At 36.3% G+C, this 275113-nt stretch overlaps 42 protein-coding genes, 1 long non-coding RNA gene, 1 other non-coding gene and 1 pseudogene across 62 annotated transcripts; 22 read left to right on the top strand and 23 right to left on the bottom strand.

Annotated features, from left to right (window-relative positions):
- The first annotated feature begins 2521 nt into the window (after positions 1–2521).
- On the top strand, positions 2522–12475 carry LOC111808201 (oxysterol-binding protein-related protein 1C). The gene is made up of 10 exons (XM_023694045.2): positions 2522–3595; positions 4032–4388; positions 6196–6292; positions 7382–7830; positions 8061–8216; positions 9571–9738; positions 9839–9979; positions 10791–11021; positions 11273–11386; positions 11866–12475. Exons 1-10 carry the CDS (start codon positions 3047–3049, stop codon positions 12031–12033), a joined length of 2430 nt encoding a protein of 809 aa, XP_023549813.2. The 5' UTR covers positions 2522–3046; the 3' UTR covers positions 12034–12475.
- Positions 12476–18950: 6475 nt separating this feature from the next.
- On the top strand, positions 18951–22832 carry LOC111808917 (phosphatidylinositol 4-phosphate 5-kinase 1). Its single transcript, XM_023695159.2, has 8 exons — positions 18951–20461; positions 20571–20735; positions 20821–20986; positions 21097–21207; positions 21311–21504; positions 21595–21725; positions 21801–21894; positions 22049–22832. The coding sequence occupies exons 1-8, from the start codon at positions 19272–19274 to the stop codon at positions 22356–22358; spliced, it is 2361 nt and encodes a 786-aa protein (XP_023550927.2). The 5' UTR covers positions 18951–19271; the 3' UTR covers positions 22359–22832.
- Positions 22833–28993: 6161 nt separating this feature from the next.
- Positions 28994–31100, top strand: LOC111809345 (uncharacterized). Of its 2 annotated transcripts, XM_023695788.2 has the most exons (4): positions 29042–29927; positions 30273–30392; positions 30476–30635; positions 30730–31100. In XM_023695788.2, exons 1-4 carry the CDS (start codon positions 29377–29379, stop codon positions 30904–30906), a joined length of 1008 nt encoding a protein of 335 aa, XP_023551556.2. In that variant the 5' UTR covers positions 29042–29376; the 3' UTR covers positions 30907–31100. The 2 variants fall into 2 exon arrangements, with proteins under 2 accessions (XP_086972827.1, XP_023551556.2); XM_087116701.1 differs by lacking the exon at positions 30273–30392 and having other exon boundaries at positions 28994–29927.
- A 4178-nt stretch (positions 31101–35278) lies between these two features.
- Positions 35279–35418, bottom strand: LOC111806219 (small nucleolar RNA Z247). The gene has a single exon (XR_002816770.2). It is a non-coding gene; the product is annotated as a small nucleolar RNA Z247 (small nucleolar RNA).
- A 2202-nt stretch (positions 35419–37620) lies between these two features.
- On the bottom strand, positions 37621–39206 carry LOC111808737 (small ribosomal subunit protein uS13c). Its single transcript, XM_023694888.2, has 3 exons — positions 38976–39206; positions 37989–38213; positions 37621–37883 (listed from the first exon to the last, which is right to left on the bottom strand). The coding sequence occupies exons 1-3, from the start codon at positions 39084–39086 to the stop codon at positions 37716–37718; spliced, it is 504 nt and encodes a 167-aa protein (XP_023550656.2). The 5' UTR covers positions 39087–39206; the 3' UTR covers positions 37621–37715.
- Positions 39207–40337: 1131 nt separating this feature from the next.
- LOC147789754 (small ribosomal subunit protein uS13m-like) lies at positions 40338–41339 on the bottom strand. The gene is made up of 3 exons (XM_087117132.1): positions 41180–41339; positions 40804–41016; positions 40338–40706 (listed from the first exon to the last, which is right to left on the bottom strand). Exons 1-3 carry the CDS (start codon positions 41246–41248, stop codon positions 40542–40544), a joined length of 447 nt encoding a protein of 148 aa, XP_086973258.1. The 5' UTR covers positions 41249–41339; the 3' UTR covers positions 40338–40541.
- Positions 41340–43917: 2578 nt separating this feature from the next.
- LOC111809170 (nitrate reductase [NADH]-like) lies at positions 43918–47103 on the top strand. Its single transcript, XM_023695549.2, has 5 exons — positions 43918–44426; positions 44577–45070; positions 45190–45330; positions 45421–45653; positions 45752–47103. The coding sequence occupies exons 1-5, from the start codon at positions 43918–43920 to the stop codon at positions 47012–47014; spliced, it is 2640 nt and encodes an 879-aa protein (XP_023551317.2). The 3' UTR covers positions 47015–47103.
- Positions 47104–51222: 4119 nt separating this feature from the next.
- Positions 51223–54545, bottom strand: LOC111809152 (nitrate reductase [NADH]). Its single transcript, XM_023695517.2, has 4 exons — positions 53340–54545; positions 53108–53248; positions 52786–53018; positions 51223–52705 (listed from the first exon to the last, which is right to left on the bottom strand). Exons 1-4 carry the CDS (start codon positions 54397–54399, stop codon positions 51371–51373), a joined length of 2769 nt encoding a protein of 922 aa, XP_023551285.2. The 5' UTR covers positions 54400–54545; the 3' UTR covers positions 51223–51370.
- A 6156-nt stretch (positions 54546–60701) lies between these two features.
- LOC111809253 (uncharacterized) lies at positions 60702–66301 on the bottom strand. 3 transcript variants are annotated; one of them, XM_023695676.2, is made up of 2 exons: positions 66050–66301; positions 60702–62205 (listed from the first exon to the last, which is right to left on the bottom strand). In XM_023695676.2, the coding sequence occupies exon 2, from the start codon at positions 62106–62108 to the stop codon at positions 61113–61115; it is 996 nt and encodes a 331-aa protein (XP_023551444.2). In that variant the 5' UTR covers positions 62109–62205; positions 66050–66301; the 3' UTR covers positions 60702–61112. The 3 variants fall into 3 exon arrangements, with proteins under 3 accessions (XP_023551444.2, XP_023551445.2, XP_023551443.2); XM_023695677.2 differs by having other exon boundaries at positions 60702–62199; XM_023695675.2 differs by having other exon boundaries at positions 60702–62121; positions 66050–66300.
- A 763-nt stretch (positions 66302–67064) lies between these two features.
- Positions 67065–72129, bottom strand: LOC111809007 (mitogen-activated protein kinase kinase kinase 1). The gene is made up of 9 exons (XM_023695302.2): positions 70878–72129; positions 70529–70613; positions 70301–70363; positions 69320–69477; positions 68625–68697; positions 68476–68535; positions 68098–68208; positions 67624–67850; positions 67065–67530 (listed from the first exon to the last, which is right to left on the bottom strand). The coding sequence occupies exons 1-8, from the start codon at positions 71801–71803 to the stop codon at positions 67632–67634; spliced, it is 1695 nt and encodes a 564-aa protein (XP_023551070.2). The 5' UTR covers positions 71804–72129; the 3' UTR covers positions 67065–67530; positions 67624–67631.
- A 3800-nt stretch (positions 72130–75929) lies between these two features.
- Positions 75930–81781, top strand: LOC111808812 (uncharacterized). The gene is made up of 5 exons (XM_023695005.2): positions 75930–77475; positions 77615–78360; positions 78445–78534; positions 80186–80944; positions 81057–81781. The coding sequence occupies exons 1-5, from the start codon at positions 77367–77369 to the stop codon at positions 81186–81188; spliced, it is 1836 nt and encodes a 611-aa protein (XP_023550773.1). The 5' UTR covers positions 75930–77366; the 3' UTR covers positions 81189–81781.
- Positions 81782–82218: 437 nt separating this feature from the next.
- Positions 82219–85991, bottom strand: LOC111808065 (uncharacterized). Its single transcript, XM_023693850.2, has 4 exons — positions 85736–85991; positions 85568–85655; positions 82986–83138; positions 82219–82464 (listed from the first exon to the last, which is right to left on the bottom strand). The coding sequence occupies exons 1-4, from the start codon at positions 85866–85868 to the stop codon at positions 82431–82433; spliced, it is 408 nt and encodes a 135-aa protein (XP_023549618.1). The 5' UTR covers positions 85869–85991; the 3' UTR covers positions 82219–82430.
- Positions 85992–86553: 562 nt separating this feature from the next.
- Positions 86554–104348, top strand: LOC111808351 (uncharacterized). Its single transcript, XM_023694275.2, has 19 exons — positions 86554–88202; positions 92991–93076; positions 93165–93518; positions 93616–93699; positions 93795–94175; positions 97724–97781; positions 99222–99282; positions 99399–99481; positions 99569–99814; positions 100430–100677; positions 100774–100926; positions 101006–101227; positions 101449–101502; positions 101640–101705; positions 101838–101978; positions 102053–102106; positions 102483–102542; positions 103165–103572; positions 103668–104348. Exons 1-19 carry the CDS (start codon positions 86981–86983, stop codon positions 103833–103835), a joined length of 4149 nt encoding a protein of 1382 aa, XP_023550043.2. The 5' UTR covers positions 86554–86980; the 3' UTR covers positions 103836–104348.
- Positions 104349–104962: 614 nt separating this feature from the next.
- LOC111808261 (histone acetyltransferase of the MYST family 1-like) lies at positions 104963–111157 on the top strand. Its single transcript, XM_023694143.2, has 9 exons — positions 104963–105376; positions 105766–105854; positions 106020–106079; positions 106405–106614; positions 107423–107491; positions 107769–107930; positions 110151–110244; positions 110474–110616; positions 110792–111157. The coding sequence occupies exons 1-9, from the start codon at positions 105058–105060 to the stop codon at positions 110993–110995; spliced, it is 1350 nt and encodes a 449-aa protein (XP_023549911.1). The 5' UTR covers positions 104963–105057; the 3' UTR covers positions 110996–111157.
- A 782-nt stretch (positions 111158–111939) lies between these two features.
- LOC111808263 (uncharacterized) lies at positions 111940–113111 on the bottom strand. The gene has a single exon (XM_023694145.2). It carries the CDS (start codon positions 112774–112776, stop codon positions 112108–112110), a length of 669 nt encoding a protein of 222 aa, XP_023549913.2. The 5' UTR covers positions 112777–113111; the 3' UTR covers positions 111940–112107.
- A 4158-nt stretch (positions 113112–117269) lies between these two features.
- Positions 117270–121810, bottom strand: LOC111808260 (vacuolar protein sorting-associated protein 9A). Of its 4 annotated transcripts, none has more exons than XM_023694140.2 (6): positions 121566–121810; positions 120397–120544; positions 119786–119956; positions 118760–118939; positions 117633–118456; positions 117270–117537 (listed from the first exon to the last, which is right to left on the bottom strand). In XM_023694140.2, the coding sequence occupies exons 1-5, from the start codon at positions 121655–121657 to the stop codon at positions 117674–117676; spliced, it is 1374 nt and encodes a 457-aa protein (XP_023549908.2). In that variant the 5' UTR covers positions 121658–121810; the 3' UTR covers positions 117270–117537; positions 117633–117673. The 4 variants fall into 4 exon arrangements, with proteins under 4 accessions (XP_023549908.2, XP_023549909.2, XP_023549907.2 ...); XM_023694141.2 differs by having other exon boundaries at positions 117270–117524; XM_023694139.2 differs by having other exon boundaries at positions 117678–118456.
- Positions 121811–122007: 197 nt separating this feature from the next.
- Positions 122008–122803, top strand: LOC111808265 (FCS-Like Zinc finger 5-like). The gene is made up of 2 exons (XM_023694146.2): positions 122008–122349; positions 122498–122803. The coding sequence occupies exons 1-2, from the start codon at positions 122090–122092 to the stop codon at positions 122652–122654; spliced, it is 417 nt and encodes a 138-aa protein (XP_023549914.2). The 5' UTR covers positions 122008–122089; the 3' UTR covers positions 122655–122803.
- A 2143-nt stretch (positions 122804–124946) lies between these two features.
- LOC111808262 (uncharacterized) lies at positions 124947–126026 on the top strand. Its single transcript, XM_023694144.2, has 2 exons — positions 124947–125500; positions 125593–126026. The coding sequence occupies exons 1-2, from the start codon at positions 125158–125160 to the stop codon at positions 125931–125933; spliced, it is 684 nt and encodes a 227-aa protein (XP_023549912.2). The 5' UTR covers positions 124947–125157; the 3' UTR covers positions 125934–126026.
- A 2873-nt stretch (positions 126027–128899) lies between these two features.
- On the top strand, positions 128900–140943 carry LOC111808256 (acetyl-CoA carboxylase 1). The gene is made up of 33 exons (XM_023694127.2): positions 128900–129040; positions 129190–129297; positions 129884–130259; positions 130496–130702; positions 130784–130945; positions 131073–131165; positions 131247–131342; positions 131450–131623; positions 131784–131877; positions 131978–132165; positions 132260–132310; positions 132398–132437; positions 132647–132771; positions 132885–133001; positions 133091–133165; positions 133259–133315; positions 133411–133515; positions 133659–133745; positions 133839–134030; positions 134105–134293; positions 134458–134568; positions 134661–134747; positions 134825–135001; positions 135265–135342; positions 135434–135556; positions 135776–136045; positions 136132–136469; positions 136628–136865; positions 136983–137326; positions 137411–137624; positions 137999–138175; positions 138301–140454; positions 140538–140943. The coding sequence occupies exons 3-33, from the start codon at positions 129885–129887 to the stop codon at positions 140592–140594; spliced, it is 6795 nt and encodes a 2264-aa protein (XP_023549895.2). The 5' UTR covers positions 128900–129040; positions 129190–129297; position 129884; the 3' UTR covers positions 140595–140943.
- Positions 140944–142130: 1187 nt separating this feature from the next.
- Positions 142131–145858, bottom strand: LOC111808259 (tRNA modification GTPase). Of its 2 annotated transcripts, XM_023694136.2 has the most exons (10): positions 145625–145858; positions 145237–145538; positions 144977–145115; positions 144462–144583; positions 144177–144380; positions 144021–144080; positions 143295–143433; positions 142893–143011; positions 142519–142746; positions 142131–142422 (listed from the first exon to the last, which is right to left on the bottom strand). In XM_023694136.2, exons 1-10 carry the CDS (start codon positions 145806–145808, stop codon positions 142228–142230), a joined length of 1692 nt encoding a protein of 563 aa, XP_023549904.2. In that variant the 5' UTR covers positions 145809–145858; the 3' UTR covers positions 142131–142227. The 2 variants fall into 2 exon arrangements, with proteins under 2 accessions (XP_023549904.2, XP_023549906.2); XM_023694138.2 differs by lacking the exon at positions 142131–142422 and having other exon boundaries at positions 142525–142748; positions 142894–143011.
- A 481-nt stretch (positions 145859–146339) lies between these two features.
- On the top strand, positions 146340–151652 carry LOC111808267 (uncharacterized). Of its 5 annotated transcripts, XR_015411471.1 has the most exons (5): positions 146341–146568; positions 146698–146893; positions 147703–147784; positions 147887–148027; positions 150527–151652. It is a non-coding gene; the product is annotated as an uncharacterized LOC111808267 (long non-coding RNA). The 5 variants fall into 5 exon arrangements; XR_002817039.2 differs by having other exon boundaries at positions 146340–146568; positions 147703–148027; XR_002817042.2 differs by having other exon boundaries at positions 146340–146568; positions 147703–148027; positions 150416–151652.
- On the bottom strand, positions 147516–154209 carry LOC111808257 (sulfate transporter 1.3). The gene is made up of 16 exons (XM_087116754.1): positions 153589–154209; positions 153352–153470; positions 152124–152262; positions 151596–151946; positions 151447–151495; positions 151141–151348; positions 150843–151017; positions 150662–150727; positions 150444–150557; positions 150208–150324; positions 149970–150096; positions 149095–149381; positions 148791–148981; positions 148322–148407; positions 148124–148200; positions 147516–147999 (listed from the first exon to the last, which is right to left on the bottom strand). Exons 4-16 carry the CDS (start codon positions 151929–151931, stop codon positions 147856–147858), a joined length of 1977 nt encoding a protein of 658 aa, XP_086972880.1. The 5' UTR covers positions 151932–151946; positions 152124–152262; positions 153352–153470; positions 153589–154209; the 3' UTR covers positions 147516–147855.
- A 1783-nt stretch (positions 154210–155992) lies between these two features.
- On the top strand, positions 155993–157493 carry LOC111808266 (uncharacterized). Its single transcript, XM_023694147.2, has 2 exons — positions 155993–156172; positions 157168–157493. The coding sequence occupies exons 1-2, from the start codon at positions 156068–156070 to the stop codon at positions 157300–157302; spliced, it is 240 nt and encodes a 79-aa protein (XP_023549915.1). The 5' UTR covers positions 155993–156067; the 3' UTR covers positions 157303–157493.
- A 1467-nt stretch (positions 157494–158960) lies between these two features.
- LOC111808359 (Heavy metal transport/detoxification superfamily protein) lies at positions 158961–159966 on the bottom strand. Its single transcript, XM_023694289.2, has 2 exons — positions 159585–159966; positions 158961–159348 (listed from the first exon to the last, which is right to left on the bottom strand). Exons 1-2 carry the CDS (start codon positions 159733–159735, stop codon positions 159053–159055), a joined length of 447 nt encoding a protein of 148 aa, XP_023550057.1. The 5' UTR covers positions 159736–159966; the 3' UTR covers positions 158961–159052.
- A 2202-nt stretch (positions 159967–162168) lies between these two features.
- On the top strand, positions 162169–164801 carry LOC111808114 (large ribosomal subunit protein eL30). The gene is made up of 6 exons (XM_087117139.1): positions 162169–162277; positions 162390–162438; positions 162529–162634; positions 162756–162857; positions 163955–164023; positions 164464–164801. The coding sequence occupies exons 2-6, from the start codon at positions 162418–162420 to the stop codon at positions 164502–164504; spliced, it is 339 nt and encodes a 112-aa protein (XP_086973265.1). The 5' UTR covers positions 162169–162277; positions 162390–162417; the 3' UTR covers positions 164505–164801.
- A 588-nt stretch (positions 164802–165389) lies between these two features.
- On the top strand, positions 165390–166791 carry LOC111809117 (FANTASTIC four protein, putative (DUF3049)). The gene has a single exon (XM_087117138.1). It carries the CDS (start codon positions 165996–165998, stop codon positions 166545–166547), a length of 552 nt encoding a protein of 183 aa, XP_086973264.1. The 5' UTR covers positions 165390–165995; the 3' UTR covers positions 166548–166791.
- A 2313-nt stretch (positions 166792–169104) lies between these two features.
- Positions 169105–179883, bottom strand: LOC111809438 (uncharacterized). Of its 4 annotated transcripts, none has more exons than XM_023695900.2 (12): positions 179611–179883; positions 179116–179325; positions 177697–177799; positions 176243–176443; positions 176004–176126; positions 175819–175856; positions 175621–175750; positions 170833–175200; positions 170556–170711; positions 170289–170387; positions 170069–170211; positions 169105–169974 (listed from the first exon to the last, which is right to left on the bottom strand). In XM_023695900.2, the coding sequence occupies exons 3-12, from the start codon at positions 177772–177774 to the stop codon at positions 169686–169688; spliced, it is 5625 nt and encodes a 1874-aa protein (XP_023551668.2). In that variant the 5' UTR covers positions 177775–177799; positions 179116–179325; positions 179611–179883; the 3' UTR covers positions 169105–169685. The 4 variants fall into 4 exon arrangements, with proteins under 4 accessions (XP_023551668.2, XP_023551670.2, XP_023551669.2 ...); XM_023695902.2 differs by lacking the exon at positions 179611–179883 and adding an exon at positions 179442–179527; XM_023695901.2 differs by lacking the exon at positions 179611–179883 and having other exon boundaries at positions 179116–179422.
- A 2215-nt stretch (positions 179884–182098) lies between these two features.
- LOC111809197 (potassium channel SKOR) lies at positions 182099–188703 on the bottom strand. Of its 2 annotated transcripts, none has more exons than XM_023695583.2 (14): positions 188502–188703; positions 188090–188361; positions 186663–186887; positions 185847–185910; positions 185367–185706; positions 184933–185228; positions 184253–184333; positions 184069–184167; positions 183740–183961; positions 183478–183666; positions 183314–183389; positions 182935–183229; positions 182543–182664; positions 182099–182464 (listed from the first exon to the last, which is right to left on the bottom strand). In XM_023695583.2, the coding sequence occupies exons 2-14, from the start codon at positions 188266–188268 to the stop codon at positions 182223–182225; spliced, it is 2430 nt and encodes an 809-aa protein (XP_023551351.2). In that variant the 5' UTR covers positions 188269–188361; positions 188502–188703; the 3' UTR covers positions 182099–182222. The 2 variants fall into 2 exon arrangements, with proteins under 2 accessions (XP_023551351.2, XP_023551350.2); XM_023695582.2 differs by having other exon boundaries at positions 188090–188320.
- A 2964-nt stretch (positions 188704–191667) lies between these two features.
- LOC111809198 (microsomal glutathione s-transferase) lies at positions 191668–192705 on the bottom strand. The gene is made up of 4 exons (XM_023695585.2): positions 192411–192705; positions 192245–192320; positions 191984–192156; positions 191668–191878 (listed from the first exon to the last, which is right to left on the bottom strand). Exons 1-4 carry the CDS (start codon positions 192521–192523, stop codon positions 191803–191805), a joined length of 438 nt encoding a protein of 145 aa, XP_023551353.2. The 5' UTR covers positions 192524–192705; the 3' UTR covers positions 191668–191802.
- A 1379-nt stretch (positions 192706–194084) lies between these two features.
- Positions 194085–194813, bottom strand: LOC111809120 (uncharacterized). Its single transcript, XM_023695472.2, has one exon. The coding sequence runs from the start codon at positions 194770–194772 to the stop codon at positions 194272–194274; it is 501 nt and encodes a 166-aa protein (XP_023551240.2). The 5' UTR covers positions 194773–194813; the 3' UTR covers positions 194085–194271.
- A 1020-nt stretch (positions 194814–195833) lies between these two features.
- On the bottom strand, positions 195834–198296 carry LOC111809458 (glutamine synthetase cytosolic isozyme). The gene is made up of 12 exons (XM_023695923.2): positions 198111–198296; positions 197991–198030; positions 197800–197903; positions 197671–197719; positions 197489–197595; positions 197312–197399; positions 196900–197028; positions 196699–196773; positions 196568–196621; positions 196434–196471; positions 196203–196362; positions 195834–196128 (listed from the first exon to the last, which is right to left on the bottom strand). Exons 1-12 carry the CDS (start codon positions 198182–198184, stop codon positions 195976–195978), a joined length of 1071 nt encoding a protein of 356 aa, XP_023551691.1. The 5' UTR covers positions 198185–198296; the 3' UTR covers positions 195834–195975.
- Positions 198297–201397: 3101 nt separating this feature from the next.
- LOC111808057 (uncharacterized) lies at positions 201398–208581 on the top strand. Its single transcript, XM_023693836.2, has 12 exons — positions 201398–201857; positions 202370–202573; positions 202876–203021; positions 203148–203416; positions 203872–203969; positions 205002–205149; positions 205222–205661; positions 205976–206484; positions 206577–206637; positions 206732–207010; positions 207518–207779; positions 208103–208581. Exons 1-12 carry the CDS (start codon positions 201456–201458, stop codon positions 208429–208431), a joined length of 3147 nt encoding a protein of 1048 aa, XP_023549604.2. The 5' UTR covers positions 201398–201455; the 3' UTR covers positions 208432–208581.
- Positions 208582–212065: 3484 nt separating this feature from the next.
- LOC111808112 (nudix hydrolase 18, mitochondrial) lies at positions 212066–213860 on the top strand. Its single transcript, XM_023693923.2, has 5 exons — positions 212066–212339; positions 212704–212815; positions 212915–212998; positions 213259–213387; positions 213483–213860. Exons 1-5 carry the CDS (start codon positions 212239–212241, stop codon positions 213603–213605), a joined length of 549 nt encoding a protein of 182 aa, XP_023549691.2. The 5' UTR covers positions 212066–212238; the 3' UTR covers positions 213606–213860.
- A 2452-nt stretch (positions 213861–216312) lies between these two features.
- Positions 216313–217620, top strand: LOC111808874 (plasmodesmata-located protein 7). 2 transcript variants are annotated; one of them, XM_023695094.2, is made up of 3 exons: positions 216313–217054; positions 217217–217330; positions 217408–217620. In XM_023695094.2, the coding sequence occupies exons 1-3, from the start codon at positions 216349–216351 to the stop codon at positions 217413–217415; spliced, it is 828 nt and encodes a 275-aa protein (XP_023550862.2). In that variant the 5' UTR covers positions 216313–216348; the 3' UTR covers positions 217416–217620. The 2 variants fall into 2 exon arrangements, 1 of the variants encoding a protein (XP_023550862.2); XR_002817139.2 differs by having other exon boundaries at positions 216320–217095.
- Positions 217621–219230: 1610 nt separating this feature from the next.
- Positions 219231–220274, bottom strand: LOC111808736 (uncharacterized). Its single transcript, XM_023694887.2, has one exon. The coding sequence runs from the start codon at positions 219932–219934 to the stop codon at positions 219425–219427; it is 510 nt and encodes a 169-aa protein (XP_023550655.1). The 5' UTR covers positions 219935–220274; the 3' UTR covers positions 219231–219424.
- Positions 220275–222496: 2222 nt separating this feature from the next.
- On the bottom strand, positions 222497–226615 carry LOC111808829 (uncharacterized). Its single transcript, XM_023695029.2, has 3 exons — positions 226541–226615; positions 224234–224313; positions 222497–223655 (listed from the first exon to the last, which is right to left on the bottom strand). Exons 2-3 carry the CDS (start codon positions 224300–224302, stop codon positions 222804–222806), a joined length of 921 nt encoding a protein of 306 aa, XP_023550797.1. The 5' UTR covers positions 224303–224313; positions 226541–226615; the 3' UTR covers positions 222497–222803.
- A 1976-nt stretch (positions 226616–228591) lies between these two features.
- On the top strand, positions 228592–231503 carry LOC111808544 (U-box domain-containing protein 9). The gene is made up of 2 exons (XM_023694605.2): positions 228592–228944; positions 230371–231503. The coding sequence occupies exons 1-2, from the start codon at positions 228661–228663 to the stop codon at positions 231227–231229; spliced, it is 1143 nt and encodes a 380-aa protein (XP_023550373.2). The 5' UTR covers positions 228592–228660; the 3' UTR covers positions 231230–231503.
- Positions 231504–234680: 3177 nt separating this feature from the next.
- LOC111808546 (transcription factor RHD6) lies at positions 234681–236770 on the top strand. The gene is made up of 5 exons (XM_023694606.2): positions 234681–235023; positions 235103–235180; positions 235252–235317; positions 235395–235457; positions 236103–236770. The coding sequence occupies exons 1-5, from the start codon at positions 234742–234744 to the stop codon at positions 236211–236213; spliced, it is 600 nt and encodes a 199-aa protein (XP_023550374.2). The 5' UTR covers positions 234681–234741; the 3' UTR covers positions 236214–236770.
- A 3617-nt stretch (positions 236771–240387) lies between these two features.
- LOC111808543 (putative serine/threonine-protein kinase PBL7) lies at positions 240388–243964 on the top strand. Its single transcript, XM_023694604.2, has 6 exons — positions 240388–241229; positions 241326–241583; positions 241665–241837; positions 242936–243015; positions 243131–243275; positions 243500–243964. The coding sequence occupies exons 1-6, from the start codon at positions 240680–240682 to the stop codon at positions 243851–243853; spliced, it is 1560 nt and encodes a 519-aa protein (XP_023550372.2). The 5' UTR covers positions 240388–240679; the 3' UTR covers positions 243854–243964.
- Positions 243965–244018: 54 nt separating this feature from the next.
- LOC111808547 (polcalcin Ole e 3-like) lies at positions 244019–244479 on the bottom strand. The gene has a single exon (XM_023694607.2). The coding sequence runs from the start codon at positions 244408–244410 to the stop codon at positions 244156–244158; it is 255 nt and encodes an 84-aa protein (XP_023550375.1). The 5' UTR covers positions 244411–244479; the 3' UTR covers positions 244019–244155.
- Positions 244480–249267: 4788 nt separating this feature from the next.
- LOC111808849 (DELLA protein GAI) lies at positions 249268–251451 on the bottom strand. Its single transcript, XM_023695051.2, has one exon. It carries the CDS (start codon positions 251193–251195, stop codon positions 249396–249398), a length of 1800 nt encoding a protein of 599 aa, XP_023550819.2. The 5' UTR covers positions 251196–251451; the 3' UTR covers positions 249268–249395.
- Positions 251452–254231: 2780 nt separating this feature from the next.
- LOC111808335 (uncharacterized) lies at positions 254232–258075 on the bottom strand (annotated as a pseudogene). Its single transcript, XR_015423320.1, has 3 exons — positions 257957–258075; positions 255843–257854; positions 254232–254624 (listed from the first exon to the last, which is right to left on the bottom strand). The product of XR_015423320.1 is annotated as an uncharacterized LOC111808335 (transcript).
- Positions 258076–259863: 1788 nt separating this feature from the next.
- On the top strand, positions 259864–262525 carry LOC111809258 (glucan endo-1,3-beta-glucosidase 2). The gene is made up of 4 exons (XM_023695684.2): positions 259864–260078; positions 260655–261908; positions 262007–262034; positions 262111–262525. Exons 1-4 carry the CDS (start codon positions 259985–259987, stop codon positions 262259–262261), a joined length of 1527 nt encoding a protein of 508 aa, XP_023551452.2. The 5' UTR covers positions 259864–259984; the 3' UTR covers positions 262262–262525.
- Positions 262526–265776: 3251 nt separating this feature from the next.
- Positions 265777–266544, bottom strand: LOC111809214 (protein RSI-1). Of its 2 annotated transcripts, none has more exons than XM_087117047.1 (3): positions 266424–266544; positions 266301–266335; positions 265777–266215 (listed from the first exon to the last, which is right to left on the bottom strand). In XM_087117047.1, the coding sequence occupies exons 1-3, from the start codon at positions 266501–266503 to the stop codon at positions 266034–266036; spliced, it is 297 nt and encodes a 98-aa protein (XP_086973173.1). In that variant the 5' UTR covers positions 266504–266544; the 3' UTR covers positions 265777–266033. The 2 variants fall into 2 exon arrangements, with proteins under 2 accessions (XP_086973173.1, XP_023551377.2); XM_023695609.2 differs by having other exon boundaries at positions 266301–266325; positions 266408–266531.
- A 2118-nt stretch (positions 266545–268662) lies between these two features.
- Positions 268663–269870, top strand: LOC111808733 (transcription factor MYB20-like). The gene is made up of 3 exons (XM_023694884.2): positions 268663–268825; positions 268986–269115; positions 269209–269870. Exons 1-3 carry the CDS (start codon positions 268693–268695, stop codon positions 269765–269767), a joined length of 822 nt encoding a protein of 273 aa, XP_023550652.2. The 5' UTR covers positions 268663–268692; the 3' UTR covers positions 269768–269870.
- Positions 269871–275113: the final 5243 nt, after the last annotated feature.

The raw sequence follows: 275113 nt of genomic DNA, 5'->3' as shown, positions 1-275113 counted from the left end.
CAATATTGGAATGTGATAATTGAAGATTTTGCGTCCACGTAATTTGTTTCCCAATTTTGTCTCATTAAAAATATTTATTTACGAGATATAAAATAAAATATATATTAATATTTGTAGCTGGTATGATAGAGTTATATTATAGATCTTTACTACAACCGTACATTTGAAGCTCGCAATTTATTTGTTTGACACTCGATGATTTTGTTGGATGATGAAAGTCCCACGTCGACTAATTTAGGGGATGATCGTGGGTTTATAAATAAATAATATTCTCTCAATTCGTGTGAGGCGTTTTGGGGAAGCCCAAAGTAAAGTCACGAGAGTTTATGTTCAAAGTGGACAATATCATACCGGAGAGTCGTGTTCATCTAACATGCTATCAAATGTCAAACAAAGGACTTCAGAAGAAAAGGAGTCAACCCTAGGCTCCTCGAAGGCAGTAAAAAATGACTAAGATTACAAAGGACTTCAGAAGAAAAGGAGTCAAGCTTCTTCGAAGGCAATGACTAAGACTCCGAATGAGTCGTGCCTTGATTAAGGGGAGGTGTCATTGGTGTGAGGCAATCTTTGTTAGGTGATGTTTTGAAAATTTTTCCATGATGCACACGATTGAGGATAAAAATGTTGGAATAATCTTCACTCTTAAAAACGAAGAGCAAGTAACCTGACTACAGGGAATGCAAAAAAATTCAAATCTTAGACAAGAAACATTACACAGACTCACTTTATCATGGTATGACATTTGTGCCTTTTTTATTATTATTATTATTATTATTATTATTATTATTATTATTATTATTTATTTTTGCCCAGTAGACCTTCTCATTTCTTTTATTTATATAATCATAATATTTTTTTAATTACGATGGATTCAAAATATTTAAAAAAAATGCAATTGATAATTTTAAATTTTGGTTGGAATATAAAAAATGGAAAAGTAAATACTTTTAATTTATATTCCACGCGTTTACTATTTTGCGGCTACTGAAGGCACTGCAGTGGCATCAAATTCTTAGTTCTGCAAATATATATAATTTTATATTATTTATTGTTTTGCGGTTGGTTCAGTTGTTTTGTTGTCCTACGATGGCTGAGGCGGAGACCGGTATTTTACTGTTCAAAAAATGCACCCTGTCTGTAACGCTACAGTACAGAATATTCATACACTGCACTTTGGACGTACATCTATACGTGTCACCGCCCCATTCGACCTCTCTCAAAACCTCTTCATCTGGACCGTACGTACTAATCTGCCGTATTTCAATACAAACTCCAAAAATTATATTTTTCAATTTATTCACTTATTTTGGTCATTTTATTTCAAAAACACATTTAAATGAACCTTTATATAATTTTAATCCCATTAAATAGTAAATTCATAAAAGTCATAACGAGGAGGCGGTGATCATAACATAAAGTTATTACTTTTTCATCTTTAAATATCTTTAAATATTTAAAGGGTGAGATTTACGCGCGAATAATCTAATTGTTTCTTACTTGTCCTCCACCCGCTATATTCCATTTTTCTTTTCAATCAACGTTTATCTAATAAAATAAATATATGAAAAATATAGCTTATAATATTAATTTTAAAAAAAATACTAGATTTATAAATTTTGACTTGGATTATTGAAAACATTATTAAACTCTCTAATTTGGTCACTAATTTGGTCGTTTTTTTATTTATGAGAAAGGGTTGGTCAAGCTACTTTTATATATTAAATTAAATTGACTTTTTCTCCGGGAATAAATTAAATTGAGAAAAAAGTTGAACATTTATCTTCTAGAAGATATTGTTTAAAATGTTTTAAATAATAAATCCTTTTTTCTCACATTTTTTATGTGTTTATTTTAACAAATTATGGTAATATTGATTTATAAATTTTAAATTCGTAAAAAATATTAGTGAAACCTCATTTTAAAGTTTTATTTATTTATTTATTTATAAAAATATATTTTTACCTAAAGAAAAAGCAAATAAAATGAGCATTATTTTCAGGCACAAAAATAAATAAATAAATAAATAAAATCTAAGATTTATTAATTCGTCTTATCCCTTTTTCTCTTTCTTCCTTTACGTGTTAAAATAACCAGACGAAAATGGAAAAAATAAAAATAAAAAAAAGGAAAAAAAATAATTAAAATCCATTTCATTAAGAAGGAAAGAATTATTGAGTCAACCCATATCATTCGAGATGTTTTTCCTTATCCTTCACACACACAACAAAAATCCCAAAAATTAATAATAATAATTAATAAAATATATAAATTAAGGATGAAAAGACGAAAAGGCCCTTCTAGGGAGTTTATCGTTTCCGTCAAACCCTCATCCGTCTCCACGTTGTGGATCCCCCTCACCAAACCCACGCCGTTCCCCACTGTAATTCCTACATCCACCCGCATCGGAACAAAACCCTGTAATTAATTACTTAATTAATCAATTAAGGTATTAATCTCTTTTTCAGAAGTATTAACCACCCGTCCGTCCGGCGACCTCCTTATATTTAAAGTGGGGTGTCGATTGAGTCGCGTCTTCGGCAGTCGCCGCGTGTCACCATCGTCAGCGGACGACATAGCTTCTTCTTCTTCTTCTTCTTCTTCTCCGATTTGCATTTTTCTCTAATCTCTCTAATTCCCCGATTTCCATATCCATTTTCAACGAACACATTGGATTTTCTTTTTGTTTTTGTTTTTGTTTTCCCCTTCGTTAAGTTCGTTCCAATCTATAATTGAAATCCGTTTTCGCCGACCTTTTCGCTTTAGATTTCTGTTTCCCGGATTTTTCTCTCTCTCCAGCTATGGCCGTCGGTTGTGTGCGGCTTCGTTATAAACAGACGTATTAATCCAAACCGCCTTCTTCCAGTAATCTTCGTTTCTATGATTGCCTTTCAACAATTTGGATCAATGAAGCCTCCGACCGAGTCAGACGACGTCACTTTCACTTCCGCCGCCATCTGTTTATCGCCACCGTCATCCTCATCAGATCCCTCTTTTTGATTGCTGTTGCTTTTTTCCTCTGTTTTTGTCTTTTGTTTTTCAATTCCCTATGCATTCTTTCTGCTGCGTCTCCACTGTCTCCGAGAACTCTCCTTCCAAGCAACCGCCGATTCCGATGCCGGACCTCCATATTGCACCGGCCTCTCCTGCTGTCTCTGTCGCGTCCAGATCCGATCCGACGATTCGAATTTCCAATTATGGGCATAATCGGAGTCTTAGTAGTAGCGATGCCGGACGCCTTAGTCAGCGGAGTATTTTTGCTGCTGAGATGGTTGGACGCCATTCCTCGGCTAGGGAGCCTCCGGTTGACGTTAAGATCAATGATATTGTTGGGAATGGTATCTGTGGTATTCTCTACAAGTGGGTGAACTACGGCAAAGGTTGGCGTCGTCGTTGGTTTGTGCTTCAGGATGGCGTTTTGTCATACTATAAGATTCATGGACCTGATAAGATCGTTGTCAATGAGGAAACAGAAAAGGGATCGAAGGTCATCGGCGAGGTGTCGATGCGGAGGATTTCGAGGCATAAGAACGGGTTCTCTAATCAGACTCTCCAGTTCCCACTCAGGCGCAAGCCATTTGGGGAAGTTCATCTCAAGGTCTCACCAATCCGAACTGCTTCTTTATAATATCTGCATTCAAGTACCATGGCATTCATTTTTCTTCTTCTCGTGATTATAATTTTCACGCTTTATTTTGGAGGTGCTGATATTTTGTATCTACATCTTCCTTCATTTTATGAATCAGTTTGTGTCCATTGTTAGTTTCTGTTTGGTTATTACTTTGTTCGTTTCCCATCCCTTTTATTAGTTGAAATTCAGCGTCTTCATCAAGGATTACAATTGATCTGGTTGGGGGTTTGTCAAGTTTTCTTTCTGATCCTCTAAAGATGCCTTCCATGTTAATCGTGAATGAGACTTGAGAAATGATGTCTAGGATTCAGGTGTTTCTTTCAATTTAATTCGTGCAACTCCTTGTTTTCATTCTGGTTCTGTGGATCATTTGCCACCGTTGAGTTGAATTTTCCTATGACAGGTCTCCTCAATTCGAGAAAGCCGGTCAGATGATAAGAGGTTTTCCATCTTCACTGGGACAAAGAGACTTCACTTGCGGGCAGAGACCCGCGAGGATCGGGTGGCATGGATGGAGGCATTGCAGGCAGTGAAAGAATTATTCCCAAGGATGTCTAACTGTGAGCTCATGGCGCCTATGGACTTCTTGTCTGTGTCAACTGACAAGATTAGACAGCGGCTTCTAGAAGAGGGTGTCAGTGAAACAGCCATTCAGGACACTGAAAATATTATGAAGACTGAGTTTGCTGCACTGCAAAACCAGCTTTTGTTGCTCAAGCAGAAGCAGTGGCAACTTATTGACACACTGCGGCACTTAGAGGTACATTGATACTGAATCTACAATACTTCATATGAATCAAATTCAAGATTGTTTTTTTTGTTGTTGTTGCCTACTATTACTGGAACCTTTCGATTCATTTACTACTGAGCGGTGTCATACATTGTTACTCTGTTCTGGAGATCGTGTATATTTCCCCCTTCTAGTGATTCTTCTGATAGAATGCAAGGGGAATTTGAGTTTGCAACTTTGTAAGCACTTAAAAATTTTCAATTTTAATAATTAGCTGCCATTTGCTTAAGTGCGTTTCCCCTCCCTCATGGTGCTATGTTGATTGTTGATTCCATGGAGGAATTTAAGCCCAATTGATATACGGGTTATTTAAAACCCATTACTTTGGTGTACATCTCTTCATCCGACAATTCTAATTCTGGTTGGGCATTTGATGCTTGCACCATTATGGTGTTTGGCTCTGTGTTGTAGTCAGAAAGTGTCGTATTTTCTCATTTATGCATACTTATTCTCACTGAAATGTTTTATTTGAATCAAACTAAAATTTTATGGAGTAATTACATTTCTCCACGAGAAATCCAAAATGAAGTTAAATATCCCCAGAATCCACAAAGTTTTTCAAACGACAAAACCATAGTTCCCACTTCTTCTCGCATAATTCCATTTGGTTATATCTAGGATAGTTTGTGTATGCCTGCCCTTTTTATTATAACTTTTATCGGTTCTTTCAATTTTTTTGTTCATATGTTAATTAGTTCCTTTATTGAAGTTTATTTACATATTGGGCTGTTTTCATTTTTTTAAACTAAACATTGTCTCCTTTATGTCTTGAGTGTGTATACCTTCTGTCTGAACTTTTGAAATTGGACTCTTTGAAGCACAATTCGGAGCTTCCCTGAGTTCGATTCTATATTGTAACTTATGTTTGGAGCACGTCTTCTGTTTGACAGTCACTCTCTGTTTAGAATAGGGCAACCTTGATTCCTAGCGGATAAAATATATACCAAAACTTCTCAGATTTATTCCTTTCTTTGTATACCACCTACTTGCAGCTAGAAGCTAAGATTCTCTTTCGAAAACATTTCTGTACTGATCCTTTGGTTGTTTCATCAAGGATGTGTCTGCTGCTTGCTTTTTTTTGCTTTCACTTTGGAAATGATTTTTATAGGATCTCTTGATTGCTTTGCCTGAAGGTTGAAGTTAACCTTGAAAGGTTTTGTATGCTTGTTCCGCGCATGCATTTTTTGCTAGTTGTTTATATAGTTATTATATTAAGACCAATCAAATCATTTACGTCATTTGGATTCAACCTTACCTTTGAAAATGATTTTTATAGGATCTCTTGATTGCTTTATCAAGGATAGTGAATGTGTCTGCTGCTTGCTTTTTTTGCTTTCACTTTGGACATGATTTTTTTAGGATCTCTTGATTGCTTCGCCTGAAGGTTGAAGTTAACCTTGAAAGGTTTTGTATGCTTGTTCCCTGCGCATGCATTTCTTGTAGTTATTTTTGTAGTTATAATATTAAGACCAATCAAATCATTTACTTCATTTGGATTCAACCTTACCTCTAAGCGGTGTTGCGAGGGTTAATCCATGCAGACCATTTCTAATAATTTTTTATTTCTAGATTTGATCCTCTAATTTCCATGAATAATTAGTTTTTTGTTAGCATTGAGTAGACCTCTAGTGAAATCATTAACAATAGGAGTCCCAAAAGAAGTTCACTGACTGACCTTCTTAAGCTCAGTCATATAAAATTATCTAATTCTGCATTTCGTTCAACATTTTCTTTTGGTTGTGCTTTTCGTAAACTTCTCCCTGTTTGTCTTGTGTAGACAGAAAAGGTTGACTTGGAGAATACAGTAGTTGATGAGAGCCAGAGACAGTCAAATGATCCTAGGGCCTTGCCTGGTCAGCTGGAAAAATTTAGTGGTGAGTTGTCATGCTTATACCTAATAATCATGGTTCTATATGTACTTCATTAATTTTGTATCATTGTCTCTGGGCATGTCACTTCTATTTTGTTATTGTTTTTTTAATAATTATTATCCGAAGCAATATTTTCCTTTGTGTTAATTGCAGCTTTGTTTTTCTAATGATGATATCTGAAACTTCTTTCTAGTGCTATGTTTTCTTAAGATGTGCTATAATAAAGAAAAATGGTTAGAAGATTTTTTATGAAACCATCACCGGAGCTTTGTACTAGACTTGGATCTGAATTGATGACCTGAGGTGAAGTATTGCTTAGCTGATCTGTCTCAAGCAGCACAGCGTGTATGAGATCTCATGGATGGTAGTAAGAGTTTTTGTTAGAAGGCTATTGAATTAAAATGTGACTGGACAGTCAAATTTGAAAGCACTAATGAGAAATTACCTATATTTTATATTCTGGAGAAGAAGCCACAGGGGGACTAAATAACAGTATAATTAGCTATAGAGGAGGAAGAATTGGCAACAGCAATGCAGTCCTTGAATTGATTAAGAGATAGATGTCTGACTAAGGGCGCATTCTCATAGCCTTTTTTTTTTTTTTTTGAAAAAAAAAAAGAAAAATCCATGTGATCCATGTGAAGAATGGAATTACAATTAACTGCGAGCCTGTAGCTGATGAACATACGAATGTCAAATACTAAGTTTTTAGAAAGGTTGATGTAAGGTTGTCTTAACTCTTAATTTTAGGACATAGAAATTGGAAGTCCGACAACTGTGGCCAAACAATTACAACCATGTACAAATTAATTTGGCATATTTATTATTTATATTCTCACTTATATCAAGATATATGATGACAATGTTTGCAATTATTTTCCTCCATGTTTACATTTCAAGTCTTTTTGCCTCTTTTTTCAATAGTCTCGAGGTTCTTTTTTTACAATTTCTTAGCATAAGCACGCTGAACACTGACTTATTATGTATTCATCTTCTTATTCCTGACGTGTTTGTATGCAATTGCACATTCTTTTGGCCACTGGAATATATTTCATACTCTTTTCCTCTCTAAACTTTTCTATCTTTCTATAGATGTGAGTGCTACTGAATCTGATGATGATAATGAGAGAGTCGATGCTGCAGAGGAAGAAACAGACGAAGATGAAAACACATTTTTTGACACTCGAGATTTTTTATCATCGAGTTCGTTCAAAAGTAATGGATCCGACTACAGGATATCATCATTTTCTTCTGATGATGAAGGCCTTTGTACAGTTGATTCTGAGGAAGAGGTGGATCCATCAATTAGATCTGTTGGAACAAATTATCCTTATGTTAAGCGGCGCAAGAAATTACCTGATCCAGTTGAAAAGGAGAAGGGTGTCAGTCTTTGGTCAATGATTAAAGACAACATTGGAAAAGATCTCACTAAAGTCTGTCTTCCTGTGTACTTTAATGAGCCTCTTTCTTCTCTGCAAAAGTGTTTTGAAGATTTAGAATATTCATACCTCATTGATCGGGCATATGAATGGGGAAGAAGGGTAAGTTAATGATCTATGATTTTATGCAGTGCATATCTTTCAACATTTTTCTCATTACATAACCAGCGATGGAGATTTAATGGAAGATTTTGGACAAACCTCTAGTGATACATGTGAAATTTAAGTAACTTTCTGGAAAGTATAAAAAAAGAAAAAAACGAAAACCTTGAATTTTTTAATGCTCCCTATCGATTTTTTATTAGCTAGTTGATCTTTTACCAACTCTTCAGGGTGACAGCCTCATGAGGATTCTAAACGTAGCTGCATTTGCTGTATCTGGGTATGCTTCAACAGAAGGAAGAAGTTGCAAACCATTTAACCCACTGTTAGGGGAAACTTATGAGGCCGACTTTCCAGATAAAGGGCTCAAGTTTTTCTCGGAGAAGGTATTGTTTTTAGATTTATTTTTCCGGCGTAAGGGGTAGGAACCAGGGGCTTAATTCTATAAAATTTTATACAATAGTCGGTTGGATAAAGGAGAAATGCTCCTGGCTAGAACTGCTGAATGGAAATTACATTGGCATTCTCCAGTAGAAGTTAATCCTATGAGCAGAACAATTAGCAAACCTATCAAATTTGAAGCAATAAAGCATAAGCCATGTAGTTTTGGCCCCTAACAATATCCTCCTATGTTTTTTGCAACCAGAAATTCTGGAAACAAGTGTTTAATGTGACCACATAGGATTTTCTCTTTTAATTTTAATTTTATTTTACATAATTTTTCATTCAATTCAGTGGTTCCACAAAGAGAATTCAAGGAAGCAGGCCACGGAGTTGTCAAATACATATCAATTTAATGATCGTTTTCTTTCAAAAAGATTTTTTTTTTTTTTTTAAATGTTATTTATTTATTAGTCACTAGGACAAGCTTGCTTGAAATGAACTCTATCCGGCATTGACTCATTACCATAGAATTTTCTATGTGGAACACGAACATATAACCTATGTGAAAACTTAAATCTATTTGACATGTTTCACTTGAACTTTGCCCTTACTAGCTTTAATCCTCTTACACTTGTATTCCAACAGTTTGTATTATTTGTCTGCATAAGGTGGAAATGAGAAATGAAATGGGATAGCAGTGGCAAGTTAAAACTGTAAAAACAATAATAATAATAATAAAGAAATGAAATGGTATAGCAGAATGATATTGCGGATTTTGTACTTTATGATTAGAAATTATCTTTTTTTATTTTGGTTCTTAACAAATTCTAGGATTCTAAATTTGTGAGAACTTTTATAATTATTAATCCTCGATATTTCTTTGATCATAAACTCCCCATTCATGTTCTTGGAGTCACTGTGTAGGTCGTGTTAACCTTCAAGAGTGTCCTTCAATCTCTATGTTATTTCTTGTTTGAAGCACAATTTCCATCCAAAATAGGATTTTTTTTTTCTCTGTGCATTCCGGCTAAAGGCAACATGTTCACTATTTAAACAATGAACAAAAGGGAATTGAACATATAAAGATGACGGGAGCATTTGTTATGTAATGATATTAGATTATTGATGAGTTAGTACTACTGTCACATAGGACGTCTTTCATGTTCACATTCTTTTGAAATTTTGATTCATTTAGGTCATCATTACTTGATGGCTTCATTCATTTATCTCGAATGCTTGGGTTGCACATATTCTAGTTCCTGTATTTGAATGAAAAGTAAATGGCTTCATTGTTTTTGGCTTGATCCAAGATTCTTCCTCTCAAATGGTATAGATTTTTCTAATTTTGGTTGTTAGGTTAGCCATCATCCAATGGTAGTTGCATGCCATTGCGAGGGCAATGGATGGAGATTTTGGGGTGATAGCAATTTGAAGAGTAAATTTTGGGGTCGGTCAATTCAGCTTGACCCTGTTGGTGTCTTGACATTAGAATTTGATGATGGAGAAGTCTATCAATGGAGTAAGGTGTTACACCAATGATTGTTTTATATTGTTTAAATTCTCTTTTTCTTTGTTCTATTTTCCCATTTAGAATCTTGAATTATTTTGAATGCATTTCTTGTAGGTGACAACGTCAATTTACAACCTGATACTGGGAAAGCTGTACTGTGATCATTATGGTACAATGCGCATACAGGGAAATCGTGACTACTTGTGTAAACTAAAATTTAAGGAGCAGTCCATTATTGACAGGAATCCGCACCAGGTAATTTCCTACTGTCCTTTATCATATATCTGAGATATATAGGATTGTTATTATTGAAAAGCATTAACAAATATTTTTCATTTATCCTGTCAACGGTGTAAATTTTTTCCATCTTCATTGGACCACTGTCTCTATACCATGACACTTCTTCGTTGGATTCTTTGCCTAGCAAGAGAATGGAGGGAGAAAAAGAAATCGATATAAAGTTGTAAAAATGGTTCCAAATCACGTTGATTTTGATTTTTGAGTAGGACTCTTTGCCTTTAACAAGAGGTTGGAGGTAGAAAAATGGAATCAATGGGAAAAGTTGGGGGGCATCACCAATAAAAACCATTTTTGTTTGGATTGTTTTTTATGCGTTTAGATTCTGGATGCAAATGAAGTTTCTGAAACTAGAAGGGTTTCATTGTCATGGCAGAAAGCAGAGGTTATATACGACTTTAGTTATTCTAGCTCTAGCTTTACCACTCGAAGCTGGCTCATTTCTTATATTGTATAATAATTATTCAACTGGATGTTCCTATCCAATGAAGAAAAAAAAATCAACTGGAAGTCATATTATCGTTAATAGTGAGCTTGTAAATTCTAAGTGATCACCTGGTGCTTTCATTTGATCCAATTCAACTGGGTGAATTGGCTATTATGGGCAGGTGTCAGGAATGTGACTTTTTTTTTTTTTTTTTTTTTTTGTTAAAATTTTGGGATAGGAAAATCTGTGGAAGTTGAAATTAGAATTTCTGACTTGTGAAAGATCAAGATCTTATATAGATTGCTAAAGTTGACTGAAACTTGAATTACCATTCTCATTCAGGTACAGGGTGTAGTTCAAGATAAAACTGGAAGGACGGTGGCTACATTATTTGGAAAATGGGATGAAAGTATGCATTATGTGAAGGGGGACTGTTCCCATAAGGGAAAAGGATTTGATTCTTTATCTGAAGCCCACCTACTCTGGAAACGAAGCAAGGCACCAAAATTTTCTACTAGATATAACTTCACGCGCTTTGCTATGACTTTGAATGAGCTGACACCAGGCTTGAAGGTAATCCTTTTGATTACTTTATTTTAGTTTCCTACTAGATTTTCATTTTCTGTTTGGTCGTAGGACGTGGCTGCATAAGATAATCTATCCGTTTTAGTTGCAATGTTGCAACCTGATGGATGAGATGATAGTTTATAATTTTTTCCCCCTCTTTTCTTTCTGTTTTCATTAAATTTTTTATAGATGTAATGATACGCCACTTGCAACTTATTCTGGGGTCAACTTGTTTCTTATGTTACTTCAATATGCAGGAAAAGTTACCTCCTACAGATTCAAGGCTCAGACCTGATCAAAGGTGTCTAGAAAATGGAGAGTACGAAATGGCTAACTCAGAAAAGTTGCGATTAGAGCAGCGCCAGCGGCAGGTAGACTATACTTCGATGTCACATATTTGGTCCTTTTTCAGGAGTGTTTGTACAGCGCATATTCATCTTATTCTTAAGCTCCTAATTTAATATCCCAAGCTATATGCATTCTTCGAACTTGAGGACTTTGAATTATTCCAACGATAAATAAAACACATACTCAAATTAATAATTTGTTCTTAAGTTTGTGCTAAAATGGCTTGAAACCAATTGTGACCAGAACAATCAGCAATATGGATCCGCAAAACTGTAGAATTGATGGAAATGGACAGCTGACTTTATATGACCATTTTTTAGATATCAATTTTTTTTTTTAAAAAAACCTCGTTTACTTTATAGTATTTTTCTCTTGTGATCTACTATATGAAGACATATTTGCATTCCTAGTCGAAATGTTTTATTTATTTATTCTATTTGGGTGAGATTTCAAAAGTAGTTAGATCAATAGAATAGCTTATATTATTTCATTTGGTTTTCAGGCTCGGAAGATGCAAGAGCGAGGTTGGAAACCAAGGTGGTTTGCCAAGGAGAAGGAAAGTGATACTTACCGCTACATTGGTGGGTACTGGGAGGCCAGGGAGCAAGGGAAATGGGATTCATGCCCTGATATATTCGGTCAGATCCCTACTGATCCACAACTCGAGTGAGTTGAATAGTTTTTTTCTTTTGATGTTTTTTTTTTAATTCTTTTTTCACATATATTTACCGGATGAGTAGCCAATAGCGTGCTCATTTGAATAGTTATACATAGTATAGCAACTGCCACTGTCGATGTGGTTGCAAAGTAAATTAGATTGAAGATGCTGGGCAGTCAAAAACGAAGTTAGCAAAGGAAAAAGAGAAAAAAGGAAAAGAAAAAAAAAAGAAAAAAAAAAAAAAGAAGTGAAAGCAGCTATAGTTTCTCAAAGATTATCTGGCCGGCATCTCATGTGTTCTTCATAGATCATTTTTACTTGCATTAGGTGGAAACATATGTCTCATTCGCAGCAAATTGTTGAGAGAAAGCATTCTAGAATTATTCGGATATATATATCCTAAATGACTATGATCATCATCTTGCTGATTTCTACCCAGCAGGTTTCTCAATAACGTTTCTTTTATGTACTTATATTCATTCACCCGACCAGTTGAAAGTTCTTAACCATATCCAGTGGGAAAATTGATGTCACAAATTTGGCCCCATTTGGAGAATTTTCAGGTACAAATGTTGAAAACTTTCCCCCATTTACTCTGTTTTGGTCTCTAAATCCTTGGTATTAGGAAGATAGTGTATTTTTTTCTGAACTATTTTGTCCAATAATGTGAAACCGTGGGATACTCCCTGTTGGTGGAAAACGACCTGTTAAATGCTCTGCCTCTAAGCGATGCAGGCATTTCCAAGTTAGCCAACTGAAGTCCGAAGGGACATTTTGAATAGATAGATGGATTGTGAAATATGCACACACATCACCATCCTGCTGTTCCTTTTAATTATATAATATTGGACTCCCAGAACCATCCTTTCCTCCTTACGCCCTTCCTTCTTTCTTTACATTAATTGGTTGGTTTTTTCTCTACTTCCTTTAGTGACGTCTGAACCCAAAACAACTCCAAGATCTGTAGCTATCTGTCCCTCATGTGGATCACTCAATGCCTTCTCAAAACACACCTGAAACTATATATTAAATAAGCCATTTCGTCTCTTTCCTCCATCACCTTTTACTCACTTTGCGTTATAATTATCTGTCTAGTTGTTTCTTACTTTTTGAGTTTTGACTAATTTGTTTCACTAACAAAAGAGAACAACAGCTACATTGACATTAGGTTCTTTTCTAATTTTAGTTCCTAAATTCCTAATTCTTTCTACTTTGTCCACTTAACAAGTTGTAAAATGTTCTCGGTAGGTCCTTTTGGGGTGTTCAACGTTATGTCTAGTAGATATCTATGCAAACTTTCCACTGACTTTCATATTTTAATGCTTGTGTGACATGTTTCAAACATTTGATGACATAGATGATAAACTATAACGATCAAAATAGACACAAATTATAAGTGAAAATGGATATTAAAATCTTTATCCAAGTGTCGAGACTAAATAGGAAAAGTCTTCAAATTTTAGGATCATACTCAGCTTTTTTTTTTTTTTTTTTTTTCCTTCTTTTTCTTCGAGTACAACAAATGAGGGCCTCAGGTAGTACAAGTTGTGGTCTCCAAATTAAAATAATAATAACAATTTTAACTCCAACGTGGCCTCCAAACTCTTCTTTATTAAAAAAAGAAAAAAGAAAAATAGTCCAAATTTCATATTTATTCAATTGCAGACGTTGAGCTTCATAAAGCACAAAAAGGGACATTTGAGACAAGAACATTAGATCATCAAGTTTGGCCTTCTGAGCTAATCCTTTATAATATCACCATCATATTCTACTCCTTATCTTGCTTTCTTTACTATTTATTCTAACAAATTGAAGCATTAGAATAATATCCACTTTGCCTTCAAATTACATATTAAAAGTAGATGAACTGAAGCAACACGTAAGATTACAAGATTCGAACCCATAACCTTTTAGACTTATGTAAACTAATTGAAATGGGTTCAGAAAAAGTGGGGCCTTGAAGTGAAGGACATGAGATGCATTAAGAGTTGAATAATGTTGTTTGGGAGCAGAGGGTTTTGATTGTACCATGGTGAGGGGTGAATTAATGGGTGGATGTGACCACTCATTAGGCCTTCTTTTTTTATTTCTCATTTCCAGATGTGGATCCCATTCAGATCCACAATCATCCCCAATCCTTCCCACTCTTCCATAACTTTACCCTTTCTTTTCCCCCCAAAATTTGCTCTCAATTCTCCAAATATTCAACTATGATGTTCTTGTTAGAGTATATAACTCCTCTACCTTAATCTAATATTATGGAGGTAATTACGATCATCATTTATTATTTGGGATTCGAGAACTTTATGCACATGACTAAGAATGATTTCATCCGCTTAAAGAGCTGAAGTTTGTATAATCAGTCAAAGATGATAAGGCCTACTCTAACTTTTTGTACAATATGCACTTGCTAGATCTCTCCTCTCTTACCTTTCTGTTATAGTTTTTTGTTTTCAAGTTCGGTCAAGAATGACAAAAAAAAGATGCATTCTATTAGTCAAAAGCATTAGGTAACTAAAAAACCAATCTCCCTATATTTTTATAAGAAAATGATATTGTTGATTTCATACGAATTTTACTCTCGATTCCACATCCAAAATCTTATCTATTCTCGTAAGATATTATTCGTTCAAAGAGACAGTTCCTTGTTACTTATCCACATAAGTGATCGAGCGATGTACTTTTGGGTAGGGTTTAGACTAAAAAGAGGGATATGTCCTCTCATTTTGTCTCTCTCTCACAAAACATTAGCACATAAAAAAAGAAGAAAGCAATCCTGAAGGCCTACAAATTTTGCTCACATGCAAGCCATGGCCCTCTCACCCATTTCAACTCACCGACACTCCCAAATCAAATACTCACTTTTTTTCCCCATTTGATTCAAACATCTCTTCTTTTTTATTCCAAAACTCACTCAAATGTGTTTGTGGAAATTAGGGTTCCTTTCAAACAAATTAAACTTCCCTTTTTCATCTCTAAATTCATACATTCCCTTTTATGCCTTTTTAGATGCAGATTTTATGTCGTATTAATAACTTACTAATGAAAATATGTATGCATATCGGTTAGATATAGAAATACAATAAATGATAAATGTCAATTCTTTTAAAAAAGATTAGACAACAAATAGTTCATGTCTGGTTTCGTAATCATTGAACGAAAATAGCCCCTTGTGTTAATAACTATTTGACTTTTTTTTAAAAAAATTAAAATTAAGTTTAAAAAATAATTCTAATAATAAAATTTTGTGAGAAAAAAAAAACATAACAAGTTAGTTACAAAAAAAGAAAATAATAAATAAATAATTGATTTTATTTATTTGGGAAGGACGTTTTAGCAGCAATAGCACGTGGTTGGCGCGTGCGTGTGATCAGGTGTTTCGCATACAAAGAAGGTAAAGTTGGAACGGGGACACGTGGAGAGCCGTGTGCGTGATCTGGTGTTTCGCATACAAGAAGGTAAAGTTGGAACCGGGACACGTGGAGAGCCGTGTGCGTGATCTGGTGTTTCGCATACAAAGAAGGTAAAGTTGGAACCGGGACACGTGGAGGGCCAAGTGACGCCTCGTTAACAATGTTGGGGGAAGGGAACAGTTGGCAGCGTCCCATACCTGTCTAGCTGTTACAAAAAAAAAAAAAAAAACAAAAACAAAAAAGGAAAAAAAAGACGTGGGAGATGGGCCCCACCCACGCGGCTCTCAACGACGGCCAAGTGGGCTCCACATTTTTGCCAGCTCAGACACGAACAAACTGCAAAAGCAAAACCCTCTCTCTTTCTCTTTGCGTTTGGCTTCCACGAATTATGCTTCTCTATATTCTATTTTGATAATATTAATTTCTAAATTTAATTTTAAATTAAGTTTGGTTCTTATTATTTAATTATTATATTTTTTAGTTTTTTTTTTTTTAACTGTCCATGCAATCATTATTAATAAATAGACGAATAAATATTTTGTTAGTGTTCATATCGAACACGTCATTGAATTTCTTTTTCTTTTTTTCTTAATTCTATCAAGTTACCAACCAATTAAATTCAAACACGTGTCCAAAGCATTTAATTTAAAATTTAATACTATAAATAGTCATAATACTTATTTTTCTATTCTAAATTTCTCTATATTTTATTTGTTTATTACGCAATTTTTTTTTATATTCTATGGGTCAACTCCAAATTTATTATTTTTTTCTTGGGTACAAATATTAAATTTCTTTTTATAAAATTTGGGCTCATTCTATTTATTACTTGATAATGTAAATAAGTGAGTTTATAGGGGGAAAATGAAATATAGGTGCTACTTTTCGGGTATTTTTTAATATATATATATATATAATTAATTAATTAATTAAGTTGACATTATCGTGTTTTCAATTTATCCAAAACGCATCATATTCTTAAAAAAGTAAAAAAAATTAATCTAATCTATAAATTGAACGAATGGCTAAGATTCAACGATTAATATAGGCTTGAAATTATAAGAATATGCCTTTTCGTTCTTAATTTTAGAATCTCTTGATTTAATGTAAGTTCAAACCTAAACCACAACTTGATTGTTCGTTGATAATTTTTAAAAATGTTTAAATTTAAATTTATTTATTTGTTTAACTAGAATTTAATAAATAATTGTATTTGTTATTTTTGTGTTTTAATAATTTAAATTAAGTTTATTTACTTTTAATAATTTTTAATATATATATTTTTGTTGGAGAATTAATAAATAATTAATAAAAGAGACTATGAGAATTTAATGTAACTAAAATAAAATGAAATTTTAAATTATTTTTTAAAATGTAATAATAATTAAAGGTATAAAAATTATTATTCACAATTTTAAAACATGTCTATTAAGAGGAGGTTTCACACTCTCGTAGGGAATATTTCGTTCCCCTCTCCAACCAATGTGGAATCTCACAATCAGTTGGAAAGGGGAACGAACCATTCGTCACGACGGGTGTGAGGTTTCTACATTTTTATAAGAAATGTTTCGTTCCTCTCTCCAACCAATACGAGATCTCACAATCGGTTGGAAAGGGGGAACGAAACAATCCTTACAAGGGTGTGGAAACCTCTCTCTAACATACGCGTTTTAAAACTGTGAGGCGAACGATGATACATAACGAGCTATACACAGGTAATATCTGCTAGAGGTGGGCTTGGACTGTTACATGCTTATTCAAACTCTTGATATATCCTAAAATCGTTTCGTCTCTAAACATATATATATATACGAACATAAAATTTGGAATCAAAAGTGGACAACCTTAGTGGCACAATATTAATTTCAATCCCTTCTATGATTCAAATATATCCATATTCATATAAAAGTGTTGATACCTTCTTCCAATATCCAATATTTGAGTGCAAGCATAGGAAAACCACACAACATATATTCCTTCCTCTTTGATTAAACCCTATTTTCCCTTTAAATTCCTTTATATTATCCTATCACCTCACCTTTTCTCTACTCATTTTAAACAACCATTCATCCATGGTGGAATGTTCAAACGAATTGCATTCCCAAAAACGATTCATACCTAACAAAAAAATACCTTATTGCGTTCCCCAATACAATATTCCATAGATCTTAGATCAGGTGTACACGGGTTGAAAATTTTGTTTGAACCATTTTGAAATTTCGAGTTGATTGGGTTGGTGATCCAAGCAAACTCGAATAGAGTTCACCACTCAATACAACCTAACTCAATCCCCTTTGGGTTAAGCTGTTGGGTTGTTTTTTTTTTTTAATTATTACAAAAAAAATATTTATCTAGAATATATGTTTTATTAACAACTAAAATACAAGTTACAGAGCATCACTAACATTATATATAAAAAAATCTAATCCAACTCAACTTTTTATAGTTTGAGTTGGACATTAAGTTATTGAGTCATATGAACACTCTTAATTTGAAATATACGTTTCATTTCCATATATAATTAAATGTACGACCGTGATACATAACTGGAAGTTTGACACATGAGTCAAATTTCAAAATTCACCTTTTTTTTTGAAAGTCAAAATACCAAAATTTTGTCTTTTGTTGAATTAATAAAATTTATTAATAAAATAGCAAAAAGTGCGTGTGATGTAATTAGGTGGGAGGGCGGAACGTAAATTTCGAAAATAATTTCCGATCCTTTTTTTTTTTTCTTTTTTTCAATTATTTTATTCATTAAAAAAAAAAATTTAAATTTTGGAACAATCGTAGAAGCCAGTGGGCCCCACCGCAACCGTAAATCAAACAATGATGCCTCGGATCACGAACGGAACATTTTCCCCTAAAGCCGCATGAATGGCATTACTGTATTTAAAACCACGTTTAGGGGCTAATTTATAAAATCTTTAAAACTTATTTCCCCATGTTACCCCTCTTCTCGCGGCGCATGAGGAGGGTATTCTCGACATTCCGCTTTCTTTTCTTTAAAAAAATTTTTATTTTCTGTTAATTTCAATTAATTCATAAAAGTAATTGTTGTCCTATTTCTAAGAAATTAAGTTTAATTAGTAACAAATAATGAATTAGGAGACATTCTAAGGGGTAATATATGTTAAATATATATATATATATATAATAATCTTTTTTTTAGGAAAAAAAAAACGACTACTTAACCAGCTCTGTGGATTGATATTTTTTTGGGTTAGATACTCAACCAAATTGGTTACCATCGAGCTATATTGTTAAAAAAAAATTAAAAATATTTAACATTTGTACTCAATGTTAGTGATGCATTGTGACTACTAAATATTTAAGTTGGTCTCAATTAAATTTAATTTAGATATTTGGAATAAAAAGAAATAATTAATAAAAAAAAAATTAATTCGGCTGATTTGTTATCTGCAGGATTAGACAGTGGATGAGCAACTTCCCCAGGAAAAGCCGTCTTATTTACTTTGTATTTATTTATTTATTTTATTTATTGATTCAGAGTTTTTAATTTTAAATCCGTTCTTTTCTCTTTCTCTCTCTCTCTACGCCCTTTCGTATTTTCATCTCTGCCTCGGCCTCTGTTCAGCTGCTAGCCTTCGCACCTATTTTCTCATCACCACCGCCTACGAAAAGCGTGGAAACAACTGCACGACACACACAGAGAGAGAAGAATTGCCTTCTCTAATGAGCCGGAATTTTTGTTGGCCCCATTGCAGCCATTTTTAACCTTCTGCACGACAGATGCAGAGCTAACGAACCAGGAATAGGAGAGAAAGTAGAGACAGCGGAAGAAATTGAGCAAGCTCGTCAGGATAAGCCTCATTTATGTGTGCTTGGAAAATGCGAGAGGCTCTGCCCTGTGATGACCCCAGCTTAATCGTCTCTTCTACCCACAAGAAGAAGAAATCCGATGACGATAAGCTAGATAAAGATTCACAGATGCAGATGCTCGCTGTTCCTCCGGTTCTTGTTGTAAATCGTAGCCGATCACAGGCGAGTTCGCGAAGGGTCACACCCACTACTTTGACGACTACTCCTTCCATAACTACGGTGGCTACTGTCGACTCTGTTTCCGGTGATGGTACTGGAATCGTTGCGCCGTCGGCTGTGGAGAAGCACCTTCCCAACGGGGATCTGTACATTGGGAGTTGCTTGGGGAGCGTTCCGCACGGATCGGGGAAGTATTTGTGGACTGATGGGTGTATGTATGAGGGTGAGTGGAAGAGGGGTAAGGCCTCGGGGAAAGGGAAATTTTCTTGGCCTTCTGGTGCTACATATGAAGGCGAATTCAGGTCGGGTCGGATGGAAGGGACTGGCACTTTTATTGGATCCGACGGCGACACCTATCGTGGCTCATGGTGTGCAGATCGGAAACACGGTTTCGGCCAGAAACGTTATGCCAACGGCGATTTCTACGACGGAACCTGGAAGCGGAATGTTCAGGATGGAAATGGCCGTTACGTCTGGAAGAACGGGAACGAGTATGTGGGTGAGTGGAAGAACGGGTTGATGTCCGGTCAGGGGGTTTTGATTTGGGCCAACGGGAATCGGTACGAAGGTCAATGGGAGAACGGAGTTCCGAAAGGGAACGGAGTTTTCAGTCTTCTCGACGGCAGTAGCCATACCAGTGAATGGAATAACGAAATGAAAATCCAGCAATACAATGGAAGTTTCGATTCGCTAGACGCGAAAGAGAAAATCGAAAGCACTGAGGTTGTTGAGGGTGCGAATTTGACCGCAACATTCAGGAAAAGTTCTTCGGTGGATGCTAGCAGAGGCAGCTCGACGGAGAGAAATTTCCCGAGGATTTGCATTTGGGAATCCGACGGCGAAGCCGGCGATATCACTTGTGATATACTCGATAATGTGGAGGCTTCGATGTTGTATCGAGATGGGTTTAGACAGTTTAAGAAAACTCCTTGTTGTTCAACCAATGATGCCAAGAAACCAGGGCAGACGATTTCCAAGGGGCATAAGAACTACGAACTCATGCTCAATCTCCAACAGGGTATAAGGTAATTACCGATTGAGTTCTTTACTATATCTGAAATGCTCGTTCCTCGATGTTGTTTTTAGGGTTTTTCTTCTCTGTTCTTGATTGGATTTTTCTGGGGTTTTCTGTAGGTATTCAATCGGGAAACACGCTTCAATTCTTCGGAACCTTAAGACAAGTGATTTCGATCCGAAGGAGAAGTTCTGGACGAGGTTTCCACCGGAAGGATCGAAAACTACGCCCCCTCATCAATCCGTGGAGTTTCGATGGAAGGATTACTGCCCCTTGGTGTTCAGGTATTCAAACTTCAAAGTTTCTGCCCTATTTGATCTTTGTTGTTCAATGATTGACCAGTTTCGTTGCAATCCTTGTGTAATGTAGACATTTGAGGGACCTGTTTCGGGTTGACCCTGCTGATTACATGCTAGCTATTTGTGGAAATGACACCCTTAGAGAGCTCTCTTCTCCAGGAAAGAGTGGAAGTTCTTTCTATTTAACTCATGATGATAGATTTATGATAAAGACGGTGAAGAAATCAGAAGTGAAGGTCGGTTGCCAGGATTCTGATTAGCTTTGTTTAGTTTGTTGTGCTCCATTTTATGGATTGGATAATATGTTGAAGGATGATCATTGATGAAATTAGTACTCTCTTTTCAGGTGCTCATAAGGATGTTGCCAAGCTATTATGATCATGTATGTCGATACGAGAATTCGCTCGTGACGAAATTCTTTGGCGTGCATTGTGTAAAACCAATTGGCGGTCCAAAGGTGCGTGCTGTTTTACTCTGGACTTTGGTTTGAAATGCTTTCTCAGATATGTTACTGTTAAAATTTGTGTTGGTTCTTACTTAAATCTTTGTTACGTAACCAGACACGGTTTATTGTGATGGGTAATTTGTTCTGCTCCGAATACCGAATTCATCGACGATTTGATCTCAAGGGTTCGTCCCATGGTCGGACAACAGATAAGCCTGCAGGAGAAATTGATGAAACCACTACACTTAAGGATCTTGATCTTAATTTCGTGTTTCGCCTTCAGCAAAGTTGGTTCCAGGAATTCATCAAGTAAGTTCTTACACATTCAGATTATATGGTTCTTGCATTCTCTACTTACAGGGCGTTGAATTTAACATTAGTGTTTCGAAAACACGACAGGCAAATTAACCGAGACTGTGAGTTCTTGGAAGCTGAGAGAATCATGGATTATAGTCTTCTGGTTGGTCTTCATTTCCGTGACGAGAGTCAATACGATAAAATGGGCTTATCACCATTTCTATTACGATCTGGTAAATAATCCGATCTCCACAACGTTGTCATGTGGGTGATTTGATAAGCTAATGAACACTTATGCTATCTTGCAGGTTACAAAGATTCTTATCAGAATGAAAAGTTCATGCGTGGCTGTCGCTTTCTTGAAGCAGAGCTGCAGGACATGGATCGAGTTTTAGCTGGCCAGTATGTTTCTTGTCAAATTCTACTGTTTTTATTCCATCACTTAACATCACTATGACCAACTAGGTTGAATCATCCACATACAATCACATCTGTTTTTGTTCTAATCCAAACGTACACACAACGATTTTTAACCCGTTACGTTTCACTCTTCCAGGAAACCTTTAATCAGGTTAGGAGCCAATATGCCAGCTAGAGCCGAACGAATGGCTAGAAAGAGCGACTTCGATCAGTACACCCCTGGCGGGACAAGCCATTTGATCCCTTCAAGGAGTGGCGAATTCTACGAAGTTGTCCTGTATTTCGGGATCATCGACATCTTACAGGACTACGATATCAGTAAGAAACTGGAGCACGCATACAAATCCTTACAAGTCGATCCCACCTCAATATCAGCAGTCGACCCAAAGCTGTATTCGAAAAGATTCCGCGACTTCATAGGAAGAATCTTCGTTGAGGACAGGTGAATAAGAAAGAAGGAAGGATGGATAGATAGATAGATAGCTAACTATTATCCAATCGATAAAAGATTTCCCAACCGAAACATCGGTGAACCAGAGAGTTGGGAAAAAAGGTTGGCATTGGGGGGTGGCCACATGCGATTAAAGGCTGATTTTGCAGAGCAGCCAAAGAGTAGAGAAGGTGGGGGAGTGGGGGTAAAGTGTTGAGTTATATATGTACATTGAATGCAAGAAAAGAGGGAGATTTGGGAAGTGAAAGGGGTGGTGTTCGTCCCTCACGTTGCTTTACTATTATATTTTTTTTGAAAGGTTTGAAAGATAGGTATATAGGTAGTGGAGAAAAGTGATTCAAAATGGATGGGGATTTGGGGGTTGGTTGGTTGATTGGAATAAGAGAAGTGTACAGGATTGGATTACGTTTATGATCTGATCTCTCTGTTTTGTGAAATATTCTATTCAGAAAACGCCTTATTCAATGTCTTTCTCTTCTTCTCAAGGCTCACTTTTTATGAGTTTTAAGGCCAAATGGGGTCGCCTTGGCTTGCTTTTTGCAGTGAAACACAGCAGAGCGGGAAGGGTTGAGTAGCCATCAAAAGCAGAGAAAGATGCTCTTTCTTCTTCACTTCCCCCTTTCCTTTCTGTAATCCCCCATACTTATTACGCTATCCATCTCATTAAGTGTATGGGTTTTAGGTTAAAGGAATGATCTTTTTGCCACGTGTCACAAACCCATTTGCCTAAAGTGTATTTAAGACATACCCAACTGGTCAAAGTCGCAGGAGAGAGAGAGAGAGAGAGAGAGAGAGAGAGAGTGGAGCCCCATGTTTCATTTAGGACTTATAGGAGTGGAGTTTCATCCTGAATTTTGACCTTCCTCTCTTCTTCTCTTTGCTTTTGGGTACCTCTGTCTATTACTGTTTCTAGATCCTGCCAACTCTCCTTTATATATATATATATATAGATATATATATTATAATACTTTCCCACCATCTCATTAAAATATACTTACATTACTTTAACTCAACTTGTTTTACTCTAATCTCTCCCTTTTCTCACTAAAATAATCTTTTCTAATTCTTTAATCGGTTTGTAAGAGTTTCAATTGTGATGAGTTCTCACATCGGTTGAAAAAGGGAACAAAATATTTCTTATAAGGGTATTTTCAATTGTGATGAGTTCTCACATCGGTTGAAAAAGGGAACAAAATATTTCTTATAAGGGTATGAAAACCTCTCCCTAGTAGACGTGTTTTAAAATTGTGAGACTAACGGCGATATGTAATAGGCTAAAGTGGACAATATCTACTAGCAGTGAACTTGAGCTGTTACAAATGGTATTAGAGCCAGACACCTCGTGGAGTGCCAACGAGGACAATGGGTCTTAGGGAATGGATTATGAGATCTCATTGGTTGAAAAGAGGAATGAGAGGAATGAAACATTCCTTATAAGGGTGTGAAAACCTCTCCTTAGTAGACGTGTTTTAAAACCGTGAGGCTGACAGCGATATATAACGGGCCAGAACAGCTAATATTTACTGACAGTGAGCTTGAACTGCTACAAATGGTATCAAAGCCAGACACTGTGCAGTATACCAGCAAGAACATTGGGCTCTAGAAGGGTGCAGTAGAGCATTTGGTGGCGGTGCATTTTAAAATGTAAAATGGTGCAGTAGACAGCCTATGAGGGTTTGTCTTGTCTGTGAAGAAGGGAATTTACAGACACAGAAGTCAACTGTCCTGCCTGTAAAGTCATGGAGCCTACTACTCCTTCAACCTACGGACTCAGTCAAACACCATTACACCCAACTTTGTTCCCAAGCATTCATGACCAAAATTACACACAAATAATATAAAACTTGGCTTCCAACTGCCAAGCATGCACGAGTAATTGCCCATATGTGCCTCAACGTGCTCACAACTTTCTCCAACTTGAACCACAAACAAACAATTCTTATTATATACATAAACTCGTTCATCCAATCATTACTCTATTGATACTCAGATCGTTGAGGATTATTGAGAGTGAGTCACGCATTGACAGATGAATTATTAAACGCTTAGACGCACGAAGGTCGAGGTATATTAAAATCCTTGCATGCTTTAAAAGCGAAAAAGGAAAGAAATTAAAAACAAAACCCCATTTTGACCCCATTTTGGTGGGTTCTTTAAAAGAGAGAAAAAAACAAATAAAGTGAGTATCTTGGTGCAGTGCTTTCATCAGCGATGATTATGTTCGAGTTCTCCGGCGGCTCTGGGCTGCGTTCTAATGTTTAGTGATTACGTGGGGGTCAATGATTTGAAGATCTTCAATTAGATTTTTTAAAAATGGTTGGAGATAAAGTTGTGAAGAGATTATGAACAAAAATGAGTTGTTAATATAAAGAAGAAAGAGACAACCAAGAATGATGTTGTAAATGATGTCACGTATGTTTTTTAATCTCTCAAATATGATTGTAACAGTCTAAGCTTACCATTACTGTATATTATCCAATTTGACCCATTATGTATCGTCGTTAGCCTCACGGTCACAAGTATCTTTTAAAATAAATTTAGTTCGAACCCAAAAGGTAAAGACGAAAAATTTATAAATCTAAGGACATAATTGGAGCATACTTCAAAAGTCAGAGCTTTTAACCTTAAAATTTTTATATAACCAATTTGAACATAGTTCAGAAATAAAACAACACACATTTGTACAACATCTTTGTAATAAAGTTTATAACTTTTTGAACGAAACTAATTAATGATAAGAACCCATCAAACATCATAACCGCGAGACGTAAAGATGAAGTTAAATCGAAACAAGTGGTATGAATAACGACCGTGTTCTTCAACGGCTCGCATTAAAGAGAAGAAGAGGGTTAATGAAGGAAGGAAAGAGTCAAAATTGTAAGAAAGGGTCATGTTGAGACATAAATGAAGGTGGCCATTGATGTTGGGAAAAAGCCCTTTTCCATTCCCAACATTGGCCCTTCTCTATTTGTGGTATAGGGGACACTTTTTTCTCTTTCCCCTCACTCATTGTTTTCATTTAATTTATTATACATTACCCCCATATACCTAACTTAACTATTTTTGCCTCCCTCATTCAAATTAAATAAATCCCCTTCCTTCATTAAAAAATTTATGGGGAAATTATCTCGAGATTTAGTGCAACTTCTAATCATTTTGTTTGCTTTAGAACGAATCAATGTGATGCCACTTGATATGGGTCGACCCATTATTAAAAATTGCTTGTTAAAAGAGTTGGTAGAGAGTTTGGAGTTATATTCAATCCAATCCATATATGAACAAGTGGGTTTGTTTTAGAAACGCTTTTCACCTTTGCTAATTAAAGGGATGATCATGAATTTATAAGTAATAGGGCTAAGCACTTAATTATTAGTAGGGCGAAAGGGGCGGAGCGTGCCGGCTGCTGTGCCCTCTTGACCAGACTGTCCAAATTGGAAAGATAACATATTAAAACACGCGGTCTGGGTTAGGTAGTCGCCACTGCCAGCAGGAGGTTTCCATGGGAGGGAACATAGGAGCCCATCTCCTCCATTCTTTTTCCTTGCAATTTGCGGTGCGTTTTCTTCTACTTCTTATTCGAATCTAATAAGAATATCTAACACGCTTTGTTATTTAGCTGGATAATCAAACCAGATTAGAACAACACAAGGCCCTGTATGATTGTGCCGATTTTGCTGCCCCAAAATGGTAGGGTAATGGGTAAATGAATTTATGATGTAATATTAGGATCAGCATTTGTGAATTTGATTGTCAATGCAATAATAAGTGGAGAATAGAATCTGATAAGAGTGTACAAACGGTAGTTGACAATGGGAGGGGAAAGGGAGAATTATGGTGGTGGATTGGTTGTGGCTGAAAGGAAATGAAAGAGATGGGGAAGGCAATGCACATGGCGAGTGGGATTGAGACGCCATTGTCGGGTTTTGAGTTTCTTGAAATTTTAGAGAATGCAGCCTAAGTGCTCGATCATATGCCTGACTGACCCCTCTTCCTTGTTTTGGGTCCTCCATATCTCACTGACACCTTCTCATCACAAAATAGTTTATGTTTTTCCATTGTAAAGTATTCATTGAGTTGTCATTTGTCACCATTGCATTGATGGGTCCTGTCCTCCATCTTCATCTTTCATCTTCATCTACATCTGCAATTATTAATGGCCACACCATTGCTTCTTTTCTTTCTATCCAATATAGAAAAATATGGATATGAATGATTTGAATTGGGTCCAGCCCATTAGAGGTCCGGCCCACATTGATTGAGGGAAACCCAGAAGCTAGCTAAGCTACCTTCCTCCCTCCCTTGACATTATAGAGTGGAAAAAGGAGTTGAAATCTTCAACCACAAAGCTAAGACAATGATGAAGTAGAAAGAGACATGGGAGGAGGAGGAGAGAAGGGTTGTGAAGGGGAAAACAGAGGAACCCCACATCAACTAACCGAGCCATTGGGGAGATATTGCTTCAAAAATACAATAATTTTGTTGGGCAATATCAATGTGGGTGTGATTAGTGAGAGGCGGATCTCATCCATTGGGCTCATGGGATGATGCTGAAAATGTGGGAATGCCTCAGTTTTAGGTGACCAACACCATATGCTAGCTCACCTCATTAGATCCCACCACCATCCCCTCTTCATTGCCCCACTTTCTTAAACAACTCTAATCACTCTTCGCTTCCACAAGTTCATTTCAATGAAATGGATGTCGGCCCAGACACCGCAGTAGGACATTCTGCATAAGTTCGGCTCATGTTTGAGGCCCAGAGGGAAACACATAGTGTCAGGCCATGGATTTGGGCCTCATGAAGGGTTTATGGGGGGAGTGAGAGGGAGATTGAAATGTGATAATTGTGGGGGGTTTTTAAAGCGATGGGATTGACAAACTCTGCAAGTAATGATGCCACTGACTCATTCCTAATCCACCACTGTTTTCAAATGAGTGTAAGTCTAAATACATCTGGGCAAAGGTTTGAATTTGAGAACACAAAATTTATGAGAAAGAAAAGAAACCCAAGAAAGTGAAAGAGATAGAAATCCCTTATTATCGATCCACCACTGTGCTAACACAAAAACAACCAAAATTGAAACCCAACAGCCAATGTCACTGATAGACAACACAGCACAAAGAAACACATAGAATAGATTGCATATTATCATCCGAAACCAAAAGTGGGGGGAAGGGAGTATCTTTATGCAATATCGCTTGGAAATTAAGGGTCAGAAAAGGCTGCATATTTTGGAAGCAGCAGGCAGGCAGGCGGCATGTTAGCGTTAGCTAGGCCAGGTTTCCAAAATGGTAAAAAAAGTGGGAGAAAGAAGGTCCGGACATGGGTGAGGCTGAGGCAGAAGAGGAATGGTCAAGAGGAGGATGAAAGAGGGTGGTTTTAGGCCAAACAATGGCAAGGGGGAAGTGGCAGAGTGGGTTTGCATGGAAATGGGCAGAGGGCTTCAGGGCTAAACCCCAAGGTGGGAAGAAGGGAACAGAAGATATACACAGTTTGTTTGGTTGTGTAATTATGGAGGGAGAAGGCCTGGAATGGTTCTAGGGTTTTACTTACGTACGTATTATGACGCTACTCTACAACTACTACTCCTCTTTATACGTTTTGGGCTCATTCTTTCCTCCCTCTGCTACCCAGATATGCATCCTTTTCCTTTGTGTATGGCAGTTCATGTGAGCCAAGAAAAGAAAAACTCAAGTTTATAACACATTTTGGAATTATTGGCTAAACAGAGCTCTTTGAATGGGGCCACGAGTTCATGCAGCTATAGTTATTTGAATGTTATTAAAATTTAGGCTTTATTTGAGGAGTTTTTTTAAATACCTGTTAGCTAAAATAGGATTTAAATTGAAGTATGGATAAATTTTAAGCTTAGCTTTAAATAGCCAAGGGAGGACAACCAAACCCTATATTATGGGTTTTCTGCGGACTTTTTTCCTGTATTTTTAGATATATGTATTTTAAAATATATTAATCTCTATTAATATATATATATATATATTATATATTCTGATAAATGAATTAATATTTCATAAATAAAAATATAATATAAAATTCTAAGTAAATTTTAAAAATTCAATTTTTAATATTATGTTTACCCGATATATTTATATTTATATATAAAAAGTGAGCGGAGGATAGGGGGCGAGTGGGAATTTTACTAGGTTAGGGATGGGGACGGAGACGGAGAATTTGACTATATTTTCCGTCTCCGTTTAGCTAACAAAAAAAAAAAATCTCCTCTTCTCTCATTCTCAATTTAAACGAGGATTTTTTATTAGGTTCTGGGTAAATTCTTATGGGGCTCCATAGATTAAATTGATATTTCTTATAACTGATATGCTATTAGATCTCTATCAAAATTTATTCCTAAGCTTTATTAACATAATTATTCATAAGTATTTATCATGTTATGTTTATTTATTGGCATATCATATCAACAAAATATAAAAACTTGTTTTTTTTTTATAAGATTGTATTTTGATTTTGTTTGTAGAAAGTTAACATAATTTGATTTTTTATTTTCTATTGGAGTTTGAATGAAAAATTGATGATTGATGGAAGAAGGTGGAGTGAAAATGATGATTATGGAGAAGTCTAGAAGTGAAATAGGATCTTCCATTTGTGATTGCCATTGATCTTTGATTTGACCCTCATCAATATCCATCCATCCAATTCCAATTCCAATTCCAATTCCAATTCACTCATCTTCGAAAATTGGTGCCTATTTTTATCAAATCTTCAAAGAAATCATTGTTCTACAAAGCCTGGAACACGCAATAAAAATAAGAAACAAAAAACAAAACCAAATGGTGTCCCATTTTGGTGTCACTTCTTCCAATAACGCCGCCAAAGCGATGATGGAGCAAAACTCAGTTTTGTCTCTGTCTTTGTCTGTCTCGTAGTAAAAAAAAAAAAAAGAACAAACATTTAAAGCTCTTGACATGACTTCTTTATTATACTTATCACTTCCAATCTTCATCAGAAAATCCCACAAAACCTTCAAACCCTAACCATGCCTCATCACCCTCATCATATTAACCCTCCTCTCCCACTTTCACCCCAACCCATTTACGCCTCTGTTCCTTTACCCCACTTTCTTTACCCTCACAACTCTTCCATGGCCTCCGGTTATCCGTCCAAGCCCTTGAATCCTAATGCCGACCCATTTCTCTCTGCACCGCCAACGTTTCTGCCTCCGCCCTCGCCCCATTTTGTGTCGGGGTATGGAAATTTGTATTACCCACGTGCCACTTCTGCTTACGCATGGCAGTTTCATAGTTTTCCGGCTGTTTCCTGCTATAATGCCTGGCCGCAGGTTGTGTGGCCGTCGTATCAGCCGGCTGTGGGTTTCGGTGGTTGCGCTGTGGCGGATTCCAAGCTGGGAAGAGAGTTTGTCGTTTCGAGTGGGCAAAGTAGAGATATCAAATGTCCGCCGCAATGGGTCGAGAAGAAAATCAGTAGCGATGAGGACAATAACGCCGATGTTGATGACCCAGTTGAGAAAACTGTTCCTTGCTCGGGAATTACAACGTTGATGATCAAAAACATTCCCAATCAGTTCAAGTGGGTTCTACTGTTCTTCCTCTTTTAATGAATTATAGTACTAAAATATAACAATTTAAGAACGTGGCTAGTTCTTTGATCGGAGAATTTTCTTGGAGAAGGATAAAGGTGGAATCAGAAGTGGGGTTGTGGGCTTAATTCCTACTTTTGTTGTTTGTCGGTAAAATGGGAATGTGGGTTTTTAAATGATTTCATGCTGCACTTTCTCTGGTTTCTGCCCTTTCTCGCTTTTTGTCTCCTCATTTGGAAATATTTCTTTACGAGATTCATTTCTTTTGTGTTCTTTTTTATGTCTTAGCTTTACATTTATTGCCTTTTTAACTTAAGAACAATGTTGAAAAGCAGGCGGCGAGATCTTCTGCAGTTGTTGGACAGATACTGTCAAGTGATGAACCAACGAAGGGATTCTCGACCTGATTTCTACGTTTCTGAATATGATTTCGTTTATTTACCAATGGATTTCATGTGGGTTATGATCAATATCTTATAATTCTTCTTTGGTTCAATTCTCCATTTCAGTGTGGTTGTAATCATTTATGGCTTTACAGGAGATCATGGTACGAAGGGAAAGTGTCGAATCTGGGTTATGCGTTTGTAAATTTCACTACATCCATGGCTGCATCCCAGTTTTGCGCAGTTTATCACAACTACAAATGGGATGTTAATGTCAACAAGAAAATTTGTGAGATAACGGAGGCTAGGATTCAGGTTCATGTAGAAATTGATGAATTGTTCATTCATTTTATTGATATTACATGTTTTAGAATGTAAAATGAATGCTTCATTGCGATGGGAAACTCAGGGAAAGGAAGCTTTAAAGAATGCATTCAAGAACAAAATCTTCTGGTGTAGCAACGATCAATATCTGCCTGTGATGTTATCTCCAGCGAGCAACGGTCGACGTTGTTACCGAAGGGTTAATGTCGGAAGGCGCATAGCTCGTCTTCCTCGCAAGCCGCTCAAGAAGTTGAGTTGTTGAGGAGGAGAGCTCTCCATTGTAGGTGGCCAGGCATGGAGTTGGTTTGTGTTTTGGTTTTCTTTTCTTGTAGGTTGATGAAAGGGGGTGGTGGTGGGTGTTGTGTTTTCATTGTCTCCCCGACCGCCGCAGTTTGTTTGGGGAGAATTGAAAACACGAGGGGATGTTTGTTTGCTTGTGTGTTTCTCCTTTTTCTTGGGAGGAGGGAGGGAGGGAGGGGGAGGGCTATGTCTGTATGAAATGCTTACTTTTCTGCAGTAATATTCTCTCCTCTTTTACTCGGTTGTATATATAATATTTTGATCATCTCTAGAAATTGCTGGTTGGTGGTGGGTTTGTTTTTCTGGTAATGGGTCTCTCTCATAATTCTCAAGTTCATCGATATTCAAAGCGTTATGGGTAAATAATTTTGGATTTGTTTATATCAGAAGTGATTTGTAATTTTCAATGTTATCTCGCGTTGAATGCCCTATGAAATATGTTCCAAATTTGTTTTGTAAGGCTATATCTTTGGATTATAAGTCATCTTGATTAGTTATTTTTGTTAGATTGAATGGCACGATGATCTATATGGGTCACGACTTCATGTATTTATAGATGCGTATAATGAAGATTACATTCCAAATCTATGATTTGGTAACAAACCAATAAATCATAGATTTGGTAACAAACCCTTCAAATCATAACAACTAGTAAATTTACCAAACCCTTCAAATCATAACAACTAGTAAATTTTAGACTATTTTAGTATATACAGTTATGATCTATTTTAGGTTTAACACCCCCTCAATCTGGACGATGTACTACTAAGTTCAGATTGCGCCTAAAATAGCTAAAAGAAGGAGCTGGCAGTGGCTTTGTCATGATATCGGCGAGCTGATCCTTGGAAGATATGAGTCGAACATCAAGCTGACGAGTCGATACTCGTTCACGAACGAAGTGATAATCAACCTCAACATGCTTCGTCCGTCGATGAAAGATTGGATTGGCGGATAGGTAGGTGGCACCAATGTTGTCACACCATAGGCTAGGCGCTCGCGCTTGCGAGATCCCGAGCTCACGCAAGAGGACTTGGATCCAAATTAATTCGGCAGTGGCATCAGCAACCGCCTTATATTCGGCTTCCGTACTAGAGCGAGAAACTGTCGATTGTTTCCTCGAACTCCAAGAGATAAGATTGCCACCAAAGAAGATCACATAGCCTCCAGTGCTTCGACGATCATCAGGATTCCCAGCCCAATCAGCATCTGAAAAGGCACTCAACAAATCAGTGCTGGACTTTGTAAGACACAAACCCATATCAATCGTGTCATGTAGATAACGGAGAATTCGTTTGACTGCCGCCCAATGTATAGAAGTCGGAGAGGACATGAACTGACACACTCTGTTGACACAGAAGGATATATCAGGACGTGTCAGAGACAAATATTGGAGAGCACCAACGACACTTCGATAGCGAGTAGTATCCTCAGGTGAGAGCTTTTCACCACCATTCAATAACAACTTCTCACTGGGAAGCATAGGTGTGGGCACACCTTTGGAGGTGAGCATATTGGTTCTGGCTAATAAATCTCGAATGTATTTATGTTGTGTCAGAATAAGTCCACTAGAAGTATGGCGGACCTCAATCCCAAGAAAATAACTCAAAATACCAAGATCCTTGACGGCAAAATCATCCTGAAGCTGTGTAAGAAGTTTCTCAGTAGCCGTAGAAGATGAGCTGATGATAATAATATCATCAACGTAGATGAGGATATACATCTGAATGCCCGTTTTGTTAAAAATAAAAAGAGAGACATCAGCCTTTGAAGGTGTAAAATCCAGCTGTAATAGTTTGGAGCTAAGGCGAGAAAACCAGGCACGCGGAGCTTGTTTAAGGCCATAAAGCGACTTATCCAGCTTGCAGAGATAACCAGGGTGTTGAGAATCTACAAATCCAGGGGGCTGCTTCATATAAACATCTTCATTAAGAAGGCCATGAAGAAAAGCATTTTGAATATCAATCTGCCGAATAGCCCAACCACGAGAAATAGCAAGAGATAATAAGAGCCGAATGGTAGTGGGCTTAACAACTGGACTAAAGGTATCATCATAATCAACACCATACTGCTGTTTAAAACCTTTAGCAACCAGGCGTGCTTTGTAGCGATCAATAGAGCCATCTGGCTTTTGTTTGAGTTTGAAAACCCATTTGCAATCAATAACGTTAAGACCAGCACGAGGAGGAACTAAGTGCCATGTCTTATTTTTTTGAAGTGCCTGAAATTCATCATTCATTGCCTGACGCCAGAGGGGATGCTCAATAGCAGTAATATGTGAAGTAGGTTCAGAGGCAGAAGACCGAGCTACAAGATATGTTACTGTTCCATCTGTACGCACCTTGATATTGTGCTTCAATCGAGTACCATACGGATGAGTAGTAGGTGCAGGATCCACATTTGAGGGGACGGCCCTATCAGCCGTTGCGAGGGGAGCAACCGATGCTACAGCAGTTGGTTGACCAACGGCCGAGGATTCGACCGGGCATTGCGCAATATCATCTGCTGGCGGAGGAGCCGAGGCCTCAATCATTGGCGGAACAACCAACGCCGATTCGCATGGCAGCGACGCGGAGGATTGTTGCGGCAATTCCGAAGCTGATGTAGACACCAAATTTTCTGCATCCAAAGAGTTAGTAGGCCCAGACATATGCATGTGATCATTCTCCAAATTAGTACTGCTATTACCCAAATGCAAGGTGCACAAATCAGGGGCATTATGCGTCGACTGCATGATTGGGGAAGAATTAGGTGAGGCTCTCTTGAATGGAAAAACATTTTCATCAAATATGACATCTCTAGATATATAGACACGACCAGAATCTGTGTCAAGACACTTATACCCTTTATGTGAAGAACTGTAGCCTAGAAAGACACATTCCTTTGATCGAAAAGAGAACTTTTGTTTGTTATAAGGACGAAGATGAGGCCAACAAGCACACCCAAAAATTTTTAATAAGGAGTAATTTGGTGGGGTATGAAAAAGAAGCTCTAAGGGGCATTTTTTATCGATGACACGAGTAGGAAGACGATTAATGAGATATGTGGCTGTAAGAAACGCGTCGTCCCAAAATTTAATAGGTACATGAGAATGAGCTAGAAGGGCTAGGCCAGTTTCAACAATATGACGATGCTTGCGTTCAGCAGACCCATTTTGTTGATGTGTGTGAGGGCACGAAACACGATGACCAATTCCAAGGGAACGAAAAAATGTGTTATGAATTTTCTGATATTCCCCACCCCAATCAGATTGGACCCACTTGATTTTAGTATCTAGGAGGCACTCAACATGAGCTTGGAATTGCAAAAATATACGAGGAGCTTCTGTACGATCATGCATCAAATAGATCCACGAAAATTTACTGAAATCATCAATGAAACTAATATAATATTTAAAACCCCCAACAGATGGTGGTGCAGGGCCCCAAACATCCGAAAAAATAAGTTCCAAAGGTGACGAAGACCTATGGGAAGAACTAGTATATGGTAATCGATGACTCTTTGCTAACTGACACGCATTACAAACTGACAAAGATGACTCACTAGCACACGAAATATTATTTAGACGCAAAATGGATTTTATTACTTGAGATGAAGGATGTCCAAGACGTGCATGCCATTGGGCGTGAGTAGTAGATCTGCTCACCAAGGCGTGCTTGAGATTATCGACATCGGATGGCTTAATAGGATAAAGACCAGATTCACACCTCCCATTTAGGAGACTTTTCCTCGACTGTCGATCCTTTATAGAAAAATGCCAAGGATGGAATTCAAAGAATACGTCATTATCACGAGAAAATTTATGAACAGAAAGAAGATGTTTGGAAATTTCAGGCACATGCAAAATATTACGCAACGTAAGAGGACGAGTAGCAGTATTAATTAGAGAATGACCAGTATGCAAAACACGCAAACCTGCTCCATTGCCGACTTGAACTTGTTCACCTCCATGATAACGTTCACGCACAGCGAGACGATCCAGGTCACTGGTGATATGGTCTGTAGCGCCTGTGTCGCTGTACCAATTTGGGTCAATCTTGTAAGAGGAAGTAGCCGCCAGTGCCGTAGGAGGAGCAGAAGAAGGTTCATCTTGATAGGACTCATCCATCCTATGCCAGCAGCGGATAGCAGTATGCCCCACTTTGCCGCAGATCTGGCAGGAAGGACGAGCAGAAGGGCCACGACGATCACCAGCAGGACGAGAGGGTGCATAACCTTGAGAACGACCACGACCGCGATCCCTACGCCCACGATTCTTCTGCTGACCACCACGACTAGCATAATTGGCAGAAGATCCAAGATTTAACTGAAGTTCAGCCTGGTGTTGTAGTTGGCGAGCTTCATACGTCATTAGATGTGCAAACACATCATCAAGGGTGAGGGCTTCACTCTTGGTAGTCATTGAGGTGACGAAGGGATCATAGTCAGGGCCAAGACCAGCGAGAAGATACGCAATCACATCATCATCCTGCAAGGCAGAGCCGGCGGCGGCCAGCTCGGTGGCTAGCCCTTTGATCTTGCAAAAATAATTTGCAGCAGATTGATCTCGTTTCTTGGACGTGGCGAGCTCAACACGAATCTGAGTAGTGCGAGCACGAGTTGACGATGAAAACATCCGCTGCAGGGTATCCCACGCCTCCTTGGACGTAGTAGCGGCAACCACATCATGAAGAATCTCCTCAGACATGGAGGAGAGAAGGCCGCTAAGGACTTGTTGATCCTGATCATACCACTGATTATAGGCCGGATTAGAGACCAGCTCAGCACCAGCAGCAGTTGAGGAAGGGATCAGCTTGGCAGGTGCAACATTGGTCCCATCGAGGTAGCCCATAAGCTTCGTACTCCGTAGGTAGGGGAGGAGCTGGGCACGCCATATGATGAAGTTGTTTTTGGTTAGACGAATTGTGACAACACGGTGTAGAGGGATTGGATATTGTTTAAGGCCAAAAGTCGCCATGGTAGTTGAGACGGTGTTGGAGATGGTGGATGGAGAGGAGGAAGAAGACATGGCGAGGAGTTTAAAAAATAAACCTTGGCTCTGATACCATGTTAGATTGAATGGCACGATGATCTATATGGGTCACGACTTCATGTATTTATAGATGCGTATAATGAAGATTACATTCCAAATCTATGATTTGGTAACAAACCAATAAATCATAGATTTGGTAACAAACCCTTCAAATCAAACCCTTCAAATCATAACAACTAGTAAATCTCAAACCCTTCAAATCATAACAACTAGTAAATCTTAGACTATTTTAGTATATACAGTTATGATCTATTTTAGGTTTAACAATTTTTACTAATGTTTTTAATAATGAAGATGAATATGAATGTAGGAGTGGGAGCGTGGTGTGAGCTTCAAAAAAAATGGGCACAATTTTTTTACTCTCCTTTAATGATGATGCAAACGTGAAGGTAAAATATTTTTACTTTGACTTGAGTTCATTAAATGCAAAAAAAAAAAAAAAAAAAAAAAAAAAAAAAAAAAAAAAAAAAAAAAAAAAAAAAAGCTAGTTTAAGTTTTTTTAGTTCATAATAGTTCTTTTTATCATGTTTTTGTTATGAATATTGTTCTTAAATTCTTTAGTAGGTGAAAATCATGAAGAAAAGAGCAACGGCGACTTGAGAGTGGTTGGAAAACCCTTGACCACACCCACATAGTTTTCAAGAGGGGTTAGGTTATGAAGGAATGTTAGATTACTCATAATTATAGTAATTACTTAAATGATATTTATACTAAAATATTTATATATAATAAATATTTAATATAGTATTCGCTATATATATGGTAGAAGGTTATAGCTATATAGTTATATATACCGAAAAAAATCATATATATACACCCCTTAAGTTGCTTTGAAGGTAAGCAAGTATTTCTCGTTCTCTTTTCTCTCTTCTATTCTCAAGTTCTCCCTGTTCGGTGTTCATCTACATGAGTTGTGGAGTCCTAAAATAAGATTCATGCATTTGAGAGCTCAACTCTATTTCTACAAATTCATGTATTATTGTAGAATTGGAAAATTTCTCTAATAAGAAATTAGTTAAAGAAGTTATAATTATCTCCATAATGTACAAGTCATCCCAACAATTGAACATACCACTATTAATAAGGGTGTGGAAACCTTTCCCTTGCAGGCACATTTTAAAGCCTTGAGGGGAAGTCCGAAAGAGAAAGCCCACACCTTGAGGGGAAGCCCGAAAGGAAAGCTCAAAGAGGACAATATCTGCTAGCGATGGATCTGGGTCGTTACAATCTAACCCTTAATCATCCCCATATAACAAAATAAACATGTCATGTATGTACATATCATCAATAAGGACATAGTATAGTAATCTAATCATGATACTTAGTCATACTTTTAGATTTTCCCATTCAATAAATTTTGAACTAAAACCCACTTACTTTATTGCGATTGAAATCGGCTCTCTCTCCCCAAAGCCTCTTTATTCTAATTGATGCCACGTCCAAGGCCTGGCGCTGACGAACAATGCCTCCACAAAGCACATCATTTTAGTAGCGATCTTGTTGATGGTTTAGACTAGTTCATCGTCCCCAGAGATCCAATACAAAAGATTGTGTTAGTAAAATGAGTTATAATAATGGACCTCTCGTTAACTACTCGAGCATTTGAAGAGGGTGAGCGCATCTGTAAGATAGAACATGACACAGCAATAACACAAAAGTATTTTCATGAGGAAATCAGATGCAAATCCAGAGTTTAAACAATACGTCTCTAAGCTTTTACAAGAGATGCAATGGCAAAGGCCTCAACGAGGAGCCTTCTTCTTCCCTGCAATGGCGACCTTCTTACCCTTCAACGTCCTGCAGTTGTTTTTCGTTCGCTGCCCTCGGCATGGCAACCCCTGGATGTGTCGAATCCCTCTATAACACTGAATCTCTTTCAATCTCCTTATGGCAAGTGCGTTGAAACGCCTCTGCAAAACCCAACAATTACATTTTTAAGCACTTCGCAAAGTAACAGAGACAACCAACGTTTGTAATTCTAACACACACACACAGAGATAGAGAAAGAGAGAGACCAGATCTCCTTCAATCATGTACTTGGAAACTTCATCTCTGATAGATATGAGTTCCTCCTCAGCTAAGTCCTTGGTGATCTTATTCTCCACGTTTAGATCAAACAGTATTTTCTTAGCATTGTTGCGCCCAATTCCATGTATGTATTGAAGGGAGTATAGAACTCGCTTGTTGTTTGGTATCTCAACTCCTCCAACACGGACACACTTGATTTGAAGACCAGGAACCTGAAAGGTTCAAAATTAAAGGAAGAAAAATGAGGCAATCATTCAAGAAGAAACAGGGATATCTTGTGAGTTTGAAACTTCGTAGGAGTTAAACACCGGACCTCCTACTCCGATACCAAGTTAAATCACAAATCAACTCAAAATCTTAAGCTAATGGGTTACGAACTTTATCCTGTCCAGCATAGACTAGCAAGTCAAATTTCCATCTAAGGTCAGCCATTCGTTGCCATAATCAACTCTTTCCGTCCAATTATATCTGCTTAATCTTTATAATCCATCATGCACAGAAAGGGTGAGGGAAAATGGGATTTAGGATCCTGAATTTGATTCACTTAGAATTTTTGTTTCATCACACTATTCAATGAAAGTGTAGAGGTAGAGTCTAATACTGAAACCAAGGAAAAATTGAGTATAGAAATGAGTTGAGAAAAGGAAATTCAAAAAAAAAAAAAAAAAATGCTGAGTTGAGAGTATGTTCTGTAATCATAGTTTCACAGAATCAAGCTGCAATAATCACGGGCAAAGGGAATGCAGAAATCAAGAAACAGATACAATATGAAATCAAGAAGACAATAGCCAAGTTCCGCAGGATAAATATAATTGGGCAAAATCCCTCCACATCGAAAAAAATACATGGAATTGAAGCACGAAGAAACGATAGAAATGGAAACTGTAGAGCCGACGTAAGTAATTGAACGGAGGAAGAAGGTAAAATTGAAGAAACGAACTCCATAGTTGAAGTCCAAAGAAGAGAAGATTTACCCGAGGGTTTGAAATGGGGAAGGAGATTGCGTTAGAGAGAGGATTGGAGGTTCGAGAATTGCAGATAAGGGAGAGCGAAGGAGCGACGGGCAATGCTAAAGTGTGCGCCATTATCTCCTCTCTTCAAACTTCTCACTCACCAGACGGCAATCAGCACATTAGTGGATTTCTTCAATCCGATTGAACGCCGAGCGGCTCTCTGGTTTCAATGCCCACCTTATCTTCTTCTTCCTCTTCTTCATCCCGCTTACAAAAATGTGGATAAAGGCCAGCCCAAACTAATTCGTTTTAGAATGGGCTTGGCCCAAAACTCAGGCCCAAACTTATTCGTTTTAGAATGGGCTTGGCCCAAGTTTAATTATTACTTTTTCTTCGAAACTTGACTTGCTTCTTTTCATTTTAGGGATGATGTATTACAATTGTATTATAAATCATATTTAAAATATTAATTATTTTATCATTTAATCTAAATTCAATTTGAAAATGGGTCATGATCAACTCAAGTTGAAGATTGGATATTTTCAAACTAATCTTCCTACTATCATGATCATGTTGGTTAGGGCAGGTTGCCCGTGGTTACATGTTCATATCCTTTCAATCCTATATTGTATTATTTTGACTATTCAGTTGACTATTCAGCGATTGTCGTCCCAAAATGTACTATAGGGGATACAACCAATCGTTAACTCCTCCCACCTAGATATTGTATGACCATTCGGCGAAATCATGTCTAGACCTGTCAGTCCTCAATCATCTCAAAATGTACAATAGGGACAAAATCACGTCTAGGCCTGTCAATCCTGACCATGAATCATCTCAAAATGTACAATAGGGAGATGCAACTAGTTGTCAAGTCTTCCTACCAATTCTTCCTACCCGAGTTATATGATATTTAAGTTGTGGCGTTTCTTTCTTTGCAAGCAAACCTTTCAATTTTACTTTCAAACTCTCCTTCAAAAATCTCTCTACTCTAAAGGCTTGAGCATATGTTGTATGACTATAGATGACACAAATCCAAGTTGGCTTGACTCACTCGGTGTTGAGAGTGAGTGCCACACAATCCCAAAAATCCACTCAATCCCAAAAATCCACTGCCAAGGAAAGTGCGATTGAGACATCTAACAGCCTATCATTGCTATCATCTATCTCGACACTTATTGGTGTGCTAAGTTGATATCAATTCCTCTTTTGGATCCAACTATGAGCTAGATGCAATGAAAATAATGTACAGCTAAACAAATGTTTTTTTTTTCTTTTTCATATAGTATGTCTATTATATTGCATCTAATATTGGGTATATGGGCCTTCTGAAATGGTGAAAATTAACACAACCTCAAACAAACAGATTAAGAGAAGTGAACAAATTACGAACAGTTTAAGCAATTAAACCATTAGAAATGCAAATTTAAGCATTTAAACGTTTCTAAAGAGGAGGAATTCCAGAACCATTTGTTAATAACCAGTTCATAATTTCAACAGCTATTGAAGTCTTATGCTAAATGTGATGTATCAAGTGCAAATGAAGCTATACAAATGTTAAAAAGAGAAGGAATTGCAAAACCATTTTCAACGAGAAGCTTTCTTCTTTCCAGAACCGATCTGCTTCGACTTCATAGTCCTAGCATTGGTCTTTGTTCGTTGGCCTCGACATGGCAATCCTTCACCATGCCTAATCCCTCTGTGGCACTGAATTGCCTGCAATCTATCAATGTCCTTCTTAACACACTTATTCTGCAACACAGACACAAAAAAATAAACATCCTGTTAGTCCCTGCAAACATATTTGAAATTCATGGGAAGAAATATGGTGGAGAGAGCCGCTAATTACCAATTCATGTCCGACCATGTACTTAGAAATTTCGTCCGCAAGAACAACAATCTCTCGTTTAGTTAAATCCTTGGCAAGCTTGTTCTCCAAGTGGAGCTCAGCAAGAACTTGCGGTGCTCTCGATCGGCCAATTCCATTAATGTACTGAAGCGCATATTTGAGCGGCTTGTTATCGGGAATCTCCATACCCGCTTTTATGTGAATCGACTCGATCTACACATATCATCGACAAACATTCAAAATCTTCCAACGCACAAATGTTTTAAACTCAAAAATCAAATCGAATAACAAAACTCCAGAGATTCACAAGCCCTAGATCCTATTACTCTTGTCGCATCGCAATCAACAAATAATTACGCAACGTTAACGAACTCACTGATAATGATCGGAAGCGATGAAGAAGATCATTGGAGACAATCCCCAGGGAACGACGAACTCCGAACATTATTCGGCGGAGGAGGGTTCCAGTGAAGCGGAAGAGAGAATTCAGACGGCGAGGGAAACAGAGAGCCGAAGTATTGTTCGGCCAAACGAAGCCCACGATTTTCAAATCCAACCCGCTCGCCCGAGAAAGCCCATTAAGAAACATCCGTGGGCTCTTCTAGAATTACTTGATCCATTAATCTTATTCGAGTCCATAACACACAATAATTCTATATAATATGATTTTTATATACATTTTTCCTTTATTAAATTTCACTAATTATATGTTTTAGTTTTTAATAAAATTTAGTAATATCAAATAATTATTATTAAGAATATGTATAAAATTTTCAATGTGATAAATAAATAACACGTTAGAGTAAGCTAATTATTTAATCAATGATTTATTCATTATTAAAATGTGTGAAACACTTATGCGATCAAAATTGGTATTCTAGACGTCAGGTACATTAAAAAAGGACGACATAAATTTAATTTATTGATTATTAATACGTGTATTTATGTAATAATAATTTTTTAGTGTGTTATATTAAACACATTTAACATGTATTTAAATGGGACATTGAAAATTACATAAAATAATATTGATTATGGATTATAGTTTTGTAGTATTTCATCTATAACTCAAAAATCATAGATAACCAATTAAATAGATAATAGAAGACAGAAAATGACGGAAGGTAGACACGTGGAAAATCAAAAACAAAATCTTGGGAATTTTAATATATTTGTTGACTTTATTTATATATATTTTAAATGTTTTCATTTGACTTTTATGACACCAATATATATAATTAGTGTTTTAATATAAATAAATAAATAAATGTATTGAAAGCAAAAAGCGTCCTATTACCACGTCGACTCTTAATGCACTAATTATCTTTTAATGTGATTAATTAGCACATTAATCATAAACATCTATTATTGTAATAAATAAAATTATTTGAGCTCAATTACGCCACTCCCACTTCATTGTCGAAACAAAAAACTTATAATATAAAATAATATTTGATAAATTCAGTCACATGATTAATATTTGGTTAATATGAAAATTTTAATGTATTCTTTAATAAGAAAAATTAAATGAGTAAGAAATTAGCGCTTATCATAGTTCAAACGTATAAAAAGTGAAGATTATCTAATTAATATCCCTCCCATCTATTTTTTATTCTATTTTAATTTTTATATTCAAATATCTCATTTCAATTATTTTGGACATTTAAAAATGGTAAAAGAATAAACAGATATATTTAAATTAATAATAAATATTTTACACTGGATAATTAAAAGAAAATTGGTTTTAATTTATATCATATTCATATTAGCCATATTTTATTGCTTAATTTATATATAAATAATAGGCGGTGAGGACTACATAATATCATGTAAGCCATGAGGTAGCGAAGAATTCCCCCTTAATAATTGGAAAAACAACGGCACAAATTAATGGGACTTCAAATAAAATAACAAAATAACAATTTACCTTTTATTACGTTGACTTGGAATTTGTCAACACGTACTTCACTACAATATTTCCCCAATTGCCGCCTCATTTTGTTAGTTTTTAAATTTTAAAATTTAAATTTATTTTCTATTTGTTGGACTAATTTTTTATTTTTTATTTTAAATTCAATTAGATGAACACTACTCTTTACATGATATTGTCTATGACTTTACTTTGGACTTTCCCAAAACGACTCATAACAACGGAGTTAGTATTATTCACTTATAAACTCATGATCATTCTGTAAATTAACCGATGTGGGACTATCATCTTTCAACACAAATGAGTAAAAACTTAATTTTAAATATTAAAGTCATGACCGTGTTATTGAACAAATGTAAAAACAATAAATAATTAAATAAATAATTAAATTATGTCACTAAATTAATATGTCCAACATGTTGAACGTACCAGGTAATTCAAATTTCAATTTCAATGCTCAACAGGACTGAATCTACATGCAGGAAATTAGAATTAAATTAAATGAATGCCATAAAATTTGGAAAGTTGATTTTTTTTTTTTTTTTTTTTTTTTTTTGGTTAAGTTTAATTTAATTCAACTTTTATTATTATTTGATTCAATCAAATCAACTTAATTAAACGAATTTACCCTTTTTTCTTCAAAATTTAATTGAACAAATGAACAAATGTAAATCAAACTTGTCTTAAGAATATGTCTTTATTTAATAAACTTAAAAATTTCAACTTGATTAGAGAAGATAAATGATTATAGGTATAGGTTAGGAATCACGACTCTCCACGATGATATGATATTATCCACTTTGAGCATAAACTCTCATGACTTCGACTCACTCCCAATAATCCTCAACAATATGTAAGTGATAGATAGTAAACAGATCATGTTTGAAACAGAGAACTAAAAGACATTTTCCCGGGTAGAAAATTCCGAGCATCCTCCGTCCCAAACATAGCTTCAAATGGGCGCTCCAATTGATTGACCAAATTTGATTAAATTTTTTTAATGAGGAAGAACAAATCCAAGTAAAGTGGAATATTCAAAGTAGGAGCCCTCGAACATATTTTAATTTAATTACTTGGATTTCCTTCCCGTGTTGTTGGAGTCTCTATATAAACCCCATTTCATGGACCTTCATATTCACCACTCAAATCTTAATCTTCTTCACTTGTTTTTCAAACAAGCTTCAATGGCGGCTACGGTTGATCACAAAACCCTCGACATGGAGCCACCCACCAATGGCAACTTTCTAGCTCAACGCTGCAACTCATTACGGTCCCCTAGTTTCAAAATCAAACGCCATCCTGAAATAACTCTCACTATTAACGATGACGATGACGATGACGATTCCTCCTTTGATCGCCACGATGACAACAATGATTACTTTCGGGATTTAATCCGAAAGGGTAAGGAGGAAATCGAGCCGTCGGTTCTTGATCCAAGGGATGAGGGCACGGCGGACAATGGGATCATCAGAAATCCTTCCATGATCCGTCTTACCGGAAAACACCCCTTTAACTCTGAGCCGCCGTTGGACCGTCTAATGCGTCATGGCTTCATCACCCCGGCCCCACTTCACTATGTTCGTAACCACGGTCCGGTTCCAAAGGCTGACTCGTCTAATTGGACGATTGAAATCATCGGACTCCTCGAAAATCCGACAACATTCACACTCCAACAACTTGTCAATGACTTCAGGTGGTTAAATGTCCATTCAACTCAAAATCTCCTAACTTGGTTATAATAGTTTATTTAAATTGATGCATATTTGTTTGAAATTTTAATTATATAAAAAAGTTAGCTCCTATGTTCAACTTTTTAACTCTTTTTTTATATTCTTTAATTTAGATCTATCGAGTTTCCCGTTACTATAACTTGTTCGGGCAATCGACGAAAGGAGCAGAACATGTTCAAACAAACTATTGGGTTCCATTGGGGAGCCGCTGTGACCTCTACCTCACTTTGGCGGGGCGTGCCATTACGCGAAGTATTGAAACGGTGTGGCATCTTCAGCCGTCATAGAGGAGCCTTGTATGTATGGATGGAAGGTGCTGACGACCTCCCTGGCGGAGGAGGCTGCACCTATGGCACGAGCATAAGAAGAGAAATGGCAATGGACCCATCAAGAGATATCATAATAGCCTACATGCAAAATGGTGACCCTATCCCACCGGACCATGGCTTTCCCGTGAGGATGATTGTACCAGGGTTCACTGGTGGTCGTATGGTCAAGTGGCTCAAACGAATCATCGTCACTAATAGAGAATCTGACAATTACTATCATTTTATGGACAATCGTGTGCTTCCATCTCACGTAGATTCCGAGCTAGCAAATGCTAAAGGTATTATTGTTAAGACAAATCCATAATTTATTAAACGTTAAATTAAAGTTCAGTTACTAACTCAGGTTAAAAAGATCCATAAAGAAATAAAATTAATTTGATTGTTTCATATTATTTAGGTTGGTGGTATAAACCGGAATATGTTGTCTACGAGATGAACATAAACTCGGTGATAACAACACCGTCACATGACGAGACGTTATTGATCAGTTCAAAGATGACCCAGTCGACGTACACGTTGAGGGGATATGCATTTTCGGGTGAGCAAATTTAATTAATAATTTCCACGTACTTTGGTTGGTTGTTATTTTCCACGTGAGACTAATTATAAGATTGGTGCCATGGTAAAGGTGGTGGGAAGAAAGTGACACGGGTGCAGGTGACGTTGGACGGTGGGGAGACGTGGAAAATATGTAATTTGGAGTACCATGAGAAGCCCAACAAGTATGGGAAGTATTGGTGCTGGATTTTCTGGTCGGTTGAGGTGGAAATTGTGGAGCTGTTTGGCTCCAAGGAGATTGCTGTCCGAGCTTGGGATGAGACCAACAACACCCAACCAGAAAACCTCAATTGGAATCTCATGGTAATTTTGTATTTCACTTTCAATAAAATTAATGATTTGTTTATAATAATGGAATTGATAATAAATTAATTTGAATTTGAATTTGAATTTGAATTTAGGGCATGATGAACAACTCATGGTTTCGAATCAAGATTAACGTATGCAAACCCCAAAACGGAGAGCTGGGAATCGTGTTCCGCCACCCAACTCTCCCCGGCAACCAGTCCGGCGGCTGGAAGGAAAAGGACAAAATCAATCCCACCGACCCACCTTCCTCAAAACCCACAAACGACAAAAACAAGACCACCGCCGCCAAAACATTCCCCATGTCGGAAGTCAAAACCCACAACACGCCGGAATCCACCTGGATCGTCGTCCACGGCCACGTCTACGACTGCACTCCGTTTCTCAAAGCCCATCCCGGCGGCGCCGACAGCATCCTCATCAACGCCGGAACCGACTGCACGGAAGAGTTCGACGCCATCCACTCCGACAAAGCCATAAACATGCTGGAAGACTACATGATCGGCGACTTATTGACCGAAAACGACAGTGAAGAGAAGACGTCATCATCCGAAGCGGTTGAACAACACGTGGCACTGGTCCCAGGAAAGAAAATCCCGGTTAAATTGATATCGAAGATTTCAATATCTCACAACACGAGAATTTTCCGGTTCGGTCTATCTTCAAAAGACCAAGTTTTGGGATTACCCGTCGGAAAGCACATATTTTTATGCGCCAATATCGAGGGAAAGCTCTGCATGAGAGCCTACACGCCGTCAAGCTCCGTTGACGAAATGGGCTTCTTTGACTTAGTCGTAAAAGTTTACTTCAAGAATATGCATCCCGATTTCCCAAATGGCGGCCTCATGTCACAGTATCTAGACTCACTCCCATTGGGCTCAATCGTAGACGTAAAAGGCCCACTGGGCCACATAGAATACCTGGGCCGCGGCAACTTCACGGTCCACGGAAAGCCCAAATTCGCGAAGAAGCTGGCGATGGTGGCCGGCGGGACAGGGATAACGCCCATATATCAAGTGGTGCAGGCGATATTAAAGGATCCGGAGGACGAGACGGAGATGTATGTGGTGTATGCGAATCGGACGGAGGAGGATATTCTGCTGAGGGAGGAATTGGACACGTGGGCGAAGGAGAATGAGAGATTGAAAATATGGTACGTGGTGAAGGATGGCGTTAAAGAAGGGTGGCCGTACAGCGTGGGGTATATTAAGGAAAGTGTTCTGAGAGAGCATATTCCGATGGGGTCGCCGGAGAGTTTGGCTTTGGTTTGTGGGCCGCCGCCAATGATTGAGTTGACAGTGAAGCCCATATTGAAAGATTTAGAGTATGACTTAGAGACTTCGTTGCTGGTGTTTTAATGTTTTAATTAGGATAATAATTTTGAATTTATGTTTATGTGGTAAGAATTATGTAGTGATTTTAATGTATTTAAGTTATATTTTAATATATTATGTAGTGATTTTAATGTATTTAAGTTATATTTTAATATATTATGGTTGAACAAATCATTTATTATTTTGTATCTATAATGGTTTGATTTGGAATGAGGTATAAAAAATGATGAAGTGATGATGTGGAGTTGGAAGAGTGGAAGTATTTGTTGATATTTTTAGTTAGGAGTGGAGAGGGCCATGCATTTTTTGTAGGCCTCTTTTCTTTGATTTAACGCTTCAATCACGCCTGGGGAGGAACACGACACTCTATCCTCCAATTACAAGACCTTTTATTTATTCATTACTGTTTGATGTTGATGCATAATTTTATATACTCATTGGTTTGGTGTAGTACAATGCGTTTCAAACATTAAATCAATACCCAATTGAAAGAAAGAAGAAAATATGGATTTGACTCAAAGGTAGGGTTGTGCGATGTTGAAGATCTCTCGTTTACTTTATACGATCGGTTTAGGGTTTTCTAATTGCTCCTTGTATTGTCAAAAACCTTTTTCTTGAACTTGATTTCTCGTAGATTGAATCATTTAACCCTACTTGAGGAAGGGTGGTCAAAACCTTCGGTGTGGACCGTGATCCGATGGGTTGACTCACTTAGCTTTGGCCTTAGGTTCTTCTCTGTCCGTGTGATCTTATGTAATAGTCCAAACCCACCGTTAGATATTGTCTGTTTTGGCCAGTTATGTATCGTCGTTAGCCTCACGGTTTTAAAACATGTCTATTAGGGCGATGTTTTCATACCCTTATAAGAAATGTTTCATTCCCCTCTTCAACAGATGTAGGACATCACAATCCACCCCCCTTGGGGCCTAGCGTCCTTGCTTGCACATTGCCTAATGTTTAGCTCTTATACCAGTTGTAAGAGTCCAAGCCCACCGTTAGTAGATATTGTCTGTTTTGGCCGGTTATGGATCATCGTCAGCCTCACGGTTTTAAAACATGTCTATTACGGAGAGGTTTTCATACTCTTATAACAAATGTTTCATTCCCCTCTTCAACAGATGTAGGACATCACAATCCACCCCCCTTGGGGCCTAGCGTCCTCGCTAGCACACCGCCCAGTGTCTAGCTCTGATACTAGTTGTAACAGTCCAAGCCTACCGTTAGTAGATATTGTCTGTTTTGGCTAGTTACGTATCGTGGTTTTAAGACTTGTCTATTAGAGAGAAGTTTTCATACTCTTATAAGCAATGTTTCATTGCTCTCTTCAACAAATGTGACCACCACCCTTGGGGCCTAGCGTCCTCGCTAGCACACCGCCCAGTGTCTGGCTCTGATACCAGTTGTAACAGGTCAAGCCTACCGTTAGTAGATATTGTCCGCTTTAGCCTGTTACGTATCCTCGTTAGCCTCACCGTTTTAAAATGTATCTACTAGGGAGAGGTTTCCACATCCTCATAAGGAATGCTTCGTTACCCTTTTCAACCTATATGAGACCTCATATTCTTTAACACCGAAGTGCCATAACGTTAAGCTTAATGCAAATTAATTGCATCCCCACAACACTAGGAACCATTAGGGTTTTAAAAAAAACTGTTATATTTGTGAATGTCAACGAATATGTGAAAATATGTAACAACGTCGACATGGCAATGAATTTTTAATACCATAGTTGTCGCTCATAATTATTGAGACATAAGAGCATGGTAGCTTGTCCAATAATTTCTGACCGCTAAACGTGACCGTTCTTTTATCCTTTTATAATTCAACTCAACTTGTTCTCATTTCTTTTAACTCTTCCATTTATTTTAAACGGTGTGAGATCTCACATAAGTTAGAAAGGAGAACGAATCATTTCTTATAAGAGCGTGGAAACCTCTCCTTAACGAACCCGTTTTAACCATTAAGCTAACGGACCAAAGCGAACAATATTTACTAGCAATGAGTTTGAGTTGTTACAAATGGTATCAAAGTCAGATACCGAACAGTGTGCGAGCGTAGACGCTAGACCCTCAAAAGTGGTGGATTGTTGGATCCCACCTCGGTTGGAAAGTGAAATGAAGCATTTCTTATAAGGGCGTGGAAACCTCTCTCTAACAGACACATTTTGAAATCGTGAGACTGACAGCGATATGTAATGGGTTAAAGCAGACAATATCTGTTAGCAGTGAGCTTGGGCTATTACAAAATGTATCTAAGTCAAACATCGACGGTAGGCCCCCCAAAAAGGGTAGATTGTGAGATCCCACGTAGATTGGAGAAGGGAACCAAATATTTCTTATAAGTCTATCAAAACCTCTCCCTAATAGACACATCTTAAAATCATGAGTCCAATATCAATACGTAATGGACCAAAACCAACAATATAGACTTGATCCGTCTATTACCATAAATAATTACCGACAAAATATATATATATATATATATATATAAAATAAAGTAAAAGGGAAATATATGGAAAAAAATAAAATAAACATTCCTTTTTCACTTTATAAAACACTTTTTAATTAAAAAAAAAAGAATATATATATTGAATAAGATGCAATTGACTAAACTTAAATATTGTGGGTGCCCCTGTGACAAGGGGTATCTTCAGCTTTATAAATATCATAAATTTATATAGAAAAGGCAGGCAAGCAAGCAGGCAAGACAATGAATAATACGCCAACTTTGTTCCACCCAATGACTTTGGAGTCATTTTTTATGGTGTAACCAGTACAGAATCTAAATGCATATTATATTATAATTATACTATATGGTTTTTATTTTATACCAAACATTACCAAATCAATATCATTTTTAATCCCTTAAACAATTCATATTTGGCTGTCACTTGTCTAATTAGCTGCCTTCCACATTAACATGGGACTACCAATTCAATTCCACTTGCCTTTCTTTTATGGGTAGTTAGTGGGTGAGTCAAATTAGCGTTTTTTAATTATCTTAAATTTGTGCCGCTAAATTTGAAATGGATGGGGACATCTGTTAGGAACCACCACGACTCTCCATAATGGTATGATATTGTCCACTTTGAGCATAAGTGCTCATGGCTTTGCTTTAGGCTTCCCCAAAAGGCTTCATACCAATGGAGTTGGTATTCCTCACTTATAAACTCATGATCATTCATTAAATTAGCCGATATGGGACTTCCATCATCCAACACCTTCCCTCGAACAAAGTGCGCCTCCCCTTAATCGAGGCTCGACTCCTTTGAAGTCTTAGTAATTTTTTACCGTCTTGGTTGTTATTACCAATGTGGGACTCAGTTCCAAAAGTGGAAAGGGGAGGAGATGCGCGTGTGGCGGCCATAAAAAAGTGGAGGAAAAAGAGGGGTCCGGAGATTGTGGAGACATGGATGGATGGATGGCTGCGCGGAAACTAGGTTTCTAATTGGCCTTTCAGCTCCCCAAACAACATGGGGCACTTTCATTCCATGTCGCCCTGAGACGCCGCCAACCCTTCATATTTTCTACTGTTACTTAATAATACTATCACATGCACCATTTATCCCTCGGGATTCTAACTCCGTTCTTTCTCACATCTACGCTATACGTTTCGGTTATCTTAATCTAATCTTATTGAGATGTCCATCAAGTCGGTCGAGAAAGAAACTTTCATAACTATGCAGGTTAAATGAACATCTTTACGCATGTACGTAAAATGGGCTTGAATTTTGATATCATATTTTAATTATTACAACATGCGTTTAAATCTACACGTATCTTATCACCAAAGGTTTTAAATGTCAATTTTGTTGAAATTTTTAAAAGTTTATTAAAGAAATAAAATGTGGATGCAGTAAGTTTGGAATTAATGAAGGCATTGAAAATGGGCATTCAATAATTTTGTAACACCAATTTTCCAAAGCACGAGTTTGGCAAATAAAACAAAACGATCTCTCACTTTCACGTGCCGTGTTTTAATTTACATCTCTTGTCCTTTCAAGTCCATAGTCCCCAACTGGACAATTTGGTTTCTGATTGGCATTTTTGTCATTTCACTCGCCCACCCTTCAAAATTAATAAATTTCTTTCTTTTTCGTTAATTAAATATATTCGTCAAAATAATAAAATAAATGATAAGAGGAAAACGACAAGCTTCTTATAATTATCGTTATTTTACAAAACGAATACATCCAAATAATAAATAAATAAAAAAAAGAAAGAAAATAAGAGTATTTACAATTATTATAATATTCACATATATTTCATTATTTTACAAAACGAATCCAACTTTTTTCCTCAATTTTGGATTTTCATTGAAGAAAATAAAAATATAAAAAACCAATTTATTTATTTTGGTTGTCTTCCTTCCACTAATTAATTAAAACACTAATAACGAATTCTTGGTATCGTAATTCATCTTCTCCAAATTGGGCTGCACTGCGAACTGAATCATCGCCGGCGGCCCACAAGCCAATGCCAATGTGTCCTCCGCCGCCGCCGGAATATGCTCTCTCAGAATATTCTCTGTAATGAACCCAACGCTATATTCCCACCCTTCTCTAATACTCTCCTGCACCACGTACCACACTTTCAATCTCTGGTTCTTCTTCGCCCACGTGTCCAATTCCTCCCTCAGCAAAATATCATCCTCCGTCCGATTCGCATACACCACATACATCTCCGTCTCGTCCTCCGGATCCTTTAATATCGCTTGCACCACTTGGTATATTGGGGTTATTCCGGTCCCGCCTGCCAGCATGGCAAGCCGTCTCGCGAACCGGGGCTTGCCATGGACCATAAAGTTGCCGCGCCCTGTGTACTCTATATGGCCGAGTGGACCCTTCACATCCAGCGTGGATCCGACCTCCATGGAATCCAAATACTGCGACATGATCCCGCCGTTGGGGAACTTTGGGTGCACGCCTTTGAAGTATACTTTCACCACCAATTCGAAGAACCCCATTTCGTCTATGGAGCTAGTGGGCGTGTAGGCTCTCATGCAGAGCTTGCCGTCCACTGTGGCGCATATGAAAATGTGCTTCCCCACGGGTAATCCGAGAGCCTGGTCCTGACCACCGGGTAGTGCGAATCTGAACACACGCACGTCGTGTGAGATCGAGGTCTTGGAAATCAATTTGCAGGGGATTTTCTCGTTAGGGGCGAGCGCCACGCGTCGTGATACTGGAGCCTCTCGAATGGGGGCTAAGTGGGAGAAGTTGGACGCGCCATGAGTGGAGTTGTTAGGGGAATTGGAGGAGGAGTCGGACGCGTAGCCAGTGGTGATTAACTCCCCGATTCTATAGTCCTCGAGCATTTTCTTGGCTTTGTCAGAGTGGATTGCGTCGAACTCTTCGGTGCAGTCGGTGCCGGCGTTAATGAGGATACTGTCGGAACCGCCGGGGTGGTCTTTGAGGAAACGAGTGCAGTCGTAGACATGGCCGTGGACGATGATCCAGGCGGATTGGGGGGAATTGTGCTTTTTGACTTCGGATAAGGTGTACGTGTTGGAGGCGGTGTTCATGAATGGAGTGGAGACACTCTTTTTCAATGTCTGGTTTGATTCAGTGGAAATCTCCAGATGTCTCTCTCTGTCCATCCATCCGCCGGATTGGTTGCCGGGCTGCGTTGGGTGTTCGAAGATGATACCGATTTCACCCTTGTGAGGCTTGCACATATTGGTTTTCACTCTGAACCAACAATTGTTCATCATTCCCTGAACAAAATTCAAATTCCCCAAATCGTTAATTATGTTCAAATTTTAATATAAACCCAATACAGAGTGAAATTACACACCATGAGGTTCCAGATGAGTTTCTCCGGCTGGGTGTTATGGGTTTCATCCCAAGCCCGGACGGCAATTTCCTTAGCGCTGAGCAAGTCCAGCACCTCCACCTCCAACGACCAGAAACACCAGCACCAATATTTCCCATACTTGTTCGCCTTCTCCGGATGGTCCAACGTGCACACCTGCCATGTCTCTCCACTATCCATCGTCACCTCCACACGCGTCACCTTCTTCCCACCGCCTAACAGTTTTTCAAATTTCCAAATTAAAATTCGTGTAATGTTTGGATCTCTCCATGGAATTAAAAAAACAATTACAACAGCGGCTCACCGGAATAAGAGTAGCCTCTCAAGGTGTAGGGCCTCTGAGTGGTCCACGCGTTGATCGGCAGAATCTCCTCATGACAGGGCGTGGTTATCACTGAGTTTATGTTCAACTCGTTGATTATATGTTCCGGCTTGTACCACCAAGCTGCATATTCATTAATTTAATTAATTAATTAATCAATTACCAACTTGATTTAACGTTGTCTTGTTTATTAATGAGAAGAGTAATTAACTACCTTCAGCGTTGGCGAGCTCCGCGTCGACATGGGAAGGCAAGACTCTGTTATCCTTAAAATGGTAATAGTTTTCGGATTCTTTGGTTGTCACAATGATTCGTTTCAACCATTTCACCATTCTACCACCGATGAATCCCGGAATGATCATCCTCACCGGAAAGCCATGGTCCGGCGCTAATTGCTCGCCGTTTTGCATATAGGCGAGAATGATGTCTCTAGCTGGATCCATGGCTAGTTCCTTCTTGATACTGGTTCCGTATTTTGACCCACCGCCACCAGGAAGATCCTCAGCTCCTTCAAAGCATACATTCAGTGCCCCTTTCTTACGGCTCAATATCCCGCATCGTTTCAACACGGCACAAAGTGGGACACCACGCCATACCGACGTAGACACACCCGCCGCTCCCCAGTTAAATCCGATGCTCTGTTTCACCATGTTCTGTTCCTTCCGTCGGTTTCCAGCGCAGACGAGTGTGGCTGGGAATTCACGGAAGCGGAATTCGTTGAGGAGTTGGTCCATGGTGAACTTGGCGGGACGTTTGACAAGTCCGCAAACCTCAACGGTCCAGTCGGCCCATTTCGCCTTGGGGACCACACCGTGGTTACGGACGTAGTGGAGAGGAACAGGCGTGATGAATCCGTGATGCATCAGACGGTTAAGAGGCGGTTCAGAATTGAAGGGATGCTTCCCTGTGAGACGGACCATGGAAGCATTCCGCTCGATCCAATTATCAGCCGTGCCTTCATCTCTGTGATCCAAAATCGACGGCTCGAGTTCACGGTTTCCCTTCACAATCAAATCACGAAACTCATTCTCATTCTCATCTTCGCTACACGAATCCTCCATCTCCTCCTCCTCCTCCTCCGCCGCCGCCTCTTGTATCTTGACGGAGCTTTTCAAAGGACGGTTGTTATTAAAATCAACGTTGGAATTAGGGAAGTTACAGCCACGAACGGGAGAGTCGGATCGATGGTTAGGACCATTCTTGAATGACCTAACGACGCCACTAAGCGGTGGCTGGAGAGGTCCATATTGACGATTGTCGACGGAAGCCGCCATGAGAGATCGACGAATTTGATACGGAAAAAATGAGAGAAGGTAGAGAAGAAGAAAAAGAAGAAGAAATGATCAAAGCTTTTTCACCACCACCACCACCACCGCCGCCGCCGCCTTCCTTGAAGTTATGGTTTGAATTGAAATTTTGGAGGTGGAAGAAAGTGAAGAGGGGGATGTGGGTTTATATAGGGATGAGGACCATGAAGCGAACCCAAATGTGGGGCCCGGCCCATTGGGTACGAAATTCCAGTGGGCTGTGTCCTTCAAAATGACGCCGTTTTACCATCTGCCTTCCCTGGGCGAGCCCGACGCGGTAATAGCACAGAACCATGAAACAGAATCTGTGGTGGCTGTAGACCGTAGTCTCAGCCGTCTACAGCCACACGATAAAAAGAAAAAAAAAAATATATATATATATATATATATATATATTATTATTATTATTTGGAAAATGTATTAAATATAAAAGAAATGGAATTCAAATGCATTTTAATTTATTAAACCAAATATATAAAATAGTAAGAGAAATGGTTGAGTTAGTTAATTAAAATTTACCTAAATAATTAATATTTCAAAATATCTAATCCCACGTGGCACGAGATATTTCATAATATTATTTTCTACCATTTCTTTTATAGATGGCTCTCTCTCAATCAAAAAGTGTAAAGCAAACAATTTAAAAAGTGAATTTAAAAATATATATATATATATTAAAACTTTATTGACCATTACTACGTGGCACCTGGTATTTTCTATTAAATATAAAAACAATATGCATTTGGGGTAATTTTTTTTGTAAAACGTGGGTTTTTATAAATTAATTTTAAATTAATTTTAGTCAATTTCAGTCCAACTGTAAAAAGGAAGCTAAGGGGAAATAAGAATATTGATTTTATTTATTTATTTTTTGTAATTATCACTCTTTAATTTACTTTTTAACTTACAAAAAAATTCTTTAAAATCTAATATTATTTTCACATATTTTATTATTTTAATTTTTTAATAAGCTAAGAGTAAATAAATTGATTAAATTATTATTTTAATTACTTTTTTAAATGTATGGTCAAATAGGATGAAAAACTTTATTAAAAATATTTTTTATTGGCTAAAAATTAGTTTATACTCTTTTAATATTTATTCAATTTAGGTTAAATAATAAATTAAACAAACTTTATTTTAAATTTTTTTAAAATTGTTCGTTTAAAATATAATGTAGAAAATATGTTAGATAACTAATCAAACAAAAGTTGGTACATGATTAAAAATAGGTTTTAGGTAATGAAAAGTCTAATAAGTTTTTAAATTTTTGTTTTAATGTGTATAACGGGACCGTTGTATATACGACAACAAAAATAAATAAATAAATAAAATCATATTTTTTAAGTATTTTCACGACCATGTATTTTATTTAATTTTTATTCATTTAAAAAGGGACAAATAAATTCATCGAAATAAAAATTTTAAATATGAGAGTTATTATTTTAAAATATATTAATGACTAATAATAAGAAAAAGGAAAATAAAGTAAGAGAGAATAATAAGTGTTTTGAAAAAGAAAAAAAAGTTGTACTTTTATTAAATGTTATTTCTAATAAACTTAATTAGTGTAATTAATGCCCCTCTTAAAGTCAAATTAAATAAATTTCTAAATTCAACTTGAAAATTAAATAAATAAATAAATAAATCGAACTATAATAGAATTTTTTACTCCGACTAATAAATATCTATGCTAACGTAAACGTAAGTCAACTGACATAAAAATGTATATACTTAGACTAATAAATATATATATAACGTTTAAAATTCTTCAAGAAATTATCAAATGACTGTGTGCATGGGAGCAGCACAGCACAACCTATCTGCTATTAGGTCCAGGAATGGCATTAGACGAGGGCACCATTATGGGTCGCATTCAACACGTAAGATATTTTCACTACCTTGAAAAGATCGTAGGTTAGAATACTCTCCTCCACATATACTCTAATGTATGAGTTATGATAAAAGTATAGTAGAGATTAGTATTAAATAACTGAAAAAAGAAGTGAGATTATAGAAATTGAAACATATAACCTCGTGCTCGATTGATTCAAAATACGTTATAAAATATAATTCGTAAGTAATTCTCGAAAAGAGAATTATTTTAGATTCATTTGTTGAATTGAAGCAAACTAACGTAAGCAGCTGATCTCTCTCTCTTTTGTTTGATTCATTACTTGAAACGTTTTTCATTATCATTGAAACTCATAGACGATAAACTCGATCTTTTAAATACTTGAAAAGCCGGGGTTAAAGTTCGTCGTGTGAAAAGGATTTTTGATCGAAAATTGTTTATAAAAAATGTAAGATTGTTGATGAATATGAAAGAAAGAGAAAGGAGATAGAAAGGATTATCCTGTGGTGTGTTCATAGTTTTCTGGGTTGAACCAAAGATTGAAAGCAGACAGCAAGCATGACAAACAAGAAAAGTAAGTGACAATGATTGATGGGTAGCAATAGACTTATCAAACAAAATCCTTCAAACTGTGACTAACCCATTTCCACCACAGAATCTAAACCTGTATCCATCCATTTGATACTCATTACAAAGCCTTATATCTCTTCCCCATGCCATTATTTTTACCCTCTAAACACATTCCTAATCTATTTTCTTTACTCCATCCCATTCAAACCAACAAATGGGTATTTTAATTACCAAGTTGTTGAGCAAATCTAATGGTTGATCTTCAAATGGGTCGGCCTAAAAAGGTGTTAAAAGAGGACCCAAAAACTAGATATGTTTAATGAATTGATGTTAAAAGACGCAAACTTTAAATTCAAAAAGTGGAGGGTGGGTATCATACTCTACAATGACATGATATTGTCAACGTTGAACATAAACTATCTTCAAATGGGTCGGCCTAAAAAGGTGTTAAAAGAGGACCCAAAAACTAGATATGTTTAAAGACGCAAACTTTTAATTTAAAAAGTAGAGTGAAAGTATGATACCATGTTAAGAATCACGACTCTCTACAATGACATGATATTGTCCACTTTGAACATCAACTTTCATAGCTTTTCTTTACTTATAAACCAATGTGGGACTCATCGTCCGACAATTCTGAACGGGAAGATATAGAATAGCATAAAGATCGACAAAAGTTGGATTAAATTAATGGGAGATTATAAGATAATGATTTTGAATAAAAGCAGCAAAAAAGAAAGGACAATGAAGAAGGGTGAGGGAAAGAAATTGAATTGGAAGAGTCAAAAGAGGCAAAAGATTAGAGTTAGGGTTGAGAAGCGGCGGATGGGAACCCCAACAGGCAAACCAAAATAGGGAACCCTTGGCTGTGAACCACCACCAGATACAAAGCCACTAGACCACACACACCACTTGGGTCCCAAAGGGGAAGTGGCTAATTGGAGACCTTGAAGGGTTATATTACCATTTTTTGAACTTGGCTCTTGGGTGACCTCTAAAGTCATCTTCATCCTTCCTTCCTTCTCTCTCTCAATGGTCAGAAAATAAGGCTGCCAAAGTTTGAGTAGTGGGATCCATAGATTTAGGGGACTAGACGTGTAAGATTATTAAAAGTGTAATTAAGAAGAATGACGTGAATAATATGATATCACTGTAGAGAGTTATGATTCCTAAGGTGGTATCAGTGTCATGCTCTTAACTTAATCATGTCAATATCGAACAAACATGTTATGAGCTGGTGTACTACTTTGTTTGAAGACTCAAAAAAGGAAGGGATTCCTAACCTTAGAAGTTGGGGGAGCTAATAGTTTGTTTAACCTATTAATCATAATAATGTGTGTTTATAATGTCATTCTCAAACATCTTGTCTACAAATGCTTACCACAAATTTGACCATGGATTTTAGTTCATTTCTTTGAGGAATAATCATCGTATTTATTGCATTTGTTTCCATCTCTAATCCATCCATTTTTTGAAAGCATACCTATGTGGATTGAGAAACTTTAGATTACACCCACCTAGTTGTTCGGGTCTTAAACGGGTTTTTTTAAGATTAGTGATAATTATATTTTAAACGAGTTAGAGTTGAGAAAGATGACCGAGCATCGAATCTATTCCGATTCCTACAAGTAAACATGTTTGCTGGCATGACCCATGTGATAGTATGCTTAAACGAGGTTGTTTTGAGAAGATTAAACATTAATTAACGTAAAGTGAACGCAATTAAGTAACAAAAGAAGAAGAGAGATTAAGATAAAATGTTGTAATTTAGTATTAAATTGGCAGAATCGTGGGTTGAAGAGAAGAGAAGAGAAGAGAATTGAAGAACGTAAAGGATGAACTTTTTTTCTTTTTTTTTTTAGTTCCTTTTCCGTTTGTAATGATGAACACTGAGGAAAGCGACAGAGTGATCGTAACTTTTTGGTAAAGCACTGTTAGAGGAAACAATGAGCTTTCAAATTCAGTGTTCTTTCTTAAAATACTCCCTTTTCTGTTCTTACCTTTTCATCAATCCTATATTTTATTAAATAATTTATACATATGTATATATTTCCTGTGTTAGGGTCTCGAGATTGCAAATGGAAATTTCAAGAATCTAACAATGATGTAAGCGAATTGGTGATGAGCCCAAATCTATGCCCAAACCACGGATACCGCTTTAGAGGTGTTCAAAAAATTAGATCTATCCAACCCAACTAGAATTGTGTAGGTTATAGTTGGAATTATGAATTCATTTAGATTCGAGTTGGACTATAAACTCATAAACTCATTTGAGTTTGGTTGAGTTCACTAAATTAAATTGATTTATGGGTTCTTCTCTGATTAGATTGGGTTGAGATGAACCCATCTATTATAAATTTCAACCCATCTATTATAAATTTATTGCTGATTTCAAAACAATTCCGTCAAGAACAATTCCGCCCAAATCTCTTCATCAGAACGAAAAGAGGATTAGGCTTTGAGAGTGTTTGATTAATCCACCACACCATTTAGGTATAAAAGTTATCTTATTTATAATCAAATAAATTACAAAGATATGGAAATAGTAATAAATGGAAAGATACCTAGGGTAATAAGACAAATATCTAATATTTGCCTTATAATAAAATATCAAATATAATATATATGGTAAACTATAATTTATTACTAAATATCCTTAACAGCTTCAATAACAAGATCGACCTTTATCCTCACCTGCTGAAACAAAGAATATATTGAAATTGAGTTTGAAAATTTTAATTAAATGTTTGAAAAGAGGTAAATATATGTTTTCCGAACTAATATTTTTCTTTTATTAGAAATAAAAATTTAAATAAATGATTCAAATAACTCGAATTAATCTTGTCTTATGTAACATAAAGTATTATATCTTGAGCCCATGAGCCCATAAAGTGCAATATTGTCATTGATATTGCATTATTTTGCAATGGACCAAGTATTTCAATATCGTTCGTTCTGGGCCCGTCTAATAACTTGGGCCGGCCCAGGATTCCAACAGCCAGCCGAACATGTTAAAGCCCAAAAGGTCCAGATTTCCTGTAAACGTTTTTCACAATGTGCATAGGGTGTGAGACCTGTCCAAAAATCACAATCCTGTTTTAAGGTCAGGGCATTAGGAAGGTGCCATGTGTCACAATCGCACTCTTGATGACAATTGTGCGGTACACTTGCGATTGTACGGTACTCACTTTCCAACGACAAGTGAGCTAAGCCAATTCATTTTTGCATCGCCTACGGTCAAGCGACGTATGCTCGAGCCTCTGGCGTCCGTTTTAAGAGAAGGTTTTAGAAAGCGAAGGCAAAGAGATTTTCGAAAGAGAGATTTTTGAAAGAGACGTTATATAAGCAAGCAAGAGAGAAACCAAGCGACGTATGCTCGAGCCTCTGGCCTCGATTTTAAGAGAATGTTTTAGAAAGCGAGGGCAGATAGAAATTTTCGAAAGAGAGATTTTTGAAAGAGACGTTGTATAAGCAAGCAAGAGAGAAATAACATCAGCTCACAATACCTTGGGTAGGGAGAAGTTGACAACTAGTCGTATCTCCTATGGTACATTACGAGTCATTTCATGTCTGACACCTAAACATGATATTTCTAATATTTCTGAAACGTCGTACTTCTTAGAAATACAAGAGTAAAACACTAGAATATGAAAAGACATCAAGGATTGGGCTTGTCATGGCATGTGGCCATGAGCAACACGCTTTGGACGAGCATGACCGTGACATGCAAGATGCGACTTGAGCAACACACATGCCACAGTGGGTTAGTCCAAGTCCAAAGCAGACCACCAAGTCCTGAAAAATAAACACAGATAGATAGATCCTCCAAAGAAACAACATAAGAGAACAGAGAAAAGAACATTTTTCCATTGCTGTGATCTGTTTGGTCAGTCAATCAAATGCCATCCCCAAATGAGAATTGAGATAACAAATCAACCTAATCTCCCCCGACCGCGGATCCTAACAATTGCCAATACCTATCCTATTCCCCCCCCCAATGCCAGCGGAGAAAAACATCAAGGCTGGCTGTTCAAACCAAATAAATTCTTGACACTATTAAGAAGAAAAAAAGAAAAAAAGAAAAAAAAATCTACAAATGAGTTGTGCACCATGAACAGAGTGGGTATATGACGACTTCTAACCAACCAAGACCTCCATTACAACAAAAGTTGAAAAGAATATACATATGCCCTATCTCAATAAAACCTTACGCCCCCTAACTCCCACTCCTTCCACTTCTTTTCTATATCATAAGTTATGGAATTCTGTTAAGTCCTCCTCTTTGTCTTGGCCGCCTTGACCTCCCGAATATAATTCTGCGGAAACCACGTCCCGGTCCACCAGTTGTAGTACAACCGAGACCTGCAGCACGATGCATCCCAAAATCAATCTCATCTCCCCTGCTGCTGTTGTAGTCCCTATGATATCTATTACGAGAAAACAGACCACCATCCCGTCCAAAACCAAATGCATCCATCGAAAAGAAAGTATCATCGTCCAAATTCTCGTCCATATCAGAGTCGTGCTCACTATAAAAACCACTTTGGTTAGGTTCCAACACATAATCCCCTAGAACAACAGCTCCAGGAATTGATGATATAATTGTGCTGATCACATCACTTCGCTCCCTCTCGTGCTCAAATCTCTTCCACTTCTCTTCAAGCAAAGGGTCCACTTCGCGTGGTCGTGCTAATGGATGCTTTGCTCTAACGTGCTTCTTCAGCTCCTTGTAACGTCCAACAAATGAGCAATTATCCTGCATGCAACTCCTCTTCTTAGAATTAAGATATTTCCGTGCTGGTTCGACCACTGTCCATCCTTTAACCTGACCCCTACAAAGGGGACATAACAGCTCTGGCACTTCAACCTTTTCACTTGGCTGCCCTGCGTCCAAATTGAGGCTTACATTTTCCACCGGCATATTCAATTGTTCTGAAGTTTCAACTGATGACACTTTTGTGTAGGCTTTCTTGTATTGATCGAGACAATTGGAATATCGACGACCAGTTGCACACATATAAGGCCGGCAACCCTTATTATATGAGGAACAAAGAAGAAGCACGGCATTGTGAGGGAACTCCATACAGACTGAGCAGGTAGCATCTTCCCATTCTTTCTTCTCTGAACTTTTGCAGTTCTTCTTCTTGAGGTAAGCATTTTTAGTAACTTTCAATGGACTAGATGGCAACATACATGAGCTTTCCCTGGAACATCTAGTATCAGAGTTGCTTTGCATCTTTTTCATGGCCATTCACAAATTAAACCTGAAATAATTTAGGGGGGAGTGGGGGCATCAGATCATTCTTAACAGTGGACCTCTCAAGATTTTCCCAAACTCATACCTGCACCTGAATTTTGTTACAATCTAACATCAAGACGGGAAAATCAATACCATAAGATTTAAGTTTCATGCCTAAGCCTTGATAAGCCTCTGACTAGCAAATTCAGCTTTTCGACTTAAAATTGCATCACAACTAAATAATAGCACCAGGAAGAAAAATAAAAATAAAACAGATGATTATATAATAATATCGACTCTTTCCATAAACAGGCAATGACATAATAAAAACACCAGGAAGGAAAAATAAAATAAATAGAAAAGTACGTGATGAAAGAGGTTGACTGAAACAACAAAAGATAACATCAAACCTTACAGACGCAATATCCCCCAAATAATAGATGTGTCATCCCTTGACAACTAAAAGAAATTTTCCAAAGCAAGTTATGGAACTGAACCAACTAAAAACTACAGTTTTTTTAGTCTAAAGTGAAAAGCACCTCAAGCTATTAACCGGCTAGGTCAATTACAACGTTTAAAATTTTAAAAGAAAATTTGTCCAATTTTTAGTCCGTTTCCATCTGAACCCCCTCAACTTAGGGAGACATTGAATTCACAGATTGCCTGTCTGTGAATTGACACATTCAGTCTTCTAGGTCTCAACTTCGCCTGTCAAGCTACAATGTCCTTAAAAACTACTGGATAAACTTTATCAAATATAACATAGTTGAGATTTTGGAACTTCGTAACTTTTGGCCATGACTACTTTTCGTTTTAACTATATATAGCACATTAGAATATTTGAACACAATGGTCAGTCACATTCTCATTCAAAATAAAAAAATATGACGATAAACCAAACTTCCATCAAGAATAACTAAAAGAATGCATGGCATCCAAAAAAATCAAGCTTCGTCACCATCGCTCAAAGAGAACATGGAACCTGACAAGGGATTAAATACCTAGGATCCTTCTCCACTCCTCTAAAGATTCTATTGTTGCTCTTCCCCCAAAGATCCCACAACAAAGCACATACCGGGACTTGTCACTAGAATCTCTCCTCCCACAACAGCAAATGGAGAAAGAACTCCTCAATCATTACATTGTAAACTCTATGTCGGGCTAACTAAAAGCCAAACACCTCAAAGGAAAAAATAACTCCAAACAAACCATGGAAAGTCACAACTCCAAAACATATGATCCAGGTCTTAGTCTATCCACTGACAAAGAAAGGTCAACCACTCGTTCACACTAACTCTTAACTCCTCGAAACTCCCCCATATGCAGGCAAAGATCAAAAGCCTCGATACCAACAAATTAATAATTTGAATGGAGAAATTGATGATGACAGAGTTTGAACTTAATATTTATTGCCAAGTTAACAATACCACATTATATTTATATCATGTTAAATTATTAGTAATCTCAAAGCCTAGTTAATTTATTTATTTGGCTAAACTTTTATTGATACTAATTTGATTATTTAATCAAGTTATATATCTCTGATTAACCATATACGGATGAAAAATAAGTTCTAATGCATTTAAATAAGGTAACTCAATACCCTAAGAAAGGCATCAAGGTATCAATCTTCTTTAAATAGACTTGAAGGGTACTACAAGAAATGCATTAGATGTGAGTGGCTTCCTTAGATATTTGAGGGAGGAGGCCAAAATATTCAGAACGAGAAGAAATGTTGTATCATCTTTTCACCATTAATCAAGGGACAGAGTATTTAAATATATAAATCAAGACAAAATCCTACATACTTTCTGAATAACAAAGGATATTTTATAATCAGATCACCAATATACTTGAAGAACACTAGAGTATATTATATCATACACGGAAAAAATAGCCAGACATGGTATACATTTTTCTTTTTTATATAATAAAGCATCAACTTTCATTGAAAAAAAAAAAAAAAGAATACAAGAGCATACAAAAAAATCAAGCCCACAAAAGGGAACCCAATTAAAGAAAAGGGCTCCAATCATGCAAGATTATGCCTATAGAATAATTATAAAAATCATTGAAATAAAAGTCCAAAGAGAAACACGATATCTAACAAGGGACCAAACATCGCTTACGGAGGAGATGCTCTCAAACCCACCCTTTTAAGGAGAAGGATACATCTTTGTGGCAACGCAGCTTTTTTGCTATTCTGTGGGGCCTTTGGAAGGTGATGAATAATAGAATCTCTAAAGAAGTTGAGAGATCGAGTGAGGATGTTTGAAAGTTAACTAGATTTAACACTTCACTATGGGTGCCGGCTACTAAGCCTTCTTGTAATTATGAACCTAGTCTTGGTTCTTTCGGAGTGGAGACCGTTTTCGTAGATTGTATCAGACCCGCTTCTTTTTTTATGGGCTTGGTTTTTTTTTTTTTTTTTGTATGCCCTTGGATATTCTTTCATTGTCTTAATGAAACTGTGGTCTCTTAAAAAAAATAATAATAAAATAACTCTAGCCAATGGGCCTTAAAGAGAGCTTTGCTTCACTTCACTCAACAATAATGTGCAAAAGAACTTAGATAGGCTCTTTAAAATAGTTTAGATAATACAATTTACATACTTCTTAAGAAAATGAGATATTTGACCTCACATTTTATTTGACTTAAATGTCAAATTTAGTCCCTCAACTTTCATGGTTGTATCTTATAGATTCATGTCTTATAGGACCCTAAAGTTGCAAAATATCAAGTCCCCAAACTTATAAATTTGTATCTAATAGATTCCAAGCATATTCAACATTTTTTAAAATTAATGAATGTATTAGACATAAATTAAATTTTGTGTCTCTTAAGATGTTTAACTTTTAACTTTGTGACTAATAGACATGTGAATTTTAAATGTTTAATAGGTCAATAACCTATTAAACCAAAATTGAAAATTTAGGGACTTGTTAGACACAAATTACAAGTTTGGTAGTGTACTAGAAACTTTTTAAAGTTCAAGGACGTATTAGACATTTCTAAAAGCTCTAAACTTATAATTTAATCTTTTATTGTTATGTTCATTAACTTAATCACTATGATTCTATAATTCTATAAGATGACCGAAAAATTATTCATCAAACAAGATTGGATCATCATTAAAGACTACCGTGTAAATTTTAAAACAGCTTCTAATGTGAAGATAATATAAGATTTTGATGTTGACTAGTTTTTTCCGTGCTCAACAGCCTGTAATAGATTATGTTACAGTACTTCTACAAAGTCTGTAAAAGAAAAAGCTATTGGATATAGTGACACAACTCAAGTAGGCTTCCGGTCTTTTAACAATTAGAGTGAGAACACTGAATCAGCATAAAAGTACGTATCTCACCCACTTGGGTGGTGAGGGCACCCGTAAATTTCCAGGCCAGAAAATTCAAATACTACGCACAACCAGAAAAGCTAATCCGACATTAAAAAAAAAAAGACCAGAACTTCCTAGAAACCAAGGTGTCAGTCAAGTCAACACACGGAATTATTGTTAGTAGGTAAAAACTTGTTTAAATCTACGTAAGCACCAAGCAATGAGTATGAACAAGATGCCTGAGATCAATCGCTTGGGAGTAAAATACAAATAAACCTCTTCATTACAAATTGAAGGCAGATATGGGATTATAATTCCCAATCGAACAATTTCGATTAGACGTCTAGAGAACTGATGAGTAGCAAACATATACAGAATCGCGGGGGAAAAGGGAAAAGGCAAAGACGAAATAAACCAATGAATAACAAACCCGAAAAAAGGGGAATCGTGGAATTTAAAACAAGTAAGAAACAACGTGCGATGAATAATGTTAGAACCCAACACGTAACTGGCATCCCAGACAATGACAACAAGGAATTAAAAAACAAATGACAGAGAGAATCAGACAAAATGAGATCGGGAAAAAGAGGGGGCGAAGAATCGGAACGAAGCGTACCTGGATGGGTGAGTGATTACGGGAAATGAAGGCGTCGTGGAGGAGGGAGAGGAGTGAAATTGAAATCAATGGAATAATAAGCCAATTGTGAAGAAGAAGGAGGAGGAGAAGGGGGAGAAGGAGAGCGGAGGGTGGAGGCCAGGCGCTCTCGCTCTTCCGAAGAGTTGTGCTGGGAGTTGCGTGGTACCGCTTCAGGGGATAGCCCCTATTTTTCTTTTAAACTCAAATTTCTAATGGAAGCTAATTCCAGTACTCTTCTTCCTCACGACACTATGAACTCACTATGTTTGTTTCGCAACTTGGGCCGAAACTTCGGGCTTAAGACCCGATTCATGTGGATTATTTATTGGGGCCTCGGCCCCATTATTCAAGCCCGTTCACTTCTTTTTTTTTTTTAATTTTTTTTTTGTGTAATATGATTAGGAAAATAAATAAAAGTTGAGATGACGTTTGGACAGAGGTAGTATTCTTTGTCCCCAGATCCACAGCTAGAACCCTTTCTTTCCTCCAATTAATGTGGGACCGCCCCCAAATCCACCCTCTTTGGGCCCAGCATCCTTACTGGCACACTGTCTTGTGTCTACCCCCTTCGGGGAACAACGAGAAGGCTGGCACATCGTCCGGTGTCTGGCTCTGGTACCATTTGTAATGACCCAAATCCACCTAGTAGATATTGTCTTTTTTGGGCTTTTCCTTTCGGGCATCCCTCAAGGTTTTAAAATGTGTCTACTAGAGGAAGGTTTTCACACCCTTATGAATTGTAGTTTGTTCTCCTCCCCAACCAATGTAGGACATCACAGTCCTCATTTAACTCATGAGAACTTTTTCCCTTGGACACGACCCCATAGGACGAAGAACACCCCATATTATTTTTCAATAATCTAATACATGTCAAGTAAAAATGTGATAGATCGATCCTTCAACCTTAAGAAAGTGGCTCGAAGATGGTCAAACCCTGATAGATCATAACGAAAAATAGTACAGTTCCAAGATGAGGAAGGGGCAGCATAAAAAATAAAATAAATAATCAACTAACTTGCATAAATATATGTATAATTTTTTTTACAAGTAGTGGAAATGTTCCTTCTTTGTACCGCTACAACAAGGAGTAACAAGCCTTATGCCTAAATCAGCTAATTATCTAAGCAAATTAAAAAAACCGACTTAAATAATAAACCATCATAAGATGAATCATCAAAATTACAATCTTCTTGTCCTCTGTTGTTCTTATGCGAGGAACTACTAGGATACAACAACTAGAAGCACTTCCATTTCACTGTTCTTGCGTCAATGGCAATGGCAATGGCAGACAAACTAGTACACCCTCCTTCCGGGCGTATAGATCAAGATATGATATACACTTGAATTACAGTAATTACAGGAAAAAATGTCATCCAACTTTCACAGCCAGCAACCCATTCGACAACTAAAGGACGTAATCATGTTAGTTGGACGTATATGGCTATTTTCGACTCGAGAATCTGAGAGAATGTGGTGGCACATATATATACATATCAATCCAAACGGAATAGAGGATAAATATCATAGTGTCAAATGAAGAACAGAAATTCTACCTTATAAGTTAAATTCTTCTGCCTGGCTTGTTGTAAGGAGATGCCGACACTGATAAACTGGAAACTGGTCGTTTCACAAACGGATGATTTATTAGATCAGCAGCGATAGGACGGTCGTGTGGATTTACTTGTAGGCACTGCAAAATGAAATCCTGTGCATCTTTTGGGAGAGACTCAGGAACTACAGGCGCTTTGCCTTTTCCAATCCTAAATAGTGCCTGCATAGGCTGAATTCAAAGGATGGCAGTTTTAGAACCTTAAAAGTAATGGTTATTTATGATGTCTCCTATCACAACAAACAAAAATAGTTTGAAAATCACTGATGTACAAATAGAGAGCTTAGCGGCAATCTTCTAAACACCTTCAAACCATTAATCTTGAATTACTCGGTTACAGTTCAAGCTGTGAACTTAGAGATCCAACAAACAACAAACAACAAAAACAAAGTTTGTAGAGGATAAAGGTGGCACGTACACTTTCGACTTCTGAGTACGGAAGCTTTCGAGTTAGCATTTCCAATACTGTGCACCCAAGGCTCCATATATCGGCCGGAAGCCCGTATCCTTGACCCTTCCCATTAACCACCTGCACAAATCACAGTAATGACACAGTGAGAAATGTGTGAGAGTACTAATAGAAGATATATTGAAAACATTAGGTGGATACTAGCAAGGGTCTTGGTTATAAATAGAGGGAGAAGGTTTGTGAGGGGAGGTCATAATAAGTCAACCAAAGTTGGTTGATTGTGGGAGAGCCACCCCTCTCAAAAAGCTACTCATTTGGTTTATTCTTTGGTTAGACATTCATAGTCAAATACAAACATTCTTGACATAGACAAGGAAGAAGGCAAACCTCAGGTGCCATCCAGAACGCAGTTCCCTTGCAAGATTTAACGTCGTTGAATTTTGTTGCCTAAAAAGTAGACAAACAATGATTTTAAGGGAAGAAACTCACAAAAACAAGGCCACAAACAGAAATAATAAAATGGATTGGGGAGAAACCTTCGCCAAACCAAAATCTGCAAGCTTCACAGATCCATTCACATCCACCAATATATTAGCACATTTAATATCCCTTTTCAAAAAAAATCAAAACAAGAAAATGATTATATGTCGGGAGGGGGAAGGGGAGAAAAGTAAGAGTTAGAGCAATAAATAAGATGTTTTCCTTCAATAAAAAAAATATATATATTCAAAGAGAGAAAAAGGAAAAGAAAAGAAACTCATTTGAAATTGTTGACCAGACCTTTTTTAGATGTATACTTTTAACAGAAACAAGGAATGCTAGATATAATTTCCTAAAGAAAATGATCGAGCAGAATTTTAAAAAAAAAAAAAAAAACTAATAAGAACATTATTGGACAAAGAAATCGATAAAGGACGGTTATGTCATGCTGTTTTACAGACTAAATTTCCAAAAATATTTTTAAAACTAGTAGCTAGACAGGGATATTAAGAATTCTGTGGAATTAAACATATTCCAGAAGGAATTTAAATTGTTGAAGGATTGACGAAATAGTGAGATCTTTTTTATTTTCACTACGAATCCAAAAAAAAATGTATCATGGACTTGACAACTTAGAAGCTTCTAAATGATATGTGTACCGAGCAAACATTTCGCTCGGTACACAAACTCATAAAGATAAATGACCAGTATTGGTATGATAAACAATAACATAATAGATTCATTTGTATACCTGTGAACCACATTTCGCTCATGAAGATACTTTAAACCAGACAGAATCTGCCTTGTATAGGCAGAAACAATGGAATCCAGAAGGTTTGTTCTCTGATATAAATTCAGAAGGGAGCCTTGAGATACAAGCTCCAAGAAGATATAGAGTTTTGACCCATCCTGCAAACAAGAATCAAATAAAGTATTAACTACTGAATATATGAGAATTTTAATAGTCAAGTAGCCAAAAGAGTACAACCATTAGGAAACTACAGTACATTCATTGCACCATTAGCTAAAATAGATGAACGAAAACTAGATAGCCATGTAAAGATCCGTGACATGGTCTGATCTTAAAGCTCATGAGAGCAGCAAAGTTGATTAAATAATGCGTGAACATGTGATTCATTTCGTGCTCCAAACTCGGCACATCAGTGCACCTACCAACATACTTCGAATAAGATGGAAAATTAAAATAGCACAAGGTTGGACAATTGGCATGTCAAGTTAGAATAACAAACCGCCTTCTGGCAGGACAAAAAAAAGGCATCAAACGATGAAGTAGACACCGAGGTAAAACTTGTATGCTGACGTTTGGTTCATGATAGGCCAGTAACTTTCGAATTTGGACTTTACATGCTGTTACGTTGTATGCGCATACTCGGTCCATAGAGAAGCATATATTGCCATACAGTAAAAGGTATGCTTTTAAGTCAACTAAAAACATCGTATAGAATCAACTGACTTTAGACAAGTTTGAAAAGAATTGTAGAAACTAAACTTCAGGCACGAGAAGATAAATTATATAGAATTCCATGAGGGTTTCTGAAGCACATAAAACTCATAGGAGATCCTGAGCTTAATGTTATGGCCAAAGAATATGAAAAGAGAAAGGAAGGGCAATAATTAACTAAAATAATTAAGCACATCTTTTCTCGAACCACCCAAAGATTAGTTAAAATGTCTAAGAACTTCAATTCCTAAGGATGGAGAAGGGCAATACCGAATGTGTGCCGTAGTACTGAACTATGTTCTCATGCTCAAATTCACTTAGAAGAGATATCTCCTGGAAGAGAAATCAAATGAAGAAGTGAGAAAAGCAGGTTAAGAATAAGAGATTGTCAAGGCGTCATAAGGAAAAGACTGATCAGAATTTCAAATCATAACCATATATATATATATATATATATATATATATATATATATATATCACGAACAAGTGTAATAATACCTGCTGAAGTTGAAAGATGCTCTGTCTTCCCTGACTATCTTCATCGAGCAGTGAAACTTCTTTAAGAGCAAAAAAGATTCCATCCCTGCAAATGATACAAAATCAGATGAATTTTCCGACCAAACGAAAATCGAGGCGGGGTTTAGGATGAATCTGCTTTCTATCAACAAAAGGGTATCGTTTCATCCACCAGGAAATTCTGGGTTATAAAAACAATTGTTCTTCCGAATTCCCAGATCAGAAAAGCCAGAGTCATATTAAACGTGCGAGTTAATTCTCTGCAATCTTCAATGATGCAAGAGAGAACAAAATTTGCAGGGGAAAATAAGCTAAGAGAAACATAACGTACTCTGAAATTGCTTCGGAAACTGATCCAAATGAACCGCGTCCAAGAAGCCTACCGGTTTCCACCCAGGATGTGATAATGGGTTTACCTCTCATATTGGGTGAAATATTTGCAGGCTCCGTCGTACTGCTCGAAGAATCATCGTCATTCGAGGTTGTGAAGGAACCCCAGGACTCTATGAGCGCTGCGCTCTCCTCGGGCCTGACAATATTTTCCTCGACTTCTCGTTCAACCAAAGGTTCGAGTCGTTCTTCTACTTCATCCTGTATTTTATCATCCTCTAATGGAGCAAAAGCTTTCAAAATGTCCCAAGTCGAGAAAGCGTTATCGAAATCTGGAAGCCGCATACACGGCGGCGGCTTGAGTAAGGGAGGCCGAGCACCATTGATTCCACTTCTCGGGCTACGTCCAGTAACAGTATCCATACGACGTTCACTCAACTCGGGAAGTTCAGTCTTCAGCGTGGACATCTCATCGCTAATTCGTACTGAATCCTTAACCCTCCGGCACAATTCGTCTTCGTTTTCTTCATCTTCCTTCTCCTTACTAATCTCCTCTGTCTTTGGACTATCCACGGGATACATCCTCGACCTCGGTAGAATATCAGAAGATGAACGAACCTTCCTGGCCTCCCAAGCCTCCATCGGAATAGCGAAGTCGTCAGGGCCATCTAGCCCTAAAGTCCGACATATGAGATCAACTTCACCGTCAAGCCCTTTAATCCGGAAGCTCGAGGGATTGAAGGTCTCCATGGAGCGAGTGTAGAGAGACCCAGAGGAATCGTCGAACGAAGAAGACGAGTAAGCAGCGTCATAGTCGATGTTCTTGGCAGCATTAAGTCGGTAAAGCTTGGGTTTCCCTGCAATTTTCCTCGGATCCATGGCTTTGCTTCGTTTCCTGGGAGAGAAAAACTGAGGCAGGTGATGCATCGAGACTTGAGCCCATTAAACAATCCCACCGGCAACGGCAAGAAGAATTCCCCGATCAAACCACCCCTCACAACGAAAATAACAAGTTCAGAAGGGAAAATCTACGTAGATTTTAGCAATGGAATTAGCCTCCAAGTTTGAGGAAGGGAAGCTGGGAAAAAATGGCGTAGAGAGAGAGAGATAGAAAAGGGTTGAACGATGGACTGAATTGGACTGGTAAACGCCGGGAGAGAGAAAAAAACGCGGTGCTACGTGGAAGAGAGAGTAGCAGAAACACAGCCGAGCCGACGGCGATTGGCTGGCGAATTGGGATGGAGGGGCCTCCCTTCAGTTGCTTGTCCGATACCGAGTCAGCAGATTCATTCTCCCTCTTGCTGACGTGTCCACTTGCTTCACAGCTTACCGCATTCGTCCTTTTTTTCTTATTTTTAAATGTAAAAAATAAATACAATTTTTTAAAACAAAAAAATTAAAGGTTTTAAATATAGATATTTATTTATAATTTTACAAAATATAAAATTCTCTCTTATAATAATAAATAAATAAGTCGATACTATTGTTATTTAGATTAGATTCATCTCTTCCTAGATTCTCCCATATAAATAATTATAATTAAAGTAACTTAATTAATTAATGATTCTAACCATCTCAATTAATCCACCACAAATAATAATGTTGAAAGACGGCTTTTATTTAACTCTAAATAACCCTTTTAATATTATTTTTAATGGTTCATAAATAATATTTTAAAATTCTATTAAAATATATTGTGACAAATTATATGTTTACATTCATAGTAAAATAATTATATTTAAACATGTCTGTCTTTTAATATAATGTTTTTACGAAAATTATAATTTTAAAATGTATAAAGTTGTTAAATAATATAAATAAAAAGGTAACATTTTAAAATTTAAAAGAAATAAAAATTCAACTCAATTTTGAAAAATTATATTCAAAATTTCTAGTTTAAAGTTTTTCCCCCTCAAAATCACAGAAATAAACGGTGGACCAATATAGTTGTAAAGATCATTAGACTTATTATTATTATTATTATTATAATTTGTTAAAATATATTTTTAAAGCGAAATTTTAAAAATAGTTTTAAATAAATTGAAAATTTTAAAGTGATATTGGAATATTTATTTATAGACTCTCTTAATTAACGAAAAGTGACACGGAAATTGGTATTTTATACCATTTTAGACATTAATCTCGAACTTATAAAATGAAAGTGTATTTTAAATCTTAAAAAAATATTTAATAATCATTATTAAAAAAACAATTATTTGGACATTTTAAAATTTGATGGTAGGAAATCAATAAAATACACGTTTGTTTTGTTTTAAAAATATTCTTACTTTTTTAATTTTAAAACTATATTTATTATTAAGACTATATTTTAAAAATACCCTGAAATTTTAAAAGTAACATTAACTCTTAAAAAAAATTTAGCATTTTTTTTTTCGATATCTCGTAGATTATCTTTAAAAGTAAAATAAAACACTAGAATTAAATAGTACAGCCATAAATTTAGAGACGGTAATTATATTATAATATATTTATATAATAACAATTATAATTATTCCACCAAAAAAAATGGCAATAATTTATTTAATTAATATTCTCAAATTTCAAAAAGGTTGTGTGTTCTTTAAAAAGCTAATAAAATTGTACGGAGAAGGACACGGTGCAAAGAGGAATTGTTCAAAGATGTCATGTGGCCAATAAATAATTGCATAAAAAATCATGAATTATTTCATAAATATTGTATTTTATCAAAACATTATAAAATCATTTACTGCCAAGATTTTGTTAGCAATTTCATAAATATAAAAATGAAAAATAGTTTAAAATTTTAAAACTTATCAATATGACCAAACGAGCAATTAATAAACTCGATATTTCGAAATTTAAAAACTAAAAATTATATAAATCTCCTTATTTATTCAATTTTTAATAATAAAAAATAAAATTGTCATAAATTATAAATGGGGTATCTAAGAAACAAATTTCCTGAAATTTCTTTGAAACTAAGTTGAGAAAATGTCCGTTTTTATTTTAGAAGAATTATATGAATGAAGATATTTATTAAATTTGGTCGTGATATTTAGCATTTATTGATGAAATAAACTTCATAAATAGACAACAAATGTTGACTTGGAGTAGAGGAGGTCCTTTTAGAAGGAGACGCCGACTTTGTAATTAAGTCAATTTTTTTTATTATTATTATCGTTATTATTTTTATTAATTTGAAAAAAAGAATTAATCTACCTTTAAATTATGATAATTAAGAAGTATAATTATTATTATTATTATTAAAAAAAAAAAGAATAATAATAATAATAATAATATTAGATTCTTGTTTCTCTTTTTAAAGGAATTTCCTTTGCTTTTCCGAGGATATAAAGGGAAAGTTGAGAATAGAGAAGGAAATAGTGGGTGACTACACGTCACGTGAGTGGCAGAAGGACGGCAATATATATATAACTTTATAAATAAATATATTAGAGGCACTCCTCGTCCTGGGCGTACGAGAAAATATCAAACGGTTCCTTCCACGCGTAACGCGTTCCCAAATGAGAGAGAACCACATGATCCAAACGCCTTTCCGTACATGCATGCATGCATGCATCTACATAATGCCCATTCCTCCCTTTATCCATGCATGCATGCACATCAAATATATATTTATTTATTCTCTTTTAAAATTAAATTAAATCTCCATTATTTAACTTTTTTAAAATGTGGCTTAATTTTTTTTTTTTTTTTTTTTTTTAGTTTCTATATTTAATCTATTAAATTTGAATAATTTTCAAATAAAAAAATGAATTTGGTTCAATAATATTAGGGTAAATTACTATTTTATCCCTGAGGTTTGAATTAATTAAAAAATAGTTCTTTTATGTCAATAAAATGATCTAAGAAGTTAGGTTAGGTTTTGTCGATGCATATTGCCTCGAAAAAAGTACACTTTTAGTGCTACCGATGCAAAGCATGGGTAATGTTTATGCCGTGATTTTACTTTGTGCTATAAAAACCTTCATATATGTATTTTAAGATTTTTTTTGTTTGTTTATTTGTGTCGAGGAGGAAGAGGAGGCGGCTACCAAGGAGGAAAGGTTGGATAGTTAATCAATGAGAGGATAATTAGTATATAAGTGAGAGACACTATCTTAACTGATACAGATAATTATTAGAGTTATGTTTCCAACCATATTAATTTTTTTTTTTATATTTAAAAATGTCAGGTAAAAAATCGAGAATTTATGAAATATTGAAACTCCTTGATTTAACTTTAAACTCAGAGACTAATTTAATTCATTAAAATGGTGACATGTTCTAATATTTTTATCCAAAATTTCAATGTAATTAATTGATGACGTGTATTAAATATATATTGTTTGTGTAGAAGGTAAGTTTACAAATAATGCATCGTCAAACCCATTCATAAATAAATTTCTTACCTTCAAAATAAATGTAAAGGACAAACTGAGATGGGTAACGAGTGATGGTAGGTAAAAAAATTTAAAGGAAGTATATAATATAAATACTAAAAAAATTTAAGCTTTTATCTTTTAAATTTCGCTCATAATTCAAATCCGATATAAAAAATATGAATAACCTAATAATTTTTAAAAAGCGAGTCCAATGAAAAATATTTAATTATTTAGTCTTTGAAATATTTGGTAAAAAAAAGATAAATGCAAATCATGTGTTTTTGAAGAAATAAAATATAATCAAACCGACGTTTAATGTGATTACTACTTTATTAATTTTTATTTCTCCGGAGAAAAAAATGTGATTATATTTCAATTATTTATAAATTAAAATTTATTTAAAAAAACAATAAAAAAAAAAGGCATTTATGAAATATGTGGGCTACCTACACTGTACCATACACCGAGTCACAGCAAATCGCCCCCTGCACCAACAAAATTGGGGGAATTTTTTATTGAATTTTTTCTGAGAGCCCAAAGATATCAAAATATATTTATAATAATAATAATAATAATAATAATAATAATAATTAAAAAAAAGAAAAAAAGGAAAAAGATTTCGATTTGGCAATAGCCCCGAGAGAAGAGAAGAATAGGGGAATTCAACAGTAGAGACGTTTGTTTGATTTTCAGAGCGTCAAAGAAAGCCAAAGACGAGTTTTTTTTTTTTTTTTTTTTATCACATTCGCCGTCTCCCCTCTCCCTCTCCGGACTTCCTACACGCTCGCTTCATCTTCTCTCTCCGCCGTTGCGTTTCTCTCTGCCGGTTTCCGTTCTCTCCGCCACCACACGGGGGCTGAAGCTGACCGAGCCGAACCGAACAAACAGACAAAAACCCTATTCGCTGCTCTGAACACCCAAGCCTCTCTCTCTCTCTCTCTCTCTCTCTCTCATTCCCAATCCCTTCCCCTCTCTCTATCTCTCTCTCTCCGCCGCCGCTTCTTTCTTCACAGTCTGTTTCTATATATATAGATTTTGTTGTTGCCCTCTTCAGACGCATTTCTTTTTGTTTTGGGAATATACAGCAACCAGTGGGGGCAGTTATTAAAACAGTTGCGACTTCTGGGGTTCGTCAATCAGTTTGAGGGTAGGGTTAGTTCTTCGTCTTCATCGGATATCTCACAGGTTATATTATTTATCTCGTGTGTTATTATTACTCTTGCGGTTTGGACCTCGGCGGAAAATTTTTGGAGGGTGCATATTTGGTTTAGGGTTTCTGATAATTTTTTTTGGCACATTCAATCGGAGTTCGGATTCTGGTTGTCCCAATTTCTTATTTCGTTAGGTTTTGGTTTTGTTTTTCCCTTTTCCGATCGAACTGTTTTGACGGGGACAATCTTCTGGTTTGGAATTGCTCTACTGCTTTATTCGTCAGGTATACCTTCTTTATATCTCTGCATCTCTAACCGATTCCCTCAAAGACGAGGGGTTTCGAGGTGTTTTGCTGACCGAATCTACACCGAGGCCGGGAGCGATAGTGAGGCCTTTCCTCTTACCATTCTTTTTAATTGAACCGCTTCATCATATCCTTGCTATTTCCTCTGTTTTCATCCTCTGATATTCCACTCCCGTATGAGAATTAGGTTATGTTGATTTTGCACATACGATAAGATAAAACCCGTTCAGAATGCGTTCAGCTTGTAGCCAAATTGGTAGTTACTTGCTTGAATAGTGGTGGCCGTGAAGTGGGATAATTATAGAAGATTGACTTCTTTTGTGGCATTTAGGACTTAAATTTTGAGAACCATCTTCTGCGTTCACTCCCGTGCGCGTGTTTGCAAATCCGAAGCAATTCACTGCGCATGGTCAATCTTTGCTGGAACCTTGGTTATGCCACGAAGTTGATGATACATATGGGTTGTAGTCGTGACTTGCATGGTCAGGGATGCCCGTGAAAGTTCGTTCAGAGCAAAATAGAGGTTAGGCATTCGAAATAATAAAGTACAGGCTAGGGTTTTATAAATTCCTCTGCATAAGGAGTAAGGTTTCTGGAAATTTGAGGTGGTAAAGAAGGCAAGAGTTGTTTTTTTCTTCTGATATTTTGATCATGTTCAGTATTCCTTATGGAAAGAAGTGAACCCACTTTAGTTCCAGAATGGTTGAGAAATACTGGAAGCGTTACTGGTGGCGGCAATTCAAACCACCATTTTCAGTCGCCTTCGCCCCACTCAGGTACTGACTCTTTCTTTCTTTCCTTTTTTCTGTATATGTTTATTGTTACATGCTTTCAATAAAGGTGCTTTAACGTACTGCTGACTTGCCTTTGTTTTGATGTTGTGAACACCGTTAATGTATATCCTGTGTTGTTTAGATGTGCCTTCTCAATCTCAACCGAGAAATAGACCTTCAAAGACCACTGGTGATTTTGACACTTCACGTCCTGCTTTTCTGGATCGGACAGCTTCATCAAATTCAAGGAGAAGTTCAAGCAACGGCTCTGCCAAACATGCATATAGTAGCTTTAACAGGGGTCATCGTGATAAGGATCGTGAGAAAGAAAAGGATAGGTTTAACTTTGGGGATAATTGGGACCGGGACTCTCATGACCCTCTGGGAAAGATACTTCCCAACAGGGTTGATAAAGATGCTTTGCGGCGCTCCCATTCTATGGTATCCAGGAAGCAAGATGAGTTGTTTCACCGAAGAGTTGCAACAGATTTGAAAGCTGGTGTCAACAGCAGCAATGGAATGCCTCCTGGAATTAGTGTTGGTAGTAGCATTCAGAAAGCTGTATTTGAAAAGGATTTTCCGTCACTGGGATCTGAAGAAAAGCAAGGAGCATCAGAAATTGGAAGAGTTTCATCTCCTGGTTTGAGCTCATCAGTTCAAAGCTTACCAATTGGGAATTCGGCCTTAATTGTTGGTGGAGAGGGATGGACGTCTGCCCTTGCTGAGGTGCCCAGTATGATTGGAAGTACCACAGGGTCATCGTCATTTCAACAAACTGTTCCTGCTACATCAGGGGCAGGGCCTCTGAGTGTGACAGCTGGACTAAATATGGCTGAAGCGCTGGTGCAGGCTCCATCTCGGGCTCGTGCTGCTCCCCAGGCTTCTGAGGTACCCTACTATAACCTTCTTCTGCTGTATATTATGTGCTTTTTTTATCTAACAGTCTCATCGTTTTACCCCTCACTTTGGTAGTTATCTGTCAAGACCCAGAGGCTTGAGGAATTGGCTATTAAACAGTCCAGGCAATTAATACCGGTGACACCTTCTATGCCAAAAGCTTCGGTAATTGGTGCTAATGCATTTGTTGGATAGATTTGTTCCTGCCTCTTTATATTTCAATTTTTTTTGTGATTGTTGATTCAAAAATGAAAAGGTTGGTACTAAAAATATTAAGAGAACTGAGAACCATCTATGTGGTATCTTCACAACTTGTGTCGATCGCTGATTTCAATAAGACTAATAATACTCTCTTCGCAGCTGCTTTTGTGTCGTAGTATCAGGCACTTAGGAAGTACATATGATAATAGTCATTTTTTGGTAAAATATACTGAAAACTATGCGAGAAGAACACTAGTTATTGTTCTGATATTTTTCTGCACCTGCTGCTGGCGTCTGGTGAATTAAATTTTTCGATTTAGCTTGTTAAATAAACTCTGCTTCAACATTTTAGAAACTGTAGAATTTTTAGTGGAAGTTTATAATTCAAGTATTCTATCTCTTCACACATTGACTTAAGAACATTGTGTACGTGTTAGATAGTGGAACTCAAAGTATTTGCTAGAAGTTTCTGGTTCAAAGTCATTTATGATGTGCTAGATTATGAGCCACATTTCCCCCTTTTATTTGATCTGAAACTCAATTTAAGGATGGTTGAAAGGATAAATACTAGTTTTTCCCAGAAAAGGGGTGCCAGAGGGCTTTATCATCATCTAGTGCATTCTTTGATTTAAGAAAGGGTTATTTTAAATTCTTCAAGGGGTTTGTCCTTATTTTCTTGCCTGACCACCTTTTTGGAAATTTGTAGAAATTAGATGATAGGAAAGAGATGATAAGAATTGTTTTTGGATCCAATTTCATAGTATGCGCACATGTGCTTTGCCTCTTTGACATTTTGCAGACTGGGTTATCTTTGGTTTACCACTTTTTATTCTCTCTCAAGGGTAGAAAAGGCCGGTGGTAGATTAAATAGGCTATAAGGGAAGTGTGAACTTTCCATATTAACTCTCTTCATTTGATTATTGTGCTGTAGCCAATTTGTTACTGGTGTCTGATATTTTGTTTGTTAACGTGTTATATTTGGTAGGCAAGTTTTATTATTTATCATTTTGTTAAAATTTTACCTGAAAGATTGTTAAGCTGTTAACTGATTGCCAACCCCTTTTCTAGTATCAATAGTTATAACTTAACTGAGGATTCCTCTTCTGAAAGGTTCAAATTTGTTCTTCTATTTGTTTTGTTTTGAAGCTGATGTAAATTATGGTTGAGTTTCAGTATGGTGATGTAAAACTTGCTTAGGAGTATTAATTCTTAATAAAGACTTGGAACAAAAAAAAAAAAAAAAAAAAAAAAAAAAAAAAGTTGAAGACGAAAAATATTATTTTGTAGTGTTTTATTTAATGTTCTAAATTAATTTATTCACACCTGATCAATAGTCGTTTAATCTTTGAGAAGTATAAATGGATTTAAGTATGTTATTTTTAAATTTATACTTGAAGAAATAAATGGGAATTCAAACACAGACCATATCTTTCGAGATACTTTTAGAAGATTTGTCTTTAGAAGCAATTTTGATAAAATGAATCCAAAAAGTTCTCCACCCTTGTAATATGAATATAGTAATATATCTCTGATTATTATATTTGACTGCAAATCTCCTGTTTCTTCCCTTTAGATAATCATTAACGTTTTTGTTTTTCTGTTTGTATTTTGACAGGCGCTTAATTCGTCTGATAAATCAAAGCCCAAATTAGCATCAAGAACTGGAGAACTTAATGTTACTGTCAAGGGTGGACAGCCCCTGCCCTCGTCAGTCCATGCCAACCAATCTCGTGGAGGACATGTCAAGTCCGATGCTCAAAAGAGTTCTCATGGGAAGTTTCTTGTTTTAAAACCTGCACGAGAAAATGGTGTCTCCCCTACAGCAAAGGATGTCTCAAGTCCAACTAGTAATGCAAACAGCCAGTTCGCTCTTGCACCTTCAGTTCCACATGCTCCTTTGAGAAGCCCGAATAATTCAAATGTTGCTTCTGTGGAGCGCAAGATGGCTAGCTTAGATCTCAAATCTGGAACAACTTTGGAAAAAAGACCGTCCTTATCTCAAGTCCAGAGCCGGAATGATTTCTTTAACCTCATTAAGAAGAAAACTTCAATGAGTTCTTCTGCTGTTCTTTCAGATTCATGCTCTTCTGTGAAATCTCCTTCAATTGGCCAATCTAATGAACTAACAAGGGAAGAAATTGACATTCCTGCAAGTCCTCATGTTCTTGAAAATGGTGCTGTGGAGAATACAAATGGAGATAGTTCTGAAGAGGTTAGATCATCTTGTGACAGTGGTGAAAAAACTGAGACCCACGTTGCTGCTGAATCTCTAGATGAAGAGGAGGCTGCGTTTCTTCGTTCTCTTGGATGGGATGAGAACTGTGGTGAGGACGAAGGCCTTACTGAAGAAGAGATCAATTCTTTCTATCGGGAGGTGAACAAATACTTATATTGCTTTCAACAATCCCCACTTCTAAATATTGTTCTTGTCTCTATCAGCTGATGAAGTTGTAAATTATAACCCATGCTCTAATTCTAATTTGCAGTACATGAGCTTGAAGCCATCTCTAAAAATGGGCCGTAGCATTCAGCCAAAGATATCTGTGCCGTCTGAATCTCATGAGGACAGCAAGGATGGAGCCGGTTCTGAATTGAGCTCATCTGACTCGGAAGCCTGAATAATTTTTATTTTTCACCCATGAGAAGTTCTTGTTCACAATTTTTAAGGCAGTGGGGTTAGTTCTTTTTTTTTTCTTCACCTTTTTAATTTTTTTTTCTTTTTTTTTTTGCCTTCTTTTTGTTTTCATGGTTTTAAAGAAATGCTGATAGGAGTTGGGGTTGGAAGAAGAGATGGATGTTAATTGAACACTGAACAGTGCAAATAGTGCAATAAGTTACAGTTGCCCAAATCATCATCCTGCCTACCTCTACAGCGGGAATTTTTGCGGTGTTTAAAAGGGCAGTTGCTGAGGTTTGGCAGGCCAATGTTTTGTCTGCACTGAAAAAGATGTATGCAAATTGCATCTTTTTGTTTTGTTTTGGTTCTTTGTTATCACTTTCGAGGAAGTTTTTTTTTTTATTCTGGAATTTGCTTGCAAAATGAAAAAGAGAAAGAGAAAGAAAAGGGCTGCTGCTTCTTGAAAGGAAAATGAAAAAAAGTTTGTCTTCGTTCAGCATTATATTGGTTTATTATGTTGGGTAGTGTGTTAGCTTTGTTTGACATTGAATTGCACTAATTACACATAAATAAGGGATTTAATTTTAGAGATTATTGGTTCAGTGCCACTTTTGCAACTCATTTTTTAATTTTAGGCTTTGAAAACTATTTTATTTTCCATTTTCCTTTTTTAATTAGCTTGCAGTTATCTTATAAATACTAAACTTAATGGAAGTTATAAAACCGATGGTTTGTGTCATTAAAATTTGTAGCAGCCACTTCGTCGGCTATAGCAGTTCTTGATAAATGTATCACATTAACAACAGTCGATCCAATTGAAACCGTTCAATGTACGTATAATATCTGTTTGTTATTTCTATTTAGAAAACAAAATGAAAAGGGAACACTTCCTGTAAATGGACTTGGTATTTTTTCAAATTACAATGGCTTTATCTAAGTTTATATATATATCTTTTCTTTTCAATCCACAACGGTTTGAAGGGAAAAAAGAACAAAAACTAAACTAAACTCTCCCACATGCAAGGTTGAAATGGCTGAAAGATTGAATATCTGACTCAGTTATATTGAATGCATAAAGACATATAGACATGGTTTCAGCTTGAAATTAACATGACATTTACAAGTAGAAAAGCCCTTTGGTTCCATAGTTGGAAAAGTCAAATGATACACACAAATGACTCACACTGTAGTCTGCAGTCCACTGGAGCTATATGAAGTTGGTAATTCTTTAGCCTCTGACGTCTTACTCCGAGTGAGAAGTCCAGTAAATCAACCCACTGCAACAGACAGTATTTCAGGAAAACATAAATGGACAATAACATTATAAGAACCTCCAAAAAAGAAACAGAGCATGTTCCTGAGAGATGGTATTGGTTAGTTATACGTGATACTTGTGCTAGTGATGAAACCCCCCAATGATTTTGTTTTTCTACAGAAATAATGCAATGAATACCAAATATTAAGGGCATCTATTGATTCAGCATCAGATGGCTAAACAGAAACTATCCCTGTTCAAGCAAAAACTTCGTTTATGGCATGATTAAAACATCTTATGTAGATTTAGAGAGAGTGGAACATAGATGTTACTATATCGGTCATGCTCAAAATCAAGAGAAACATCAAGATGAAAGAACCCCATAAGCTTTTCTTTGATAAAGTGCCTTGCAGAATGATTCCACGACAAACTAGGTGGAGTGGATAATAAAAAGTGGCTGCATGTTTGTTGGCATAAATCCTAATAAAAGACAGATAGGAGAAATAAGAATTAAGATGATCAAAAGGGGGAAGGCCAATTTACCTAACCAACACAAACACACACTGCAATACTCCTGCGACTCCTGTCCACACTGATGGCCCTGTTTTTACTACTGAATCTTGTATCAAGAGTCCCACTGATGCTGCTAATGAAACGAATGATACCACATAAGCGAAGAAGAGCCAAAGCTTCAATCTGTTGTCGAGGGAAGCGTCAGTATAGTTAATTACAGAAATACACTATCACCACATTAACATAAACATCAAATTCACAATGTTATCAGCGGATTCATCTAACTTTCGTATGCTTATAGGTCTAAAATGTGAGGCTTATTTCCATGATATTCTAAGTAAAAACTACCAGATAACTAGCATATTAATTCAACATGTCCTAACATGAACCAATATTGTAGTCTAGCATAAAAGCGGAGGGCATATAATTTTTTCTTTTTGAAGAAATATTAACTCATCCTACACCTTCAACAAGCAGATAACCAGAACATTTGCAACTGAGCTGTAAGCACAGCAGGAAACTCTGGCTTCTGCTGCCTGGAAAAAGAGAACAGTTTCTAAAACATGCACCTGCTAATTCCTTCTAAAACTAGCAAAAATTGAAGGGCCTGTTCTGGTCTGTGTCAACTTTTTCTCGTTTCATCATCCTTTTGTTACTCCGTGCACCCCCCCCCCCCCCCCCCCAATGACTAAGCTGACTCTTGAAAATCCACTTTTTATTGCGGCTAATTCTTCACAGTGATTAAACCATATGGAGCAAGTTGCAATTTGAATGTCAATACCGTGCACAATTTTGTTATTTATTCAATTGGAGAGTCAGTATGTGCATAATTAATGTCACCCTTCATTGGTTAGCTCTCGTACTAGTTTGGCAGCTGCATCCATTGATCAATAAGCCTTCCATATAGATTTGAATTCTACAACTACCACTTTAAGAACTCCATTTTTAAGAGGGTGTTGATGAAGTTTCTACTAGATTTCAGCTTGCAAGTCATTAATAGTTTTATTCCCAAACAAGGGTCACAACTACTCCAGGTGTGAAGAAATGGTCTTGAATGCATCATACCATACCAAACCACCTGATAAGTTCAAAGCCCCCTTCACAAATTATATTCAGAATTTCATGATCCCTATGAAAGTTAATGTTTTTCTTTGGTCTCTCTTTTATAGAGGTCCCAATCTCAACTTTTTTTCTTCTTTTTTATGAAAATGTTTCAATCTCAATACTGCCGACACATTACAGAAGTTCCCATTTTGGGCTTTGTCCCCCTCAGTTTATTGTCTTTGACAGGACGAGGAACTCATATCTTCCTCTATTGTTCTTTTTCTCTTGTTGGCTGGTCAGTCTTCTTCTTTTTCTTTTTTTTCTTTTTTCATTTTGATGAACAATCGGGCTTTGATGGATAATCGGCTGGTCTTTTCTTTTGCTAGAATTTGTGATGGACCTATACTCTTCTTTGGTCTATTTGGAAAAAGACAAGTCAATGAATTTTCTTTTAAGATACATCCGCTTCGAAGGATAGCCGATGAAATATCGTATACAGCATACTACCTCTAGACAGTGATCAAACCACAAAAAATTATTTCATAATTCTAGTATTTTCATGATTATTCTCCAATTGAAGGATCACCTTTTGTAGTTTAGTGAGTGAAGCACCTCTTCCCCAACCACTAGATTGTTCTATAAACCTCTTTAGGTCGTGTATCCCATCAAATGCATCGTAATCCTGAGATAGCAATCCTATAAGATATGATGTTTGGGAGGAATGATAAATGTTAAAAAGAGATTTTCTAGTAACAAAATTTTTATTTCCATACAAAATCAAGATGAGTAGCGACTCTTCTGTCTTAGCTCTTGAGCATCACAATCTCTAATACACCACTTTCGATAGCTCTTCGCTAATGTTTACTATCACTTGGACCATTCTATCAGGAAGTTACGTTCTGTGTTTCCGTTCCTGATAGCTATGCACATGCATGCTCTTCATCATCAACTCTCCTATCACTAGGCACGTATTTATGTACTTCCTGAACAACCTCACTCTTGCCCCTTAGTTCCTTCTCTACTCAACCCACTAAATGGAGAGATGGATCAAAAAGGGTATAAAAGAATTGATTGATGGGATGTCCAATTAATATTCAGTACAGTATAAATGTTGCTCGCAAGAAAAAAAAAAAGAGAGAAGAAGTCTCGGTGCAGAAATTGCATCTCTAAATTGCTCTTACAAAACACGGCCATTGACACAATGTTTAACTTGTGTTTCCTGTTTGATTTTTCATCTTATCCAAGCTTATAATATTCAATTGCACAGGTTCAAAGTTCCTGATGAGTGCTCCAACCAAGCCCTACCCCAACTTCTATTGCAAACACGCAAGGTTTGAATCGAAGTGCATTCGATATTCTAAATTGCAAATTACGAATTAAGACCCAGGTGTAAGCTACGAGTTCATAAGATCCTAACACATCCAGGGAGAATAATCCTAACAAGGTACTAAATCACAATCCACATCAACTCATCGAAGAAGAACACAGTGACATTGCTTTCAATCGAGACGAATGATCAGACAAAGAGGGTCATAACATGATTAGTAGATAAGACAAAAACTTCTCACCTCCATTCGCCCTCCTCATATGGAGAATAATCAATGTCTTCTCTGCGAACGCAATTGAACATCAAAGCCGCAAAAGAAGCAAAAATACCTACAACCCCAATACCAAACCACCGTCAAAAACCCTAACGAACTCGCAAATGAATAAAGCGCGAGGCGAGAATAAAGAACCTGGGAGGTAGTGGACGAAGGAAACGGCAACAGAACTGCAGACAACGGCGTCAACCCAGAACCACCATCCGGCACCAAACACAGCTCCGGCGACGCCAGGGCCGAAAATTGACCACAGCTCCGCCAAATCCATTTGTGGCTTCTTTCTTTGCCTTCTCCTTGCGATAGAGGTTTGAGACGGATCGATTTAGAGAGGCTAATATGAACTGAATAACAGCACAGCTCCCATCGATCTTCAGTTGAAATTCTGATATTATTCTCCGCCTTTATATATATATATATATATATATATATATATATATATATATATAATTAAATTACAAAATTTCGTCCATTAATTTACATATTTTTTTTTTAAAAATGATTTAATTATCTAATTCTATGTTTAATCAATTATTTAATTTTTAAACACATATTTAATAAATTATTACTTATGTATTTTAATTTTAAATTTTATATTTAACAAATTATTACTTATTCAATATATATATTTTTAAATTTTATTAGAAATAGAATATAAAATCTATGCAATATATTAGTTAATTTAAAATTAATTATTTTATTTCTGAAAATGTAACTTGAAAATGATTGATATGTGTAAGAAAAAGAGAGCATCTTGAAAAAGAAAAAGAAAAAAAAAAAAAAGCATAAAATTGGGAAGAATTACAAATAAAGAAAATCTGTGAAAAAAAAAAAAAAAAAAAATTAGGCAAAGGCATAGATCCGATAAAGCAATTACGCGGAGTTAGGCCAATGGGTGTATGACACGTGGATAATCATACACCCTCACTGGCAACCTAATAAAAATATCTTCTAGAAACCAACTGCCTTTCACTGCCTGCAAATAACGCGATTCTCTCTCTTCTTTTCTCTTCTCTTCTCTTCTCTTCTCTCTCATCCCAATCGAAAGCGAAATCGAACTGCGAACAAAATTAAATCATTTCACAAGAAAAAGGGATCCGAATACAACAAGAACCATACTAATTTCAGACCCCAATTCTGGTTTTCAGCTCATCCTTTCCTCATCTCTACCTTTGTAACCGAAGAGTTGGACCAGGATTTCAGGATTAGGGTTAGGGTTAGGGTTTGTTTTTTTCTTCGTTTAATCTACGTAGTTTGTGCATGCGAGGGCTTGGATCAGAAAAGCGTATGTGTATGGGAGTGTTGGTATTTGGATAGAGTGGAATATGGGGATTTGACTATGGGACGCGCCACGGATGGGTTGAGTTCTGGTTATTGTTGGTGATGACTAGAGACCGATGTCACCTGGGAAAGAAGATGATGGGTAGGGGTGCGGATGGAGGTTGTGGTACTGAGGAGAGGCCTTGTTTAGTGGCACGAGTGCCGAACAGAATAACGTTGGCCCAAACTCAAACACACGAGGAGAAGTTGTCTACTGTGGACATTGATTATTACGCGCAGGCTCAAAAGGCTTTATGTGAGCGTTCGCCATTTGATGTAGCGGAGGAGACTTCAGCTCCTTGTGTGTCTACTTTGCCCAGTAGGTTGGGTAACTTCTTGAGTAGACATACGGGTGGTAAGAAACGGCAGAGGAAATCCAATTCCGGGGCAGACAAGAAGTCTTCTAGACAAGGTGAAAGGTCGCGTGGCTCCAACATTTGGGTTGAGACAGAGGAATATTTTAGAGACTTGACGCTGTCTGATGTAGACACTTTGCGTGCAGCGTCTTCCTTTAGCGGGTTAGTGTCTAGGAAATGTTTTTCAATTCCCTCATCAGGAAATGTCCCAGAAGCAAATGTAGGTGGCAGTGAGAATGTTAGTGGCGAGAATACGGATGGGGCCATTGTTAAAGACGAGGTTGAGGATGATCGTTTGTGTCCGGATGTGGGCATGGTTGAAGCCAGTGGCTCACTTCTGGAGGACAAGGGTTGTTCGAATTTGGATTCTTCTTGCGGCTTAGAATGGCTTTTAGGCTGTAGGAATAAGGTGTCTCTAACTTCGGAGAGGCCTTCGAAGAAGCGGAAGCTTCTAGGTGGTGACGCAGGGTTGGAAAAAGTTCTGGTTGCTTCTTCTTGCGATGGTAACTCATCTTTATGCCACTTTTGCTCCAAGGGCGGTACTAACAAAGGGTTAAACCCGTTAGTTACTTGCAGTCGTTGTCATGTGGTGGTTCACAAGAAGTGCTATGGCATTAGAGAGAAAGTCAATGGATCCTGGTTGTGTTCTTGGTGTAAGCAGAGGGATGAAATTAATGAATCCACGAAACCCTGTTTGCTCTGTCCCAGGCAGGGTGGTGCTCTGAAACCTGTACACAAAAACGTTGACAGTGGAGTTTCTGTTGAATTTTCTCATTTATTTTGTAGTCAGTGGATGCCAGAGGTATATATAGAGGACTTGACGCAGATGGAGCCTCTTATGAATCTGGGAGGCATAAAAGAAACCCGGAAAAAGTTAGTATGTAACATATGCAAAGTCAAGTATGGAGCCTGTCTTCGTTGCAGCCATGGTATGTTTATTGCCCCCATTATTTCTACCATACTCCTTTTCTGTTTGGATAATGCATCAGAAGCACATTCTACGTGGCTACTATGGTCGTCAGATTTTGGATCATGTTTTTCTTATTGACTTCTGTATGCTGTTGTAATGGGTAGATTATTTTTATTCTTTCTAGCAGAAAAGCATGTTTATGGTTTATGTGTTAATGTCATTTGTACAGAATATTTTAGAAGTTGGTCGAAATCTGAAATTAGTGAACAATTTTTTTCTACTACTCTCGAGGTTTGATTTTATGTTCCTGGCTGCTCTCTCTCTCCCCTCCCCGCTCCATCTTTCTCTCCCACACATACACAATTATGCTTTCTGACTTCTTAGGAAGATTAGTTCTTGAATTATTTTACTACTACCATCCTATTGACAGGGAGTATTAAGAGAGTGGCGTTTGTTCATATTTGTTGGTTATAAATAGTTGTCAATTAATTTATTTTGTTTTAGGTTTATGAAATTCAAATAAAGAATGGGTATTTATGTCGTTTTAGACAGTCTCTTTTAAAAACATGCTGATTGGGGGCGTTAACAGGGCAACTAGTTTCTTCTTTCATGCTTTGTCTGTCATATTGACTGATAGTTATAGGGGAAACTTTCTTATAGGATGTTAGTGGATCCTGATTTGCCATAAAGAAATGATCTCCAGGAATTTCTAGATATTTTATAATTCGTGCATTCCTACTTATCAACCTCTTATTGGAACTCTAAAGTGCCGAGTAGATACACTTTTTTTATGGATAGAAAACATTGTATTAACTCAAAGATCAGATAAAGGATACAAGATGAACAATTATCCTCCCAAAAAAAGCAAGAGAGATAGATCAAAAAGACTCCAATGGACTTGAATCAAGGTTATTGGATTTTACGCAACTCCTCAATTAGAGAAATTGGACCAATTTAAACCCCAAATCTTCCATTGTCAAAGAATTCTATGATTTTTCTATCTAATCTCCAACAAAATAGTCATTAATAGACTAGAGATTTTCTGTCTTTTTCTTGGGTTCTTGGATTATACATCCCTCTTGTAAATTTCACCCATCAATGAAATTGTCTCTTATCAAAAAAAAAAAAAAAAATTGTGAGTTCTTGGCTGGCTTGTGCGCACCTCAAGTATTCTCATGGGACAAATATCTTTGGTTTCCTAGGCAACTCATAAGATATTAAATCTTGGGTGCGCTTAAGCTAGTAGAAGGAATAAGTCCTGAAATCTCTTAGAAACACACTTTGAGCAATTGGAAGTTTGTATAGTCTTCAGTGAATGAAGGCAGAGGATTTTGTTTTCTGAAATAGAAACCAAAGAGGCAAAAGGAGTGTATTATATAAGTACTCAATGTCTTTACTTGAATTTTGTAAACAGCATAAATAACATGGCAGGCGTTGGAAATCATTTATGGTTTTAGTTGAGGTTGAAGATATGTAGTTTTATATTGCGAAGGGACCAAGCAGGCACCTGTATCACTGAAGGTTTCTTTGTAACCTTGATTGTAACCAAGTAATCACCTGAATTTTCTCGGGGACATTTGTATTCCTGATGAGTTTATGGAGGCTGTTTAGAATTCTGACAGATGAAACCGTTGATCATAAAAATGAAAGATGAATTGATGTATAGTTTCATGATATTCTAGTGTTCATATTCTGGTTGGGAATTTCTTATATAAAAAAATGATGGAAGTCCATCGTTCAGCCTTTTTGTTTATGCTAAGGCATTGTCTGAATGATAGGTTTTGAGTGGAGATGTTTCGGTCGGACACTCTTGCAGTTATAGTGATGGTGACTTTGCTGCAAGGGCATAAAGATAATGAACATTTTAATTTGGGCAGTTGCCATCTCGCTGGACTCTTTCTTAAATCTACTGATGGAGCATTTTCTAATATTAGGAATATTCTGTCCATCCTGCTTTTTAGGCAAAGCTTGCTAGACAACTATTTCAAATGGGAATGATTCCAACTAAACATGTTCCTAAGAAGTTCACTCGTAACACATCTTGTGTCCATTATTAGAGTAGTTTCTAAAGTCAACGTCAACTACTTCAATGTTTAATACATCTACTCTTTTTCTTGAGGTTAAATATTCAAATCTCTCATCCCAACATTTGTTGTAAAAAAATATAGTTTGGACCGTTTAGATACAGTTTTTAAGAGTATTTTCTAAGATCTTGGGTTCTATTAAACAATCAAAATTTTGTTGAAATTTTTTTAAGTGTTATATTTCCAGCTAGCTGAAGGTACCATAGCAAGGTGTATAGATTTGACGAAAAAAGTCATAATTGCTAGCCACTGCTATGCTTAATACTACAGCAACCAACGTTATACTATGGAGATGATCTGATTGTAAACTTTTCCACTAGACAAGCAAAGGTGGCAGAGATATGATTGGCAGCTGCCATGGGGCAAATGTGCAACCTATTTTTGAGTTGAGCTTTCTTGAATGAGAACATCAGTAAATCTTTGGACTGGAAGGTTTCTTTCTTGGCAAAAATTTCAATCAACTTGTATTGTTCTATGTGACATTGATATCCTATTTCATAGATGTAGTGTTTAAATTGAATTGGAAGAAATCTACTAACATTTGAAGGCTTTGGAGAATCCATTCTTATTTCTCTTATGTATGGTTCTCTCTGCATCTAATTTATAAAAAAACTGATGCACGATATAGAAGAGCATACAAAAAGGGAGATGAGATATCCCCACAATACCAAAGGGTTACAAAAAGGGTGCCCAATTGGTCATAATCTGTACAAGGTCATACTTACAAAATTACAATAAAACTAGATAGAAAACACTAGATGGAAGCAAAGAGATTAATAGTCTCAAAACTCCTGATGTTAGACTTTGAAGACCTACAGCCCCCAAAGAAGCCATCACCATATTTGTCCACAAAACTCTACCATGACCTTTAAAGGGATTTCTGCACTTAAGCTGAATGATAAGACTCCTCAATTTCATTACAGAAACACCAATGGATACCAAACAGAGAATAATTTGTCCCACCTGTCTCTCAAAAAATCACAGTGTAGGAATGATATCATGGTTGTCCGCATCCCTTCTGCACATTACGCACGAACTAGGGGAAATGCCATCTTTGAAAGTTGCTCTTTCTGAGTTCTTTGGTACATTCACAGTCATTTCATTTGAAAACAGGCCATGTTGGCATTCAGAGGTGGAAGTCGTCATTAGCATGAAATTTAATAGGTGGTTCTCTTTTGCATCCACCGATACCCTTAATTTGAGAACAAATATTGTCAAATATTTTTTTGATCTGAAACTATAATATTATCCGACAGGTACTATGCACAATAAATCTTCATTTTACTTATAGAATCCAAAGTGAGGAATAGATGATTTATGAGGATGAGAAGTCTTCATAACAACAAAATAAGTCACTTAAAAATGCCTATCCAAATTGCATTAGAAATTCCAAAGTTTAGTGGGGCTTTTGACTTTGACATACTAGAAATGAAATAACTATGTCTGGTATGTTGGAATAACATTTTGAATATTAGTTGAAACCTTAATCTATTTATATACTTCATAAATTAATTAATTGCACACAGTTAAATTTGATTTGTTAAAAACATTTTGTTTAATAAGTTGCTTCATAATGAATTTGTAGTTAGTAATTTCTAATTAAAAACAATTAAATTGCATTTTGTATTAACTATTTTTCATGGGTTAATGTGCCATGTTCAACACTGACATAGATAAGGTTGCTCATTCCCCCAGTTTCGTTACACATGCATTTAAACAGCCCCTAATAATTTACTTATTCTGAACAACCATTAAATAAATGCCGTATGGCTGTGCTGTGGCTTCCTTACCATTGTTAAGGCAAACTGATTTGGTGCAATTTGGTGAAGGCTATCCTTGGCCTGTTTTATTAGAAAAATAGTCAAGAGGAAATTCTGAAGACAAGACTATGGATTCTGCATTTTGCATTCAGAGAAAATTTGGGAGGCAGATAGTTCTTTTTGCTCTTCTCAGGCTTACTCTTGTAATTACAACCACCCTTTGGGTAATGACATTTGGACTATTCTCCAGGTTTGGAGGATAGTTGATCTTCCTTCTCCCTTTTTGTAGTTTTTCTTGGATAATTTTTTTATGCAGGAGAAAATAAGTTCCAAACACTAATACGATCCTGTCAAATGATTTATCATAAAAAAGATTGCTTATTCATTTCCAATGAAATGATTTAACATATAGTGAAACTGTAAGCCTTTAACGAGCCCATCTCTTTTTACTGGTGAGTGGTAATTCCTCCAGAAATGTCCTATATCCCCCTTCAGATCCCTCTCTGGTATAAGATTGACTTTTCTTCTACTTGGTCAGTGATCCATATATTGCTCTATTAGATTGGATATTTGGATTTTCACTCAATGATTGGCTCTTGAGAAGTACACATCTATTCACGACAACATAATTTATACTTTGATATGTATGCTAATCCTCAGCGTGCATTTGTTCATACAGTTTATCGTCCTGTTCTCTGTCCTTACATGGTGATGAGAGCAGGAGCTTTCTCTGTCTTGAATGCTTTAATTCGCAGAATATTGTTGACTTGATATGGTTCTTCTTTGGTTTGTTGTATTGATTAATATGATCTAATTTCTTCATTTGTTTGGGGATGATTTTTAGTATTTGGATTTGCTTTTCACTCTTCATGTTTTGATTTTTCTGTTGTCTCATTCCCTCCACCCCTTTGAACTGTCTCCTGCCCGTTTTTAATGGTTATCTTGCTGGGTTGTTGCTCTCAGGAACCTGCAGAACCTCCTTCCATCCAATTTGTGCAAGGGAGGCTAGAAATAGAATGGAGGTCTGGGCAAAATATGGGTGTGATAATGTAAGTGTGAATTATTCCCATTCTAGAATTCAGTCTGTATGATAACAATTTTCAAAGATCTAAGGATCTAAAGGTTTGTTTCTATCAGGTTGAGCTTCGTGCTTTCTGTTCAAAGCACTCTGACAGTTGGGATAGGAGTAGCGGCCAATGTCCTTCTGAAGCTGTTAACAGTAGCTCATATGTTGTCAGCCACCTTCCAGTAACATTGTCAATTAACAGGCCACAAAAATTAGTAGGGAGAAGGAACATTGATAACCTTTTACTCTGTAAGGAGGCTTCTGATACGAATTCTGGAAAATTGGATGGTGGGGAATCAGAAAATATAGGATCCACTGATCCCAGTTTGAATGCTGATTGTGTTGATACACACAAGTCAACTGTCCAGGGGGTTGAGGATGTTAACCCACTTGACTCCCTTAAACTTGCATCAATTATGAAAAAGGTAATTTTGCAAGTCGATCTTGTTTTTTCTTTTAATTTTTTTACTTCTTATCTCTCTAGGACTGTCTTACTTCAATTGTATGTCTGCCTTCGTGCAGTTGATTGATCAAGGAAAAGTGAACGCTAAAGATGTAGCCTCAGAAATTGGCATACCGCCTGATTTATTATGTGCAAAACTTGCTGTAATGCCTGCCATTATTAATTTTTTTGTCATTATTGTTTTGACTTTTTCCCATATAAAAAAAGTCATCTGCTTATGTTGTCCTTCATGTTTCAGGCTGGCAACCTTGTCCCCGACTTGAAATCCAAAATTGTCCGATGGCTAAGAAGTCATGCTTATATTGGCACCTTGCAGAGAAATTTGAGAGTCAAACTCAAGTCGGCTGTTGCTAAAGCTGTTGATGGATCTGCTGATCGTTCAGACTCATTGTCAGTACCTGATTCTGATAATTCAGACCTTATTGCTAATAAGATGGTTACACCTAGAAGAAAAACTAAAAGCAATATTAGCCATTTGAAGAGTGACGAAATCAAATCTTCATCTGAAGAAACTTTAGGTGGCCATTGTCTAGTTATGCAAAGTGATACCTTGGACCAGCAAGCTTGTGAAGAACAAGGTGATTCAAATAAGGAATGCATCCAAGATGCTGGTGAGAAGGTGAGCATGTCATCATTAATTTTTTTTCTTGCCGTTCTTTTTTGGGCTGTTAATCTTTTTATTTATCATATGGAATCCATATGATGATTTGTACAGTTATGGTTTGTTCCCAATTGGGTGTACCTGGTTGCTTTGATTTCTTCTCTGATGAACTTATGAAGTATTCAGTTATTGGACAAAGGAATGAATATTGTTTGTTTATGGAGGTGGTTGCAATAGATGGATTATATTATGTCTACGCAAAATAGACTGGCACTCTTGTTCTTATCTGTCTCTATGTTAGTTCATTGTTTATTTGCTGCATTTTCAGGCCCTAAGGTAACACCTTGATGTGCTGGTTTATGAAAAAAGTTATGCATGATCACTTTTAAATTTTTTTTCTTTTCATAATCATAGTTCTCAGAATGCTGTTCTTATTTTTTTTATTTATATAGCCAATAATAACTGGCTCATGCAATCAAGTAGATAGGTTGATAAAAGAAGTGTGTTGAGGAGGGGAGAATCTCTATGCAATTTTGCATGTGTTGGTATTTTTAAGATTTTTAAATGTTGGTTTGGAGTGGCTTCATACTGAAGAGAACATGGTATAGGGGCCGCGGACAGTATTCACCAAGTATTACATGCATATTTTAACCTTTCGGTTGTCAAGAGATTGGGGATTCTCTGGGTACTAAAATGTATTGCCATAATTTTGCTTGACTAGTTTAAAATTTTCATTTTGTTGTGCTCAATGACACGCTACAAAATGTCGCATCTATCTATCTTTCATGTTCTGTTTGTTCTGACTAGTTCTGGATTGATAAGAGTTGGGAAGGTCAAAAGTGATAACGTGTTCCTCATTCTATTGATTTCTTTCTATCCATGGTGTAAATTTCCCCCACTTTTTCATCATTTTAGCTACTCTACACTTTTGTCCAACTAGACATCTTTGTAATTTCATCCATGAATGAAATTGTTTCTTATAAAAAAAATGAATCTTCCCGTGTTCCTCCCACAACTAATGTTTCTTGGTTTCTCTATCCATTGGTTAGCGCTCTGCCATCATTCTCATTGGTTGTAATTTGGTCTGTTGTCATGTGTCAATATGTTGCCCCTCACACTAATCAATTCACCCCAGAAGCCATGTGGTCCTTGAGGTTGGAGTGGAGAAACTAAGTCTAGCTGTCTACAGCTCACTCTCACTTCGCTGCCTCCATGGTCATAATATCATAACACCTATCAGGTTTATACTTCGATCAGATTCTTGCATTTTGAGTTGGAACAAATCCCTAAGGTGGCCTTAAGTTCAGTAATCAAGTAGAAGGATAGGGGATGAGAACTCCTCCTAGTGGAAAGTTAATGATAAATGATGGAACATTAGGGATGCTAAAGAAAAATTTGGCCAACTTTAAGTGGATACAGGTGGTTAGCTAGAGTTGCATCATATCGTCTTCATAATTGCTGTCAAGAATTAGTAAAACACCCTTGGTGTTTTAAAAAGCCTCCTGAGGCGGGTACCTAGGCACTAGGTGCACATCTACGTGAGCCATACAGCAGGTGTGCATGCCTCCCTTTGAAGCCCCAAGGCATTGGGCTTGCATCTTGCGTTCAGGATTTTTTCCCTCCATATTCTCACTTCAGACCTTGCTTTCTTTGCTACTTCTCTCCACCATCCTTCTTTGCCCCCAAACTTTCTACATAGTATGGATAGTTTGAACTCTAAATTCATATGTTATCTGTTTCTTTATTATAAATCTTTTTTTTTTTTTTTGGATGTTTATTTTTTATGTATATATATATCTATGATTATAGTTATGTATTTTTCCATATATAAATCCTGCATTTAAGCCTTGAAAGGCTATTGCGCTTTAGAGCACCTCAAGCTTTATTAGCTCTGCCCTTACGGATTACATTGTCAATAGCCCATTTGAGTGCCTTTCTCTGTAAGCCTAGAAATCCAGTGTCACTTTGACACTCCATTCATCGTACATTTCTCTTTTTCTTCTCACTTTCTTTGTGTAGATATGTGAATGGATGTTAGGTAGCTTTTTTATCCGAGGAAGGTGCAAAATTAGGCCAACTTCAAATTGCACACAAATCATAATAGTGTTTTAATAGATTCCTCAAATGAGAATTGATCAGAAGTGTCTGGCCATTATTTTCGTTCATTGCTTCTCATTTTTAAGAAGCATGTGCAACTTTTGGAAACAAAAAAATCAAGTTTTTTTTTTGTTCCCATTTCCAATTTTCCCCAAAAATATGAATAAGCGCATTGTTGTATTATATAGGAACTTACATAAATTTGTGGAAAGAGATCTCCAATGAGCTCCTTTCTTTTTCTAGCCTGGTTCAATGTGTTATGGGTGGTGGGAAGGAAACGTATTTATGGGAGGACCAATGGGTGGGGATAAACATCTCTGCACTACGTTCATTGTGTGGCTGAGGTTTTGGTTCTTTTGGTTCTTTTTTGGAGCTCTCCCTTTTTTCCACTTTGTCATTCGTTGTCTGTTAGGGAAACAATGGATGTCACAATTTTCTTATTTTTGATCGGAGAGTTTGAGTTTAGATTTAGGAGAAGGGATGTTTGTTTTTCAAGTCCTAACCTTTGTGGGGGTTTCTCTTGTAGCTCTTTTTTTTCATTGTTTGTTGAACTCCTCTTCTCTCCCTATAGGTATGGTTCTTTCTGCTCCATAGAAGGATAAAATTCCAAAGAAAGTTAAGCTCTTTGTTTGGCATATTATTCATAGAAGAGTTATTCTCTTGATTGGTTTTCATGAAAGTTGCCTTTGTTGGTTGGTCATTTTATTGTATTCTTTGTCCGAGTGCGGAGGAAGACATGGATCATATTCTTTTGAGTTGCAAGATTGCACGATCTTTTTGGAGTCACTTTTTTGAGATGCTTGGCTTTCCGTTAGCCCCTCACAAAGATCTGAGTGAGATAATCAAGGTGTTCCTTCTCCATCCACCATTTAGGGATAAAGGAAATATTTTGTGGCATGTTTGGGGTGTATGGTTTGTTGTGAGAGATCTTTTGGGAGAAAGGAATGATGGAGTCTTTAGAGGAGTGGAGAAGGATTTGAGAGATGTTTGGTCTCATGCTAGATTCTACGTTTTCTCTTTGAGCTTTTGGCGAATGGTGATGAAGTCTTTTTATAATTATTCTTTAGATCTTATCTTGCACAGTTAGAGCCCTTCCCTTTAGTGGTTCTCCCTTTTGCAAGCTTGGTTTTTCAAATGCCGTTTTTTCATCAATGAAAGGTTGATTTCACATTTTTAAAAAAAAGTTGTATAGGAATATTTTTTTACCACTCTTAATAGGAACGTTGCGTTTTCAGGTTGTGGCATGTCTTTTGCTTTCCGTGGATTGATGTTTCTCTTCTTGCTGCTCCTTATATTTTGAACAATTAGCTGACGATGGCATTTTCATGAAGTTGAACCTTTCTTCCCAAAAATTCCCCAAGTTACCATAGTTCATGAATTTTTTAATTTTAATTTTAATTAATTAATTTATCTTTTAGTTTTTTTACTTTTCCCGTACCCATGGTAAGTGATTTTGTTCATCCATGCAGCATTTAAACGAGCATGATAGTTCTCAAGATACTCCAAGGAATTTGCCAAATGATGTAGGTATGTTATGAAGTTTATGATCAATTCTTCTCTATATGTTTCCAGCTCAATCGTGTTTTTCTCCCCTCCCATATTTGTTTGGTTGATTCAAGACAATTTTTAATCTTTGATAGATAATAATAAGTTTGTAAGTAACTTATTTCTGTTACCCATCTAATGACACCAATGCTCTCTTCTAGGTTTTTGAAATGCTTCCACAAGAAAACTATTTTCAATCACTTAGTTGATCCCTATCCCTTCCTTCCCCAGATTTTAAAATTTATTGCTTTTGAATTTCTTGGCTTGTGGGAATCCAAAACATGCCTACTGAACTTAATCTGGACAATGTATGAAAGTATGAGAGATGAAGTTTAATCCCGTTTTGATGGCTATTGGAACTTAGTTCTTATCTCTCTTTTTTTTTTCTTTGAGAAACCAAAAATAAGAGGAGAGGCGTTAAAATAATAGCCCATGAAGCCAGACCTTAACTATACAAAAAAGGCTTGACCTAATGGGTGATTACAGCAGTCTTTGGAAGTCAAAGCCAAGAGGCATTGAGCCTACGAGAGACCACATGTACTCCCAAGATAAGATCCCTTACAATCCCTCTAAGATTTCTGATAGTCCCTAAAAACAATATTATTTCTTTCCCACCAAATACCTTAAAGAATAGCATAAAAGCTAGCCTATCACACCATTTCTTTTAGAGACTGTTTGGTTGAAGGTTTTGTATAAGATACGTGGAAAAATAATGACTGAGAAAAGAATGTTTGAGGATAGAATGTCTGAGATTCAAATATCTGTATTTGGTGTTGCATGTTCCAGGTTATCAAAATTGTATAAAAATAAAGTATTTTCAACAATTTTATTACATTATTTAATTTATCTATTCATTTTAGAAATAAGTAATTTATTTATTTAATAATTTTTTTGTCAAAATAAATTAAATAAGGTCCCAGCTTTCAGATTCAGCCACCCATAAATCAGTAACCGTAGCTTTTTGTCATGGGAAAGGGAAAACAGCTGGGAGTATCATCTAGCTAAAGTTTCCTCCCCAAGCCTGTGTCTTTTCAAAAGGGCACTCTGTTTTTGGATTCTTAAAAGTCTTGTGGGACTTTATCATCTGGTTCAATTTTTTATTTATCTAACCTTCAATTGGAGGGAAGCTATGAGCCAGTGTGTGAATCCTAGCTTCCCTGGTTTGATGTTGTTCCATTTGATTTGTTTTTTAAGTCCCTTCATTTAAGTACATTTTTTTTAATAAGAAACAATTTCATTGATATATTAAATTTACTCCATAAAAGGGGCATAAGTATATGTTTTCATGCTATCTGCAACGCCCCCCACCCCCCCCCCCCCACCCACCCACCCACACATACGGATCTTCAAATGGATCCTTGGATTTTCTTTACCCCCTAGAATATTGGTTACTCATTTTTGGTTAAATATTTTGCCTTGTAGAAGGTGATTTCTTGGAGTGTTCTGTTTCTGGCCATAATTCTTCAGTAAGTGCAGTTCATGGGTATGTGGTTATTCTTTATCTATTGTAGTTTCGATTTATAGGCTTTTGACAAGTAACTTCTATTTATATATTATCTGCTGATGGATTCCTAATCCTTCTAGATGAATATTGTGCAGAAAGGCTGGAGAGTCCCCTAATTCTTATTTTCATCCATATGTCCAAGAGAAAATGGCACATATGTTGGATGCAAAGCTTCTAAGTAACTACATACTTGGTTCTAGTGGTAAAGTTTTTTCATGCTACTTGGTATGCATTGAATTTATCTTGAGATTATTTTACTTCACAGATTTGTCAGAAGGAGAGATGTCATGGCAAGCATCTTCCAGTGCTGGCGTTTGCTGTGGTCACCAACGCCAGCATTTTGACTGCAATGGCACGAGTTACAAATCTGGTGGATTTAATCCAAAGCAGCTAGTCAATAAAAAAATAGGTGGAATCATAAAGTTGTCTCCAGAAGATGAAATTGAAGGAGAAATTATATTTTATCAGCTCAGATTACTTGCAAATGCAGTTTCAAGAAAGCGGTTCACTGGTATTTTAATTGTTATTTCAAGCTTCAATGTACATGCTGGTCTTTTTACTCGTTGTTTATTCTCCCTCCCTCATGAAAATCCAGTATTTGATCTTTGAACTTTTAGGCTTTCCTTTTGGTTGCTTAGCTTTCAAATAGCCTTAACTTAGTCCTTGAAATTTTTAAGTATTTTGGTTTTTATCATAATTCTCCCAGCAATCTGCTCTACCCAATTTCTGCATGCGTCAAACTGTGTGACCTTAATACATGTATTTGAAGTCCCATCATCTGTCTATTAAATAATTGAAAACAAAGTAATGGTAAACATCAAATAGTTATTTTTTAAAAAACGTTTATGGACTAAATTAGACATTTGAGGTGTGAGTCAAAAAATTAAACCACTAACGGTAAAAAAAATGGCAAGGAAAATGGTTTTTTATTTGATAGTTTATAATAGACATTTTATTAGTTCAGGACTGAAATGAAATAAACTGAAAGTTTAGGGACTAAATTGGATTTGGAGCCAAAAAAAAAAAAAAGAAAAGAAAATTGTCTGATGACTGTTAACTCTCCCATGAAATACTCCACAGGAAAGCTTCCTCTGATAACTTTTGGTACTACAAATGGTTTTTGCAGACTATTTAATTTGTAACGTTGTTAAGAGTCTTCCAAAGGAGATTAATGAAGCACGAAGTACTAGATGGGATGCTGTTCTTATTAATCAGTATTTTGGTGAGCTTAGAGAAGCAAAGAAACGGGGTAAGAAAGAGAGAAGGCATAAAGAAGCACAGGCTGTACTAGCTGCTGCAACGGCTGCTGCTGCTGCCTCTTCTAGGATGTCATCATTCAGAAAGGATGTATACGAAGAATCTGCTCATAGAGAGGTTTTTTTTGATGATTTTACATGGAGCTCTTTACTGCACTTTTATGTCATCTTTTGAGAAGCGACTAATGTTGAAATGTTTGGCAATTCTTCCCAGTTGATGCCTCGTGCAAAAGAAACACTTACTAAGGTTGCTCTCCCAAAAACTTCATTAGAGTCGGATTTCTGTAAAGAACATGCTAGATCCTGTGACATCTGCAGGCGGCCAGAGACAATGTTAAAGCCAATTTTAGTCTGCGCAAGCTGCAAGGTTTCATACTTTATCTGCTTGTTTTTGTGGAAAAGGAAAACAAATGTTGTATTTGATTGACAGATGGCATATGTTGCAGGTTTCAGTACATCTGGATTGCTATCGGACTGTTAAAGAGTCCTCAGGTCCATGGTATTGTGAGTTATGTGAAGAATTGGCAGTATCAAGAGGGTCTGGAACTCCTGTAGTCAATTTTTGGGAGAAATCATATTTTGTTGCAGAATGTGGTCTATGTGGTGGCACCACAGGTGCATTCAGGAAATCATCTGACGGCCAGTGGGTTCATGCCGTATGTGCAGAGGTAAAATACAGTAATTAGTTTATAGGAATTATCCTTCTCATTTTACTTGCTTTCTCTTCGTCTGTCATTTAAAAAAGATGGAAAAGATAGAGGCTGTGCTTTTAAATTTTAAAAACGTCATTATAGTCCCTCTATAAAGGATAAGGCTAATCTATGGGAAACATTATTTTTATGCATCCCTCTTTACATATGGACTGTTAACTCCATGCATCATCTTGTAGTGGGTCTTCGAATCAACTTATAAAAGAGGACAAGCAAATCCTGTGGGAGGAATGGTATGTAATATTGCCAAGTGTTACCATTTTACTATAGCTTAGATATGTGACTATCCATAAGCTAAAATTCATTTGTGGGAATTGGTACTTATGGTTGATTTTAATTCGTCAATTTACCTCTCTTAATGGAATGTCAGGAGACAGTTTCAAAGGGGGTGGACTCTTGCTATATTTGTCACCGCAAGCATGGTGTCAGTTTGAAGGTCGACTAACTTATTTGTGCTGCAATATGTCCGTTTAAAAATTATAGCTGTATCGGAATTCCTGTCATTCCATTATTCTTTGTTTTCTTGAATATTGTGATGGTTAAAGTACCTTGATTTCATTGTCTTCAGTGTAATTATGGTCATTGTCAGACCACTTTTCATCCCTTATGCGCTAGAAGTGCTGGATGTTACATGACTGTAAAGACTTCGGGTGGTAAGTTGCAGCACAGAGCATACTGTGAAAAGCATAGCTCAGAGCAGAGAGCAAAGGTACTCTTTCTCGTAATGATTTCTATTCTTGCAGCATACAGTTGTGACATCTAACATTGAACGAACATGGACAGGCGGAGAACCAAACACATGGAATCGAGGAATTGAATAGAGTCAAGCAAATTAGGGTAACTCTATGTCCATTCTAATAATTTCTTATGAAATTACTTTCTTTTATATTTGCGACATGATGCTTGCGGCTTAAGATTACACTCAACTGTTTTTCACACAATTATTTACATCCATTATACCTATTGGCGAATGTAAGAAGCAATTTCAAAATATATTTGAAGAGGTTCCTTATCATAACCATTTATGATTTCGTTTTTTAGTTATAATTGTGAACCTAGTTTCATTTGCATGCTGTGCGACCTTTCATGCATGCCTTTATACTTGAACTATACTTGATTTTACGGGCTTGACTTTTGCTGTACGTGCTTATATCTGAAATTAAGCTATAATTTTTGTAGAATATTGTTGAATTCTCCATTTTCTGTTTTGCAGGTTGAACTGGAGAGGCTACGCCTACTCTGCGAGAGAATCATCAAGCGTGAGAAGATCAAGGTATGCCATTTTAACGAGAAAACTAAATTCCATCTTTTGAATAGGTATATATTACAAGGAACAGAGATTTGAAAAGCTACAACTATCAACTTTCACCAAGAGTGCCGATTACATGACGAAGCAAGGATAGTAGTCCCTCAAAACAATAACAACAAAAACAAAAAAGCTTTCCGATTATAATTAATCTCAGAAATTAAATAATTTTGAACTAGTTTGGAAAGGACGCACCAGGAAGCCACATGAACTTCAATAAACTAAAGTTCAATTGAAATCTCTTATAAAAAAAGGAAAGAAGTTCGATTGGGCTCAGCTCTTTATTCCAAGTGTTTGCCACCCATGGGCATTATGAATACTGATATCAATAAGCTGAGTGCCCAGCCACTCAAGAACTAGCTTAGTTAGTTCATGAATTTGTGAACTTATTTCGGCCCTCAAGGAGTGGCTCTATTGGTTGAGTGCTTGGGGCTTTGGGCTGTAATGTACTATGTCTTGGTTAGATCATTGGTGTTAAGATCTATGGACAGGATTTCTGTTATATGGCATTATTTGGGGAGTTTAAACTTGGAATCTCTTCCCTCAAGTGTTCCTTACTCAGAAGCCTGTTTTTTTTTTATGTTTGCAGAGGGACCTGGTTCTGTGTTCACATGATGTTCTTGCTTTTAAAAGAGACCATGTAGCACGATCCGTACTAGTTCACTCTCCTTTCTTCCTACCTGAAGTTAGTTCTGAATCAGCTACCACATCATTAAAGGGGCACGTGGAAGATTTAAAATCGTGCAGCGAAGCTGTGCAGAGATCAGATGATTTAACTGTCGACAGCACAGTTTCCATCAAGCACTGGAACAAAGTACCGTTGTCTTTGGACACTGAACAAAAGACGGACGACGATAGTTCTACATCTCAGAACCCATTCCCCCAAAAATTTGTAGACAGGGGTCAGTTTGCCGGGAAGCAAATACCTCAGAGATCTTCAACTTCTACATCACGTAATCTTGTAGATGTTAGAGGATTGAGGTTCAAGTCTAGAAAGGTATAGCGTTATGTTTCTCTTCATTTTTGTTATTACCCATCTAGCTTGTAGATTCAATTATGTGCATCATCCTGACTGGGCACTATGAACCATAGCATGCCGAGACATTTCAGAAAGAGCTGGTAATGACGTCCGACCAAGCATCAATGAAGAATTCTCTTTTACCTAAGCAGTACCTGTATGTTCCTGCTGATGTCCTCGCCAAGGAGAAACAGGTCAACCAGGAAACAGGTTCTGCCGAGCCACCAAAATGCGACAGGTAGTTGAGAGAAGGCATTTCTTGTGTTTCAGATTTCCACGTCACACCAAACATCCATATTCCCGGACCCATATCTTGCTCGGAAACTGAGTCCAAGAACAAGTAACATGGCCAATGCAGAAGAGCAGAGCAGCAGCACAGGGGGAATGCTGGGATGGACTCCAGCAGGGCGCCCGAGTTTGACTTGGGCAACGAAACTGGACGTTGAGTGTAATTGTACAGTTGGGTGGGAAGTCATATATGTTGAAAATGGGGGCAGATTGAGTTTTCCTTGTCTTTGAGATTGTCTTCCTGGTTGGTTGAGTCGAGTTCTTAGAAGAGTATTAGCCATGGAGTGTTGTAGGAGTTGCAGGGAGGAGGGAACAAGGAAAGAGTTGGTGCTGTGATTTGTTTACCATTGTAAAGTTTGGTGTATAATTGAACGCAATCAACCTCTGTCCATCCTCTTCAAACCCCAACTCACGCCCAATTTTAATTACTACAATAATCCCAACGCCCAACCCCATAATTTCTTCTACTTTTTTATCCCTTCCATTAATTACATTAGGATTTTTTCTTTTTCATTTTCATTTTTTTTTTTTTTTTTTTTTTTAATAATTAGCTTCAAGGCTTGCCAGGAACTAGATGTTCGTTATATAAGAATAAATTATGAGACATTGATGTTCAAGTAGCTTCTGACCTCTGTAATTTTATTTTATTTAATCATTATACTAATATTGATTTAGATCATTTTTGTTGGAATTGGCTATTTAAATCAAATTTTACGTAATTTTTTAATCTTGGAAAGTAATATACATATAATAAGGGATTTTTTTTTTATACATATAAAAACTAAAAAGGGAAAAAAAGTGAAGAATCTATTTATTTTCTTAAATTTCGAATAAATTAAAATCCTAAATTAATAAAATGGTATTCATTAAAATAATTAACTGCTACTAATTAATGAATTTAGACCGATGGTTATTTATTGGGAATGGAATTTCATTTAAAGTCAACTAAAATATACTTAAATGAAATTACTATTTTTCAAAAAATGTAAAAAAAAAATAATAATAAATGATATCGATTCTTAATGTTCAGAGAAAATAATAATAAATAAATGAATAAATTATAAACTACGAAGGAGAATTTTTTTATTGAAAGAAAATTTAAAATTGAGAAACAAGCCGCGGGTGTCTGCGACGGTTACCGCGCTCTGCCTCTGCATACGAAACTGCAAGCTCGCGATGGGCTCGATAGACGTCCAATCAACCAATCCTGAAAATGGATCCGACGCCGGCGTTTCTGGTGATGGTCGTCAAAAGCCAGTTTCCGCCGACGGTATGAACCAGACATCTAACGAACCAGAAGGAACGGCGCCCGAGAAGCCTAAAGAATTGGGGCCGACGAAGAAGCGTTTGTCCTCCATGCTTCCTCTTGATGTCGGCACCCGCGTCATGTGCCGCTGGAGGGACGGGAAGTACCATCCCGTTAAGGTTATTGAACGTCGGAAGTTGCAAGGAACTGGTTTTAGTGATTACGAATACTATGTCCATTACACCGAGTGTAAGCTACTCATCTGACGTTTGAATTAGTATGTGGTATTTGTTTTACGTGGTGGAAGAATCAAGCTGGAATGAGAAACAAGAGTTGAATTCTTTTTTTTTTTTTTTTTTTTGGTCCCTAAATTTGTTTGATGTTCTGTTTAGGTTTTCTTTAGGGGGGTGAATTAGGGCTTATTCAAATTTGGTCAATTTTGGGAGTATGACCTTTGGATTGAGTGAGACAATTAGCTCTTGCAGCAATGGGATTTTACTTTTTCGTTCATGTAACGGTTAATTGATAAATCACATGGGTGCTATTTTCTGTTAACCCTAGTGTTCGTTGATAAGTTGATTAGTCTCTTCTATGTGGAGTTTGGAGTTTTCTCTCTCCTTATCTGGATTTTGTGACAGTCAATAGGAGACTTGATGAGTGGGTGAAGCTTGATCAACTTGATCTTGATTCAGTTGAGACGGTTGTTGATGAGAAAGTGGAGGACAAGGTAATTTTTCTTTTTTTCCTTCCACCTTCATTTTTTAAAATTCAATCAGTCCACTTCTGAAGGATGGAAATATTTAAGGTTATCCCGGGGCATGAGTTGGTCCTATTGGAAGCCATGTTTTACTTGTAAGTATTTAATATGATGGTCTTATTCCGGCACTTGAAGGTAACAGGATTGAAGATGACCCGACACCAGAAGCGGAAGATTGACGAAACCCATGTTGAGGTATGCATTCTTTAAGGATGCACATAGCCCTTTTTTCGAGAACCTTTATATAATGGCATAAACAAATAATTGATTAGTTGTCCTTTATAAAATACAATACTACACGGGTGTTTTCCAGCAGTAGGTAAAAGAATTACTTCTAAAATGTACCAGGTGTAAGGGCAAGCGTGACACTCTCTTGTTAATAGGAGGTAATTCTGTCAGATAGTGCATTAAAAAAGGTTGATATTTTCCATTTAGAAGTTGTGATATCAATTTGGAGTGTCTAAACAAAATTCCCTGCCCTCATTATGAAATGTGTTCTTATCTATTTTCAATTTTATAGGGCCATGAGGAACTCGATGCTGCCAGCTTGAGGGAGCATGAAGAATTTACAAAAGTGAAAAATATTGCAACAATTGAACTTGGAAGATATGAGATTGAAACATGGTATTTCTCCCCCTTTCCACCAGAGTACAACGACACCACCAAGCTTTATTTTTGTGAGTTTTGTCTCAATTTCATGAAACGCAAAGAACAGCTCCAGAGACATATGGTGAGATATGCTCCATCCCGTCTTTTGTTGTTTATGAATGAGATTAGGCCATAGGAGTAAATAGATTTTTTAACTTTTGTTTGGGAGCATAAAATCGAGCTGGTGCTGCTTGCTGCTCAGTTTTGGGAATATGAATTTTCTTTTAATCTTCATGGAGTTGTGTTCAAAGTACATCTTTTTGTAATTTCATTTTTGGACCTTATTTTGGTTTAATGTCCGACTGGCTGGGTGCATTTATTTGCTCAGTTATGCTATAATGAAATAGTGGATGTTAAAAGAGTCGTTGAACATATGTTGCTATTGGTCTTACTTCCTTCTTGATGGCTGCATCTTCCCTATAATAATGTAGGAAATGTTGCCTATGTTTGAACATCTCAGCGAATGATTTTACCCATGCCTAGTTATAGATGCCAGCATTATGATAGATTGATTGTTGATGTGCGATAGCCTGACTTTAGGATTCATATATTCGTTTTATGGGAAAAAGACTAGCCAACTTTTTCTTTTTCATGTTCAGCCAACAATATATACGTATCTTTATTGTTTCAGCTATCAACTTATATATGGTGATTCAATGACCATCCTTATTCCAATATTGAAATCCCTTTATTTTCTGTTTTTATATATGAACAAGTTTTTGGAAAGGAAATAAGATGTATTTTCTTCTTGTAATGGCCCAATTGGGATCGAATAAAGTTGAATGCACTTTCTTGAATTAGTTGAATTTACACGTTTCATTATCATCAGTCCTTTGTACTTGCTAAGTATGAACAACCCGTCTTTAAGTTATGTGCTTTTGTCCATGTAGAGGAAGTGTGATCTGAAGCATCCTCCTGGTGATGAAATATATCGATGTGGTACTTTGTCAATGTTTGAGGTATGGTGTTGATTAGGCTTTCAATCTTTTGGCTTGTTCATGCTGCAGTTGTACCTCACGTTATTTTATTATCTCGTTTTTCGTCAAAATTCCTTTTTTTCTTCTAATTTTTGGACTAAAAATAGTTGCCACAGTGGGAATTTCTACTGTATTCTAACATTTCAAGCAAGTTTGACATCTCTACTCACGTTGTGTGAAACTCTGTTTTAAATTATTATTAAATTGATACTTTCATTATCCTTCTTTTTTTTCTTTTTTTTTTTTTTTTTTGAAACAGGTCGACGGAAAGAAGAACAAGGTTTATGGGCAGAATCTCTGTTACTTGGCGAAGTTATTTCTTGACCACAAGACCCTCTACTATGATGTAGACCTTTTTCTGTTTTATGTCCTGTGTGAGTGTGATGATCGAGGGTGTCACATGGTTGGATATTTTTCAAAGGTAATTTTGGTTCGATATAACTTCTGTTGTTGTTGGAAGAAAACACTATCGTTTGCCAAAAGAAGATTGATAGAGACTTAAAACTCTTGAATGAATATGAAAAGGCGTATAATCATGAAAATTTTTGGACCGGGAGATCCATATAAGAGCTAGAGAAATTATAAAATGTACCGATCAAGGGAAGAACTTTGTCTTAGGGTTAAATTGTTGCCTCCCTCTTATTTATGGCTCCCTTGGGAGGGAATCCAGAGAGTAAGTCCTTCTAGAGGCCTATCCTTGAGAACTTTCCGAAGTGTTGCCTACATGGAAAAGTTATTTTTCTCTAAGGGGGAAACTTGCTCCCATTAGGCAGTGCTGAGTATGATTCCCAGTAATTATATGTCCCTTTTTAGAATTCTAGTCTCCGTGAGTATGAATCTCTAGAGGGTCATGAGGAATTTCTTGTCGGAAGGATCTGAGGAGGGGAGAGGCTCACACTAGGTTAAGTGGGAGGTGGTTGTGAAATCTGATGAGATGGGTGGATTAGGTATGAGGAGTTGCAATTATTTAACGTGGCTTTCTTGGTTAAATGATTACGATGATTCTTCATGGACTTGAAGGTGTTGTGGTATAACGTGATTCTGAGTGGACATGGCCCTCACCTTTTAAGTGGGTTGGGAGTGGTAACTCTAGCAGCCCTAGCTAAATTTTTGGGAAAGCTATTTCCTTTGGATTTCATACTTGCTTGAGCATGGGGAAGGCTCAAAAGTCTATTTTTTGGGAGGATGATTAGGAGGGTGATAAGGTGTTAAGTCTCTCTGAGTTTTTTTTTTTTTTTTTTTTTTCCCTCTCATTTTTATCAACTTTCAAATAAGAGGTTGCATTCGGGGGCTTCATCTTGCCTTCTTCATACTCTTATCTCCTTGATTCCTTATAGTTTTGATGACCTCTGCCTAACAGAAATGTGACTCACGTAAGGGGTCTACTTTCTCTTATTTGTGACCAATTGGTGATCCCTGGGAGAGAAGGATGTTAGATTCTGTCTACCCTTTCTCCCCTTCCGGCTGCCTTGAATTTTTTTGCTTTCTCCTCTCTCTGAGAACTAGAAAGTTCAAATTCCAAAGAAGGTTAAGGTTTTTGCATGACAAGTTTTACACTGGAGAGTTAATACCATGGATTGCATCCAAAAATAATCTTCCTACGTGTGGTTCCTGCAACAATGCATTCTTTGTATGAGCCTGAGGAGACTCTTGGTCGTTTGTTGTGTGATTTTTAGTTTGCTCTTTACCTTTGGGATCATTGGAAAAGGTCGTTGGGGGAATTTGGGGCTTGCATTAGGGTGTGGTGAGGTCTATGGTGGAGGTGCTACAAGATCATTCCTTGAAGGAGTTGGGCAAAGTGTTGTGACAAGCTAGTACAGTCTGGTGAGTATTTGGATCGAGAAAAACAACAAGAGAGGTGGAGAGATCGGGTGAGGACGTTTGGGAGGTGGCTAGGTTTAATGACTCCTTGTGGACGTCGGTCTTTAGACTCTTTTATAGATATTGGTATTGTTGTTTTGGATTGGAGTCTGTTTGTGTAATTAGGGTCAGACTTCCCTTTTTGGTTTTTTTTTTTTTTTTTGTATGCCCTCATATTCTTTTGCCTTCTGGTTGGTCTGAATATCATCTGCAAGTACTGAAATCCACTCTCTAGCTTCAAAATCAAGTTTGGTTCATTCCTTGGCTGTTCTGATCTGTTTGGCTATTGGGGATATATTTGGGGAATTTTGAGCTAATTGCCTCATTGAAGACCCATTGTATCTTTCCAAAGCAAGTCTTGCCATTCCTCACCTTCAAGGTATAAGCAACAGAAAGGTCGGCTTGTCCTTTTTTCAGTTTTGGTCGAGTTTGCAGGGTATAATATTATGTAGTAGGATTACATGACCATACTTTTTTATAGGGAAAAGGCGACAAGTAATTTTTGTTTGAAATCAATTTATCTACTATGCAATATTTCTGATCCATGCTTTAGTAGTTTGTTTTCCCCCTTTGGAGGGCTAGTGAGGGTTTAGTGCCAACACTGAGTGGTATAAAACGGAGTGAAAACTTGTGTCATGCGGATGATGAAATGTAAGATGGATTTACAATAAATTGCTTTAGAACTTATAAGCTGGAAGCAAGTTCAGAACTTCTCATACCTTTCAAGTGTTTGAAATCAAACTGGATTGTTCTTTTTTTACTATTATCTGTCGGTGTGCAGGAAAAGCATTCAGAGGAATCCTATAATCTGGCATGCATTCTCACTCTTCCTCCTTATCAAAGGAAGGGTTATGGCAAGTTCTTAATAGCTTTTTGTAAGTTCACGTGCATTAAACTGACTATTTTTTGGGCTAATTTTATCTGCTACTAGCAAGCTTGATGAGCTCTCTTCTCTAGCATTGAAAAGGACCAGTAGTTTTTTGTTTGCGTGATTTACTTAAGTTTAATTTGTTATTTTAGTTCAACAGTTCACCCTTTTTTTTTCTGTTGTCTCACCTTTGTTTTTAACGGAGGTTTTGATCTTTTGTGAAACTGAGAGATCAGCTTATGAACTCTCCAAGAAGGAAGGTAAAGTTGGGACTCCTGAAAGACCTCTTTCTGACCTTGGATTGGTGAGCTACAGAGGGTACTGGACCAGAGTTCTTTTAGACATCTTGAAAAAGCACAAGGCCAATATCTCTATCAAGGTTTTCATTTCTGTTGCTTGATGTCTTTGATGAAATTTAACATATTCCACTGAGGTTGCGTTGTTCCTCAAAATTTATTTTAATTGCTATTGAAACAACAAATAATTTTAGAATGTACTACGAGTCATAAGATTCGTACCTAAGACATGGCGCATTGGTCATCCCTTAATGACAGGAGCTAAGTGACATGACAGCTATCAAAGCCGAAGATATTTTGAACACACTTCAGAGCCTGGAGTTGATTCAATACAGGAAAGGGCAGCATGTTATATGTGCTGACCCCAAGGTGCTGGATCGTCATCTCAAAGCTGCTGGTCGTGGGGGCCTAGAGGTCGATGTTAGCAAATTGATCTGGACTCCATACAGAGAACAGAGTTGACTCATTATTAAATTTGACGGTAACCTAACTCTGTATGTACAATAATAGTGTAGAACTTCAGTACATAGCATTAGCGCTGCCATTTCTATCTGATGAATGTAAGCCTGGACAATCAAATATCATTGAAATGACAAATGGTATAAATAGTCTTGTACATTACTAGTTGCTGACTATTTCTTGAAGAATTCAGTGTGTGACCCTTGACATTCACATTTTTTGAACTGGAAGTTTTGAAACTTGAATCAGGTGCTACATGGGAAGGTTATAAGATTAAAGATATCATTGTGTTTTCATTAACAAATAAAATGTAGTTGGGTATGACCATTTATAGTTGTTTATAGTTCAGGGCTCTCGAAATAATCCTAGACCATGAACGGTACGATTAAGTTGATGATAATCTTTCAGCAGTACATGAACTCTTTTTTAAATTAATGTTTTTCACATACATTAATTTGCTTAGACGTCAACTATTTGTTTTTATGATTTGATTGAGATTTGAAAATTAGACAAGAAATAACATCTTCATGTCCAGTAGCTCCCATGCTAGACGTGGCAAGTAGACAAGAAAGCTAAACAGCAGGAGCCCAAAAGAAAAGATGATCTTGCTTTTCCATGTCTTCATCCTCAAAAGAAAGAACCCTTTTTTGTTAAAGCAGGAAACGGAGCCCTTTCTGATTAAACTTTCTTGGGGAAAAGAAGCAGATTTCACTGCAGAAGACTGTCTGGTAAAAGTTCTGCTACCCTTTTCAAGTACATTACAATTGCAGGCGAGTTGTTCTAAGCTGTTCTGTCTCAATTTTTGTTTAAAATTATGAATAATCCAAATTGATTAACTTGTGCCCACTGTTTCATTTAGAACATGTTCGTCAATTTCTTCAGATCTGATGCAAATGTGTTGTTTGTTTTAGGAAGAGGATATGAGCAAGTAATTTAATACGAATATATCACACAAAATTGAAACTTGAAGAAAAATATATATGAACAGTGAGCTACAATCACAGTCTTTAGCTTCCTGTGATTGAGACAATCAAAACTAGAACGAAGAACAAGAGAACGGATCATTTACAGAACTCTCCGTTGAATCTATGATCGCCCATATCCAAGTTTTCTCTTCAAACACTCGTAATCTGAAGCCGATGCTTTGGAAGATGGGTTTGTTGAATCTGTAAGCTCTGTAATACAATGCCACCTGACCTCCTCTTCCAAAGATTCTCCATTTCCCCTCTTTCTTCTCCTGCCTTCTGCACTCGCCGGACCACCGGCAACGGCGGATCCAAATCCACAACGCTAAATGAATCACAATTCCCGTTTTCAGAAACACATTTCTTACCCGAAATTGCAGCATTTAAGGCCGGTCTTCTTCTGCTCCCACAACAGTTGACACCCGCCGTAGATATCGATGCGGCGGCAGCGGTAGACCTGGTGATGCTGGTTCCGGTGGTGGAGGGGGAAACCAAGAGATTTTTGCTGGAGAAAAATTTCTTCAGCTTGAAGTAACCTACATTGGCGTTGCTGCCTTTTTTGTTGCTGAGAACGGCGTTCTTGGTTGAAATCAAAATCCTGTGAGAAATCGGAAGGCCTGCAACTCTGTTATTCCGCTTAACTTGACCCATACATCCGATTCTCGGCGATAAAGGGTCGCCGGAAAAGGACTCTGTACGGGCCACATCGCATCTGGGCAGCCGGCCGTCTTTGATCGCCGGCTTAGAACAGAGCATCGGCAAGAACATGTTTTTCTGGCGAAATTTTTGTGGGTTGAAGCGATTGTATCTATCCCCCATTTCTAATTTCTGATTTCTTCACAAAAAAGGGGGAAAAAACAACGTACTGTAAGAGAAGACAGAGCTTGGTCCTTGATGTAAAACAATGGCTTCCAAGAGCTCCTCAGGCTCTGGTTTTCAGTAAACAGAGAGAGAGAGAGAGAGGGAGAGAGGGGTTTATTGGGAAGTTAATAAAAATGGTCAAATGGGAACCAAAATCTTGGCGGTGTAATCAAAATGAGCTGAAAATGGGTGGAACTTTGTCAAATATGAACACACGTTGATCAAGTCTTGGCTTTTGCTCATTTCTTTCTCTTTTGGGAAGTACTTAAAATATTCTACATGTAAATGTCCGGCTCTGAAATTTATATAATCTTTGAGGGTTATATGATAAAATGTCCATAGCGATAATCATGGCTTTAGCTCGATTATTACCATATGTCCAAATGTCATCATTAAAAGTCATCTTAAACTTTATTTTTAACCCTTGAAAGTTCGTTAAACCAATTAGCTAAGAAATGTTATTTGTCACCGTCGCACTTTTTTTAGTAGCCGCAGTAGGCTAAAAATTGTGCGACACTCATTCTAATCCAATGAGCAAGCTAGCTATGTCAAAATTGAATTTTGCGGACAATTTTAGTGTATGATCAAGCCTCGAGCTACGTTTTGAGAGAAAAAGTTTTAAAAAACGTGGGCGAGGAAATCAATGAAAACATGTAAACAATAGAGATTACAGTACTTAGTTCGAAAATATTTGATAACTACTTAATACATCTTGAGACGATTTAAGTCTATCCTGGCTAAACATGATTTTGTCAAATAGTTATACAATAAACTAAACTTGAGAAAGTAATATAACATGAAAGGAAGTAAAAGGGTTTGACATGATATGAGCATATGATCATGGACAACTCGACGTAAACGAACATGACTATGACATTCTCAACGAGGATTGAAGACGACCCAGTTATTCCAATATCGTGCTTATGACGTTGGTCTCCAATACTAATATCAACTTGTGACATGAGGGTCAAAGATTAGCAACAAAAAAAAAAAAGTAGGATAAGTCCAAAGAAGGGATTGGGATTGGGATTGGGATGATTGATTGGTGGTGTGTGGAAATTAGAATAAGTTTGAGGCAAAGTGAAGGAAGCATCTTTAATAATGAATGAGTGGCCCTCTCTCATTCCCTTTCTTCATCTTTTTATCTTTTACACAATCAATTCAATTCAATTCAATTCAAATCAAAGCAATTCAATTCACTTTGATTCATGCCAACTTCACACGCTATGCCCATTGCTTTGCTACAATCATGTGCCTTTGTCTCCTTCACTTCACATCTCACACCCAAACGCTAGATTCTTCGACCTTACTTTACTTTCAAATCTCGCGTATGGAGTGTCAGTCTTGTATTATAAAATTATTTTGTTCGTGGGTCATTTGTTGAATTCTCATGAAATGAGTATTTATCTAAATTCTAACATGTAACGATTTCAACCGTATCTTTGCCAAGAATCTAACCATATCTAACATGTAGATTTGTTTTTAAGTATTTAAGGATGTCAAGAATCTAGATCCTCTAGTAATTGGTATCTTCAAATATTCATTTTTGCTTGACATCAAATAAACTTGTGTTATTACGTCATATCTTTTTCGTCAAATATCTAGCTTTGTGATAAGTGTGTATCCTGTGTTATCGATATAGTTTGATCTTGAAATGATACAAATAAAAAAGTGAACGGAACAATGTAACAAACATGGATTGAATGTTTTTTTAAGTAAAATTATTTATGTATTCATAAATTGTGTTATAGAATATTAAACTCAGACATTTCATAAACATTTTAAAATCTATGAAACTAAAGTTCGTTATAACGTCGAAAACAAATGTCTGACAACTTAACACAGAAATTAGGATTTAAAAATTTTCACCCAGTTTTGGATCACTGTCACAATATTTTCTCAGATTTCAAACTCTATTATGTACGGTAACTAATACTTACTTTAAGTATAATTATTATTATTATTTCTACCCTAACTATTTGACTTGGTCTCATTGCTGACACGTATTTCATAGATTATTATAAAACATTTCAATTAAATTATGCATAAACTTATTTAATTATACAAATAAATTGTCTTATATTAAGCCGACTTGTTAATATATTTACATTTTATTTTATTTTGCCCCAATGTTTTAAAGATTTTTTTAATGCTTGTAAAAAATATAATGTAAAAAAGTCGTATACAAACATTTTATTAATAAATATTATCATTATTTAAATAGTATGCTTACAAATCCAAATATGTTAATAAATTAATAATCTAAATTATTATTATTTATTTTATAAAAAGACCTAATTGATAATTTTAATAGATGAAAAATAAAATTAATAATTTAAAAGAACAATTACGAAATTAAAATAACTTAAATTTTTTTGCTTTATCAATTGAATTTTCTAAAATATTTATTTAAAAGGTGACTATTAATTCGAATATGTATATGCACATATTTATTAGCTGGCCTGTTTGTCAGAAGTGGGCCCCTCGTCCTATATCCAGTAGCCACGTATACAGAATCCATACAGGTGGATGGTTCAGATTAATCACCGATCAACGGTAGGGTTGCTTGCCACATCAAGGGAAGAGCATATGTAGGTCACGTGTTACGCACGCGCATTTGGTATTCCAAACTAATTATTTGTCTTTTATTTTTTTATTTAATTATTATTTATAAGAAAATATTTATTATTTATTTGTTTTTTCTTTGACCATTTGTCAATAATCTTGAAACGATCCATTAGTTTTTCATTTCCATAAAAAAAAAAAAATAAAAAAAAATTAATTAATTAAAAAAATTAAAAAATAAAAGGAAAAAGGTCATTGTCTTCGCACTTTTAGAAATTTTTAAATGATAGGTCTCACGATATTTAATTTTGTTAAAAAATCAATTTATTATTAGATAAGAATTTAGGTCTAATGGAACTCCCATGTTAGAAACATAGAAGCTAGATAAAATGCTGGAAGAGAATAGGAAAAGGATAGAAAAAACTCAGCGACGATTAGCTAGAGAGCTGCAGCGGAAAGAAGAAGAACAATATCGTGGGCTTGAGTTGATTCAGAGACAAAGAGGAGGCAGCTCGGAGAACTAAGTTAGATGATAAGAGTTTGAGTTACATTTTGCTGGGAGTTAGTGAAGAGTCAAAAGCTTGTAAACTCTGTGATATAGAAGCGGCAGATGAAAATACTGTAGAGGAAAATATTTCCTCTGGCTGTTTGGTTGAAGCAAGCTCTCCTAGCTCGAATAAGGTGAGGGATAAGAGACCAGAAAATCAGAAAATATTTCCTCTGGCTGTTTGGTTGAAGCAAGCTCTCCTAGCTCGAATAAGGTGAGGAATAAGAGACCACCAGTCTGGATGAGCGACTATGCAATAGGAGAAGTCGTAACAAGAAAATAGGGAGACGTATATAAAGATAACGCCAAAAGAAAAAAGAGGGTGCGAGACAAAACAGACTTTCCTAATTGAAAAGACAGAAGGAAAATAGGAAGGCACATGTATGAAGATTGACCAATCAAGCACCCATTTTGTGCACTTCAATTATTAATGTTTTTGGTCCCAAAAATAATATTTTAAAAATGTAATAAAGTTTCAATAATAATAAATAATAATAAGTTAAAGGATAAGGCTAAATGTCCCTAAATTTTATAATCTATCTAAAAAAAATACATCATAATGCCTTAAAATTATCAAGAAAATCTCAAAAATATTTTTACCAATAGTTTTGGATGGAACCTTTTAGTGATTTATTTCAAAAATAACCTTAAATTTCCTTCAAGTTTAAAACCGTGTTAAAAAGTTCAAAAATAACCTTAACATTAGTACTATATTTGAAAATCCTAAAGCTTTTTAAAAAATTTAAGAATATTAATGAACTTCTTGAAAAATTAAGAGTATTTTTTTAACCTTTTTATTGAAATTTTTTAAAATTTAGAGGTGTTTTTTTAGGCAAACTACAAAGTTTAAGGGTATTTTCATTAATTTAGTCTAATGCCCGTCTCCTAAACCTGCATGTGTTATGGGCAATAGTCCTAGTTGTAAAGCACTAAGATAGAGATAGAGTTGTGTTGTTTTGGTAGCCTAAGCTGTAAATTTGAGAAACTTAGGTTGACTAAGAGATACATGAATATAATAATTAAGAATAAGGCAATGAAATACATACATTAATTGGTGCTTGTTGATTATGAACGTGTTAGGTGTGAGTTTTAATTTTTGACCTTCCCACTAATCTTATGGTTTGAATATAACAAAAGTAAACAGAGGTCACAATCAAAGGGAAAGAGAGGCTCCGTCTAAGAAACCACCACCTATTTACAATCAAATTTAATTGCATTTCCACACCTAACTAATCAGCAACCCCTGTTTTCATAATCTCACCACCGTCACACTAACCATTACACTCTCCTAACCTTAATTTTCAAAGACAAGAAGAAACCAAATAGCTATCAAGCGAGATCATAAGAATCGAACGTGTATTGATATAAAATTCTAAGTCTTTTCAATCTATAAATTTATCAATGAAATCGCTACAATGTGACAAGTGGAGGGAAAATAGAGAGACATACTTGTGGAAACAAGCCAGGAACAAATTGTCAGTCCGGTCGCCATTAGTTTGTCTTCGTGGGGGAGATCTGATTTCCTATCCACCGACAGGTCCAACATTAAGCTAAATTATTGTTGCTTTTCATTGCCATACTCCTCGTCATCTACCTAAGATCAGATCCTACAAATGAGATTTGCTCATTGCTGATGGACATAAAATTGAGGAAGCAAAACAAGATATAGCCAGACTGAAACAATTTGATTGATTGGCCTCACAGAAGTTGTTGGGGAGATGCTAGGATTGGGGCGTCTCGTCGTTACCTTGTCTCGTCGTTTTCTTCTCCGAACAGTGAGGTTCCATCTGAGCCATCAATTATCCTATGTGGCTCTCCGGCTGACTCATCATTTGATGTCACATCTCTAACATCTTCAAATTCTTTAAGAGACTCGTGATGAGGTTGGGAGTGTATTTCAGAATTTGACAAAGATGCAGATGCAGTTGTGAGATTCAGTCCTTTAGAAAGGGAAACGTACTTGAAAACAAGTTGTTTGTATTGACTCAGAAGCTCTTCTACGTCATTAAATGTAAGATCCCCAGCTTGGGCAAACAAATATGGATAATCTCGGAAGGCTTGCCTACCTCCTGTGTGATCATTTAAAAGAATAGCTGCTCCCTTATTCTCCAAATCTGAGAGGGATGGAACTTCCATTACTGTTGACTGATCCTTGGCATGTGATGCCTCAGTTCTGGGCTTTGCTACAGTGAACTTAGGTCTAACTGCAGGGCCAACACCAGCATTTGAAGCTTGAGAACTGGTTTCTACAGGTTCTGAATAAGGGACAACCCCTTCATCCAAGTTACTTTTGTTAGAAAGGGCTTGAACATCACTAGAGAGCCCAGATAGGAGTGCTCGAGCAGATTCCATGTTTTTTCCAAACTCAGTTTCTTCCATTGAGAGGGCATTTGCATCAATGTTTGAGATAAAGGACTCGGCAGAGAGTATATTTGTGAAAAAATATGCTGCTTCCCCAGTTAATCGGGATTGTCCCCTGTATCGTTGTATATACAATAAATTTGAGTGCAGTTGTGGAGGGTTTGCCTACAAGAAATTGTGCATGAAAAACACATTTATGACACATGGTGCAAAAATTTCTACATTTTATACTACAATAGCTATGCTTTAATATAAGAAACAAACAATTATGTGGAGTGTTTACCACCAACTTTCCAGAGTAATGCCAAATAGAGAGGCCTGGAGTTTGTTGGTGATATTCTATAAGGAAACACCATGCTATCAAATGCTGACATGTAACAATACATGCAATAGCGCGGAAAGTGCTTCATAAGTAATGACATCATTGGATATGAAAAACTGACGTTAAGCAATCATATTACACATTACCTTTATGATAACATAAATGAGGACGGGAAGGAATTCATCAGCCCCCGGAGGATTCTCATTTGAAGCAATAGAAGCATTAAGTAGCAGGTTACTGATGACCTTACAACAACTGAGAAGACACACAAGCTTGTCTCTTGGAGCTTTGTGCATGTTAATCTTCAGGAGTTCTTTCTGAGCAAGCTGTCAAAAAAAAACATTAACATGTAGGTGAAACTTGTATTAATGATCTGTAAAGATTCAGATTGTGGAAAATTCCACATAATAAAATGTGAGGTACGACCTAATTCAAGAAAATAAAAATGTTTCAGATAGAAAAAACAAGATGTGTTGAAAACAAACATTGAATTAAATAAATTCTTTAATCAGAATTGAGAGTAAGAACCAGCCCGAGGGGAAGAAACTTCGTTCATATTTCCATAACAAGTACGCCTCCAAAAGTTATGTGTTTCATTGTCTTTCATTGTCTTTCCGAGGGGAAGAAACCAGCCCGAGGGGAAGTTATGTGTTTCATTAACTATAGAGAATCGTCCAGAACATAGGGGGATTCCATAATCATTCAAAGTGAATATACATTACATTTTAATGCTTGTTTTGTGTCCTCAACTTATTTTCTTTCTATAGATAGGCATCAGCTGATTTGAGAATTGGTTGTCTAGCAATTCCATCTACACTTTGGCATTACCAAGAATAGAAAGCAACAAAGCTTTAGAAAGATTATTTGTGAGACATATTTTTAATATATACTTGAATGTTCGAATAAAAAAATGCATACGTTTCATAGATGATAAGCTAAGGGAGAGATGATATTCCTCAGATTTCAGTTAAATTTGCTGGACAAAGTATCAATTAACTTCCTGATTTAAACTCATGAGAAATTCTTAAAAATGCTGCCAAAATGTATCAGAAGAACTAACTTAAAAGTATGATTTTTGCCCAAACAAATAATCATCAGGATCTAAAGTTCAAGAGAGGAGATGATTACTGCAAAAATTACATGAAGATCACTTGACTTTGACCTTTACTCACCAACCATGATGTTTCATTTTGGAAATTTGGTTTGATATCCAAATTTTCTGGCCTAATAAACTGTTGAATCAGTGCCATTTTTTCAGAAAGTTGTTCGTCTCTTTTGACATCATCTGCAAATGAAGCAAATACTCGAGAAAATAACTTTGTCATGACATACTTCTCCAATCCCTGTATTCAATAGACGGGGGTGCATTAGAAAAGAGAATAGAGGTTAAAAATAACAAATATCACTGAAGCAGCAAATACTCTAGATGTAAAGCGTGTGCTATTGCAAATTTACATGATATATGATCCATTCAGGAAGATTTCTCAAAAAATGTGCACCAAGATAAAAGAACTTGGTTCTTTTATATCAATAATTATATTAATTACGTTAAATATATGAGGACAGGAACAGTATGTGTCTAACTCATTTTAAAGTAGGCTTGTTTTACTTCTAATTTAACAGTATCAAATGTCCTACACATTATATTTTAAAACTTTAGTCTCTTCGTCCAGATCTTTTACCCACTGAAAATTAATTATTCGGCTCATTCTCATTATTGAGGTGAAAAACAAATCATCACTAATTATAAAGATTTACACATGCTCAAAAGTAGTGAACTTACCTCACCAGCACTTTCCAGTTCTTCTTCCGAGCAACCAGACCAAAGCGGATGAGCTCTGAAAGATCCCTCCATTTTGGTAAAGAATTCTTGGACGGAAGCACTATCCCTTTCAGGGTCAGGAGCATTATTTGAAAATGACACAATAAAGCTGCCAGTATAAAGTGCTCAGTCAAAACTTTAGGCACATATATATTACTGTCCAAACTCAACATTCAATGTCCTCTAACTTGCTAAAGACTTGTCTCTAGAGACAAAATAATCAACGCTAGTAATCACTGGCAGACTCTTTCAATATAAGGTAACAAAACAATATCGATCTGAAACTCGACAAACTGAAGCACGCTCATAGATATATACACATCTATGCACGTATACATTCTATCGGGCGTAGAATCTTCTCAACCCCCAGTGTATACCGAAGTTTGAGACTGAAATTGCCTGAACACCGGAGTACAGAGGATTAGGCAGCCACTTAAGGTATTATACTATCTCAAATAGGTGATATTAAAGGGTCTTCAACTAATATCCAATGCCTTTACTATTATGTCCCCCTCTTGAAGTTTGTCTTGTACATAACGCTAAACCTAAACTCTGTCACTAGGTACTAACTACAAGTTCTTGTCCATCAGAGACTGGCAAATGTTATTACTACCAGAGTATGCGATCGGAGTTCCCATTAATGAGAGTGATTTTCTCCTTCTAGAAGGTAATGATGAGATTGGTTTTAGCTTTCATGGTCAGGAATTTGAATCTACAAGAACGGACGGCAACTAAAACCAAAGGCTCAAATGAGGAGATTCGTCTCTAGCGACAACTTCATCAAATTAAGTAATTAGAACTAAATGTCAAGATAACATCATCAACTAGAAAGTCACATTAAGCACTGAATTCAGCTTGCACAACTATACTACTTCAGAAGTCGAATTAAATTCTTTCATTGATAACTACGGGAACTTTTAATTAAAACATGCTTAAAGAAAACAAACAGCCGAATTAGCAAGAAACTCGAGGACCAGACAAAGGTGAGAGAAAATGAATAATGAGCAAGCATTGTAATTAACGTGAAAAGAAACCAGATGAAATTTGAAGGAAAGATCACAATAACATTAATTGAAGTCAATTAATATCCTACAGTTTGCACATATCATTGGAATGGAAAGCAAATTAACCTCTTAATGGATTTGACGAAATCCGAGGCTGTTGGTCGACGCATGCGCTCAAGAAAGTCGTGTAAACCCAAAAAGACGTCGGCGTTCTCCATTCCGCACGGGACGTCTCAAAATCTTGTGCAAAATTCTCGATCCTTCCCTTCTGATCGAAGACCTCTGAGCTCGAAAATGTCTGGGAGCACGACGAACAGTGAATTGATGTAAAATTCTTAGCTCGATGACGATGGCTAAGCAGACACCTCCTCGCCATGACCATGATTAAATTTCTATTAATTATGGTCCTGGGTATTAGAAATAACTGGGCTGGGCTGGGCCGGCCCAATAGAATCGCGGTCCATACTATGAGTACTCAAAATGGACCCGGGCTTAGAGCAGCCCAGCACTGTGTGGAAGTGAAAAATAATTGGAATTAAATAATTATAAATACATAAGTTTATTTATGTTATTTCGTCCACTTTAAATTCCCCTGTTCCCTCCTCTCTCTTTCACCCATTTTCTCTCTCCAACTTCGCCGGAGAACTACCATGCCGCCGCCGAAGAGGCTATGTATCAAAAGAACCGCCAGCCAGAAGGAGATCCTCTTCGACATCGGAGGCTCCGCCGTCGCAGAACCTCAACCAGTCGAAAATCCAAGCACCGTCTTCGATCACCGCCTTCTCTTCATGCTCTCATCAAGCAACAATCGAAGACATTCCGATGAATTCCCCTGGTCGTCTAACTACCTCCGCACTTGCTGCCTCTGCCGCCGCTCCCTCGTCGCCGGCCGTGACATTTACATGTACAAGTAAGTAAAGTCCGTTTTCTTTCTTTCATGGAAGTACAGATTCAAGTGATTCCTTTGAATTTTGAATCGAAATTCGCCTGGAATCCTTTGAATCGACATGGTTGATGTGATCGTTGAGTGAAATTGATGCGATTTTGGGTTGAAACAGGGGAGATAGCGGTTTTTGTAGTGCAGAGTGCCGGGAGCAGCAGATGAATCAGGACGAGGCCAAGGAGAAACGTTCGAGGGTGTCGAAGAAAGGACTGGGACCAACCGCCGTAACGAAAGCCTCCACTATAAATGGGGAGACTGTCGCCGCTACATAGCCGCCGTATATCACTTCAGATTTAACGGCAGCCGCCACCGCTCCAGATTTCTATTAACACGTATAAATATATATTAGATATAATTGAAATATATGGTTTCTATGTAATAGAAGTTTATTGTCTATATTTGAGATTCTTAATGATAAATAACTACATTTAAAAAAATGATTTAATTAATTTAAAAATAAATTATTAATTCTAGTAGTACCTAGTCATCTGTTATCAATTAAATCTTGATAAAGATAAAGAGTGCGAGTGTTTTAAATCAAAAATTGTGTTCAATACAAAAATAATTTTAGAATTTTTAAAATTAAGTTAATATATTTATTTATTTATTGGACTGGGTAAAATACAAGTAGAGGGAAACATAAACAAAATCGATCAAAATGTTACATTAAAAAGCCACCAAATCGAAGTCTAAAAATAATGAATTCTTAATAATTAATCCTCGAAAACTCGTTTTTCTAAGGTTTCACTTTATTTTTTATTTGTTATTTAGTGATATAAATATAAAAGGTCGGTAATACAATTAATTGTACGTCACCAATGAATATTAAATTCATAAATTTAATAAGAACTTTATTCATTATATTTGTAATTAAGACGATTCCATTTTTTTCTTACAAATTATAATAGATATCGGAAATTATAAATTTAATATGTCGTAAATTTAAGATCTCTTAAAAATTGGCTCACTAAAATAATTATATGGATTAAAATGGTAATTTTAAAAACAATGTTTAAAACAAAAATAAGTAATTATTTAAAATACATCATCTCAAATGAATCCCACATATTTTTATGTCCATTTACACGATGAATCCAAAGTAATTGTGTTTGATTGAAGACCTGTGCCCTTTGCCCCTTTCCAATGGTCCATCCATTTCATCGATTCCCCACTTCCCCAAGATTTAAACTCAAATAATAATAAATATAATAATAAACAAATCAATAAATAATTAATTCAGTTATAATATTAATTTTTTAAAAAATTCTTAAATTTTCTTATAGCTTCTCGAACTCTTAAGCGTGATTAACTATAAGGAGAAGGAAATGCGACAGACGTTAAGTTATTTAATTGAATGTTGTATTAAGATGCTTATAAATAAAATTATTTTTCATATAAATCAATAATGTTTGTGGGTTGTAATAATTTTAATACATTAACTAACTTTAAATAATTAATGGTTGTTAATTAGTTTATTTTTATTAAATTAAATTATTATAATAATTTTAACCGATTGAATTTTTTTTAAAAGGAATTAAGTAAATATTTCAACTAACTGATTTATTATATTAATTTCGTTAAATTAATATGAATTAGTTAATTAAATAATTAACTATATAAAAAATAAAAGAAAAAAATGGTATAAAGTATAAAATCCAAGGGATGGGTAATTATTATTATTATTATTAATCCAAGTAGCAATAATATAAATAAAAATAAATAAGTTATTTGCCTCCATCTGTTTCTCCAACGAATATAAACTAAGTTTCATTAAAAATAAATTTAAATAGTTTTCATTGTACGGGATGAGATATTTATTTTATTATTATTATTATATATTGGTGTTTAAAAAATAAAATTGTGGAATAATCGTGGGTTTATAATTAAAAAATACTAATCTCCATTCGTATGCATTTTTGGGTGATTCTAAAAATAAGGTCATTAAGACTTATTGCACCATTATGGAGAGTCGTGTTCATCTAATATGGTATTAGAGTCATGCCCTAAATTTAGTTGTGTTAATAAATTGGTAAATTCTCAAATGTCGAACAAAGAACACCAAAAGAAAAGGAGTCGAGCCTCCTCGAAGGCATAGTAAAAAATGACTAAGACTCCAAAAGAAAAAGGAGTCGAGCCTTGATTAAGGGGAGACGTACTTTATTCGAAGGGAGGTGTTGGATGATGAAAGTTCCACATCGACTAATTTAGAGAATAGTCATGGGTTTATAATCAAGGAATACTATCTCCATTGGTATGAGAGACCTTTTCGGAAAGACCAAAGCAAAGCCATGAGAGGTTATGTCAAAGTGGACAATATCATACCATTGTGGAGAGTCGTGTTCATATAATGCTCGTTAGAATTATATTTTTTTAAATATGAATTTTGGATTGGGTGATGGGTTTGTTTCTAGTTATAAGGCCCACGCAGAAAGTTTGTCTACAAGCCCATTGAAACAAACATTCTTTAGCAAAATTAGTAATTAAAATTATAGAAAAAATACATTTTATGGTAAAACATTGAATTTGAATCATAGAAACAGTCAAGATATTTACCTGCTGTAACGGCAGTAATCTTGGATCAATCTCAACAAAATTTCAAAATGTGTTCATGTTAACGAACTAAACAAACACCCTAATTTCACTGAACAAGCACTATAAATCTCAATAACAATCAACATCTGAAATCAAAAAATAAAAAAAAAATAAATAAGATCCATTTGAAAATTCATCTCTGAAATTCTTTTTGATCCAGCACGGACGGAAAATCTCCAAGCAATGGCAATGTCGATCATTCCGAGTTTGGCTCTGTTCACGATCTGCATTGCAGCGGTTGCGGTTGCGGGTGCGACCTCGCCATCGCCGGCGCCGAGTCCGTCGGATTGTTCGGCAGTGGTGTTCCAGATGATGCCGTGCGTGGAATACTTCACGATTGGGAGCCCGAAGGCGAATGCCTCTACGGATTGCTGCAAAGTGGTGAAAGATGTGATGAAATCGAAAGCCGATTGTATGTGCGATGCGTTGAAGCAGAACGGGAGAATGGGGATTCAATTGAATCGAACCAGAGCCCTCGGCCTTCCTGCCACCTGCGGAAGCCCTACTTCACTTGCCGATTGCACCAGTGCGTTTTGTTCTTGTTTTGAAATCGATCGTAATTTTTTATTTTCTGATTTTGGGGATTTTTTGTTTTTTTTTTTTTTCTCTTTCTGGCAGTTGCTGTTTCTCCGGTTATGGCACCTCCTCCAGTTCCGAGTGCTAAAGCGCCGAAGCCAGCAAAAAGAGCGAAAGTGCCATCAGCAGTCCCGTGCACCAAACCGCCAAAGCCGGCTCCAAATTCAACATCCCCAATGCATGCTCCAGGTAGCCCACCAAGTCCACCAGCACCACCACAAGAATTGGCGCCAAGCACAGTCCCAGTGGAGGCTCCAGCACCGTCAGACGACGACATGGGACCGTCTGGTGAGGACTCGTCGGCATCGGCTACATCTTTCACCACTTTCTCTAGCCTAATCGTGCTGCCTCTTGCCCTTCTGGCTTCATTCGGAGCTTTGTGATGCTCCTTTTTAGAAGCCATCTACGCCATTTTTGACCCGATTTTCATAATTGTCTTTTTTTTTTTTTTTTTTTTTTTTTTTTTTTTTTTTCAATTTCCCCAATTGAAGTTAGGAAAATATTTCTTTCCTGTTAAAATAATGTAGTTTCAGTGTTTCGATGGAGATATCGAATCAATAGAGTTTTATTTATTTAATTACTATTATTATTTATTTTAATTAAATATGTACTGTGCACCGGTAGTACTGGAGGATGTTGGGCCCAAAGGTGTGCACCGGTAGTACTGGAGGATGTTGGGCCCAAAGGTGTGCACCGGTAGTACTGGAGGATGTTGGGCCCAAAAGGGGTGGATCGTAAGATTTGAGGATGTTGGGCCCAAAAGGGGTGGATCGTAAGATTTGAGGATGTTGGGCCCAAAAGGGGTGGATCGTAAGATTTGAGGATGTTGGGCCCAAAAGGGGTGGATCGTAAGATTTGAGGATGTTGGGCCCAAAAGGGGTGGATCGTAAGATTTGAGGATGTTGGGCCCAAAAGGGGTGGATCGTAAGATTTGAGGATGTTGGGCCCAAAAGGGGTGGATCGTAAGATTTGAGGATGTTGGGCCCAAATGGGGTGGATCGTAAGATTTGAGGATGTTGGGCCCAAATGGGGTGGATCGTAAGATTTGAGGATGTTGGGCCCAAAAGGGGTGGATCGTAAGATTTGAGGATGTTGGGCCCAAAAGGGGTGGATCGTAAGATTTGAGGATGTTGGGCCCAAAAGGGGTGGATCGTAAGATTTGAGGATGTTGGGCCCAAAAGGGGTGGATCGTAAGATTTGAGGATGTTGGGCCCAAAAGGGGTGGATCGTAAGATTTGAGGATGTTGGGCCCAAAAGGGGTGGATCGTAAGATTTGAGGATGTTGGGCCCAAATGGGGTGGATCGTAAGATTTGAGGATGTTGGGCCCAAATGGGGTGGATCGTAAGATTTGAGGATGTTGGGCCCAAATGGGGTGGATCGTAAGATTTGAGGATGTTGGGCCCAAATGGGGTGGATCGTAAGATTTGAGGATGTTGGGCCCAAAAGGGGTGGATCGTAAGAGAATAATGTAGACTGTTATTTGATGGATCGTTGACCACGACAGGTGATATAATCCATATCATATAATCGTGGATAATTTAAGATTTCATTAGTGATAATTACATATAGGTGTGATTTTGATACAAATTGATATACACGACCTACTTTTATAATCTAAATATTAAATAAAATTTGTATTAAGAAACTCCAAAGGGAAAAAAAAAAAAAAAATCAAATAATAACTGGAGATTATATTTTTCCTTTTAAAAAGTAATTGATTCTTGGGAAGAGACGTGATATCCTTTTAAAACATGTCCAGTCATGCTCCCTACATTAATAATAACGTCCATGAAATTAGGTGAATCAAATGACCCACAATCCTCCACGCTGATACATGCAAATATATATATATATATATACTTTTATTTGACTTAAAATATAAATTACATTTATTTATACAATCTGTACGAAATTCAAATTCATATATTTTTACATAAACCACTTACTATAAAATTATATGATTTATAGAAAGGGTAGAGAATATAGTAATTAGGAAGACTTTTTTAGAGAAACAGACAAAATCACTAGATTACGATTAAAATAGGCAATAGTTTCTCAAGCTCTATTCCAGTAGACCAATGCTTCAGTCCCTTGATGCTTCCCCCCTTGGCACTCCGACAAAATGGGCAATAAAACCACACCATGAACATCCACAAGCACATGTACAAATACTCTTCCCACACACGACAACCTCGTACGACACCCCATCATCATTTGTTGGTATTTCAAAAGACATATTACCAAACTACAAACAACAACAATATTGTACATACATTTATATGTTGACTGTTAATCTTAAAATATATAGTTCAGTCTTTATTGTAGGTATTTGGGACATTGTACGTGATCGAATGACGAAACTATGTTGGCAATAGAGTCATTCTTGCCTTGCATGAAGACATATCATCAAAGCAATATGGCTTGAAGAAATTCTATGACACCTGAGTAAATAACATAATCATGTCGTAGAGAAGTGTTGAGACAATCCAAGTGGCCTACGAACTAGCTTTCTCTATTTGTTAACACAAAATTCATGACAATTTGGCTTGAAGAAGACCGCCTTGAATTTGGTGGACGTTGTCCTATGTTATAATTCATTTTATTTAATGTTGAATATAATATAGTTAAAACAATTCTACAAACACATAATCAAATTAACATTCCATAACTCCATAAATATTAAAGAAATCTTAGCATAAACACAGTGTCTGAATTTTTCAAAAAGGGTTTTCAAGAATGTGTTACAAACATGAAGAAAAAGTCCGAAATTATTGGAGCGGCGACCGGCAATTGATTCATAAGCAAAGCCAACACAACAGCGGTTGTTCGTCCGATCTTCAAAGGGGAATTTTTGTTTTTTCTTGTTTTCCAAGTGAAGTTTAGGGCAAATGGAAGGCGCAGATGTGGAAAAGTGCGGCGAGGGAGGCGTGGATGAACCTAACCCTCAACTATTAACCAACTCAATCCCTAAGAATTTATTTCTTTTTTCCCTCTTTGGCCAACCCATCACCTAAACATGAACATCTCTCCATAAATGAAATTAATGGATCCAACCACAAACAGACACACACATACTCTGTACGCATCAATTTGGTCAAAATGTGGGAGAAATGTGAATGAATTAAAGCTTGAAGATCGGTGACGGGTTCAATTTCGCTGAAATCATTCAAACAGCCAAAGTTTGGTCGCCAACACCACCTTCCCCATAGTCAATGCGCCACCTCGTCTGACAGTGATGCGAGCCTCAAGCTGTCGATGTTTCATGTGGCCATGGATCTTTCACCTTTTTTAACGATTTGGGTTTCAGTTCTCGGTGAAGGATTCTTGGAATGCGATGAGATTTGTGGGAGATCCTAGAAGTCGTTGTTTAATGTGAGTATCTGTAAACTGTGCGAACTAGCGGTACAATAGAGAAAGAAAGAGAGGAGATGGGTTGGAACTTGGGATGAAGGCATACCACGTGCAGGTTTCATTAAAGGAGCTTTAAGAGTGAGTGACCCCACTAAGTCCAAACTCCTACCTACCTCCTCTGCCATTTATTTTAAGCTTCAAGTTCTTGATACCAAGATTGTGCATGATTCACACCGATCACCAATACCCATTTGTTGTTTTTCAAATTTTCTTTTGAATTTCTGCAGTCTCTGATTCTTGATGAACTAATGGTTTGTGGCAATCATTCCGCGAACTGAAGTGTTTTGATCTACTCTTCTCCAATATTTGGTTTATCTCTCTCTCTACTCCCCAAGGTTTGTGATTGTGACTTCCTTTTGTTTGCCTTCTTTTTTTAGTTTTACTTAATGGGTCGTTTCGTTTGTGTTATTCTATGCTTAATTTTGGTGCAAGACATTTTTGGATTCGGTTTGTGTCGGATCAGCCTGACGCTTGCTTACTTTTTCCAAGTGGGTGATTGTTAATTTGGATAATGGAATCTATTTGCTGTTATCTGCTTCGTTTAGTTTAGGCTTAGAGCGTAAATTTCCATCAATGATTTACTTAACTGGAGATTTATGGCTTGTTTTGGACTTCATTAGGAGAGGGAATCCTCTAGCAAAGCTGATGGTAGAGGACAAGTTTTAGATGGCATGCACCTGTAAAATTCATGTCTTGTCTAAGTCCTAAAATCATACGCAATCTTGATGTGGTTAGATTCGTTCGCCAGGTCCGCAGATGTTAAAATATACTATATGCTGCACTTTGCACAGGAAAACCCATTTAAGAATGCTTTCTCTAAAAGCTGCATGATAAAGAATTTGATAGTTTTACTTGAAACTTTTCTCTGTTATGGTTATTAAGGCAGCATTTCAGGTGACTGTCTATTTTGCATCGTTGCAGCATGTCAGAAGCCCAGAGGAAATCGAATGTGATCAATTTTGGGCGTGGGAATGGATACTTGAATGGGGTAACACCCATCAGAAATGCAACTGCGGTTCCTGAAGTTGATGAGTTCTGCCAATCTCTTGGTGGAAAGAAGCCAATCCATAGTATTTTAATTGCAAACAATGGAATGGCTGCGGTTAAATTTATGCGTAGTATTAGAACATGGGCTTATGAAACATTTGGCACTGAAAAGGCGATCTTGCTGGTGGCTATGGCTACCCCAGAGGATATGCGGATCAATGCAGAGCATATCAGAATTGCTGATCAGTTTGTGGAGGTTCCTGGTGGAACCAACAACAATAACTATGCTAACGTGCAGCTTATTGTTGAGGTACATGTTCTTTCCAATCAAATTTGCATTATTATCTCCACATTTCATAAATGGGATTTGTTTCTAATGGAAAAGAATCAAAGAAAGAAAAAATGAAGATGAACTGTCTTTTGATCATTTAAGTAAGTCGAACGTGCAAATCACGATAGAAGGTTATGACCTTAGTACCTTCTTGCTCATAAGATGTTTGTATTGCTATAAAACTGATTATCATATTAAATTGATTCACAATTTAGATGGCAGAGATAACTCATGTTGATGCAGTTTGGCCTGGATGGGGCCATGCATCTGAGAATCCAGAGCTACCAGATGCATTGAATGCAAAAGGAATCATATTTCTTGGGCCTCCATCGATATCTATGGCAGCACTGGGCGATAAAATTGGTTCATCATTAATTGCACAGGCAGCAGAAGTACCCACTCTTCCTTGGAGTGGTTCTCACGTAAGTTCATATTATTTTCTGTTTGATCATATCATCCACTCAAGGATCCACATTCAATATATTTATTTATTTTGTGTTTAGGTGAAAATTCCACCTGATAGCTGCTTAGTTTCCATCCCAGATGATGTGTACAGGGAAGCTTGTGTTTACACAACAGAAGAGGCTATTGCAAGTTGTCAAGTTGTAGGTTACCCTGCCATGATTAAGGCTTCATGGGGTGGAGGCGGTAAAGGCATAAGAAAGGTTAGAATAACAGTGTCATGGATACATACTAAATTGGTAGCTTAGGAACAATGAAAATACACTTGAGAGCTGAACTTCCATTGATGAATTTGAGAGAAAAAAACATTATTTTAATCTCAACCTTCAGGTTCATAATGATGATGAGGTGAGAGCATTGTTCAAACAAGTGCAAGGAGAGGTTCCAGGATCACCCATATTTATAATGAAGGTTGCATCACAGGTCAGATATCTACTGCTAAATCGTCATGGTTGCTGTAGGACATGTTTTATTCCGACTTTTTATTGACTTTTGTGTGATTAGAGCCGGCACCTAGAAGTACAGTTATTATGTGATCAATACGGAAACGTTGCTGCTTTGCACAGTCGTGATTGCAGTGTTCAGAGACGGCACCAAAAGGTTAATTCATATGGTTATTGTTCAGTCTACTTTTCTTGGGAACCAATATTTTTCTAAATTGTTCATACTAGGAGCCTATCATTTAACTTCCTGCCTCTTCTGACTAGATTATTGAGGAGGGTCCGATAACGGTTGCGCCACTGGAGACAGTAAAAAAGCTAGAACAGGCAGCTAGAAGGCTGGCTAAATGTGTGAACTATGTTGGAGCAGCAACTGTTGAGTATCTATACAGTATGGAAACTGGAGAGTACTATTTCTTAGAGCTCAACCCTCGGTTACAGGTATTGATGACCTTCAATCTATAACTTGACATACCCATGTTAGTTATCACTTAATTCATCAAAAACTTCATGTTTTCATGAGTAGCTGTCCTCTGTTGAGTGCATCCACAAAACATTCACGAGGGGTGACGGTTTCGTGTAAATATTGATTTTTAAATAGGTCGAGCATCCAGTGACTGAGTGGATAGCTGAAATAAACCTTCCAGCAGCCCAAGTTTCTGTGGGGATGGGAATTCCTCTGTGGCAAATTCCTGGTACGATGTCTTAAGTTTATGGAACTCATTTGTTTTCATATTTGTCCCATGGGTTTTTATATATATCATGAAAAAATTCATATACAATTTTTAAAATCAGAAATCAGACGGTTTTATGGGGTAGAGCATGGTGGAGGATATGATGCTTGGCGGAAAACTTCTGTTGCTGCAACTTCATTTGATTTTGACAAGGCTGAATCCATCAGACCAAAAGGCCATTGTGTAGCTGTGCGAGTTACAAGCGAGGACCCTGATGATGGTTTTAAACCTACAAGTGGAAAAGTACAGGTTGGTCGCGTTGATTATGATTTTTGACATATGATGTTTTTTTAATTTTATTTTGCAAGATGAAAGACATTAAAATGTTTCCAACACTATGTAGGAGTTGAATTTCAAAAGTAAGCCAAATGTGTGGGCGTACTTCTCCGTCAAGGTACGCCTTTCTCTCATATATGTATTCTCTTCCTATGATTTTACTCTAACATCTATGCTGAATTACATTTGCTGGTATGCTTTGCAGTCTGGAGGAGGGATTCATGAATTTTCAGATTCTCAGTTTGGTAAGCATTAGTTGATGGGTACTTTCAGTACTCAGTCCTTCAGTTTGAGTTTTGAGAAACACTTTTAGACACAAATATATTTTAACTACTTCAATTTCAGTTTCTTATTAAAAAGTTTGGAATATGGATGATATTTTAATCATAACACCTAAGAGAATTATTTTTATTTGGTTATTTGCATGTGTTGCTAATATCTTGATTTCCTCCAGGTCATGTTTTTGCATTTGGAGAATCCCGAGTTTTAGCAATTGCGAATATGGTTCTTGGGCTGAAGGAAATACAAATTCGAGGAGAAATTCGAACGAATGTTGATTACACAGTCGATCTTCTAAACGTAATGCTAAAATGATATAATATTTAATTCCGTTTCTTTTCTGCAAGTGTAAAGCATATTATCTTCTTCATTCAATTTTGGTGGAAATGCGACTTAAGAATGATATTCTACAGGCTCTAGATTACAGAGAAAACAAAATTCATACAGGCTGGTTGGACAGTAGAATTGCTATGCGAGTTAGAGCAGAGAGGCCTCCATGGTACATTTCTGTTGTTGGAGGGGCTCTATTCGTAAGGACTCGCATTTGATAGTGATTTCAATTTTCTAAATGTCTGTCTAGTTAAATATATTAGTAATGATTTTGTTTTGTTCAACGTAGAAAGCATCCACCAGCAGTGCAGCCATGGTTTCCGACTATATTGGCTATCTCGAGAAAGGGCAAATCCCTCCCAAGGTATTGTAGCGTGAGATTATATTTAGGTACCTGGTTTTTGTTGCCTCGATGCATTATCCTTCATACACTATGTTCTAACAAATTTAATGGCAGCACATATCTCTTGTTCACTCTCAAGTATCACTAAATATTGAAGGAAGCAAATACACGGTAATGCTTCTGTCACTTGATACCAGTGCTTGGCAAGTTTGCGAATTTATATAGCTTATTGACACATCACTACAATTGTCTGGTATTCATGGTAGATTGACATGGTTAGGGGAGGACCTGGGAGTTATCGGCTGAGAATGAATGGATCAGAGATTGAAGCGGAGATTCATACCTTACGTGATGGAGGCTTATTGATGCAGGCAAGTACCTGTCTTGAAAGTTATGTTTGCTAATATTAGGCATTACTGAAGCCCTCATAATGAGAAATTACTCTCAAGATTGAGCAGATCTGTTGATTTTGTATGGTCAAGCAATTTGAATGTGTAGCTTCAATTTTGAACAGTTGGATGGAAATAGTCATGTAATATATGCTGAAGAAGAAGCGGCTGGAACTCGCCTTCTTATTGATGGGAGAACATGCTTGCTTCAGGTGCGTTCAACTGACGCTAATAAGACCCCTTCCCATTCCTGAACACTCTCCAGTACAGGCTCTTGACATTTTGTGCTCTATGTTCTTAATCAGAATGACCACGATCCATCAAAATTAGTTGCAGAGACGCCATGCAAACTGTTGAGGTATCTGGTTTCAGATGACAGTCATATTGATGCTGATGCACCATATGCTGAAGTTGAGGTCATGAAGATGTGTATGCCACTTCTTTCACCTGCTTCTGGAGTTATCCATTTTGAAATGTCCGAAGGTCAAGCAATGCAGGTTTGTGGCAGAATTCAATGATGAAATATGGGTACTCTAGTTCTGGTGAATTTATTGAACCTCTGTCGTTTTAGGCCGGCGAACTCATAGCAAAGCTAGATCTAGATGATCCATCAGCTGTACGGAAAGCAGAGCCGTTCCATGGGCGTTTCCCCATCTTGGGCCCCCCAACTGCAATTTCTGGTAAAGTTCATCAGAGGTGTGCTGCAAACTTGAATGCATCTCGGATGATTTTGGCAGGATATGAGCATAACATTGAGGAGGTGAATGATCTCTCCATTTCTGCTATCATTAGATCTTTTATACACATGCCATACTTATATATCCATTTATCTGCATACACAAACATATCCATTTATATGAGTACACATTTCAAGTCCTTCTCATAGTAATGAAAAACTAGTGAAAAGTCTTTCTTCTCTCTCAGGTGGTGCAAAACTTACTCAATTGCCTCGATAGTCCTGAATTACCATTCCTACAATGGCAAGAATGCATGTCAGTTCTTGCAACACGTCTTCCCAAAGAACTCAAATTTGAGGTGCGGTGCTCGGCTTCTGAATCCTACTTCCAGTTTTATCCTCAACTACCGATTTTACAACAATCTGAATTTTCGTTCATTTTTCTTATTAGCTGGAGTCAAAGTACAGGGAGTTTGAGGGGATTTCAAGTTCGCAGAATATCGATTTCCCAGCTAAATTGTTACGTTCTATTCTTGAAGTAAGTTCCTCCACCAAAATCCTTTCAAGTTCTCGTTGAATTTGGCTTTCACAAAAGGTAAACACATCTTCTGGCAGGCTCATTTAACCTCCTGTCCAGAGAAAGAGAAGGGAGCTCAAGAAAGGCTTCTTGAACCGTTGGTGAGTCTTGTGAAGTCTTATGATGGTGGAAGAGAGAGTCATGCTCGTGTGATTGTTCAGTCCCTTTTTGAAGAGTATTTGTCAGTTGAAGAAATGTTCAGCGACAACATTCAGGTGACTTGTTTTCCCATTTTGATAAATGATTCAATAGTAGAAAATAATCATGTGCTCCATGGAGCTAGATGTCGTAATTCCCTTGGTGCATCCTGGTGGTGGTTGTCCTTCCACGTTGGCCATTGTATATGCCTTTCTTTTAATGAAGACTTGTTTCTTATACAAAGAAAAATACACCCTTTTGTGCGTTTGGTGGTGTGGTTTTACACTTATCGACGTGAAATTATTATTTCTTGACGTAAAGTTTTATCTTTTCCTTGCAGGCCGATGTGATTGAGAGACTTCGACTTCAATATAAGAAAGATCTGCTGAAGGTCGTTGACATTGTCCTTTCTCATCAGGTACTAATTCCTATCTTGCCTTTTCCTGCCTATTTGATGTTGATTTTTTGCATTTGAATATCGAGTTTCATGCTCGTCTTTTGGCTTACAGGGCATCAGGAGCAAAAATAAGCTTATATTGCAACTCATGGAACAACTCGTCTATCCTAACCCTGCAGCTTACCGAGATAAACTAATACGGTTCTCTGCACTTAACCATACAAATTATTCTGAGGTAGGCTACTCCGTGTAAGAAACGGTTTTCATTCTGAGTTAATCAGTTATTTATCGTCAAAACCATCTTTCTACCATAGGGTGGGGTTTTGATCTGTCTGATATAGGGGGTATTCACACTTCAGACCGCAAAAAACTTGCTGCCAGCATACAGCTTGATTACATTTTTATCCCCTCTCTTAATATGTTTCTAAGCACATGTTCAAATGCTTAATTACAGCTGGCCCTGAAGGCAAGTCAGCTCTTGGAACAAACTAAGTTGAGTGAACTCCGTTCCAATATTGCTAGAAGCCTTTCTGAATTAGAGATGTTTACCGAGGATGGAGAAAATATGGACACCCCAAAGAGGAAAAGTGCCATTGATGAGCGAATGGAAGCTCTTGTAAGTGTTCCTTTGGCTGTTGAGGATGCTCTTGTAGGTCTCTTTGATCATAGTGATCATACCCTTCAAAGGCGAGTGGTGGAGACTTACGTTCGCAGGCTATACCAGGTACTTACTAAAACCTTTGTAATCACCCCCCTCTCAAATGGAATCGATTCTTGCATGTCTAACATGTCAATGTGTTCCCTATACAGCCCTACCTTGTTAAGGGGAGTGTGCGAATGCAGTGGCATAGATTTGGTCTTATAGGGTCATGGGAGTTTCTAGAAGAGCATATTGAGAGGAAAAATGGTATTGAAGATCAGGAGTCTTGCCAGTCAGTTGAGAAACACAGTGAGAGGAAATGGGGAGCCATGATCATTATAAAGTCGCTACAGTTATTGCCTACAACTCTTAGTGCTGCACTAAAGGAAACAACTCATAGTGTTAACGAGGCAACCAGAGGCAACTCTCTTGAACCAGCCAACTTTGGTAATATGATACACATTGCATTAGTGGGCATCAACAACCAGATGAGCTTGCTTCAGGATAGGTAACGGTCTTCATGGTCGGTAATATGGAAATGTGTCGGTCTTCATGGTCCTATATTTCCCAGTAAATCATGTGCCAGATAGCTTAACTAGATTATAAACTTATCTTAGGATTTATTTATTGATCTTCCTTTTATCGACTTGTCTTGATGATAAACAGTGGTGACGAAGATCAAGCTCAAGAGAGAATAAACAAATTGGCTAAAATACTCAAAGAGCAAGGAATTGGATCCAGTCTCCGCTCTGCAGGTGTAGCGGTAATTAGCTGCATTATACAGAGAGATGAAGGACGGGCCCCTATGAGGCACTCATTCCACTGGTCAGCGGAAAAGCTGCATTACGAAGAAGAGCCTTTATTGCGTCATCTGGAACCTCCATTGTCCATTTACCTTGAATTGGTCAGTCATGAAAGCACCCTTATCATTTACCATTCAATGCCACGATTGTTTGCACCGGGCATTGATGTAATTTTGTGATCTCATTCTCACCCACCTGCATATTATCTCCTCTTCCAGGATAAACTCAAAGGGTATGGAAATATCCGGTATACCCCTTCTCGGGATCGTCAATGGCACCTTTACACTGTTCAAGACAAGCCAGGAGTGATTCAGAGGATGTTTCTGAGAACACTTGTTAGGCAGCCAGTCTCTAGTGAAGGCTTAGTTGCATATCCTGGTTTAGATGTAGAAGTCCGCAAGCCTCTTTCTTTTACTTCAAGGAGCATCTTGAGGTCCTTGATGACTGCAATGGAGGAGCTGGAACTCAATTCGCACAATAGTGCTATCAGACCTGACCATGCTCATATGTATCTTTACATCTTAAGAGAACAACATATAGGCGATCTTGTACCCTATCACAAGTAAGTGTTATCATTTTCTGATTAGTCTTTTTCTTTATAGACGATAGCATTCTTAAAGGAGTTTGTGCTTGGATTAATTTCCAGGAGAGATAACTTCGATAATGGAGAAGACGAGGCTGCAGTGGAGACCATATTGGCTGAACTTGCTCGTGAAATCCAGTCATTTGTTGGTGTAAGAATGCACAAATTAGGTGTTTGTGAATGGGAAGCAAAAATGTGGCTTGATTCTTCTGGACAGGCAAATGGTGCTTGGAGGGTAGTCGTAACGAATGTGACGGGTCATACCTGCACTGTACATGTAAGGGTTCAAGTTACCACTTTTTTTTTTCTCCAAACAATAGATAAATATGTTTGCATGCAACAGTAAACTAGTAAGTAGGACTTAAATTGATATAAATCACGGGTTCATTTCTCGATAAGAGGATATATCAATATCCACTAAATTTTGGGCACATCGGGTAATTATTCGACTCCATTTGATACTAATATCTAGCGTTAGCTGGAGTTCCATTTGTTTGTCGAGTTTATCTTTTATACTGAAGATTACTTTTTAAAGTTTATTCGTATAGATGTTATTTGAATACCGTTCAAGTAGAATACAGTTAGTAAGTGAGACTATATAGCTGAAATTAATTGCGGAAATGATGATCAGAAAAATATTTTCATATCCAGATATATCGTGAAATCGAGGATACAAATCAACACAGAGTACTCTACAATTCAGTCACAAAAGATGCTCCTCTTCACGGCGTGCCTGTGAGTGCACAACACCAGCCGCTCGGAGTTCTTGATTTGAAGCGTCTTTCTGCCAGAAGAAGTAACACCACTTACTGCTATGATTTTCCATTGGTGAGCAACATGTCTTGCTATACTACAAACTGATAGTTCGATTGTTTTGTCTTCCAATTATGTGTGTGCCCCGTGAGTGCACACGGACCAGATACTGAAAAACTAAAACACAAATGTTTTTGCAGGCATTTGAGACGGCCTTGGAAAAGTCATGGGAATCTCAGTTCACCAATATTGGTAAACCCGAGGGAAAAGTTCTTCTCAAAGTTACTGAACTCACATTTTCTGACCAGAAAGGTTCCTGGGGCACTCCCCTTGTCCCTGTGCAGCGACAACCTGGGCTTAATGATATTGGTATGATAGCCTGGTTAATGGAGATGTCAACGCCAGAGTTTCCCTCTGGAAGAAGTATATTGGTTGTATCAAATGATGTAACCTTCAGGGCTGGGTCTTTTGGCCCTCAAGAGGACGCTTTCTTTCTTGCTGTCACTGATTTGGCTTGTGCAAGGAAACTGCCTTTAATTTACTTGGCAGCAAACTCTGGTGCCCGAATTGGGGTTGCTGATGAAGTCAAATCCTGCTTTAGAGTAGGTTGGTCTGATGAATCTAGCCCCGAGCGTGGTTTCCAGTACGTATACTTGACCCCTGAAGATTATGCTCGTATTAAATCCTCTGTCATTGCACATGAAGTACAGATGGCTAATGGAGAATCAAGATGGGTTATTGATACCATTGTTGGAAAGGAGGATGGCTTGGGTGTAGAGAACCTAACTGGTAGTGGAGCTATTGCTGGTGCATATTCTAGGGCGTATAATGAAACTTTTACCTTAACATATGTCACTGGAAGGACTGTTGGGATTGGTGCTTATCTCGCTCGCCTTGGAATGCGATGCATACAAAGGCTTGATCAGCCTATAATTCTTACTGGTTTCTCTACACTAAACAAACTTCTTGGTCGTGAAGTTTATAGTTCTCACATGCAACTCGGTGGACCCAAAATCATGGCAACCAATGGTGTTGTTCATCTAACAGTTTCAGATGACCTCGAAGGGATATCTGCTATTCTGAAGTGGCTTAGTTACCTACCATCTCACATCGGTGGTGAACTTCCAATTTCAAAACCTTTGGATCCACCAGAGAGGAATGTTGAGTACGCCCCTGAAAACACGTGTGATCCTCGTGCAGCAATTTGTGGTGCTTTGGATGGTAGTGGAAAGTGGATGGGAGGAATTTTTGACAAGGATAGCTTCATCGAAACACTGGAGGGCTGGGCGAGGACGGTTGTTACTGGAAGAGCTAAACTTGGAGGAATTCCCGTTGGAATTATTGCTGTAGAAACGCAGACAGTGATGCAAGTCATCCCTGCTGATCCTGGTCAGCTGGATTCCCATGAAAGGGTTGTTCCTCAGGCTGGTCAAGTATGGTTTCCTGATTCTGCCTCGAAAACAGCCCAGGCATTGTTGGATTTCAATAGAGAAGAGCTGCCACTTTTCATTCTTGCCAATTGGAGAGGCTTTTCTGGGGGCCAAAGAGACCTTTTCGAGGGAATTCTGCAGGCGGGCTCAACTATTGTAGAGAATCTGCGAACATATAAGCAACCTGTTTTTGTATACATTCCAATGATGGGTGAACTCCGAGGCGGGGCATGGGTTGTTGTGGATAGTAGGATCAATTCACAACATATTGAAATGTATGCAGAAACAACAGCTAGAGGTAATGTGCTTGAGCCTGAAGGAATGATTGAGATTAAATTTAGGACAAGGGAGTTGCTTGAATGCATGGGTAGACTTGATCAACAGCTGATCAGCCTAAAGGCAAAACTTCAAGAAGCAAAAGGAAACGGTATCCATAATCTCACCGAATCTCTACAGCAGCAGATCAAAGCTCGTGAAAAGGAGCTTTTGCCTGTTTATGTTCAGATAGCCACCCGATTCGCAGAGCTACACGACTCCTCCTTGCGAATGGCTGCAAAAGGAGTCATCAAAAAAGTTATCAACTGGAGTGATTCCAGATCGTTCTTCTACAAGAGACTGCGACGTAGGATTTCAGAAGGATCGTTGATCAAGACAGTAAGAGGAGCTGCTGGAGAGCACCTTTCACATGAAGCTGCACTGGACTTGATTAAGAACTGGTTTTCAAATTCTGGCATTGGAAAAGATGGAGAAGATGCATGGATGGATGATGCCAGTTTCTTTAGTTGGAAAGATGATCCCAGGAATTATGAGGACAAACTCAATGAATTGCGAATTCAGAAGGTATTCCTTCAGTTAACCGATTTCGGTAGCTCACATGCGGATCTACAAGCTTTACCTCAAGGTCTTGCTGCTCTTCTAAGCAAGGTAAATACAACCAGTTAAAGACAAGTTTTCGTACTTTATCATGTAACTTAATACAGGGAACTGATTGTGTATAAACTATGCAGGTGGATCAATCCAGCCGAGTACAATTGATCGATGAGCTTCGTAAGGTGCTCGAATAAGTTTATAGGTTAGTTATTGATTGTGGCCTCAGATCTGCAATGTGATAGACTTGATAATTTCTTATATCTGAGGCATTCTTGAATCCAACAATTACTTGGCTGCATATGCAAGGTTACCAATTATTTTGTTGGACAAATGAAGTTTTTCTCTTTATTTGCCAGTGATTAGTCCTAGGAAGCATTTCATTACTTTGAGAGAATAAGATTTTGATTATGCCTCTGGCTTGTAGGAAATAAATTATGTATGTACACTAAGAAAAAATGGTATTGGTAGTGTCTCATCTGCCTTAGCCTTAATGTATCAATCAAACTTTATGGAAATAAGAGGATATTATGGGGCTTAATTGAACCATTTTGGCCATCAAGAACGGCTATTTCATGTTCTTGTTTAGTACAATAATATACCATTCAGAACTAAATGATATTCATGTTCTTATTTCCTCTTTCTCTTGTTTTTCTGTTTCTCTATCTTCAATGCTTTCTGCTGTTTCCTTTTGTTTCTCAGATTTTCTTCCTTTTCCCTCGTCTCCTCAGCTTTCCTCTCTTCTTTCTTCCTTTGTTTTTCACGTTCCTTCTTCTCCTTGGCTTTCCTCTCTTCTTCCTTCCTCTGTTCTTCCTTTTCCTTTGCTCTTCTCGCTTCTTCCTTCCTCTGTTTTTCCTTTTCCTTTGCTCTCTTTTTCTTCTCTTCCTCCATTTCTTCTTTTGTAACCTTTCTTCTGATGTTGAAACACATTGGTTCTATACCAAGTTTAACCCCTTTAGAGGTTGTCAGGAGGATATGATTTTAAACTGTGGTTATCCATCAGAGTTATGTAATCTCAAGCATCAAAATGATTCTACTTAAATAACCATTGCCGTCCAATGGTCTGCAGGGTGTCCTATATACCTATATTTTTATGGCTTTTGCAGCATCTGTTAAGGAGTGGGGAAAGAACCGGCCAGCACCTAAAATATTTATTATTCCTTATTGAGCTTTACAAAGAATCTAGCATATCCTTTTACCTGTAGTGACCATCCGAGGCAACTGAAAAGTTAAGCCTCAAAACGTTCCAAACATGTGTAATCTCATGAGAACAAACTGCGTTTCAAGGGCAACAGCTAAGAGAGGAGCAGCTTAAACACAACCCTACACCCTTCAATGGTGTTGCACCTTTTCAGAGAGCTACGGCCTTGTGATTTTGAGTTGAGGATACTCTTCAATGGTGTTGAATCTTTGAAGGGTTGTGCCTGTTAGTTGATCTGAAATACTCTTCTCAAGCAACGGTTGAAACGAAAACCACCCTTTTACATCCTTCATCAAACTATGCAGATGACACTTGGATACAAAATCACAGTTGAAGATGACGATGGCTTATATTGTCAAACTATCTCTCGGTTTGTAAGTCAAATGATATGTTGAATGAATTAAGACGCTATGAGATAAAATAAAAAAGTTCAGGGACCTATGAGAGTTTAAAAGACATTTGACAAACACTCTGTTCACAGGTCGGAAGGAAAAAACTTCCAAATGTTGGAAGCGACCAAAATGGGATGGCATCCTGAAAGTGACTCAAGTGGAGCCATGGCTAGAAATGGAAAATAATATGAAATCCATTTACAGAACCAAATAATACATTACATACACTGATACTTCCTACTTACCAATACAGAACTTGCCAAAAATATTGGATAAAACCTCTTCAGAGATATCCTCACCACTAATTTCCCCAAGAGCTAATACAGCACCTCTCAAATCCACTGTCCAGAAGTCAAGAGGCAGCTCCTCTTCAATGGAAGATTTCAATCTTCCAAGTGCCTCCTTGGTTCTAAGAAGCTGCTCGCATTGTCTCTGATTGTATGACCAAGGCAACACTAACCCATAAGTTCTATATTCTTCATTACTTTTTCTATCTTGTTTGGTGAGGGGGAGGTAGGAAAAGGTTACCTGGTTTACCGTCCACCTACGCCCAGTTGCAAGAGTATTGTTGAGTCCCATCAGCTCTGATATTGCCATCTCCAGATGCTCTATTCCTTGTCCAGTGACAGCGCATGTAAAAACTTGTTTGCTGAAAGAGTCACGGTTTATACTAATTGCATCCATGTTTGCAGCAGATGGAGCACAGTCTATCTTGTTTATGACAAGAAGTATAGGCGTGGATGATCCATCTGATTTCTGTACTTTCAAAGAATTTAAAAGAAAAGACAACATAAGCACCAATTTTCAAGTTTCTTTGGAGTAGAGGAGCTCTGATTTTGATCAGTTACTCAATATAGCAGAATTCATTGAAGGCAGAGGGTAGTAGAGTTTTGCTGTCAAACCTTTTTTGCAAGTATGCTATCCAGAAGTACGGTATCTTCTGCAGTCCATCCATCGAGGGCACTTATAGTCATAATAATGACATCAGCTCCAAGTGCGGCAGCTTCAGATCTCTCGACACCTGTAGAACAGAGTAGGGCCGTGACCATGGAGTAGAGAACGTATGGTCGAGTTGCAACTCAAGAAGAATTAAGGGCAACTCAACCTATGATCGAGTTGCCAATAAGGCCTAATGTTTGTCAATAAGAATTAAGGGAATGTATGGTCGGTGTAGGTCGAGTTGCAACCTACACCGACATGGTTTGTGTGACCTGTAATCAACTCGAAAATAATCATGTATCTGTGTGGCACGACACCAAATGTTTTGTCTAAATCCTTGAAATGCTGAAATTCGTAAATCATACCTATCTTTTCCACAATGTCATCTGTTTCCCTAATTCCAGCAGTATCAAGAAGAGTGACAGGAATACCAGAAACGGTAACATTCGCTTCAATTACATCTCTGGTAGTTCCAGCAATTTCTGTAACTATTGCCCTCTCGCTCTGCACACTAAATAATAAATGTGACAATGGAATAATGTGACTAAGAGTAAAAGAAAAGGCAGCTAAAGAAAACCACTATATCAAACAGAAATTTCCATTATGAGGTTTGTAATCTTTTAGCATTTTTAAGAAGTTTACAATTTCTTTCTCCAAGAAAGCCCAAGCCCACTGCTGGCAGATATCATCCGCTCTGGCCTGTTACGTATCGCCGTCAGTCTCACGATTTTAAAACGAGTCTACTAGGAAGAAGTTTCCACACCCTTATAAGGAATGCTTCGTTCTCCTCCCCAACCGATGTGGGATCTCACAAACCATTACTGGTATGAAAGTAGTAACAAGGACCAAGATTTCTCAGTCACATATCACCAAATCTGGAAAGTCAAGCAAGAAATCCCTCTCTCCCTTGCAGTGATAAAGCACTAGGTGATTTCAAGATTAAGTGAAAATACAACCACTCAACGGAAATAACAAGGAAAAAGAAAGAACTGACATGAAGATTATCGGATATCACATCAGACTCACAGATAGAATAAATCATCTAAAGGAATTCAAGTTGAAAGGGAAAACAAGGACGTTATGCAGCTTACTTTGCTCCATGCATTAAGAAGGCTCGACTTCCCAACATTAGGACGGCCAACAATTGCTATCTGCAAGTTTTTTAAGGAGACAACAGAAGGTATTAACAAATACACGCATCTCTTGTGCCAGGAAACAAACTGATTCGACGACTCTTAAAAGTTTACCTGTATTCCAGATTGAAGAAGCTTGTCATAATTGGCTGTCTCAAGAGCAGTCTCTACTTCCTGTGCCATGGCATGCACTTTTTCCATTATAGTTTCCAAATTCAACGGTGGCATCTCATCATCGAAGTCTAGTCGGGCCTCGATTTCAGTGAGTAATTCGATGCATTGTGTTCTTAGCAATTTGACTAAGGAAGAGAAGCCACCCTATCAAAATACAATATACTTCAGTAAACAACAAGTCGGCAGCCGTTCAGGCAACATTATCAGTCAAGTAAAGATCCCAACCTGAATTCCAGCCAACGCTGCATCAGCAGCAGCCGTAGACTTGGCTGAAATTAATTTCCCAACATTTTCTGCTTGTGAAAGGTCTAAGCGTCCATTTAAGAATGCACGAAGGGTAAATTCACCTAAAGTATAAATTCATGCGTTAGCCTATGCTTTAAGTACATGGATGCAAGCAATGTAACGCCCAAGCCCACCGCTAGCAAATATTGTTCACTTTGAGCTTTCCCTTTTGGGCTTCCCGTCAAGGTTTTTAAAATGTGTATGCTAGGGAGAGTTTCCAGACCCTTATGAAGGGTGTTTCTTTCTCTTCCCCAACCGATGTGGGATCTCGCAATCCACCCCCTTTGGGTCCTAGTGTCCTTGTTGGCACATTGCCTCATGTCCACCCCCTTCGGGGCTTAACCTCATCGCAGGGACATCACTTGGTGTCTAGTGGGTGTTTTGTTCTACTCCCTAACCGATGTGGGATCTCACAATGAATTTAATGACTAAGCGATTCCAGTTCAGAAACAAACCTGGTTCTGCAAGCCGGGCTCCAGCTTCTAAACAAGCTTTTAGCACACGACGAAGACATACTTCACTTCCGTGACACTGAATCTCGATCACATCTTCACGAGTATAAGATCTTGGGGCTAACATTGGCACCGTCAAAACCTTCACAAAAGTGCACAACCACAGCTCAAATTAATCATAAACCAACAAAAGCCTACACCCATAACAGCATAACGCAGAATTGAGAAATTTTCCAAGCATGGCAAAGTAAACATTACTGTACTTCGTCAATTACATCGCCCTGTTGGTCCAATACCACACCGTACTCCACGACATGAGTGGTGGGTCTCCATGGATGCTGCTGGCTCACATTCTTCCCCTTCTTTTTCGCGGCAGGGCAAAATAAACTCCCAACGATCTTCACAGCACGAGGACCTGATAAACGCACAATGCCCACCGCAGCAGGAGGACCCCCCATGGATGTCACGATGGCTGCAATTGTGCTTGAATTCTCAATTTGTTCACGCTCAATCCCGGCATGCGAATCCTCCAATCGCTCATCCCGAGACAAAAAGAATGTAGTTTCTGCATACAGAAGAAACAAGAATGAGAAAATGGACAAACCCAGTAAAGTTGAAGTGAAAATAGGAGAAATTGATTAGGGGAATGACTTTTCCCAGAAGCGTGGGGCTTTATCAGGGCTTTCGGGAGAACAGGGCAGGAGGGGTTGGGTATATGGAAGAGAGAGGATGGCCTGGAAATAGGGGTATAGAAATGGGTTAAGAGAAAAGGCATTGGCGGCGTGGTTCTGCAAAAATGGGTGATGAAATGGCGGAATCCTGGAAGCAGAGCCATAGCTCTGATTCGAAACCTGGACAACCAAAAGAATTAAGAGTGGTTTTCGAATGATATTTTTCGAAACGGAAAATATTTTATTTAATACCTTCACATATTTGTCAAATAATTTTTTTTTTTTTTTAGATTTTAATTTTAATTTTGAATTTCGTGAATTTAAAAAATGTTTAATAGTTAATAAAATATTAGATATAAACCTAAAATTTAAGAACGTCTATTAAATTTTAAAAAAATATATAATAAATCTCTAATCTTTCAATTTTGTATTAATAAATTTTTTTAAAAAAAAAATTAAAATATAAATAAAAATTTTATGTTCAAATTTAAAAAATATTAAATTTTAAGTATTATATTTATAATTTAGCCTTATTTTTTAAGTTTATTTATTTATTTATGTTTTATTAACATATTTATCTATAAAAGGGGGGGGGGGGGGGGGGGGGGGGGAGGGCATTATTATAAATATAATCAATAGATTTAATATTCACTTATTTATTTTTATTATTATAATTAGCCATTAGCTTGTGTTTTTGGATTAGTTAGGATGTTAAAATAGACGAACGAAAACGACGCTCTCTAGTGGCAACAGCCCCAACCCACCACATCTCACTCATTCCATGCCTTTCCCTCTCTTCTCCTTGCGCCGGTTCTGCAAAATGAGGTGACTGAGAATTTGATGCTTTGATTTTTGATCCATGGTGGCCATTGACGAGACTGAGTTTCGAAGCAACATCGTACACGGTGATTTGATTGTCTACTGGTAGGTTCATTGCTTTTGTATTTTTGTTTTAAGTTTCTAAATTGGAAGATTCTCTTAGCCTCCTGCTGATTTTTCAATCTGTAATTGAAATCACATCTACATTTCTCGTCTGTGAAATTTGATTCTAAGGAGGAAGAAGGTCTACTTAGAGAGGGAGGCTATTGAGTGAAGAATTTGGAAGCATCAGATCCGATAGCGCTAGTTTCTTCATCTTCTGCTGTTAGAGAAAGTTGTGGAAGTTGGCAGCCTTTTGAATCGTATGTATACATTCAAATAATATTCTTCCCGTGGATTAGGATGACGCTCAAAAAGGGAGAAATAAGAGGTACATTTTGAATCGCTCATAATTTTAATGTCTGAGTTTGTGTTGCACTTTGTTGAAACGCTATGCTAGAATTGTATTTAAAATTTCTGGTTTGAATTTTTTAGTTCGGGTATGTAGTTTGAGTAGTTTGTATCCAATCGCTTCATGTGAAAAGTTATACAAATCAAACTTGCCAATGTTTATTTCTTGCAATAAGTGGAAAGTTATACAAATCAAACTTGCCAATGTTTCTTTCTTACAATAAGTGAGTGTTTAGAGATTTGAACCTCCAACCTTGAAAGATCTAGATGGTGTAGATGCTAATTACCAGTTTTGCATCAAACTTTTGAGTTAAACGCTTTGATGTTTGAAATAATTGGATGTATTTTGTTGGATTAACATACCATCTCGGTCCTTCTACCTTTTGCATATTCTTTTGTAATCATGTTAGCTTTTAAGTGTCTAAATTTAGCTATCATCCTTTGAATAAATCTAAAAAATAACCATCATTCTTCACGTGTACTTCGAATAAACAATGTTAGCCTTAGATTAATATTGGTTGAGATATAACACGATAACGACTAAACTCATTCAAGTTCATAAAAATGCTCCATGGATGAGAATTATAGGATGAACAAAGATATAATGGAAATCTTCTGGGGAAAATTGATCAGAAGAGCAGGCTTCTTCATTAAGTGTGGATATATACACAATGATGTTATTTAGAGACATTTCCGAAGTACCAAAAACCATCACCTTTTACTTCTAGCTTTATGAGAGAATACATAGTTGGGAGCTTCTTTTTTGTTCATTTTTTCTTTTCCCTGCAGCGGACTCAGGTACTGAATTAATCATCTTCAGGCATCTATTAAAAAAAACAAAAAAAAGAACTGCTGCTTTGTAGCTGAGCAGGTATTCACTCCATTCTTCTTTCTTCCATTTCATGACTACTTAACTGGACGAACTAGCATTCAAATCTTAGACTAGACCCCTTCCACCAATTTTGGGGAGCAGGACGAAACAGCTTCAGCAACTGTTAGAAAGATATGGTCCTCGCCAATCAGATTAGCAAGATCGGATGCATGGAGTTTGTCAATCACTACAGGCCCGGGGTTTGCCAAAACAAGCTGTTCAACAACACCGCACAGACTTCTGGTTAGGCACATTTCCAAAACTTTACAGCACATATATATATACCTCTACTGTCCATAACATTCGTAAGTAGTTGCTTTTTATTCTTGCGTGAATTACCTGAATGTCTCTTTTCTGGAGATTCCTGTATAGCTCTTCCAGGGCATGAATTCCGCTAGTGTCAATGTCAGTAACAGCTACAACAAATGAAAAAACCGGAATTTTGAGTTTAGAACACGGAAGAGTGTGATCTGATCCATAGGTTTGACAAATGTACAGAATTATTCCAAAATATTTGGCAAGGTTGAGAGTACTTACGAGACATCTCAACGATCAAAAACTGAGTTTTTGTTGAATAAGCCTTCTTTATTTGGTCTTCCTCATCTGCCAACCATCTCAATATCCTACGAGAAATCCCCAAGTATTATAAGGGCAAGAGTAATGAAATTGAAAAGGCAAGGGCTCCTGTAACTGCCATCCTACACTTTTCCGACATACATCAAATCAAATGTGTAGCTAATAATTATGAAGTTAGAACCCGAGGTAGCAATTTGATTCAATAATATTTAGTTGGAAAATAACACAATTAGGATTTCCGAAGTTAGGCAGTCCCTAGGAGAAACAAACTACGGAAAACTTGAAATACACAAGGGAAATATCTTTAACTGATTCTCCAATGCCTAAAGATATAGAAACCTAAGGGACAAAGTTGGGAGATTAACACTGATTGCCTAGATATGGATGAAAATAGAAATAGACCATTTTTAAAGATAGGGATCATCTTTACCTCTCTTTGATGTAATTGGAGTTAGAAAAGTAAATTGCAGAATCGACTCTCACAATGAGAATGCCCGGAACCCTTGTTGCTTCTGGATACTGTTGGGTGTTCCTGTATACCGTGGTCCTAGGGATCTTTCCAAGAATGGCAACCCGTGGCCTGGTTACTTGTAAGAGTATCTTAGCAAATGATATAGAGACCTGCCATAGCACATGAAAGTTAAGATTCAACATCTATATGAGATTAAGCTGGCAATGAGAAAACTGATTAAGCTAGTAATGAGAGAACTTAAAGTAGCAGGCGTAATTCTTACAGCAATTAGGAGGCCTGTCTCAACATTTGCAAATATCACACCAAAGAAGGCTCCCAAACAAGCAACAAAATCAAATTTATCAATCTTCCAAAGCAAAATTGCTGCCTGAATGTCAATTAAGTTGATCACAGCAGTGATAATGATGGCAGCTAGAATAGCATTCGGAGTGTACTTGAAAAGGGGAGTGATGAACTCTAGAGTTAGAAATACAACACAGGACATAACAATGTTTGAGACTGCAGTCTGGCAGCCAGACATGTAATTCACAGCTGAGCGAGAGAACGAGCCTGCAAGTAGGAAACAAACCTTATTAGTTAACATTTACCATTTAATGCTCCTACTTTAAGCCTTATTTAGATGGATACCACGAAGGAAACCATGCTACTACCTGCTTAGTTACTAGTTGAGACTACACTAATTTTGCTAAGAATTATGTAAATTCTACTGGTTAATGCTGACATCCAGACGAACTTGCCATCCAAACCTCTAATTTCTGAATGCTAGAGAACAACACTGCTGATTTGAGATTGCTTTGATCCGTAATATCTTAGGGTGTGTTTGGAAATTATATCTTAAAAGCACTTCAAGGTCTTTTGAAGAAAACATTTAATTAATGTTTTTGTTGGCAGAGTGTGATATTTGAATCTTAGGGTGTGTTTGGAAATTATATCTTAAAAGCACTTCAAGGTCTTTTGAAGAAAACATTTAATTAATGTTTTTGTTGGCAGAGTGTGATATTTGAATCACCATTCACATAAGCATTCCTGGATGACGCTAAGAAACATTTTGCATACACGGTGGTATTATATTCAGTAAATAATATCAGTTAGATCAAATTAGCTCTAGCATCTTCCTGATTTGTAGTTGCTTCTCACCTGTTGCCACATAGCAGGAAGTCAGTGAACCAATAACGTTCATTGTTCCTAGTGCCACCATTTCTTTGTTACCATCAAGCTGGTAATCCTTCATGGAAGCAAATGTTCTTCCAATTGCTATGGCTTCCTGAAAAGAATGTGGATTTTCAAATAATATGGAAACATTCATTGGTTAGTTAAACAAAAATTAAAATCATTCACTTCTACTGCAAAGAAGATAGTTTCACGATTTGCTTACCGTTAATGCTATCATACCGGCCACAGCGCCAATCCTGAACCCTTTAAGGAGGTACTCACCAGTGAAGTAGATCTGCTTCACTGATGAGGGATTGATTCCTTTCTCTATGTGTTTCACCTTCAAAAGTTCAACAAAACTGCAACTATCAGAGCTGATGCTATTGTTATTATTATTCTTCTTTTCTTAGTGATAATCATATTTCAACCAGGAAAAAGGGTGATAAAAGATATCCTTACAATTGCGACACCTTTCTGGTCTGCATGGGTAATGTAAACAAAAAAGGTGGACAGAATGACTGATATTAATGGAGCAATTGCAGGCACCCAAAAAAGGCTCTTGTTCTTCTTTCCCTGAGATTGTGAACATGGAAGTTCTTCTAAAGCCAAGAATGGAAACAGGAAAAGAGCTTACGTCAAAATTTGCACCAACTAACAATGCCAAGTGAGATTCGTACAATATACTTGGCTAATAGAAGAAAACTTAGAAAAGCTACTCCAATGACTATCGTCTGCCAGTTCCACTGCAAATGGTCATGAAAGAAGTTAAAATACATGAGATTAGTTTGCATCAGTGACTCATTTATGTGCAAATAAGCACCATAGACATGTGAGGTTTGAGGTTGTAAGAAGGCTTACTCCATGATGCGCTGCCTCAAATACTGAGCGCATAACAGAGATGATGTCTGTTTTCTTTGTAAAATTTTTAATACCAAGAAAGCCTTTAAGTTGTTGAAGGGCAATAGTGATGGCAGCTCCACCCATAAAACCAACAATGGCAGCATGAGATAGAAAGTCAATCAGAAAACCCAACCTGTTGGCAAAAGTCAAGGATACATATTATTATCAAGGGTTCATACAGATGATCCCAAAATAGACGGAATGCCATTTGAGGAAATCAGATTCTATTGGGGAGAAAGAAAAGGCACTCAACTACCTTAGCATCCCTAGAGTGGCTTGGGTGATCCCAGCAAAAAACGTAGCTGTAAATGCAAGCCGCAGATACGCTTCTGGATGTGTATGGTAATCAATCTCCTTTTGTAGCATTGTTCCCAGCAAGAGAGAAACAACAGCCACTGGTCCAATCGCTATGTCTCTAGAGCTACCCATCAAAGCATAAACCAGTGGTGGTACAAAGCTGGAGTCTGCAACAATTTAAAAAGTTGGATTAGGCTCGGAAAATCAAAGTAGAGCACTCAAAATCCGGAAGAGACTTGGTGCAAGATGCATAATCAGTGCTTACATAAACCATACTGGGGAGCCAAATTAGCAAGTTTTGCATACCCTATATCCTGTAATATAAAAATTTGACATGATCAGACACTGTTTGTGTGTTTTTTTTTCTTTCTCTTTTCTTACATTTGCATGCATATTAAAGCAGAGCTAGTTTACCTGTGGAATACAGAGACTTGCAATAGTGAGTCCAGCAATTATATCTCCTCTTAATTTTGTCAGATTGTAATTCCTCCCCCATTCAAATATCGGGAAGATAGCCTGAATTCCCAGGACCAACTTTCGGGACTTCGATTGATCCTTGAAGGTTCGCAGAGGCTCATCTGCAAAGAAAGTCTCTTTCACTCTTGCTTTAAATTCGTTGAAGAAACCTTGCTTGGGTGGAACCCCCACCTTGTGAATATACTGAGTATTGTTGCGCGAAGATGAAAGGTCTCTAATGTCCATCTCTTTTGTTTCAAGTTCTCCACCATTGGAATGGCCCCTTGAGTCCATGGATAACTAGTTCACCTATGGCGACGAAAACACATAAGAAAAAAACAATGGAAGAGTTAAGATTTCACCCAAATGCAGCACGCAGTCAACTTCAATGTTCTGAAGCTGGAAAAACAAAGTCTACAAAACATTCAATCGGTTTCGAGAAACAGTGCACTTTAGAAAATAGAACTCTACGACAAAAGCTCAGACCTGAGAAAACTGAATCCAAGCTTACAAAAGATTTGGACAGCAAATCATACAAGCAATGGTGGAGACTCTCAACTGAGTTTTATAGGCCAACTTCTTTATAATATAACATCTCGGGAGATTCCAAGTCAAACTTTTCAAGCTGAAACAGAAGGATGATCAAAAGCAATTTCACTTTATATGTGGTGAATTTAAACGTCAAGAAGTACGTCAGGACTTTAGTTTAAACCGAAGTTTAAACCAGCAAAAGAGATCCACAAACCCATTCAATTAGTGTATACAAATATCAGCAGTGCTTGCACACACCCATGAATATTTTGTTTGTTAATTTTGCCTGGGACTAGCCATGTGAGAGTTTCTGTTACAAGATTTCAAGTCAATAAAGAAATGTTGAAATTTCACCTAGTGAGCCAATCACAAACGAGTAGACCTTTGTGAAAGAGATCCATAAGAATCCTCTAAACCAGTTAGGCCCATGCGGACTTTTCTTCACAAGCTGTCTTGGTTTGCATTTGTCTAGCAATTATTTTGAGGGAGTTTAATGTAGAATGAAGTAACAAGCAAAAGTCTAACAATGGGACCAAATGTTCCAATTCAATGCAATGGTCAAAGTAAGCCCTTCGATGAGGACAAATGACTAAAATACAAGCAATGGGGAATAACTTATGGAACCTTAACATGCCAATGCCCAGCAGTATGCCAAATTTTGAATAGAAATAGTATGCATTATTGTAGTAATAGAACATTTCCCTTGGGAGAATATGCCTAAAATCCTCCTTCCCAAGAAATTGACTCCATCCTAAATTGGTAGGACCTGATGGGGTTGTCCCATATGCACTAAAATGCACCATCAAAAGCTCAAGAAGTTCAAAAAACAACAAAGAGAGAGCAAATTGTATGTCAAAACTCAAGAACATGGCCAACATTGCTGGGTTTGTAGCTGAATAATCAAGGGTAAAAAGAGCCTACCAGGTCTTATTTCCCTTCTTGTGCAAACCATCCATAGTGGAGTTCAAAATAGTTCATCAATATTGAGAGAAAACAAATAATAAAAGCTTTTGAGAAGTCAACTTGTTCCCTTCAATTCACACTTGGGCTCTTTTTCTCAGTCACGAAAACCATAAGGAAAAAAGTTGATGAAAAGAAAAAGTAACACTAAGTTCACCATTATTCTATTGAAAAGAAATGGAAAAAGGGAAGAGGAAGAGATGTAAATGAAAAGGAAACATACCAATCCATCAGCGTTGAAGTCCAGAATCTGTTTCCCACCTTTTTGTTCCCCACACTCGACGGCTTCTAGGGTTTCTTTTCCTAAACAAATTCATAGCCAGTCCCAAGCTCACACAATACCTGAAATTCCGTCCAGATTCAATGAAACAACAAATCCGCATAATCACAATTTGAAAATCCCGCTATTCTTCTGTAATCATCAAATCAGAGAAGGAGTTTCCATGTGTCGAGATCTTACCGCTCTGTTTGGCCGCCACGAAAACGCGCCCTTATTTCTCTGTGATATTCCCCATTCGTCGCTCCAAATCGAAACTAATGTTACGAAATTAGGGCTGCTGCTAAAACAGTCGCAGTGAATCCAAACAAATTGAGTCAAATCGGAGTTCATCTTTTCCCAAAAGTCAAACCTCTCCGAATGCGTTATTGGAAAACTGACCAGTCGTGTGTCCGCTGACGATGGACTTGGATGTTTAAGCGGCCAGATTCCGGTTGAGTGGCTCGAAATGATGAATACGAACCGTCGGATGGTTGTAGATCACCAAATGTCGGCGTCATCGTGGTAGATCTGAGTATATTTGTTGATTTGTTGACGTTTTCATTCACATTGGCTTGAGATTTTGAAGTGTAAAAGGTTTCTGCATTCCCTTTTTCGTTTGTTCGTTTGCTAGTGTATTCGAGTCATTTAAAAAAAATTAAAAAATACAAATGAAAATTTCTCCTCTCCTCCGTCTTTCTCCTCCATGGCAGAGTTGAGTTGATCTTCGATAAGGAATCGACTGTGAGCGAGTCCGACACCGGCGGATCTCTAATCGTCATTGCTGATGTCGAGCTTTGGTTACAGAATAAACCGTCGACAATCCACTGTAGTCATGAGAGAGAATGCGGAGACAGGGAGGGAGGAGAGAGATGAGAGGGAGAGAGAAATTATTTTATTTATTTATTATTATTATTATTATTATTATTATTTTTTTGTATCAAATGCAAAAAATTAACAATAAAAATAATAAACCTATTTATTATTTCTCAAAATTTAATGATCTTTTAAACAAATTTATCAAAACTTAAAAAAGACTATTATTTTTTAAAAGGTAGAAAATCAAAAGGGTAACTTTTTAATATGATTTTGGTAGTGAGTTAAATAAAATTTTAAAATTAAGTTCTTCTGAAATTAATTTTTTTTTTGTTAGATTATAAATTTAGTTAGTAAATTTTTAATTAAATTCATTAAATCATTATATATTTAATAGATAAATTCATTAAATCATTATATGTAACCTCTTCAATATTTTTAATTCAATTAATCATCCAAATTTTTTAACTTAAAATTGAATTTGTTTTTTATATGATAATAAAAAACGATGAAGAGGTTTACCCATTAAATACTAAATTAAAATTCAAATATTTATTAGAATGATGAGTGTTTTTAAAATTTAAAATTTATAAATTTATTAAATATAAAATTTTGGAATTATAATTTTATTAATATTTTTTTTGGTTCATAAATTTCAAAAGCAAATTGGTTTGGGCAATGATTAACGAACCTCTAAAGTCTGAAGTCAAGTAGTTCTTTTTTTTTTTAATTGAGTTTGAACCCACTTTTGGACATTGAACATACCAATAATTACCAATTTCCTAATAATAATAATAATAATAATAATGATAAAAAAAAGTCCAAGCAATATATTAGTTCTCATTTGTGTCCGATTTGATTTTGTATATTTTTATTTTACATAAAAAAAAAATTAAAAAAAATGTTAAACTTTATTGAAAAACCTCACTTTCGACATTTTAAGTCTAACTCTTTGAATTCATAGATACAAAATGAACAGTAATGTAATGATGGTTAATAGCGCAGATTGCGATCATTTTTAGGACTTAATTATTATTGTTAGTGTAGTTGATTATTTGACTAGAAATACATGTTCTCTTTTATTGGGTAGAAAATAGGAAATAGAGCCGAATGAAACTATTGAAGTAAATAGCAAGAAAATTGAATAAATTAGGCATAAAATATGAAATGAAGACCTCGGCATTTAGGGATCTAGAGCACCACTTCGAGAATCAAGGTTCATAGAATGTTGGGAAGTAGTATGCCCGATTCACCTTCACGACTTTCTTTCAGTTGTTGGGAGCGGCCCTCTATCAATCCATTCACTTGCCTGTGACCTTTCTTACTAGAACGACTCGATTGTCAAATAATTGCAAGCCGAGGAGAGAATTGAAAGTAGACACATATACTAAAGATTTCATTCATAGTGTTTGCTTGTGCACATGTCCTAAAGGGCACACGCGTGAAACCCTTATGTACGTACTTGTCCTTCTTGTCGTGCCACCTCACGGTCATGAGGTTGTTCATTACTCACGAGCACTTCTCTTTAGATATGGTGTTGACATTCTTTATTTTACCACCTTAGCCTTATATGCTTACTTTACGTTGCCCCATACACTACATGAACGTGTAATGATTTGAGCTTCTAACTACTTAGTTTATAACGGTTGAATGAAGAAAGTCCTACATCGACTAATTTAGGAAATGATCATGAATTTATAATCGAATAATATTCTCTCAAATAATATCATATTTTTTTACTCGAAAGGTTTTTGAAAGAATAAAATTTAAAATAGGGAAGTATACGAATATATGGATTTTTTACGTCTCTCCGATTCCCCGCGAATAGAACAGAGGTTGAAGCAGCAATTCATTAGGAGTCTGCAAAATGGGGGCAGAAGAAGCAGCCATGGAACAAGAGAAGCTCGCATCTCGGAATCCAAGGACGATTCCGATCACAGAGACTCAGTTCCTATCCTGGAAGCGGCAGAAGGTACTTTCCCTTCTTCATCGATCTATCTCAGGCTTCGCTTAGGGTTTCTTTTAGGTGTCAATTACTTGTATTTCGTGCCAAAGCCTGTAAAATTAGAGAATTAGGGCTGCGTGAGATGATTATTGTGAATTTGAAAACCTCTAGGATTCATTCAGTTTAGAAAGGTATTGAAGAATTTGCTGAATAGTTTATTGCATACATCGCATGCCAAACATCACTGTCATTTGACATAAAACAATGAATGAAGATCATTGAATGAAGCCACGGTATTTAACCTTCCCAAATAAGGCAATCAAGCAAAGAACCTAATCTTCTATAGATTCTTACAGATTATGGAGAGGAATGAGGGGACTGGAGGATTGGGTTCAGACAGTATACAGGAAAGAAGAAACTTCATAGAGAACATTCCTGAAGGCTCAAGAGTCCATTTATGACGATCGTTTAAAGTTGGGGATAGGCAAACTTCTAGTGCAACAAAAAGGAGATTAGCCAAATCTTGAGATTCATGATCATTAAGGGGCTTCTAAAATGAAAAATCATAATCTTTAAGGAGAGTAGAAGAACTGTGACTATAAGGATTAAAATAGAATGGAGAAGTACCTCATTTTGAAGGGAAAATAAAGTGGGGTAGAACAATTTGGAAAGAATTATTTCCGATCCTGAAGTCGTACGAGAAATGAACATGAGTCCCATTTCCCGTGGAAATTTTAATGAAATTGTCAAGGAAGGGGATTATTGAAATTCTGCTAGAAAATACTTGCAATATGTAAGCGGCTATCATTAGATTTGGAGGCTATTAATGTTCTAAATCACGTGTTTCAACAATCGACAGTGACACTAAATGCAGGTTCGATTTTGTTCGATTCAACTGACCTGAAAGGAAACTAAACCATTCCACCAGTCTTTTATAAGGCGATTTGTGTGTCACTGAAGTCTGAAGCTAATGAGTTGTTGATGTTTGACATCTATCTCCAACCATCTTCTCTTATTTGCAGGATGCTGAGGCATCTGCAAAGAGAGATGAAACAGCAAGGAAGCGTGCGGATGATATAGCCTCAGGAGCAGTGCAAATGAATGGGCGAGAGCTTTTCTTGCACCAACCATGGGTTTTTGATAATTCTCAATATTGAGGTTGGTTTTAGATGGAAACATTGTGGTGCTACGCTTTGTGGTCTCTTGAGATATTGGTCTTTTACTTTAAAATGTTACCTTGTATTGTATTCGACTTTCATTGCTCATACGAGTCGGTAGTCCTTCAGCCCAAAATTTTTATTCTCTTTGGCCATAGTAGCCGTATATGAATCTGTGTAGGTTTCATGCATGGTAAAATCCGTACAAATTTTTTTGAATTGGACCAATATACAATTTAGGTGCTGATTTGTCCTATGCTGTTGGCCTAAAACGACTTTATGGAATGCATTTGTCTTCTCCAGTTTACAAATCACGTGTAAATAAATGTTATGTTGCCTTCTACAATAGGTCCTTACATGATGAAATCTTTTTCATAAGGACATCATGGTTTTAGCCGCTAGCATATTCAGCGCTAAGTAAATTTCAGTCCCTAATGCCAAATTATCTTATGAATCCCAGATGCGTGGTTAATGCATTCTAATATGAAGAGGATAAATTAACCCCTATGGGTTGATGCCATGGTCAGTAAGGGGCATGTAAATAATAAAAGACTCCCGAGAGAATTGGTACAAACTATAAGTTACGTATCTAGAGTTTAATATCCTACAAGTCACCTTAGTAGCTGAACATAGTAGTACTGTTAAACGACTGCCTTGTTAGATTACTTGAGGTGTACCTAAGATAGCAATTTATCGACACTAACCCAAATCATAATGCAAGATCCTTGAGTGAAATTGACCATCTGATTTACAAAAAGGGAATGACCTCTTTTTTCAAGGGTTGATTATTTATATCCTCACTCATGGCTTTGAAGATTGGTACAAATGAAATGATGCTATGAGTTCGAATACAAGGCTTCCTGGTAGCATGGATTAAGTCTAGGTGTAGTTATGCATTTACTATTTCAACACACTCTTAGACATTTTCATTAGACATTTTCATGGGCTAGAAGAAAGGTGATTTTTTTTGTTTATACAATGACACTCATCCCTGATGAACAGAGGCATGCCCATATTAAATAAGGGGAAAAGTGGTTGAAGGCCCACCGAGTGAATGACCTTATCTGATCGTCAACCCAAAAGAGAGAGGATTAGCCTCACCGAGTTTAGGTAGCAGCCTGGATAAGCAGGAGTGGCTCTTGCACTTCCAGACACACAAAAGAAACAAAAAGGCATATAAGGGAAGGGGCCCTGTTTGGACCAACCCATATTTCCTGGTCCACACGAACATTTGATCAAAAAGGGGAATTTGCTACATGAAATCCGAGCGGAATCCTCTCTCTTTCTCTGAAGAATTTCTTGCCTTTCCTTCAAGGGATATTTATCCACTTCATTTTACTTCTTTTCAGGAATGGCTTGGACCCTGTTTGATTAAGAATATTTGATCAGAAATATGCCCTTTTAACTTTAGGTTATTCTTTATTCTAAGTGCATGGGATTGGGATGAGCTAGAATCTAAACCCCGTACAAGACAAAGGTCACCGACCTCCTTTCAGTTTTGATTTTGATTCTACTTTGTCGGAGATACTTCTTTAATTCTTTTATAGAAAAATTGCACAAACTATTAGTTTGATACAATTATATCTATGTAATTTGTTAGTATTGCAATTACCCCTCTTGTTAGTAGCGAACATGAAATCAAAGAAAAAGGGGTAAAGTTTTAATGAACATATAGTATTATTATGTAGTGGGATAGTACAGTGCAGAGAATATTGGGATATGAATAGTTGATTGAAGGGTAAATTAGCGGCTACATGATAGAGCAAGCGTAGGGATTGTCATCACTAAACATTCGGACATAGTTTTCATTGACAAGAGTCTCTGTAATGGTGGCTGTGTTGGGAACACTCCGAACCATGTTTGGAGGAGCCTTCTTGTCGTATGAGGCTGAGATATAAGGATATGGCTCCAATGAAACTGGAACGTAAGGCCACATCTCCACCTTCTTCTTCGTTGCTTGTGCTGCCTTCAGCACCTTCTTTGGCTCTATGTATCCTGTCACTGTTACCTTCATCTGCTTCACATCCACGTCCACTTGCTTAGCCCCTGCAACCAACCCCATTCAACCATACCACGTTCTTAAGTTTTATAACCATCATTAGTTAGCATAGTGGCCATTGTTGGGCTAGTAAGAAAGTATATGTCGAGTTCAAATCGTATGAGATTAATTGAGATGTGTGCAAACCGATTGGAGACTCGATGATATTAGAAAGTATCTGAGAGCCTTTTTATCAAGGGGGTTTATATATACTATGTTAAATCACTCGAAAGCTTATGTGTACCTTTTACACGAGACATGATTTGCTTCATCTTCCGACCGCAGCCCTCGCAGTCCATTCGAACCTTTAAAGATACAGTTTGCATCTGCTTCTTCTTCTTTCTGTGCTTGTAAATCAAATTGGAGAAGTACTCCCATGTGCCTTCAACTCCCATTTTGTTCAGCTTCCTGTTTCCTGTTCTTTGCTAACTACTTATCTGGGAAGATTGGTGGGGAAATGATGTATAGGAAAATCAATGGCTTTGAAAGCTTGGCCTCCTCTTGAACAAGTTCAGGGTTTATGTAGTTCTCTGGAACTGTCCTTCCCTCTTCTTATAAGTAGTTATGCAGGCACTCAGTTGAAAAGATGATGGGAGTTTTGCATCCAAAGTAGTACTTTTTTTCCTTCTGGTTTATTCAGAAAATGGTTCAATTCTTCGTGTATAAGAAAAGGTGGAAGTAAGGACAAAGTTAAAAGCCAGAGAGCCAATGACTTCTGATAGTGACTATTTGTAACGGCTCAATCCCACCACTAGCAAATATTGTCTTTTTTGGGGCTTTCCTTTTTGGACTTCCACTCAAGATTTTTAAAATGTGTCTATTAAGGATAAGTTTCCTTTCATACCCTTATGAACAATGGTTCGTTCTCTTCCCCAACCGATGTGGGATCTCACAATCCACCCCCTTTTGGGTTCCAACGTCCTTTCTAGAACACCAACTCGTGTCCACCCTCTTCGGAACTTAGTCTCCTCACTGGCACATCGTCCCGTGTCTGGCTCTGATACCATTTGTAACTACCTAAGCCCACCGCTAGCAGATAATGTCGTTTTTGTGCTTTCCTTTTTGAGTTTTTCTTCAAAGTTTTTATAACGTGTCTGCTAGGGAAAAGTTTTCACACCCTTATAAAGAATGTTTCGTTCTCTTCTTCAACCGATATGAGATCTCACAACCTTAGAATGTGTCGATCATTCATCTATATCCATATATCTCTACAAGAATATGCATGTATTGTGACATGGATCAGAAACGGCCACATTCCATAGATTATCATCCACGTGGATAATCCAACGGTAGATGGAGAGCCCACATGGCAACCAAAGAGTTCAAAGGGAGCTGGTGCAGGTAGTTGTAGTATGAATTTGTTGCTATATTATCCCATCTCTCTATCATATTATTAATATTGAAAACTTTCAACTCCTTACCTGTTCGAAAGGAATAGTGAGAGTGATTGGGCGGTGGGAATTTAGAAAGAAAGGAAAAGAAAAAAAGAAGTATAAAAGGAATATACAAAGGCATACCCAAATGAATGACTAGTTGTAGCTGCTTTGCAAGGTGGCAACAATTTGGAATATGGCTTCAAAACTTGCATTATCTTTCCCCTCCGATGATTGCTGGCTTTAGATTTCCCTGTTGGTGTGGATCTTAATTGATGAAAACTAAGTTTTTGCCTTTTTCTATGTCAAGTCTTGTCTTTACAGATTAGAATTTGGAGGGCGCTTACAACTAATTAGGGATAAGTCCCCACAGTTTTGTTTCATTACTGCAAATTATTGTGCATCTAGAGACATCTATAATGGTAGCTACTCACTTGTTCTTTTTTTGGTTTAAATATTAATTTGGTCCCTTTCTTTAGTGACTCTACTTTTTCAAAGGGTCAGCAGGGCATGGGAGTCTTGGGTCATGCATGGATTTGTCGAAATAGTAGTCTTAGGTCATGCATGGTTTTGTCCAAATCACCTCTGTTAACCTGTTTTCTTCTATTCAAGAAGGTACTTTCAAAATGTTCATTTTAGTCTATAACTTTTAGGTACTTCATTATCATTTTGATGTGATTGTATTGGTTGTTTGACTACAATGGACCTTTTTGTGTGAGACCCATATCGATTGGAGAGGGAAAGAAACAATCCTTGTGGAAACATTTATCTAGTAGACGCGTTTTAAAAACAGTGAGGTTAATGGCGATACGTAATGGGCCAAAGTGGATAATATCTACTAGCGGTAGGCTTGGATAGTTACAAATGGTATTAGAACGAGACATTGGGTGGTGTGCCAGTGAGGACGTTGGCTCCCAAGAGGGTGGATTATGAGACCCATTTTGGTAGGTTGGAGAGAGGATTGAAACATTTCTTACAAGGGTCTGAAAACCTTTTAAAAGTTGAGAGGTTAACGACTATACGTAACGAGCTAAAACAGACAATATCTACTGGCGGTGGGCTTGGGCTGTTTTATTTTGAAAGTATCGATACTAAAATAAACCTAAAATTGTAATTCAACACGTTTTTTTAGTTCAATTTTTGCTTCTTTTTTAGATAATCTTGAGGCCATATTGGTATTCCTGCAATGTTCGTATCCTTGCATTTTAAAAAATAGCATGTCACGGTGTTTATATCGTGTCACATCCATATATTCAATGTGGCTTTGTCACAATTTATTGGAATCTCTGTATGGGCAAGAGGTAAGCTTTTTGTATACTAAAGGAGGTTCTTTTGTATATTTCTATCGAGATTTTTTCAGATTTCATACGACGTCGTTTATAGATAAAACTTTGTGGGCCATAGGAAAGGTAAAGCCCATTATCAAAGAAGGCCCATTAATATTTCAATGAAGCCGTGGAAAGAGCCCAATTTTATTGACATGCAAGTGACCCTTAAATTATAAACCCTAATAATCCAGTCCCGCCACTCCGTGTTGTGGAAAAGCCTCGTTAGGGTAGGGCAGGTATGCTTCAAACCCTAATTTGACACAAATTATTATTATTTTTTTTTTCATAACATCCGACGACTTCGATTGTTTTCATTTCTGATTCTTTCTGCTTCATCTTCCCTTTAAGGATTTTGTACTCCTTTTGAGAAGCGACAATGGCGCCGGCGAAGAAGACTGTAAGTGTTACTCTTAACGGTTCATAAATATTGCATTTCCAATTACTTCAGTGATAATGGTTTTGATGGTCTGTGGTGTTGTAATTGCAGAAGAAGACTCATGAGAGCATTAACAACAGGCTCGCCCTTGTGATGAAGAGCGGCAAGTACACACTGGGGTACAAAACCGTTCTTCGCACTATCCGCAGTTCCAAAGGTCTTCGTCCGTTGTTTTCCCTTTCCAAGAAACCTTGTTTATTCGAATTTTTATTTTATTTCTGTATTTTTTTTTTTTTTTTTTTTGACATTTTTCTGTTTTTCGATCTGTCAAAATACAGGAAAGCTTATTATTCTATCGAACAACTGCCCGCCTCTGCGTAAATCCGAAATTGAGTACTACGCAATGCTTGCCAAAATTGGGGTTCACCACTATAACGGAAGTAAGTATAGTAGAGCTTAAGCAGGATTTTTCTGCTTTATTGTATTTTAGAATTGCTCTCATTGCTTGTATTGCGTTTCGTTTTTCACTATTGTAGTATAAGAAATAACAGGCTGTCCTCATCTCAACTCCGTATTGGAGGTTGATTATTGTATATCTGGACAAGAACTTGCTGTGCTTGTAAATGTTGTTTGATTGTATATTTGAGTAACTCGATCGATTACGTAATGGGTGGGTGCTCATAATGGGTTTCCATGACCGGGATAAACGAATTTGATATTCAATGTGTAGTTCGTCCTTGCTAGTTTCATACGTTCCTGTTGATTTGCTAGCATTGTCTTCTACAGATGTTTTCATCATTGGTATATTGCTTATTGAATAAAATAGGTGGGTTGCTTCCATTGGCAGTACATGGTTCTTCTGACTCATAATATTGATGTAGGGTTTTTTTTTTGTGTGTGTGTCAAAGCACAAAACTCACCTCAATGCTCGGTTCGATCGCATCGAAGTGATAGGTGACGCCTGAGTGAAGTGAGGTGCAATGAGTAAATAAATAGTATGGAGATCATAAATTTATAAAAACATAGTCATGAAATTTCAAAGCTTTAAAAATTAATACTAAATGGTAAAAACATCCAAATGTCTAAATTATCCAATAATAATCACAAGTCATGAAGAAGTTTGATTTTTCCTATTTTGATTGCTGCATGAATCATGTGCCTGCCTTGGTTTTATTGCTAAGAAGAAAAAAACGAAATAGTGATAATTGAATCATGTGCCTGCCTTCAACCATGGGGAAGGTGACGCTGGGAAACCACAGGTGCAGCGTGGAAGTGCTGGATTGGAGTTGGCTTGCCCCAGCTGCTTGCAAGGCCCAAAGGCCTCAGGTTCCCTCGCCCTTAACCATAGGAGAGTGCCTGGTTTAACACTAGTTATTTCCATCCCTTTTGTCCATCTTTTGTTTCAAAAATTGTCAATAAATTAGTGTGTATGCTCGTTCAATCTGCTTTACCTTCTATGCATTTTTATATACGTTTATTAGTATTTTTTGTTTCTTCTGTCTTATATGTTATTTTTGTTATTTGGGTGTACATTTAGGTAATGTTGATCTTGGAACTGCTTGTGGCAAGTATTACCGTGTTTCCTGCCTCAGCATCATTGACCCAGGTACTACAAATTTTATCATTTGGTTTATCGAATTTAATTTTTATGTTGTTATGACGGTCTCTAATTTTCAGTTCTTGAAGTTTGTATAAACTTTTGAACAAAAACTTGATATGATCGCAGTTAGGTGTTCTTGACGGTCTTTAACTTGATACAAATTTTATTATGTGAGTGAATATTACTGCGGACAAATGTTTGAGAGAATACATGCAGTTAGGTGTTGAGTTTTGAAATATATTAAATTTTTTTGTTATATGATTAATAAAAAAAAAAACTAGCTTTTATGATCGATGTTCAGAATGCTACACTTCGAAAGTTGGCACTAAATAAAACCATTTGTAAGTATAGATATAAAAGAGAAATAAGTAAAACTTTCAGCTGCCTAATACTTGTTTTTTAATGATGGGTTTTACCAATTCTCCTGCTGCTCTGTTCTTTTCCAGGTGATTCGGATATTATCAAATCGCTTCCAGGTGATCAGTGATTATTGTACCCTGTAGAACTTAGTTTTTTTTTTTTTTTCTCTCTTTTGGTCCCACCTTTTCTCTTCAGCAAATGCTAGAATTTTGCATCGATTATAATGTCCTCAGAAGAGCCCCTACTTTCTTCATTAAAAAAATTTATGTTGATAACTTGATTTTGTCAATGTCCTTGAGGTTTTATTTTGTCAATGTCCTTGAGGTTCTATTACTATATCTAAAACAATTATGAATTCAGAATGTCTTTGCCTTTTGTATTAGCAAGGCATTTACGTTTTGAATTACAAGGCTTTTTTAGTTTAGCAATGTGGAGTAAGAATCAAACACTTGATCAGCTGCCTCTGAGATTTTGCTTAATCTCAGGGTAAGCCTGAGGAGTTGTTTGACGTCATAGCTTGGTGATATCATTTATTTCTCATTATATTGATTTTTTATTCTGAAAATTTTGAATTCAATACTTTCTGAAACTTCTGGAGTGAATCAATTTAGTTTTCCAAGATCTTGTTACAAAAATGGATGATTTTTACATGTTTTGAAAACTTCTATGTTTGAATTTGGTGGGTAAGAGTGATTTTTTATAGATCTTTCCTAGTTCTTTTAGATTTTCCTAACAATTTTCCTTTGGATTGTGATGAATTCTTCGAAGAAGATTATGATATTATTTAGATAATTTTGAGTTAGGTTTTAATGAAATCAAGTGAATTGTTTCAAATTATTCATAGATGGTTCAAATGGATTCATTGATACAATTATGAGATGAATGTCATTTGATTTAATCTATACCAAATATAAAAAATAAACTTTGTCCAAAAAAACATGTAGAGGGAAGAAATTTTAATTATTAATTAAAATCATTTATTTTTTTGTATTATCAAAATATTCATTTATTTTTTTGTGTTGAATTTCGAGTATCTTCTTCCTTTGGCGACAGATGTCTCCCCTTTTTATTCATCTCGCTTCGCCTTTTTTTCTGCGATCAACTTCTTTTTGAAATAAAGAATCATTCGCTTAAAATCTTATTTTATCATCCTTTGGACAAGACAAAACTAGGAATTTAAAGTTCAACTTCCCCGTCGTCTAGATCTCCTTCAATGGAGGATGAATTTCAGGTTGCAGTTGGAAATTTGGTACTTCAAAATTAATGGCAAGCATAAGGCGTTATGAATTGCACGAGGGCGTGAGTGGTATTGTTTGTGCGACATTGAAGCAAATACGTGGTGCAATTTTGTAGCCCACGTACGCTTCCAAATGTTGAAAAACTAGCCTCAACTCTCTTTCGAAGTGTCCTGAGTACCAAAAATCCTCACTCTTTTGGGCTCGCATTTAAAATTTTTCAAGCGATCCGTTTGTTCATATAAACCGGAGAGCCCTTCCTTTGTTACTATATATATATACCCCCATTTCTCCACTTCTTCACAACACATCCCCATTCCTTCCATCACTCCTCCCCCTTCTCTCGATTGAAAATTTGAAATCCCCCATTTGAACAATTCACTATGCAGAGCAATAAGGTATCCTCCCTTGTCCCTAGCGATATCAACAGCGATGATTACATAGGCGTGGAGAGTTGTGTCGATTTAAAAGACCACGACACGGCAGCCGACACAACTCCCCTGGCGAGCTTCCCCGAGGGAGGAAATAGCAAGAGGGACATCAAAACGTCGTGGATGGGGAGAAAAGATCAGAAAAACTATCCCCCACCAATCCCGTTATTGGTTCGCACTGAGAATCTGGCTTCCCACATACCATGGGTAATGAAACGACAGTACACAGGCGATGGACGGCTCATACTGACAGAGGAGAAAGTGAAACACCACGAGTTCTTCCGTGCCCACAGATCCGATGGACGCCTGATGCTACAGCTGGTGACCATGGACGACCAGGACTTGGATGAGGAGGACGATGAGGAGGTGGAGGAGGAAAGCACGGAGGCGGGAGGGAGTGAAGGGGGAAAATGGTGTAAGTATGAGAACGTAAGAGACAGAGATGCAGCGTTTATGTTCGGAGTGGAAGTGTCTGCAGGAAGCTTGAGGAGTGTTCGAGGGTAATAAAATGTGTCAGCAGCAGCAGCAACAGCAACAGCAACATCAGCAGCACAGCCAGCAGCAGCAGCCTAGAGAAAAGGATTTTAGTTGAAGCAAAAATAGTTATGGTGTGTTTGGGAGTTTAGGTCCGGTTTTTAGAGTGTTAGTTAGTTTGGTTGTCCTATAAAATAAAGTAACAATAATATGAAGGGCAGAGAGATATCAATTTCCAAATTAAAGACCCCCATCTTTTGGTTTTCTCCATCTCTGATTTCATCATCAGAGCATTGGGTACAGCTATCTATCTATATCTATATCCATCCATCCATCCATCCCAGATTGTCAGTCCTTCCTTATCATTGGCCTTATTAACCATTCAAAATCCATCGAACATTAAAAAAAAAAATAAGTAAAGAATTAAAGGATTTTAATATATGAGGTGGAAATGAGAGGGAGATGAACAAAGTGTGTAGTATAACGAGGAAACAGACAGGAATAGAGCTGTCTGCATAACCAGAAATATCTGCAGAGTGAAAGGAGATAATTATTTATTTATTTATTTGAATGATTATATAAATATATTACAACCGTTTCATTGGAAACAAGATGAAAGTAGCGGTGGAAAATTTGACACGCCAACTTCTTTTCTCTCCAAAACTAACCAACTTCCTTTTCTCCCTTAATTAATGTCATAATTTTCGGAATGCCACCCAAATTCTCATTTAAGTGTTTTTAATTATTATTAATAAAAAATAATAATTTTAATTTAAGAAGGTTTAAATCTGAAAATGAGAAAAAGAAAAAAAAAAAAAAAATTGGAAAATGGAAGTGGGCCCGGAATATTGAGTTTGAATGCTGCATGGGAACAAAATATGAGTTGTACTGTACACTAAAACCCAACCGCATGCTTCGCTTTTTCACAACGTGTACACCTTTTGTTTATTATCATTATTTTTTTGTTTTAAAAAAAATATATTGTATTTCATTTTAGTCCATATTTTGAAAAATAAAATAAATAGCAAACAGAGTGTGCACATAATCTGTTTACAAGTTGGGTAATTAAAGTTATTTTTATAATTACTTTAACCGCTTAAAAACCTTGTCGAGTGAAGGTGAAGGTATATTTTTAGAGATTTTTGTTACTCATTTCATTCCCGCCATGGCTAGGGTTTGGGAGGGAAAAGGAAAACCCTGTTTCCAATAAAAACGAACCAAACAATCCGCCATGGATTATTTCTCCAGCAAACGCTACTTGTTTGGCAAGGTTAAGATAATCGTTTCATCGTTCTTTGGCTTCCTTCTCCACGCATCCAGTTTTAGGTTCCCCATGCAAATGCCAATTCAAAAGCAAGGTCCAGTTGTCGAAGCAGTACGGTTTTCTATTTCTGGACTCAAAGCGCTAATTTCTTCTGAAGAAGAACATCAGGAAGTTGGACAAGAAAAGGAAGATCGCGTCATTCGCAGTTTTGGAATCGGCATTATTAGCTCAAAGCTGTTGACTCCTTCTTCTTCTTCTTCTTCTTCCTCTTCTTCTTCGATTGGATCTTGTAATTTGTTAATGGACGATTTGATTGGGACTGAGAGCGGTGTTTCCTTGACTGAGAATACAGAGGAAACCGAAGAGAAATTAACTAACGCCTATTTCGATCGTCCTCGTAATTGCAACAATCTCCACGGTTTTACCGAGCAAAATCAGCGATGTGTGCCGAAAAAGCAGTTTCCACCGCCAATTCCTTCTCTAGCTACACAGGCAGGGCAACGAACCCGGTCGCCATGGATTTTAACAAGATATTACTCCGATAGAAGGTTGATTTTGAAACTCGAAAGAGTCAGGAATCATCAGTCCATGGAATCGCACCGCGAAAATGGCCGTCTCATTCTCAATCTCGTACCGTCACCAGTACCGGACGTCCATAATCAGGATCTCCAGTTCATCGAAGAGGACGAAGGAAATGAGGAGATCGACTCGATTGAAACCGAAGGAGAAGAAGATTGTACAGTTCCTGAAATTTCTTCCGAGAGTTTTACATACGGCGGCGAGGGCGTCGACGGCGGAGTGTTTTGTGATCGGAAACTGTTTTGTGGTGTAAATGGGAATTTAGAAGAACGACATGTCGTCCACAGACATTTCGATTCGACTCCTCTTCGTCCGATAGGTACAGTTATGTGATTTAGTAAAAGATGAGCGATCGCGATCTTTTTAAGTCTTTTTTCGACGTTTTTATTTTTCTTTTAATTTTCAGTTTAACCAATAGAATTATTTCGGCTTTAATTTTTTTTAGCTAATTTTATTTTCAATTTAGTTTCTTGTATACATTTTTATTTTTTATTTTTTTAATTTTCTCTCCATTAGAAAATATTAGAACTGCTTGATAAAAAACCTACCTGGGCATAATAGAATTTACAGAAATTTAGAGGTAAAAAAATGCCATCAAAGAAAAACTCAATAATTCTATTTTTTTTTTTTTTTTTTTTTTGTACGTGTCAAATTCTTGTTAAACTCAATATTATTCTCTGATTACCATAATTATTCACCAACCAAAATAAATGGACGCAATTGACAAAATATAAAAATTAAAAATGTAATTTAACCTAATCTTGTAATACATTATTATCATTAATCACTTTCTAAATAGAAATTAAAATAACAAAAGTCCACTTTATCTTTGGGCCTAATGGGCCTGCAAAAATAACATTGCAGTGGTATCTCTGAGCCCAATAAGCCCACAAATGAAATGAAGTGTTGAAGGCAATCTAGCCCGTTTGTGACTCCCCCATCCATGGGCTAGGCCCACTAAGAAGATGGGAGAAAAGTGACATGGTTTCATTGCTTTCTCTTGGAAGGTATTTTTCATTTACTGTACAGAAAAAAAAAATTACATTTAAATATAAGAGAAGATCTATACTTGATAATACTCTCTACCCACTGGTGAATGAATAGTTGCAGAAGCTTTCTTCTTATTTACACAAAACTGTTGCATTTTCACTTGTGCAGATGACTCTACGCTCGTAGCGGTTCGGTCCCTGGAGATGGTATTGTCTGTCGACATCGTTCTTGGAGCTATGATGCAGAAGGTCAAAGATGAGGCCTTTGTTGTCATATTTGACCTGAAATATAATTTCAACAACTTGTGAAAGAGACCACTCTAGGAAGCCAAGAAGCTATGAAGGAGACTGCTCCCCCCGGGATGACCACGAGGGTCGATTATTGGCGTTTAGAAGTTTCCTGGATGCTCGGACGTTCTTGACAGTCATCATGAGCTTTTGTCTCTCCCCTTCAACCTCTGCAAACTGAAGGCTTAATTGTGAGTAACGGTCATGCATCTCTCTCAGTTCAGTTTCTACAGTTGTGTACTTTCCCTTTAGATCTAACATGTCTTTGATTAGCTCGTTGATGTCACTAAAGCTTCGGAATATCGCTTCTTCGTCGCTGTGTTGCTTCAAGAAAGAACTGGACAACAGACCAAAATTTTTGTTGAAACCATTAGAATAGTTCAACTTCAAACAATCTAAACAATTGGCCATGGTTGTACTGGGTGATGTACCTTTGAAAATGCGTGCTTGGTTTCTTTTTTGCCTTCAACGCTTCGGCAAGCTCGATTTCTAAAGCTAGTACCCTTTCTAATGAATTGCCACGGCTCGAAAATTCCTTGAACAAGGGGAATATCCTTCCTAGTTCTTCATTCACCTGAAAAAATAAGCACACGTGTAAACGTGTTGAACGTGTTGATTTACACATCGAAAGTTGATAAATTTATGGACTACCTTGTGTAACTGCATCAGTTGATGTTCTAAACCAGGAAACTCGGACTCAGAAGAACGATCTTCATGCGCAAGCGAGTTTTCGTTTTTCAATCTTTCCAACTGCAAGCAGAATGCAAGAGATGAATATAAACAACATCCGAAAATGAACGTGTTTGAGTTCATATCTCAGTTTCTCCCTACTAACAGTCCAGGCGCTATTAAACTAAACAGATACGACAAGTCGAATGGAGAAGCATCGATTTTCTTTCTCCAACATGGCTTACTAACCTCCTCATTTAGATGGTCCATGCTAAATTTCAAGCTTTGAGCTCTGAAGTTATCATTTACCAGACCCAAATGCTTCGTCTCCTCATATCGCGAGTCCTCTTGATTCTCAGGAGAGATATCTTGAAGTTGATCGACACTTCTCGACACCAGAACATCCTGCCATTGACACGAAAATTAGAGTGGTGGTAAGAGTTGCATAATAACAGTCATTTCAGACAATCAGTTTATGTCGAGAAACAAAGCAAAGCACGGTCGATTCGACAATGACATCATATACCTGCTCGGGTTTCCCTTGACCATTAAGGAAAGCATGTGAATCATTGGTCTCATTAGCTGAAACTGATCTTATGCATTCAACTTCTTCACAAGGAGCTGCATTATCTTGGTGTGTGCATTTTCCATCACTGCCTTCCTTGTGCAGGCTTGTCTGAAACTTGTAACTCTCCAGTAAATCTTTCATTAAGTTCAGTTCCATTGAAAATTTTAGTTTATCATCATTACATTTCTTTAAAGAAGCTTCAAGTTCTTGTTTTTCTTCCTTGCAGCATTCAAGACTGATAGCAGAGCATTCTTTTTCGGCCTTCATCAAATCATACGCCTTCTCGACTTCCCGCTTTTTCGAGAGAGCTTCATTCAAGTAACCTTCCAACTCCAAGATCTTCTTTCCCAGTTCTTCATTTCTTTTTATATGAGAAACTTCAGATTTTTTCCTATTTTCAACTTCATTGATTGCATCTTGTAATTTCCACAGCATTTCCTCACTGTGTTTCTTGGACACAGAGAGCTGATGCTTCAATTCCTGCACCCTTGTTTCATATTGTTCTTTAATAAACGCAATTCTGAGAGACTCTTGCATGGCGTTCGACGGTCCGTCGTTCTCTTTCTTTTCACGAAGTTGGAGGCACTCCGCATCGGCCTTGTCTTTCATCTCCTTCAAGTGAGTAGACAGGTTTTTGAACTCTTCTGTTTTCAATATTTGTTCAGAAAGCTTCTGGGTTAGATCATTACACTTATTTTGCAAGATTACCATCTGATCGCTCATACCTTGGAGCAAGATCACATGAGCATGCTGTTCGTCCAATTTCGACCGGACAACCAACAAACTTACTTCCAATTCTTCCTTACAAAGCAACAAATCATCAATCTTTGTTTCACAAGTCCTCAACATTTTCCCTAGTTTTTCAATCTCTTGAGCATGATTACTTCTATCAGCATCAGCTGTAACCTCCAAAAGTTTAGCCCGATTTCGTAATTCCTCGGACTGAGCTGTTAGTTTTTCGTTTCCAGCTAGAAGCGCTTTGTTTTCCGAAGCAAAGGCATCCAACTCCGTTTTTAGGGAATCGAGATTCATCGACAATCTAGCATTCTCTTCAGCTTGGAGTGCTTCATTGGCCATACAATGATTAAGAGCAGTCTCTACACTGAGATACTTTTCCTTGAGAGCAAAAAGGTCTCTTTCTGATAACAGATATTTCTGGGAAAGAATTTCAAGCTGTTCATGATACTGAGATCTTGTGAAAACTAAGCTAATATCTGCAGCTATTGAAAATGCATGCATTTCAGACAGTTGACTTTCTAAACAAACCAAGGAAGAATTCTCTTGGTCAAGATGCTTAAGAAGTTCCTCGGACTGTAGTAAATGTTTGTCGACTCTTGATTTCTCCGACTCGAGCTCTAATATCGATTGCTTGAGACTTCCAACTTCGGACTTCATTTTCTCGAAATCTAGCAACTTGCAACTCTTCTCATTTAGTTGCTCATCAAGATCTTTAATTCTTTTCTCTAAACTATCTCTGAAACTTTTCTCGATCGTTAATTCATCAGACAATGATTTCGATTCATTTTTTGAACGATCCATCTCCAACTTAAACTTCATTGATGACTCAAGCAGAGCTTTTTTCTCCTTTGTTAACACCTCGATGGTTAACTTACAATTTCCGAGTTCTTCATCTACCGACCTCAGTGCCACCAGTTCATTTTCAAGGCCATTGTTTTTAGATATCAGTTGTTGCAGTTCATCCTCCACACGATCGAGAACAGACAGAAGTTCTTTATGCTGCTCGGTAAATTTATCTCCAGCTTCATTTTTGTTGATATTTTCAGAAACAGTTTCGATTGCAACGTGCAACGTTGCAATCAGTTCATTGGCTTTATCAAATCTGCTGACCATATCTTGTTTTGCACGTTCGAAATTCTCTTTCATGATCAGATTCTCTGATGCTGCTCTGCTTAAGGAGTTTCGAGCCGTATCTCTTTCTTCCATCAAATGTTTGTTCTCATTCATGAGCTGAAGAACTTTCTTGCATGCATCAAGATGGAGATTTTCAAATTGCAAGACCAAGCCTGCTAAGCTGTTTGGCTCCAAGTTTTCATAAACAGAATCACTTACGGAAAAGAGATCGTTCGAGTTTTTGTTATGGGAAGCCAACAAATTATTCAACTTATCATAAGAAAAATCAACAGTATCACGCAGATCCGCCCTCACCGAAACCAGGCAGTCAAATTCAGCTCGAAGAGCTTTCAATTCTTCGTGCAAAGACGAGACCTCATTACGAAGATTTTTGTTTTCAATGCTTTCCTTCATCATTGAATTTTCTAGCTCTAACTTCTCCAAAAGACAGGATTGATACTTCTCCTCAAAACTTCTATATTCTGTCACTAACGCTTCACATTCTGTTACTTTCTTGGTAAGAACGGAATTTTCACGAGTAACATTCAATAAATTTTCTTCTAAAGTTTCAGTTTTCGATCCCATTTCGTTGTACTTCGAAACAATTGCAGTCTTATGTTCCTTTAGAGATCGGATTTCTTCCAGTGAAGCTTGCAGTTCAAGAAACAATAATTCCTTGGACTTGGTTGATAGTTCCAGCTGCTGACTGATCTCATCCATTCTCTCTTTCATAAGTTTGAAACCAGTATTTGCTTCAAACAAAGTTTCTTGCAGCGTCTTCGAAAATACGTCCAGGTATATGTTAACCAAATGCACTTCAAAGACTTCATCTTCAACCTTTTGATACAACCCTTCCTGCAAGTAGAGAGATCTTTTCAAGTCCTCAGAGAAAATACCTCCACTTAAATGATATTTCTTTACCCCTGCTTCATGATTTTGACACGGCAAGAGTTTGTCATTAGAAAATTCCTTCAATTCGATTTTCGGGTTCCAACCTATTTCAGAGAATTCCTGACTGCTTGGAAGTAAAGAACCAGTAACTGCATGCTTAATGAGGTTCTCATTCGTCTCGAACATGGACATGACCTGGCCAGATAGTAGATCAAGGTCCTTCTGTAGCTGGTTTGCGGCAATCGAGTAATTTAAGCGTGCCCTTTTCATAGCTGTCTCGGCACAAGTAGCCCTCCTTTCAAGTTCCTTATTGATGGAATCCAAACTCTTCTTCTCTTCAGCAAACTTCATTAAGTGGTTACTCATTTCGTGATGCAGTGCTTCGATCTCATCCTTCGAAGCCGTGATAGTATATATACATGTTGCATGCTCATTTCTGAGATTCTGCAGCTCTCCAATCATCTGTCTCTGATTTTCCTCAAGTTCATGAATAAAAGCTTCATAGTAGCATTCCATCTGGTCCATTTTCTGTGCAAGACTCACCTGTTTTGCTTTTGACTCGTCCAACTCCCTTAGAAGTTCAAAAATTTTCCCTTTCATTGAACTGAAGGCGTCTATAGAATTGGGTTCGTAGGACATCAGACCTGGTATAAGACAATGAAGCATGCTATCAGTATGGTAAATGTCTGAATCGAACCCAGTTCCCGATGCTAATATCTGACTAGTTGGTGAGTTCAATTTACTGATCTCATTTTGGTTCGCTTTGACGCTCGAAATTTCCTGTTCCATTCGTTCTCTGAAATCTTGTAGAAAGCAGAGTAAGGCCTCCAAGTCAGCTAGAAGAAACCGAACGTCTCTATCTTGACATCCAAAGTGAACCTTGTTTAGCAGATCTCTAATCTTTTCCTCCATTGTTAAGAGACCCTTTAAATATTGTGGCTCCAACTTTTGTCGGACGTGATCCTGGTCGGTCTCTATGATTTCTTTTCTAGATTCTGATAGACTTGATTGCAAATTTTTTAACCTCTCAAGCTCATCTCTAAATTTTAAACACTCAGATTTCAATACTGAAACTTCTTCTGTCAGTTCTTTACCTGAAGCAGCCTCAGTAGCAAGCTGCCAAGCAATTTTCTGCGTTTCGACACCCATTTCATCAACATGACTTTGCAAAGAGCTTACCTCTAGCTTCAGCCCAGCAATTGAGGACTCGGCTACTTCCAAGCTTTCTCTAAGTCTGTTGTTTTCTTTATATGCAGTAGCCAGTTCACCATGAGCAGCAAAGTCAGAACCCCAGTTATGAGCCCAATTATTGGACCCCTGCACTGAATATTGATGATCAACCTGGTATCCTTTCTCTGACCCAGGACTTTGGCCAATAGAAAGTCCACCTAGATCACCAGATACTGTGCTCTTTATGCTGTCAACTTCATGCACATCATGTTTCTCAGCATATAAACTTTCTGAAGTATTGGAAGAGACGTCAAAGCCAGTTGCTGAATCTGCATACTCTTCTTTTTGCCCAACCTCATCTTCAAGTAAAGGGAGTTCATTACACACTTCTTTGGACCTGATTCTTGCATTGACCTATATCAGCCGAGGTGGAAGCAGGATGGGAGGCACAGGGGAGAAAAGTTTTTGTAAGTAGCAGAACAATTTCACTGAAATTTGAAATATACATACAGGCAAGCCCAAGCTAAAGGAGAAGAATACAAAAACAACAGGAGATGAGAAAAGTTCTTTGGTCTCCCTCAATTTCTATCTCTTAATAGTAATGTACGAGCACGTCATCTAATGAAAGATAACCAACAAGTCCTTTTTCAGTTTATTAAATGTTATATTTCCATGATTCTTCATTTCCACAGTTAGGGTTGTTCTTCCTATAAACCGATTTAATATCATAAATATTTTTGTGGTTAACCCCAGAAGATAATAACTACAAAAGACCATAGGCCATGATTTTATATTCCAAAACAACATAATTAAGTAAACAAATGATAAGAAAACCTTATTTGAATGATTATTCACTGAATCATCGGTTAGTGACACTTTTCCACTAGGAGATTCACCATGACTATTTTGATCGGAGAATGTCTGCAGCCCCCTCTCTCTGAGCTCCCTTTGCTGCTCAAACTCCCTAAAAAGAATGATATAAATGTTAACAGGATATAGGACAGATTATGAAAGTTTCATTTTTAGTAGTACCTGAAACCGGTTTTAGACGTAAGCAGCTGTACAGTAACCTGCAATTGAATATGATTGAACAATATGTTACATTTGAATTATAAATTAGGCCAACGCAAATATGGAAAACAAATGAGAAAGAGATAGAATATGGACGAGAGCTTTGAGCTCCATGTTAGGAATGTCGAGCCTTTCCAAATTCTTACATGTAAAATAGTTCCAGATTCACATCCATTAAGAGGCAAATCAGCAGCTGAAGGCTTCAACGCATCAGCATAGTCAGCAAGATTGATGTTGGCCTCCCCAAGGATGCTTGAACGAGATGAGCCCTAGAATTATTGGGATTTGGCCCAAAAATAGGTTAGAGAAATTGTTTAGAAACTGCTAGAGAAGTTCAAAAACAAATTGAGAAGAGAAAATGAAAAAGAATTGATAGGAATACTACCATGGCCACCACGAGTTTATAGAGCTTATCATCATATTTCTTTGTTCTAGTGTCTTGAAGAAGTCTAGCTGTTTCATAGATAGGATCAGCCCATTTGCAAGCTCCATTTCTCACGTTTGCTTTAGTTGTCTTCGCTGTTGCCTTCCCAGAATCAGCAGGAAAAAAAGATATAAACAGTTTGTCCCATCCCAATTGTGGAATCTGGATCGAGTAGGAGACAACAAGATTCAGTCGTTGCATAAAAAGATTGTTTGCATTTTCCGTATGCAAAACCCATGTCAAAATAAAAGTAAACTGTATTACTAGTAAGTTGAGAACTCCAGACAATGAAGAAAGAAAGAGAAGTAAAAGAGATTTCAAATGAAAGAGTTTAAGCTTCAGTGACTTGGAGAATCATACCGGAAATGCAGGGTTTTTTTTTTTTTTTTTGGAACAAGAAACAAACTACTGGAAATGCAGGCATAAAACCAAATAATGCAATGAACTTCAGGAATCCATATTCTTAACAAATACCCGCATGCCTACCACCAGAGTCGGAAAGGATTGTTGGGAGGGGGTCCCACATTGGCTAACTAAGAGGATGATCGTGGGTTTATAAGTAAGGAATACATCTCCATTGGTATGAGGCCTTTTGGGAAAAACCAAAAGCAAAGTCACGAGAGTTTATGCTCAAAGTGAACAATATCATACCATTGTAGAGGTTGTGGGTTCTAACATGGTATTAGAATCATGCCTTTAACTTAGTCATGTCAATAGAATCCTCAAATGTCGAACAAAGAAGTTGTGAGCCTCGAAGCTGTAGTCAAAAGTGACTCAAGTATCGAACAAAGAGTATACTTTGTTCGAGGACTCCAAAGAAGGAGTTGAGCCTCAATTAAGGTGAGGCTGTGCGAGAGCTCCATAGGCCTCAAGGGAGGCTATATGGTGTACTTTGTTCGAGGGGAGGGTTCTTGAGGATTCTTGGGAGGGAGTCCCACATTAACTAACTAAGAGGATGATCATAGATTTATAAGTAAGGAATACATCTCCGTTGGTATGAGACCTTCTGGGGAAACCAAAAGCAAAGCCATGAGAGTTTATGCTCAAAGTGGACAATATCATACCATTGTGGAGATCGTGGTTTCTAACAATATCATCTCGTGAATCACCACATACCTGAAAAACATGTTGTCTTTTGTTTTTTCCATAAACATATAACACAATTTTACTTGGTCATACCCACTCTACAAGAGCTGAGCTCCTAAAAATTAGTTTATATGCATGATTGACATCACTAATTGAAAATCGAATATTAGCATCCTCATTCTTTTATATTTTATATGTTTCGTCTATACATGAGAAATATGTTTGGTCTCGTCGTGACGCAAACAATATTAAAATAGAAAGCACGGGAGACCTAGAAAGGAAAGAGAGTAAATATGGATGATGTCCGCTAATGAAATAGGTTGACTTACATGTGTGGCATAAAACTGAAGCCTGAAGACCACCTTTACTTTTGTCTTCTCAAGCTTCCACTTAGCAATCCTTGACATTTCTATGTAATATCGCAATCATCCACTGCACAAGATTCCATTTCAACAATAGCTTAGTCTTATTCTTAACTCATTGGATAAGCTGTCAAAAGCCTAAGGTACTAAATAATGTAGGCAATGTTGAGTCCCACATCGGCTAATTAATGGGATGATCATAGGTTTATAAGTAAGGAATACATCTCCATTAGTATGAGGCCTTTTGGGAAATCCAAAAGCAAAGCCATGAGAGATTATGCTCAAAGTGAACAATATCATACCATTGTGGAGGGTCGTGACTCCTAATGGTATAAGAGTCATGTCATTAACTTAGTCATGTCAATAAAATCCTCAAATGTCGAACAAAGAAGTTGTGAGCCTCGAATGTGTAGTCAAAAAGTGACTAGAGTGTACAAAGGGTGTACTTTGTTTGAGGGCTCCAGAGTAAAGAGTTGAACCTCAATTAAAGAGAGGCTGTTCGAGGGCTCCATAGGCCTCAGGGGAGGCTCTATGGTATACTTTGTTCGAGGGGAGGATTGTTGAGAATTGTTGGTGGGAGACCCACCTACAATAGTATAAGGGACAATATCATAGTGGACAATATTATACCATTGTAGAAGATCGTGATTCCTAACATACAATACATTAGTTTTCCATCACCACTATCAAATCAAGGAGCTTGTCAGATTATATATATAATTTGAGCAGTTTGAGCAGAAAAAACAGCAGGTCCCATGGAGTCCACTGATACAACTTAAACGTTGAAGTCTAGAAAAGAATGTGCATTCAGAAAGGGATTGGAAGTACATGCAGAGGAGACTCAAGAAATTGGATAATGCTGAACAATATAACTCGTCAATATTGATAAATTCGAACTTATTTGATGAAAATTATCAATCCCAATGCACATAATCAGATTCTTGGGTCAACAATTCCAGCAGGGAGACAAGATACCTAAACTGGAAATTGAAATTTACAGTAGGACTGTTTGTAGATTACATCAAAAGGACAAACCAACAACATTGAGAACAGAAGTGGAAGAAATTAGATGACAACAACGTTATTAGGTTAGGGAGAAACAAGCACACAAAAAACAGAACATCCGAACTTTAAAAGCAAAATTTGACCAAGAAATGGAGAAAAACACTAGAGATTCAGCTCAATCATCTTCAACCCAGATTACATGTTGTTTCTAAAACACAATTCAATTGCTCTCCCGATGGACTTGAGTTCAATGGCTACTGGGAGGACTGGACCGTTAATCAGGAATTCAAAAGGGAAAACAAGAAGAATAAAACACCATAAAAGAAGGGTGAAGGGGAAAAGCGAAAGATTACAGAAACAGATGACAATTCTAACACATACCTTCTTGGAGGAGACACAAATTCGTCAGAAACGCCAAATTTTACGAACAAAATTCAAAACACCCAGTAGAAAACCCCCGGATCGGACAAGGCCTTGATCTTGAAAACTGCCCCATTCAAAAAAATGCCGCTCGGACACTGAAACCCAGAACAAGAAGACTGACAAGAACAGAGGGAAAAACAGATTCCCAAACCATCTGTCCAACCAAATCTGGAAAAAGAAAAAGGAAAATGCACTGTAAGTAACAAGAAGAGAGAGTTCAAACTCAAGAGAGACTAAAGGAAACACTTCATTTCTCTTCAATGAAACGTCACCAGAAACCCCACCAGAAGGAGAAGACCCAGATGCCAAAAATTCCAACACGAAATGTTAGAAAATTACAGAGTGGAGAAAACGCCAAATGCAGAAATAGGATTAAATACTGATTAGTTAACATTATTAGCACATTTGGAAACTTAAATTAATTGGGGTTAGTAAGGAAATGTTCATGGATACCTCGACTAAGGTGCGGATCTGCAAGTGCTTCGGTTGGAAGAAAGAACAGGGGGAATCTTCAGTGACGCAGAAGAAAGAGAGAAATTGGGGTCCTCCTATGCTTGGAGTCGGCTCTCAGTGTTCGTCAGGAGAAGAAAAATGGAGAAAGGGATGGCGACGGCGGCGGTGGTGGCGTAGATGAGCAGTAAAAAGAATGTAAAAGTGGAATTAAAAGCCATTAATAAGGTGAGAAGGAGCTAAGATTTCAGCTAAAAAATCAGCCTCAGGAACCCGCCAAAACCCTGTGATTGCCTGTCCTCCAATTAGTTATTTTCATAATCACCCTTTTCCAATTCCTTCATTTACGGATATGCCCTTCTATTTTCACTTAATTCCTCTCATTGCCCTTTATTTGTACCTCTAATTTTAAATATTAATTGTGATTTTAAAAATTAATATATTAAAAAAAAAAAGAGTAAAATAATAGGTATTATTAAATACCAAATTACCTACTTACCCTTTTATTTTAATGTAATTAGTTTTGTTTTATTAATTAAAGTCAAAACAAACAAACTTCCAATTAATGTTATTTTTTATTTAACTTTCCCTCTCATTTCAAGTTACTAACAACCATCCTTCTATTGTAGCCTTTTACCTACAAATTTACTCCTTTTTTTTTTTTTACCTATTAAATAGTTTATTTTAAAAAATTATTCTAAATATACTAAATAAAAAATAAAAAATTTAGAATTTTATTAGACACACATTTTTAATTCATTTTAAATTCATATCTTATTAAATAATAATTGGGTGATATTTTCATGATGGCATTTTGAATAAATTTTATTTCAAAACAAAAGGCAAAGAAAAGGATAATTCCTTTTGAAAAAAAATAAAATAAAAAAAATGCATGATGAGTGGGGATGAAAAGCATAATTCCTTTTTATACCATCTTTTTTAGAAATTAATCTAACCGTATGATTTAAATTAATTATGCCGAGGATTATTGAGAGTGCGTCTCACATGAGTTAATTTGGGAAGAATACTGTCTCTATTGATATGAAGTCTTTTTAGAAGCCCAAAATAAAACTACGAGAACTTATGTTCAAAGTAAACAATATCATACCACTGAAGAGAGTCGGTCATGATTCTTAAAATCAAATCCAAATTTACTATCAAATGTTTGAAATAATGTCGAATTTATAATAATAATAATAATAATAATAAAGTAAAAGGAATTGAAATTAAATATTAAAAATGCAATATTTATGTGAGAGTTGGTGGAGAATTAAATGCAGGCAAAGGAGCGGAGAAGAGTTTTGGTATATAATTGATTGCACCAAAATGGGGTGCACCATGGGTCCCACCTGCACATGGCCTCCCCTATGCGATGTCGTTTCGTTTCTCCAATCACAATTTTTCTTTTTGTAATTATATAATCAGTGGAAATCAATATCTTTTTCTCACGTGATCTCACGTGCACTCCGCGCTTGTCCACATTTCTCTATTACTTTCAAAAAAATATATTGATAAAAATATAATCAATTTTGATTGAATTAAAATATATATATAATAAATTATGATATTACAAAATAATAATTAATTGATATCATTTACTCACATTAAAAAAATAGTTAGAACGTGAAATATAATAACTTTATGTAATCCATTATTACTTTTTTTAAATATGATTAACGAAACTTAACCCATGATTAGCCACGTATATAATTTGGAGGGGAAACTGGGAATGTCCACATCATCATCATTTCTTTTCTATTTGGTGGGGTAGCATGGGAGGTGGGGCCCATTTCTTGCATTTTTTTTTTCTTTATTTTACACCATTTTTCTTAATGAAAACTTTCCATTCACGTTAGCTTATCTTTTTAAAAAAAAAAAAAAAAAATTGAATATTTGAAACTTTCTATATATTTTATTTTGTTTAAAATTTTTATTGTTGTGGGCCGTAAGCAGAATAACTGTACTCACAGCACCAATGAACAGAATTACACAGGGACACCAAGATATTTACGTGGTTCGGAAGGAAGAAGTTACCCTACATCCACAGGTAACAACCAATCACTAATCAAACGAATTACCTTACATCCACGGGTAACAACCAATCACTAATCAAACGAATTACACAGAGACACCAAGATATTTACGTGGTTCGGAGAGAAGAAGTTCCCCTACATCCACCGGTAGCAACCAATCACTAATCACTAATTAAACAAGCGTTACAAGTGAATACCTCGCTATCACACTACAAAAACTCTCACCAATATGTCACTCAAGAAATATAATGTGACATATAAAACTCCCCCAAATTCCGATACCACTAGTTAGGAATGGAGGGAGAAATCTCACGTACTATTGAATAATAAAATTACCTATCATATAGCATTACATAATCAAATCTCGAATATGACTAAATCTAATTCAAATAAACGGATCAAATCTAATCCAAATAACCAAATCAAATCAAAACTTACACAATTTACAACATTTATAATTAAATATTAATAATATTTTGTAAATGATTGAATCATTACAAAAAGTAGAGTAAATGGTTACTCTTAACTTGTATAATCGACAATGGGAAGAATGTTAAACCATAGGTTTATTATTGGGATACATTAACGAGTTTCAGGAACTAGATACAGCTTTTGACCTTCATCAACCATATGGATATCAAGAATTTTACCTCCATCTTCTGATAATATACAGCATTCACCTGAAACTAGAAGCTGATCTGATGATACTTTGATGAGCTCTTCAATGGTGTATGGAACCCATAGGACGATTCCAGGCTTTCTATTTTCTTCAGGATCCCATGGGTGGAAGGGGAACACTGTACATTTCTTCGAGTATTTTCTGTCTGTTCAAAAAAAAAAAAAAAAAAAAATGTCAATTGGACCATATGTTTTAAGAATTCCTTTGGTAAAAATGATAATACCTGAGAATTTTTTTGAGGAATAAGAGGATTCTAATAACTGAGAATCTTTTGCCTCTTCGAACAGCTTAACCAAATTCTTGTTTCCACAAATACGGGCTTCATCAAGCGGGGTGTTTCCCCATCTGCACCAAAACAAATATTATAGAGTAACATAATGGAAGTGCTTTTCCATAAGGTTTGGAGAGGGCTGTGCAAGTAAGCTCCATGGTTAGAAATCACGGATCTCCACAATGGTATGTGATATTGTCCACTAAAAGCATAAGCTCTCGTGACTTTACTTTTGGGTTCTCCAAAAGACCTCATACCAATGGGGACAGTGTTCCTCACTTATAACCGGAAAACAAAAAAGAATGTAATATGTTCTAAGAATGTAATATGTTGTATTTGGGTACCTGTCCTTTGAGAAAACACTACCCCCATATTCTAAAAGCAACTTTGCCATCAAAGTTAGCCCAGAAGAGGCAGCTATATGTAGCGGAGTTCTGAAATCGTAATCTTTGGTGTTGGGGTCAATGCCATAGAGCAATAATCTCTTAATAAGATCTGCATCACCCCTTGATACTGCAGCACAGAGGAAGCTACCAGCATTCTCAACCTTCAATGAAGCACCTTCTTTAGAAAGCAACTCAGCAACATGATCGTTCCCATTCTTGATGGCTTCCATCAATGGTGTATTGCCAAAATTATCTGGGAAAAGGACACATCAAATATCACCGAGTTATAGAGAAGATGAATTCTCAGAAGACTTGTGTTCTACTGTTTATAACAAACCTGTAAGATCAACGTCTACTCCTTCCTGAATTAGGAAAACTACTATATCATCGAATGCTCTGGATGCTGCAAGATGCTGTGGAAAATGAACTAAGTTGTTCAATATCATCTCCAAGAAAAAAAAAGTGTACATATAATATAAAGTAAACTATGCCTATCCATACCAAAGGCGACCTTCCATCATAATCTGTCTTGTTTGGATCAGCTCCAGCTCGAACCAGACCTTTCAATTGGTACAGATCTCCATGATATGCGGCACTGTTCACCTTGAGAGCAAGTTCAGCTTCTTGCTTACCAATATGAAATGTGATATCTGATTCCATTTGCTTAATTCGGAGGCTCGTTTCTCTTCCCTACAGATTTGGAATCCTTAAAAGGAAGCAATGCAACTCTTAGAAGAATAATTTAGCATATAATCAAAATTACCTCAAGAAGATTGTTCAAGATTTTCCTGCCGTCGTAGAAGTATATGTCAAGGATATTTGTGAAGGACTGCTTGTCAAGGCGCAGTAGTCTACATAATTCACACACTCGAACTGTATAGGGTTGAGGAATATTGCAAAGAATTGAAATCTCTCCAAAAGAGCTGTTGGGTTCTAGTAAATCTATGGTTTCTTCTGAACCATCTTGTGCTATGCCCACTTCCTCCTGCAGATATATGGTCAACTTATTGAGAATTTCAGCATGTTCTTGCCAACATTAATGTCAGCTCCTTCCAAAGACGAGTACAGAAAGTATGGTGAGTGGAATCATACCAGCACACCATGAGAGACAAAATAAAGTTGATCGACCACATTTCCTGGTTCCATTATCACCTCTCCAGGCAGAAAGAACTCTTCATGCAGTCTAATAACCTACCATGACAAACCAAAGAAATAACATGAAAATCCAAAATGAAGAAGAAATCATCTGCTACAAACTAGAAAATAAAATGCTTACTATTTGGTTGATGAACTCTGGAGAGCATCCTTTAAAGATAGCGACATTCTGAATGCAAGACAAGTATAATGTTTGGGAAATCTGCATAAAGTGAAATAATGTCATGCTAGCAATCCAAGCACATTTATGCAAATCATTAGTTTATGCAAAGACACGGTGAAGAAAGTGAAAAGAAGCCAAGTGATTCCTAATAGGAATCACATATGATATTGTCCACTTTAAGCATAAGCCCCCGTGGCTTTCCTTTTGGTTTGTCTAAAAGACCTCATACCAATGGAAATGTATTCCTTACTTAAAAGCCCCTAATCATTCCCTAAATTAGCCGTATGTGAGACACCCCACCAACAATCCTCTCCTTGAACAAAGTATACCATAGAGCCTCCCCTGAGGTCTATGGAGCTCTCAAACAGTCTCCCATTAATTGAGGTTTGACTCCTTTCTCTGGAGCCCTCGATCAAAGGGTGACTTTGCTTTTGGTTTCCCTAAAAGACCTCATACCAATAGAGGTGTATTCGTTACTTATAAATCCATGATCATTCTCTTAATTAGTCAATGTGGGACTCTCCACCAACAATCCTCAACATTTTCTAACGTCATTACTTTGTATATGAACCAGTTCCCTTGTAACACTATTTATTACATGTAAACTAAATTATGTAAAATTGAACATCAGTATTTACCTTAGCACGGATCGATATTGGGATGTCCTGTAGAACAGAAGCTTCAGTATAGCTACTTTCATACTGTAAACGTAAGTGACCTTTGATCTGATCACGGATGTCCCTGCTAAGTCTATTTCTGTTCATGTATTTCATTATATCTGTCATTTTATCCCTGAATTTCACCGTCTTAGACCCTTTTACAATCAACGCAGTCATGTTACCAATCAAGTAAGCACCAAGAACCATGTCAAATGATACATAAATCATAACGAATATCATTTCCCTCAGGTTGACTGCATGTATATCACCATAACCTGTTCATAAACAAACAAGAATTAAGGAACACAGCAGATGCCTGTAAATAACCAACTAGTGGAGGTTATTCTAATATCTATGTACTTCCATTTCATTGGCTCAAAAAACATCATTGAAGACGTTAAGAAGGTACTCACCAACAGTGGCCATGGTGACAATAGCAAAGTATAAAGATGTGGTGTATCGTTTCCATAGATCAATATCCCTGAAATGTGAGTAACTGTAGTCCCCCAATTTTAAGCTTCCGATCCATGTGTACCCTTCTTCGGTAGGAGGAAGAGTGGTTGCCAAATAGTAAAAGATGCAGGCCGCAGTATGTGTGCAGTAAAGTTCAACAACAATGAGCTTCACAATTCTAGTAAACATATAATTAATTCGTATATCCTTCTCCATCCTCTGAAAAAAATCGGTGACTTTCCGCACCCGAAATAGCCTTATCCATAGAAGGCATCTCACCTCCTCTCTCTTCCCACAAGCCTGATCGAACACACATAAAAATTTGTTTAAAACAGAATTCCTTGAAAGATCAGAAAGTGTGCAATAAACCCTCTTAGGTATAATTTGCATTCCATCAGACACTCATCAGAAAAATCAAAGAAAGCTTTGTGGAGGGTCACCTTATAAATGAGGTCCCAGGGCATACAGCTGAGAAAATCAGTCACAAAAGTGGACTTCAAGTACCTGTAGAACAAAAAAAGAACTTATCAGGTGAAATCATGGACTGTATCACTGACCAGAAGAAATTTCCACTCCAAAAACAAAGCTATACTAAAGTTCTTTATATTTGGAGAAATCAGGCCGTGAACATTGAATGGTTAGTAATTACGACTCTCTACAATAGTATGATATTGTCCATTGTCCACTTTGAGCATGAGCTCTCATGATTTTGCTTTTAGTTTCCCCAAAATGCCTCGTACCAATGGAGATGTATTCCTTATTTATAAACTCATGATCATCCCCTTAATTAGGCTAATGTGGGACTCCCTCCCAACAATCCTCCCCTCGAATAAAATACACCATAGAGTCTCCCTTGAGACCTATGCCCTCGAACAACCTCTCCTTAATCAAGGCTCGACTCCTTTCTCTGGAGCCCTCAAACGAAGTACATTCTTTGTTCGACACTTGAGTCACTTTTTTACTACACCTTTGAGGCTAACAATTTCTTTGTTCGATGTTTGAGAATTCTATCAGTATGGCTAAGTTAAGGGCATCACTTTGATACCATGTTAGGAATCACAACTCTCCACAGTGGTATGATATTGTCCACTTTAAGCATAAACTCTCATGGGTTTGCTTTAGACTTCCCAAAAACCTCGTACCAATTAGCTAATGAGAGACTTCCTCCCAACAATTCTCAACCGACTATACTAAATTCTTTGTATAGACCCAAAAACAGAGTGAAAATACAATGTCAACCAGGAAAGGAAACTGACTTGAGTGCTATTGGAGTGCGCCTATAGACCATTAGGTATGTCTGACTGTCTCTGTAGGCAAGGAAGAACTGGAAAACAATGTCAACCAGGAAAGCAATCTGTCCAACAATGTCAAGTATAAATAGATTATCTGGTAATCCCCTGAAGAACGCGAACTCCATGGGTGTGAAGAAGGAAGAATACACTGCCCATATCAGTATGAACTTCGTCCACGCCCTATACCACCTGCATTTCATTTCATATTATTTACCAACTTCAATCAGTATCATAGTTAAAATTAATAATCTGATTATTTAGCATTTACACCCATAAGATGCAATTTATGGAAGTCAAAATATAACATTATTAATAAAATTCCAACCATTTAATATCATTACCTCAACTTATCATTCAAATCTAAAAATTAAAGTTTTTATTTTTGTTTTTTAAGATTAAACTTATAATCACTATTTCTACATGATTCTCATATTTCATTACCCACGTTTTAAACATATTTATAAAAAAAAACCAATCTAAAATTTAAAAATGGTTTTATTTTATTTTATTTTATTTTTAAAATTTTGTTTAGAACTAAAATGTGTTTTTAAGGATCAACATTTTAAAACAAATAAAAAAGCTATAATTTTTTAAAACAAAATAGTTGATTACACGATAAATATCTATGAACAATAAGATAGTAATTTTTAAAATTTGTGTAGAGTCTCGAACCCAAAACTTGACATACATAATATAAACAATTCAACGTGTAAAATCAATCTAAAATTTTAAAATTTTATATTATATTTAATTATAAATGGTTTGATTTTTTTCTTTTTGTATATGCACCTCACTTCTATTTACTAATTTAATATATAATTACCTATAATAAGCTAAAAGGAAAAGGACAAAAAAAAAATATATGTAATTAAAATATGATTGCTCAAAGAAAATTGGGTTATCTATTTATTTAAATTTTGAATTCAAATAAATGAATGTTTTATGAATTGAGTTAGAAGAGATTTGATGGGTTGAGTTCGGATTGAAGTGAATTAACCTAAATTTATTAAATTTATTTTAATTTTATAATAATAATTTTTCTGTTCATTTTTTCAACCCATAGTAGTTTTTTAAAATATATATTAAAGTAAATTAAAAAATAAATAAATAGATGAAAATAAAAATTAGAAATGAAGTAGATGATTGAATCTAAAATGTGTTCCCACCGACTCAAACCAACGCATCAAAACCTCGACTATGTCGCAAGAAATTACGATTTTAAATGTGAAATCCTATCTTCTTTCACGAACAATTTAGATCTCTCGGTTATCTTTTTCCCAAATTCTTCAACTACTTCCTGTGCGACGTGTGTCAAAATGATGCAAATTCTTGGAGGATTGTTCAAATTAGTTTTGGAATTGAGGTTTCCGTTTCCAGAAAAGCGTGCGTACCTGCTGTCAGGGTGGATAATGAGGCCTTTAATGCCATTGATGATATTTTCGCGGCTAAATCTTCTGCGACCCGATTGCATACTCAGCTCTTTCTGAACCAGGTCCAGTCGGCTCGCTCGCGACGACGCGATCCGTTCGCGAACCGTCTCCACATTATATTCCTCCTCATTCGAATCCATCCACCGCCTTCCGTCCTCCTCTCTTCACCAGAACCGCACCTTCTTCTACTTCCTGCATACGATTTCCTCGAACAGATGAGACATTGGAGAGACCTACTTCAAAGCAAAAGCTAAAGCTAAAGGCGAACTCAATCGCGGAACTTAATAATGTTGAACTAGAAAGTTCGTGAACGATGAGACGATCATGGATTTTGAAAACGAATTAACTGCAGAGGAAGTTGAAAGAAGGTTACCGTGCAGAATCTGCCGCTTGAAGCTTTTGATTGTGCGTACAGATGGAATCGCGAGGAAAATGAGAGAAACGGTTTGAACGATGACACGAGCGCAGTTCGGATTTTCACGGAGATCTTCACGAATATGGCAACAGTGGGAAAGAGAACAAGAAAGAGATTTTTTCTCTCTTTTTTTCTTCAAAATAAATATTGTTGGATGAAGAAGAACAAGAGAAGGGATTTATAGATAAGGATGGGTAATTTTTTTAATCGCCAAATTCGCCGTTTGCATTAAGGCCCGTTTATTTGTTGAAAACTAAAATGAGCTGAAATCAAAATCAATGGCATGTAATTTGTTTACTTTAAACTCTCACAAATCAAATTTAAAATTAGATTAATGTAATTATCAATTTGTTGCAAACTCGCCATAACTATAATTGTTTTGTTTTGTTTTATTTAAAAACACGAAGTTGGTGTAATTCTCGAGAAATATTCTATGTTATACCACATCATATAACTTACGTGGTATGTGAACATTTATTCGTCGATTATTTCTCTAGTCATGAATTATGCGACGCGTACGTTTATGTTTTTTTTTTTTTTTTTTTTTTTTTTTTTTTTTTTTTTTTTGTTACTTTTGGGTGCATGAGCTCACAAGCCCAATCAACCCTAAGAAGTATGGTAGTAGTGTTTGTCTTGTAAGTTCACATGCATACGCTTAGAATGTGCGTAGACAATTACTATACATTTAATTACATTCAATTGACAATATATTTATGTATTAAAATATTAAATAAAATATAGACGTTAACATAGATCATAATGGACACTGATATGCATTTTACATTTTTTTTTTGTATGATTTTTATAATTTTTTATTTGAATTATGTTAGATTAGCCATCAATTATGAATATAATTTACGTATATATATGTGATGAATCGTGCAAATACCATACAACTGTCTAATATGAGGTTGCTGGCATGTTATGGAAGGCTTAAAGAGTTTTAAAAATTCTATTAATTTAAAATATCTGTTAATCGTCAGATTTATTTAATTAATCTGCATTAGTCAAGATTAGCATACTTAATAAGTGAACACTTGGACGATGGAGATTGCGATCATTGGCATTTTTAAAATAAATTGAAAATTAAGTTATTATCATTAATGTCTGTGCTTTTTATAAAAAAAAAATAATTTACAAATCTCACTCTATATTTTCAAATTTAATTTTAAAATCAACATATCTAAGCTATCAAATATCTCATATCCACTTCTTAACTTCCCTCTAATAAAATAATGTATATTAAATTACTGTATAAGTTTTTCTTAGGAAAAAGATAATTTAAATTATTAGAATTAATATAATCTTCTCAAGGATTTATTTAATTATGAGTGATGTAATTAGGATATATTACCTAGTTTATTTAAAAGCAATTCAATTTCGGTATGGTTGGAGCGTACACGTGTACGAATGGATCTGAAACTGTTTAATGATAATAACTTTATAATTTATTTATTTTGTTTTAAAGACTCAAATAATAATTTCCCCCCTAATAATTTACGGAATTAGTTGGCAAATTCGTATTGGCTCAAATTATTTTAGACATTTAATAACCTATTTATTTATTTACCTATGTTTAGTGTCATAGAATTTATATATTCAAAATAAAAAAGTACAAAAAAATGACATAAAAACTATAAATAATTTATTTTAAGATGGGTTTAGGGTCTAATTTTGTATTATCAATTTTTTTTTATTGTGAATTATTGTGTGTAGGAAATTCAATCTTTAACTATGTTACAATTCAATCTTGAGAAAGGTATTAATTTTTTATTTACTTAATCATATTCAGATTAACTAATTACCATGGTGAAAAGCTTTTATTGAATAATGACCCAGAGAAAGAGAACTTGAATTAGAGGCCTCTTGACCATGAGATAATAATAATAAAATTGTAAGCACCAAAATTAAAATTGAATATGATAATTAAAAAAGATTGATATATTATAAGGTGAATAGACATGTGGGGGAGGGATTGTGGGTCACAGGGAAATGTTTAGTTAGTAAATGCATTTCAGATTGCTATACATACTACACTCACAAGGGGCCCGTGCATTCAATTATTATCCCAGGGAACAGTCAAGGTGCAGGTAGTCCGCATCTTCACAGACATGTCTATTTCACCGAGCCTCTCTCTGAGACAGTGCCCAGATCTGCAGGTCGAAACTTACCCGACAAGAAATTTCGCTACTTTAGGACCGTTATAGTTACCGCCGCCCTTCACCGAAGCTTCGGTCGCTGACTCTCATGTCATCAGATCACCAACTTCCTTGACCTTCCGACACTGGACAGGCGTCAGCCCCCATACACAGTTTACAACTTTGCGAGTCCAAAGAGTACCCAATTCAGTAGATAATGTGATGCAGCCCAATGGCCAAAATAGAGTCTCTACCAACAATCTTCAACAACCCTCCCCTCGAACAAAACACATCATAGAATCTCCCTAAGGCCTATAGAGCCCTCGAACAACCTCTCCATAATCAAGACTCAGCTCCTTCTCGGGAGCCCTCAAACAAAGTACGCCCTCTATTCGACACTTGAGTCCCTTTTGACCTCTCAATTTTCATATTCGACACTTGAGTCCCTTTTGACCTCTCAATTTTCATATTCGACACTTAAAGATTCTATTAACAAAGGCGAGATTTTGCTTTTTGCTTTCTCAAAAGACTCCATTACAATGGAGATAGTATTCAATGTCGGACTCTTTTCCTAACAATCTTCAACGACTCTTCTCCTAACCATCTTCAACGACTCTTCTCCTAACAATCTTCGAAGCCACACTTTCTCAAACCGCTATGAAACTCAGAAATTTAGGCAGGGGCAGGAACGGGTGGCGATTTTGATGATTGAAAGGATTTACAGTGGGTAGAGTTTTTGGAACCCGGATGCAGGAACGATAAAATAAGGGAACATAAAGGTCTTATGTAGGTTTGCTATTACTTTTAATAATAATGTTTAGATTTCAAGTGGTGAAAATATAATTCTTAGTGTTATTAATTTGACTGGCGGTTTAATCAGAACAAGGTCAATGGGAGAGATGTTTTAACTCATCAATTGGTATAATGATTCTATGGTTCTAAATCTAATCCCACATAATATAAGAAGATGATTAAGAAAAAAACACTTGATCACAAACCAGTCAATTTCATTATTCAATTTCATCAAACCCAAAATCAGAAGTAGCAGATCCAAGGCCAAGAGGGCGAGGAAGATGAAGAACACTACAACATCACGCAAAGCAAAGCTAGAAGACCAGACCTTAAGCACGAAGAAGCGTCACAGCAAACGAGATTGTGCAAATCATCAGACCAAGCAACGCCAAGAAAAAATATTTCCTGTTCAATTGTCATCCCAAATACAAAAAATCCATCCATCAAGTTTCCAAATTGAATCAAATTATTAAAATCGAATCTCAACAGAGAATTTCCCAGAAAACGAACCCGATGGTGAGACGCTTTTCAGGCACGCCAGTGGCGTAACCTCTGAAGTAGAAGAACCGAGCCACGACATAGAGAACCCCCAACGAAGCGCTAATGCAAGGATGCCTAATTCCTCCCAAAATCATAAGCATGAAGAACAGAGGCATCATTTCCAGCGAATTCTGGTGCCCTCTCTGTTCCAAACACACTCCACAATTCAGACTCAACCGTAACAAAAACAAAAACATAAAAAATCGAATCGGAGTTCAAAGAATCAGAAACCTGGATACAGTTGAAGATCTTAGCATCCTTGTTCTCGGATTCCAGAGCGTAGAGATTGGGGTAAAAGACCTTATACCTAAAATAAAAAATCGAAACAGAAAGATATAACAACATTCACGAAAAAGAGAGAAAACAAAATCCAAAAAAGAAAGAGAAGAGAAGTTACTTCTTCCGAGCGCGGCCGACCTGACCGGCCATCCAGAAATTGAAAAAGGAGTAGAGGACAAGAACAAGGACGACATAGCCATATTCTCTGGAGAGAAGGTCGATAGCGGCCATTTTTGGAGATGGAGGTGAGAATTGAAGAAGATGGAAGGAGGTTCTTATGGGTAAGGGAGTGTAGTCGGCAACTTCTTCTCCAAGCCATTGAGTTTACTATTGATTGGTTGAGTCAACTGTAAAACCTGACCGGATCGTCTCTGAGTGGAATTTGGGGATTAGGGTTTCAGAATCTAGAATTCTCCGTCCGGGATCAGTAGCTTCTTTATTTATTTATTTATTTATTTTTGTGGATGGGGGTAATAAAGACATTTACACCATTGTTCTTAAATTTTAAAAATTTACACGTTTAATTTTTATTTCATCTCTAATTCTCAAAATAGTTCTTACATTTAATTTAACTTTACCTTTTACATTTTTATCCGATACTGACTTTTATTCACTTGTCTTAATTTCTGTTAATTTTCTATTACCATAAAATCTATAAATTTAAGGACAAAAATGAAATTGACCAATTAGAAATTAAACTCAAATTTTCAAAAATTAAAATGTTTAGTATGATTAATAATAGATAATATATATATATATATATATATATATATATATATATATATATATATATATATATATATATATATATATATATATTTAAATTTAACATATGGGTGTGGATTGAAACCTAAAGCACGTGAGATATATATGCATTTATAAAAATAAAATTATAATTATTAAAAACTTCTTTTTTTGTTTCTTAATTACAAGTTTGAGCTCTAATTGTTTAAATATTTTTTTTTTAGTATAATTTAAATTTTGTTTTAGTTCATGTGTGTTACGTGGAAATCACTGCAAGTGGAGTAAGATTCGGATTACCTTGTCGATCGAATATCTTAAGGTAAGAACATTGTTTGATATTCGAATCACTCCACAAGCAAGATCGATCATGTAAAGCTTGAGTGGTTCTTGTTGATCAAATATCTCAAGGCAAAAACACTTGTTTGAGATTCGAATCACTCCAGAAGCAAGATTGATCATGTCGAACTTGAATTATTCTACATGCAACCTAAACTACATAAATTGCAAATAAACTTAGTCATTGGCTAAAGGAAGCACAAATGCTTTTTTTAACTACATTTTATAAGTCTACTTACAAATACAACATATATGGCTTTATATAGCCTCAAAATGAAACTATTAAATGCATTACAAGAGTTGTAACATTCGTGTCATAATTAACCATCATGTAATTGTAACCTAATGTAAATAAAAAGTCTTAAAATACATTAATGAAATACAATAATTCTAAATTACTCTTAATTATAATCCACCCAAAATTTATAACACGAAACTTCATTCTTCTTCAATGTGGTATGAATTGAAATATCTTTTGATAATTTCAACAATATTTTCTTCACATCTTCGTTGAAGTATATTGTATGATTGGTGTCTCTTGGTTCATATTAGTGTGACTTTTTTAAAATAATAATTTTGGTCCATACTAATTATTATATTATTTATCACATAATTTAGGTATCTAATACAATCATGTAGCATGTAGCAAGTATGCATATTTAAAATGGTCATTAATTTATTAAAATTAAAATAAAAATAAATACCAAAATAATTATTTTTGAAAGTTCATAGATTAAATATATAATTTAAAATAAAGTAAATTAAAAAACAAAGAAAACTTTAAATTTGGAAATAATTCGTCCTATATTCTTTTTATGATTTTCCTCCACATATGGCCCCACCTCTACATGTTACAATGATTTTGAGAGTAGAATAAATTAGGTAATTAGGAGCAGCTTTTAATGATCATGACCGGCGGTGCTCCGGCGCGGTTGTTTTCCGGGCGGATGGACGAGAGTGCCGACGACCACATCCTCCCGTTTGCCACACATCACCGACGGTCTCCGCCGCCACAAACCTGTTCTAAACTTCTTGGGCTTCGTGGGCTTCCTTTCAATCTGTCGTCCCAGATCCAAAAGTTCAGATTCAAAGCTCCTGAGGCTAAAATTATTCCGATCAGTGGGGTCCAGGAGATCGGACAACCGCCGTGAAATGCTGGCGACTTCGTAGCTGTCGAGTAGGGAGGGTGTTTGGGAGCGTCTGATGGCCTCGAGCCTGTAGCGAGAGGGCTTGGGGAGTGTAGTGGGCCTTGTGAGGCCGAATTCGCGCATGGGCTTGGAATCGGAGCCGGACCCATGCTGGTACCAGGCCCACGCCGCTGCCTTCACCGCCGCTAAGTCATCGGTGGTGGGTTCCGTCGGGGGGATTGGGCTGAGGGAGATGGATGCCGGCAATGGCATGGGAAAATGAAGGAAGCGTGGGTAAGTTTTGGGGATGATTTGTTGGAATTTATGGGGCTATGATGTTCCACGCCATTGGCTCTCCAACTATTGCCTTTTACTTTTTTACCCTTTTTCTTAAAAAAAACAAATAAATCTAAAGAACAGAATTTAAACCTTTAAACAATTATATAAATTTAAATCTAATTTAATATCATGATATTGGCAGAAAGTACATGCTATTTCAAGCTACAAGGGGTGGAATGAAGAAGAAGAATCGACAATTAACGGATACCATTAAAGACAATCACATGTTCGTTCACAATCAAAATCTCTTCGATCACACAGAGAGATTTCTCTCTCTTGATTATTGAGTTCAAGGGTCACGTTCTATTTTTCGTTTCTACTTTAAGAGTGAAAATTATCATTACAGACTAACACGGGTCTTTCTAGATCATTTTATCCTCACTCACATGTATCTTATAAAAAATTTTAGGAGATCACTTAACATAAAATTACTTCAGGTAAAACTGTGAAGTCCCACATTGGTTAGGAGGAGAACAAACCACCATTTATAAGACCTTCCCCTAATAGACGAGTTTTAAAGCCTTGAGGGGAACCCCGAAAGTGAAAGCCCAAAGAGCACAATATTTGCTAGCGGTGGATTTGGGGCGTTACAAATGGTATCAGAGCCAGGTTTCGGTTGTTCCCCGAAGGGGGTAGACACGAGGAGGTGTTCAATAAGGATGCTGGACCCCAAAAATGGTGGATTTGGGGGCGGTCCCATATTGATTGGAGGAAGGAAAGAGTGCAAGGGCCCGAAGGGGGGTGGATTGTGATGTCCCACCACATTAGTTGGGGAGGAGAATTACGAAAGGGAAAGCCTAAAAAGGACAATAACTGCTAACTGTGGATCTGGGCCCTTACAAAGGGGGTGGATTGTGATGTCCCACATTGGTTGGGGACGAGAATTCCGAGAGGGAAAGCCCAAAAAGGACAATATCTGCTAACTGTGGATCTGGGCCGTTACAAAAACACATTTAACCAGCTCTTGTGATTAAGCCACCAAAAACAAAATCTACTTTTATCGAAGCAAAATTGCTAACTTTTATTATTTAAATCTCAAACATGGAGTTTCCCTTTTGCAGCTGAAGAAGACAATAAGAAAAACATGGAAATTATAAAACCCAATGACCAACACAAACATTTTGGTGTGCTCTAAATTCATGGCTTCCAAAGGATGGTAGTTTCTGCAATCATGGAAGTGACTGTGTAAGGATCCATGTTGGATGCAGGCCTTCTGTCTTCAAAATAGCCTTTCCCCGATTTCTCCGTGTCTCGCCCGACTCGAATCGAAGCTCCTCGGTTTGCAACACCCTACGTCAATTATGCACCAAATCAAACCAAACTATACTTTTAATTCAACCATAAATATACGGTGATTTGTTTACCCATAAGAAAGTGTTGATGTCCGCTGTTTCGTGTCGACCAGTGAGACGCCGCTCGTTCCCTTCTCCGTATGCAGCAATGTGTTCTCTGTGCCTTAGTCCTAGCTTTTCAATGGCTTTCTTGATCACCTCGTAACCTCCCTCTTTTCTCATTGACTTCGTACTGAAAATTTTAATTTTAAAAAATTATAAAAATTATAAATCATTTTCAAAGACTAAATTTAAATTTATTACCTGTAGTTAGTATGGGCCCCAGCTCCATTCCAATCACCCTAATGTGTGAATGAATTAATAAAAATTAAGGTGAGAAATTAAAATTAAAATTAAATTTTAAAAATTAATTGGAAAATTAAATTAAAATTTCTAACCGGAATTGGTTTGGGGTCAAAGGAAAGAACCACCCCCGCAATTTCCGTAATCCTCTGTTAAATCACACCCAGGTAAAAGTTTAGTAAAAGGTAAAAAGTAGGTGCCAAACTGGCGGTAATTTTGAAGTTACCTCTAAAATGTACCGCGCGACCCACAGTTCATCTGCTGCTGATATTCCCACCGATGGACCAACTTGGAATTCCCACTAAACCATTTTTAAACATTTTAATTTTAATTTTTTTAACACGAACGTTAAAAGTTTAGAGATCAAACTCGCATGTTTACTCGAAAATATATATATATATTTTTTTTTAATAAAACGAGGTATTACTTGACCAGGCATGACTTCGCCATTGATACCACTGATGTTGACACCAGCAAATAGACAGGCCTTATAGTGAGCATCAACAATGTCGCGACCAAATGTTTTATCCGCACCAGCACTACAGTAGTATGGTCCCTGTCACCACATCATAACGTTTAACCCTTTAATCTTCTCATTAACCAACACTAATTCTCGTCAAATTTCATAATCAATTACAACTACACCACTAATACTAAAATTTCGCTAGATTATTTTGGAAATCCCTGTGTTAACGGGTATTTTAAACACTGTTAATAGATATTGTTCGTTTTTTACACACGACGTATCGTCATTAACCTGCATCTACTGAGAATAGATTTTCACACAAAGAAATGTTTTGTTCCTCTCTCCAATGTATGTGGGATAATTTGGTATTTACCTGAGGCCCGGGGAAGCCACCAATGGGCCATCCAATAGGCCATTTGACATCCTTCTGCAACAGTGTATACTCCTGCTCAATTCCGTACCTGTCGTTTTTTTACTCCAAAATTTTAAACTCCCGAACAAGAACAATAATTCAAAACCGGACCAAACCGGACCAAACCAAACCAAATACCATGGCTCTTCAGCTACTACATCCGGATGGCTAAAGATCTTCGCCGCCGCGTGTCTCTTGTTCGTCGGAATCGGCTCCCCTGCCGGAGTGTACGAATCACAGATCACCTAAACAACAAAACGCCTCCTTAATCTCATTACAAATTTGTTCAAATTTAAAAAAATTTCAACCTCGCAACTTACAAGAATATTATTTCCTCTTCTGAACGGATCCCTGAAAATAGCTTGTGGGCTGCGAAGAAAAAACGTGTAAATTCAGCATAAAACAACGAAATAGCCATTAAATTTAAAGGAAGACAGCAAGGTTATTACTATAAGATGACTTCACTGTCTTCTCCCGGAGCTTGGCCGGTGCTGGAACCGTCGTAATTCCACTTGGGCAGCTTCGAGGGATCACTAACGTACTCGGAAATCGTCTTAAACACAAAAAAGCACCAAACTTTAAGACGCAATGATAAAAACAAACAAAACAAAAAAAAAACTGTCTTTTTGTTTAGCTGTACCCTGGCTTTGCTTCGGACGTCTTTGCCGGAGCCACCGACCCTGTTTCCATAAGGCAGAAATAAAAAATGGGTATTGGAAAAGAAGGAAAATTGAAGAGGAAGAAGGAGGAGGGGACTGACCAAATGTACTCGGCGATGACCTTGTCCGTGTAGTCGCAGAGGTTGAGGTTGATGAGGTCGGAAAGGGAAGACATTTGTGCAGTACGAGGAAGTTGGTCAGGGAATTGGGTTGGGTTTTGTTTTTTGAATACAGCTGCTTGGTGCTACGGTCGGATTTATAGGCGATGGAAGTGTATGAATTGTTGTTAATTTTTTCTTCTTTTTATTGAATTGAAGAACAATTTTGATTCGTCAATTTCAAGTTTATGTTTCATTTAATTTAAAAAGAAAAGAAACAGAGCGGTCACCGGTTATCGGAGGTGACCTTCTCAAAAAGGAAATCCGTGTTGTTCAGAATCGGATTTTCATTCAGCCACTTTAATATATATATATATATATATATATATATATATATATATATATATATATATATATATATAAAACACACTAGTATTTAGTTTCAAAAATATATCACTCTCCTTGACCCTTTGTTCGATATTTGAAAATATTATCCTGAGCATAAGCTTTCACGGCTTTGCTTTGGGTTTTCACAAAAGGACTCAGTCGAATGGAGATTCTCATTTATAAACTCATGATCTTCCACAAAATTAACGAATGTGGGTCTCACTCTCAATAATCCTCAACAATCCTCTCCTCGAACAAAGTACACTATAAGCCTCCCCTTAATCTGAGCTCGGCTCCTTTCTCTAGAGCCCTAGAACAAAGTACACCCCGATTCCTTTCTCTGGAGCCCTCGAACGGAGTACACAATTTGTTCGACACTTTAGTCACTTTTGACTATACCTTTGAGACTCACCATTTTTGTTCGATATTTGAGGATTCTATTGTCATGGCTAAGTTTAGGGAATGACTCCGATACCATGTTAAGAATCACGACTCTCAACAATCGTATGATATTGTCTACTCTGACCATAAGCTCTCATTAACTTTTATGGGTATTATAAGAATTATTAATGATTTTTTAAAATTTTAATGGTATATTTTGCAAATTATTAAAAAAATAAAAAATAATATTTTTGAAATAAATTATTAGGAATTATATTGTGAATTTTTTTAAATATATTTTTAGAATATTATTAGAAAATTTTAAAATTTGGAAGAATATTTGCGAGGAAGTATAAGATTTAAGTCTTTTTTTAATTATTAATTTTGCGAAAATATAAATAATATTTTAATGCTAATTTAGTCCGTACTATGTCGGGTCATTATAAGATTAAAATTAAAAATTGACAATTTTTAATGGATAAAGTTCCCAATAAATTCAACATTTTATTAAAAAAAAAACATAAATGGAATATCATAATTTTGGGATGGGAAGTACAAAATTGTCGTTTTCCCACCATTCAAGTTAAAATTTTATTTGTGTACTTGCACAAAAAGTTTAAAAAAAAAAAAAAAAATTATATTTTCAACTATGTAATCCATACAATATTTCAATAAGAAATTACAAAATTAATCAATAATAAAATAACAACAGTAACTATTTAATTAAAAACATAGAAACTTAGGCTCCAAATATTTCTATAAATTTTATTTTATTAATACAAAAAAATTAGAAAAATTAGGAGTATATATAAGTCTGTAATTATATTAAGAAGAATAATTGTTATTAAAATCTATATGTTAAAATAATTTTAAGATATTAAGATAGCATAGTATGATTCGGTTGTAGACAAAACTAAGTGGGCAAGGACTTTGTGACTCATAATGGCCCCACTCATCCAAATTATAGAAATTAAATTTTTTTTGGGTTTAAATTTATATATTTTTGTTAGAAATCACGACTCTCCCTAATGGTATGATATTGTCAACTTTCATGACTTTGCTTTAGGTTTATCCAAAACACCTCGTTCCAATGGAAAAAATATTCTTTATTTATAAACTCAATATCATTCTTAAATTAGCTGATGAGCTATTTTCCTATTAAAAATGAGTGGTTGTGGTAGGAATATTTTAAGTTCTTAAATTCTTAGCTATCAAATGTTGGGCAGTGAAGCGTTATCTTTCTCAATCTTTCCTACTTGCTAGTGATTCAAAGAATAATTTTAAAATTTATTATCTCTGATACAAAAAAGTGTCATAGAAATGGTATTTATTTTCAATCAATGGCTCAAAATTTACCATTCAATGAATATATTCCCAAGATTTTGTTTAAATGGAAATGGTTATATGGAATAATATAAAGGTCAATCAAACATTTTGAAACGAATAGATTTGGTAAATCGCATGCGTTCCAATAATAACTTGATATATATTCATAATGCTGTTATTTCTATATAGACGTAAAACTATGAATGATAATGATTTTTTTTTTTGTTGCCCAAACGGAGTGCATCTGATTTATTTATAGGTGATCGTTAAGAAAAAAAAAAAAAAAAAGATTAATATGATATTGTGAGATTCTATATTGGTTGGAGTGTAGAACGAAACATTCATTATAAGGATGTGAAAACCTTTCCCCAACCGACGTGTTTTAAAACTGTTAAGTTGATTCTCCGAAAACAAAAAGATGTTGTTCGAGAAACACTCGGTGTGAGACATGAGTAAGAGAAAAAAAAAAAAAAAAAAAAAAAAAAAAAAAAAAAAAAAAAGGTTTGAAGAGTTAAAGAGAGTAGAATTCACTTTGGGATATATTCTTTGTTAGGCCATGTTCTTGCAATTATGAATTGTTTGTGTGTTGGATAACAGGGACCATGGCTTTACTTTGGATTGGGGAATATATAGATATATATGCCATTGTATGTGTTAAATCATAAAATGCCCATATTTGGTGCGCTCGGTGGAAGAAGCATACGAACAGATATCAAATATTTGTGTATTGTATTGTGCTTTGGACACAAGCTCTTGTGAACTTTGTGTTAGGATCGCACAACAACGCGCACACTCGATCTAGATGAACACAAAAAACAAGATAGAGAAAATGGAAGGAGAATATTAGCTAAAGATTTTTTATTGATGACTACAGATATGTACAGAAAATACAAATAATACATTTTCAAAGCTGTACGAATTCAGCTTTTACTATATATAACTTTACCAGAAATAACTATTTACTAGGCCGTATTTGAATTTTAAATAGATAATTAATTTATAATTTTAGGGTACTAAAAAATTCAGACCCAGGGAGGATGGTAGTCCAAATATGGGCCTGCAAACAAGCCCAATAATGAACCCGAGATTGACATCACAAACCGAAACCTATTGGCCCATAATACGAAGGCCCAATAAGATTGCGGCCCATAAAGTTGTCAGCTCCACTCTCCCGCTCGAATTCAAAAAATGTCGGAATCTGAATCGGGAATTCTCAGCAGCGCCATTTTCACTGGGGAGGGCGAGGGGAGATCAATGGGAGTTTCTAAGAGAGAATCGCATATGGTGGAGGAAACGGTAGAATCGCAACCTCGATTGCCTCAGAAAATAGCCAAAATACTCGACGAAGCACGGTCATCAAACGCCACGCACAATCGCAAGCTCAAGGAGCTTTGCGCTCTGCGTTCGAAATCCAAGTCTCCTTTCGAGTTCTTTACTGCGTTTTCCAAAACCCTGACTCCTCTCTTCAGTTTTCATCGCAGAGTCACCTCTGCCGAGCGCGTTATTCGCTTCATTTCCCTTTTCGCCACTGCTAGAGATCCCAATTTCGCTTCGCATGCTGATGAGTTCTTGGAGGAATTTCTTAAGTTTCTTCTCGTTGCATCATGCGCTGCAAATAAGTCTGCCAGGTTCCGTGCGTGCCAGATTGTTTCTGAGGTGAGATCCGTAATTGCGTTATGCTTTTCTTGTTTGGAATCGGAACAGTGATTGTGGGATTATGTTTTTGTCTTCCTTCCTTTTCTTATTATTCCTTGCTATCTAATAGCTTTCAACAGCTCAGTGCGATATTTAAACGACTGGCTAGATTTGGTCACTGAATCCGCGAACTGTAATTGAAAAGGCCAATTCGAAGTCTTCTAGTGTTTTTGGGTAGTTTTATCACTTCTATAGCAAATTTGCAAATCGAAACTTAATTTTCAGGTTTCTAGTGTTCCCTTTTGTCGAAGTTTCTCCAGTAAAGAGCTGCTTACTCACGGGTCTCCGATGTGAATTTGCAACTTTCTTAAGATTTGGAGTGTCTGATGCTCTTGTTCATGAATTTTTTAGGATTTCTTTACTGATTATCTGTTCACAACACTCTTAGTAGACCGCTGGTAGGCAGTAGTTCTGTTTCATCATGGCTAATTTTTCTGGTAACTGTATTGTTGATTGAGATTATGCATTTGTAGATCATCATGCGGCTACCAGATGATGCAGAAGTCAGCAATGAAGTCTGGGACGACGTTATAGACCACATGAAGGTGCGGGTGCTGGACAAGGTTCCTTCAATCCGCATGTTTGCAGTTCGTGCTCTTTCACGTTTTGCGAATGATAGTGAAAATGGTGACATCCTCAATTTATTCCTTGAGGTGATTCCTATGGAACAAAATGCGGTAAGTATTTGAACTGACCTAAATTGTCACCTTGATGCGTTTCCCAACATTTTTCGCGTATTTTAAGCATCTTTTTGTATGTTTTTGTGGACTTGGTTGCTTTAACAGTGTCAAGCAGGTTACTCATTTACTCTTCCTTCCTTGATAGCTAAGGATATATAAGTTGCTTGCACTTTGCATATTCTCAATTCATTGATGCCTTTTAATGAAACATTCATTCTTGTTTCACATTTACCAAATGCTTATGATCATATTTAGAAGAGGGCCTTCAATCCCAGTGGTTCAATCTCTTTTTTTTACAGGATGTCAGAAAGACAACATTACTATCATTACCACCTTCTAATGCCACTTTGCAAGTGATAATTGATTGCACCTTGGATGTGAGCGAGTCTGTTCGCAAAGCGGCATATTGTGTATTAGCTATTAAATTTCCACTTCAAAGTCTCAGGTCAGTTTGATTCAAGTGAAGGAATTTACTGAATTTTTTAATGTAAAGAAATACGGTACATACCATTACTATTAATCTGTGCTAGAATTATGTTACTTACATATTTGTCTGTTTTTTTTTTAACAGCATCAAACAAAGAACGATAATTTTACAGAGAGGACTTGCTGATCGTTCTCAAGCTGTTTCAAAGGAGTGTTTAAAATTGATGATAGATGAGTGGCTTAATAAATGCTGCAATGGCAATCCTGTAGAATTGCTAGAGTGTCTTGATGTTGAAACCTATGAACGAGTTGGTGAATCTGTTATGGGGGCTTTATTAGGAGCTAGTTTGTTGAAACTGCACGTCAATGGAAGTATCCAGAACTATATACTAACTTCCAGCAATGCGACAGAAGGTTAGTGTAGCTTGTTCAATATCCAAATATTTGTGGTTTTTCAATTTGTAATTGTAACTTTCTGTGGGTTACCCATGATAGCCAATGCATTCTCCTCGCCGTGTCCTGGCCTACGCCTATCATTTGATAGTTGGAAGGCTCGCAAGAATTATTCTTATTCTTATTTTTTTTGGCTTCATGTGCATACATTGATTTCATAAACCCGTTTCAAATCTGTGGGTAAATGTTCCGTTTTCGTTCGTCATTCAAGTGTTTGTGGTTGCTGGAGTAATTGCTCTAGTATGTGTCTTAAAAATATTGATTTTTTTTTTATAAATAGTAAATTTGGTCGTGATTTCTACCCTTCAATTGCTGCCCGACTTATTCTCATTTAACTTGATGAAAGCATGTCATTATATTGTGAGACTGTGTGTTACATGCTATAGTAACATGATTCTTCCCACTCTTGATATTAGGAGACTCATTGCATAGCACTCCAAGTATCCAACTAATGGAACCCGAAGTTTCTCTTTACTGGAGAACCATTTGTAAGCATATCCTAACAGAAGCACACGTAAGTATATCTGTTCCATCATCCGTCATTTGATTCTTGACTCGTCGTTGTCAAATCAATTTCTGTGAGTACTTGTAGTAAATGTTGCGTGAATAATTCCTTTTAGAGATTTGTAGGCTACATGGAAATATTTTATGAAATGGGGTTCTTTAAAGTTTCGAACCTTAAAGGACACGGAAACCCCAGTGAAATTGGGAGTGTGAGTTTCTCCTCAAATTAATTGTAGGATTTCTTGCCTAGACTCTTAACTTCCTATTATCATTACTTCCGCCTTAAAAAGAGTGGAAAATATTTTGGGAGAAATACGAGTGAAGATTCAGCGTCATTTTTATTTCTTCATTTCATTTGCCTTTTCAAAAAAATAGTTGTGTTAAGTTGTGAAGTTTTTTTCTTTCCGTTCTTAAAACTTTAAAGCGTTTCATTTTTTAAAAATTTGAATGGTTATTCTATGTTATACTTACTATTTATAATATTGACTAAATGATGAAATAGTATGTATAGTATAAACTTGGACTAATTTGACATGATGAAGCAAACACATCGAGTAGATAAGTGAATAAAATTAAGTGGCATATACGATGTACCCTCCTTTTCGGGTAACACATGAAATCTCTTTATTAAACTTGTCACACTATTTTGCCTAGTTATACATTTCCTTTTGTTATGTGTCAAATAAGCCAATATTTATAGGAATGTCATGCCATCATTTAGTCATAGTGTTATGGATAGTGATTACATAAAATCACACTTCAAAATATAAGTGTTTAATATCATCTTTTCAAGTGTAGATGTATGTAATATAGTTGTTAAAAGTTGTTAAAGTAAATTTTTAAGTTAACCTTTCCTTATTCATTTCTTTTCAATTTTGATCTTATCTTTTATTCAACATCGCTTCCACACTCTCAATACTCTCCTTATTCAGTTGGATTTGATTTTCAACACTCCAATGCATGAACGTAATAAAGTTTCTGAAATTGAGTCATCGTGGGATTGCACTTGCTAATTTGAAACTCGTAAATTTTTCTTCTGTAGGCAAAAGGTTCTGATGCTGCAGCTTCCATGGGTGCTGAAGCGGCAGTATATGCAGCCGAAGCTTCTGATAAAAATGACCTTTTAGAGAAAATTCTTCCTGCCACAATTTCTGATTATGTAGACTTAGTCAAAGCTCATATTAATGGTGGTAAGATTTTCTCATAAACAACAATATGGTACGTTGATTGTTGCCAAGCACCTAAAATGAATGTAATTTCAGGGTCCAGCTATCGATTTGCATCAAGACAGTTACTTTTGCTTGGAACGATGCTTGATTTTTCTGATGCTACAAATAGGAAGATTGCTGGTGCATTTCTGCAGGAAGTGTTGCATATGCCTCCAGATCATGAAGTGGACGATGATGGTAACTTGGTTGTTCTTGGGGATGGTATCAATCTTGGAGGAGATAGAGATTGGGCAGTTGCTGTCTCGGGGTTGGCAAAAAAAGTCCATGCTGCTGCTGGTGAATTTGAAGAAATTGTTCTCGAGGTGATTGAAGAACTCGCTCGACCATGCAGAGAGAGAACCGCAAATTGTGTGCAGTGGATGCACTGTCTTGCTGTGACAAGCCTTCTCCTGGAAAACGCAAAATCATTGAATTTTATTAATGGAAAAGTCACAGGACCTGCTCAACTACTGGAGTCGATATTGCTTCCAGGGGTAAAAAAAACATTTTATTAACAGCTGTTTGATTTTGCATATTGCTCAATATTCAACAACTGTCCTTGCCAAATTGTGACTTTGGACCATGGTTGCCTATTCCTGTATATGATTAGCTGGTTGGTAAGGCGATGTACTACTTTGTGCGTATATTCATATGATTAGCCTAATACGCTATTATTATCACTACGTAGAAGGGTCAAAACCACTAATTTAAATCGGTTGAAGTATGACGTAGAGTGTTTCATGTTTTGAAATTTGTAGCTTAGCCCTCATTTATTCAACTCACCAACTTTATTCATTTTGTATTGCAGGCAAAACATGTTCAGTTAGATGTTCAGAGGATTAGTATCCGTTGTCTTGGCCTCTATGGATTGCTAGATAAAAGACCAAATGAGAAAGTTCTTAAACAGTTGAGGCATTCCTTCATTAAGGGACTGCCCCCAATTAGCATAATGGCCTGCAAGGCATTATTTGATCTGGTATTGTGGCATGGTCCTCAGGAGGTTGACAAGGCTCTGGGACAAGATGGCCTGCAGTCTTCATTTGACAAGACATCTTTTAGTTCTATAGACTTATCTGAAGCCGCTGAGGATTCGGCCGTGGGATCACTTGATCTTTTATATGCTGGACTTGGCAACGATGAGAGGTACAGCTCTTCAGCAACCAATGAAGTTGAGTCCGTTCAAACCATTGTTGCAGAGGGGTTTGCTAAGATTCTTCTGCTGAGTGAAAACTATCGAAGCATACCAGCATCTCTACATCCTCCACTCTTAAGCAAGCTTGTAAACATTTATTTTTCAAGCGAGAAAGATCTCGAGAGGTGCTTCCTTCTGAACCTATAATTTTCATAATCTAATTTACTGTTTAAACTTAAAAAGCCTTTAAGACTTGAATTGATCTTATCTTAATCAGGTTGAAACAATGCCTTTCTGTATTCTTTGAGCATTATCCATCCCTCTCAGTTGCTCATAAGGTAAATGAAACTTAACTTCAAATGGGTGCATTTTCTTACACCCGAGAAGCTTGAAAGTGTAACTTCTCTACTGAATTGTGTTCTTTACTCGCAGAGGTGGATATCTGAGGCTTTTATCCCAGTTATGCGTTCAATGTGGCCAGGCATCAATGGAAATGTTGGAGGTTCTGCTGCTGAGGTAGGAAATATGCGTAAACATGCAGTCCAAGCATCACGTTTTATGCTGCAGATGATGCAGGCTCCTTTATATGCGAATGATACTGAAAGGAAAGATGAAGATGGATGTATGGAAAATCTGGAAGCCTTCGATAGTATTGGAGGACCTCCTCTTGAGTGCAGCGAAGAGGGGCTTTCTATTCGAATAGCTATAGAGGTAATATTTAAACTTATGCTAGTAGGGTTGTCCTATCTATTTAAGTATCATTGATTATGTTCCGAGTCATGTTTCATTCTTGTAGAGGGAGGCACAAGCCTTTTGGGTGCAAGTCAATATTTAAATTCAGAAAATTAGATAAAAATTATAAAATGTAAAATAAACTGTAACTAGGAAATAAAAACTTTTGTAATGTAACATTTCTCTTTTTTAAGTAGATAGTCTAAAGGTCATTTTCTATGCCACGGTTATTATCACGGGTTGAGGGGAGTGTAGAATTTGAGCTGTAACTCAGCTCTCACCTATTAGTTAAAGCTAGCCAAGTTGAGTAATTTTGAATTGCACAAACTTGATTATTCTGTCTATTTGTTACCATCTTTGCTTTTCATTCTTTTCACCTATTCTTGTCTTAAAGTTATAAAAAGTCTTTCCTCAAAATTTTCTGGTGAATCCAGTTGAAAGTTGTGGTTTTCTGACTTGTTATCCATTGATTTATACTTTTTTGAGGTTGCAAGCTTGCGTGGAAAGAAGACGCCAGCACAGAAGTCATATGTTTCTGCTTTATGTCGGGTACTTGTGTTGCTACATTTTCGCCCGTCAGTACAAGGTGCAATAAGGCTAATGAGAAGACTAGTATGTTATGTGGTTGAAGCTGCATCAGCAGATAAGGATCTTATCAAGGAGTTAAAGCGGATGGGGGAGCATCTCACAGCAATTGACAAACAACCAGATCTTGAAATGTCGCAAGATCAAACTCATCTAATTTTGGGTAAATCTTGTCACTTATCCCTATGCTGCTTCATGGTTTAAAATCAGTTAAAAAGTTTCACTGAACAAAAACTGAAGTTATATTTCCTGAGTAACGAGTTCTTAACACTTCTGATCCGTATTTCTGCATCACATTTATTTTCTCAAAAAATTCATATACGAGGGCCTACATAAGATGGTTGTCATGAGATGGTTCTCTTTAGAAACAGTCCATGCAAAGGTTTTTCCGATTTCATTCATTCTAATTCCTAAGCATATCTCTGGTATACCTTTTGATGTGCCCTATTTTCCTGTTATTTTGTGCCAATAAACATCTACTTACAGATCAACTAAAACTGGAGTTCAACTTCGAAGCTGAAGTCCCACAAACACCAGTCCCATGTTCTACCAGACCGATGCGTTCCCGGAGACGAGTGAGACAAGAATCTTCATCTTCTGATGAAGCTATGTCACCCACCTCTGTTCCCAATCCTGTTGGGACAATCAGTACACGCTCACAGAGGGCAAGCAAAACTGTGGCACTGACTAGAATTACAAAAAGTGCACTTAAGATCAACGATGTCGTTAATGAAGAAGAAGAAGATGAAGATGAAGATGATGATGAAGATGAAGATGATAATTCAGATTCAGATGTGACAGAGGATTGTACGTAAGCATCAGTTATATATTGTGTACATAGATGTGCTTCAACTATGTATGTTGGAATTATGATTTTGGCAGTTTAAGTGATGCTCAATGGTAGAACTTGTGCCTTGAGTCATTAAAACTAATATCCAAGTGAAACAGATTAAGAGTTACATTAAGCCATTCCAATTCCACTAGTTATAGATATGGGCCCTCTATAATGAAAGTATTTGGCTCAAATATGAATAGGAAAATCAAGGGTTGTGTTGCCAAAATCAACATTATTGGCCTCACATCAAGTTGGTTGAAGATTGTGGTGGTGAATTTCTTTGGTTTCTAAATGGTCACTTTGAAGATGGGGCCAAACCTTATCGCTTCAAAGTGAAAGCGAAGCACATTCTAGAACAGGTTTTCACTTTCTTGGTTTGGCAAAGACTTCCTACAAACCAATAAAGAGGTGTGAAAATTATTTATAGATCTGCCATAAATAATTATCCAAAATGTTCTTCTATCAATTTCAACTTTTATTAATTAATTTATGAACATAGCATGGACACACTCACATGCTATTGAATAGAGTATGCTCACAATTATGGACATATGGGCAAGTCTTCAACTATGATTGTCTCAGTTCTGTTAAAGGATGGAGTTCAAAGATCGGGTATGACCAAGAAAATAATGTCGAAACGCTGTCTCAAATGATGTCCAGGATTTAGATTCGAATTTAGCACTCGATGATCCTGACTTTATCTTCACTCATGTGCATTTTAAACGGTACACGGTTTCACATCCTCATATAAGGTAAGTAGTAGTAGTAGTGTAAATTTTATCCAAAAACCTAGAAGTTAGCAAAAACAAAACCAGAACACAGATAATTTAAAATAAAAGAAACGACAAAACATGATTATAAAAGGAGTGGAGGAGTTGGTTTACTGTTATAAAAACTGGGTAAAAGTCTTGAAGTCCGTCAACGATAATATAAAATAAAAGCCTCTCCACATGCAAGGAGGATTCATGCATTCATGAACTTGTTGACTTTATGCCATATTTTTCCATATCTTCGCAAATTTTGTAACAACAAATTAAAATTCCGACACCCAAAATTCATATGTTCTTAAAAAAACATTAACCCATCTCAACATATTCCCGACCAATCATGTTTCTGTGTTCATATTTATATACATACTTTCCCTTAGTTTTCGTTCGTTTATTTTATTTTTCAAATTTATTAAACAAAAATTATTAATTAGCTTGGTTAACCATGAAATTAAAAATATTATAGGGGTTAGTTTGTAATAATGATAAAATAGAAGGACGTAGTTGCAAGAGATGTAATAAATTCCTGTATTGGTTTGTTTGTTTTATAGAGTCCAAGAAAGAGGCGCGCAGATGCAGGCATCTTATTGTATTGTATCCACGGAATCTGGATTTTTCTTTTTTTATTTTTATGAAAATAATAAAAGAAAATTGCGGCTATTAAATAATAATAAATAAATAAAAATCAACCTCCTCAAATTTCTATAAATATATAATTATTTAAATTATTGCAAGCAACGGTCACGTCTTCTTTTTTCTTTTCCTTTATTTATTTATTTATTTATTAAATGGAATTTTCTTTTTTCATATATATATATATATATATATATATATATATATATATATATATATATATATATATATATATTTTTTTTTTTCAAATTCAAAAAATAGTTTTAAAAATATTTATTTTCTTTTTCAAAATTAACATTTCATTTATTTCTAAGCATTGAAAGGCAGTGGTCAATAATGAGACACAATAACATTAAGATAACGAAAAATGATATTACTTAATATATTAATATAAATAATTGGAGGGAGAAAAATGGAAATTAGTCATTTTCACACCAATAAATATATAAATATATAAATATAATTTTTATAATCAACAAATTGTGGCGGTGGATGATGCTCTCCCCCACGCTCCTACGAATAAGAGCTAATTTTTTTTTTATATAAATTAAAATTTTAATATATAAGTGAGTGACACTGAAACATAAAACAAAACATGTCTTTTGATTAATGTTGTAACCATGGTTAGAAAAGATTCTCCAGTTACGATGTTGTTCAATGCAGTGATGGTAATTTTGAGTCAGGCTAAAATGGGAACGGGTGATGGATAGAGTAATTCTCATGAAATATGATGAACCCGTTTTAGCTAACTTGATATAAAAGGCGATTTTAATAAATAAAAATTTGAAACATAAATGCATTCAAACTTTAATAATAATTAGGAAAATTGGAAAATTGTATTGAAATTATTAATAATAATTAGGAAATTAAATTTTCTTAATAAAAATTATTGGATTATACTATTATAAATACTCTTTGACTTCTAAAAAAAAATTAATGTATTTTTAAAATATAAAATACCCAAACCCTTTCAGTTAGGTGGTTCCATGAACAGGAATATTCCATCCAGAAAGCAATTAAATAAGAAAACCCAATGAATATTAGAGATTAATTATTTTTTAAAATAGTGCAAATAATTCAGTAATAATAATAATAATTGAAATATAAGATATAAAATTAAGGAAAATGGGGTATAACGTCAGGGGTGACGGTGCCGTCTAATTTATAGCCAACCCAACCGGATCAAAACATGCAACTCTGTTTCCGTTACGCCATTTAAACACTTTGTCCCAACTCCGTTTATTTAATTATTATTATTATTATTACTATTTTTTTTTAGAGAAGTCCGTTTATTAATTAATGTATTCCATTTTATTTGACTTCTAAAATAAATAATAAATAAATATTATATTCTATAAATATTTCTCAAAATTAAACAATATTAACATTAAATTAGATTTTGTAATAACAAAATTAAGCATTTTATTAGGTTTATTTACCGTGCTTAGATTACACAAACTTCGTTATACACTCTCCTTGTTTTGAGATCACGTGTCATTGTATATATCAAATAGTACAATGTTTGATATATGTTTTTTTAACCATCGATAAAAATGGTTGCTATTGACAAAAAATGTACGAAAAATTGTAGATATTGTCTTCTTTGACTTTCCTTCAAGATTTTTAAAGCGCGTCTACTAATGTTTTCACAAATGCTTTGTTGTCTACTCCAGAGAGATTTCTGTATACTTACAAGAAATGTTGCTTTCTCTTTCCAACCAACGTGGGATCTCACAATCCACTACCATTGGGGGCCTACGTCGCCTGATGTCTGACTCTACTACCATTTGTAACCGTTCAAGCCCACCACTCGCTAATATTATCCTTTTTGTGCTTTCCATTCTTAGATTTTTCTAAACTTTTAGAATCACATTGGATAGGAGGAGATTTTCACACCCTTACAAAAAATGCTTTGTTTATCTCTTCGATCGACGTGGGATCTCTCACCCTCCCTCGCACGAGGAGCCAAAGCTATAATTCTCGTAATTTAAAAGTTACCATTAGTATGGTTTGGTTGGATTACGTGTAAAAATTAATTTTTTCCATTGGAGAGAGAAAAAGAACCACAAGTGGAAAAAAAAAAAAAAAAAAAAAAAAAAAAAGAGTGGTGAGTCAGCGACACGTAGGACAAGGATGCATTGGGATGGTGTCCCCTTTGTGTTGGGTCTGGGCATTATAAAAGGGTCATATGGGGTGTGGTTTTAGTTCAAGGATGTCCACTAAATCTGAATCCACCACACTCCTTTTTTAATTACACAATTTTTCTTTTCATTTCTTTTGGAAAGTTTATTTTTGTTCCTTTCCCCCTCACATCGTTGCTTGTTCTTCCTTGTTTTCTTACTTCAATTTTTCAAAACCCCAAAAACACACACACAAAAATCACAGACATGGTCGCTTTGGTCTCTCCAGACAACATGGTCGCTTTGGTTTCTCGTACTGGAAGGCATTTGCAGCGTTATGATATTAGGGGTCGCCGCCAAGTTGTTGGGTAATTTATCTATCCTGTTCTTTGTTCATATCTTTCAATTTTGGTTCGTTCCCATAAAACCCTTTTGAAATCATCCCAGAAATTGCTAGTTCAATGAAGAACAAATCCAATTTTTGTGTCTCCAATTTTGTTGGATAAGACTTGAACGATTGGATGCCATCTTGAATTACTTTGTGTTGATGGGTCCCTTAAGAAATTGATGCTTCTTAACCTACTACATGTGGGTATCATGGATATTTACTTAAATTGGTCTAAATTGGTCTTGTGGGCTGGAAAATCTAAACAAATTTTGATTTAATCTCCTCTTGTTAAATGTTCTCGACTGTTCTTGACTGTTCTTGACTAAATTAAACCAATTTTGCAGATGCATCCCCTATAGGTACAACACTACTAAGAAAAGTGCTTTGGATAATACAGAGGAATTGGAAGTGCTTGTGATTAGCTCACAGAAAGGGAAAGGCATGCTGTTCCCAAAGGTAGAGATTGAACACATTTACAGATCCATGTTTCATTACAAATTGGCTGATTTCTTAAAAACTTTTGTGTAATGAACTCGTTAATGTAAAAAATTACAGGGAGGTTGGGAAACTGATGAATCTATTACTGAGGCTGCTTCAAGAGAAACCCTTGAGGAAGCTGGTGTTAAGGGAATTGTTCAGGTTTATCTCTTTCTATAATTCAATAATGTTTTAGAGTGAGTTTACAAGAACAGTTTTGGTTTAGAACATGAAATCGAACGTGGTAGGAACGTTCGGGAGCGATAATTAGATTTGTAGATCTAGGAGGAGTTCTTAACAATAATTGTTGTAATGATGATCCAATCTGAAAATAAAAAGTCAACTTTAGTGTATGTATGATCCAATCTGCTTCATGTTTTCGATGCGAATTCTGAACTCGAAATCGGGTTGTGTGTGTGCAGAGTGAATTAGGGAGTTGGAGTTTCAAGAGCAAAACCTATGACACCTTCTATGAAGGATACATGTTTCCTTTGCTTGTCAAGGAGCAGCTCGAGTTTTGGCCCGAAAAGAATTTTCGACAACGAGTTTGGGTATAGTATAGCCACTCACTCCCCTATTAAAAACTCATTCCTTGTTACATTTTTTACCATGGTCTAAATGTTCTGGCTACTCGATTCTCTTGTAGATGAGCGCTCGTGAAGCTCGGGAGGTTTGCCAACATTGGTGGATGAAGGAAGCATTGGATGTTTTGGTAGGACGGCTTTCATTGCAAAAGAAGCAACAGATTGAAGAAGTAATGCCGTGCTGAGCTCGTTGAGCTAGCTAGCTAGGACGGAGGTCGCCTCTCGTCGCTTGCGTTCATGGTTTTCGTGTAAATAGGACGTCGAAGAAGAAGGAAGAAAGGGATTAAAAGTCTGCATTTTCTGGATATTTGGTAGAATCATGCAGCAGCTCAAGAACACACACCAATGGAAGTCTGATTGAGAAAACAGAAACTTTTATTTTCCTCCACAAAGATGAAGAACACAGATTTGATCATCATCACAAACACAAACGTTGTTTCTTTTTTCTTTGTTTTTTTTTTGAGTTTCTGTTTTTTTTTTTTTTTGAAAAAAAAAAAATCTCAATCAGTGTCTCCGAACTGTAATAGTTATTCTTGTCATTGTCGAATTGGCAAACTTTAATCCATATTCATATCATCTCATTTTCGCTGTTTATAACTAAACCTCTAAATATTCTACAACGCACAAACTACGTCGAACTATAATTATTTAAGCACGATCGTTAGGGTTTAATGCGCGACGGAACAAATAAAGGGAAAGAAAAGGGGTGAAAAGCAAAAGGAATGATTGAGATGGGGAGAAAGTAGAAAATATGGAAAATTGAAGGGCATGAAAGCAAAATTGAGACTTTTGCAAAGAATGGGAAGGAGTGGAAATGTGGAATGGCCTACTAACATGGAAATTCAACCCTCATTAATCATCACACCAATTATCAATGGTTCATAGGCAAACCATGTGCCTATTTTCTTTCTTTTTTTTAATCTAAATAAAAAAAAAAGAGCGTCGTCGTGGTCAACTTACCAATAAATTTATCCCATACCCATACCATTCTTTTTCACTGGTACCAGCACGTAACCGAGCTATCAAAATTTCTTAGGTTGGTACCGCACTAATGCAATCCTTAGTTCGACCATACTAATTTATAGGTAGAGGTTGGACACAGTCATATATCTTTGAATTTTTTTGTATAGGCTTTTTTAATGTATTTATTTTCGACGATCCCAATACCAATTTCTTTTTGTCCAAAAAAAAAAAAAAAAAAGTCACGCGTAACTATATATCTAGTTTATTAAATTACAATATAATATATTTTTAACTTATTGATAAAATAATTTTTGTTTGAATCAGAATTTTAATTGATTTTTTAGCCTAAGAAACAAAAAATCACTTAATAAGAAACATTTTTTTTTTCTTGAGGTCGTGTTTCTATCTTCACTTGTACACATGAGTGTTCGTAGTTTGAGTTGAGACATTTTGTAGATCTAATCCAATTGTTCGGGCTAATCAAATTCAACAATAAATTTTTTGGGTGGGTTGGTTTTGATCATTTATTTAAATTATTATTTTTAAAATAAAAGTAACATAAAACATATATTTATTTATTTTTAAATATTTAATTAAAATCTACCACTAAAATTGAATATATGTTTTGAAAATAACCAAATATTTATAAAATTAAATAATAAGTAAAAATAACCATAAAAATTGGGCTTCCAAGTGGTAAACATTATTGAACATAGCCCATGTGTTTCCTTGACCCAGGCCCAAATTGGTATTTTTCATTTTTGTCCTGTTTTTACCATTATTATTTTACAGATTTAAAATTATAATTTAAAAAATAATAATAATAAAAATTAAGAATATTTGTCGAATTTTAAATTTTAAAAAATTAAATATTGTATTAAATTATACACAAAAAAAAAAAAAAAAAAAAAAGACACCTTTTAATCTTCTACTTTGTAATGACAAATATTATAGCTCCAAATTTCAAAATACAAAGCTTTGCTGCCTCTCCCCTTTCCATAAAGCTTCCCAATCTGGCCATGATTCCTTCCTCTTTCTTTTATTTTTTATTTTATTTTATAGAAATTTAATAATTTCATTTCTAAAATCGTTTCCTACCGCTAGTAACTAGTAACTATTGAGTCATATAACTCCCTGAACGAACTCAAAATTCAAATCAAGAATAGAAATTAAAAAGCATCGGTAATCTTTGTTAGACGAACACGACTCTCCACAATAGTATGATATTGTCCACTTTGAGCATAAGTACGTCTCCCCTTAATCGAGGCTCGACTCCTTTTTCTTCTAGAGTCTTAGTCATTTTTTGCTATGCCTTCGAGGCGGGAGGATTCTATTCTATTGACATGGCTCTAATACCATATTAGACGAATACTACTCTCCATAATGATAATGATATTGTTTACTTTGAGCATAAACTCTCATGACTTTGTTTTGGGCTTCTCCAAAATGCCTCATACTAATGTAGATAGTATTCCTTGATTATAAATCCATGATCATTCCCTAAATTAGCCGATGTGGGACTTTCATCATCCAACACCCCCATCTCGAACAAAGTGCCTTTTGGGAGAGGTATGAGGCCTTTTGGGAAAGCTCAAAGCAAAGTCATGAGAGCTTATGCTCAAAGTGGACAATATCATACCATTGTGGAGAGTCGTGTTCGTCTAACATGGTATTAGAGCCATTCTATCAATCTTTATGTTTATATATATACATAGACAAAAATGGGACTAATTTATTTTTCAATTCTTTTGAGAGTTACTTTGGGTTAACATATGCTTTTTTGAATTACAATACTTTAACATTTTCCTTTTTAAAGTAAAGTAATGGAATCACTTTAAAGCTGTATATTCAAAGAATTTACGAAATTATTAATATTTTAATTTCCTTTTTAATTATATAATTTTTTTAAGATTATAAGTGACACAAATATGGAGCCTCCATCCATGCCCTCAACCTACTGAACCTATGGCCCATCTCCTCCTCCTCCTCTCTCTCTCTCTCCTCCCTCTCCTCTCTCTCTCCGCCACAGACACCTTCATCTACGGCGGCTGCACCCAACTCCGATACTCCCCAAACTCCGGCTACGAGTCAAACCTCAACTCCTTACTCACCTCCCTCGTCAACTCCGCCACCTACACCTCCTACAACAACTACACCTTCCAAGCCTCCACCCCACAGGACGCCCTCTACGGTCTCTACCAGTGCCGCGCGGATCTCTCCATGCCCGACTGCGCCACTTGCATCGCCCGCGCCGTAACTCAATTAGGCGCTCTCTGTTCCGACACGTGCGGTGGCGCCCTCCAGCTCGAGGGCTGCTATGTCAAGTACGACAACTCCACGTTCCTCGGTGTCGAGGACAAGACGGTTGTGCTCAAGAAATGCGGACCGTCTGTCGGGTACGAGGTGGAAGCAATGGCGCGAAGGGATGCTGTGCTGGCAGCGATTGTGGGGTCCAGTGGGGCTTATAGAGTAGGTGGGTCCGGGAAAGTGCAAGGCGTGGCGCAATGCGTGGGGGATTTGAGTGGGAGCGAGTGTCAGGATTGTGTCGGGGAGGCGATCGGACGGTTGAAAAGCGATTGCGGGACGGCGGATTTTGGGGACATGTTCTTGGGGAAGTGTTATGCGCGTTACAATACTCATGGGCCTCCCGTGTTCTCTAAGGCCCATCATGGTAAGCCATTCTTCACAACTACCACTACTGCAATTTCATTGGTAATGTTCTTTATTTATTTATTTATTTATTTATTTATTTATTTATTTATTTATTTATTTATTTATTTTTAATTTAATTTTTATAATTATTGAATTATAAAATGTGGGAATTAATTTGCAGATAAATTTAGTGGTGATGGTGAGAAGACATTTGCGATTATAATTGGGCTTCTAGCTGGAGTTGCTCTTCTCATTATTTTTCTTATTTTTATAAGAAAAATATTTCAAGGATCTGGTAATTTCCCATTTTAAAAAAAAAAAAAATTAATTTTTTTTGTTTTTTTTAATGATTTGGTTTGGTTGTTGATGCAGGTAAATAACGGTAAAGTATGGAATGGATGGAAGGATAATGGGTTGTTTTTTATTTTATTATTTTTGTTTTTAATTTTATTTGCTATTTTTCAAGAGAGTTTGTGTATTATTTACTTCTTCTCTATTCTGGAATCTGTCGCACACAATTTTTAATTTTTTTTCTTTTTTTTTTCTCTCTAAAATAATAATATTACTCTAATTACTTTTCCTATTTATCTTTTTTTTTTTTTTACCCTAAATGAGGTCAAATTTACTAGCAACACACAAGTAAATCTTGGGAGCTAAACTCGATCGTTAAATTTAACGTATTAAATGTCGATGTAAATGCTAAAATGAGTATCACTAGTTGATAATGTTCTAATTCTCACGCCCCACTTATTATACTAAAAGAATGATTGATATCCCCTTTGAACATGTATGGAAATACCTTTTATCTTGCGAGTTCGTGAAGATGTATGTGATACTCGAGTAAAAAAATATATGAATGAATTAAGACCATGTCTGAATGAGAGAAATTCTAAGAGTAGAATGGTTAAGAAATGCTTAAAAGAATTGAAAGTCACTCACTTTTTTCGATTACTCGATCATATGAACTATATAGTTAAACGTGTTTTGCTTGAAACAATTCTATGTTGGATTGTATGTGTGTGAGAACAAAGCAGGTTTTAATGATTTATGTTGTATGTAAACATAGTTTTCACTCTTAACAAATAAGAAGTAGGTAACGTGACCATGTCGCGGAAGATTATTGAGCTATTTTCTTTTTCATACAAATAATATTAATATTAAAGAGAATGATACGCCTTTTCTTTTTTAAACTTTTCAAATCCATGCATGCTAAAGCACTACACTAATGGAATTCTTGCTTGGTTGCTTTTCTTTTCTTTTGGCCTTTCGACACGAAATGGAATAATTCAGCATATCCTTCGGGAACTAAAGTAATAACCCAATAGATATCACTTCAAATATCGACCTGTCTATAGAGATATTGTCATTCACTTATATAATACGAATAATACGAATAAAATAATGGTCTAAACGAGGATGAACTTAGAGTGAATAAATTGGGCACATGTAACGAGATTAGATTTAAAACTCGGACCTAACTAAGGAACGTACCTAAGGTCAAAATAGTAAAAGAGAAAAGCAAGCAAAAAGTATAGAAAATGGGCATACAACTTTAATGCTTTATCCCAAAAAGGTTGCATGGCTTTGTTTCTTTTCTCTATAATGAGACACACTCCTTAAAAGAACAACCCTTAAAAAAACTTAAAATTGGAGCTTGATTCCATTCAATAATTGCCCACCAATCGACCCGTGCAACCTTATTGGTTAAGCAATATACACGAGTAAACGAGCAATACATGAATGAATTGAAAGAACAATTTTGAAAATAAGATAGCAATTCTTAGAATTGGAATCGTAGATTCTAACCCAAATCTTGAACTTGAAACGTTATAGCGGGAATCGAACCCGCATCTGCAATGGAGTGGAACTCCTTTTCCCATTTATTAATAAAAGCATCGACCAAATGGCCCAAATGAAAGGAACTAATTCTTCATTGGGCCTAATTGCACCGATAAAAAAAAAGCCCATAAACAGAAATGGTCAATGGATTGGGCCATGATTCGGATCGAATCGAATATCTCAACGTAATAACACTTTTCAGCTCCAATAATAAAAGTATAAATGCAAAGTAAATGAAATTCCATCCAAGTTTTTGTTGCATAAATGAAGTTTGATTCTTATTGACGTGACATTGATATTGCATGATTGAGATGTTTTGTTTTGTTCATATTCGTTAAGGTGAGTGATGAACGAGATAGGATTATGAGCGAGCTTATATTAATACAATTTAAAATATAGTACAAATTTAATTAGCTTACTAATATGAACTAATTTTTGTATGATACAAATGAATTAACGAATGAATTTTGTTTTCATTAATTTCGAAAACGAAAATCCCCAATCCAAACGAAGAACAAATCAAATTCATTTTAATTTCTGAATTTCCCGATCACCTCGAACACATCGGCTCTTCCACTATGGTCTCCAACAATGGCTTCCTCGACCTGCACATCGACCTTCGATGACTCATAACCGGCTCCGGCGAGAATTCCTCCCCTTCTTCATTATCCAATTTCAACTTCGCTTCGGATTCCTCTGTTTTCCCACCGCCGACAATCCGCCGTTTCTTCCCGCCGGATACCCGCTCGGCGGCGAGAAACAAGGCTCCCATATCCGCCACCGAAACCACCGAATTCACCTTCTTCATCGGAAACAGAACGTATGAATTACCCATCTCGAGATCCTCATCCGCCATCAGCGCCGAGAATCGCCGACCCACATGAACCGATTGAGAATTGACGACGAAGAAATTGGGCATCTCAAACATCAGCTCCGCCGCCTTGACCGGTTCCTGAAACCGCCGAACTTCGCCGCTGGGAAAAACCACCGTCGTGGTGGAAGAATTGGAGGGTTTGCCGCCGATTTGGGTGGAAAGAGTACAAGAAACGTAATTCCCCATGAATCGAAAAGGGTAAAAACAAACAAGAGATTTGAATCTTGGAGGAATTGAGGAAGAATTAGAAGGCAAGGAATGGATTTATAGTGAGGGAAAGGGGAAATCATATGGTAATTGGAAAAGTCATGAACTCGGAGATGTGGAATGGGTTGATTTTGAAAGCAAAAGTGAAGCCCAGTTGGTTGTGTTTGACATTATTGCACATTCCGCGTGGAACAAGCCTAAATGAATTAAATTATATTTATTTCTTTTAGAATAAATAGAAAAAATTGATAATGAATGGGATAGGAATTAGGAAGAGAATTGAAAGGAAAGGGAAGGGAAAGCGGCGGCGGCGGCGGCGACATCCCATGTAATGCGTGACTGTTAAATGAAGGCAGCTAGCGGCGGTGTCGGTTATTTGTATAATTATGAATAACATATTCTTTGCCGCGTCGCCGGGCTGTACTCTCTAAACACATAGCGTTGCTGCCAATGCCATTCCTTGCAAACTTACAAAACACCCCAACCTTATCCTTATCCCTAAAAATAATTATACTCGTTTATCGTTCTTCTCTCTAATTGATGTGGGATTTCATAATTCACCCTCCTTGGGGAACCAGCATCTTCGGTGTCACTCGTTCCCTAATCCAATCTATGTGGGACATTCAATATACCTCCTTCGGGGCTCAACCTCCTCGCTAGTACATTGCCCAACATTTGACTCTGATACCATTTGTAATAGTCTAAGCTCATTGCGCACATTGCTAGAAGATATTGTTAACTTTGGACTTTTAAAGCTCATTTTTATAAAGAATGATTCGTCCTCCTCCCAAACCGATGATTCGTCCTCCTCCCAAACCGACGTGGAATCTAACACTATCTTTCTCAGAATTAGAAAAGTTAATTTAATTCATTGCGGCAGGAAATCACGGTTTAAATAGAAAATGGAGGGAGCGAGGAAAAATTTCTCCGTAAATAACTTGAATTTTACAAAAATAAACAAATTACACGAACAATTCAAAAAATATGTTGGTCGAAGAAATTCAACTATTTAAGACATAGAATCTGAATTGTACTGGAACATAGTGAATTAATGGTGAATTAATGGTGAAAATGAAGTAGAAAGGAAAGTAAACAAAGGGAGAAGGTGCCAGTAAGAAATGTAAAACCCAGAGACCCAGAAATTAGCAACAAGAACTTTACAAACTCAGCCAATTGTTTGTCCTTTTTGAGTTTGTAATCATAGGAGGGGGTGTAGTTCCATCCATATTCATGTTGTCTGTAACTCAAACACCTCTCTACTCTCTCCCTCATCTTCATCTCTTCCATTCTCTCTCTTAACACTCCCATGTTGGCGTCTACCATCTTCCCCAACCTTCCTGCACCACCACCATCACAGAAGGACTCACCCTGTTCCTCTCTGAAACACTGGGCTCTAACTTGGAGACGACCACGACCGAGTACAGGCCAAGCCATAACAACACATGGCTTTGCTAATGGTGCAGCATACACACAACCAACTGCAACCATCTTCTAACAAGCTCTAATCCTTCTGGGTTTCTCACAATTGACACAAAAAAGATGGTTTCTCTCTCTCTCTCTCTCTCTCTCTCTCTCTCTGTTTGGATCAGTTGGCCTAATTTCCAAGAACAAAAGGCTGTTTCCTTGAGATGTATAAACAAGAATATATTGTTTCGTTCGGTGGTCAAACCGATTGAATGTTTTCCTTTTTCTTTTCTCGACAATTTTATATTTTCAATATTGAAAATATAAATAAGCATTTTGAGTTTGGAGTTAGTGTGTGGATTATTAGTTGTAGTCTAAAAAAATCAACGATAATGGCTATGGCTTTTGTGGTTGGAATTGTAAGCTAAGTTCCAAATAAAAATCCATGCTTCACGGTTGGGTTGGACTTTATAATATATGTAATTTGTTGTTAATATTTTATGAACAATACCCTAAACCCTAAATAATTGTTTCTAACATTGGTCTAATTCATGCATCTCTTCACTCTTTTACCATATGGAAAACCAAGGAAAATGTGTTTCTTGTATTTTACTGTATGTTTTGTTTCGTGTAGGATCACATTACAAATATGAATTAAATGAGAAAAATATATAATACTTAATTAATAAATGAGTCCTCCATCTACAAGCAAAATTCAACAAATCTGGACTTAACTTAGAAGCTTAAATTAACTTATGGCTTTTAATCATTCAAACTCCACCAAAATTCAACCACTTAACTTGGAAGTTAATGCCATTTTAAACAAACTAAAAACAATCAAATTCAACCACTTAAATTCAACCACACTCTCATGAGAATTAGATATTAAACAAACTAAAAACAATCAACTTCAACCTATTAAAATATGCCAAGGAAAAGTCCTGAAAAGGCAATGCCATTCATGCAGTCCAAATATTGATATTGATATTGATCTTTTTTCATTATTTGAGATATATATGTGTGTGTGTGTGTGTAATATGGCTGTAATGTGTGTAATATGGCTGTAACCTATTGCATACAAACATGAAACTTAGGAGATTAAACTAGTAATTTAACCGAATTTAAAAACAATAAATATGAAGCTAAGTAGAAGATTCAGATTTCTGATACTAAATCCCAGGCATATAAGGCAGAAGGAGATGTCTTCAAACGCAAACAAAGGATGCTTAAAAAAAGAGTATAATAACAGAGCATGTTTGTTTTCTAAGCAAGACAGAACATGAACGAAACCCACCGATCCTATTTACCAACAAGAAGGGGAAACAGAAGTTCACTACGTTGTACTAAAGTCCTAAATTAAACAGAAGGAAGTTGGGAAAGATTGAACCTTGAGGTCACCATGTGTAGTAATGTCATTAAGCCTGGCTGCTGCTACATGGCCCTCTCATGCGATCCGTTGATGTTTCCTCTTTTGTCCAGAGGATCCCTCGTCCTGTCCTGGCTGAGTTTTGACTGGCATGCACTCGTCCAAAGTTCGAGCCACCTCGAAAGCTGAAGAGTAGTCTGTGTGATTTTGGATAGCCACTAATCCCCTGATCCCTTTCCGAAGGCCCATAACAAAACGATGCACCATCTTTGCCTGTGTATCCACCATCTCTGGAGCAAAGCGAGATAGCCTCAGAAACTGTCGGTCGTAATCCTCCACAGACATGTTGCCTTGTTTCAAGTTCAAAAACTCCATCTCTTTCTCATGCCTGAGAGTCATTGGGCAACGCCACTCCAAAAACATATCCTTGAACTCTTCCCACGAAATAGGACTCTCACCATCATCTTCTTGCGCTGACCCAACAGACCTCCACCAGTTGCGAGCATTCCCTTGTAGCTTAAAAACTGCACATCTCACCCTTTGCTCATCCGGAAACTTCAATAAATCAAATAGAAATTCAAGATCTCTTATCCAGTCATATGCAACATCTATGTCACCCGAGCTAGCATCAAATGCAGGGGGGTCATATCTTATGAATTCCCGGGCATAATTGATGTTGCCCATTGTAGAAGACTGAGAGGATGGTGCAGAAGAGCGTGCCCCACCATTCCGAACCACACAATCTATGATCTGTTGTAATGCATCAGGGGACAGAGCTACGGATGGTATATGCGATCCAGCAGCTGCAGGAATGGTGGTTAGCAGTATATGTGGTGTCTGTAATCCAGATGCTGCAGCATTGAGAGGCAAAGATGTCTCAGTAGCTGGTGGATCCCGATCTTCGGGGATGTCTGTGCAGGGCGCCATGAACTGGTAACAAATACATAGGGCAAGAGAACATCCTTAATCATACAAACAAGATAAATAATCACACAATAAAAGCATAATGCAACGTATCTCATAAGCAAAAATAATCCCTGATATATAATGTGATGGCAGAGGAGTCTTGAGTGGTTGGCTATTGTAAATTATAGATATTGCCTTCCAAAATTCTAGTCTACATAACCTATAGTATATTGCTTTGTTCCCAACTATAGCCCTTAACTTAGTAACATCTTTACTAATATACATTGCTTCCTAAAGATCTTTCCTAACATTTGCTTTGTTAGATATATTAATCTTCTTGGTCTACCAAAGACCTCATCAGTTTATTTGTAAAACTGGTTACTTTGCTTGTTCCACACCGAAGGAAATGTCGAGCATTTTGAAACGAGGGGAAGGGTATGGTGAAATTCCTTAGTACTTTTTCTTGATATTCCAATTTGCTAACGGTAATTAGCTTCAAAAAATATTCTCAAATTTCCTAGTACTGCAAACAGGAGCTTCCCCATTATGCAATCTGAGGTATTTATAAAGACGCAAGGCTAGAACTCAACAAGAAGCCAAACCCCTTCATGAAATGATGGCACAAATCTTTTTGTCTGCTCAAGGATGCTATGCTCTTCAACATCTTCCATACCTTGTAGAACTGATTATAAAGTCACAAGTGTGAGTATTAAGGAGAAATAGGAGGTCTAAGCCAGGAAATTGGAATGAAATTAACTACAAACAATTGTTGATATTAGCTTCTCTAAACCACAACATTCACAAAGTCACAAAAGCTTCCCAAAGACAATATAGCATGACGTGCGAACTTCAGTCCAGTGAAGCGCAACTGTAAAAGAATTACAACTAAAGAAAATTCTTTGATTAAGAATAAGGGCAAGGCAAAGGACTCCAACCTCTTTCTTTTCTTTTTCCACATAAACTAAATCATTGTCAAAAACAAAAGAAGGAAACATCGACTGCCTAAAAGCCCAATTACAAGTATAACGAATTGGAATAATTTTAGTAACTTTGAATAATAGGAGGCCATGTTTTAAACTGTATTCCTGGCGAAATGTCGAATATATCAATGACTCATATAAATGATAATTCACCATAATAGCCGTATATGACTTTCATATACTACTGATAGAGGATAACTACAATCATCCCAGATAAACAAATTGGATTCTACCCAAAACAAGAATTCCCAAACTTCAATCTTGTTCACACGAGCAAAGATGAAAACTATTGAAACGAAAACTAGGGATTGGAATATCTGCATGTCTCTAATATCACTTATTACTCCTAATTAGCAGATTCATTTCACATTCAATTTCATTTGAGTTCCAAACAAGTGTTTCTCCTCAAAAGGTCTACAAAATTTTTGGCTCCTGGTTTGTCTAATCTACAAATGGCAGAATCAATTTCTTAAAACAAAGAAGTAAAGCACAAATTGGATTCTACCCAAAACAAGAACTCCCAAACGTTAATCTTGTTCACACGAGCAAAGATGAAAACTATTGAAACGAAAACTAGGGATTGGAACATCTGCATGTCTCTAATATCACTTATTACTCCTAATTAGCAGATTCATTTCACATTCAATTTCATTTGAGTTCCAAACAAGTGTTTCTCCTCAAAAGGTCTACAAAATTTTTGGCTCCTGGTTTGTCTAATCTACAAATGGCAGAATCAATTTCTTAAAACAAAGAAGTAAAGCACAAATTGGATTCTACCCAAAACAAGAACTCCCAAACGTTAATCTTGTTCACACGAGCAAAGATGAAAACTATTGAAACGAAAACTAGGGATTGGAACATCTGCATGTCTCTAATATCACTTATTACTCCTAATTAGCAGATTCATTTCACATTCAATTTCATTTGAGTTCCACACAAGTGTTTCTCCTCAAAAGGTCTACAAAATTTTTGGCTCCTGGTTTGTCTAATCTACAAATGGCAGAATCAATTTCTTAAAACAAAGAAGTAAAGCACAAATTGGATTCTACCCAAAACAAGAACTCCCAAACGTTAATCTTGTTCACACGAGCAAAGATGAAAACTATTGAAACGAAAACTAGGGATTGGAACATCTGCATGTCTCTAATATCACTTATTACTCCTAATTAGCAGATTCATTTCACATTCAATTTCATTTGAGTTCCACACAAGTGTTTCTCCTCAAAAGGTCTACAAAATTTTTGGCTCCTGGTTTGTCTAATCTACAAATGGCGGAATCAATTTCTTAAAACAAAGAAGTAGAGCACAAATTGGATTCTACCCAAAACAAGAACTCCCAAACTTTAATCTTGTTCACACGAGCAAAGATGAAAACTATTGAAACGAAAACTAGGGATCGGAATATCTGCATGTCTCTAATACCACTTATTACTCCTAATTAGCAGATCCATTTCACATTCCATTTCATTTGAGTTCCACACAACTGTTTCACCTCAAAAGGTTTACAAACTTTTTGGCTCCGGGTTTGTCTAATCTACAAATGGCGGAATCAATTCCTTAAAACAAAGAAGTAAAGCACAAACGATCAAGAGAAAAAAAAAAAAAAAAAAAAAAAAAAAAAAAAAAAAAAAAAAAAAAAAAAAGAAGAAGAAGAACGCAGCAAGGACAACACGATGTTAGCAATTCAGAAACACAATGAAAATATGTTAAAAGAAATTTCCAGGCAGACGAATTTATCTTGAATTAAACAACTAATTAATGCAGACGGGAAATAGGCGGACTCAACTAAGTACAGCAACCTACACTCTACATCGACGATCATATAACCCTTAAATCAAAACGAGACGAACACCGATCTCAAGGAAATTCAAGAAGTTTTTCAACACAGAAAATACGAGGAACAGAGGAAGACAAGCCGAAGAATCTAACCTAGCTGAAGGATCAGGAACAATCGAATGAAAATCGAATCGCTCCGTGCTTCATCTGGTTTCAGAGGGTAACAATGAGTTCAGAATTGGAGTAATTTTGCTTTATAACCGACCGGCGTCCTTCCTTGGGCCTCAAATAGGCCCAAATTTTCATGGGCCAACAACACTCTTGGGCTTCTATCAATCACCCATTTTAATAATAATTTTTTTTTCTCAGAATTATCTATTGTTTATTATTATTTTTCTATAAAGCATATTCTTTATCTTTATTTTGGAATATTATTGTGGGGATTTCTTTATTATTTTAATTCACTAGCTAGATTAAGTTTAAAATTTATTCTTTTTGTAAAAAATAATAATAATAATAAACGTTGAGTTTTATAAAGAAATATTCTTACTTATCCTTTTTGTATTAACCTATAATTAATAATTAATTTTTATAAAAAAATATTGAGAAAGTTTTTAATCAATTAATCAATAATAATTAATAAAAATTATGGTAAAATAGACGAAATCTGACATAATTTAGTAGATAAGATATCGATTATTATTCGATCGTCCAATTTTTTAACCCGCAATGATTGAAATAAAAAATAGTTGAAATTGAAAAATAAATTAGGTACTAAATTAAAAGCTCTCTTGAATGCTATTACTTTATTGGATGCAAATTAAAAAAAAAATATATATATATATATATATATATATATATATATATATATATATATAGCCAATAAAGAATTGGAGCTTGTTATATGCTTTAATTGCAATAATAGCTTAGAGTTGGTTTGGTCAATATAGGTTAATTGAATTAAAAGGTTGGTCTCCCCGGACTTAAAATTAAAATTAAAGTGGCCTACATAATTTTTTTTTTATTTTTTTTATTATTTATTTTTGCTTTCGATCTATTTTTTAAATGTATTTTTTTTTACATTTTTTTAGTTCGAGTCTTAATATTTAAATAATTTATTTTTAACAAACGTCTTCAGAGTACTATAAATATGATATCTAATAAATATACATAATTAAAATTTAAATAGTGACAGAACTAAATATAATTTAATATAATTTTATTACCCACTCACCTCGTACCCTATACTTGAACATGACCTAATGTCTACACATTTGTAGATCATTAACAACCGTTACACTTCCAACTAGATTTACACACTCAATAAATCCAGGGCCCATTCTAATACTCCAAAACTGAATTAAGATTATAAATCATTTATCTTCATAAAAAAACACAGATATATTCGGTCAACATAAAATAAAATATACTTATTTTATTTACTTGATTTGACAATTTATAATATGTACGTGTGGAGTATAAGTGAAAAGTGTCGGTAGCGACTTGTTCTTAACGAATCTCTATTCAAGTGGGAGTGTAGATAGAAAGAATTTTGAATAGCCGGGTGGAGAAAGATGGGGAATGCAACCGTATTCTAATATTTTTGTATGTTAAATAGTCGGAATAAATTTTTTATCCTTTATTTTAAAAGTTTCCTAAAGTGTCACCTTTTTAGTCAACGTCACGCATAGGTGAGGTGTCGAGTTATAACTCGTTTAAACGGGCTACTACCTTTTTTGCTTGTTTGACTTCACGGGTTAGAATTGATGTGATTTTATACGCTACAATATAATATAGCCGTCTATACAAATAAATGGATAAATAAAATAAGGTTAGAGTATGTGTTCGAGATTCTTTTGTATAAATTTTTAATTTTATATTTATTCGATCCTTAAAATATTAAAATATGAATAAATAAATAAATTATAATTTAACCATTAATATTTAATTTAATATCACCAAACCTCAAGCTCAAGTCGTTTCATTTCAACTTCCAATCCGATAACGACTTTCATTACACTTTTGAAACTGCCCCTGCCCATAACCCCTGCCCTCTGCCCGTCTTGGAATTTGACCATTTTGCCCTGACCTAGAAAATTCAACCGTCAAAAACATAACCTATATACCCTATTAATTAATTAATTAATTAATTAAAATAAACGTTTTTTTTTTCTCTCTCTCTAACTGTTGCTTAAAGCCACGCTCTCCTCTTCTTTGCCTTTTAAATCTCTCATCGCTCAACTGCTTCACGCAATTTTCAATCCTTCTTCCTAATGGATTATTACAGCTCTCCCTCCGGGAGCCACCACCGGACCGCCGTGTCGACCGAGGCTGCCGTCCTCAAGGCTCTCCTCCTTGTTCAATCCGATGCTCTCGATTCCAAGCTTCAAGGAGCCTGCGAAATTCGCCGACTCACTAAAACCTCCCAACGATGCCGCCGCCAGCTCTCGGAATCAATCCCCCACCTCGTCTCCATGCTCCACCCACTCCACTACCCTGACTCTCACCTCGAGGCCGCTCTTCTTGCCCTTCTCAACCTTGCTGTTAAAGATGAAAAGTAAATTCCTCTTACATCTCTTTCTTTGCCTTCTATATGACCTGATTTCTTTTCACGCTTTCTTGATTTTTTTTTTTTATTAGCTTGTGTTCTTGCGTTTATATTAATCGATTAATTGAATTTGTTACGCTTTCTGAAATTTTCATCTAATTAGCGATATCGATGAGGAGGTTTCTTCTTCTTCTTCTTCTTTATTCCCTTCCCGTTCTTTTGTGGTTAATTATATTTTCGCTTGCGTGTTTGGCTGGTGAGAATACGTGAAAGAAAATGTAAACGGTAGAGGAAGAGGAGGAGGAGGAAGAAAATCTGAAACCAAATTTACATGTGTTGGTTGGTCAATTAGATTGAGATATTTTTTTCTTGGATTCCCTTAACTGAACGATTTCTATATTGGCTGTGTTTTTAAATTGATAAAGAATTTGCTAGTCTCAGTATATTTGTATTTGTCCTGTTGAGCTTCGTTTATTTTATTGCTAATTATATTGTTGTTATTTTGTGGCTTTAGTTGTTGGAGGCTTCCCCCCTTTCCCTTTTTTTTTAATGCGGTTGGCATGGCATGCGGTGGTTGGTGTCTTTGATTGCGCAAATTTGGCTGCAAAAGATATGAAAATTGTGTATATTTTGTCTGTTTTTCTTAAATATAAAAGCCCATATGTTGTTCTTGATGATGATTTAAGGTCTCATGGAAAAATATGCTGTTATAATTGCCTTGCTATTTTCTGATGTGGGATAATGCTGATGTTCTGTTTATGAATGGTTTGATGAATCAGAATTTGAAAGTTTTTTTTTTTGTTTTTTTTTTTTTAGTTCGACGCAACATTTGAGGTAGCAGTCAAATAATTTATAGACTTAATCGGTTAAACTATGCTTGAGTTGAGTCGACTATATTGTAGAAAAGTATTGAACATATGGATTTACCGAGGATCCTCCCTTCCCCCATTAGACTACTCTTGCTAAGTAAACCCAATGATCTTCTATCATTTCCTATGTTGACACCTCCTCCCACTCATGTGCTTGCTTGCACACCCAAACAGCTGATCTTATCTTGCAGATGTGAGCTCACCCCTGTTTTTTCCTTGTTCTTCCTTGTATATGATAATCGAATTGTCATGTGCCCTGTCTTGTTCCTTCTAGCACATCGGATATATTGGGGGCCTTAAGTTCTCATCACAGTTATGAAATGTTTCCTAGAAAATGTTGGTCTGCTTTTAGTTTCTGGAACTGCTGTATTGATCAAATTTTGAACTGTTCCAGTACGAATGATACTGTTGGCTGAATAAGATGTGTGCACTTGCAATGGAGTTTCTTTTGTTTAGATATCTTAGGTGAAGGAAGAATATGATTGCCTGTTGTGTTTCTGGTAATTGATTCCATGTCAAACTGAGAAGCTGCTTCCTTAATATGTTAATTTTTGGAATGCCTACAGGAATAAGATCAAGATTGTTGAAGCTGGTGCCTTGGGACCAATTGTTGGTTTTCTGCAATCAGAGAGTTTGATCCTACAGGAGAATGCCACTGCTTCTTTACTCACTCTTTCAGCTTCTACTGTCAATAAGCCGTTAATAAGTGCTGCTGGTGCCATTCCTCTCCTTGTGGAGATTCTTAGATGTGGAAGCCCACAAGCAAAGGCAGATGCTGTAATGGCCCTTTCCAATCTTTCAACACTCCCATCTAATCTTAGCATCATTCTAGATTCAAACCCAGTCCCTTCAATAGTCAGTCTGCTGAAAACTTGTAAAAAATCTTCAAAAACTGCTGAAAAATGCTGCTCACTGATTGAATCCTTAGTTGGTTTTGATGAAGGAAGAACAGCGTTGACATCTGAAGAAGGTGGAGTTCTTGCTGTTGTGGAAGTTCTCGAGAATGGCTCTCTTCAAAGTCGTGATCACGCTGTCGGTGCACTATTGACGATGTGCGAGAGCGACCGGTGTAAATATAGAGAACCTATCTTAGGAGAAGGGGTAATCCCTGGTCTTCTTGAACTCACTGTCCAAGGTACACCTAAATCTCAGTCAAAGGCTAAAACCCTCTTAAGGCTATTAAGGGACTCTCCATATCCAAGATCTGAGCTTCAACCCGACACGATCGAGAACATTGTTTGTAATATTATTTATCAGATCGATGGAAAGGACGATCAATCTAGTAAAGCAAAGAAGATGCTGGCAGAGATGGTGCAAGTAAGCATGGAGCAGAGCTTAAGGCATTTACAACGAAGGGCTCTGGTATGCACGCCCACTGATATGCCTATGAATAATTCATGCACCTCTGAAGTTTCTTCAAAGTAACAAAATTTGTTCTCATGCTTTGTCCGTGGAGTTTGTAAGATATAAACTTGTTTAGTTGTTACTATTAGAGAACAGGAAATGAAAATAAGATATAGGAGAAAGCAAGCCAGTCCAGGCAGGTCGTGGGAGTGTCGGGAGACTGGTAAAATGCCAAATAAAACTGGGAATGGGATCTGTATGGGGTTGAAATCATAGTGTTCTTTTTTCCTCTTTGCATGTTTGTAAAGGCACTGTTGTATCACAGTATAGAAATAGTGGAGTTTCAAAGTGTTCATTTCTTGGACTTCATCGTTCCCCTCTCCAAACAATATGTTATAAATGATATCGAAGTTAGATGCTGGGCAGTGTGTCAACGAGGATGCTGGCCCCTAAGGAGGTGGATTGTGAGATCATACATGGATTGGAAAGGGGGAACGAAACGTTCTTTATAAGGGTGTGAAAACCTCTCCTACTAGATGCGTTTGGAAGCCTAGAACTTAAAGAGAACAATATCTACTAGCGATGAACTTATAATGATATACTCGAGTTAGTAGGGTAGTAGCTCCACGTGCATGCACATAGAAGCATAAAGCCAAAGTAGTAGATGATCACAAAGCAAAAGAAAGGAAAGGAAGAAAGAAGGATAAGGAGATTGGGAATAAGTTCTTTGCTTGGGTTACAAGTGAATTTGGTGCAAGAGTGTTGCCTAGGATCCCTTTTCTGTCCATATCTAAGAGAAAATGAATCATGATCGTAACTTGTCATAACTATATATTTACACACACACGTGTCCCGAAGTTAAAAGCTACATCACATTTTTTAACCCTAGTAACATAAAGCCAAAATGATGGATCAAAGAAGATTGTCATTGATTTCCATGTATACCAATTACCAAAAAGATACTGTCTTCATATTTATTTTCATTTTCTCATCGGGTTTTTTAAAACATTTCTTGCAAACGTGACTCGAGGCTCGAACATACGCCGACGTTGTCTGCGACGTTTGAATTCCTTACAGCTGATTTGTTTGCTAGGTTAGAACAAATACCGCATAATAGATGTCTCAGTGTTGCAAGAGTGCGATTGTAACAAGTGATATTCAATGGATTTGAAGTTTAATCCCATTAATCGCTCAGAAGAATCAATTACAATTGTTTTCTTAGTATATCGGGATGAATCATCCCGTAGAAATACAATTACTTCATACCTTTATCAAAAGTAAGTGACTAGTAAATTGAAAAATGGTCCGATAACGATGAATATTATTATTTTAACTTTAATACATAATAAAACAAACATGAAAAGGAAAAAACCCATGAAATTTAACTCGTAGCTGTGTCATTAGCATTGGTCCGCTATCATGAATAAAAAAATACAAATTAACCATGACCTACACCGGGTCCACTATCCCGATCATAATTTTCCTATTTCCAGAAGAAAAAATTCTTTTTTTGACGGGTTGTGGACAAAGATGGATTCGGACCTCTAACATTATAATTTGTAGCCACGTGCTCTAATTTTACGAGCCACAAGCTCAACCCTATCTCTACTTCGAGAATACTTTAAAAAAATCATATAAACCCTAAACAGGATATACATCCATCTGCCCAGTGTGGACAGCGATTGAAGCGGACGCTTTTATTTATTTATTTATTTATTATTATTATTATTATTATTGGTTATTTCATATCCAAAAATTAGGACCTGAATTTTCCTTGCATGAAAAACGGGTTTAATTTAAAGAAAAATAAATATTATATTAAATGTGGATTATTTCATTTATTATACATTCAAGGGTATTTTGGGTAACAGAAAAAGTTTAATAAATGCCTAAAATCCTACCAATAAGTAATTTACATAAATTATATTTAAATCAATACGAGTTCAAACATTATATTATCATATTAAATTATACTATGCGATGATATAAATGAACGAAGGTATAACTTACATCATAAATGCATACCATGATTTTAAACTATAGAAACTCCATGCATCTTGTATGTTCACGTGCATCGAAATACTTTCCCTCTATGATTAGTACGGACGCGTATACTACAATGTTATGTTACAGTATTGTGTACACCATAATACTATATACGCTTTAATACATTATTAGCCATGAGACGTTCCATGTGATTATATTTATGTTTTTAAACAAATAATTTATTTATAAAAACATTGTGATACAGCTAAGTTTGTACCAAAGTCGTCCATATTTAAATAAACGCCAAAATAATAAAATAATAATAATAATAGAGAAAATAATTAAATTATTAAACAAAATATCTGTAAAGAATGTGAGAGAACTGAGTGTTGTAGTGATAAAATTCGACAAAGAATTCAATCATCAACATTATTTAATGTTATTTATTACTTTTACACATGTTTTTTTTTAATTAATAATTAATAATCATCCCACCAAACTTCTACAAATTTTCAACCATTGTATTATAATATTTATATCGTCTATCATATAATAAAATCGCATATACATGCTTTAAAAAATTAGTATACGTGTTTATTTAGCATGGTTACCAAATATCGGGACTTGTTTTGACTTTGTCACATCTATTGTACTAAAATGTGTTTTATACGTGTCAAATCACCTGTCAGACACGAAAACACTAACTGAACTAAGTTGTTCATGTTGGTTCCATGTATCTAACTCTTAAATGTCGATATCAATCTACTATCATATCGCACGTGGTGTGAGTTTGGCTCTCAAACGAACCATCCGCCGACCTTTTAGCTGGTGGTGGTGTATGCTGCTGCAACATTTTGGTTCAACCCATTAAATTATGCCTCTCAACTCATAGCTTCCACAAACCCTTTTAATTAAATAACAGATTAAAGCCATCCTTCTCTATTTCCCATGCTATAAAAATGTTATATAAAATAACCCTTTTGACTCTTAACTCCAATTAAAAAGTTTTGAATATGATGTTGAATAGAATACTTTAATGGGTCAGGATTTAGATCTGAATTTGACTTTTAATAGTCTCAATATTTTCTGTGACCTGACCATGTTACTTACTCTTTGATTAAGAGTGAAAACTATCTCTACAAATCAACTCAAGTTCTTTTAGCATGTTTTGTCCTTACTTACTGTGAGATTCTACATTGGTTGGGGAAGAGAACGAAACATTGTTTATAAGAGTGTGGAAACTCCTCATTGGTAGACGCATTTTAAAAACTTTGAGGGGAAGCTCGAAACAATAAACTCATAGAAACAATATTTGCTAGCAGTGAACTTGGGCTATTACATTCGCATGCTTTCTAGGAAAATTTTTAGGAGGTCACTCAAAGCATCAAAAGGAAAATTCAAATAAGACAATATCTATTAGCAGTGGGGTTCGGCTGTTACACTCGCGTGCTTGTTAGAAAAATTCTTAGGAAGTCATTCAATATAGAATTGTTTGAAGCTAGGTGGGTTGGATTAATTACAACCCCTACCAATAGGGTCTAGAAAGTAGGAGGGTTGTGTATGCTTTGAGTACATTTAAAGCACTCTTTCATTGTGTGTCAGTGTCAATGGCACTCGCAAATTCAGCTGAACAAGAGCAGCAAATATCTGACTCTCTCATCAACTTCAAGTGTGGGATTGGCAACAACGAGCCTTTGCTGAGCTTTGAGCCACAAGGGGTTTGTCAATTAGACACTCACAATTGGGATCATCAGCGTGCCATGGAGGATCCCAGCCCTCCAAGACATCACGGAGATCATAGCCCTCTTTATGGGTGCCTTTCTTATGCCATTCAAGACCCTGAAGCAGCTCAGGACATAACTGGAAATCACAAGCGAGCCCATACGACGGTATTAAATCGTTCGTCTTCGTTGCTAAATTATAAGTTTCGTCCCTAAACTCGTATTAGATTGATTGATTGACTGACAGGGAAATAGCAGTGAGGGTGTTTGTAAGAAGCAATGTAAATCATCAACAGCCAAGGATCCACAGAGCATTGCAGCCAAGGTTTGGTCTTGTTTTGTTTGAACAACGTTGGCTAAGAAAATGTCTGTTTTATTGTTTGTTTTGTTACTTAGAATCGACGAGAGAGGATTAGTGAGAGGCTGAAGATACTCCAAGAATTGGTTCCTAATGGCTCCAAGGTGCTTATTGCTATCTAAATTAAGAAAAGCTTTGAACTTTTATGGAATTTTGGGCCATTTTTAACTTCATTTTGCAGGTTGATTTGGTAACCATGTTGGAGAAAGCCATTAGTTATGTCAAGTTTCTTCAACGTGTCAAGGTACGAATATAAGTTACGAATAGAAATGTATGTTTAAATTAGAGAATCCGGACTTGTAGGGACCTATTGAAGTAGAGAGAGATTTCTCCCCATTAGTTAAACGAGGCTAAAGATAGAGATTATATTCTCTACCTCCAACCCGCTCAAATCTATTAGAAATTACAGACCTCCACAATGGTATGATATGGTCTATTTTGAGTATAAGCTCTCATGGTTTCTTTTTAGGCTTCCCAAAAGACCTCGTACTAATGGAGATGTATTCCTCACTTGCAAACCCATGATCATTCTTTGAATTAGCCAATGTGGGACTCCCTCCCAACAATCCTCCCCCTCGAACCTGAGGCCTATGGGGCCCTCGAACAGCCTCCCCATAATCGAACAAAGGGCTCGACTCCTTCTCTGGAGATATCAAACAAAGTACAACTACACCTTCGAGACTAGTAATTTCTTTGTTTGACATTTGAGGATTCAATTAGCATACCTAAGTTAACGACATGACTTTAGATACCATGTTAGAGATGCATTTCTTACTTATATAGACTCGTGATCATTCTCTTAATTAGTTAATGTGGAACTCCCTCCCAACAATTCTCAAACACGTCTCTATGCCCTCTTTATCGTTTTGGTTAAAATTTTGAATTTCAGATCCTAGCGGCCGACGAATTTTGGCCCGTTCAAGGAGGGAAAGCTCCAGATATTTCACAAGTTAGGGAAGCCATTGATGCCATTCTTTCATCACAAAGAGAAAGAAGCTGAAGCTCAAATAGTCAAAAGTGATGGTGTTTTTGGCCTCCGCGTAGACCGACATTACTCAAATGAGCTAGCAACTGAAATGTATGCATATCAGAATGCACGCCCAATGCCTTGTCAGGTTCAATGTGCTTTAATCTTTTGAAGAACATCAACGCCTCATGCAGGCTGCAGCCCATTTGGGTCCTTCACCAATACACACACAAAGGAATCAGCCCATTTTCAATCTACAAACTTGCTCCAATCTAAACCCCTTTTTTGTTACTCTTTTATTTGCTTCCAATCATCCTACCTTAAATTCAATCTTTTTGTTAGGTAGAATTTGAATTAATGTAACTGTCCAAGTTCATTACTAGTCGATATTGTTCTCTTTTGGGCTTTCTCTTCCAGACTTCTGAGAGGTTTCCACACCTTTATCAGGTTCGTCCCCTTTCCAACAGACGAGGGATCTCACAATCCACCCCCTTAATGGCCCAACATCATGGCTGACACACCACCCTCTAATACCATTGTAACAGCCCAAGCCCACCACGGCTAATAGATGTGTTCTCTTTGAACTCCAACTGATGGAATCTCACAAGTCTCGCATTTTTTCGTAATTCATGGATTTTGTTGCAAGATTAGAAACAAATACATCTTGGGTCATTTCAAATCCGTAGGTAAGAAACTAGTTCTCCAAAATCATATCAATGAACACCAACAAAATGAAAAGAGACAACACACGGAACCAAAGAGATACTTAAATTTAACTTAATAATTTTGAACTAACACGAAAAAAAAAAAAAAAAAAAAACTTAATTTTAATACGAAAAAAGAGGTAAAGTTGATTGGACCTTCTTTAAGGGAAAAGAAAAAAAAAAAAAAAAAAAAAAAAGATTAGTATAAAGCTTAAAGTATATGAAATTATGTAAATGGGCCTAGGTTGATGATCAGGCTTAAATCATGTCTTTAATAAAAGTGACATTAAAATCTTATCTTTAACCATTCTTTAATAACCATAATATAAAAATAATGAGCTGCCCATAAACTCCCAAGTAAACATTTCATTATTTTGGTTCACAATGGTCCACAAACTATATAATATACATAATCTAATTATGTTAATTTCTTTCGACTTTAATATATATATATATATATTTTTTTTATGTAAGTTACCGTGAGAAAATAACATTTTAAATATTAAAACTACCTTATAGACGGGTTCGTTTGATATACAAAAATTGTTCGAGAACAACCAGCAAAGAACGTTGAGATAAACTGATATCAATTGTGATAGTCCAAGCCCACCGCTAACCGATATTATCTACTTTGACTTATTACTAATCGTCATCAGCCTAACGATTTTAAAATACGTTTACTAGAGTGAGATTTCTACCCTTTTATAAAAAAAATGTTTCGTTTTCCTCTCCAACCAATGTGAGATCTCACAATCCTTCCCTTAGGGCCCAGCATCCTCGCTAGCTCACTGCCTGATGATGACTGACCCTGATACTATTTGTAATAGCCCAAGCCCACCATGAGTAAATATTGTCCGCTTCGATTCATTACATATTTTCGTCAGTCTCACGATTTTAAAATACATTTACTAGGGAGAAATTTCCACATCTTTATAAGAATGTTTCGTTCTTTCAACCGATGTGAGATTTCACAATCCACCTCCTTGAGGGTCCAGCGTTCGGTGACTAGCTCTGATACCGTTTGTTATAGCTCAAGTCCACCGTAGTAGATATTGTTTGCTTTGACCCGTTACATATCGCCATTAGTCTCACCATTTTAACACACATCTATCAGGGATAAATTTTCACAATCTTGATAAATGTTTCGTTCACGTCTCCAACCAATGCAAAATCTCACAAATTCGCATAAAATCATATCTAAACATTGGATAGATAAACGTCGAAGTTGTTAAGAACTTCAGGACGAGAGTGTTCGGGGGTCATTGCCATATTTGTGTCCCACCGACAAAAACCCAAAGGGGAGAAATGGGAATGAGATTCCCGTCAATACGAGTTCGCGTTTTGGACCATATGCTCCACACGATATGCTTTAAAAATGTTTAATTAATATCAAAATCAAACTTAGAGATATCAATTTTAAACATTTAATATGCATCATTATCACATTAGGTGACCATTATTTGCCGCCATTTGCCCCCACCATAGACACACATTTCCGTCCCATTAACATCATCACTCACGTCTTAATAATTAATTTTTTAGTTCAACCATACACAAACCCGGAAAAATTCTCTTATCTAGAATCACAATCTTTTTTTTAGCATCGTTTGCAATATAATATAAAATAGCTTTCTAACCCGAGCGTCCGTTCATGTGGAGGGAAATATATTTTTATTATAACTGCTGCTGAATCCATGGGCAGGCAAGAGACAACCTGGCGAACTGAAACATCTTAGTAGCCAGAGGAAAAGAAAGCAATCGTAAAAAATCTGTTCAAATAGTGTTACATCTAATTTGATATACGAATATTACTTTCTAGTAACAACGATGCCTAAATTAATAGGGTAGGGAGTCTAAAGCATGAAGGAGGCAAGAAGGAGACCATGATGTTACCCGTCACAAAATATTAATATGAGAATCTCGTATTATTCATTAATTCAAATTTTATATTCGACGCTAAATTTTAATTTCTTATATTCGCCTCATTGATCGTAACGTTTTACTCAAAATCATTGAATTTTTTTGTATTCAATTTAAATGAATTCAATGCATCAAATCTATGGAAATTCGTAAAAAAATTTCAAACTTTGAAGACATAATTAGATATTTAAACTATACGTAAATAAAGAGTGGTGTATATGAATTGGGTTGGGGAAATCTTTTCAGCCAACCCGAAATATTAGGTTGATTGAGTTTGTGACTCAAGCAACTCGAATAGAGTTTACAATCCAACCAAACTAAACCCAACCCTCTCTTTCGGATTGAGTTGGTTGGTTTGTCGAGTTATTTTTTAAATTATTTAAAAAAATTATACTTATCCACAGTACACATTACATTAATAACTAACATCTAACAAAACTCAAATATATCAAATATTTACAAGTCACAATGCATCACTAACATCAATTACAAACATTAAATGTCCTTAATTCTCGTAATAATCTTAAAATTAAGACAATATTGGGTGGTCATGTTTACCAAACCAAAAAAATGTCAACTTTAACTTTTATAGTTTGGATTAGATAGTACGAATTTTTTTTGGACTCTGAGATAAAAAAAATTAAAAATTTATTAGAAGGTTATAAACAATAATTAATAAAAAAAAAGTTAATTATATTAATAAGCTAGACACCAAAAAAGACAAGGTTGTTGGCGGTTGGAAAAATATGGGGTGGTCACCAAACTACATATATAGTTTTAGTTTTTCTGTTATATAATAATAATAATAATAATAATAATAATAATATTTATTTTTTTAAAAAAAGCATATAATTAAAATTTATTTCTCATTCGAATATTCACTATTATTTTGTTCATAAAAATCAAAAGTGTTCTGCAAAAGGTAAAAACTCCCCCTTTTGCAGTAATTTTGGAATCTCTCTCTCTTTGGTTCATAATGGGTAAAAAAGTAAAAAGTAAAAAGTAAAAAGTAAATCATTTTTACTCTTTACTTCTTCCCCCAACTAATTTTATGGTAAAAAATATATATACATACATGACATGAAAGTCTCACATCCTTAATTTAGAGAATGATCATGGGTTTATAAACAAATAATACTTTGTATATTGGTATGAGACATTTTGAGGAAGTTCAAAGCGAAGCGATGAGAACTCATGCTCATAGTGGACAATATTATGTCATTGTGGAAGCCCAAAAAATGAGAGCTTATGCTCAAAGTGGACAATATCATACCATTGTGTAGAGTCGTGTCTTATAAATTTATTCACTTGTGTTATGCTCAAATTGAAAAACTAACGTTTAAGGGATGAAACATGATTAACTTAGTAAAATGAGGAAATTAACCCTTATTTGTTTGGGGTTCCGACAAGCTTTGTGTTTTGATTGGTCATTTTAATCGTGTTTAAATTAATTAAACTTTGATTACTGAAAACATGTCCGTTTCAATCACTCTCTGCCTCGCACGCACGCACACGCAGAGGTCCATGGGGGCAAACACCCGAAGCTCTCTCTTTTTGTTTATTATTTAAAGATAAAATTCCATTTTGAAAGGTAGAGCAAGCGAGCTACCCATTCCACCCATGTCTGCCAAAGCAATTTTCATGGGGACCTTAGCCATGGCTTTTCATCCCCACCCCCCACCTCCCACCACTCTGTTCTTCCATTTTTGTACTTAAATTCCATTATTCTTCTTACTGCATATTCTCCCCCCACCATTGAAGCAAACCCAATTCTTCCCTCTTTTTGCCCTTTTCTTTGTGGGTATCTCTGCTTTTCTCTTTTGTTTCTTTGAGGGTTTCTAGATCTCTGTTCTTTCCCTCGAGATCTGCTTCCAAATGGGTTTCTCCATTGGTACTTGTTCTAACCCAAGGGTGTCCCACCTTGAGTTAGAGCATCAACATTCCCACTATAACGAGCTCAAGATTAAGACCCTTTTGAGAAAAATGATTTGGGAACTTGGGTTAGCGTGTATTACTCCTCCTGCTCGTCTTCGCCGCAAGAATCAGAGCATTCAAGATGATGATCACCACACCAATGTCGATGGGAAAATCAAGAATCTCGAGCACAATAAGGCTTGGTTGCTTGCGGAGTCTGGTCCTTGTGGTGGGGACTCCTCAAATACTGATCCACAATCGGTTCACTCGTCTTTTCGGTTTAGTTTTTGCTCTCAAGTTGAGCTTGAAACCATGAATATCGGCTCTTCAACCACTGCGGCCACTGTTTTGATGGTGAATTTGGAAAATGGAATGATGGCTGATGCTCTCACCAAAGAATTGAAATGGCGGAGGATTGAATCATTGGAAAAAAGCATTTCCCCTGTGGCTCATACTTTGATTCGATTCAGATATCGCGAAATTCTTTCTGCTACTCGTAATTTCTCAAAAGGTACTCTCAAAGTCGAACACCCTTTTTCTTGTTTTTTAAACCAATTTTTGATATGTAATCTTGAACCCTTATTCAAAATTTCCCCAAATTTGGTAGGCAGAGTTCTGGGAAGAGGGGCTTTAAGTTGTGTATTCAGGGGGAGAGTTGGGTTTTTAAGAACAGCTGTGGCTATCAAACGCTTAGACAAGGAAGATAAAGAGTCTGCGAAGGCGTTCTGCAGAGAATTGATGATTGCTAGCTCTCTTCATAACCCAAATATTGTTCCTCTTGTGGGGTTTTGTATTGATCCAGAAGAGGGCTTGTTTTTGGTTTATAAGTATGTTTCTGGTGGAAGTTTGGAAAGACATTTGCATGGTATGATTCCTTGTTCTTCGGTTCTTGATTTAGTTGAACTTTGGTTGGTTTTTTGAGATTCTAACGTTGTAACAATTGCAGAGAAGAAGAAGGGAATAAAGGGTTGCTTGTCTCATTCGTGGTCTGTGAGGTTTAAGATTGCTCTTGGAATTGCTGAGGCTGTGGCGTATCTTCACAATGGGACTGAAAGATGTGTTGTTCATAGAGATATTAAGCCTTCAAATATCCTTCTTTCGTCCAAGAAAGTGCCAAAGGTAAAAGAATATGTTCGTTTTTGTGGATATTCCTTTGGTTGTTTGATGTGTACAAAAGGGAGAGATAGTGTGAGATCTTACGTGTTGGTTGGTGAGGACAACGAAGTATTCTTTATAAGGGTGTGAAAACCTATCCCTTGTAGACGCGTTTTCAAACCTTGAGGGGAAGCCCAGAAGGGAAAGCCCAAAGAAGCGGTGAACGGGAAAGCCCAAAGAAGCGGTGAACTTGGGTTGTTACAAATGGTATCAGAGCCAGATACCAGGTGGTATGGTGGTATGCCGAGGGCTCGGTCCCCAAAGGGGTGAATTGTGAGATCCCACAAAGGGAGGGGGTACGGTGGTGTGCCGAGGGCTGGGTCCCCAAAGGGGTGGATTGTGAGATTCCACCTTGAGAGGAGAACGAAGCATTCTGGAATGGTGGTATGCCGAGGGCTGGGTCCCCAAAAGGGTGGATTGTGAGATCCCACAAAGGGAGGGGTGGATTGTGAGATCCCACAAAGGGAGGGGTGGATTGTGAGATCCCACAAAGGGAGGGGTGGATTGTGAGATCCCAGGGTGGATTGTGAGATCCCACATTGAGAGGCGAACGAAGCATTCTTTATAAGAGTGTGGAAACTTATCCCTAGTAGACGCGTTTTAAAACGGGGAAGCCCAAAGAGGACAATATCTACTCGTGGTGAGCATGGACGGTTACAAATAGTATTAGAGCCAGACACCGGGCGATGTGTCAGCGATGACGCTTGGGTCTCGAAGGGGGTGGATTGTGAGATCCCACATCGGTTGGAGAGGAGAACGAAGGATTCCTTGGGTCTCGAAGGGGGTGGATTGTGAGATCCCACATCGGTTGGAGAGGAGAACGAAGGATTCCCTTGGGCCAGCGTCAGGTCCCCAAGGGGTGGATTGTGGTTGGAGAGGAGAACAAAGCATTTCTTATAAGGGTGTGAAAACCTAGTGTGTGAAAACCTATCCCTACCATACGCGTTTTAAAACCTTGAGTGGAAGCCCGAGAAACCAACCAAGCCATCGGTCTAGATAATTTGAGGTTAGCCTTTCATTGTTCTTATTCATCAACTGTTTCCTGGTAATGGTTGCTTGCAGTTATGTGATTTTGGGTTAGCGACATGGACTGCTGCTCCATCTGTGCCTTTCCTTTGCAAAACTGTCAAAGGAACATTTGGGTATGAAACTCATTCTTAAGACATTTTAATGTAGGGGAAGGATGATGAGATTCAATCTCGCGCCCTTCCCGTGTTCTGTTCCATTCCGATTTACGATTTATGAACTTATTTGTAGTTACCTAGCTCCGGAATATTTCCAGCACGGGAAGGTATCAGATAAAACAGATGTCTACGCTCTAGGAGTCGTGTTATTGGAACTCATAACGGGCAGGAAACCGATCGAAGAAAGAAATCATGGAGAGGAGAACTTGGTTTTATGGGTAGGTCATTATATCACTTTTGTTGGATTAATGATTCTGCAAAGCTTTGATATTGTTCACTTTGACCGGTAACTTATGGCCGTCAGCCTCACGGTCTGAGGTTTCTACACCCTTGAAATGTTACCTTATTCTATTAACCCGTGTTGCATTTGTCGGTGCAGTCTAGAGTATATGACAGAAGAAAGTAGTCTGTCAAGTATAACAAGTTTGATATGTTCCTACAGGCAAAGCCACTCTTGCAGAAAGGGAAAGGGGCGATTACCGAGCTGCTTGATCCGCAAGTGACGTGTACGACGAAGAATTCGAATCAAATAGTCCAAATGATCGAAGCTGCCGCTGCTTGCATTACCGGTGAAGAATCGCGCAGGCCCGGGATCTTAGAGATCATTGCAATATTGAAAGGTGAAGAACAGCCTCTGCCCAACAGATCAAAGAGGTCTGGTTTCTTGAGCCATGGATGTGTCACTGATTGTTATTCACAGTTTCAAAACACGAACAGCGAAATGACGAGTCATTTAGCGTTGGCCATGTCGGGACTCCCCGAATTCGAAGAAGACGATTACCTTTTCTGCCGTTGAAAAGTCGAGATTATTTTTCCTCATTTTAGTTGAATCAAATCATTGATGATTTTGTAAATATGATCATTTTTGTACAGATGTTCTGTTGGGAAGTGGTTGGTTGAGACACAATCATGGAAGTTGCAGCTTAACAACCAAATCAACGTTTTCCATAATGAAAAAATGTTTAAGAAAATGGAGCCCATTTGATTTGTTTTTTCATGCAGACATCAAATCAAACACGACAAGCTACATTTAAAATGTAAAACAAAAAACAGAACAAAGAAAACAACAACAAGAACAATAAACGGTATACAAACACTTTAGAATATCTTTGCAACATCTCTGATTAAACCACGGTTGGCACAGGCGAAATCTGTGAACTCTTCGTATGAAATGTACCCATCGCCGTCGGTGTCGATCTCGGCCATCATCCGCTGCACTTCGTCAGGGGTAACGGAGCCAAGCGTCTTCAAGGATTCACCGAGCTCCGACGCAGAGATCCTACCGTCGCCATTGGCGTCGAAGCGCTTGAAAATTCGGTCTCGGTCAACTTTGTCTTTAGCATCATCAGCCATTGTGATATTATGAAAAGGGTTAGTGTTCCAGGATTTTGGTGACTGAGAGATTGAGAGACAGAGAAGGGAATCATGAGTTATATAAAGAGCGAAGTTTGTGGAGATTAAGGTTATCCTCAAATGTCGGCTTAGAAACTGATTTTACCAAAATTATGGTTTCTCATGTAAGAAACATTCTTTGCTATTGCAATTTTATCTCTTATTATATATATATATATATGTATATATTAGCTTGGGCTTGGGCTAATAAATACGGAATGTTTGGGCTTCAAGTTTGGGCCACCTTACTTCTACTTTTCGTTGGGCCTGAATTTCCATATTAACTTGGGCTTCAGTTTTGGGCCACCTGACTTCTACTTTGAGTTGGGCCTGAGTTTCCATATTAGCTTGGGCTTCATTTTTGGGCCACCTGACTACCACTTCGATTCTTGAATAATTCTCGAACAGGTGTTGATATTTTAGTGGTCTAAACTATACTAATATGTTACAATTTTTTTAGTTGTTCTTGATTAAATTTGTTTTTTTTTTTTTAATAATTATAGATTGATTGGTGTTTGTTGATGAACTTTTAATTATCTTTTTATCTATGTATCCGAAAAATTATAAATTGTGGAAAAATAAAACTTTTTTAAAAAATAATTTTTTTTAACAACCCGAACCCAACCCGAAAATAGAGGGTTGGATTGGGTTGGGTTGTGAAAATTTTTGGGTTGAGTTGGGTTACCAATCTAACCAACCCGAACTTTTGGGTTTGGTAAAAAAAATCCTCAACCCAACCCAATCCGACCATGTACACCCCTAGTTTTCATCAACCCAACCTAAACCATAAGGGTTAAGTTGAGTTAATTTTCTAGAACCAAACTAGTTCGAATAAGGTTTTGGGTTCAGTTGACAAAAGTCCTAGTCAACCCAAACCATCAAACGCTTCTCACAGAACTTAGCAGATGCCCCTTGCAACATTCAATATCAGTAGATACTCCTCGCATACGCCCTCACCCTCACCCACGTTGCCATACGCTCCTCGCCTTTGCTATCGTTGCCCCCACGCCGATGCTCAACCCAATCGTATACACTCCGTACTAATCTGTTGCTTTATGAACATTGTGTCCCCCTCCAATAACATGGTTTATTAGAAAAAGGAGGGGAAATTCATTACTTCAAACAAAAGAAATGTGTATAGTTGATTGCAAAGATGCAAGTTGGTAGGCTATTTAGGCATCCTCAATGTGGCATCACATAGCTTGCAAGTTCCAATTTTGGCATATATATTCTTAGCCTACTATGATTCCACCTTCCACTTTACAATATATGCTTTTAAAAGTGGAAAGTGGGAAGTAAGATGCAAATCAATGGGTTGCTGGTCGCCTCTCTCTCAAGTGGAGCCTTGTCAAAATCAATGGAATCACTTCTCAAGAAACCCATTAAGTACTTAAAAGTGCATCATCACTAACCACTACTCAATCATTCTCGTAATAAGCTCGTAGCTTACTATGATATTGTCTGCTTTGACTTGTTACGTATCGTTGTTAGAGTTTCCATACTCTTATAAAAAATGCTTGGGGACCCAACGTTCTTGCTGACACACCGCCCGATGTCTAGCTTTGTACCATTAATGACAGCCAAACCCACTGCTATAGATATTGTCTATTTTGGTCTGTTACGTGTTACCCTCAGCCTTATAGTTTTAAAACATGTCTGTTAATGAGAGGTTCTACACCCTTATAAGGAATGTTTCGTTCCCTTCTCCAACCGATGTAGGATCTCACCTTTTTTTTTTCTACTCAATCATTCTCATAATCTTAGGGTGTTATAATCTTAGCTCCTAACCTACTATGATATTGTTTGTTTTAATTTGTTATGTATTGTCGTTAGCCTCACGGTTTTTAAAATGCGTCTACTAAAAAGAGGTTTCCACACTCTTATAAGAAATGCTTGGGGACCCAACGTTCTTACTGGCACATCGCCCTATGTCTAGCTTTGATACCATTAATGACAGCCAAAACCCACCGCTATAAATATTATCCATTTTAGTCTGTTAAGTATCACCCTCAGCCTTACAGTTTTAAAGTGTGTCTGTTAATGAGAGGTTTTCACACTATAAGAAATGTTTCGTTCCATTCTCCGACCAATGTGGGATTTCACTTTTTTTTTTTCCTACTCAATCATTCTCATAATCTTAGGGTGTTATAATCTTAGCTCCTAATACTATGATATTGTCCGTTTTGACTTGTTATGTATCGCCGTTAGCCTCACGGTTTTTAAAATACATCTACTAGGAAGAGGCTTCCACACTCTTATAAGAAATGCTTGGGGACCCAATGTTCTTACTGGCACACGACCCTATGTCTAGTTTTGATATCATTAATGACAACCAAAACCCACCGCTATACATATTGTCCATTTTGGTCTGTTACATATCACCCTCAGCCTTACAGTTTTAAAGTGTGTTTGTTAATGAGAGGTTTTCACACCCTTATAAGAAATGTTTCGTTCCATTCTCCAATCAATGTGGGATCTCACTTTTTTTTTCCTACTCAATCATTCTCATAATCTTAGGGTGTTATAATCTTAGCTCCTAATACTATGATATTGTCCGTTTTGACTTGTTATGTATCGCCGTTAGCCTCACGGTTTTTAAAATGCGTCTAGCTTTGATACCATTAATGACAGCCAAAACCCACCGCTCTAGATATTATCAATTTTGGTCTGTTACGTATCACCCTCAGTCCTACAGTTTTAAAGCATGTCTGTTAATGAGATGTTTCCACATCTTTATAAAGAATGTCTCGTTCCCTTCTACAACCGATGTGGGATCTCACTTTTCATAGAAAAAATAAAATTAAACGTCACATTCACCTTTCAAAATCTCAACAAACACCTTAGGTAGGAAGAAAAAGCTAAACACCTTTCACAATTAGTGTAACAACGAAAAAGATCGAGGAAGTGTTCTATCATGTCAAACAATACTTAATGGTGAAGGAGCGGACAAAATAAGTGAATAATTTAGCTATCATATATGATGTCGAGTTATATCGATATGATATCAATACAAGTATAAATGAGTACACTTTTTCAATCATAGCTCCAAAAATGAGTAAGCATCCGAATTATCTAGACTAATAGTGTGCACGAAAAAAACTTGTTCATTAATTAATTCATTCCTACCATCTCAGCTTCGAGAGGCCATTATTAATTTGTACCCAAAACTCTAATATTCTCTCACCTTTTTCTTTTATGATACTTTCATTTTCAACCATACGAAACCTCGTCTTTAACATCTATTATAGTACGATGCATGCATCTAAATACTTTTTGTAACAAATAAAGCTGTTCGTATTGCATATGTGATATCGATGGCCACCTAAAGCAGACACTTATTGTTCTTCGAAGAGTTATTATTATTATTTTTTTTTTGTAGTTCTTTGTTCTAAATTTGATCAAATATTTCGGAATAGAAAACCTAAGTCTCCTACCGTGCTTGGTTTCATTGATCGTTTATGTAATGGTTGAACTAGAAAAAAAATAGAAGAAAACGTTGTTAAACTTAGTATTTTAGAATATGTATGCGAGATCCCACAACGGTTGGAGAGAGGAACAAAACATTTTTTTTTTATAAGAGTGTGGAAACCTCTCTCTTGCGTATGCATTTTAAAATCATGAGGCTGACGACGATAGATAACCGGCTAAAACGGACAATATCTGTTAGTTGTGGGCTTGGACTGTTACAAATGGTATCGAGCTGCCAGCAAGAATGTTGGGTCCCACATTGGTAGGAGATGGAACAAAGCATTTATAAGAATGTGGAAACCTATCCCTGGCAGATGCGTTTTAAAACTGTGAGGCCGACGACGATACGTAACAAACTATAACGAACAATATTTGCTAGAGGTGGGCTTGGGTTGTTTCAATGTACAGGTATACATATTATATCTTCTTATGAAGGTTTGTAGGAATGGTTTGACGACGAACTCGACTCGTTCTTATGAGACTTGCATGTAATGCAACGTTTTCTCAAATATTATATGTTTCAATTAGTAATATTTGATTTTGTCGCGTTTAATTCGTGATATAATGAGTTGGAGAATTATGTAGACGTAGGTCACGTGATTAACTCATTCGAATAATTTCATTACCAACCTTCATAATTACATAAGAGATAAACTTGAAATGCTTTATTAAAAGAGATTAAGTTAGAGATAGCAAAATGTTTGGATTGGTAATAATATGATTTGAAAGGATGCCTAATTTTTGACACATCTACTTATTACTTTAGCTTTAAGATTGTTATGATTTTTTATTTTTTATTTTTTTCTTTTAAATTTTAAATTCTTACCAATTCTATTTTTTTTTTTTTTTTTCTTTTGTAACAGTCCAAACACACCAGTATCATATTGTTCTCTTTGAGCTTGAACTATTACAAATGATACAAAAGCCAAATATCGGGTTGTGTGCTAACAAGAACGTTGAGTCCCGACCGGGTGAACACCGAATGGTGAGAGCGCTGGACTTCGTAAGGGGTGGAATGTGAGATCTCAAGTTAGTTGGAGAGAGAAATAAAACATTTTTTTATAAGAATAAAAACTTTTAACAGACAAAACACATTTTAAAAAGACATAAAATTATTTATTTGATAAAATATTTATTAATTTTTGACAAATTAATAAAGAAATAAATAGCAACTAAACAAACTAAGGTCATGCACATGGCTTAGGACAGACAGGTCATTTATTATTTATTTTCTACTACCTATTTGTCACATCATAATATCCAACTCAGCACAAAATTTCCAAATATTATTGTGAATAAAAACTATATAAATTAAATTAAGTCCTCATCATATTTATTGTAAAAGCTTCATAACCCAAAAATTATATTATTTATTATATATCATCATTAATCCACCCTCCAAATAAAAAGGCCGAAAAAAAAAAAGAAAAAAAGAAAAAACAGGTCCACAAACTCAGTCATTCACCCAGTGAGTAGACTCACTTCGACCCATCGGGAGCGAGTTGCCATGCTGACGTGGCAATCAACGGTCGAGTGTGCCAGCCAAGCATTAAACACCCATTATTCTCTTCCACCCTGTACCCTTCTCCGCCAGCAAAGAGGGCCAAAAGCATACTAGCCTGCTTGAACGCGTTTGAACCGAGATGGACCGGGTCAAACCCGGCTGATTCAATCCGAGTTCTCCACTGAGTCAATGACTCGTGTCGCTCAACTCGGTCCGTTCCTTCACATGCCACCACGTTGCAAATCTGTCTCCCCAAATAAACCTCGGACAATAACACGTCCTCATTCGCTGGTTCGAACCCGATTGATGACCCCTCGAGCGAGTCAAACAGGTTCGAGTAATAATGCAACGCCTCAGTAAACCGGTCCAGGAAAATCGGCCCGTTGTGGTTCGCTTCCTGTTCCACAATCGTCACGATCTTCGGCTGCGTCGTCTTTATCAACCCCAGAACCTTCTCTATCGCTCCAGGTCGAGCCAACAACCGGTGTAGATCGAACACCGAGTTTACCGCCACCGCCTCCACCGCCGTCGGCCGAATCTTCAGAGCCGCCGGATCGAGATCCTCCAGATTACTACACACGATGTGATTGAACTCAAACTCAACACCAATGGCCTCTGCCATTTGTGCTAACTTCCAACCGACTTGCTGCAACGAATCCGCCGTGTTATCCGGCTGCGGTGGGCTGATTCCAGTCAATCGAAATGCCGGCGGACCTCCAGGGCGTAATGCGAGCGCTTGCATCAGCGCCGGCCACTGCATACCTTGATTGAGACTAAAATCGATTACATGAACTCTCGCCGCCGTCGCGAACGCTTCGAGAATGGCTTGATTCGCAGTGAAATGCGCGAATTTCAGATACGGACAGGTTTCGTAAAAGTGCATCTGTAAGGGATCGGAGTAGGAGGAGTATAGCCCGTCTTGAGGAGAGTAGATTCCGTATATCCGACGAGCTAGGGCTTGGGCGAAATACGTCGCGACTTTTCTCATAGCGCCGGCTTGCGACGCCGCTAGAAATCCTATATGCTTCACCAATGCATCAGCGAGCTTCATATTCTCTTGCTGCACCGCCTCTGCGCAAGCCAATAAAGCGTGAACAAGTTGAATCCCAGTCTCTTGCGAATCCTCCCCCACAACCACCACCGGCCGCGACGGTTCAGATACAATCCCCGCCGTGGTAACGAACGGCGGTGAAGACGAAGACGGCGACGGTGATAAATGACCCGAACTCTCCCCTCCGATTTTCAATCGCTTACGAGAATGAGTTTCGATTTCTGTGGAGGAATCTTTAGGAGGCAGAAGCGCAACACCAGGAATGGCGCTCAGATCGTACTCAGAATCGTCGTCGTACAAACACGATGTGGTAGATTGAATCCGATGGAGAGACTCGGAATACAGAGAAGATTGGGGGTTAGGGTTAGTGGAATTATTGAATTCAGAAAGCATATTTTGAACCCAAGCAGAGAGATCAGAAGGATTATAATGAACAGTATCAGAAGCAAGATGAGAAATCCCATCCTCCTGAGCAGTTCCCATCACCATCTCCAACTGCTCCATCTTCATAGCCACATCCGCCATGTCCGACGCCCGAACCTTGTATCCCAAAACAGCAAGCAACTCATCCATTCCGCCGCCGCCGCCATTAGCGTCTTGCTCCTCCTCCTCCTCCTCCTCCCACATCTTCAGTTTCCCACCGGACAATGAAGAACACTCCCCTTTTACAACCCTCCGGCCAGCATCCGCCGTAGATCTATCCTCTTCAAGCTCCCTCTTCATCTGAACTAAACAGAACAACCGAGGAATCCAAGTAGAGAAAAATCAAAATCCCCCAACCATGAAATTACAAATGAAATGGGAAAATTCAGAAGAATTAGGGTTTCAGCAGATTGGTGTTCTCTCAAAAATTTTCAGGTAGAACATGATAGGAAAGGGGAAAACAGTAGGAGATAAGGAACAACATGAATAATTTTGTGTGGGAGAGAGTGAAAATTTTGGGAAATGGGGGAAAGAAAGAGATATATATGAAATGGAAGGAGCCCTGGATAAATATATATTTTTCTGGGGTACAATAATAAATAATATAAAATATAAAAAACTTTGTTATAAATTAATTTATTTTCCAAAAAAAAAGATATGGGTTGTGTTGTAGGGACTTTAAATTAATGGCAACTGTGGGGTCCAGCTGTGAAATGCTGTTCCCTTTGCCCGTCGCCTTTCACTCTCACCCACTCCTTCACTTCTCTCCGTGTTCCTCACGCGCTTTTAAATATGGTATATACTCTGTATAATATAACATAACATTTTTATGCCCTTTTTTTTAATTTATTATTTCGAAAATTATATGATAATTATGTTAGAGCAACTCATCTATTTAAGCCGTATTGTCTCTTTCTATTATCTCCGGCTCGTTTTCGGGTTCGGTTTAGGTTCTGATTGACTTACATGTGTTAAACATGCCGTTAACGCTCATTTTGAGCCACCGAAAAATGTCTAAATTGTACATTTATACTGAAGTAGTTAAGAAAAAAGTTGTGAGCGAAAATCCAATCGAACAATTATCAACATAATAGTCTGTCTTACCCACTTGATTTTGAAGCCCGGACTAATTCCATGTTTATAGCTGTGGAAAGACGAGGTGGAGGGAGGGCAATGTTCCTCGAGACCATGTTGATATGTTAGAAAAATGTGGACTTACACAAAAACACATTATCATCGAATACTTATCTACTAGGTTAGATAATAACCGGTCATGTGGGACAATCTCATTAAGACTGTTTTTAAATAGGACCATATCGTGGGCAGCGTTGCAGTTGTCTCGGATTCGGCCCAATACATTTCCTAAGTTGACCTACCCACCGTCTAAATACATTACTAGTAAAAAAAAAGAAGTTTGAGTTAATAGACATGACAGGAGAATTCTAACACACTTCCATATATAAAAGGAGAGCGCTATCCCCTAAATATTCGCATTACACACCTATTTAGCTTCACGTTAATTCAAATTTAATACTTGTTTGAACGTTAGCATGGTAGCGGTCGAATGTCATAATACTATGAGGTTTTGTAACGTATCATAATTCAATGCTAACCGAATCCTTTGTCTGGATACCATGTCGTCTATCCACTTCATTTTAGGAAGGAGCATCAACATGTCGTCTATCCACTTCATTCGAATTCTTAATTATATTTTAAAAATAATTTTTCTTTTAATTTTAGAAAAATTATTTTTTTGATCTTCATTTTATATTTTTGTTGTCTTTATCGAATTTTTACCTATAAACTTTATCTTTATTTAAAAAATTAAAATAATAATAATTTTAAAGTGATTTAATAATAACATTAATGGTGTTTTAGAACGAAAAAAGTTTTTATTCAAGAAAAAAAAAAAAGGTAAGAGAGAGTGGTGTGCACTCGGTGAGAAGTCGCGTGAGGACAGCGTGGAAGTCGAGGCAAGATCCACGTGGGAACAGGAGGAGAGAGAATAGTAAAGAGGGTCAACTTCCATATTCACTTACACTCTTGCCACGTCATTTACCAAACCCCAATCATACTTTACTTTTAAGTTGCGTGTTCTACACGCGCCTCAGTCCAAAGCTTTCCCATTGCAACAAACTATTCGTTTTTTCTTTTTTTAATATTTATTTTATTCTGTTTTATGGACCCCACCAGAAAGTTAAATTAAATTAAATTAATTTTGTTTTTTTGAAAAAAAAGTTAGATTCAGACGTCAACATCGGTTTCAGGATCATCACTCGCCGAGGACCCATCCACAAAGTTACCCTCAAAACTCAACTTAACGCCGTTACAACTTCTAACGGAAATTTCTTAATCTTTTTTTCTATATTATATTTTTTAGGTTAAATTCATAAAAATAAAAAAAAAAATTAAAAATCGTACAACTTTTTAATATTATTTTTAAAAATTCATGAGCATTTTTAATAAAAAAATTTAACTAAATTATATTTTAAAAGTATTTTTAAAATACAATATTAATAATTTTTATTCAAAATTAATAAAAATAATATTAAATTTATGAATATTATTGAAATTTTTAAAAGTTAAAAGTTCACCGAGTATTTTTATTAATTTAACTTATTTTTTTAATTAAAATGTTATGTAATAAATATTATTATTTTAGGAAGAATTTACTAGTTCGTACATATTACCTATATATATATATATATATTTTAATTTTTAATTAGTTTTTATTTTAGAATGGTTTTAAAAATTAATAATATATTTTTGTTTTTCTTTTAACTTAATGTAAATATATGCTAATTTAAAATACTAAAAAAACACACAAACAAAATTACATTATTTAATATTTTTTTATACCATATTTGTTCTCAAATTCTCTTTACTTATTTTTTTTGTGTTTTCTTTTTCTGGAAAGCTTCACAACTTTTGTAATTGATTCATTTTTACGAATATTTGCTTTATTTGAAGATTATTAACGACAACTTGTTTCTTATTATTTTAAGGGTTCTTTCGAGAATAAGTTTAGATAGAGATGCATAAGGGTAAAAATAGAAATTTGTTTATTTTAAATTGATTTTTACTGGTAATGGGAAGAGGAAAATGGTAGGCTTTAGTATTAATTTCCTATTTTAAATTGATTTTCTTTTATAGAAATTATGGATGGATTTAGTAATTAATAAGAAGTTGGGGGCTTCCATTTCTAGGCTTTACTATTAATTTACTATTTTATTTGTAAAAACAAAATTCCTATTTAAGGTTAATAAATTATTTTTACTAATTATTTTTACTACTTTCCTGAGTTTACATCAATTAATGCTAATAAGTATTACTATATACGGTAAGTATTACAATATATAAAATTATAATATCTACTAAAATTAGATTTGGGTCGGTACAAATGATATCAAAGTCAAACATTGGATAGCATGAACTGAGAATGCTGGGTCCTCAAATGGGTGAATGGTGAGATTCCACATCGGTTGGAGAAGTGAACGAAGCATTCTCCGTATAAGTATATGGAAATCTCTACATAGCATACACGTTTCAAACCTTGAGGGGAAGTCCATAAAGGAAGCACAAAAAGAACAATATCTACTAGTTTAGGCTTAGGCTGTTATAAACACCATTGCAACTCTCTTTGGTGGCGTCTCATTGCTATATCCACCCATTTTTTGGCCAATTGAATCGTTCCTTCAAATCATTTGTTTTGCTCCAATGGCTCGATTTCTGCCAAGGAAACGAACACGTGCATGTAAATGACCGATCAATCATTAAAACTAGCGATAAATAAGTTCTAGAAACAGCCCACAAAGTCACATTGTCAGGTCACCAAGGACAATATTTGGTAATGCAGGGGCAACAACAAGCAAACCCACGTAGAAGGAATTTCATGCATTCAACCAGATTCAAGAAGGCGAGAGTATGCATTAGTCTTGCCATTGAACCAGAATAGAACTCCAATACACTGAAATATGAAGGAGGAAGAGTATTCTAGGTACTTGAAACCTTGGCTTTGAGTAATACTATAATAGTGTTCCTAATTTGATCCAAATAACATTTCTATCACCTTGCTTTCCTCCAAAGTGGAGCTCTTCTTCCTCCCTATCTTCTCATCAACTTCAATCCTAAAAGTTTTGCTATACCCCAAATGTGCTATTTACCTTATGACTCCACGAGCCCATTAGAAGTGTTGTGAGATCCCACATCAATTGGAGAGGGGAACGAAGCATCTTCATAAGGGTGTGGAAATCTCTCCCTAGCAGACGCGTTTTAAAACCGTGAGGCTGACGACGATATGCAACGGGCTAAAGCAGACAATATTTACTAGCGGTGACCTTAAGCTATTATAAATGGTATCAGAGCCAGACACTGGGTGGTGTGTCAGTGAGGACGCTAGTCTCCAAGGGGGTGGATTGTGAGATCCCACCTCGGTTGGAGAGGGGAACAAAATATTCCTTATAAAGATGTAGAAATCTCTCCCTAGCAGACGTGATTTAAAACTGTGAGGCTAACAACGATATATAACGAGCCAAAGCGGATAATATCTGCTAGCGGTGGACTTGAGTGGTTACACGTGGAGCTCAAAACTTAAAGAAAACTAACTTGAAACTAACCAGAGAGGCCAGCCAAAAAGTTCCTTATTGACAAAAGAGAGAAGCAACATGTCATTTAATCTAACAACTGTCTAAGCCTTCTTGATCCGATCATATACAGACTAAAAATGCAGATAAGTAGCCTCAAGAATTAGCACAAACAGCCAACAGAAAGCACAGTCAATGTTTTCTTGAAGGTAAAGCTCCACTTGAATTGACCCTTCTCTTATTATATAAAGGCTAGGCTAAACAAACAGTCAATAATTGATTTTAACTATTGAATTTAGAATAGCTCTGAGTTCTTGCAAAGTAAACATAAATGAATAAATATATAAAAGCCAACAAAAATTACCTTTCGAACGAGTAGCTTCTTTAAATGTTAATTACTCTGTCCGAGGAAGTGCAGATCAACGGGTCAGTTCCATGTCAAACACCTGCACATGTTTGGAAACAGAAAATCTTCCATCCATTGAACATCATCTCATTATACAGTTCTAGAGCTTTTGCTCGATTACCCTTCTTCAAGTTGAACAAGGTTAGTGTTTGATATATTGGTACACTTGGTGTTAGAGAACTATCTTTCATGATCTTCAAATATTTCTCTGCTTCCTCCAATTTCCCAGATTGACAAAGGCTCCCAATGAGTGCAAAGAAAACTGACACTCCAGGACATAGTAATCTTGCTTCCATTTCATAATAAAGCTTAAGAATCTCCTGAATTTCACCCTTTTTCCTATACCCTAAGGTTAGGTTGGTGTAAGTGGTTTTATCAGGTAAAAAACCTTTTATCTAACAAAATGGTTAACATTGCATTAGCCTTTTTGGTTGAGGATTGTTGAGTCGGAGTCCTAAGGGGATGATCATGGGTTTATAAATAAGAAATACATCTCCATTGGTATGAGGCCTTTTGAGAAATCAAAAGCAAAGTCATGAGAGCTTATGTTCAAAGTGGACAATATCATACCATTGTGGAGGCTCGTGATTTCTAACATGGTATCAAAGCCATGCCCTTAACTTAGCCATGTCAATAGAATCCTTAAATGTTGAACAAAGAAGTTGTGAGCCTCGAAGGAGTAGTCAAAAGTGACTCAAGTATCGAACAAACGATGTATTTTGTTTGATGGCTCTAGAAAAGGAAGTGGACTCCAGAGAAAGGAGTTGAGCCTCAATGAAGGGGAGATTGTTCGAGGACTCCATAAGCCTTAGGGGAGGCTCCGTGGTGTACTTTGTTTGAGGAGAGGATTGTTGCGAGGGAGTCTCACGTTGACTAATTAAGGGGATGATCATAAGAAATACATCTCCATTGGTATGAGACTTTTTGGGGAACCCAAAAGCAAAGGCACGAGAGCTTATGCTCAAAGTGGACAATATCATACCATTGCGAAAGTTCGTGATGTTACATCTCCTTCCTCACAAATCTTAGCTATTGCCACATTGAAAGCTGAACAACTGGGAAGAAACCCTCTTTCTAACATTTTCTCACACATTCTCAAGCTTTCTTCTGAATGTCCTGATATAGCACAGATTAAAGCTCTCAGGATATGACTTCAAACCCATGTTTTCCATCTCTTGCATTAATCATTGAGCTTCTTCAATCTTCCCATCTCTACAATAGACACCGATAAACAAGGTATAAGTGAAAGAATTTGCCTGAAACCCTCTTTCAGACATTTCTTCAAACACTTCCCATGCGGATGTTATATTCCCAATTTTTGCTTTAGCATAAACAATCAATGAATAAGCAATGTCATCGAGAACCATACTTTTCAGCAACATTCTCCACAACAGCGTGTAAATCAAACAAACATTGACAATCAAAGAAGCAGAGCAACGACTGCCATGGATTCTATTCAACATATCAGAAGTTTCTTGCAATTTACCTTATTTACATAACGAATCAATCATGGTTCTAGCAGTAATCGCATTTGGGCAAAGTCTCTTCCGGATCATTAGCTCATAAATTTTCCAAACCTTAAGATAACTCAACGAGAACCCTCAAAATGGGAACACACAGGCAAAGCAAAATCAATCGATCTTAATTTAGCACAAGTCTGTATCAATAAATCGAAACAAATGGAAATGAATCAGTCACCTCATAAGAATCCAATAGCGAATCTACAATTAATTATCAGCCTCGCTTTCACTAAAGTATGAATCATAATACCATAAGATTGAAACCCACGATTGAAATTCTTCCTCTTAGCCGACCAGTGGAAGAACCCCAGAGCGCGTTTGGCATCAACGGGCAGCTGAAATCCGAGCAAGACTTTCTGAACCAAGAAATCGTTTAGTTCGAGCATCTGGAATTTTCGAGAAACAGTTTCCTAGCTTTCGCGTCTTGTGAATGAATCGCATATAAAATTTCTAAAAACTTACTCATCCAATGCCTAAAACATAGTGCCAATACCAAAACTATTTCTTCATAAAATAGGTATTGGATTGGGTTCAGTTCATTAACTTGTTAACTCTCCTTGATTATGAACACGACTCTCTTGATTATGATATTGTTCAACTACAGCCTTCTTCACAGATTTTGAGCACAAGTCCACAACTTTCTTTACAGATTTTGAGCATAAGTCCACCATAGATAGTGTCCATTTTGAGCTCGGAGTTCCTTCACAGATTTTGAGCATAAGGGATAGTGTCTATTTTGGGCATAAACTCTCATGTTTTTGCTTTGGACTTCCCCCAAAAACTTCACACCAATGGAGAGAGTATTATTATAAACCCAGTAAATTAGTCAATGTGGGACTTTCATCATCCAACACACCTCCCCTCGAACAAAGTACACCTCTCTTTAATCGAGATTTGACTCTTTTTTCTTTTAGAGTATTTAGTCATTTTTTACTATGCCTTCGTGGAGGTTCGACTCCTTTTCTTTTAGAGTCCTTTGTTCGACATTTGAGAATTTACCAATCTATTGGTATGACTAAGTTTAGGGCATGACTCTAAAAGCAACCGACGCAATATCTACCCGTCAAAAGTGTGAATAGATACCCATTAATACCTACAAATAATAAAAATATAAATTAATTAAAATTTGAAAATAAAATAAAATATATTACTAATCAAATCGCTTATATATATATTATTTAGCTAATATATTTTTCAAATATTAAATGATTGGAAATATCATATATTCTATAACTAAATCAAACTAGAAATGAGTTGCACTAAATTCTAACGTAACTAAGAAATACATCTTTATTAATATGAGTTTTTAATGCTCAAAATGAACGATATCGTAACATTGTGAAATTTCGTAATTACTCTTTTTTAATTTTATTGGGTCGTATTGCTTTTATTTTATCCCCATTTTTAGATTCTACTCTTTGTTGTTTCGAAGACACTTTTTTGAGGTATCTTTTTGTGGCAAATGACAAATTTTAAACATTTTGTTCTTCACTTCAATCTTTCAACTTCTAAGCTATTTCAAATCATTTTTTTTTTTTTTGTTTAATTATCGTTACTATCTCGTAATTTTAAATTTTGCATCATTAAATTTAAAATTTTAAAAATTTAAAAGAGGAAGGAAATAAACGGATAATTTTCACATGGTTCAAGAAAAATTCATAAAACAGTACGAAAATTGTCAAAAAAAAGTAATCAATCCAATTATATAAGTACTACAAAACAGAAAAAACATATGACCGTTGTAACCAGCTGGTATTATTATTTTTATTATTATTTTTTTTTAATTTTTTTTTTACTGCCTCCAATATTCACCACGTTTTGCCTGTTTATTATTTTTTTACTTCATTACAATTAAATTTTAAATTTCGATATTTCTTGTAATATTTTACCTTAAAATTTACGAAATGCTACATATAAAAGTTTATTTTTCATTTATATTTGATATGCAAGTGACTAAATTTTAAAAGAAAATACTCCATTTTAGATGATATTGTCCACTTTGAGCATAAGCTCTCATGACTATGTTTTGAGCTTCCCCAAAAGGCCTCACCAATAGAAAATGTATTCTTTAATTATAAACCCACGATCATTCCTTAAATTAACCGATGTAGGACACTTGCATCCAACATTATTGACATTTTAGAGCTTTAAAAATTGATTTTAATATGAAATTACTATTAAACTATAAGAATATATTTTAGTTATTATAGAATTTTTTTAATTAATATGGAAATAGAAATAAAAATAAATACTATGATATTTGTTTAACTATAAAAGAAAGCAACGGTAAAAGTTGGGAGAAGGATCATAATTTAAGTTTGTGGCCAATGCATGGGTTAGTCGGTTTTTTTTACTGTCTGGATGGATCAGAGATTAAGAAGCATCCACGTGAAATGTGGGTCCCATGGGCCCCACCTTTCTCTCTCTTGCCCATATATTCCCCCGCATCTTTTCCCACTCTTTCCCGGTTGCTTTACCTTGGTTTTAACTTGCCTTCACTCATTCTGTCCTTTCACCGATTCCCCTCTCCTTTCTCTCTTTCTTTCTCCATTGTTGGGTTCTTCAAGCTCTGTTCAAGGAATGGAGCTGACGGCTATGGAGTCTCAAATGGGTGTCTGTGTTTCATTTCTCCTCTTGATATTCTCTCTTTTGTCTCTGCAGGCCGCTGCTGAAGGTGAGAGATGATGGTTTCACTTTCATTTCTCTCTTTGTTTTCCTCAACTCTGTTGAGTTCTTTCGACTGAATCTGAGCTTTTTTTCTTGGTGTCTTGGTGTCTTGGTGGCTGATTTAACTCACGAGCTGTTTTCGTTTTGTGAAATGTGATGTTTCCATGGTTTTATGGGTGTTTATTTTCATATTCGTGTGAAATATGAGGAAATATGAGGAACCAAGAACAAAAAAAACCCAAATAGAAATAGTGGAAAAGGGAAATTCCGCATTGAATGTGTTTGAATCTATGTAGATCAGGTGTTTGATTAAATGCCCAAGAGAGGTAGTTGGATGGGTAGTGAATGATTGCTGCTCTGTCATTACAAAAATTTATTGCTCTTAATCAAACCTTTGGAGCTTTTATTAATATGTTAAGTCCAAAAAGATTAAACTAATCGGTGAGGGTATATTTAATTTGTTAAATATGTTCTTATTCTCTTGGATGTTATATTAAATTCATTACTAAATCTATGGGTTTAGGCATATATTCCTAAAACGGATTAATGGGGTCCTCACCATTTTTGGGATTTGTTCTTGCAGATGTATTTGTTGGTGTGAATATAGGAACTGATCTGTCGGTTATGCCTCATCCAACACAAGTAGTAGCCCTCCTGAAAGCTCAACAAATTCGACATGTTCGGTTATACGATGCCGATGGCGGGATGCTGATGGCACTTGCAAATACAGGCATTCAAGTTATGGTATCTGTTCCTAATGAACAGCTTCTTGGGATTGGACAATCAAACTCCACTGCAGCTAACTGGGTTAATCACAATGTGATAGCTCATTATCCAGCTACTAACATTACAGCAATTTCTGTTGGCTCTGAGGTTCTAACAGAACTTCCTAATGCAGCTAAAATCCTTGTCAATGCCATGAAATACATTCACTCAGCACTTGTTGCTTCCAACCTTGATCACCAGATTAAGGTCTCCACACCGCTTTCTTCTTCGATTATTCTCGATTCGTTTCCTCCTTCACAAGCGTTCTTCAATGCATCATTGGATCCTGTAATTGTCCCCTTGCTTGGTTTCTTGCAATCTACTAACAGCTTTCTTATGTTCAATGTGTATCCCTATTATGACTATATGCAATCTGATGGCTTTATTTTGTTGGATTATGCACTCTTAAAGCCTCTCCCTTCTAATAAGGAAGCTGTTGATTCGAACACGCTTCTTCGATACACCAATGTTTTCGATGCTTTGGTCGATGCAGCCTACTTTGCTATGGCTTCTCTAAATTTCACTAACATACCCATTGTAGTTTCAGAAACAGGCTGGCCATCAAAAGGTGGCGCTAATGAGCCTGATGCAACATTGGATAATGCAAACACTTACAATAGCAATTTAATCAGGCACGTGCTGAACAAAACTGGAACTCCTAAACATCCAGGGGTTGCTGTTAGTACTTACATTTATGAGCTCTATAATGAGGACATGAAACCTGGGCCAATTTCTGAGAAAAACTGGGGACTGTTTGATGCAAATGGAAAGCCTATATACATTTTGCGCTTGACAGGATCGGGACTTGTGTTAGCGAATGATACGATGAACCCGACGTACTGTGCTGCAAAGGAAGGAGCCGACTCGAAGATGCTGCAGGCTGCCTTAGATTGGGCATGTGGACCTGGCAGGGTGGATTGTTCAGCTTTGCTCCAAGGGCAGCCATGCTACGAACCAGACAATGTGATGGCTCATGCAACATATGCTTTTAATGCATATTATCATCAAATGGGGAAAGCATCAGGTTCATGTGACTTCAATGGAGTGGCTGCAGTTACCACCAGTAACCCAAGTAAGATCAGACAGACCCAGCAGAATTCATCACTTTCCTTGTGTTTTTCTGCTTATCTTTGGAGCTAACTTGTGTTTCTGTTGTGTTGATGAATGCAGGTCATGGATCCTGCTCATTCTCAGAAAGGTAAACTTCATAAACATTGTGTCATTCTTTATTGATATAAACTCCATCAGATACTGAGAATTTCTGGGTTTTGCAGTGTTGGGAGGAATGGCACGATGTCAAACATCACAGCCCCATCAATGAACTCCACGAAATCAGATACTTCTGCAAGCGATTTTGGGTATAATATATTGAGTTGTGCAGTGATGATGTTTGGGGCCCTGCTTTGGGGTTCCATTTGGTTGTAGACATATTCTTCTTCTTCCTCTTCTTGATGTTGCTGCTCTGTTTTTGGATGATCCAGTAGTGTGGGATGAGTTACATTCTCCCGCCGTGGTGATAAGGAGTAGGTTTTAGGTTGGTTCTCTCTTCCTCCATTCAATTTTGTACAAGTCAAGATGGAGTTGTGGACAGTTTGAATTATATATTAGGCTATTAGCTCTCTACTCAAACTATGTAACATTTATCTTTTCCTCCTTTTGGAATGAAAGCCTTATTATTATTATGATCAATACCGACCGTCACAATCGTACTTTTCTTAGCAAAATAGACTTTTACGATTGTGCTTCACTCACTCCCAACACTTATAAGTCAAGCCAATTTAGGATCGCGTTGCCTACAACAAGGTAACGTATGCTCAAGCCTTTAGCTCCATTTTGAGAAAAATCGAAAATAAGATTGAAAGAAAGAATAAAAATCGTGACTACAAGTAAAAGACAACACAAATGCTCAAATAGCCTATGATATTTTGAATATGAAACTTTTTCTCGTTTGAAAATGAAAGCATTATTATTATTCTTAAATTATAAATATTATACTAATATTTACCAAATTATTATTAAAAGGGATTAGTCTCGTTAAATTATAAGTTTAATAAAATTTCGTTAAATTATAAGTTTAATAAAAAAAATTACTTATCTTAAATTTTATTTAATATTGTTTTTAAAAAACCATGAACGTAATAGCCAAAAAAAAAAAATTAATTTACATAAATTAGTTATTTTTTAAAATAAAAAAATATAAAAAATTTAAGAGGCATTTAATTTTTAAAAAATTATTTTTAAGTTACATACTTAGCCCATGTTTTTTTTTTTTTTTTTTTTTTTTTTAATGAACCATGAATAATTAATATTAAAATTAAAGTTTATTTAACAAGATTTTCCAAATTTTCTTCGGTTGACTGGGTCAGTGAGAAACCCTAACCTTTTTTTAGAATCGCGAGCCACGTCAGTGAGAAACCCTAACTTTGTTCCACTATAAATACCTCGTCTTCGCAGTGCTTATAAATCACGCTTGCTTTTATATTTTTCGCAATTTCTTTCTGTTTTGTTTCCTAATCGAAATCTTTTCAATGCGTCATCTTTGATTCACTCTGCTTGTTTATCCATGGCATCTCGGGAGTACGAAAAGATGCGAAATCGATTTCAAAACGGCACTACATGGTGCCGATTATGTAGTGTTTTTGCCATTTCTCGATTGTTCATTTGTTTCTTGATTCCCAAACCCTCGTCAAACGCATCGATTGATGTATCCGGTCCCGATTTCTTGTTTCTAATCTTTTTTTATTTTATTTTAAATGTGGTTTTGTGAAATTGATCTGCTCGATGATGATTGTTTTTGCTTTAACCACACCGAAGCGAGCTGAGGTTGTGTCTTGATCCTAATTCATTTAAGCTTTTGAGGAGATGTTCTTCTTGTGATTGGTTTTCGCCTGACGACTCTTCTTTCTATGATTAGAGGATTGTTTCACTTTCCTCTTATTTTAGAGGGGAAGATGAAGGGAATGCCAATCGTTTGAAGTGATTTTTTTCTTTTTTTCTTGGCTTAAACGTTTTAGGATTCACCAGCTTCGAGCTTTCGCATGTGGAGAACTTTGGCCTTTTTCTGAGAGCAACTACATTTAACGATTTTAGTCTGTTACTGATCAATTGAACTAATGTTTTTGTCTGTTGGGAATTAGTGATCCTAATTGGAACTACATAAATTACAATAATTACATGATCCAAAGAAAGGAAACGAAGACGACTTCTTCCTTGACATTCACTTTATTTTGACGAGGAGATTCTCTTTTTGCTGATGATTCTATGTTCACAAGTATGGGGTCTACGTAGTATACGTTCTTGAACTTTTTATTTGTGATTCTATGTAGTAAACATCCATAGAAGAACATGATAGAACACCTGTATAACATAGATTTGATGACTTGCAGAAGTTCATATTATGGTAGTACCCATTGAAATTTCTACTCATTTACTTTTGATTTTCGATGAAGGAACGAAAAAACTGTGTAAAATTTTATAACGACATGCTTTTATTTCCCAATTACTGACTTGTGTGGAAAATTTAAGTTCACAATGAGTCCACTGAACAGAAATCTGTTCTGAAATTAGTTCCCAAATAGGAACTCTTTCTTGCCCAATATTTGTACCAGAGATTAGAGTCCAGGAAAACGGAGTAGCAACCAAATGGTTGGAAATAGATTTGCACCATACCAAATTCTGTTATTGTGTTTGTGGAGTCGAAACTATGTTACGGGCTAGAGGGCCAGAGAGGACAACGTTGAGATGCTAGGGAGATCATGAGGCTATTTCAAAAGACAGGCGTTGAGACGCCGTATGTGGCATTTTCACGCTACCAAATGGACACCCCAGCTGCCAACATCCGCTCAACACTACTTTACACTGTTGTGATGCTACAATGATTTTGAAAAATACATTTGTTGGCAGCTACTCTTTGTTGGGGTAGAGAGTTTTATTCTCTGTGTAAGGCTAGTTAACTACTGTTGTGGTTTCTTGAAGTGGTTTTGTAGTGTAAGGTGAGAGCCATTTGTAATTTCCACATATAGTAGAACATGCCGTGTCCTGCCGTGTCTTGCAGGGTTGTGCTCAACCTTGCAATGTCTACACCACTGCATCTTGAACTATACAATGAGTGCAAGGATGGACCTATTGATGTATCTCTTTGAGTATCTTTTGAAAAGTTTTTTGTATATGTAATAGTAATCTATTCTTGCATGAATTAAATTTACGGAATGATATATCGGAAGATTTGGATCAGCTGTTTGGAAAAATGGTTATGTTTGGAGTTTGGTTGAAACAGGGTCTCATCTATTGACAATTGAATTTAGTGAGTTGGATGGATAGATATTGTCTTTTGTGCTTTTCCTCTCATAGTACACTTTTGAGCGCAGATTTGTACTTTGTGCTACGCAATATTGTCTTATGTGCTTTTACTTTTGAGCACAGATATTGTCATCTTTACTTTTGAGCACAGATATTGTTTCTCTTTACTTTTACTTTTGAGCACAGATATTGTCCGTTCTCTGTGCTTTTTACTTTTGAGCGCAGATATTGTCCGTTCTCTGTGCTTTTTACTTTTGAGCGCAGATATTGTCCGTTCTCTGTGCTTTTTACTTTTGAGCGCAGATATTGTCCTCTATGCTTTTATTTTTGTAGATATTTTCTTTATATTTTTTCCTTCGGGTGCAGATAGTACTTTTCCCTTTCGGACGCAGATATTGTTTTTTTTGTACTTTTCCCTTTCGGATGCCAGATATTGTCATTTTCTCTTTCGGACGTCGATATTGTTTTCTTTGTACTTTTCTCTTTCGGACGCCGATATTGTTTTCTTTGTACTTTTTCCTTTTGAGCGTAGATATTGTGTTTCGGGTTTCCCCTCAAAGTTATTAAACGCAATTGACATTGGATCTCATATTCCTGCAGATTCATATCTCGAGTGCTTAAATTTTATGAATAATAGTGTCTTTGGCAGGAAATTGCAGAGTTCGTGCATAAAGTTCAATTACTTCGCTGGAGATCAAGCAACCAAGATTGCAATGTTCCTCTTATTCAAGTGACCAAGATTACAATTATTCTCTCATTCAAAACACTTCAATTACTTTCTTCACCCAACAACTTCACTCATTTTCCTTGCATCTAAATCTAAATGTTCAGATTATGATAGCAAACAATAACCAAAGACTTCTACTAAAGATATTTAAAATGTGTTAGCAAATGAATTTCAAGGGCATTTAGGACGTCCTTCCTTAGTCTTCCAATCATTGTAGCAAGGACAAACTTCCTTGTTCCCAGAGGTCCCAGGAGGCACACACAGACATGTTGCACAACATTTTTGGCAGTAGAACATACACGGCTTCTTGTGCGACGTCGCCGAGCATCGATATTCGCACCTCGGCTTGCAATCTACTCATCCATCACACTCACATTCAAATTGATACTCAAACAAATAAAAGCTCTTATTTCATTCAAGATTCAAGATTATGCGTACCTGAAGGATGGAGGTTTGGTTCAGCCTGTTGCAGAAATCAAAATCCATTACATGAATATCAAAAACGAGAAGAAAAATTAAAAGTAATAGCTTAAAGGACTTCATACCACACCCAATTGCAGAGAGAACGTGAGGAAAAACAGGACGGAGACGAGGAAGAAGAGGAAGACGATGTATGATCGAGAGGAAGTTGCCATTGCCATTGCCTTGTTGTGGGTTAGAATGAGAGTTTAAAAAGAGTATTTATAGACACGAAAGATCAAGAGTAATATTGCAACTTTTACAAATTTTATTTATTTAATCATTTATTATTGTAATATTTATTACCATTATTTCCAAAGTAAAATTACAGATATATTTCTATAAATACAAAAATTCATTTATTTTTTAGGATTTTTATTTTAAAGATAGTTTTGAAATGTTTTTTTTAAATTATATATATATATATATATATATATATATATATATATATATATATATATATATATATATATATATAATTTAGCCTTATTTTCGATTTTTTTTTAATTTAACCTTATTATTATTATTATTATTATTATTTTGAAGTAGAATTATAGAGAAGTTTAAATTCAAAACCCTAAAATTTAACCCAATTGGAAAAATATACATATTTGGAAAACAGTTTGTCTTTTTCTAATTATAGATATATTTTTAATTAAAGGATTTTTATTTTAAAGATAATTTTGAAATGTTTATAAAATATTAAGAATGATATTGTTTCAAAAAATAAAAATATTTTTGAAACAATTGAAAAAGTTTGGAATATATATATATATACTATGAATATTGTTACTATTTCTTGTTATCCGCATTATTGTAATTATTATTATTATTATTTAAATTATAGAAATGAGCTTGAAAAACATTGAGAAAAAAAATGATAAACTCAATGGTTGGGCTAACAATTTTGTTAGTGGTGGACTTGGGCTGTTACAAAATCAGACGTCGACGTCGAGTAGGGTGAATTGTGAGATCCCAATCGGTTGGAGAGGGAACCAAAGTATTTCTTTTATAAGGGTGTGGAAACATCTTCCTAGCATACGCATTTTAAAACCGTGAAACTGACTATAATAAATAATGAGTCAAAGCGAATAATATACGTTAGTTAGCAGTAGGCTTGAAATGGTATCAAAGTCAAACACCGAATGGTGTGCCAGCGTGTGCCAGCGAGGATGCTAGGGCACTCTATAAAGGAGTGGATTGGAACGAAACGAAACGTCTTTTTTGTCAACACTCTATTGGAAGATTAATTAATTTGAAGACCAAATTAATTTAAATAATAAAAAACTATTTAGTATATTGTTGGGTCATGGGCTGGACCCGAGACATGTCCTTATTGGGTTGGGCCCAACGTGTAAGTTGGGCTTTGACCCATATTTCAATTTTTTTATTTATAAATTCGTGATAATTGTAGTGTTTGCTTTTATTTATGGAAGCATTTAAATAATTAATTATCATTTTAAAAATTGGTCATTTAAATGCCATTTTTAAAGTCAATTAATTATTTTTTACACTTTAGAGTTGGTAAGAAAAAAAATAATATTTTTTCGAGTAAATTACGCTCACCGTGACGTATATTATTTCAATTAATTATAAAATTATAAAATTTAAGATTCATTTTAAATTTATTTTTTCATTTTTATTTTGAAAATCGTGCATTTCTTTTTTCATCTAACTTCGAATAAAAAGTATATACTAATTACTATTGGGTATTTATTTCTTTATTTTATATCATTTTTAATCTAAATATAAATACTAAAAAAAATATTTATTTATTTTTCAATTTTTAAAAAATAAATATAATTATAAAAATGTGAATCAAATCTTCGGAGACAATTTCATTGAATAATTCCTTGAGATCGATGGTCGTGTTTTAGTATGAAATGTGCAAGGATGATCGATACAGATGTTTGATAAAAATCTATCAGCCACATTATGACGATTTCATTAAACAATTTGTTGAGATCGACGGACGTGTATTAGTATGAAATGAGAAAGGATGATCGGTACAGATGTGTCTATATACAACGATAAAACTCTATCAACCACGTTACGACGGTTTCATTAATTAATTTCTAGAAATCGAGAGTCGTGTTTTAGTATAAAATGTGAAAGGAAATGGAGGGGGCGAAAATTTTGAAAATGACATCACACAAGTTGGTACGCGTAAATCTTCATATACTTCAGTGTTCATACATAAATAAAATAAATAAATAAATAAATAAAAAAGGAAATTGCCACCTGGCTGCATTTAGCTCATATCCATGGACCATGAATCTCTCACTATATATATATGTGCGTATATATATATATAGTGAGAGATTCATAGGGAGTTGATAACTTTACTCGTCTGTGAGAAATTTGTTTGAGTATGGGAAGGCAACCTTGCTGTGATAAAGTTGGGTTGAAGAAAGGGCCATGGACTGCTGAAGAAGACCAGAAGCTCATCTCCTTCATCCTTAACAATGGCCAATGCTGTTGGAGGGCTGTCCCTAAACTTGCAGGTACTCCTCTCTCTCTCTCTCTCTCTCTCTTCTCGTTGACGTCGAGAAAAGGGTCGTGTTTGATGTTTGATGTCGGACTGGTTGAATTATGTTTCGTGACGTCGAGAAAATGATCGTGTTTGATGTTTGATTAGTTGAATTATGTTTCGGGAATTTGCAGGATTGTTGAGATGTGGGAAGAGTTGCAGGTTGAGATGGACTAATTACCTGAGGCCGGATTTAAAAAGAGGTCTTTTGTCAGAATACGAGGAGAAAATGGTCATCGATCTTCATTCTCAACTCGGGAATAGGTCTTTTTAGCTTCTTTTTATTCTTTTTTTTTTTAATTAATTTAATTTTGAAACGAACTTAATTTTATTTTATTTTATTTTATTTTTTACTAGATGGTCAAAAATTGCTTCCCATCTCCCGGGAAGAACAGACAACGAGATAAAAAATCATTGGAACACCCACATAAAAAAGAAGCTAAGAAAAATGGCAATCGACCCTCAAACTCACAAGCCCATTTCTCTAATCGACGATACTCATTTATCTCAAAAGGACCAAAACCGCCGCAAATCTCAACGAAAGCAGCCTCCACCACAACCATCACCACCAAAAGAGCTCAAGAACGAGGTAGCAAGCGATGAAACAAACATCATGAACTTGATTATCGACGGGTTCTGCACGGAAGAAGTTCCTCTAATTGAGGCACACGAAATTCTAATCCCTTCCGCTTCGTGTTCCTCAACCGCAACAACTTCGTATTCATCTTCTAGTACTTCTACTTCTTCATTGTGTTCAAACTCAGAATCAGCAGCCAATTTGCTTCAAGATTTGGCGAATGAGTTTCCAGAGTTTGAGTGGCCAAATATTTTTGAAAATGGCATAGTGGAGGAGCTTTTAGAAGATGATTTTGGTAGCACTTGGGATTTTGTGGCTAATAATCATGGCTTCCTATGAATCATGTCAAAAACTTCATATTTTCTCAAATTTTATGTAATATTTTCTGTTTTTTTTTTCTTTTTTTCTTACTTAGATTCAATAAATATCACAATATATTAAAACACAACGATAAAACTTTGAGTTCATCGATGATTTATCATCATATCAAAGTCATTCCACTAACTATCTCAAAAAATATAACCATTGTAAGATCTTTGATTCAGCTTTTATCGAATCAACACGTGTTTCATGCGAGTTAGGACTTAAACTTCAACGAATAATAGTTGATAGCGACCTCGAAATTTGAAGTTTATTTACTTATAATTTTATTTTTTGGTTGTATTGGTTTAGATTTATTTACCTAAATAATAAATAAAATTAATAAAAATTTAAAAAATAAAATAAATAATTGAAATTAATGAGGGAGATATTTTATTATTTACGTAAATAATAATACATATTTGATTTTAAAAGTATTTAAAAAAAAAAAACGCGGGATTGTTTTAAATATATATAATAAAATAGTGCCACTTGAAGGAAATCAAATATTTATTAATTTATTTGACTAAGTTTTGTCCTTGACTTGTGAATAAAAATGCAAATTAATAATAGAAATTATTTTTTTTTTCCTTTAAAAAAGTTGAATAAAGTCATTGTTTTTTTAATAAAAAATAATAATAATTGTCAGCATTGAGGATGATGCAAGATTAATACAAGAAATTTGGAAGTATATTTAATTAATTAAGATTGAATTATACAAATTATATCACTTTTATTCTACGAAAATAAAGCATTTTATATACTTTATTATTTTTTAATTTTTATTAAAATAAATTTTTAAAAGTTTCAATGTCGAAAAATTAAATTGTAATTAAAAGATTAGATTATATATAGTTAATTTTTTATTATCTAAAGTCTTCATTTACAAGCTGGCAATGGTTGTAACTAATGCAATTTGAATGAACAAGTCTTTAATGAGAAACCCCACGACTCTAAATGTGTTCTTGATAATTGAATTTTTCTATTTTAATTATTTAAATAAATATTTAATTACTGGATCAAATCCAAATGATTAATCTTAATTAACATGACGTGGTGTAAACTATTATATAGCTTATAATAACGATAAAATAATTGTTTTTTTTTTTTTTAAAGATTAAGTGAAGCTAAAGCGACCGTTAATTTTTTTTTATGGATTATAATAATAAGTCGAACTGAATCAGTGTTGTAAAACAAAAGAAAACACTCAGTTACCATCTCGATAATCAACCGTTTGATTACCATTTTGCTAAGAATTAAAGAAGAATCATCTTAAAGATAGAAGAGGTAGATAGAGACCCGTGTTATCAAAGTGTAAAATAACAAGGATTTTTCATTGTTTATCCGTTTTTTTTTTTTATTATTATTATTTGACTAAGACTAAACTACACATATAACTAATCTATCTTATCCATTTGGCACGGCCTTAATGACTGAAAAAAAAAAAAAAAAAAAAAGTTGAATTCTCCAAGTTGAGCTCTGGTAAATTAAGAATATGTGTATATAATATCATCAAAATTGTCGCTTAACATGTTTACGATGGATTAGAAGGGGTGATGGCCCTTGCAGGACCTTCTGGGAAGTCGTTTTAAATGAGACAGAGAATCTTCTTTCTAGTTTAAACTAAATTAGATCAGGAGGACAGAAAATGTATTCCACGAACCCTTTTTTCGTTCCGAGCTTGATTATTATTATTATTATTTTAGTATACGTGTTTGTATTACTTTGTATTTTTCTATTAATTTAGTTTTATTTTTTATTTTTTATTTTTTTGTATATATATGCTTGAACTTTACACGATTTGAGGCAAGTTGTAAATTTTTAAATTTAAGCTTTTGGAAATTGCATGTGAACATTTTCAAGTATATTCTTTAGATAATTATCTTAATATCACATGGATATAAAACATTATTTTATTTTTATTTAGATATTTTAGATTTTTCTCCATAAATGAGATTTTTTCATATTCTAATTTATTAATTTAAAAAAAAATAAATAGAGAATAATTCCCGAGAAAAAATAGCTGAAAATCTTCCCTCCATATTCGGTAAAAAAATTCTATCCGACCCACAAACACTTAGAATAAAATAGGAAATTAGGAAACCATCAGAATAAACTAGAATATTTAGAGACAAACTCAAGCTAACCGGATAAAATTTGGATTATATTTTCCAGATTACAACTGAGTGTTAGCTTTCCGTGTCTGTGTTTTAGGTTTTTTTTCAAAATGCTTCGTACTAAGACAGTATTCCTTACTTATAAACACATAATTTTTTCTCTTAATTAGTCGATGTTTAAAAGCCAGATAAGTGTTTTAATTAATTGAATCATTAGATGAAATTAATTTTTTAAGATATTTTTGGTTAATTGTTTTTCTATTTTATCCATTTTCGGTAAAATCAAAAGTAATTATGCCAAATAAATAAATAAATAAAAGGTCTTTCTACAAAGTACTCCCAGTCAATGTGAAAGCTTGGATGAAGTGGAATATACCTCAAACAAATTATCATTTACTTCTTGTTTGTACTCTGGTTGACTTTGACCATTCACATAGCCTTAAATATTGACCATTGAAAAAATCAACCAAATAACTAACAAAAAGAAATTTAATTTCATTTATTATTTTCAATACATAACTATTTTTTCGCATTTCAATAATATTTCACAAATATTTTAAAACTTTTAAATAAAAAATAATATTAATATATTTAACTTTTATAATTTTTTTTTTTATTTTATAAAAAGCTCGGAAACATATTTGTAAATTTTTTAATTTTTTTTCTAAAATGTCAAGATTTTTAAAGTTTTTTTTTTAAAAAAATTATTAATGAAAATTTTGAAATCCATTAAATACTTTTAAAAATTCAAGAGTATTTTGTAAAATCCAAAATTAACGGCTTTTTTTTACCATTTTCATGATGTATAGTTTCTTTTAGTGTATGACGTTTCGGCAAAATCATATCTACGTCTAGTAGACCTAAAATGCTTCCTAATGTACTATACGGTGATACGACTAGTCGTCAAGTTATATGCTATCTAAGCCATTATCTTTGCTTTTTTCGCTTATAGCCTATAACATTACTTTCTACATTTATCTTACTTTCAAACTCTCTCTACCTCAGTTTTCTAAAACAGGGTCAGAGGATTGGGTACACGTTGTTCGGTCGAAAGCGACGCAATTTCTAGTTGGCTGACTCATTCAGTAATGAGAGCGAATGTCATACAATCACATGTAAACGTCTCGTAAAAACGCGATTGTGACATATATCGTCTTGAATTCAAAGTGTATGATGATATAGAAAATTGTATATGCATTGAATTATTAGAGGGAAGAGGAATTTGGTGTGTATAAAAGGGTTTGAATTGATTCAAAGTTGAAGTAATACTACTACACCGATTCCATGTATAATACCTCTTAGTTCTTACCCTCACCGATTCCATGTATAATGCCTTTCACCAACTTCCACAACAAAACTTTGAATTTATTTTGTGTAAACTAGGGTTAATGTTGGAGATCGAGTCACGTGGGTCGATACGATATTAGTATTCATGTTCATATTTGAAATTTTTTTAGAGGTATATTATATTATGCATTTTTACGAAGAATAGTACAGATAGCAACTAGTTCTTCGTATCGGTATTATCGATATTGAACCTTCCAAATTATTGATATAATTCAACCCTTCATTGTTGGTAGAAAGTAGACTACGGTCCTCGAAATACTCAAAAGTTTACTATTCACTCGTCTCTCTTCAATAGCCACTTGTACACTTTGCATGTTGATTTTTCCTTTATTTTTCAAACTAAATTGGGTTAACCACGCAACAAGAATATGTCACGTGCAATTGTGGGACATAAATTTAAATTGTATCGATTCAGTATCAAGGCTACGGGTGGGTGTAGCGGATTTGATCATCCTCTGCTTGTAGGGATTTACACGAACCTGCTCAATCAGCCACGACCGATAATCAATTAGACTAGTCAAAAGAGTAGATGTCATTTTCTTTTGTCGTGCCCAAGTGTTCAAATAACCCATGTTCTAAGTTGTATCAATAATTTGGTGGTGCATAAATAAGAGTTTTCAGAGACTCAACTGATGAAAATTGGCGCCTAGTTTGTGGAGTCAAGGCTCAGTCGTTGTAGTGTCTCATAAAAATAAATGGTTATTTACCATATAATCATTTTGTTCTACACGACAACTTATCATTCATATGTATGCGGGTGGTCGTATAATTGAGTATCAAAAGTACGTAATAAGTGCATGTACAACCATAGCATTTAACCCTAAAGTTGTCCGTTAGAGGAGCCACTTACAACTGCCTCGATCCAGCTCTAAAATAGTCCAATGACAATTTAGTAGCTTTGAAAGTATAAACGATCAAGCTTACTACTCCGAGTCTAGACTTACCCAAATGATCATTTTCTTGAAGTTGTTCTTAGATCTTAATTTAATAAATCTTAATTTAATAAATAATTTTATTTAACCTAATCCTAGTTGACATTGACTTTGTTAATCCTTAATTTTGTCATTAAAATTCGAAATTTTTTCACCAACTTAATTTGATGAGTCCAACGAGTTCAACCAATTTAGATCTGCAATCTAACCATCGAGAACAAAAATACAATTTACGGTTAAAATATGATGTAATGGATTTGACATGAGACAAAATTCATAGCCAATAAAAAGAATTCACTCCAAAAATCATATTCTATATTTGAAGATGCTTTCATTATTACATTACTAAAAGGGGTTATTATAAGCTTATAATAAAATAAACAAATAACTAATTTAAGTCAAACAATTAATTAAGCACTAATTAAGTAAACTAATATAAGCTCAAATAGTCTATAAACTATGAAGACTAAATCATTATACAGTCAAAATTAACACTTAATTTTAATGAAATTAAAAAATATATATATAGACATTAAATTATTTTATTACTTAGACTAATTCATTACCCACTAAAATTTAGTTCATATAGTTTTTAACAATATTCTATGAAAATAAATGTTGATGTTGTTGTTGACTCGATTCGCCTAAACTTTTCAACTTGAACCATAAAAATTGAGTTCGGTTAGATTTTTTTTTTTTTTTTCGGTTTAAAATGGGTTGAATTTTTTTAAAATAAAAAATTTTGGTCGGGTTATATGTTGACATTTTTTTTATGGGGTCAACCCGATCAACTCAAAAATAGGGTTACAACCAAACCCTACGCTACCTTACTTTTAAGATTATTATAAAAATTAAGAATATTTGACGTTTGTATCTAAAGTTAGTGATGCATTGTGACTTTTGAATGTTTGATGTTTGAATTTTGCAAT

The sequence above is a fragment of the Cucurbita pepo genome, chromosome 13, assembly GCF_057944985.1.
Source record: "Cucurbita pepo subsp. pepo isolate OVF chromosome 13, ASM5794498v1, whole genome shotgun sequence".
NCBI lineage: Eukaryota > Viridiplantae > Streptophyta > Magnoliopsida > Cucurbitales > Cucurbitaceae > Cucurbita > Cucurbita pepo.
This window is presented reverse-complemented; position numbering and strand designations above follow the sequence as displayed.

Excerpts from the sequence above, each read along its gene's own strand:
- LOC111808201 (XM_023694045.2), top strand. The coding sequence starts at position 3,047 with ATGCATTCTTTCTGCTGCGTCTCCACTGTCTCCGAGAACTCTCCTTCC. Across the intron at positions 6,293-7,381 it reads TCAGCTGGAAAAATTTAGTG|ATGTGAGTGCTACTGAATCT; the intron begins GTGAGTTGTCAT and ends ATCTTTCTATAG. Across the intron at positions 9,980-10,790 it reads TTGACAGGAATCCGCACCAG|GTACAGGGTGTAGTTCAAGA; the intron begins GTAATTTCCTAC and ends ATTCTCATTCAG.
- LOC111808917 (XM_023695159.2), top strand. The coding sequence starts at position 19,272 with ATGTGTGCTTGGAAAATGCGAGAGGCTCTGCCCTGTGATGACCCCAGC. Across the intron at positions 20,736-20,820 it reads TACTGCCCCTTGGTGTTCAG|ACATTTGAGGGACCTGTTTC; the intron begins GTATTCAAACTT and ends TGTGTAATGTAG. Across the intron at positions 20,987-21,096 it reads TGAAGAAATCAGAAGTGAAG|GTGCTCATAAGGATGTTGCC; the intron begins GTCGGTTGCCAG and ends CTCTCTTTTCAG.
- LOC111809345 (XM_023695788.2), top strand. The coding sequence starts at position 29,377 with ATGCCTCATCACCCTCATCATATTAACCCTCCTCTCCCACTTTCACCC. Across the intron at positions 29,928-30,272 it reads AACATTCCCAATCAGTTCAA|GCGGCGAGATCTTCTGCAGT; the intron begins GTGGGTTCTACT and ends GTTGAAAAGCAG. Across the intron at positions 30,636-30,729 it reads TAACGGAGGCTAGGATTCAG|GGAAAGGAAGCTTTAAAGAA; the intron begins GTTCATGTAGAA and ends TGGGAAACTCAG.
- LOC111808737 (XM_023694888.2), bottom strand. The coding sequence starts at position 39,086 with ATGGCGCACACTTTAGCATTGCCCGTCGCTCCTTCGCTCTCCCTTATC. Across the intron at positions 38,214-38,975 it reads TCCCCATTTCAAACCCTCGG|GTTCCTGGTCTTCAAATCAA; the intron begins GTAAATCTTCTC and ends TGAACCTTTCAG. Across the intron at positions 37,884-37,988 it reads ACATGATTGAAGGAGATCTG|AGGCGTTTCAACGCACTTGC; the intron begins GTCTCTCTCTTT and ends TGGGTTTTGCAG.
- LOC147789754 (XM_087117132.1), bottom strand. The coding sequence starts at position 41,248 with ATGTTCGGAGTTCGTCGTTCCCTGGGGATTGTCTCCAATGATCTTCTT. Across the intron at positions 41,017-41,179 it reads ATCGCTTCCGATCATTATCA|ATCGAGTCGATTCACATAAA; the intron begins GTGAGTTCGTTA and ends TGATATGTGTAG. Across the intron at positions 40,707-40,803 it reads ACATGGTCGGACATGAATTG|AATAAGTGTGTTAAGAAGGA; the intron begins GTAATTAGCGGC and ends TCTGTGTTGCAG.
- LOC111809170 (XM_023695549.2), top strand. The coding sequence starts at position 43,918 with ATGGCGGCTACGGTTGATCACAAAACCCTCGACATGGAGCCACCCACC. Across the intron at positions 45,331-45,420 it reads GAGGGGATATGCATTTTCGG|GTGGTGGGAAGAAAGTGACA; the intron begins GTGAGCAAATTT and ends GCCATGGTAAAG. Across the intron at positions 45,654-45,751 it reads ACCTCAATTGGAATCTCATG|GGCATGATGAACAACTCATG; the intron begins GTAATTTTGTAT and ends ATTTGAATTTAG.
- LOC111809152 (XM_023695517.2), bottom strand. The coding sequence starts at position 54,399 with ATGGCGGCTTCCGTCGACAATCGTCAATATGGACCTCTCCAGCCACCG. Across the intron at positions 53,249-53,339 it reads GGAGCTCGCCAACGCTGAAG|CTTGGTGGTACAAGCCGGAA; the intron begins GTAGTTAATTAC and ends ATGAATATGCAG. Across the intron at positions 53,019-53,107 it reads GAGAGGCTACTCTTATTCCG|GCGGTGGGAAGAAGGTGACG; the intron begins GTGAGCCGCTGT and ends AAAAACTGTTAG.
- LOC111809253 (XM_023695676.2), bottom strand. The coding sequence starts at position 62,108 with ATGGCCATGAAAAAGATGCAAAGCAACTCTGATACTAGATGTTCCAGG.
- LOC111809007 (XM_023695302.2), bottom strand. The coding sequence starts at position 71,803 with ATGCATCACCTGCCTCAGTTTTTCTCTCCCAGGAAACGAAGCAAAGCC. Across the intron at positions 70,614-70,877 it reads GTTTCCGAAGCAATTTCAGA|GGATGGAATCTTTTTTGCTC; the intron begins GTACGTTATGTT and ends TATCATTTGCAG. Across the intron at positions 70,364-70,528 it reads GCATCTTTCAACTTCAGCAG|GAGATATCTCTTCTAAGTGA; the intron begins GTATTATTACAC and ends TTTCTCTTCCAG.
- LOC111808812 (XM_023695005.2), top strand. The coding sequence starts at position 77,367 with ATGGAAAGAAGTGAACCCACTTTAGTTCCAGAATGGTTGAGAAATACT. Across the intron at positions 77,476-77,614 it reads GTCGCCTTCGCCCCACTCAG|ATGTGCCTTCTCAATCTCAA; the intron begins GTACTGACTCTT and ends TGTGTTGTTTAG. Across the intron at positions 78,535-80,185 it reads CTTCTATGCCAAAAGCTTCG|GCGCTTAATTCGTCTGATAA; the intron begins GTAATTGGTGCT and ends GTATTTTGACAG.
- LOC111808065 (XM_023693850.2), bottom strand. The coding sequence starts at position 85,868 with ATGGATTTGGCGGAGCTGTGGTCAATTTTCGGCCCTGGCGTCGCCGGA. Across the intron at positions 85,656-85,735 it reads CTTCGTCCACTACCTCCCAG|GTATTTTTGCTTCTTTTGCG; the intron begins GTTCTTTATTCT and ends TTGGGGTTGTAG. Across the intron at positions 82,465-82,985 it reads TGTGTGTTTGTGTTGGTTAG|TGGGTTGATTTACTGGACTT; the intron begins GTAAATTGGCCT and ends TGTCTGTTGCAG.
- LOC111808351 (XM_023694275.2), top strand. The coding sequence starts at position 86,981 with ATGACTAGAGACCGATGTCACCTGGGAAAGAAGATGATGGGTAGGGGT. Across the intron at positions 93,700-93,794 it reads TATTATGTGCAAAACTTGCT|GCTGGCAACCTTGTCCCCGA; the intron begins GTAATGCCTGCC and ends TTCATGTTTCAG. Across the intron at positions 100,927-101,005 it reads TAGTCTGCGCAAGCTGCAAG|GTTTCAGTACATCTGGATTG; the intron begins GTTTCATACTTT and ends CATATGTTGCAG.
- LOC111808261 (XM_023694143.2), top strand. The coding sequence starts at position 105,058 with ATGGGCTCGATAGACGTCCAATCAACCAATCCTGAAAATGGATCCGAC. Across the intron at positions 105,855-106,019 it reads ATGAGAAAGTGGAGGACAAG|GTAACAGGATTGAAGATGAC; the intron begins GTAATTTTTCTT and ends CGGCACTTGAAG. Across the intron at positions 107,492-107,768 it reads GTACTTTGTCAATGTTTGAG|GTCGACGGAAAGAAGAACAA; the intron begins GTATGGTGTTGA and ends TTTTTGAAACAG.
- LOC111808263 (XM_023694145.2), bottom strand. The coding sequence starts at position 112,776 with ATGGGGGATAGATACAATCGCTTCAACCCACAAAAATTTCGCCAGAAA.
- LOC111808260 (XM_023694139.2), bottom strand. The coding sequence starts at position 121,657 with ATGGAGAACGCCGACGTCTTTTTGGGTTTACACGACTTTCTTGAGCGC. Across the intron at positions 119,957-120,396 it reads AACTGGAAAGTGCTGGTGAG|GGATTGGAGAAGTATGTCAT; the intron begins GTAAGTTCACTA and ends TATTGAATACAG. Across the intron at positions 118,940-119,785 it reads AAAATGAAACATCATGGTTG|CTTGCTCAGAAAGAACTCCT; the intron begins GTGAGTAAAGGT and ends TTTTTTTGACAG.
- LOC111808265 (XM_023694146.2), top strand. The coding sequence starts at position 122,090 with ATGCCGCCGCCGAAGAGGCTATGTATCAAAAGAACCGCCAGCCAGAAG. Across the intron at positions 122,350-122,497 it reads CGTGACATTTACATGTACAA|GGGAGATAGCGGTTTTTGTA; the intron begins GTAAGTAAAGTC and ends GGGTTGAAACAG.
- LOC111808262 (XM_023694144.2), top strand. The coding sequence starts at position 125,158 with ATGGCAATGTCGATCATTCCGAGTTTGGCTCTGTTCACGATCTGCATT. Across the intron at positions 125,501-125,592 it reads TTCACTTGCCGATTGCACCA|TTGCTGTTTCTCCGGTTATG; the intron begins GTGCGTTTTGTT and ends TCTTTCTGGCAG.
- LOC111808256 (XM_023694127.2), top strand. The coding sequence starts at position 129,885 with ATGTCAGAAGCCCAGAGGAAATCGAATGTGATCAATTTTGGGCGTGGG. Across the intron at positions 133,002-133,090 it reads TTGTTGGAGGGGCTCTATTC|AAAGCATCCACCAGCAGTGC; the intron begins GTAAGGACTCGC and ends TGTTCAACGTAG. Across the intron at positions 137,625-137,998 it reads GTCATACCTGCACTGTACAT|ATATATCGTGAAATCGAGGA; the intron begins GTAAGGGTTCAA and ends TTTCATATCCAG.
- LOC111808259 (XM_023694136.2), bottom strand. The coding sequence starts at position 145,808 with ATGGCTCTGCTTCCAGGATTCCGCCATTTCATCACCCATTTTTGCAGA. Across the intron at positions 144,381-144,461 it reads CAGCGTTGGCTGGAATTCAG|GGTGGCTTCTCTTCCTTAGT; the intron begins GTTGGGATCTTT and ends GTATTTTGATAG. Across the intron at positions 143,012-143,294 it reads TGACATTGTGGAAAAGATAG|GTGTCGAGAGATCTGAAGCT; the intron begins GTATGATTTACG and ends TCTGTTCTACAG.
- LOC111808257 (XM_087116754.1), bottom strand. The coding sequence starts at position 151,931 with ATGGACTCAAGGGGCCATTCCAATGGTGGAGAACTTGAAACAAAAGAG. Across the intron at positions 150,325-150,443 it reads ACCAGAAAGGTGTCGCAATT|GTGAAACACATAGAGAAAGG; the intron begins GTAAGGATATCT and ends GAACTTTTGAAG. Across the intron at positions 148,982-149,094 it reads AGACAGGCCTCCTAATTGCT|GTCTCTATATCATTTGCTAA; the intron begins GTAAGAATTACG and ends GTGCTATGGCAG.
- LOC111808266 (XM_023694147.2), top strand. The coding sequence starts at position 156,068 with ATGGGGGCAGAAGAAGCAGCCATGGAACAAGAGAAGCTCGCATCTCGG. Across the intron at positions 156,173-157,167 it reads TATCCTGGAAGCGGCAGAAG|GATGCTGAGGCATCTGCAAA; the intron begins GTACTTTCCCTT and ends TCTTATTTGCAG.
- LOC111808359 (XM_023694289.2), bottom strand. The coding sequence starts at position 159,735 with ATGGGAGTTGAAGGCACATGGGAGTACTTCTCCAATTTGATTTACAAG. Across the intron at positions 159,349-159,584 it reads AATCATGTCTCGTGTAAAAG|GGGCTAAGCAAGTGGACGTG; the intron begins GTACACATAAGC and ends GGTTGGTTGCAG.
- LOC111808114 (XM_087117139.1), top strand. The coding sequence starts at position 162,418 with ATGGCGCCGGCGAAGAAGACT. Across the intron at positions 162,858-163,954 it reads GGTTCACCACTATAACGGAA|GTAATGTTGATCTTGGAACT; the intron begins GTAAGTATAGTA and ends GTGTACATTTAG. Across the intron at positions 164,024-164,463 it reads CCTCAGCATCATTGACCCAG|GTGATTCGGATATTATCAAA; the intron begins GTACTACAAATT and ends GTTCTTTTCCAG.
- LOC111809117 (XM_087117138.1), top strand. The coding sequence starts at position 165,996 with ATGCAGAGCAATAAGGTATCCTCCCTTGTCCCTAGCGATATCAACAGC.
- LOC111809438 (XM_023695900.2), bottom strand. The coding sequence starts at position 177,774 with ATGTCAAGGATTGCTAAGTGGAAGCTTGAGAAGACAAAAGTAAAGGTG. Across the intron at positions 170,212-170,288 it reads AACTGATGCAGTTACACAAG|GTGAATGAAGAACTAGGAAG; the intron begins GTAGTCCATAAA and ends TTATTTTTTCAG. Across the intron at positions 169,975-170,068 it reads CCAAGCACGCATTTTCAAAG|TTCTTTCTTGAAGCAACACA; the intron begins GTACATCACCCA and ends TCTGTTGTCCAG.
- LOC111809197 (XM_023695583.2), bottom strand. The coding sequence starts at position 188,268 with ATGGATTCGAATGAGGAGGAATATAATGTGGAGACGGTTCGCGAACGG. Across the intron at positions 185,229-185,366 it reads TGTCACCATGGCCACTGTTG|GTTATGGTGATATACATGCA; the intron begins GTGAGTACCTTC and ends GTTTATGAACAG. Across the intron at positions 183,962-184,068 it reads TTGTCTCTCATGGTGTGCTG|GAGGAAGTGGGCATAGCACA; the intron begins GTATGATTCCAC and ends ATATATCTGCAG.
- LOC111809198 (XM_023695585.2), bottom strand. The coding sequence starts at position 192,523 with ATGGCCGCTATCGACCTTCTCTCCAGAGAATATGGCTATGTCGTCCTT. Across the intron at positions 192,157-192,244 it reads AGATCTTCAACTGTATCCAG|AGAGGGCACCAGAATTCGCT; the intron begins GTTTCTGATTCT and ends TGTTTGGAACAG. Across the intron at positions 191,879-191,983 it reads GAAAAGCGTCTCACCATCGG|GAAATATTTTTTCTTGGCGT; the intron begins GTTCGTTTTCTG and ends ACAATTGAACAG.
- LOC111809120 (XM_023695472.2), bottom strand. The coding sequence starts at position 194,772 with ATGCCATTGCCGGCATCCATCTCCCTCAGCCCAATCCCCCCGACGGAA.
- LOC111809458 (XM_023695923.2), bottom strand. The coding sequence starts at position 198,184 with ATGTCTTCCCTTTCCGACCTCATCAACCTCAACCTCTGCGACTACACG. Across the intron at positions 197,596-197,670 it reads GAAGAGGAAATAATATTCTT|GTGATCTGTGATTCGTACAC; the intron begins GTAAGTTGCGAG and ends TTTGTTGTTTAG. Across the intron at positions 197,029-197,311 it reads GTGGCTTCCCCGGGCCTCAG|GGACCATACTACTGTAGTGC; the intron begins GTAAATACCAAA and ends ATGTGGTGACAG.
- LOC111808057 (XM_023693836.2), top strand. The coding sequence starts at position 201,456 with ATGGGAGTTTCTAAGAGAGAATCGCATATGGTGGAGGAAACGGTAGAA. Across the intron at positions 206,485-206,576 it reads AGCGAGAAAGATCTCGAGAG|GTTGAAACAATGCCTTTCTG; the intron begins GTGCTTCCTTCT and ends TATCTTAATCAG. Across the intron at positions 207,780-208,102 it reads TCAAACTCATCTAATTTTGG|ATCAACTAAAACTGGAGTTC; the intron begins GTAAATCTTGTC and ends ATCTACTTACAG.
- LOC111808112 (XM_023693923.2), top strand. The coding sequence starts at position 212,239 with ATGGTCGCTTTGGTCTCTCCAGACAACATGGTCGCTTTGGTTTCTCGT. Across the intron at positions 212,999-213,258 it reads GTGTTAAGGGAATTGTTCAG|AGTGAATTAGGGAGTTGGAG; the intron begins GTTTATCTCTTT and ends GTGTGTGTGCAG. Across the intron at positions 213,388-213,482 it reads ATTTTCGACAACGAGTTTGG|ATGAGCGCTCGTGAAGCTCG; the intron begins GTATAGTATAGC and ends ATTCTCTTGTAG.
- LOC111808874 (XM_023695094.2), top strand. The coding sequence starts at position 216,349 with ATGGCCCATCTCCTCCTCCTCCTCTCTCTCTCTCTCCTCCCTCTCCTC. Across the intron at positions 217,055-217,216 it reads GTTCTCTAAGGCCCATCATG|ATAAATTTAGTGGTGATGGT; the intron begins GTAAGCCATTCT and ends ATTAATTTGCAG.
- LOC111808736 (XM_023694887.2), bottom strand. The coding sequence starts at position 219,934 with ATGGGGAATTACGTTTCTTGTACTCTTTCCACCCAAATCGGCGGCAAA.
- LOC111808829 (XM_023695029.2), bottom strand. The coding sequence starts at position 224,302 with ATGGAAGATGTTGAAGAGCATAGCATCCTTGAGCAGACAAAAAGATTT. Across the intron at positions 223,656-224,233 it reads TGCCATCATTTCATGAAGGG|TTCATGGCGCCCTGCACAGA; the intron begins GTTTGGCTTCTT and ends ATTTGTTACCAG.
- LOC111808544 (XM_023694605.2), top strand. The coding sequence starts at position 228,661 with ATGGATTATTACAGCTCTCCCTCCGGGAGCCACCACCGGACCGCCGTG. Across the intron at positions 228,945-230,370 it reads CTTGCTGTTAAAGATGAAAA|GAATAAGATCAAGATTGTTG; the intron begins GTAAATTCCTCT and ends GAATGCCTACAG.
- LOC111808546 (XM_023694606.2), top strand. The coding sequence starts at position 234,742 with ATGGCACTCGCAAATTCAGCTGAACAAGAGCAGCAAATATCTGACTCT. Across the intron at positions 235,181-235,251 it reads CACAGAGCATTGCAGCCAAG|AATCGACGAGAGAGGATTAG; the intron begins GTTTGGTCTTGT and ends TTTGTTACTTAG. Across the intron at positions 235,458-236,102 it reads AGTTTCTTCAACGTGTCAAG|ATCCTAGCGGCCGACGAATT; the intron begins GTACGAATATAA and ends TTTGAATTTCAG.
- LOC111808543 (XM_023694604.2), top strand. The coding sequence starts at position 240,680 with ATGGGTTTCTCCATTGGTACTTGTTCTAACCCAAGGGTGTCCCACCTT. Across the intron at positions 241,584-241,664 it reads TTTGGAAAGACATTTGCATG|AGAAGAAGAAGGGAATAAAG; the intron begins GTATGATTCCTT and ends TAACAATTGCAG. Across the intron at positions 243,276-243,499 it reads AGGAGAACTTGGTTTTATGG|GCAAAGCCACTCTTGCAGAA; the intron begins GTAGGTCATTAT and ends ATGTTCCTACAG.
- LOC111808547 (XM_023694607.2), bottom strand. The coding sequence starts at position 244,410 with ATGGCTGATGATGCTAAAGACAAAGTTGACCGAGACCGAATTTTCAAG.
- LOC111808849 (XM_023695051.2), bottom strand. The coding sequence starts at position 251,195 with ATGAAGAGGGAGCTTGAAGAGGATAGATCTACGGCGGATGCTGGCCGG.
- LOC111809258 (XM_023695684.2), top strand. The coding sequence starts at position 259,985 with ATGGAGCTGACGGCTATGGAGTCTCAAATGGGTGTCTGTGTTTCATTT. Across the intron at positions 260,079-260,654 it reads TCTGCAGGCCGCTGCTGAAG|ATGTATTTGTTGGTGTGAAT; the intron begins GTGAGAGATGAT and ends TTGTTCTTGCAG. Across the intron at positions 262,035-262,110 it reads TCCTGCTCATTCTCAGAAAG|TGTTGGGAGGAATGGCACGA; the intron begins GTAAACTTCATA and ends TGGGTTTTGCAG.
- LOC111809214 (XM_023695609.2), bottom strand. The coding sequence starts at position 266,503 with ATGGCAATGGCAACTTCCTCTCGATCATACATCGTCTTCCTCTTCTTC. Across the intron at positions 266,326-266,407 it reads TCTCTCTGCAATTGGGTGTG|GCTGAACCAAACCTCCATCC; the intron begins GTATGAAGTCCT and ends TTTCTGCAACAG. Across the intron at positions 266,216-266,300 it reads ACCAAACCTCCATCCTTCAG|ATTGCAAGCCGAGGTGCGAA; the intron begins GTACGCATAATC and ends ATGGATGAGTAG.
- LOC111808733 (XM_023694884.2), top strand. The coding sequence starts at position 268,693 with ATGGGAAGGCAACCTTGCTGTGATAAAGTTGGGTTGAAGAAAGGGCCA. Across the intron at positions 268,826-268,985 it reads GGCTGTCCCTAAACTTGCAG|GATTGTTGAGATGTGGGAAG; the intron begins GTACTCCTCTCT and ends GGGAATTTGCAG. Across the intron at positions 269,116-269,208 it reads CATTCTCAACTCGGGAATAG|ATGGTCAAAAATTGCTTCCC; the intron begins GTCTTTTTAGCT and ends ATTTTTTACTAG.